Source organism: Saimiri boliviensis, chromosome 14, assembly GCF_048565385.1.
Source record: "Saimiri boliviensis isolate mSaiBol1 chromosome 14, mSaiBol1.pri, whole genome shotgun sequence".
NCBI classification, from domain to species: domain Eukaryota; kingdom Metazoa; phylum Chordata; class Mammalia; order Primates; family Cebidae; genus Saimiri; species Saimiri boliviensis.
Window position 1 is genome coordinate 6,023,632 of NC_133462.1, and position 229,716 is coordinate 6,253,347.

The 229,716-nt window shown below is 44.5% G+C and overlaps 7 protein-coding genes and 3 pseudogenes across 15 annotated transcripts; 1 reads left to right on the forward strand and 9 right to left on the reverse strand.

Annotated features, from left to right (window-relative positions):
* Positions 1 to 2,680: 2,680 nt before the first annotated feature.
* On the reverse strand, positions 2,681 to 27,856 carry ZNF766 (zinc finger protein 766). 2 transcript variants are annotated; one of them, XM_074385563.1, is made up of 4 exons: positions 26,376 to 27,856; positions 14,823 to 14,949; positions 12,574 to 12,702; positions 2,681 to 9,286 (listed from the first exon to the last, which is right to left on the reverse strand). In XM_074385563.1, exons 1-4 carry the CDS (start codon positions 26,658 to 26,660, stop codon positions 8,175 to 8,177), a joined length of 1,653 nt encoding a protein of 550 aa, XP_074241664.1. In that variant the 5' UTR covers positions 26,661 to 27,856; the 3' UTR covers positions 2,681 to 8,174. The 2 variants fall into 2 exon arrangements, with proteins under 2 accessions (XP_074241664.1, XP_039322561.2); XM_039466627.2 differs by lacking the exon at positions 26,376 to 27,856 and adding an exon at positions 23,259 to 26,367 and having other exon boundaries at positions 2,682 to 9,286.
* Positions 27,857 to 31,895: 4,039 nt separating this feature from the next.
* On the reverse strand, positions 31,896 to 70,732 carry PPP2R1A (protein phosphatase 2 scaffold subunit Aalpha). The gene is made up of 15 exons (XM_003944212.3): positions 70,563 to 70,732; positions 56,088 to 56,178; positions 50,783 to 50,883; positions 49,954 to 50,186; positions 48,302 to 48,449; positions 48,023 to 48,178; positions 44,525 to 44,639; positions 44,344 to 44,414; positions 43,732 to 43,866; positions 39,347 to 39,520; positions 38,968 to 39,028; positions 37,772 to 37,926; positions 36,701 to 36,843; positions 32,511 to 32,602; positions 31,896 to 32,355 (listed from the first exon to the last, which is right to left on the reverse strand). Exons 1-15 carry the CDS (start codon positions 70,638 to 70,640, stop codon positions 32,339 to 32,341), a joined length of 1,770 nt encoding a protein of 589 aa, XP_003944261.1. The 5' UTR covers positions 70,641 to 70,732; the 3' UTR covers positions 31,896 to 32,338.
* An 11,955-nt stretch (positions 70,733 to 82,687) lies between these two features.
* On the forward strand, positions 82,688 to 115,610 carry ZNF836 (zinc finger protein 836). Of its 3 annotated transcripts, none has more exons than XM_074385538.1 (6): positions 82,688 to 82,967; positions 85,578 to 85,719; positions 87,076 to 87,200; positions 92,078 to 92,172; positions 97,026 to 97,152; positions 99,717 to 105,489. In XM_074385538.1, exons 2-6 carry the CDS (start codon positions 85,610 to 85,612, stop codon positions 102,383 to 102,385), a joined length of 3,126 nt encoding a protein of 1,041 aa, XP_074241639.1. In that variant the 5' UTR covers positions 82,688 to 82,967; positions 85,578 to 85,609; the 3' UTR covers positions 102,386 to 105,489. The 3 variants fall into 3 exon arrangements, with proteins under 3 accessions (XP_074241639.1, XP_039322551.2, XP_074241640.1); XM_074385539.1 differs by lacking the exon at positions 99,717 to 105,489 and adding an exon at positions 112,873 to 115,610 and having other exon boundaries at positions 82,689 to 82,967; XM_039466617.2 differs by lacking the exon at positions 87,076 to 87,200.
* On the reverse strand, positions 84,437 to 85,475 carry LOC141581129 (coiled-coil-helix-coiled-coil-helix domain-containing protein 2 pseudogene; annotated as a pseudogene).
* On the reverse strand, positions 106,850 to 107,394 carry LOC101036950 (large ribosomal subunit protein eL42-like). Its single transcript, XM_003944221.4, has one exon. The coding sequence runs from the start codon at positions 107,282 to 107,284 to the stop codon at positions 106,964 to 106,966; it is 321 nt and encodes a 106-aa protein (XP_003944270.1). The 5' UTR covers positions 107,285 to 107,394; the 3' UTR covers positions 106,850 to 106,963.
* Positions 115,611 to 124,757: 9,147 nt separating the features above from the next.
* On the reverse strand, positions 124,758 to 161,843 carry LOC104649887 (programmed cell death protein 7 pseudogene; annotated as a pseudogene).
* A 94-nt stretch (positions 161,844 to 161,937) lies between these two features.
* ZNF350 (zinc finger protein 350) lies at positions 161,938 to 179,292 on the reverse strand. Of its 3 annotated transcripts, none has more exons than XM_039466932.2 (5): positions 179,195 to 179,292; positions 172,271 to 172,452; positions 167,805 to 167,931; positions 167,416 to 167,511; positions 161,938 to 163,805 (listed from the first exon to the last, which is right to left on the reverse strand). In XM_039466932.2, the coding sequence occupies exons 2-5, from the start codon at positions 172,283 to 172,285 to the stop codon at positions 162,442 to 162,444; spliced, it is 1,602 nt and encodes a 533-aa protein (XP_039322866.1). In that variant the 5' UTR covers positions 172,286 to 172,452; positions 179,195 to 179,292; the 3' UTR covers positions 161,938 to 162,441. The 3 variants fall into 3 exon arrangements, with proteins under 3 accessions (XP_039322866.1, XP_074242104.1, XP_039322867.1); XM_074386003.1 differs by lacking the exon at positions 179,195 to 179,292 and adding an exon at positions 178,803 to 179,180; XM_039466933.2 differs by lacking the exon at positions 179,195 to 179,292 and adding an exon at positions 173,266 to 173,851.
* Positions 179,293 to 183,858: 4,566 nt separating this feature from the next.
* LOC120362801 (small ribosomal subunit protein eS17 pseudogene) lies at positions 183,859 to 184,343 on the reverse strand (annotated as a pseudogene). Its single transcript, XR_012513752.1, has one exon. The product of XR_012513752.1 is annotated as a small ribosomal subunit protein eS17 pseudogene (transcript).
* An 84-nt stretch (positions 184,344 to 184,427) lies between these two features.
* Positions 184,428 to 205,185, reverse strand: ZNF615 (zinc finger protein 615). Of its 2 annotated transcripts, none has more exons than XM_003944215.4 (5): positions 205,044 to 205,185; positions 202,293 to 202,492; positions 201,011 to 201,137; positions 200,106 to 200,204; positions 184,428 to 190,824 (listed from the first exon to the last, which is right to left on the reverse strand). In XM_003944215.4, the coding sequence occupies exons 2-5, from the start codon at positions 202,305 to 202,307 to the stop codon at positions 188,879 to 188,881; spliced, it is 2,187 nt and encodes a 728-aa protein (XP_003944264.1). In that variant the 5' UTR covers positions 202,308 to 202,492; positions 205,044 to 205,185; the 3' UTR covers positions 184,428 to 188,878. The 2 variants fall into 2 exon arrangements, with proteins under 2 accessions (XP_003944264.1, XP_074242102.1); XM_074386001.1 differs by lacking the exon at positions 205,044 to 205,185 and adding an exon at positions 204,702 to 205,009.
* A 4,168-nt stretch (positions 205,186 to 209,353) lies between these two features.
* Positions 209,354 to 227,429, reverse strand: ZNF614 (zinc finger protein 614). 2 transcript variants are annotated; one of them, XM_074386002.1, is made up of 5 exons: positions 226,578 to 227,429; positions 222,939 to 223,074; positions 214,085 to 214,211; positions 213,739 to 213,834; positions 209,354 to 213,403 (listed from the first exon to the last, which is right to left on the reverse strand). In XM_074386002.1, exons 3-5 carry the CDS (start codon positions 214,116 to 214,118, stop codon positions 211,881 to 211,883), a joined length of 1,653 nt encoding a protein of 550 aa, XP_074242103.1. In that variant the 5' UTR covers positions 214,119 to 214,211; positions 222,939 to 223,074; positions 226,578 to 227,429; the 3' UTR covers positions 209,354 to 211,880. The 2 variants fall into 2 exon arrangements, with proteins under 2 accessions (XP_074242103.1, XP_003944266.1); XM_003944217.3 differs by having other exon boundaries at positions 209,355 to 213,403; positions 222,859 to 223,074; positions 226,578 to 227,428.
* Positions 227,430 to 229,716: the final 2,287 nt, after the last annotated feature.

Sequence of the window (229,716 nt, forward strand, 5' to 3'; positions counted from 1 at the left end):
GTGCAATGGCGCGATCTCGGCTCACCGCAACCTCCGCCTCCTGGGTTCAGGCAATTCTCCTGCCTCAGCCTCCTGAGTAGCTGGGATTACAGGCACGCACCACCATGCCCAGCTAATTTTTTGTATTTTTAGTAGAGACGGGGTTTCACCATGTTGACCAGGTTGGTCTCGATCTCTCGACCTCGTGATCCACCCGCCTCGGCCTCCCAAAGTGCTGGGATTACAGGCTTGAGCCACCGCGCCCGGCTAAAATTAATCTTGAGCCGGCCGTGGAGTCGGGCACCTATAATCCCTTGGGACTCAGCTATCCCGAAGGCTGAGTCACTTGAGCCAAAGAGTTCGAGTTTACACGGAGCTGTGACGGCCACTGCACTCCAGCTTGGGCGACAGAGACCCTGTCTCTGAAATAAATAAATACATAAAAACTAATTTTAGCAGTTTAATTTAAAAGCCCTGGGATTGTCTGTGAAAGCGATGTAAGTTAACATGTGAACTGAAAAGCCCTGCCTGAGTGTAATACGCAACTTCATGCTGACGGCCCACAAAGCAGAATAGAAATCCTCTCCTTTTCTATTCCCGTTCTTTCGGGAGGAACAGAGGTCACCCTGTGCTCAGCTTCAGAGTTTCCTAGGGACAGCCCCAGGGACGTACAGGGCTAAGGCCAGTGAGAAGTGAAGTCACCAGTTTTGCTTTTAAAAAAGCATTAACTGGCCGGACGTGGTGGCTCACACCTGTAATCCCAGCACTTTGGGAGGCAGAGGCGAATGGATTACTTGAGGTCAGGAGTTCGAGACCAGCCTGGCCAACAAGGTGAAACCCCGTCTCTACTAAAAACGCAAAAATTGGCTGCACATGGTGGCGCGTTCCTATAATTCCAGCTACTCGAGGTGGAAGCAGGAGAATGGCTTGAACCGGGAAGCGGAGGTTGCAGTGAGCCGAGATCGTGCCACTGCACTCCAGCCTGGGTGACAGAGAGAGAGTAAAAAAAAAAAAAAAAAAAGATTAAAAAATACATGTAAATTACATAGTTCTTTTTTACATTTATGTTATTCTATTACAGTTTGAGATGAATTAACCTCAAATTCCTTTCAAACAGACTTAGTTGACATTGTAATATGCTTACATCAATAATTTCTAAGTACACTGTAATTTCAAGTTCACTTTATATGCATTCTGAAAGTAATTAGAAAACGTACTTTTAACAATCGTGATCTTTTTTAGGTGTCTTATTTTCCTAATGTTCTCTCATGTAGGAGTAACAAAGCCTAAAGAGAGTCTTCAGAAGACTCCTGGATTGATTTTCACCAAAGAACAATCTTGCAATAATACAAAAGTTATTTGGTGGGTAAGTTATTCTTCTTCATGTGAACCTAAAAGAAAGCAAAACAAAATTATCAAAATTTAAATAGCCTCATGTCTACTGGCAATGATTTTATGGCAATATTTGTGAATTAACATGCACGAATAAGTATGCTTTTCTCTCACATCCCTGTTATTGGAAGGTTGTATTCATCTTTAAGTGTTAATTAATTGAAATATGATCCTGTTGGCCAGGTGAAGTGGCTCACACCTATAATCCCAGCACTTTGGGAGGCTGAGTTGGTGGATCACTTGAGGTCAGGAGTTTGAGACCAGCCTGGCCAACATGGTGAAACCCTGTCTCTACAGAACTCTACTAAATTTACTAAATACAAAATTTAGCTGGGCCTGGTTGTGCACATCTGTAGTCCCAGCTACTTGGGAGACTAAGGCAGGAGAATTACTGGAATCAGGAGGTGGAGGCTGCAGTGAGCCGAGATCAGGCCACTGCACTCCAGCCTGGATGACAGAGTGAGACTCCATCTATCAGTCTTAAAATAAATAAATAAACAAACCCCAAATATGATCCTTTTAGGATGTAAAATTAGCATGAATTTTATGGGACCAACATGGATATAGTTTTTCTCTAATAAATAGAAATGGGTATTTCCTCAGTTAGAAAAAGATTTTTACATATGCTTACCTGTAATATCATAATGCAGATGCAAATCATTGAGGATTCAAAGTATTTTACTAAGCTAGAAACTATTTTCAACTGTTGAGTATAGTTTACAGCGTGTGACACACACACAAAAAAGAATGAACAACTTCCAACACAGATGGCATAATGAAAATATTTACATCTGTTAAAACACAATTTCATACTTTGGGAGAGATGGTATTCAAAATGATTACTATAACAGAGGATGCTCCAACCACAAGGTCTGCACATGCCCAAGAGCCACAGACAAAAGAGGTTTTATGTGGAGCAGGGAGCAAGGCTAGAGAGGTCCAGGTATGGGGCAGTGCATGAGCACCTAGCAGTGGGGACAAAGAATTCAGTAATCCGCCGGGCGCGGTGGCTCAAGCCTGTAATCCCAGCACTTTGGGAGGCCGAGGCGGGTGGATCACGAGGTCTAGAGATCGAGACCATCCTGGTCAACATGGTGAAACCCCGTCTCTACTAAAAATACAAAACATCAGCTGGGCATGGTGGTGCGTGCCTGTAATCCCAGCTACTCAGGAGGCTGAGGCAGGAGAATTGCTTGAACCCAGGAGGCGGAGGTTGCGGTGAGCCGAGATCGCACCATTGCACTACAGCAGCCTGGGTAACAAGAGCGAGACTCTGTCTCAAAAAAAATAAAAAAATAAAAAAAAAATAAAGAATTCAGGAATCCTTGATAAGTCAAAGGATGGGGGAACTTGGCCTGAGGTTACAGGTGCCTGTCACCACGCCCAGCTAGTTTTTTTTGTATTTTTAGTAGAGAAGGGGTTTCACCATGTTGGCCAGGCTGATCTCAAACTCCTGGCCTCAAGTGATCTGCCCACTGCGGTCTCCCAAAGTGCTGGGATTACAGGTGTGAGTCACTGCACCTGGCCTTTTTTTTTTTTTTTTTTTTTTAAATGAGTGAGTCTTGCCCTGTTGCCCAGACTGGAGTGCTGTAGTGCAATCGGGGTTCATTGCAGCCTGGACCAGGCTCAAGAGATCCTCCACCTTAGCCTCCTGAGTAACTGGAATCACAGGCACAAATAATTTTCATTTTTATTTTATTTAATAATTTTATTATTATTTTTTTAAAAGATGGGGTTTCACCATGATGGCCAGGCTAGAGATGAACTCCTGACCTCAGGTGATCCACCCACCTCAGCCTCCGAAAGTGCTAGGATTACAGGTGTGAGTCACTGCGTCTGGCTATTTAATAATTTTTTGAGACAGGGTCTCGCTCTGTCACCTAGACTGGAGTGCAGGGTTTATTGCAGCCTTGACTTCCCTGGGCACAGGTGATCCTCCTAAGCCTCTACAGTAGCTAGGACCACAGGTGTGTGCCAGCATGCTCTGGCAATTAAAAAACAAACAAACAAACAAACAAAACTGTAGAGATGGGGTTTTCCTCTGTTGCTTAGGGTGGTCTTGAACTCCTGGGCTCAATTGAGTCTCCCTCTTCAGCCTCTCAAAATGCTGGGATCACAGGCGTGGGCCATGGCAACTGGCCACCCTTTGTTATTTTCTAGGAATTTGGAAGTGGAGTCAGTTTCAACATTGTCACCACATATTCTAACACGAAGTATTCAAAACATGATAAAACACACGTTATAATTGTCAAATGGAACATGAGAAAGTTTAAACTGATGATAATGTCAGCTTAAACTTGGCCCATACCTCTGTCTTTGAATGGTATTGAGGGGCCCTAAGTATTCATTGTGGTTGTCTGGTGTCTGTTCCTGTCACATACAAGAGACAACACTAACTGGGCAGTGGTGCAGGCCTGTAATCCCAGCTACACAGGACTATGAGGCAGAATTGCTGAGTCCAGGAGTTCGAGACCCGCCTGAAGAACATATGGAGACCTCCTTTCAAAAAGAGAGATATTAGGAATTGTTGCAAAATGTGTTTCTCAATTTCCATTGCTAGAGTCTCTGTACCTGTTAAATGGAACAAAAACTTAGAAGTGTATTTAGGCTCGGCGTGGTGGCTCAAGCCTGTAATCCCACCACTTTGGGAGGCTGAGGCAGGCGAGTCATCTGAGGTCAGGAATTCAAGACCAGTCTGGTCAACATGGCAAAACCCTGCCTCTACTAACAATACAAAAACTAGCAGCGAATGACGGCACACATTTATAACCCCAGCTATTCGGGAGGCTGAGGCAGGAGGATCCCTTGAGCCCGTGAGGTGGGGGCTGCAGTGAGCCAAGATTGTGCAACTGCACTCCAGCATAGATGACAGAGCGAGACTCTGTCTCAAAACAGAACAAAACAAAACAAAAAAACCAACCAACCAAAGAAAAAAACCCACAAGCATAGCATCTGGATGCAACATACGGAAAAAGAAAAAAGTAAAAAAACAGGATGTGTATACATATATAACATACAAAATATAATTTTATTAGAGTAGAAAATGAACCATGGAATATATTACTTAATGCTATAACGGGAAAATGACATTTCCATAGCTTTTGGAAAAATGCTTTCTAGTAATACCATATTTATAATAGATTTTAATAAATCCTATAAATTATATAATACATATTATAAACACTTCCACAGAATAATTTTGTCTACTGTAAAAAGTATCTTAGATGACAATTTTACTAAACAGTATTTCACAGGTGTTTTCAACAATCACATTGTACTATGAGACCTGTATCTGCACCTATAAAAAGAATGTAAGATATCATGAAGAGAATTGGAGTCTTTCCTAACCAAGATGGCTGGAGTTTCCAGAGGAAGCATTCTGTGTTGCACTAGAGTTGACTGCATTTTGTGATGTCTGAACAGTAACACCTTTTACACCTCTGCACTCCCTCTTCCTATTCTGCCCATCTAGTCAACTGATAAAGCCTCAGTGCCCATTCCTTTGGTACCAGCTGGAAGGTCAAACCACAAGCGGGCACCCGTACCCCAGTCCTACCCCTTAACAATCATAATACCCCAAGCCAGTCACCTATGTCTATTTCCTAAAGTCATTTTTGGACCAGCTGGAGAAGTCTACCTGCTCTCCCCAGAAAACCTCATTATGTAGTAACCATTTTCAGACCACGTTAGTGCATGGCGTCATCATTCTCAATATCCGAACCAAACTTCAGGTGGATGTCAAAGCAATTCCAGAGGAGTGATCAAAAGTTCAAATTACCAAAAAGGTTATGAGGGTGAAAATAGGAAGTTTCTAGTTAATCTACCAAATAAAAATTCCCACTGTGTGTTCATCTTTAAGAGAACATTTCTGAACATTAACATTTTCAAATTATGTCACTGAGTACTACAAGGTCAATACTATGATTGTTATTTTCACCCTGCAGTCCACACTTTGTATTTCTGATTCTTGAAAACGAAGGTGCCTGGGGTCTTATTTGGCACACAAGAAAAAGGCACAGGCCGGGCACGGTGGCTCAAGCCTGTAATCCCAGCCCTTAGGGAGGCCGAGGCGGGTGGATCACGAAGTCAAGAGATCGAGACCATCCTGGTCAACGAGGTGATACCCCGTCTCTACTAAAAATACAAAAAATTAGCTGGGCATGGTGGCGCGTGCCTGTGATCCCAGCTACTCAGGAGGCTGAGGTAGGAGAATTGCCTGAACCCAGGAGGCGGAGGTTGCAGTGAGCCGAGATCGCGCCATTGCACTCCAGCCTGGGTCACGAGCGAAACTCCGCCTCAAAAAAAGAAAAAGGCACAAAGAAACATAATACAGCTCATGTTCACCAACAGGTGATGAAAATTTGAGGGAATACGACAAAGCTGCAGTGTTACATGGTTTTCCCTTTACCCACATAAGCATCTTAGGGCAGAACAGAGAGGTAGTTCAAGTGTGGTGGCTCATGTCTGTAATCCCAGCACTCTGGGAGGCCGAGGCAGGCAGATCACTGAGGTTGGGAGTTCGAGACCAGCCTGACCAACATGGAGAAACCCTGTCTCTACTAAAAACCTAAAAAAATTAGCTGGGTATGCTGTAATCCCAACTACTCGGGAGGCCGAGGCAGGAGAATCGCTTGAACCCAGGAAGGGGAGATTGCAGTGAGCAGAGATCGCACCCACTGCACTCCACCCTGGGCAACAAGAGCAAAAGTTCATCTCAAAAAAAAAAAAAGAGTAGAGAGAATAACTGAAGTACTAAATATTATTACCCAAAATCATACTTACCCAAGTGTATATATCCAAAAGTGTATGTCATTTCATTTAACACACAAAATTGTCGTGGATGCTTCAACGTTAGAAATCCTGGCCAGGCGCAGTGGGGGAGGCCACTATGGGAGGCCAAGGCAGGTGGATCACCTGAGGTAAGGAGTTCCAGACCAGACTGGCCAACATGGGAAAACCCCATCTCTACTAAAAATACAAAAAATTAGCTGGACAGGGTGCTGGTGGTGCCTGCTTGTAATCCCAGCTACTCAGGAGGTAGAGACAGGAGAATCACTTGAACCCGGGAGGCAGAGGTTGCAGTGAGCCAAGATCATGCCGCTGCACTCCAGCTTGGGTGACAGAGCAAGACTTCATCTCAAAAAAAGAAAAAAGTCCTAGTGGTGCCTTATTACTGTCTGCTATAAAGTATCCTTCTGGATGGGATAAAACACAGTATCGGTAGAAAGAATGAATCATTCACACTTTGGAAAATTTAAACTTTATTGTTCCAAACCTAAGAACTATGGACACTAAATCAAACAGTTGCAAATTATGCTAGCAGTTAAATGTGAATCCTACTCAAGAACATGTTACATTGGTATTTTGTTGGGCAGGTGGTGGGGGCAGAGTTTCACTCTTGTTGCCCAGGCTGGAGTGCAATGGCATGATCTTGGTTCACTATAACCTCCACCTCTTGGGTTCAAGTGATTCTCCTGCCTCAGCCTCCCAAGTAGCTGGAATTACAGATGACCACCACCAGGCCCAGCTGATTTTTTTGTATTTTTAGTAGACATGGGGTTTTACTATGTTGGCCAGGCTGGTCTTGAACTCTTGACCTCCGGCAATCCACCCACCTCGGCCTCCCAAAGTGCTGGGATTACAAGGTGTGAGCCACTGCGCCCAGCCACATTGGTAGTTTTGATTAAACTCTCTACTCTTGATATAACTGTTCTTTCTTGCATTTCAAAAATTAGAGTACTTATTTTAATCAGTCTTTGTTAACAGCTATTGCTATTCAATGGAGAAGGCGGCCACCCATTTCCCCTGCATCATCTCTACTACATAATCAGCCCCTAATGACCTCTCTTCGAATAAAAATCCCAGTGTCCTAAGGTCATGGTGTGCTCTATTTCATATCTGTTGTAGCGCACAGCACTGTGCCTGTCAGGAAAATAGTATGCTAACTGTAATAAACATGACCACTGCCTTCATGGCTTTGTTATTCTCTATCCACCTCCATGGTCTCTACAGCAGACAATATTTAATCTGAAAAGGCAGTGTCCTTATTCTTTCAGGAAATCGGATAGAACCCTCCTCAGTTAATTAAGTCAGCCCTGTCATCTTACCGATTCTTTCCCAGAGACCACAGTGAAAGGCCTGTAGGAAAGGCACATGAAGAGATTCAAAGTTCAGGATGAAAGTCATAAAAAGCAGCGTTTTTTCTTTTGTGACAGGGTCTCACTCTGTCATCCAGGCTGAAGTACAGTGGTAAGATCATAGCTCATTACTCAAACTCTGAAACTCCTGGGCTTGAACAATCCTCTTGCCTTGGCCTCTGGAGTAGCCGGAACTACAGACACGTGTCAAGGGCCCGCCTTACTTTTTCGTGTTGTAGAGATGGCCCTTGCTGTGCTGCCCATGCTGATCTTGATCTCCTGGACTCAAGTGATCCTACTGTCTTGGCTTTCTATTGTGCTGAGATTACAGGCATGAACCACTGCACCTGGCCTTTCAAACAAAACCCAAATAATTACATTTTTAATAACCTGAACATAAGAGACCATTTCCACGTGTCCTGGCACCCTTTACACACATCGTATCATTAGGTTCAACATATTTTGTCTTGTTAGCCTTGGTGCACACAATCCATTTGTGTGTTTCATCAAAGACGTATGTTCTGATGTCTAGTGATTTAGTATGTCTTGATACAGCCTGTGCTGTATCTATATTTAAATTTCTTTCTTTCTAGTGTGGACTTTCTGATGTTGACTAATGCTAGAACGTATAATAGAGTTTGCCATACTCAGTTTGTAAGGACTCGCTCATAAATGAATTCTCTGATGCTGTGCAAGCCATGAACTGTGTCTAAAGACCTTTCCACACACATGACATTTGTAAGGCTTCTCTCCAGTATGGATTCTGTGATGATTTGCAAGGTGTGAATTCTGAGTGAAGACTTTGCCACACTCATTACATTTGTAAGGTTTCTCTCCAGTATGAATTTTCTGATGTCGTGCAAGGTGTGAAACCTGAGTGAAGACTTTGCCACATTCATTACATTTATAAGGTCTCTCTCCATTGTGATGTCTCTGATGAACTGTGAGGGAAAACTTATGCCTAAAGGCCTTGTCACATTCTTTACATTTGTAAGGTTTCTCTCCAGTATGGATTAACAGATGGGTGGTGAGGCTTGAATGCACACTAAATTCTTTGCCACATTTATTACATTTGTAAAGTTTCTCTCCTGTATGAATTCTCCAATGCTGTGCTAGGTATGAACTACTACTATAAACCTTGCCACATTCGTTACATTTATGAGGTTTCTCTCCAGTATGAATTTTCTGATGTCGTACAAGGTATGTAATTCGACTGAAAACCTTGCCACATTCATTACATTTGTGAGGATTCTCTCCAGTATGGACTTTCTCATGTCGGACAAGGTAGGCAATTCGATTGAAGAGCTTGCCACATTCTTTACACTTGTAAGGCTTCTCTCCCGTATGGATTCTCCAATGTTCTGCAAGGTATGACTTGTTCCTGAAGACTTTACCACATTCATGACACCTGTTAGGTTTATCTGCAGCGTGGATTACTTGAGGATTAGGAAAGCTTGAAGACACTCTCAAGACTTTGCTCTGCTCTTTACATGTGTAAGGTTTGCTCCTAATGTGTGCTTTCTGTTCCGGTGAGAGTAATGGAAAATCAACAAAATCGTTCCTACGTTTATTAAAAACGCACGCTTTGACACCGTAAGAAATGTTTCGAAGTGACGAAACTGAAGAACTGTGGCTGAACTTTTGAACTTGACTACATTCGTAAAATTTCCCTTCACCTTGAAATATCTCCAATTCCGGCAAAGGTAACTGAAAGGTTAATCCAAGTGGATTTGTAACATGGTTGTTTCCTGTTTTGCTACTCACTGCACACCTCCTCCCTAGGAAAGCAAGAAAAGTCTAATTTCAACCCATGGTTCTGGCATGTTTAGACCTTGACAGACGAATCTGCCTCATGGGACTCAGACATTAGAAGAAATATCAGCATACTTCATATATCACACTGGCAGTGCAGAAAACCCAAAAGGTGGGGTGATGCACTGGAGCAGTGGGGTATCTGCAGGAGTCAGAGGGATTATGGGTGAATTTGAGAGAGATTATGAGCAGAGAGACACAACAGAAATTGAAAGCTTCTAAGAAAAAGTAGGATGAGCCGGGCGCGGTGGCTCAAGCCTGTAATCCCAGCACTTTGGGAGGCCGAGGCGGGTGGATCACGAGGTCGAGAGATCGAGACCATCCTGGTCAACATGGTGAAACCTCGTCTCTACTAAAAATACAAAAAAATTAGCTGGGCATGGTGGCGCGTGCCTGTAATCCCAGCTACTCAGGAGGCTGAGGCAGGAGAATTGCCTGAACCCAGGAGGCGGAGGTTGCGGTGAGCCGAGATTGCGCCATTGCACTCCAGCCTGGGTGACAAGAGCGAAACTCTGTGTGAAAAAAAAAAAAAAAAAAAAAAAAAAAAAAAAAAAGTAGGATGAGCCTCTTAGGGGAAAAGAGACACTTAACAGCAGTTGCATGGGCTGGACACAGTGGCTGTAATTCCAGCACTGTGGGAGGCTGAGGAGGGCAGATCACTTGAGGTCAGGAGTTCGAGACCAGCTTGGCCAACACGGTGAAATCCCATCTCGACCTAAAAATACAAAAATCAGCTGGGCATGGTGGTGGGCGCCTATAATCCCAGTTACTCAGGAGGCTGAGGCAGAAGAATCACTTGAACCAGGGAGGCAGAGGTTGCAGTGAGCTGAGACCACACCACTGTATTCCAGCCTGAGTGAGACTGAGACACCATCTCAAAAAAAAAAAAAAAAGGCCGGGCAAGGTGGCTCATGCCTGTAATCCCAACACTTTGAGAGGATGAGGCGGGCAAATCACAAGGTTAAAAGTTCAAGACCAGCCTGACGATCCTGGTGAAACCCATCTCTACTAAAAATACAGAAAAAAAATTAGCTGGGCATGGTGGTTTCACTCCTGTAATCTCAGCTACTCAGGAGGCTGAGGCAGAAGAATCATTTGAACCCAGGAGGCGGAGGCTGCAGTGAGCCAAGATTGTGCCACTGCACTCCAGCCTGGGGGACAGAGTGAGACTCCATCTCGAAAAAAATTTAAAAATATAATAAATAAAGATAAATAAAAGGAAAATTAGAAAATATCTTGATACAAACGAAAATGTACATATAACACAGCAGAACTCAGGAAATGCAATAAAAATGGTGCTAGAAGAGATACTGTAATAATGTATGCATACATGAAAAATAAGCAAATGCCTGGGTGTGGTTGCTCACATCTGTAATCCCAGCAGTTTGGGATGCTGAAGTGGATCTCTTGAAGCCAGGAGTTGCAGACCAGCTTAGGCAACAAAGTCAGACCCCCCATCTCTAAAAAAAATTAATAGGCCAGGCATGGTGGCTCACGCCTGTAATCCTGGCAGCTTGGAGGCCAAGGCGAGCAGATTACAAGGTCAGCTTGGCCAACATGGTGAAACCCCTTCTATACTAAAATACAAAAAAATAGCCAGGCATGGTGGCATGCACCTGTAGTCCCAGCTACTTGGGAGGTCGAGACAGGGGAATCACTTGAACCTGGGAGGTGGAGGTTGCAGTGAGCCGAGATCCTGCCACTACACTCTAGCCTGGTGACAGAGCAAGACTTCGTCTCAAATAAAAATACATAAAAACAAATTAATTAATTAAATTATTGTTTCAATTAGTGAGGCACAGTGTTGTGTGCCTATAGTCCTGCTACATGGGAGGCTAAGGTGAGACTGTCACTGGATCCCAGGATCTATGATCATGCCCCTGCACTCCAGCCTGGGTGACACAGTGAGACCCTATCTCTTAAAAAATAAATAACTATGCCGGGCACGGTGGCTCACACCTGTAATCCTGGCACTTTGGGAGGCCAAGGCGGGCAGATCACAAGCTCAAGAGATGGAGACCATCGTGGCCAACATGGTGAAACTCCATCTCTACTAAAAATACAAAAATTAGCTGGACGTGGTGGTGGGCACCTATAGTCCTAGCTACTTGGGAGGCTGAGGCAGAAGAATTGCTTGAACCCAGGAGGCAGAGGCTGCCGTGAGCTAAGAAGGTGCCACTGCACTCTAGCCTGGAGACAGAGTGAGATGCTGCCTCCGAAAAAATATATAAATAAATACATAGCTAGAATAAAATAGCATATAAACAACCTAACTTTCTACCTCCACAAAGTAAAGAAAAAAATAAACACAAAGATAGCAGAAGGAAAAAAAAGATTAGAAAACAAAGAACACAGCAGAAAAGCACTAGAGAAAGTCATGAAGCTAAGAGTTCACACTTCGAATAAGACTGACAAACCCTTACTTAAAGTAGAAGAAAGAAACACGAAGTGTGTATGTGTGAAGTAACTAAAATTAGAAATGTAAAAGAGGACATTACAAACAAGTCTATACAAATAAACTGGAAGTTAAATGACACTCAAGAACTGTGTAACCAAAAATATGATGACCAAGAAGAAAAGAATTGTAAGCCAGGTGTGGTGGCTCATGCCTATAATCCCAGCACTTTGGGAGACTGAGGCAGGCAGATCACCTGAAGTTAAGAGTTCAAGACCAGCCTGGCCAATACGGTGAAACCTCGTCTCTACTAAAAATACAAAAATCAGCCAGGCGTGCTGGTGGGTGCCTGTAATCCCAGCTACTCAGGAGACTGAGGCAGGAGAATCGCTTGAACCTGGGAGGTGGAGGTGGTAGTCAGCCAAGATCACACCACTGCACTCCAGCCCAGGTGACTCCATTTCCAAAAAAGCAAGACTCCATTTCCAAAAAAAAAAAAAAAAAAGGCCAGGCACGGTGGTTCACGCCTATAATCCCAGCACTTTGGGAGGCCGAGGTGGGCGGATCATGAGGTCGAGAGATCGAGACCATCCTCATCAACATAGCGAAACTCTGTCTCTACTAAAATATTTTTAAAAATTAGCTGGGCGTGGTGGCGTGCGTCTGTAGTCCCAGCTACTTGGGAGGCTGAGGCAGGAGAATTGCTTGATCCTGGGAGATGGAGGTTGCAGTGAGCTGAGATCATGCCACTGCACTCCAGCCTGGCGCCTGGCGACAAAGCGAGACTCTGTCTTAAAAAAAAAAAAAAAAAAAAAAATCAAAAAACACGGCTTCCACTCTGTCCATCTGAGCTCTTACCTGTGTTGGTATCTTTGATACCTTCCCATCTACCCGGATTTTTTGCTACTTTCATTTCACCCTCCACAGTCCACGGATCTGTCCTTTGCTTCATCATGGAGATAATACTCAGGTCAGGAAGACAGATTCCTGTTTATAAAAGAAAGAATCAAGATGTGTTGTGATGTCTCCAAAATCCAAGCTTTATGTTTAGGCAGAAGAGATTATATTAAAAATTAATCCTTTTATGCCAGTTAGAATGGTGATCATTAAAATGTCAGGAACCAAAAGATGCTGGAGAACATGTGGAGAAACAGGAGTGCTTTTACACTGTTGGTGGGAGTGTAAATTAGTTCAATCATTGTCGAAGACAACGTGGTAATTTCTCAAGGATCTAGAACCAGGAAATACCACTTGACCCAGCAATCTGATGACCAGGTATATGCCCAAGAGATTGTAAATCATTCTGCTATAAAGAAAAAAACTGTTAAATCAAGAATTCAAGAATAACATTTCACAAATCCACCCACAGACTATCTCCTTCTGAATGCTTAGGGAACACTGTAATAACTGGACATTGAACTCTCTTCCAAAAACTACAGCATCAAAAGCACAGGGGAGGCCGGGCGCGGTGGCTCAAGCCTGTAATCCCAGCACTTTGGGAGGCCGAGGCGGGTGGATCACGAAGTCAAGAGATCGAGAACATCCTGGTCCACATGGTGAAACTCCGTCTCTACTAAAAATTCAAAAAATTAGCTGGGCGTGGTGGCGTGTGCCTGTAATCCCAGCTACTCAGGAGGCTGAGGCAGGAGAATTGCCTGAACCCAGGAGGCGGAGGTTGTGGTGAGCTGAGATCGCACCATTGCACTCCAGCCTGGGTAACAAGAGCAAAACTCCGTCTCAAAAAAAAAAGCACGGGGTAGAAAACAGGGAACTGGCTGGGTCCAGTGGCTCAAGCCTATAATCTCAACACTTTGGGAGGCAAAGGCAGGCGGATCATGAGGTCAGGAGTTCAAGACCTGCCTGGCCAACATGGTGAAACCCGGACTTTACTAAAAATATAAAATTTATCCATGTGTGGTGGTGTGCACCTGTAATCCCACCTACTTAGAACACTGAGGTAGGAGAATTGCTTGAACCTAGGAGGCAGAGGTTGCAGTGAGCAGAGATCATGCCACTGCACTCCAGACTGGGGACCAGAGCAAGACTCCATCTCAAAAAAATTGAAAAAAAAAAAAAAAAAAAAGGAACAGGGAAACGGATATTTTAAAAGTTTGTCATGGCCGGGCGTGGTGGCTCATGCCTGTAATCCTAGCACTTTGGGAGGCCGAGGTGGGTGGATCATCTGAGGTCAGGAGTTCAAGATCAGCCTGGCCATCATGGTGAAACCCTATCTTAAAAAAAAAGAAAAAAAAAGCCGGGCACGGTGGCTCAAGCCTGTAATCCCAGCACTTTGGGAGGCTCAGGCGGGTGGATCACGAGGTCAAGAGATCGAGACCATCCTGGTCAACCTGGTGAAACCCTGTCTCTACTAAAAATACAAAAAATTAGCTGGGCATGGTGGCGCGTGCCTGTAATCCCAGCTACTCAGGAGGCTGAGGCAGGAGAATTGCCTGAACCCAGGAGGCGGAGGTTGCGGTGAGCCGAGATCACGCCACGGCACTCCAGCCTGGGTAACAAGAGCGAAACAACATCTCAAAAAAAAAAAAAAAAAAAAAGTTTGTCATAATGTTTTATGGCACACTTAAGACCAGGTACCACCCAAAGGTGTATCATGAAGGAGACAGAATATCTGAAGAAAGGGGGCATTTCAAATCCAGAAAGCATACTGGAGCTTTTCATTTCTGAGTCAACATTTCTTTTTTTTTTTTTTTGAGACAGAGTCTTGCTCTGTTACCCAGGCTGGAGTGCAGTGGCGTGATCTCAGCTCACTGCAACCTCTGCCTCTGGGTTCAAGTGATTCTCTTGCCTCAGCCTCCTGAGTAGCTGAGATTAAGGCATGTGTCACCACGCCTGGCTGATTTTTTTATTTTTAGTAGAGATAGGGTTTTACCATGTTAGTCAGGCTGTTCTTGAACTTCTGACCTCAAGCAATCCACCCACTTCAGCCTCTCAGAGTGCTAGGATTACAGGCGTGAGCCACCATGCCTGGCCAAGTCATCAGGGTTTCAATTTCAGTCACGCAATGCAGGGGCTCCCAAGAAGGACACAAGGGAAAATGCAGAGATACCAAGGGCAGGTCCCAACTTCTGAAGGGACATTATCCTCACCCAGGGAGACCAGGTTCCTGTAGTTCTCCAGCATCACGTCCCTGTATAAAGTCCTCTGAGCAGGGTCCAGGCATCTCCACTCCTCCTGAGAGAATTCTATGGCCACATCCTTGAATGTCAAGGGTCCCTAAAATAAAAGATGCATTTCACCAACAGGGTATACAGAGAGTACTTATGTTCACATAAAATGAGAAGAGAATTGGCTGGGCGCGGTGGCTCATGCCTGTAATCCCAGCACATTGGGAAGCTGAGGCGGGTGGATCACAAGTCAGGGGTTTGAGACCAGCCTGGACAAGATGTTGAAACCCCATCTCTACTAAAAATACAAAAATGAGCTGGGTGCGGTGGCACGCGCCTGTAACCCTAGCTACGCAGGAGGCTGAGGCAAGAGAATCGCTTTAACCTGGGAGGCGTAGCTTGCAGTGAGCTAAGATCGTGCTATTTCTCCAGCCTGGGTGACAGAGACTCTGTCTAGAAAAAAAAAAAAAAATGAGAAGAGAATTGTAAAGATTGACTCAACTGACATGCTGAAGTGAAAATTCTCATAAATCCACATTAAGGTATTTTTGAGCTAGTTATGTGTCTGTGTGTTTTATTATACTTTTCCATAAAAAGTTATGATATTCTCTAAACCAGTGCACATTTTTCATTCAATATCTACCTGAGCTAGAATACAAGTCTCTCTGAAGACACCAACTACTTGAATTCTAGCTCAGGTAGATACCGGGTATCACTTGGTGTGTCAAACATAAATACCTAACACTTCTATAGAGATAACTGTGGGTTTATTTTGTGTCTGGACATTAGAATCAAACCTAAAGAATCAAACAGTTAAGTAACACATCAGCATCAAAAGTAAACTGACAGATTACCTAACAAGTTCAAAGACAAAAACCTGGATCTGCATAAACAATCATTATATATGCATAACACACATATCCTAATGCATTACTATTCGTTTTTTTTTTTTTTTTTTTTTTGAGATGGAGTTTCACTCTTGTTACCCAGGCTGGAGTGCAATGGTGCTATCTCGGCTCACCACAACCTCCACCTCCTGGGTTCAGGCAATTCTCCTGCCTCAGCCTCCAGAGTAGCTGGGACTACTGGCGTGCGCCACCATGCCCAGCTAGTTTTTGTATTTTTAGTAGAGACGGGGTTTCACCATGTTGACCAGGATGGTCTCGATCTCTTGACCTCGTGATCCACCTGCTTCGGCCTCCCAAAGTTTTTTTTTTTTTTTTTAACATCTCCTTTAAATTGTTTTAATACTATTCTTTTTTTTATTTTGAGACAGAGTCTCACTCTGTTGCCAAGGCTGGAGTACAATGGTGCGATCTCGGGTTATTGCAACCTCCACCTCACAGGTTTAAGCAATTATCCTGCCTCAGCCACCTGAGTTGCTGGGATTGCAGGCGCACACCACCACAGTCAGCTAATTTTTGTATTTTTGGTAGAGATGGGGTTTCACCACATTGGTCAGGTTGGTCTTGAACTCCTGACCTCGTGTTCTGCCCACCTCAGCCTCCCAAAGTGCTGGGATTACAGATGTGAGCCACTGCGCCCAATCAATACATTACTATTCTTACTGCCACCGACTCATTAACATGATAGTGTACAACAATTTTAAAGTCATGGAAAATATTTCAGATGTAATTTCAACTGTTCAAAAATACATAACACATAACATGTACACACTTACATATACTTAGAAGCTTATAAAATAATACACATTCACGCTTCTACACATCTACTGAATAAGGAGTCGTCTCTCAATGACCTATTTTTTAGACGGTATCTGTCATCCTTTTTAAAAACCATTCTTAGAGACTGAGTCTTGCTGTATTGTCCAGTTTGGAGTGCAGTGGGTAATCATAGCCACCACGCCCAGCCAGTTTCCTGCTCTCTTGCTTCTTCTTCAGCCACGCATTCCCGTATCTGTTCCAATGACTCCTTATTAACCGATTCATTCCTCAAGAACCACCTCTTAAGAGATTCTCAGTGTCCGGCTGGGCGCGGTGGCTCAAGCCTGTAATCCCAGCACTTTGGGAGGCCGAGGCGGGTGGATCACGAGGTCGAGAGATCGAGACCATCCTGGTCAACATGGTGAAACCTCGTCTCCACTAAAAATACAAAAAATTAGCTGGGCATGGTGGTGCGTGCCTGTAATCCCAGCTACTCAGGAGGCTGAGGCAGGAGAATTGCCTGAACCCAGGAGGCGGAGGCTGCGGTGAGCCGAGATCGCGCCATTGCACTCCAGCCTGGGTAACAAGAGCAAAATTCCGTCTCAAAAAAAAAAAAAAGAAAAAGAAAAAGAGATTCTCAGCGTCATCCTCCTCCATATCCAGATTAAACCTGTGGTAATGCACTAGGTTTCTTTCTGCCAGCATCACTGTAAACACAAGGAATGCACTGGACTATGATGTCATGACTGCTCCAAGGTAGCTAGGCAACCAGAATTTTTCAGCTCCAGTGTAATCTTATGGAACCACCATCATAGGCATGGTCTGTTGCTGACTGAAATGTCTTTAAGTGGTGCATGACTGTATTATGCATTTTTTTTTTTTTTTTTTGAGATGGAGTCTTGCCCTGTTGCCCAGGTTGGAGTGCAACGGTGAGATCTCAGCTCACTGCAACCTCTGCCTCCCGGGTTCAAATGATTCTCCTCCCTTAGCCTCCCGAGTGGCTGGGATTACAGGTACTCACCACCACGCTCAGCTAATTTTTGCATTTTTAGTATCAATTGTGTTTCACCATGTTGGCTAGGCTGGTCTTGAACTCCTGACCTTTTGATCCACCCACCTCAGCCTCCCAAAGTTCTGGGATTACAGGCGTGAGCCACCTAGCCCTGCCTGTATTATGCAAAAAAAAAAAAAAAAAGGAATTTGAAGACCATCTGACGTGAGTAGCCTCTGCGGGGGTTCTTGGAAGCAAATCAAAGAACCAAGCAAAACCAAATTATGTGATATGGAGGGATGACTGTAGAGGATGGATACACTGGACAAAGAGATGATTCAAGTCCTGGGCAAAACAAATGGGACAGTGAGAGATTGTATCATCCGAGTCAGAAGCGTAAGAAATTTGAAACTTGTGAATTCTTCATTTCTGGAACTTTCCAGGTAACATTCTTGGACTGTGGTTAACCAACAGTAACTGGAACCTAAAAAGTACACTGGCAGATAAGGAGTAATTACCATAGAATCAACTTCAAATATTAAGGCTGGGCCCAACCTGAGTATGTGATTGGGAATCTTGGGTAAGAGGATGGGGGTGCTGGGCACGGTGGCTCAAGTCTGTAATCCCAGCACTTTGGGAGGCCGAGGCGGGTGGATCACGAGGTCAAGAGATGGAGACCATCCTGGTCAACATGGTGAAACCCCGTCTCTACTAAAAATACAAAAAATTAGCTGGGCATGGTGGCGCGTGCCTGTAATCCCAGCTGCTCAGGAGGCTGAGGCAGGAGAATTGCCTGAACCCAGGAGGCGGAGGTTGCAGTGAGCCGAGATCACGCCATTGCACTCCAGCCTGGGTAACAAGAGGAAAACTCCGTTAAAAAAAAAAAGAGGATGGGGGCACAAAGATGCGTATCTGCACTCCAGTGTGAAGCCAGGGGTGAGCTCCACTCACACAGGGCAAGCCCAGCACACCCCCACCTCTGGCTCTGCTCTCCCCTTGGGGCCTTGTCACCAGGATCCAGGCTGTGGACAGCAAAAGAGCACAAAGAATCATCTAGAGCAGCCAACGTGGACCACAGTGGGGGTGAGGGTGTAGTGGAGTGTTACATGTGGGGTGGAGAGGAACACAGAAGCCTCCATGAAGCAGGTGACATCAGAACAAAGACCTGAGGAAGAAAAGGTATTTGTGCGTGCAGCTGATGGGCCAGAGAGGTCTAGGCAGAGGGACAGCCCATGTGGAAACCCTGAGGCAGGAGCAACGTTGGCCCCAGGCAAGAGTCCTGTGTGGCTGCAGCAGAGGGAAAGAGGAAGATGAGGTCAGAACAGTCCTGGGGGAGCAGATCACACAGGGATGGGGTGACCAACATTTTTCTCCCATAACTTAAAGGAATTTCAGAAACAACAATTTTCCTCACCTGTTTTAAGTAAATATGTAATTATTTATGTTATAAATTAATGTACTTTCAGGCTGGGTGCGGTGGCTCACACCTGTAATCCCAGCACTCTGAGAGGCCCAGGTGGGAGGATCACAAGGTCAAGAGATCAAGACTATCATGGCCAACATGGTGAAACCCTGTCTCTAGTAAAAATACAAAAAATTAGCTGGGCGTGGTGACGTGCACCTGTAGTCCCAGCTACTCAGGAGGCTGAGGCGGGAGAATAGCTTAAACCTGGGAAATAGAGGTTGCTGTGAGCCGAGATTGCACCACTGCATTCCAGCCTGGCGTTAAAGAGAGACTCTGTCTCAAAAAAGAAAAAAAAAAAAATTAATGTATTTGTAATATAACATTTCACATATTTTGATTACATGACAATTAGTTCAGCTAAGCCTCAGAAAGTACAGGGTCACCCTCATCTAAGATGTGCAGGACTGCAGGGGCACGCATTTGGGGGAGTTCAGAAAGTGGCACATATGACGGGGGAGATGCCTGATAGACGTCCCAGCAGAGAAGTGAGAGGACGATAGAACACAGGTTTCTAGACCTCAGGGCAGAAGTCTGCAGGGGACATGGAGCCATGTAGGTAGGGCTCAAAGCTATGAGATAAGATGACAAGGAAGGGTCATGTGTGTGGACCGAGATGAGAAGGGTTTTGAGATCTAAGCCTATTCAATATAGGAAAACTCAGTCTGTACCAAAATATCAAAAAATTACTCGGGTGTGGTGGTGTGCACTTATAGTCCCAGCTGCTTGGGAGGCTGAGGCAGGAGTTCAAGGAGTTCAAGGCTGCAGGGAGCTATGACTGCATCACTGCACTCCAATCTGGGTCACAGAGTGAGACCGTGTCTCAAAACAAAAACAAAAAAGACCTAAATCACGGGACACTCCCACATTCAGAGAAGACAGTTTCAAGAGACACCAGCAGAGGAAACTGGTAAGACAAAAACCTGAAAAGAAGTAATTAGAAAAATTTAGAGATGTCTTCAAAGCTAAGAAAAAAGGACAGGGAATGATCATGTTGCTAACAGGAAAATATAGGGATACAAAATTCAAAACTGGATTTCCAAACAGAGGTCACTGGTGACTCTGGAAAAAAAGGACCAAAGGAATGGTGGAGGTGAAAACTTAATTGGAAGGGGTAAATCAAGAACTGGAGGCAAGACTGAAGACAGAATATGAACAAGATTTTAGTACACTGTGTTCTCAAATGGAGCATAAAAGAGGGGTACTTATTACAAGGAGAAATGTAATTAATAGAATTTTCTTTTTTTTTTTTGAGGCGGAGTTTCGCTCTTGTTACCCGGGCTGGAGTGCAATGGCGCGATCTCGGCTCACCGCAACCTCCGCCTCCTGGGTTCGGGCGATTCTCCTGCCTCAGCCTCCCGAGTAGCTGGGATTACAGGCACGTGCCACCATGCCCGGCTAGTTTTTTTTGTATTTTTAGTAGAGACGGGGTTTCACCATGTTGACCAGGATGGTCTCGATCTCTTGACCTCGTGATCCGCCTGCCTCGGCCTCCCAAAGTGCTGGGATTACAGGCTTGAGCCACCGCGCCCGGCCAGAATTTTTTTGTTGTTGTTTTAATCATGGAGGAGTGACAAGAAAATAAAGACTTCATTGTGTATCTGTTTTTTCTTTCTTTTTTTTTTTTTTGAGAGAGAGTCTTGCTCTTGTCATCCAGGCAGGAGTGTAGTGGTGTGATCTCAGCTCACTGCAACCTCCACGTCCTAGGTTCAAGCGATTCTCCTGCTTCAGCCTCCCGAGTAGCTGGATTACAGGTATGTGTCACCACACCAGGCTAATTATTGTATTTTTAGTAGCGACAGCGTTTCACCGTGTTGGCCAGGCCTCTGTGTCACCACACCAGGCTCTCCTTGTTATGACTTACCACTCCTGACCATAAGTGATCTGCCCACCTTGGCCTCCCAGAGTGCTGGGATTATAGGCGTGAGCCACCGCGCCTGGTCAATGTGTCTGTGTGTCTTCTAATGGACAATATCTCCTTCTGAGTACACTGATCAAAGTAATCCCTTGAGGTAAATATTGGTGATGCCACAGAGGAAGGATGCCACACTGTCCTGAGACTGTGAGTAGGGCTGGCACATGGTATACAATCACAGGGTCATCAACAGCCAGGGGGAGGAACAGATCATTCCCAGTTACTACTGAGTAGAGATTACAGACCCTGGGACAAGTAGGTGGGCCGACTGGAGATCTCTTCCCCTTACTGTTTGAGACGGAAATGTTCATGTTTTTTTTTTTTTTTTCCCATACCGACCAGTTCTCTGGCACACTCCCAATTTTGATACTCTCTACCTGGAGATAGAATCAGATCTCCTAAGTTAAGGACTCAGTCCCACAAGAGCGTCCCTCACTTCAGATGTGGAATAAAATTCATGGTTTCTAAAACGCACTCCTGTTTTGATTTGCTAGGAAGGTTCTTCCATCTGTATCCTATCCTTTTTTTTTTTTTTTTTTCTTTTTTTTTGAGACGGAGTTTCGCTCTTGTTACCCAGGCTGGAGTGCAATGGTGCGATCTCGGCTCACCACAACCTCCGCCTCCTGGGCTCAGGCAATTCTCCTGCCTCAGCCTCCTGAGTAGCTGGGATTATAGGCCCGCACCACCATGCCCAGCTAACTTTTTTTATTTTTAGTAGAGACGGGGTTTCACCTTGTTGACCAGGATGGTCTCGATCACTCGACCTCGTGATCCACCCGACTCGGCCTCCCAAAGTGCTGGGATTACAGGCTTGAGCCACCGCGCCCGGCTATATCCTATCCTTTGTAATAACCTTTATAACTGATAATAAATCTAAGTAAAATTTTCTGAGTTCTGTGAACCATTCTAGCAAATTAATAAAATGTGAGGAGGCTGGGCAAGGTGGCTCAAGCCTGTAATCCCAGCACTTTGGGAAGCCTAGGTGGGCAGATCGCCTAAGGTCTCAGGAGTTCAAGATCAGCCTGGCCAACATGGTGAAACCCCGCCTCTACTAAAAATACAAAATTTGCCAGGCATGGTGGCAAGGGCCTGTAATCCCAGCTATGTGAGAGGCTGAGACAGGAGAATTGCTTGAACCCAGGTTGCCGTGACCCGAGATTTTGAGCCCCTCTCCTCTCCTGCAGTTTATCCCCTTCTTCCCTCTATTCCTTCTTTTCCACCTGATTTGTTCCATTTTGCAATGTTTTTCCTCTTGTTGCTCTTTCTCTACAATCTTTTGATTGTCTGCAATCTACATATATTTCTGCCTCTTCTCGCATCTCTGCCCCTCCTGTTAAATTCCCTCTTCTCTGTTATGTCCCCCTAGTCCCCACTGTTTGGCAACCCGATCCCTGAGGTGGTTCTCCCTCTGCTCTCCTGCCCCCGGCTACCCCCTGTTGCTGTCCCAGCATCACTCTGCTCTGTCTGCCCTGGCTCCAAATCCCTCCTCCTCTCCCCAGCTCTGTCTGAGGAGCCTCCTGCTTTGCTGCCCCTCTCCCTATCTTGCTGTCCTTCATCTTTCTGGAAATAGAACTTCACTCTACATTTCTCCTATTGCGTTTCTCTCCCTGCTACTCCCTGGGGTGTTTATTTCACTTTGCAAATCTCTCACCCTCCCTCGACGTTGCCGTCTTGCTACGGATCTCCCTCATTATTTTTTCTCTAAATTTTTCTATTTTCTCTAACCCACTCTCAACCTCTTTTTCACTGCACAGTCACAGCAAGAGGACTGGAATAAAATGCCCACTTCCTCAATTCCAGTGGGAGGCATCTGGGACAGAAGAACACTGGGTGCCCTAAGGCAAGTTCCGGGCACCTCCGGCAACACAGGATCAGGACAGGCCGTGGCTGCAAAGAGGCCTGGGGACAGAAGGGCCCAGCGCAAGGAGGACTAGGGTGGGAGGCAGATCAGGGATGGGGTCTGCAGAATCTCCAGGCCAGGCAAGGACCCGGCCCTTCCTGAATTACTGCTGCAGCGCTGCGCCCCGGGAGCCGACACTGGCGAGGACCGGGACCCGGAGGGTGTGGATCCGCCTCGCAAGTGGAGACTTGACGTGACGCGGGGCTAGCGGAGCGGTTACTGACGGGTTTTAAACAGAAAAACGGCGCGAGAGCAGCTGCCTAAACGGCCCTATGGCAGGCAAAACGACCCGGGACAGAATCAGCCCCAGCGCGATTTTAGCACATAAGGAAGCGACCCCCGGTATTCCGATGGGAGGTGTGAATTTACTCAGGGTGGTGGGAGCGGTAGGAGGATTTCAAGATCTGTAACGCCCCTCACATCCCGGGTACAGAAAGGTGAGGACACCGCAAAGCAAACACTTAATCTAAACAAAGGGAAACTCACACGCCGCAGTTGCGCCATCTCTCCACGAGATCCACTTCCGGGTCTGCAGGAAACTGCGCGCGCAGCGGAGAGGCCAGGCCTGGGCGGGGCCTGGACGCGGATGGGCGGGGCCCGTGCGTCCCTCCTCCTATCTCTGGGCGTGTCTCGGTTTTCTGGATACTAGCAGTGGGTAGGCGAAGAGCCACTCCACCGTTAGTGACCTGGGATCTCACTAGGAGGGTCGTCATCGGAGGTTTGGATTCAGGAAAGTTCCCACAATTAAAATTAAGGAATGCAATTAAAATTTAGAAATTTTATTGAAAAGCCCTGAAATTGTCTGTGAAAGGAATACAAACTAAAATACAATATGCAAACTCTTGTCTGAGCTGAATGTGTAATTTCATGCTGACGCCCCACAGAATAGAATAGAAATCCTTTTTCTTTCTTTCTTTCTTTATTTTTTTTGAGGTAGAGTCTCGCTCTGTGGCCCAGGCTGGAGTGCAGAGGCGCCATCTCAGCTCACTGAAACCTCTGTCTCCCGGGTTCCAGCGATTCTCCTGCCTCAGCCTCCCCAGTAGCTGGGACTCCTGTTGCGTGCCACCACATCGGGCTAATTTTTTCTATTAAATTAGAGATGGGGTTTCACCGTGTTAGCCAGGATACTCTGCATCTCCTGACCTCGCAATCCGCCCGCCTTCTCCTCCCAAAGTGCTGGGATTACAGGCATGAACCATCGCGCCCAGACTAAGTGAATTTCATCTTAGATAATTTTTCCTGTAGGATTATATGGTAATCAGTGTATCTGCAGTTCATTTTAGTACTATTTCATAGGTAATATCAGCCTGTGCAATAAAACTATAGACATAAATTTACCACAATCCCAATCTTCATATATCCTCATGATATATGAAGATAAAACCTTTTTTTTTTTTTTTGACGGAGTTTCGCTCTTGTTACCCAGGCTGGAATGCAATGGCACGATCTCGACTCACCGCAACCTCCGCCTCCTGGGTTCAGGCAATTCTCCTGCCTCAGCTTCCTGAGTAGCTGGGATTACAGGCACGCGCCACCATGCCCAGCTAATTTTTTGTATTTTTAATAGAGACGGGGTTTCACCATGTTGACCAGGATGGTCTCGATCTCTCGACCTCGTGATCCACCCGCCTCGGCCTCCCAAAGTGCTGGGATTACAGGCTTGAGCCACCACGCCCAGCTTGAAGATAAACCATTTTGAAATGACAAGAGACACTAATAATATAAGTATAGCTGTTGAATACTTGAAAGAAAGAAATAGCTAGCCTTGGTACTGTAGCACCACGGCGCCTGGCCTCTCATTTAACTTTTTTTTTTTTTGAGACAGTTTTGCTCTTGTTACCCAGGCTGGAGTGCAATGGCGCGATCTCGGCTCACCGCAACCTCCAGCTCCTGGGTTCAAGCAATTCCCCTGCCTCAGCCTCCCGAGTAGCTGGGACTACAGCTGTGCGCCACCATGCCCAGCTAATTTTTGTATTTTCAGTAGAGACGGGGTTTCACCATGTTGACCAGGATGGCCTCGATCTCTTGACCTTGTGATCCACCCGCCACAGCCTCCCAAAATGCTGGGATTATAAGCCTGAGCCATCCCGCCCAGCCTCATTTAACTTTTAACGGTTTTCTAACTCACTCTCCCTCACCTTTTTCCTTTTTTTTGAGACAGAGCCTTTCTCTGTCGTGAAGCGCCAGGCTGGAGTGCAGTGGCGCGATCTCAGCTCACTGCAATCTCCACCTCCCAGGTTCAAGCAATTCTCCTGCCTCAGCCTCCCGAATAACTGGGACTCAAGGCACACGCCACCACACCCAGCTAATTTTTGTATTTTTAGTAGAGACAGGGTTTCATCATGTTGACCAGGATGGTCTTGATCTCTCGACCTCGCGATCCTCCTGCCTGGGCCTCCCAAAGTGCTGGGATTACAGGAGTGAGCCACTGGGCCCAGCCTCCCTCAAGACTTTTCTTGAGGCAGGTTTGTGATCACGAGGCTTCACAGGATTAATTTTCTCTTTGGATCTCTAAAATTCTTATCTTATGTATTGGTTTTCTTGGCTCGAGTCTCTTATTTCCCTATATGGTAAACAATTTTGTCATCTGCCACATAAGGTGACATTATTTCTATCATTCAAAGCTTGTGATTTGCATAAACATTCACAAAAGGACAGTCCTGACCAAAACCTGCATGTCCTTGCCAATAAGACATGTGCACATATAGGTAACACACGGAACACTCTTTTCCACCAATACTCACCACTGATTTCCTAACTATTCATCTTTGGCAAATTTTTCATAAGCAAATCATTCTGATTCATCAGATGCAGGAGGTAAAACCAGATACAATAAATTTTCTTCAAGCAAAGTTTGACTAAGACTACTGTCAATGAGATAGCATGCACCACAATTAGACAATTCTGCTAAATATACCTCCCTCTGCACATACAGGTACCAGCCTAAGAAACCCAATGTTCATTAGAGTCTATCTTAGAAAGATGTGGCTTTTCCTTAATGTTTTCAGACTTTCTGATTCTGATGGATGCATAAACAACTAACCATTATGAAAAAAACATAAAATTTACATCTTTCTTATAAGATTAGGAATTTTTTTTTTTTTTTTTTTTTTTTTGAGATAGAGTCTCACTCTGTCACCCACCCTGGAGTGCAGTGGCATGATCTCGGCTCACTGCAACCTCCACCTTCTGGGTTCAAGCAATTCTCTGCCTCAGCCTCCTGAGTAGCTGGGATTACAGGTGTCTACCACCATGCCCAACTACTTTTTGCATTTTGAGTATAGGTGGGGTTTCACCATGTTAGCCAGGCTGGTCTGGAACTCCTGACCTCGTGGTCTGCTTGCCTTGGCCTCCCAAAGTGCTGGGATTACAGCCGTGAGCCACCACGCCCAGCAGATTAGGGGATTTTGTATTCTTTTTCCAGACAAAGCAAGGCCTGGATACAGTGGAGTCACGGCTTATGAGCAGGAAGGAGCTGACAGTTGGAAAACACAGAGAAATTAGGTCAGAGATGTTCACCAACCACCAACTGAGATTATGAAAAAGAGCAACAAAAATTTTAAAGATGGAGGAAAGGGTATAAAAGGAGACAAAGGTGCTCACCAGAACAAGGACGCTTTTGGTGGCTCTGGACTTAGGGCAGCCTCTGGAGGAAACATGAGTCCTGTGAATATGTTGGAGCCGCTGCTTGTGCCTATACAGGATGAAAATCATAGAGCCGCTGGCCCAGATTATGAGCACAGAAAATATAACTTCAGAGAACACGATAAATGCTGTATAGACAGAGCCAGTGATTTTTCTCATTGTGTACAACAGAGAAGTATCCAAAATCTCTGTTCTTGTGATGTTTTTGCTTCCCCATTTACCTGACACATACAACCCATGCATAAGAAAAGGGAAATGAAGAAGTCAACATACTTTGGGGCTTTTACTTTGACATCCTTTCACCTGGAGTTCATTGGGCTGATCATGACGGTATGAAAGACACTCAAAAGGCAGGTGGTGCCAATGGACATTCCCCTACCCACTTTCTGAATATACAAAAGAAGTTTGCATCCAAAATCATTGAGGAAATGTTTCAACCCTAAGGCTACTATTGTCTGGGGGTTGTCCTTTAGAGAGAAGGACCAAGGAGTTGGCTATAATCAGGTGCTGGAGAATCAAATCTGCAGACATCAACCTGCATACAGTGTGGTAAAGGAAAAGACAGTAATAAGAGAAATTGCTCAGGATTCTAACTGTAGTCTGTGATAACAACATCACTCCTGTCGCCACATTCCTGGAGGCTATTTTCTCATTTAGCACATTTTCCTCCAAATTATAGCAACAATCATTCCTCTGAGCAGAAAGCTTCATTGTAGAGTTTTGACACCAAGAATGATTTTGGTGATGTGTTCTTGTGAGATTGCTAGAAATTTTAACAGGCAGGAGGAGTTGTAAGAAATTACCAGTATATTTCATGGGAAGTCAGCACTAAGACAAGGGAATGTTAGCCTAGGGGCAGTAGTGACAAGTGAGAGCAAATGCAAAGAAAGCAAAGTCCAACATTTTCACTCTAACCTGAAATTTATCCTGCTCATATTGAAAGAAAGAGAAACCTCAATCATTATGCACATCATGTAACAAATCAATTCTGAATGAGCTGCTCATCTCGAGATTAGAGACAAGTAATAAAAGTTTTAGGGGGAAAATGAAATTTCTGTCATCTCTGAATAAGGAAATACTTACAAAACAGAAAGCACATTAACCATATGAATGAAATAATAAATTAGATTATATAAAAATTAAGAACTGAGCCAGATGTGGTGGCTCAAGCTTGTAATCCTAGCACTTTGGGAGGCAGTGGCGGGTGGATCATGAGGTCAAGAGATTGCGACCATCCTGGTCAACATGGTGAAACCCCGTCTCTACTAAAAAAAAAATACAAAAAATTAGCTGGGCATGGCGGTCCGTGCCTGTAATCCCAGCTACTCAGGAGGCCGAGGCAGGAGAATTGCCTGAACCCAGGAGGCGGAGGTTGCAGTGAGCCGAGATCGCGCCATTGCACTCCAGCCTGCGTAACAAGAGTGAAACTCCGTCTGAAGTAAAAAAAAAAAAAAAAAAAAATAGTAATCAGTAGCTACTTCAGAATTGCTTCAACTCAGGAGGCAGAGGCTGCAGTCAGCCGAGATCGCACCATCGCACTCCAGCCTGGGTGACAGAGCAAGACTTCATCTCAAAAAATAAACAAAAAAATAAAGCTATAAAATACATGAAAAAACAGAACATATGAAACAAAATAATATGAAAACGAGAAGTAACAGTAAAGGAACACAGACCTGAATTAACAGAGAGCCAGAATATTCATGAATAATAAATATTTACCATTTGACTAGACAAAAAGTGAGATTGGAGTTCTAGCCCCTCATTCTGATTTTGCAGCATCAGGGAAGGTCCATTCTCCCTACTGCTCTAGAATATGCACAGGGTAGAGAAACAATAGGGTGGGGGCTGAGGCTAAGCCCAAGCTAAGGGGTGAGTGGGGAGCAGATACCTGCTCCTCAGCTTATGTCAGGAAAGGCAAGTGCTCTTGGGGGCAGAGGGCAGTGATTCTCCATGAAGACTTGGGGTCTCAGTTTCCCTTCACTCTTCCAAAGTCTTGGAAGGACACAACTAGCCAACCCAAATTTCCAGTTCCACTTTGTGACATGTGAAGCTGCTAGTCTTTTACCCTTCCTGGAGGCTGACTGGGAAAAATCCAGCCCTATGGAGCCTGCAATCCCCCATCATCTCGCAGCTCTGTATGGTAAGACATCAAGGGAGCAGGGTAAGGAATACTGAATCAGGGCCTGGCACTGAATCTTCCCTGGATTTTCTCTTTTTGACAAGTTGCTAAATGAGGATGATTGATTGATTGAAGATAGTCTCACTCTGCCGCCCAGCCTGGAATAGAGTGGCACAATCTCAGCTAACTGCATCCTCTGCCTTCCTGGTTCAAGCAATCTTCTTTCCTCAGCCTCCCAAGTAGCTGAGATTACAGGCGCCCTCCACCACACACAGCTAATTTTTTCATATTTTTAGTAGAGATGGGATTTCACCGTATTGGTCAGGCTAGTCTCGAACTCCTGAGCTCAGGTGATCCACCCACCTTGGCCTCCCAAAATGGTGGGATTATAGGCGTGAGTCACTGTGCCCAGCCTTTTTTTTTTTTTTGAGACGGAGTTTCGCTCTTGTTACCCAGGCTGGAGTGCAATGGCACAATCTTGGCTCACCGCAACCTTCGCCTCCTGGGTTCAGGCAATTCTCCTGCCTCAGCCTCCTGAGTAGCTGGGATTACAGGCACGCACCACCATGCCCAGTTAATTTTTTGTATTTTTAGTAGAGACGGGGTTTCACCATGTTGACCAGGATGGTCTCAAATCTCTTGACCTTGTGATCCACCCGCCTTGGCCTCCGAAAGTGCTGGGATTACAGGCGTGAGCCACCGCGCCTAGCCTTTTATTTATTTATTTTTAAAATTTTTATTTTTTTGCAGAGATGAGGTCTAAGTTGCCCAGGCTGGTCTGGAACTCCTGGGCTCAGAGCTGATGTCACCAACTTGAGTAAATGAACCAGGTGCCATCCTTCCCTCCAGGCCTGATGACCATATGCAGGATCATGTCTATGCCCTGCAGTTTGCTCCTCAGGGCTGAGGCACCACCTTGTGATCCTCATCTGCCTGGGGAAGCCATGGTAATTCTCCAGCGACAACCACAGCTCAAGCACCACAGGCCGATTCTGCACCTTGAGTGGAAGGCACGGTGATTTCAGAGCTCTACTCTTGCCCCTGTGTGTTAGCAAGAGGCACCAAAAGATTCAGCAACCTCACCTGCATTTAGACACCTGGGTCAAAGCAGTGGAAATAAAACAGCCAAAGAAGTGCAGCCGTCACAAAAGGAGACAAAATTTGTGTGCGGGCTCCCGGGAACAGTGCTGTGGAAGGAACCGTTAGAGACAACCAGCGTAACTGCTGGGATTTAGGCCGAAAGAGGAAAAGCTAGGCCAGTGTAGTATGTCCCGGCTGCCCGCAGTCTTTCCACCCTGAGCCAGCTCCAGCATCAAAGGCTTCCAGGGGTAAACTTCAGCTCCTACACAGAGGGCCAGGTGTACGGGGCAAACAAGCCTGCAACCTGGGAGATGAGGAACTGCTCCTAACAATGGACTGAATAACAACACATTCAACACCTGATTGGATTCTCCCCACTTGAAGCTCACAGAAGCTGAGTGACCTCAGTCCCCTTCTCCTGAGAGCACTCCCTCAGTAAGACACTTGAACGAGTTTCCACTCAGGCTCTGCTTCTAGGGCACATAATCCAAGACACCAGGCAACTCCAGGTTAACTCAGGATTCTCTGCTGGGGTTCAGTACCTCAAGCTATCCTTCACTCTTGTCTGTCATACTCACTCCTGTGGTCTCTAAGTCACCTCATTACCCAGCCCATCCTGGGTATCCGGCACACCTCCACCTCCTGTAACGATCCCCGTCCCATCACTCACCCAATCCTGCAGCCTCAAGGCATCCCTGAGACTTGTCTATACACGCACACACAATGAGACGGAGCGCATCCTCAGCCCTAGACCCAGGCAGCATTAAACCTCACTCTCCAAGAGAGAAAAACTAGGTGAAGTGTTTAAGGCAGGACTTGTCAAACTTCAGTGTGCAGATGAACCTGGACATCCTGTGAAAATGAAGGCTCTGACAGCAGGTCTAGGCAGGGGCAAAGGGTCTGTACTTCTAACAAGCTGCTGGAAACCGAAGGCTGTTGGTCCACTGCACTCTTGCTGCAGCGCACCAGCAGTTATCCTGGGGAAGGCCAAGGTTTAATGTCAGACTCGGGTGTTTGGCTACACATGTGTTCTCATTTCTAGAGTAGTGGTTCTTAACTGGGAGACAGTTTATCACCCAGGGCAGCATAAATGGAAATGTCTAAGGATGCTTTTTGGTGTCCTTCAGCCTCATCCCCCAGGGAACAATAAGGTCTAACCAGAGTAGGGACGTGCTAATAGGAGGGCTGAGTTGGTAAAATCACCTTGTGACTCAAAGGCACATTTCTCTCCCACCATCTGTGCCAAGATGTGCTCAAACGTCATGTCCTCTGTGAAACCCTTCCACGCAGACACCACCAGTCCTACTCCAGGGTGCTCTGGGCCCTCCTCTGCATCTTAGAATTCAGGTCACCTTCAAGTGACGAAATCCCAAATAGGCACTTGACCAGTTTAACTCTCCCAGGTGACAATATTGGCATTGCTCTTCACAGCCTCAAGCAGCATCTTATCCTGACTTACTTGACCTTCACTCCTAAGATCATTTTCTGGCCCAACGTGGCACCTCCTTCTCCAGCCATCTGGTCCATGTTCCAGACTACAAGAAGGAGGGAAGGAGCTTTCCCCTTAAGAACACTTCCTAGAAGCTGCACATACCAGTTCTGTTCAGCATATTTTTGGCTTCAATTTCATCACAGTATCATAATTTCAGAAGGCACTAGGAAAATACCTTGAATCCATGTAGTCATGTGCTCAGCTAAAAATCAGAGCTTCTCTATTAAAAAGGGGAGAATAGATACTGAGAGACAACTCTTCTATCTTGCCATAGTTTGCTCTCCGGTACAGTCCTGATTACTGTGAGACCTGCTGGGGACAGGTCCAAGCTCAAGTCTTCTTCAAGAACACAGGAAATGGCCCACAGGGATTTCTTGCGCACTGTACGGCTAACTCTGACTACTTCTCATGTTGTGTACTGTCACACACCTTCTGGGATGCTAGTTCACTTAGTCCTCGCCACCCACCCTGCCATCTAGGTACTACTGTCACACATCTATTGACCGAAGGAGCCACAGTTTGGACCCAGGCAGCCTGGTTCCAAGGCACCTGCTCTTAACCCCCCAAATACTCGGCCAATATCTGTGAAACTGAACTGCACTACAGGACACCAGGCATAGCACCTCATGGACCCTCTACCCCACAGGCCAGTGGCACTCCTTGGGGAAGGGGGGTCCCCAGAGAATCCTTTTGGGACACAGGGGTATAATGCGTCCTGTAACAACATCTTCCCCAGAGAGAAGCTTAGATGGTGCCCCCTCCTCCATGCTGATGACTAAGGCCAGAGGACCGACTATTTCTAGACCTTTATTTCTCTGTGAAAAGGGGGAAAATAAAAGGAATAAAATAAAAATGGCACAGTTGACACAAAAACAAACCACTGAGGGGGAGGACGGGAGGTGGAGAAGTAGATGGGGGAGGGGTTCCCATTACAGCAGCAGGATTCAGTGACCCGGGATGCTCACATCTCTCCCCAGGGTGGGCGGAGCAGCCCCTTCCTCCCAGGGTCGCTGTCCTGTCGAACCCCGTGCTCCCTCAGCCCGCGGGGAGGTGGACAGTGAGACATCTTCCTAGGCTGGGGAGAGGAGAAACCGTGCTAGAGGAAGGGGCCTGGGGTCAGACCATGCACAGGGAGTGACAGCCAAAGCCCCCCAGTGTCTCCCCAAAGAGGGATCTGTGGGGGTGTTGGAGGGTAGACACCAGAGGCCAGTGTTTGCTCCTCTTCCAGCATCAGGCGAGTGACAGAACTGGGAAAACAGGAAGAGGCAAGAATCAGAACCATAGCCCTCTCTCTGGTCACAATGCCATAGTACCTCTCCTCCCAGAAGCTGCTGCCCACAGGCCTAGCACCTGTCCCTGAAGTCCACCCTCTTGCTAGGGCTCTGCCCTTCTTAGATCTTACCAGTCAGAGCCTCCTGGGCAAAGTATTTGACGTCCACGTCCTGGTCCTGGGTCAGCTTCTCTAGGATGGGCTTGACTTCACTCTGCAGGGTGCTGGAAAGCGAAAGGAGACAGGGAGAAAGAGGGTGAGCCAGGCTGGATCGGGGCAACAGGTGGGCAGGCGGCTCTTGAACAACAGGGTGTATACAGACATGGACACCCCGAATCCAAGGTGGTAGGAGTCTTAAGAATCCAGGACACACACAGGAATTAGAAGTCTCTGATCACTGCACAGGAGGGTAACCACAGTTAACAATAATATGCTGTGTATTTCAAAATAGCTATAAGAGAAGATTTTGAATATTGTCATCACAAAGCGGTAAACGTTTAAAGTGACATGCTAATTATCCTAATTTGATCACTGCACATTTGCACACATTACTGGAACACTACTATACTCCCATAAATATGTGTAATTATGTGTCAGTTAAAAGTAAGATCAGGCCGGGTGCAGTGCCTCACATCTGTAATCCCAGCACTTTGGGAGGCCGAGGCGGGTGGATCATCTGAGGTCTGGAGTTCAAGACCAGCCTGGCCAACATAGTGAAACCCCGTTTACTAAAAATACAAAATTAGCCAGGTGTGGTGGCACATGCCTGTGACCCCAGCTACACGGGAGGCTGAGGTGGAATTGCTGGAGCCACGGAGGTTGCGGTGAGCCAAGATCATGCCATTGCACACCAGCCTGGGCAACAAGAGCAAAACTCTGCTTCAAAAAAAAAAAAAAAAGTAAAATCAAGGCCGGTGTAGTGGCTCACGCCTGTAATCCTACCACTTTGGAGGCCAAGGTAGGCAGAATGCTTGAGGCCAGGAGTTCAAGACCAGCCTGGACAACATGGCAAAACCCCCGTCTCTACTGACAGTACAAAAATTAGTCAGGCATGGTGTGGCACATCTGTAATCCCAGCTACTTGAGAGGCTGAGGCACAAGAATTGCCTGAACCCAAGAGGCAGAGGTTGCAGTGAGCCAAGACTACACAACTGCACTCTAGCCTGGGCGACAGAGGGAGACTGTCTCAAATGAAAACCAAACAAACTGCAAGAAACCAACCAACTAACCAACCAGCCCATTACTATGACGCTCAGAAGTATGAAAAACAAGAACAGACTTCTCTGGGACCCCGAAGAGGGACATCAGAGCAGGCTGGGAAAGTAGAAGTGAATCAAAGAACCCCCACGTCTCTGAGGCCAAACAAATGGATATCCTTCATTGATTTCACACATATTCACTGAGACTTAGCATGTGTTAGGAGTGAATACAGAGCTAAATCACTCTTGATTTCTGTGGCACCCAGGCCAGGAGGAAGAGAGAAATCAAACTGGTATGTAAGAGGGGAGTGGCAAGTGGCCCCAAAGGGGAAGTTCCTGGTCCTCCTGGAACCCAGAGGAGGCATCCACTCTCATCTAGGGGGTCCAGGGAAATCCGCCTGCACTGAGAGTCAACTAAAATGGAGGAGGACTTTGTAAAGAAACTAAAGGTGAGGCTGTGTCCTGGAACAGATAGAGAGAAATCAAAAGTGCAGGCTTTGTGGGTCCCCCACTTTCAGTTGACAGACAGCTTCCTGTTCTCCCCAAAGAACCACTATCCTTCCTTCCATCATCTAGATTCCTTCATTCTGCCTGTTTCTGAACTTGACATAAAATGGTGTGTTCTTGGGTTTGGCTTCTCACTCAACATGGTATTTGTGAGAGTCATCTGTATTGCTGCTTAGAGCAGGCATTTGCTTCTCCACTGCTGAATAATTTTCCATTTTATGAGTAAACTAAAATTTATCTACTCTACTGCTGACAGACATGGAGGTTGTTTCCATTTTTATGGCTGCTGTGAATAAAGCTACCATGAACATTCTTCTGACAGAAATAAGCACTCATTTCTCCTGGATAGACACCCAGGAGCCGAAGAGCTGTTTCACAGTGTGTTTGTATAACTAGCTTCACCAAATCCCACTCAAGTTCCACTCCAGTTTTCTGAGTGATCAAACCCTAAATGTGCAGCCCCAGGTGCAATCGATGAGAGTTCCAGCTATTCTGTGTCTTCACCAACATTTGCACTGCTGAGTCTTTTTCCATTGCTGGCTGTTCTGGGAGGTGTGTAATGACATGTCACTGAGCTTTAATTTGCATTTTCCTGAAGGCTAATGATGTTGAACACCTTGTCATATGCTTACTGGCTATGTGGACATCCTTTTTCAAGTGCCTATACTAGTTTTTTTGCCCATCTCTTTCTTGGGATTTCCTTGTCCCACCTGATTTGTAGACAAGTATACTGGATGAGTCCTTTCTCAGAAACATATATTGCAGACATCTTTCTCCAGTCAGGGGCTTGCATTTTACTCTCAAAATCTTGTCTTTTGAGAAATAGTTCTACATTTTACAGAAGGCCAACTTATCCATCACTTCCTCTGGTTTGCTATTTAACAAATCTGTGTCTATGCTAAGTCATGAAGATATTTTCCTACATTTTCTTCTAGGTACTTTATTTTAAAAATCTTTCGCCGGGCGCGGTGGCTCAAGCCTGTCATCCCAGCACTTTGGGAGGCCGAGGCGGGTGGATCACAAGGTCGAGAGATCGAGACCATCCTGGTCAACATGGTGAAACCCCGTCTCTACTAAAAATACAAAAAATTAGCTGGGCATGGTGGCACGTGCCTGTAATCCCAGCTACTCAGGAGGCTGAGGCAGGAGAATTGCCTGAACCCAGGAGGCGGAGGTTGCAGTGAGCCGAGATCGCGCCATTGCACTCCAGCCTGGGTAACAAGAGCGAAACTCCGTCTCAAAAAAAAAAAAAAAAAAAAAATCTTTCTAGTTATGGTCTGTCATTTCTAATTAATTTGTTTATGCACTGAGATGAGACTTTATTCTAATTGATCCAGCTATGTTTTTAAAAAACATACATTTCTTCACTGAACTACAGAGGTGCCTGCTGTTATACACACATGGAACTGTTTCTGTGTCTTTGATTCCATTCTTTTTTTTTTTTTTTTTTTTTTTTTTTGAGGCGGAGTTTTCGCTCTTGTTACCCAGGCTGGAGTGCGATGGCGCGATCTCGGCTCACCGCAACCTCCGCCTCCTGGGTTCAGGCAATTCTCCTGCCTCAGCCTCCCGAGTAGCTGGGATTACAGGCACGTGCCACCATGCCCAGCAAATTTTTTTGTATTTTTAGTAGAGACGGGGTTTCACCATGTTGACCAGGATGGTCTCGATCTCTCGACCTCGTGATCCACCCGCCTCAGCCTCCCAAAGTGCTGGGATTACAGGCTTGAGCCACTGTGCCCGGCTTCTTTGATTCCATTCTATTGGACTATTTAAATATTCTTGTGTTCACATCTATTTTAATTACTGTGGTGTCGTTAAGTCTTGGTGTCTGGTAGTATAAATCATCCAACTTTGTTCATTAGAATTGTCAATCCTGCACTGAAGAACCTGTCGAGATTTAACGGGCTTATACGGAATCTAAAGACAAGTTCAGGGAACTATCTCATCCATGAATATTATGTAGGTTAGCTTTAATTTTTTTGAGACAGAGTCTCACTCTGTCGTCCAGGCTGGAGTGCAGTGGTGTGATCTCGGCTCACTGCAACCGCTGCCTCCTGGATTCAAGTGATTCTCTTGCTTTCAGGCTCCTAAACAGCAGGGATTACAGGTGTGTGTCACCACATTGGCTAATATTTTGTTATTTTTAATGGAGACGGGGTTTTGCCATGTTGGCCAGGCTCATCGTGAACTCCTGACCTCAAGTGATCTGTCTGCCTTGGCCAGGTCTGCTTTAATTTCTCACAGCAATATTCCACAGTTTCCACTAGAGGTGTTAAATACACATCTTTCACTAAATTTATTCCTGGCTATTTGATATTTTTGGTGCAATTATGAATTATATACATACTTACATATAAAATATTAGGTGATTTCATTTTCTAATAACTTGTTACTAGTATACAGGACTGCTATCCCATCACCCCCTCTTTCTACTTCATTCTGTGATGTTCATTCTACAGTTGAGAAAACAGACCTTGAAAAGGGATGGGAGCCAAGGTCTCAGCAACCAAGGAGTGGTGCCAGGCCTCTGATCCTGGGCTCTACCTTCCAAGGTCCAAGATAAAGGTGCCCAAAAACTAGCCCCTGCCAGTGTGTGTGGGAGCAACCAGACCTCACCTGTTGTCCAGGATGGGCCCTATCTTCTGCAGAGACTTGGCCACGTTGAAACGAACATTGGCAACCGGGTCCCCAGCCATACGCAGGACCGTGGGCAGCATATGCTTCGTGGTAATGTCCTGCCCACAGACCTCAGACAGCACCTGGGGGCCAGTGAGTGGCAGGGGTGAGTATGCAAAGGTCCTGGGTAACTCTCATTGCCCACTTCCTCTGACCAGGCCACTTTGGTGATCATGAAGCCCTACAGAGGCTGAGCAATACAGGAACTCAGCCCAGTGTCAGAGGAGTGGATCTCCCAACTCCACTAACACCATCCTAACACATCTTCATTCTGCAATGTCCCAGTTTCTCTGTCCTCAGGCTTCCCTTAATTATTCTGGAGATGAACCTTAATTACGAAGCCCTAGGATACCTCCTTAGAACAGACCTCCAGAGTGTGGTGTGGGAAGAAATGATCAGAACACTTAGCTGTATCCTTTAATTTCTAGCACTGTGTATAAGTAAAGTAGTACATGAGATAATTGTAACTGTAGGAAAAGCAAACAGGAGCACTTCCTATCTGTAGTACAACGGTTCTCAGCCCTGTGCATGCATAACCCGATTAATCTTCACATTCCTCAGGCTGTGAATACCACTATGAATCCTTTACAAAGCATCAAGTGGTTAGGTAACTATCCAAGGTCCACAGCTAATATATGGCAGTGCCAGAATTTAAAACCAGGTCTGATCTAGAATCTGTACACTCACCCACCACACCAGATAGAGACACATTTCTCAGGGAAGGAGACGGGTGCTCATAAAGCTTAAGACCACTGCTCCAACAGGTCAACTCTCCCAGGCCCTGCATTCCTCACCATCCACGCCCCCAATCCCAGAGGCCCTATATCCCTAACCCTCGGAGCCCCATCCCCTGGCCTGCAGTTCCCCCAAAGACTCATCTCTGAATAGAAGACCCCCTCCACGTCTCCATTCCGAAGCCAGGTGTCTCCCGTGGGGAGCCCTCTACTATCTTTCCTCTCCCAGGCACTCCATTTCCCTAGGGATGGACCAGCAGGCAGGTGGGGGGCTCACATTGATGCAGAAGAGCGTAGTCATGCGGTGTAGGTAATTGGGGTCTCCGGACATGGCCAAGACCTTGGGGATGATCGTGGCATGGGCCCACTCCTTCCCAAACTTTTCCACTAGCTTCTTCAGGTTGCTGGTGGCTGCCTCACGGATAGCATATACTGCAGAAGGGTGAGGGTGAGAGAGACAGGGATTTGGAGGTGAAGAACTGGCAGGATGTAGGTCACACTCACCACGGCTTACAAAGTAGCCCCTAGGTACCAGGCCACATGTGAGCCAAAGAGAGAAAAAAGGGCTTACTATGTGCTATATCTAGTAACTGTTTTTTTATATAGTAACATTTCAACCACTCCAAGAGGTAGGTTCCACTACTAGCCTCATTTTACAGATGTGCAAACTGAGGCTCCACCAAGTAATTTGCCTAAATTATGTGGTACTTAACTACTTCAAACAGGGCCCCAGAGATAAATTATTACCTTTTATTTTTTACCTCTTTTTTTTTTTTTTTTTTTTTTTTTTGAGACGGAGTTTCGCTCTTGTTACCCAGGCTGGAGTGCAATGGCGCGATCTCGGCTCACCGCAACCTCCACCTCCTGGGTTCAGGCAATTCTCCTGCCTCAGCCTCCTGAGTAGCTGGGATTACAGGCACGCGCCACCATGCCCAGCTAATTTTTTGTATTTTTAGTAGAGACGGGGTTTCGCCATGTTGATCAGGATGGTCTCGATCTCTTGACCTCGTGATCCACCCGCCTCGGCCTCCCAAAGTGCTGGGATGACAGGCTTGAGCCACCGTGCCCGGCCTTTTACCTCTTTTAGTAAAAACAATGAGCACTTTTCACAATGGCCCCGAGGGATCAGAATAAGAAGTTTCAAAGAATAAGCGTGAGGCTTATTCAAAGACGGCAAGTGACTTGCTTTACATGTGACGGTCACAAGGGCAGGATTCAAAACCACCGTCTGGCTGCTCAGTGGTCCTCTGGCTCTCCACTATACCAGGCAACCCTGGGTGATATTTTTGTCCTCCTCCCACTCAACACTTCTCTAGGACCCTAACAAGCAACGAGCTGGTCCATATGAGCATCCAGTGACACAGGGAGTGATTCTAGCCTCCTCCACTGCCCGCTGCAACCCCAGCCCCAACCAATCTATCCATCCTTTCTAGAGCTCCCATCTCCTCTTGCTGCTCCTATGGAGGTACTTACCATGATCCACAAGCCATGCCATGCACAAGGAGTTAAGTTTCTCATCAAAGAACTCCACTCCCTACAAGAGAAACCAAGGTAAGGGTTCCAGGGAGAGGAGACAGGTAGAGCTGCCAGCCACACCCCAGGGAACCTAAATTTACCCCAGAAAGACTGGACAGCTCTCAACTTCATCTGAGGTGCTCCTTTCCCTCCTCTCTCTTATTGAATCTAATTTACCTTTTAAGGCCCTATTTCCTGGGTCCCTTCCTTTGACTCCCCAGGCAGTTTTCACAGCCTCCACTAAGCCTGTAAAGCCCCCCGTTTCCCCATCACATCCCTGGATAAACTGCACTTCCCCTGAGGCAGCACTGCCTGGCTCCCAGGCCTCCTTACTCACCAGCTGTCCAGCCAGCAGGGGCATGTACTCAATGATGGCCAGCCGAACCCGCCACTTGGCATCCTCAGCCAGCTCCACAATGGCAGGGAGCAGAGACTGGGACAGCTGTCGGATGCCAATCACCTCGTTGACACAGTCCAGGTTGGAGATGATGTTCAGCCGTACCTCAGGGCACTGAGAAGAGGAAAGAAGGCTTCTGAGAGAATGCCATGCACACAGCAACCCAGGACAGGATGGAAAGCGCTCAGCTGCATCAACTTGGTGTAATGGACCTACACCTGCCCAAGCCCAGCTCCCAGTCCTGGGGACAAAATAAAGGCACACAAAAAGCAGCAGCATGGATCACTAAGGTAAGCAGATTTTTAAACCTTACAATAGTATCACAAGAAATGTTTATCCATTTTGAAAGGACTTACTACAGCACCCTGAAAAAAATAGGCAGACATGATTCTTCTAATCCTAACTCTGCTGCTTGTTAACAAGGATTCCTTTCTGGATATCAATCCACAACACGGGAGAGGGAAAGGAAGAAAACGATTTCCTTATTAAAACTATGCTAGTCTAAAAAAATGAGTGAGCACTGAAATCAATCAATAAACCAAGTAACAAGGCTGGCAGGCCTGGCCTGTTCAAACCCTGCACATTCCGAAGATAGGACTGGCCCTTGCCCAGCTCCTGTCCTGGGTGTGTGAGCCTCAAAGTGCTGAATGCACGAGAAGAGAAGGTTCAGAGAATACACCTTACCCATTTAAAAAGAATTCTTTTTGGTGCACCAAGAAAAAAGTAGCCTTTTTCATTTAGACAAGTTTATATATTCTGGTGAGAGTCAAAATGTGAAACACAAAGTTTATAAATCAAAATGGAAGTCCCAAACATAAGTCAGATTAATTCCTCACACTAAGAAAACCACGCTGGTTCTTTTCTTCTCTGTAAGAAGCTGCCCTGAGACAGGCTAGCTGCCAGCATGTGATTACCACGTAGTGCTTGCTGAAGGTGAAACTGGAGCAAAAAATGCTTCAATTCTAGGGTACTTGTAGCATGTATGGGCTTGCCTTCACACTGGGCTGAGCCTGGATCCTTCCCTGATGCCAGAGGCAAAATGCTCTTGAAAACTCTGGAGAGGTGTGAAATGACATAGCAGACAACTTGAGGGGCTCTCACCTGTCAACTTACGCTATTAAAGCATCAAAATAAATACAAATTGTATTTATAATATCTATAAAAAGATTATAAAAGAAAACATGTACATGTGAAGCATAACTCAGATATATTACTCAAGTCATAAAATTTGTCATGAACATTAATGATGATTTAAACTTATAGCAACTGATGTAAATAACTGATTAAAAATACTACGCTGGGCCGGGCGCGGTGGCTCAAGCCTGTAATCCCAGCACTTTGGGAGGCCGAGGCGGGTGGATCACAAGGTCGAGAGATCGAGACCATCCTGGTCAACATGGTGAAACCCCGTCTCTACTAAAAATACAAAAAATTAGCTGGGCATGGTGGCGCGTGCCTGTAATCCCAGCTACTCAGGATGCTGAGGCAGGAGAATTGCCTGAACTGAACCAAGGAGGCGGAGGTTGCGGTGAGCCGAGATCGCGCCATTACACTCCAGCCTGGGTAAAAAGAGCGAAACTCGGTCTCAAAAACTACGCTGTAGGCTGGGTGTGGTGGCTCATGTCTGTAATCCCAGCATTTTTGGCCAGGGACATGGCGGAGGTGGGCAGATCACCTGAGGTCAAGAGTTCAAGACCAGCCTGACCAACATGAAGAAATTCTGTCTCTAATAAAAATACAAAATTAGCCAGGCATGGTGGCGCATATCTGTAATCCCAGCTACTGAGGAGGCTGAGGAAGGAGAATCAATTGCACCCGAGAGACGGGGGTTGTGGCAAGCCAAGATCATGCCATTGCACTCCAGTCTGGGCAATAAGAACAAACTCCGTCTCAAAAAAAAAAAAAACCCAAACAACCCACACTGTTAATCACCCATTAATAGCGAACAACCCAGAACAAAAAAAATATATTTAGAAAAGCACATTCGGCCGGGCGCGGTGGCTCAAGCCTGTAATCCCAGCACTTTGGGAGGCGGAGGCGGGTGGATCACGAGGTCGAGAGATTGAGACCATCCTGGTCAACATGGTGAAACCCCGTCTCTACTAAAAATACAAAAAATCAGCTGGGCATGGTGGCGCGTGCCTGTAATCCCAGCTACTCAGGAGGCTGAGGCAGGAGAATTGCCTGAACCCAGGAGGCGGAGGTTGCGGTGAGCCGAGATCGCGCCATTGCACTCCAGCCTGGGTAACAAGAGCGAAACTCCGTCTCAAAAAAAAAAAAAAAAAAAAAAAGAACAGCACATTCTTTTCATTTTTCTTCTTTTTTTTTTTTTTTAAGATGGGGTTTCACCATGTTGGTCAAGCTGGTCTTGAACTCCCGACCTCAGGTGATCCGCTCCAGGCTTGTCTTGAACTCCTGACCTCAGGTGATCTGCCTGCTTTGGCCTCCAAAGTGTGTGAATTACAGGCGTGAGCCCCCAGTCTCCAGCCGCACATTCTTTTCAATGTATCAAAAATTGACTGTAATTCTGGGGCTAAGAGATTATTCCACTGTAATGGAATAACATAACTTTTTGGGGCATGGGGGACTGAAATGTGATGCAATACTTTCTGTTACAGTATTTCCTCCAACTTCCTAGCACACTGCGAGTGCGCCTGTGTACAGAAAACAAAGAAGGGGATGGGCAAGAGACACGGATTGAGGCCTTTGGGAACAAAGACGTCATATACCAGCAAACGATTGCACCATCTGCCAGTTTTTCACTACCAAGGCAAAAACCACCATGTGGTCCCTCTGCCTCCTGGACAATCCTGAATCCTTCCCTATAACTGCAGCCTTATCTCTGCATAGCCCTCAGTCTAGCTTCAGTCTTCCAGACTCCCACAGCAGCCTCTGGTTTGGTCTTCCTACATTTCTGCTGGCCACTCCACTTTAATTTTTCCTTCATATAAGCTTCAGGGTGCCTTCTAACACTAACTGTATGCTGGCTCCTGCACTTGCCCACAGTCAAGTCCAAATTCCTTCCCCAGCGGTCACCCCAATGATCTCTCCAGTCGTTACCCAGCACCTCCCCTCATCCTCTGTAATCCAGGTAACCTGAACTGCTAGATGTGATCATGTGACCCCGCCTGGCCAATGGGTGTATGGGGTACAAGCACACAGGAGGAATCTTGTCCTTCAGAGAACTGGGCCTGCTGTTGTCTTTGCCTGACCCCTCCATGCTGGCTAAGATGCTAAAAACTGGGGCAGTTGCCTGAGACTCAGAGACAGTTGAGGTCAGCAGGGCTAACCCACCAGTGTAGGCCCACCTACCTAGACTGTTATGAGAGAGAAAAAAAAAACCCTCCATCTAATTTAAGCCAGAATGTATTCTGGGGTCTCCATTACAGCACCTTAGCCTAAACGCTAAAAAACATGAACTCGTCTATAACAGCACCTGTAACACCTTAAGAGCATCATAGGATTGCCTGATGTCTCCACTGCCAGTTTCTGAAGGCTTTTGAGAATCAAAAACTGTCTCATTTTAGGCTGGGCATGGCAGTTCACACTTGTAATCCCAGGCCTTTGGAAGCCAAGGAAGGAGAATTGCTTGAAAACAAGAAAGCAAGACCAACCTGGGCAAGACAGCAAGACCCCTGTCTCTACAGAAAAATTTTAAAAGATTATCTAAGCATGGTGGCTCTTGCCTGTAGGTAGTCCGAGCTACTTGGGAGGCTAAGATGGGAGGATCACTTGAGCCTGGAAAGTGAAGGCTGCAGTGGACCACGACCACAGTGTGGACAACAGAGGAAGACCCTATCTCAAAACATAATTTTTTTTTCTTTTTAAGAGATAAGAGTCTTGCTCTGACATCCAGGCTGGAGTGCAGTGGTACAAAACTGGCTCACTGCAACCTCTGCCTCCTGAGTTCAAGTGATTCTCCTGCCTCAGCCTCCCAAGTAGCTGAGATTACAGGCACCCATCACCACACCTAGCTAATTTTTGCATTTTTAGTAGAGACAGGATTTCAACATGTTGGCCAGGCTGGTCTTGAACTCCTGACCTCAGGTGATCTACCACCTTGGCCTCCCATAGTGCTGGGATTACAGGCATAAGTGACCATGCCCGGCCATAAATAAAATTTTTTAAAAAAATTTCGATTTTTTCATATCCTTAATGCCCAGTAAAGGACTCATGCAGAGTGCCTGGACGAATGTATGCATGAACACACAGCTATGCCCACAAACATGCAACTCAGCAAAGATCTGGATGTCTGTCCAGCCCCAGGGCAAGGCTCTTCACCTGTCCCCTCCACAAACCCAGAGCTGAGATCCTGGCACCCTTACCTCATCCTTCAGCTGAGCCAGGAAGAGGGGCAAGAGGTGCTCGATGGTGTTGTCTTTGCCCAGGATGGGAGAGAGGCCCATGATGACAGAGGCCAGGGCTGACTTGACATGTTGGTTGGCGTCGGACACCAGCTCCTGGGAGAGAGAAGGGGTAGGCACAGGGTCAGGGCAACCCCTGCAGCAACAAGTGGCCAAGCGACAACCTAAGAGACAATAACCTACTCCTTGATGCCAACTCCTAAGAGACAATAACCTGCTTCTGCCCCTCTCATTCACGGAGCAGGGGATGGCTTAGGGTACAGGGAAATCACTGTTCCTTATGTGTATTACCTGCTTAAGAGTTCAGTGACCCCTACTCTCAGCAGCCCCCACTCCAACACCAAACCCCTGTGAATGAGAGGACTCAGTGACCTCTGAGGTTCTAGAAAGTACTCCCAACTCTAAGGCTGGCCCCACGCTGCAGTCAGGACCCCTAACTGCTTAAAATCCAAGAGCTGCCTGGTCCCAGAGGGCTGGGAACCTGATCTGCAGCTGACTATCCCCAAAGCCTTGTCTCCAGCCCCTTTTTTGGGAGGCTTGATCCCCATGGTTCCTCCCATTAAACTCTGTTACCTTGATGCAGGGCAAGATCTGGGACATGATCACATTCTCCCGACAGTCAGCTGAGAGGTTTTCACAGAACTCTGTGGGCAGGGAGAGGGAGGCAAAGGGAAGTGAGACCCGACGTTCTAGCTCCACCTCCAGCCCCCTGGACACCCACCCGACTTGCTGTGCTCCGGCCGCCATCACCAACCTTTGACCTTGTGGGAGGCTGCGGCCCTCACCTCGGCCTCACAGTCCTTCATCAGGTTCTGGAAGGCAGGGACCAGGTCTGTCTTGGTGATCTCAGGCCCCACTGCTTTCTGGAGCTGCAGACAGGAAGGAGGAGGTGGAGAGTGAGAAAGCCTGGCAGGTACTCGGGGCTAAGGAAGGCAAAATCAAACTGAGGGCACCAGAATTAGGGGCCAGAGTGTGGGCCTTGGAAGCACTGCTAACATCTAATCCGAGCGCCAAGTCCAGCCTCAGGGCAAGGCTCTTCACCTCGCTCAGCCTTTTTCTTCAGAAGAAAAATGAGGCCAGGCGCAGTGGCTCAAGCCTGTAATCCCAGCACTTTGGGAGGCCGAGGCGGGTGGATCACAAGGTCAAGAGATCGAGACCATCTTGGTCAACATGGTGAAACCCCGTCTCTACTAAAAATACAAAAAAAATAGCTGGGCACGGTGGTGCGTGCCTGTAATCCCAGCTATTCAGGAGGCTGAGGCAGGAGAATTGCCTGAACCCAGGAGGCGGAGGTTGCGGTGAGCCGAGATCGCGCCATTGCACTCCAGCCTGGGTAACAAGAGCGAAACTCCGTCTCAAAAAAAAAAAAAAAAAAAAAAAAGAAAAATGAGGACTGCAAGGGCACCTACATCATAGTATCAGCATTAAAAATAACGGATTTCGGCCGGGCGCGGTGGCTCAAGCCTGTAATCCCAGCACTTTGGGAGGCCGAGGCGGGTGGATCACGAAGTCAAGAGATCAAGACCATCCTGGTCAACATGGTGAAACCCCGTCTCTCCTAAAAATACAAAAATTAGCTGGGCGTGGTGGCGCGTGCCTGTAATCCCAGCTACTCAGGAGGCTGAGGCAGGAGAATTGCCTGACCCCAGGAGGCGGAGGTTGCGGTGAGCCAAGATGGCGCCATTGCACTCCAGCCTGGGTAACAAGAGCGAAACTCCGTCTCAAAAAAATAAATAAGTAAATAAAAATACCAGATTTCCATATTGTTCAGGCTACTGGGGTTGGGTTTTCTGTTACCTAATCCAAAAACATTCTAAGGATATAGTGACCGTAACTTTTTGATTTATATATGGCTGTATTTCTTAAAGATCTGTTACCAGAAACAGGTATTACTTTTTTAATGAAAATAAAACAATAGGCCAAGTGTGGTGGCTCACCCCTATAATCCCAGCACTTTGGGAAGCAGAGGTGGGCAGATTACTTGGGTCCAGGAGATCAAGACCAGCCCAGGCACACAGTGAAACCCTGACTCTATTTTTGAAAAATACAAAAATTAGCCGGGCGTGGGGGTGGGCACCTGTAGTCCTAGCTATTCAGGAGGCTGAGGTGGGAGGATCACCTGAGCCCAGCAGGTCAAGGCTGCAGTGAGCTGTGATTGTTGCACTGCACTCCAGCCTGGGTGACAGTGTGAGACTCTGTCTCAAAATAAAAATAAAACAATAAAGATTGATGAGGAAGAAGGCATCCCCATCTTCTTTATAGGGCTGGGCATGGTGGCTTACACCTGTAATCCCAGCACTTTGGGAGGCCGAGGTGGGAGGATCACTTGAGACCAGGAATTTGAGATCATCAGCCTGACCAACATGGTGAAACCCCATCTCTACTAAAAATACAAAAATTAGCTGGTGTGGTGACACACACCTGTAATTCCAGCTACTCAGGAGGCTGAGGCTCAAGAATCACTTGGGTCTGGGAGGTGGAGTCTGCAGTAAACTGAGATTGTGTCACTATACACCAGCCTGGGTGAAAGATTGAGACTCTATCTTTAAAAAAAAAAAAAAAAAAAATGGAGGCACGCTTGGCCCTGCCTTTTCCTGGCACCAGACATGGCAAGGTACATGGCTGTTGCTGCAAAGCTGCTTTCTGAAGACCTGGTAGGAAGCAGGACAGTTCATTACTAAAAAGGGAATGAACAAGTAAAAACCTTGAAGGGCCTCATGTTACCTGGGACAAATATTACCTTTTATTCATCTTGCAAAATATTTACTGAATGTCTACTGTGTGCCAAGAACTGGTTTAACCGCCTAAAATTTCTGTCCTCATGGAATTTGTATTCTAACACAAATTATAATACAAATTAGGATAGATATCTGGCCTTCAATACAAAATCCTAAGGATGGGAAGAACCTTCCCATCCTGGTATGCTATTCTGAGGCTCTGAGTCCTTCTGGCAAATGCCAGTGGGAACCAGCATAATAACAGGCAAAGGGTACCCCAGGGTAGAGTGGCACTCAAGGCCTCTCTGATCCCACTCTGCCCTCTCTCCTGCATTCTCTCAGGCTGGGCCATCAAGATCAGGCCTCAATTCTTGACCTCCAGTGCCCAGCAAATAGCTGGTGCTTAGCAAACCCATTTGTGGGATGTGGCAATCTGGATCACTGTAAAAGGAGCACTGTCCTGGGAGTCACAGACCTAGAGCCTAGAGTCTCGTCCCCCTTTCTGCCTGGCTGGTAGTGTCACTCTGACCAGTTAATTAAACTTTCCGGGGTCGGGAATGGTGGCTCACACCTGTAATCCCAGCACTTTGGGAGATCGAGGTGGGCAGATCACTTGAGGTCAGGAGTTTAAACCAGCCTGGCTAACATGGTGAAACCCCATCTCTACTAAAAACACAAAATCAGCCAGGCGTGGTGGCTCATCCCTGTAATCCCAGCACTTTCGGAGGCCGAGGTGGGCAGATCACGAGGTCAAGAGATTGAGACCATCCTGGCCATGATGAAACCCTGTCTCTACTAAAAAATACAAAAATTAGCCGGGTGTGGTGGCATGCGCCTGTAGTCCCAGCTGCTCGGGAGGCTGAGGCGGAAGAATCGCTTGAACCCAGGAGGCAGAGGTTGCAGTGAGTGGAGATTGCACCACTGCACTCCAGCCCGGTGACAGAGCAAGACTCCATCTCAAAAAAACAAAAACAAAAACAAAAACAAAAAATTTAGCCGGGTGTCATGGTGGGCACCTGTAATCCCAGTCCCTCAGGAGACTGAGACAGGAGAGTTGCTTGAACCTGGGAAGGGAGAAGTTGCAGTGAGCCAAGATTGCACCACCACACTCCGGCCTGAAAAACGGCACTTTAACCTGGGCGACAGAATGAGACATGTCTCAAAAAAAAAAAAACCAAAAAAAAAACCACCCAATTTTTTGGGCTTTGTCTCTCCCTTTGTGAAAGGAGAGTTTGATTATGTCAAGAACACCACACACGTGCGACCCCTCTCTGCTCCTGTGGCACTTTCCTCCACAAAGTCTTAACTTAGCCTCAATCCTTCTTAAGGCAGTACTCCCAGTTGCCACACCAATCAACCTGGATTGGCACGTGAAATGAGATGCAATTAGATGATCATAGAGATCTTATTGCTCAAACGCCCAATGATTCTGTCGGTCCAATGGAAAACCTCAGCTCCTATATGCTTCCCTTCTGAGGGTATCAGTGTCTTCACTGACAATGTCAGTGGGACAATGTCAAAAGTCAATCACATACCTCTGTGAACTTGTCGGCCACCATGTAGCGGACGCGCCAGGACTTGTCCTCGGCGGCCTGGCGCAGAGTGGGCATCACCAGGGCCTCCAGATCTTCCTGGGGCAGGAGTTGGGCGATGTTCACGCACGCCTCCACTGCCAGCAGCCGCACCGAGTCCTGGGGACAGGAGAGGAGCAGGGGGAGGGCAGCAGAGGCCTTGCTGAGCTCTGGGATTCTCTTTCAGGGGCAGGGTCCATCAGAAGGATGGGAGAGCAAAGACAGCCATGGAGCAAAACCCACCTGCTCGTCAGAGGCCAGGTTGGAGAACATGGGGATGATCTCACTCTTGACGTTGTCCAGCTCCAGCACCTTGGCAAACTCCCCCAGCTTGGAGGCTGCGGCCCGCCGCACCATGGGGGTGTCATCTGAGCACAGGTTCCGGAAGTACCTGGGATTTGGGGATGGGGATCCTGAGGCAGCAGACAGCATGCCAGAGGAGAGCAAGCACAGACTCTGCAGGGGTGTGGGTCCAGGCTTTAGCTGAATAACCTTGGGCAAGTGATGACCCCCTCTCTGTCTTCCCAGCCCCATGAAATGAAGCTGACAGTAATGCTACCTACCCCACAGGTCCTCATGAGGTTTAAATGCGATAACAAGTGTGAGATGCTTTGCAAACTGCACGTAATAAGTTTAGTCAATGGTAAGTGTTGACGATTACATAATCACGACCATAAAAATTGCTTAACCAGCCGGGCGCGGTGGCTCAAGCCTGTCATCCCAGCACTTTGGGAGGCCGAGGTGGGTGGATCACGAGGTCAAGAGATCGAGACCATCCTGGTCAACATGGTGAAACCCCGTCTTTACTAAAAATACAAAAAAAAAAAATTAGCTGGGTATGGTGGCGCGTGCCTGTAGTCCCAGCTACTCAGGAGGCTGAGGCAGGAGAATTGCCTGAATCCAGGAGGCGGAGGTTGCGGTGAGCCGAGATCGTGCCATTGCACTCCAGCCTGGGTAACAAGAGCGAAACTCGGTCTCAAAAAAAAAAAAAAAAAAAAATTGCTTAACCAACAGGCTAGGAACGGTGGCTCATACCTGTAATCTAAACACTTTGGGAGACTGAGGCAGGAGGATTGCTTGAGCCCAGGAGTTGAAGAGCAGCCTGAGCAACACAGTGAGACCCCATCTCTACCAAAAATAAAAAATGAGCCCAGCGTGATAGTGCACACCTGTGGTCCCAGCTACATGAGAGGCTCAGGCAGGAGGAATGCTGGAGCCCAGGAGGCTGAAGCTGTAGTGAGCTATGACTACAACACTGCACTTTAGCCTGGATGACCGGGAGAGATCCTTATCTCAAAAAGCAAAACAAAAAAATTGCTTAACTAAGAGGCTGCTGTAGAGCCACAGAAAAGCTTTATTTCTCAGCAGCAACTGCTACGGTCAGAAATGGTGGGAGCCAGTGTAAGTATCTAAGCATGTGTACAGCTGTAAACCACAGTTCTGCAACGAGTCATGGCTCAGGCCTGGACATGATGGTCAACTGTTTGGAAAGTAGAGGAGCAGGAGGCTGAAAACTGAGGTGGTTTATCTGCCAAAGGCAATGGACCTGGACAGGCTGGAGACACCATCAGATGTGATTTGCTGAGTTTATTTCAGATTTTGCACTAAGCACTTTATATGTGATAATTCTTTTAAATCCTCACATTAAACAGTGTGAAGGAGGAACTGTCATCTCATTTCCCAAGTGAGCGAGGGGCAGAGGTGGTAAACTGACACCCGGCTGTGTCCAGAGACCAACTCTTGAGGACGTGGCCTATAGGGTAATAAGCAGGAGTGGGAGAGGAGAGGGTTCGGGGCATTTGAGCCCCAGGAAGACCAAAAGGAGCCTGAGGCTTTAGAGAAGGGGACCAAGCTGAGGGGGGAGGCTGGAGCTTCCAAGGGGGCCAGAGACTCACTGTCGAAGTTCCGCCTTGACAGCACTGGACACTCGGGGGTAGCAGACAGAGAAGAGGCCACAGGCCGAGGTTCGGGAAGTAAACCAGTCGCCGCCCGCCAGCCGCTTCACCAGCGGCACGAAGTGCGCCTCCAGGTCAGAGGGCGAGTGCTCATGTGAGATGGCCCGTAAGGACTCCACGGCCTTGTCCCGCACCACTGTCTCCTCCACTGTGGCCAGCGACTCCAGGGGCGGCTGTGGTGAGAACACGAAGTCACTGGACAGCTCCCTCTCCACCATCCCCGGCCCTGGAGCCCCATCCTGCACACCCTCGTGGGCTCATGTCCTCAAAGAAACCTTCCCCATGTCCCATCCTGGCCTTCATTAAAATAGCATTTAAAAATGGTTGCAGTGAAGGATTCAAAGAAAAAAGGTAATATTATGCCAGCCAGTAGACGGTCTCTGTCAGTGTGCCTTCCACAAGGGTTCTTATCTAGGGGTCCTTGAAGGAGCTTCACTGGGGCCCGTGAATCTTACACATTTCACTTTCTGAGGAGAAAATTCTTAGCCTCTTAAAGTGCAATTTTCATCACTGATCATATGTAGAATGCAGGTGAAGCCTGGCACTGGGCACCTACCTGAACACTAAACAGTAAGGATGACAACTGCACCCTGAGTTTATGACATTAAAAGCCGCTACTGACTTGTTGGATTAAAGCGGACGTCCATGGTCCATCTGTTCGGACGTGATCTCCATGCTCTCCAACACGCTCCCCTCCCTGCCCTAGGCTGGCAGGACCATGGGCCTGACCCTAACAGGTGGCCCAGAGGACTTTCTGCCTTTCACTCACCAGCAGGCAGTGCACGTATTCTGGGCCTCCCACCAGGGTAGTGAAGGTTCCCAGCTGTTCTGCCAGGGCGAGGAGGACCTCATCTTCATCATAGATGGTATCTGTGGGGCCAAGCAAGACAGACTCAGTGACTGTCCCATCCCAACTCTGACCCCAGCCCAGGTTCAGAACGCACAGACTCCACTCCGCTTCCTCAGGCTGTCAGCACTCCTGTTCCCCTCTGCCCACTTGCTCCCCACTCTCCACCTGGGCTGACACAGAGATCAAGGCACAGACTTGGTTGGGATGACAGAGCCCTAAGTCCTGCCTCAGCCCGCTACTAGGTGTGGAACAGTGACTGAGTGATTCCACCTGAGTCCCAGCTTCCGCATCTGTAAAACGGTGTTCATCATCCCTCCCTCTTAGTGAGGCTACAGTGAGGAGCAAATAAGACCAGGTGTATAAAGCGCAGAGCATCGTAAATGAGAGCTGTGTTTTGGTCCGGCTTCTCCCCTCAGCACTGTTCTCTCTGCTGGAAATTTCTTTTTATCCTTGGAGATTCAGTTTAGCTACCCCTTCTTGGAAGATTTCTAGGATGTGCACTAGAACACCTTCTCTGGGCTCACTCTCTCTCTCCTTCCATGCCACCATTCCCAGATCCTTAACATAGGCTACAATCAGCGAGCCCAGGACTTGTTGCTCTCTGTGCCCCAGTTCCTGCCAGAGCTGAGCACAGACAGACAGCAGTTTAGGTTTGCTGAAAGAATGAATGATATGTGAAGGGAAAATCTGTTCTGTCCCTAATGCCTAAAACCAAAGGCCTCTCTCTCTCTCCCTTTTTTTTTTTTTTTTTTTGAGACGGAGTTTCACTCTTGTTACCCCGGCTGGAGTGCAATGGCGCGATCTCGGCTCACTGCAACCTCCGCCTCCTGGGTTCAAGCAATTCTCCTGCCTCGGCCTCCTGAGTAGCTGGGATTACAGGCACGCGCCACCATGCCCAGCTAATTTTTGTATTTTTAGTAGAGACGGGGTTTCACCATGTTGACCAGGATGGTCTTGATCTCTTGACCTCGTGATCCACCTATCTCAGCCTCCCAAAGTGCTGGGATTACAGGCGTGAGCCACCACGCCCGGCCTAAGCCTCTCTCTTAAACTCCATCCTCGCATCTCTGAAGCAGTGGGAACTGCTCTTCTCTGTATAGCAGAAGATGCTAATATCCCTGGCATCTATTAGCACTTAAACCTCCTGTGTTTAAGTTGGGTATACGGCAATCCAGCAACCAACTACATTTCCCAGGTGCCCCTGCAGTTGGCAAGACCACGTGACCTTGCTCTGACCAATGGGATGTGAGTGCAAGTGGTGTGTTCAACTTCTGGGTCACCTCCTTACCACAACCTTCTCATTTAAGTAGTCATCATCATCCCTATTTTATGGTGGGTTCAAGTCTTGCTCTACTGTGGGCTGCTTATACAGCAATTCACTTCCCCTCTCTGAGCTTTTCTCATCCCCCAAATCACAACAGGGTTGGTTTTTACTTCATAGGGTTGTTCTGAGACTAACAGGAAATGAATGCTTTCAGTGAAGAGCTCGGCACAGGGCCCAGAGTAGGGTTAGCATCTCTGCCTCTTCCTTCAATCAATAAATTCTCACCAATATGACTCTGGCTACACTGTTCTTAGGCTCGTTCCCAGTCTCAGTTCCCCTGGGTCCCTCTAAACGCAGTTAAAACTACCCTCCCTGTTTTCTTTGTCTCCTGGAGACCTTATGCACATCCAGAGACTCAATTCTTATTCTCCAGTCTAGATCTCAGACCCAAGCAATGCTGCTGAAGGCCAAACACCTGGGAACTGCCAGCACCTTGTCTTTCCACCAGTCCACACAGAACTGTCCTCCTTGGAAGGGCTGGGAGCTCCTTTGAGCCAGGCCTATCAACACTCCCAACCTAAGGTCACTCTGACCATCTCTAGCTGTCACCTGGGAGACTGCAATAGCTTCCTATCCAGTTTTCCTGCTTCCACCTTTGCCCCTATACCATCTGATCTCCCAGAACCCAGAATGACTCTTTCAGGCATAAAAGAAATCCTGACACTCTCCCACTTCAATATGCCAATGGTTTCTAAGAAAACTGATCTCACATGTGGTCACTGTTCTTCTCCAATCTCACGTCCTAGCCTCACTCTCCCTTAACAACCTTGGTCAGCCCATGACTACCTCACTGTTGTTCTTCCAACACACTGAGCACACATCTGCCTGTCCCCACAGCCTGAAATGCTCTTCCCACAGAGTTCCACATGGATGGTGCCTCCATTCCACTCAGGACTCCTGCCAAAGGTCATACCTCTAGAAGATCTGCTCTGACCCTGGTTTAATATCCTTCACCAACTCTCTCCCATCTCATTTCTCTCTCTGGCCTCATCACGCACTATCTGTTACATCTCGCTGGTCTTCCCTGTCTGGAATGAAAGCTCTGTGAGGACAGACACTGTGTACGGTGTGTTCTGCATAGCCAGACTAACAATCAGCCCACAGTGGACAAATAACCAACCCTGCCAGCACCTTTATCTCGGACTTCGACCATCTGCAAGCCGAGCAAAGAGGCCTCGGGAGAAAGTGAATGAGCTGACACCATGATCTCAGACTTCCAGCCTCCGGAACTGTGAGAAAAATTTCTATTGTTGAAGCTAGCCAGTCTGTGGTATTTTGGCCCTAACAAACTAGTATCATATAAGCTTCTGGAAAAACCTACAGGCTTCAGAGAGCGTCCAGATAGTGAAAGAAGGGGAGGTTCTTGGAGGGCGGTGTGCTCTGGGAGGGGAAGCTCCACGGCCTTTCCCCCATACCTCACTCTATGCATCTCTTCATCTGTATCCTTTCCAACACCCTTTCCAATAAACCGGTAAATGTGTTTCCCCGAGTTCTGTCAGCTGCTTCAGCAAACTAATCAAACCCAAAGAGGGGGTCATAGGAACCCCAACTTGAAGCTGGTCGGTCAGAAGTTCCAAAGGATCTGTGACTGGTGGGTGGGGTTGGGGACAGTCTTCAGGACTGGACCATCAATCTCTGGATAGTGTCAGAACGGAATTATAAGAAAACCAGCTAGTGTCCACTGCTTAGTTTGTGAGGAAAAACCCCACACAAATGGTCACAAAAGTCATGTTCTGTGTTATGACTGCTGTGGTGTGAAAGTAGCAGAGGAAAGACAGTTTTCCCTACACACCCTAGTGTTCGGTGCTGCTCTTATTAGACTCCTTTATGGATAAGGGAAATGAAGCTAAAAGAGGTGGGGTGACCTACTCAGGTTTTCCTAGGAAGTCGGTGGCACAGCTACTTGTTTCAAATCCAGGCTCCTCCAACATTTTTCCTCTACAACTTCTTCACCACTATTATGCTGCCATGCCTCAGCATTCTAAAGCTTTCAAGTCTCCCCAGCAGTCCACCAGTAGAAGCCAACTGTTTTGGGGTCACTTGTTCTGTGTCGTAAGAGCTACACCTACGCTTCATGTGGCGTTCAGTCAGACACACCTGCACTCCTGTCACTAGCTGTGTCACTGCACCTCTTTTGGCTCCAATATCCCATGTGCCCAGTGGGGGTAGGGGTGACAAGCTCAAGTTCCTTCCTCCCCAGGATCATCACTAGGTCCAAGTAAGATGATCCCACACACAAGAGTTTAATTAGTGACAAAGCATTCTAAACCTGCAGCTGTGATTTCAGCTGTTAATAAGCATAAAGCATGAAGTAGTCATGGGAATAATGGTAACAGAGGACTTACTATTAACTAGTACTACAGTCTGTGTCAGACATTGGACTAAATGCTTGACCTACATCCTCGCAGACAGCTGTGCTTAGCAACAGCCTGGCAGCTGACACTCTGGCAGTGCATACTGCACAGTGTCATAAGCACTTTACAGTATCTTAGTCTTCATGTTATGTTACATGATTACGTCCATTTCACCTGTGAAGGCAGGTAGATGTAAAATATCTTGCCCAAAGTCACACACCTAGAAAGTGGTAGAGCTCAGATCTGCAATCAATCATTAACCAATGCTGTCAAGTTTAAGGTCAGAATGACTAAATAAATATCCCTTCTCAGTTACCTCCTAACTTTATGACCTTGGGCAAATGAATCACTTCACCTCTCTACACCTTGGTTTCATCATTTATAAAATCAGGACAGTAGTGTTACCTGCTTACGGCACTGCTGTGAGATTAACTCGGTGAAATGCTAGTGATGCATGTTTAATGACTACAGGCAGCACTTCATAGAAACCCAGTCCTCACAAGATATGGTGTAAAACACCACCTGGCACATGAAAAGCATATCATACGTATTAACAATTATTATTATTATTATTTTTTCTTTTTTTTGAGACGGAGTTTCGCTCTTGTTACCCAGGCTGGAGTGCAATGGCGCGATCTCGGCTCACTGCAACCTCCGCCTCCCGGGTTCAGGCAATTCTCCTGCCTCAGCCTCCTGAGTAGCTGGGATTACAGGCATGCGCCACCACGCCCAGCTATTTTTTTTGTATTCTTAGTAGAGACGGGGTTTCACCATGTTGACCAGGATGGTCTCGATCTCTTGACCTCGTGATCCACCCGCCTCGGCCTCCCAAAGTGCTGGGATTACAGGCTTGAGCCACCGTGCCCGGCCAACAATTATTATTAACGTTGGATGCTCAGATCAACACTATGGCACATGGATGATTATCCCAAACTATAGATGAAAAATGTGAGAAACAGATAAACTAACTTGTCTAAAGTCACCAGCTTCCAACTTGGAGCTGCAACTCAAACCTGGTTCTATCTGCCTCTAGACCCCTTTCCCCAATGTCTGCCTCCATCATTCCAGACCATTCTTTTTTTTTTGAGACGGAGTTTCGCTCTTGTTACCCGGGCTGGAGCACAATGGCGCGGTCTTGGCTCACCGCAACCTCCGCCTCCTGGGTTCAGGCAATTCTCCTGCCTCAGCCTCCTGAGTAGCTGGGATTACAGGCACATGCCACCATGCCCAGCTAATTTTTTATATTTTTAGTAGAGACGGGGTTTCACCAGGTTGACCAGGATGGTCTCGATCTCTTGACCTCGTGATCCACCCGCCTCGGCCTCCCAAAGTGCTGGGATTACAGGCTTGAGCCACCGCGCCCGGCTTCCAGACCATTCTTTTAGAACAAGACTCCACTTCTCTGAATCCCTTTTCCCACTCCATAGTGTCTGGCACAGGGCAGACATTCACAAACAATTTGTTACATCCACAAGTCTTCTCATATCTAGCAAAAACCACCCCCCAAGAGTCCCCACGTCTGGGCCCCAGGAGTCCTCTTTGTTACCTGTAAGGAAAGGCAGAAGCTCACTTCGTGTTCTTTCGACACCAAGGGCCAAGGCGATGGTGGACAGCTTCTTGATGCTGTTGAGGCGAAGCTAATGAAAGAACAAGAAGAGGAAGGGAGAATATTAGAAATCCAGACACATGAGTTCTGACAGCTCTGAACCCAGTCAGGCCCTGTGCTTGGTTGTATGTGAAGATGCTCAATAATAATTTGCCAAACACCCACCAAGAGACCCTGTGACCTTGTGTGAATTAAGTAACAACAATAGTAATGGCAGCAGCCACAAATGCAAAATCATCCTTTGGGTCTTACGGAGGCGATACCTACTCAGTTGCACTTTCCAAGACCACTCTGCTTAAAAGTGTACTCCCTCTCCTCTCTTTCTCTCTGCTTCATCACCTTCTCCTGTACTTAGGACCATGTAACATGCCAATGCGCTGGCCTTTAACAGCAGCAGCCACATTTATAATATGCTTACACTGTGCCAGGTTTTCAGCTAAACACATCCAGACACCTGTACCTCTGTCACTGGCTGGAGTCACACAGCCCCTCTGAGGTCGGAGCTATGCATAAGTCTCATCTTATAGACGGGGAAACAGACTTGGAAAACAAAAGTCCCCTCTCAGGGTCAGAGAGCTAAGATGGCATGAGGCAGGATTTAAAGCCAGGACTGCTGGCTAAGTGATTATAAAACAACAAACAACACTCCAGCCTGGGCCACAGAATGAGACTCTATCTCCAAAAAAAAGAGAACAAACAATATTACAATCAAATGACTATAAAAACAAGAGTAGCACCGGGCGCGGTGGCTCAAGCCTGTAATCCCAGCACTTTGGGAGGCCAAGGCGGGTGGATCACGAGGTCAAGAGATCGAGACCATCCTGGTCAACATGGTGAAACCCCGTCTCTACTGGAAATACAAAACATTAGCTGGGCATGGTGGCACATGCCTGTAATCACAGCTACTCAGAAGGCTGAGGCAGGAGAACTGCCTGAACCCAGGAGGCGGAGGTTGCGGTGAGCCGAGATCGCGCCATTGCACTCCAGCCTGGGTAACAAGAGTGAAACTCTGTCTCAAAAAAACAAAACAAGGCCGGGCTCGGTGGCTCAAGCCTGTAATCCCAGCACTTTGGGAGGCCGAGGCGGGTAAATCACGAGGTCAAGAGATCGAGACCATCCTGGTCAACACGGTGAAACCCCGTCTCTACTAAAAAAAAATACAAAAAATTAGCTGGGCATGGTGGCGTGTGCCTGTAATCCCAGCTACTCAGGAGGCTGAGGCAGGAGAATTCCCTGAACCCAGGAGGCGGAGGTTGCAGTGAGCCGAGATCACGCCATTGCACTCCAGCCTGGGTAACAAGAGTGAAACTCCGTCTCAAAAAAAAAAAAAAAAAACAAGAGTAGCATTAGCAGTAGTAATAATACCACCAGTATAGGAGGCTGAATAGCAACCTCAAAAAGTTATGTCCCAGTGATGTGCATGTTAAAATAAAGTCTTTGCAGATGTAGTTAAGTGTGCCCATTTAAAAGCATCCTGAATAGAGGGTTAGCCTTAAATCCAAGGATAGTGCCTTGTAAAAGACAGAAAGACAGACACACACAGCGTAAGGCAGGCATGTGAAGATGGGAGAGAGACCAAGTGATGCATCCAGAAGCCGAGGAACACGAGGAATTGCTGGTACCACCAGAAGTCCTAACTTCCAGAGAGGCAGGGAATAGGTCTCCCTTAGCGCCTTCAAAGGAACCAACCCTGCCAAGACCTTGATTTCAAACTTCTGGCCTCCAGAACTGCAAGAGAATACATTTGCTGTGTTAAGCCACCCAGTTCATGATGATTTGCTGTGTCAGTCCTAGAGAACTAACATGTCTGGCTAACACACATAACAGATCTCACACCAAGCATTTACATGCTGGGACCTCATTTGATCCTCTAGATCCTAGAAGAAAAGCATGGCTAATATCCTGTTTTCACTACTTTGGAAAGTGAGGCTCAGAGAGGTAAAGACACCTGCCCAAGCAAGCACCGAGAGAGTATGGGATCCAAGCCCAGCAACTCTGACTGCAGGACACTGTGGAACTCTCACCTCATCTCTTCATCTCCACCATGAGGCCTCTCCTATTATTAACAGCTCCCAGGGCTGTCGCAACAATGCAGTGAGCTCAGGAGTGTAGGAGTGAGAGGAAATGCTTTCTCGAGTGGGTGAGTGGCTGATGGTCACACAGGGGACCTTTCTTCCTGGATGGAGGGGCAAAACAGGTAGGGCCTGGGCGAGGTGAGGAGCAGGAAGTCCCTTAGCCTGTTCTGTTTTGAGCCCCCACGTAACTAAGATGAGGTCTACGAGTGACTAAGATCCTGCGTGAGTTGGGTTCTCCAGTCCAGGAGTTTAAGAATATCTTTGGGGCCGGGCGCGGTGGCTCAAGCCTGTAATCCCAGCACTTTGGGAGGCCGAAGCGGGTGGATCACAAGGTCAAGAGATCGAGACCATCCTGGTCAACATTGTGAAACCCCATCTCTATGAAAAATACAAAAAAAAAAAAATTAGCTGGGCATGGTGGCGCGGGCCTGTAATCCCAGCTACTCAGGAGGCTGAGACAGGAGAATTGCCTGAACCCAGGAGGCAGAGGTTGCGGTGAGCCGAGATCGCGCCATTGCACTCCAGCCTGGGTAACAAGAGTGAAACTCCGTCTCAAAAAAAAAAAAAAAAAGAATATCTTTGGGATCACAGATGACGAGCATCTAAGGAAGTGCTGTGATGGTCTCTCCTCAGAAAAACGCACACAATAAATCTTTCATACAGATGGTCCCAAAACTCACCATCCTAGCATTAAATGGACCTAAGGATAAAGTACTACAAAACTTGCAACTGATTTGCAGCTAAAAAATACAATGTATATAGAGACAGACCTACAGAAAGATAAAAAACTAATATGGCAAACACTAACAATTGCTGACCCGGGGTGTACGTATAGAGGTGCTCACCGCACTAGGATAGAGGTCAGCGAACTTACTCTGTACATTGCCAGACAGGAATTATTTTCAGCTTTGCAAACCTAACTACTGAACTCTGCCTGTGTGGCACTGAGAGCAACCACAGAACCAGAACTAGAGAGGAAAACAGGAAAGGCCGGGCGTGGTGGCGCAAGCCTGTCATCCCAGCACTTTGGGAGGCCGAGGTGGGTGGATCACGAGGTCAAGAGATCGAGACCATCCTGGTCAACATGGTGAAACCCTGTCACCACTAAAAATACAAAAAATTAGCTGGGCATGGTGGCGCGTGCCTGTAATCCCAGCTACTCAGGAGGCTGAGGCAGGAGAATTGCCAGAACCCAAGAGGCGGTGGTTGCGGTGAGCCGAGATCGCGCCATTGCACTACAGCCTGGGTAACAAGAGCGAAACTCTGTCTCAAAAAAAAAAAAAAAAAAAAAAAAAAAGACAGGAAAACAGGCATAGCTGTGTTCCAATCACTTTATTTGCAAAAGCAGACAGTGGGCTGAGTTTGGCCCATGCACTGTGGCCTGCTGACCCTTGTATTAGTCTTCCAACGGTATGCACGTCTGAAAGCTTTCATAATAAAATGCTGTGGCGAGTATTGACCTAAGTTGTCTATTTCTTTCCTCTTTGTTTTCTCCAAGTTGATCTGTGTTCTCTCCGCTGAGCTATGGGGAAATATACACGAGCTAAGGCTACAATGGGTGAGCAGCAGCTCTGAGGACAATGAGATGCTGCAGGGAATAATCACAATTCATAATCATCATGCAAGAACAACAGCAACGAACATTTATGGTCTGCTCTGCTTGGCAGCATTCCAAGTGATTGACACGGATAATTAACACACTGAATCCTTCTAACTGCTCTGAGGAATGTATTGTTGTTAGCATCCCCATATCACTGGCAAGGACGCTGATGCACAGAGGCGAGGCTGTCACTTACTGGAAAGCAACAAAGCCAGGCAGCCTGACTCAATTTCAACATCATGCTGTCATTTAGACAAAAATGTTTCTATCACGAAGCTTCCATTAAAATCAGAGGACAGGGTTCAGAGGGCTTCTGGATAGCAGAACATGCAGCGACTGTTGGAGGGTGGCATGCCCAGGGATGGCATGAAAGCTCCTGCTCCTCCCCCAACGGCTCACCCCATCGATCGCTACATCTGTATCCTTTGCAGTGTCTTTTATAATAAACCAGTAAACGTAAGTGTTTCCTGGAGTTCTGTGAGCTGTTCCAGCAAATCAATCGAACCCAAAGACGGAGTTGTCAGTACCCCACTTGAAGCTGGGGATGCCCAAGACGTGGGCCTATGACAATCAGGCTGCTCTTTCATGGCAGAGAGCCCTTTCCTTCCACTGCTGTTCTTCTGGACTCTACTTCTGGTTTCAATAAAAACATTTCTTCAGGCAAACAGCATCATCAATGCTCGAGAAAGGTGGCCTAGGGTGATACTACAGGGCTGCACTGTCCAGGTTCAAGGCTAAGCTGCTTACATAGTAGCTGTGGAATCTTTGGCAATCCTTGTACCTTTCTGAGCCTCAATGCTCTCATCTGTGAAGTGGAGGTGATAATAGCTACCCTCAGAGAGTTGTCTTGAGTACAAAATGACATACTACAGGGACACCCTAGCAGGGGAAGATTAATAATGGCAGGCGTGGCAACCACACCCCACTGACAGCATCCTGATTTTGTTCAGGTTATTAAGAAGGGCATTGTGGCAGCTGGTTCACTGATGTCTTTTTTCCCTTCTTTCACCATGACAAAACAGTAACAGCAAATATTTCCATCGTCTTTACTACGCCCCAGACTTTAGTGTTTTAACTGACTGGACTCTCACCATCCCATGAGGGAAATACAGAATCCCCCACTGTATGGCAGAGAACACAAAGGCACAGGGAACTTAACTGCATACAGCTTACTCGTGGCAAAGCCAGGATTTGAACCCCAGCCACCAGGTTCTTAATCAGCACCATGGATTCATATTTGCTGTTTTTTCTTTTTTGTTGTTCTTGTTGTTGTTTTGAGATAGGGTCCCGCTTTGTTACCCAACTGGAGTGCAATGGTGGGATCATAGCTCACTGTAGCCTTGACCTCCTGGGCTCAAGCGATCCTCTCACTTCATTCACCCAAGTAGATGGGACCACAGGCATGTGACACCAAGCCCAGTTAGTTTAACATTTTTTTTTTTTTTTAAAAGAAAGAGTTTTGCTCTTGTTGCCCAGGCTGGAGTGCGTGATCTTGGCTCACCGCAACCTCCACCTCCCAGGTTCAACTGAGTCTCCTGCCTCAGCCTCCCAAACAGCTGGAATTACAGGCATGCACCACCACACGCGGCCTTTTTAACTTTGTAGGGATGAGGCCTCACTATGTTTTCCAGGCTGGCCTCAAACTCCTGAGCTCAAGTGATCCTCCCACCTTTCCCTCCCAAGATGCTACGATTACAGGCATGAGCCGCTGCACTCGGCTTTGGTTTTGTTTGGTTTTTGTAGAGGCGTGGGGTCGTACCATGAATCCCCATACTAGGTTTAATAATGAACACAAACTTTGAAACAGGTGAACATAAACAACACTAGATATATGTGTAATAGCAGAAATGACATGTGAAGACACTCCTGATTTCCTTTGGTGACAGTCGCAGTTTTTTTTTGTTCTTGTTTTTTTGAAATGGAGTCTCGCTCTGTAGCCCAAGCTGGAGTGCAGCGGCACAATCTTGGCTCACTGCAACCTCCGCCTCCCAGGTCCCAGTTCAAGCAATTTTCCTGTCTCAGCTTCCCGAGTAGCTGGGATTACAAGCACACACCATCATACCCAGCTAATTTTTGTATTTTTAGTAGACATGGGGTTTCACCATGTTGGCCAGGCTGGTCTCGAACTCCTGACTTCGTGATCCATCCGACTTGGCCTCCCAAAGTGCTGGGATTACGGGCGTGAGCCACCGCGCCCGACCGACAGTCACAGGTTTTGCTAATACTACCTATGATATACTATTGTGATACTATAATTCATAGCAGATGGGAAGTTAAAGGCCTGTTAGAGGTTAACGAAAATAGATGTTATCTTTCCCATCCAAGTTCATGGACCGGCCTGGGAATTGCAGATGAGCCTCAAGTTTAGAGCTCCTGCACTGGGCTACACTGCTGCTCATAACCCTTGGTTCTCAGCTGTACACATAACCCCTGGAAAAGACACTTCTGAATTGCCTCTGCGTCTGAATATGACTCTAAGACTAACACCTGGTCGATAAAATCCAAGCGGAAATAGTTTGTGCAACTTAGAGGGATGAGGGTCCCTCCTTCCTTTCTGGAATAAGGAAGGCTATAATGGTTGGGGCTTCCGCAGCCAACTTGGGGACCTGAGGTAACCTGGGAGACAGGGAGGGTAGAATGGAGGACACAAGCAGCTTACAATGGTAAGAGCCTAGGACCCCGATATCATGAAGTGCCACGGCAGCCTGGACTGCGGCCAGTCATTTTGGTCATCGGTCAGAAATAAACTTCAAGCCCATTTAAGCCCCTGTTATTTAGAGTTTTCCTACTACTTATGGCCAAACTTAACCTCAATGAACTCAGTACATGACCTAGTTCTGGGCAGAGAAATGCAGGCAAGTCTGCTGAGGAGATTCCGGGACAGATTTTCCTCCTTAATGAAAGAGAGGAGGAAGGGAAGAGCCTCTCTGTCCTAAGCTGGTCCCTGCTTTTAGTGCAGTTCTACTAGGAAAGCAGATGCTGCAGGAATCTTTTAACCAAAATAGGCAAGTCAAAAGACAGCACTGCTATGTTATCTCTGAGTTGCTGAACTTGCTATATGAGAAATAAAAAGAACCCTTACTTGGTTAAAAAAAACTCTTGGTTGGGGGTCTCTGTAACATTTCTGATAAAAAAGCTATTAATGTCATCATGAAGAAACCGCTGCTCATGTCATATCCCTAGGAGAAGTCCCTGTGCACGGACTTTCTCCCCACGGACTGCTTCCCCTCCAAGCACCTGCCACAGTTGTGACTTTGTGAGATATAGATTTGGTCTTCATCCCCATTTCCTTGCATACAACTCCTCAAATCCTTGGAATCTCTAAGGTGCTTTTTGTATGGTAATGTTGACTGACATCTTCAGAATGGGGTCCATGGTCACTGGAAAGACACTTATGGAAAAGACAAAGGCATGATTAGAGAGTTGGGATTTTCAGCCCCACCCAACAACCTCCAGGGAGGGGAGAAGGGCTGAAGGCCAAGGTGATCACCAATGGGCAAAAGGACAGAGACTGGGAGCTTCAACATAGCTGAACACACAGAGGTTCCTGGAGGGTGGTGCACCCAAGAAGGGCATGGAAGCTCCAAATTCCTTTCCCCATAGCTCACCCTGTGCATCTCTTCATTTGTATTCTTTAGACTATCCTTTAAAATAAACTGATAAACTTGGGTGTTTCCCTGAGTTCTGAGAGCTGCTTTAGCATATTAATCAAACCCAAAGGCAGGGTGGTCGTGGGAACTAGAACTTGAAGCAGGTAGATCAGAAGTTCTGAAGGCCCAGACTGGCAACTAGTGCCTGAAGGTGACGGTCAATGGGCAGTTTTGAGGACTTAACCCTCAACCTGTGAGATCCGACACTGTTTCCAGGTAGTGTCTGAACTGAACTGAAAGGACATCCAGTTGGTGTACACTACAGAACTGATTGTCTGCTTGGTGGTGGTGAAGAATCCATCCCCGCAACACATTTAGTCACAGAAGTCTTCTGTGTTATTGATGGTTGTGTTACGTAAGAGAATAGGAATTGGGATTTTCCAAACAGTCCACCCATGTGGTTCCACAACAGCACTTACCACTACCCTGGATGGGACTCTCTGTGTCCCAGCAGGCCTCAGAGCAGAGCCTGGTCTACATAAAATCCCCCTTCCCGCTATATGCACCTGTGGAAAGGGGACCCCCCTCTGCATTCAACCCACAGAGCCTTCCATAATATGAATGTATACAGTATAATCCAACATGTAGTATGTCCTCCCTTCACAATCAGAATCAAAGCTAAGGCCTCACTCTGGCCTACAAGGCCCAACACAATCTGATCCTAGTCTACCGACCCATTCTCACTGAGCCTGGCTTGTCACAATGGCTTCCTTGCTAGTAACCAAACAAACAGCCACGTGTATTCCTAGCCCACGCCTTAGCACTTGCTGACTTGCTCCCCCGTGATTCTCCAGATGCTCCATTTCCTCAGGTCTGCAAAATACCCCGCATGTGATTATCATAAGTAAGCACACATACCCCTATTGCCACTGTGCTCTAATTCTTCTGTACATCTTAACTCTTAGGACTCCCCAACATATACAGGCCTAGCATCCCTAATGCAAAAATCTGACACCTGGGGCCGGCTACAGCGGCTCACGTCTGTAATTCCAGCACTCTGGGAGGCCACGGTAGGCAGACTGCTTGAGTCCAGGAGTTCAGGACCAGCCTGGACAACACAGTGAAAGCCCATCTCTACCAAAAATACAAAATATTAGCTGGGCATAGTGGTGTGCACCTGTGATCCCAGCTACTCCAGGAGGCTGAGGTGGGAGAATCACCTGAGCCCGGGAGGTCGAGACTGTAGTGAGCTGAGATCATGCTACTGCACTCTGGCCTGGGCAACCAAAAAAGCAAAACAAAAACCAAAAGTTGACACCCAAATCCTCCAAAATCCGTAAACTTCTTGAGCTCCAACATGATGCCACAGTAGAAAATTCCACACCTGGCCTCATGTGACAGGCTGCAGTCAAAACACAGGTGCACAACACAGTTTATTCGGCATTCCTAAGAGCAAAGACTCTCCTAGCCCACTTCAGGGACTATGTTTAACAGGTGACACAGGTATTCTGGTGATGCTACAGTGCTACACTATTTCTTCACCGTACAAATGGTGTGTCATATTTCTTCCTGTTTTGTACTTATATGTAAATAAACATGAGAAAATGATTGTTTATCAGCAGCATATAAATCAGGAATGATGGTGACGCCAAATATCAGACTGGCCACATGGGTGTCTGTGATAGTGACACCTTTGGTTTCTGATGGCTCAATGTATACAAACTTTGTTTCATGTACAAAATTATTTAGAATAGTTTATAAAATTACCTTCGGGCTATGTGTATAAAGTACACAGGAAACGTAAATGAATGTCAGCAAAAAGGCCAGTGCGGCTCAGGCAGAGAGAACAGCACAGTGGTCGAGTGAGGCCCGTGGGCCAGGGTGAGGGCTTTGAAGATGGGGGTTGGGAAGGAACTGGAAGGCTTTGAGTATGAATGATGGGTTCTGATGTGATGTAACTGATGAAGGATCCTTCCTCTGGCTGTTGTAGGGGTTGGGAAGGAACACTGGTCCTGCTGAGGAGTCATTACAGAGCACCCAGGACCAGTGTTAGCACAGAGGGGAAATGTGGTTAGAGTCAGGACATGTTGAGGGGCTGTTGGGATTTGCTGGTGGGTGATGTAGCGGGAAGAACTGAGGATAACCGAGGTTTGAACCCCCGCTCTGCCATTTTGCTCCCTGTGTGCCCCGGAGCAGTACTTTCCCCTCTTTGGGCCCAGATTCCTCATTTGCAAAATGGGGATAATGATGAAGAAATCAGCATGTGCCTGGTTGTGAAGACGCAGTGAAAAGGGCCTGTTAAGTGGCTGCCTCAGAGTAGGCGGTTTAGTAAGTGATGACCTCATTCAGTGGTTATGAGAGATAAGCATCCTCCCACTCCTGGACTTTTGCCAACTATTCCCTTTGCCTGACATGCTCTTCCACGACCTGTTCATTTCATTCAAATCCTTGTTCAACATCACTTCCTCAGAGAAGCTTTCTCTAATCTCCCTATGCAACACAGCAGCCCCAGCCCCAGGTGTTTGCCCTGTTCCCCATACCTGTCCTGTTTTTCGTTCTTTTTTTTTTTTCGGGGGAAGACAGGGTCTTGCTATCGCCCAGGCTCTCACCACAGACTCGATCTCCCTGGTTCAAGGGATCCTCCCACCTGTCTCTTGAGTAGCTGGGACCACAGGCCTGTGTCATCACACCAGCTAGTTTTTTTGTTTTGTTTTTGAGACAGTTTCACTCTTGTAGCCAAGGCTTAAGAGCAGTGGTGCAACCTCGGCTTACTGTGACCTCCATCTCCCAAGCAGCTGGGACTACAGGTGCGCGCCACCATGCCCGACTAATTATTTTCATTTTTATTTTTTATTAGAGATGGGGTTTCACCATGTTAGCCAGGATAGTCTCGATCCTTTGACTTTGTGATCCACCTGCCTCGACCACCCAAAGTGCTGGGATTACAGGTGTAGGCCACCATATCTAGCAATTTTTTTTTCTTTTGGTAGATACAGGGGCTCACGGTGTTACCCAAGCTGGTTTTAAATCCCTGGGCTCAAGAGATCTTTTCACCGTGGCCTTCCAAAGTGCTAGAACTGGTCAAGCAAGGTGGCTCACGCCTGTAATCCCAGCACTTTGGGAGCCCAAGGTGGGAGTTCAAGAGCAGCCTGGCCAACATGGTGAAACCCACTCTCTACTAAAAATACAAAAATTAGCCAGATGTGGTGGCAGGCACCTGTAATCCCAGCCACTCAGGAGGCTGAGGCAGGACAATCACTTGAACCCAGAAGGCAGAGGTTGCAGTGAGCAGAGATGGCACCACTGCACTCCAACCTGGGTGACAAAGTGAGACCCTGTCTCAAAAAACAAAACAAAACAAAAAACCTAAAATGTTAGAAATAGGCTGAAGCCACTAGGCCAGCAACTTTACTGCTTAGCAATTACTGCCACTGACATAGATCTACTATCCGTTTCCCATACTAGAAGGTAAATCCCACAAGGGCAGCAGCTTTGCTGTTTTGCTTCCTACTGTATGTATGTTTAGTATCTAAAACAGTCTGGCACATAGGAGGCGCTGATAAATATCTGCTAAACAAATTAATCAAGACGACAGGATGTCATATCCCATGTTCTTTCTAGTGTCCTGAACTGTCTGACACAATTAAAATATCCAGCATATGAAGACAATCAGCAACTGTGTGTCTGTCCCACCCCAGACTCTATTCCACCCTCAGGTCCGACTTCCTCTGGTATTCTTTCCTGGCTCCTCCACTTCTCAGCGGCACAGCTTTGGCCAAGTTATTTACAGTGCTTTAGTTTCCTCATCTGGAAAATGTGCACAAGGACAGGACCTGCTTCAAAGAGTAACTGATAATCCAGTAAGACCGTCAGTGTTATTCACGCCTCTGTACTGTACGCAGCATAGAGCAAGCACCCAGTCATTTGTTATGCAGATGGTTTAAGTCAGAGGTTGGCAATTTTTTCCCTGCAAAGGGCTAGAGAGCAAATATTTAAAGCTTTGAGGGCCAGACCATCTCTGTTACAACTATGCAACTCTGCTGTAGCACAAAAGTAGCAAAAGGAGCTTCTGGACAGATGGAACACCTGCTGGTTCCTGGAGGGTGGAATGCACAGGGGAGGGCATGGAAGCTCCACACATCTCACCCCATACCTCACCCTACATGTGTCTTCATCTGTATGCTTTGTAATATCCTTTAGAATAAACCGGTAAGCTGCCTAGCTCTGATCCTAGCACACAGACAACCCCCTACAAATGTTTGCTGGTTAGTGAATGGATGGATGTATGAATGGAAAGAAGGAAGGACAGTTGAAGGAAGTGATCCTGGAGTTAAAAAAACAAAAAACTGGGCTAGGCACGGTGACTCACGCCTGTAATCCCCACAATTTGGGAGGCCGAGGCAGGCGGATCATGAGGTCAGGAGTTCAAGACTAGCCGGACCAACATGGTAAAACCCTGCATTGAAAAAAAAAAAAAAAAAAAAAGCCAGGTGCAGTAGCTCATGCCTGTAATCCCAGCACTTCAGGAGGCTGAGGTAGGCAGATCATCTGAGGTCAGGAGTTTGAGACCAGCCTGGCCAATGTGGAGAAACCCCATCTCTTCTAAAAACACGAAAAAAAATTAGCCAGGTGTAGTGGTGCATGGCCAGTTACTCAGGAGGCTGAGACGGGAGAACGACTTGAACCCAGGAGGCGGAGGTTGCAGTGTGCCAAGACTGCATCAGTGCACTCCAACCTAGGCAACAGTGGGAGACTCTGCCACAAAAAAAAAAAAAAAATGTATGGCCGTTACACATCTGCTCCCTCTTCCTGGGAGGCTCCTCCACACCTTCCTTCAGTCTCTTCTCAAACTCTGCATCCTAAGAGGGGCCTTGCCTGATTGGCCTACTTAAAAATGCATCTGCCCTACCCAACTTTGTAATCGCTGTGCCCTCTGCCTTCAGGTGTGTTCTAAAACAAGGCCTCAGCAAGGCCTCCCCAGACCACACTTTAAAACTGCATCTCCTGCCGGACGCGGTGGCTCAAGCCTGTAATCCCAGCACTTTGGGAGGCTGAGGCGGGTGGATTATGAGGTCAGGAGTTTAAGACCAGCCTAACCGATATAGTGAAAGCCCATCTCTACTAAAAATATAAAAATTAGCCAGGTGTGGTGACATGCTCCCGTAGTCCCAGCTACTTTGGAGGCTGAGGCAGGAGAATCGCTTGAACCTGGGAGACAGAGGTTGCAGTGAGCCAAGATCATGCCACTGCACTACAGCCTGGGCGACAGAGTGAGACTCTATCTCAAAAAAAAAAAAAAAAAGGCCGGGCGCGGTGGCTCAAGCCTGTAATCCCAGCACTTTGGGAGGCCGAGGCGGCGGGTGGATCACGAGGTCAAGAGATCGAGACCATCCTGGTCAACATGGTGAAACCCCGTCTCTACTAAAAATACAAAAAAATTAGCTGGGCATGGTGGCACGTGCCTGTAATCCCAGCTGCTCAGGAGGCTGAGGCAGGAGAATTGCCCGAACCCAGGAGGCGGAGGTTGCTGTGAGCCGAGATCACGCCATTGCACTCCAGCCTGGTTAACAAGAGCGAAACTCCGTCTCGAAAAAAAAAAAAAAAATTCAATACAACAGTCCTATGAACTAGATAATTATTCCCAATCAAGAGAAGAGCAAATAGAGGCCTAGAGAGATTAACTAACTTGTCCATGAGAAGTGGAAGGGCCAGGAGAACAACAGCCTGTCTGCCACCAGAAAGTGATATACCAGAAACCTAGGAGGTGGGACCGACGTTTTGTAGGTTACCCAGTGCACTTGTTCAATTTTATAAATGGGAAAACTGAAGCCTAAAGGGAGGATGGGACCTCTTTAATCACCACTCCCAGTAAGTGCAGCTCATATTTATCGGGCCCTTACAACAGGCCTGACAGCATTCTACTTGGTGTCATTCATTCAGTCCCTCAGCAAGTCCCTCCAGCAAGACGAGGACTACAACTAGCCCACATTTTATGGAACATAGAGGCCCAGAGCAGTGGAATAATTTGCACAAGGTCACACAGCGGGTGGGAGGTGAACTTGAAGTCCTAACTGTTTTCAATCCCACACCACCTTGGGCCACCTCATCCCATAACCAGAATGTTCATTCCGGCCGGGCGTAGTGGCTCACGCCTGTAATCCCAACACTTTGGGAGGCCGAGGCAGGTGGATCACTTGAGGTCAAGAGTTTGAGACCAAGCCTGGCCAGCAAGGCAAAACCCCATCTCTACTAAAAATACAAAAATTAGTTGGGCGTGGTGGATCGCGGTGGTAATCTCAGCTACTTAGGGGGCTGAGGCGCGAGGACCACGTGAACCCGGGAGGCGAGGCTGCACTGAACCGAGATCGCGCCTCTGTACCCCAGCCTGGGCGACACAGCGCGAGCTCGGTCTCAAAAAAAAAAAAAAAAAAAAAAAAAAAAAAAAAAAAAAAATTAGAAAAGAAATGTTCAGCTGCCTAGCAAAGCCTTCGCCCCCTATCCTGGTCAATGGGAGGATCCGGGGGTGGGGAGGCAGCTTTCTACAATGTAATTCGCCCCTAAATTTGGCTAGTCCCCACTTTTAGGCGGATGTTTCTGCGTCCCCCTCCTCTTAGTACACCTAAACCAAAATAAGAGGCGGAGGAAGAGCAAGAATGGCGATGGCAGGCTTTCGCCTCTCGGTCCCCACTTGGCCCAGGAGTAGAAACCCAGAAAAGAAAAAAAAAAAAAAAACCTCTCCAGATCCCGATCCACCAGGCGGCCCTCCCCCACGCGGAGCAAGTCACGCGCGCCCCACATCCCCAAGGGGCCATTCGGAGGCCGCCGCCAATCACGGAGTCCTCCTCTCTCCTCTCCCCAACCCAGCCCGCCGATCCTCGCCCAGGTCGCGGCCTCCCAGGACCCTGGGCCACCGCGCGCACTCGGCAGGCCCGGGACCCTCGAGGCTGGCGCTGGCCCCCGCCCTCCGCTGGGTGGACATCCAATCGGGGCCACCGTCTCAGTGAGTCCGGGCACCCGGGGAGGTAAGAAACGCACACTGATTGGCCGCCGCTTCCTTCCGCCACTCCCAGCGAACGTTGTCTTCGCGAGTGCAGCCCGTGCCCCAAGGTCCCCCTCCCCATCTTCCCTAAGTCCCCTGTAGCCTCCGGACCTGAACATCCTCGTTGCGGAGTTCGTCTATGAGCACTGCAATGGGGTACAGCGAGTCGTCCCCGTCGGCCGCCGCCATCTTGGCTCCGTCCCGTTCCTGTCAGGCTGCGGCCAGCGCTGTGCTGAAACCGGGGGCAGGGCTGGGAGGAGGAGGAGGAAACGCGCGCGTGGGGGCGCCCAGGCCAGTTTACAGGGGCTGCTCCATGGTCATTGGCCACGCTACGCAGGGCTAAGCCCGCGTTTCTTTGGTCCAGACTAGCGAAGTCCCGCCCATTTCCCATTTGCCATTGGTCAATTGAACGAGATTTGACTAGTTTAAGCCTAGGAGAGGGAGAAGAAAGAGGAACTTAGCGGTGTCCTAGCGACCAACATTGTACCCGCCCTCATCTCCGCTAACAACAACCGAGACGAGCAGTTGTTTGTAGCCAATGAAAGGCGACATGGGGAGGAGTCTAACCCTGCCTTTCGTAAATCCCGGGGAAGGCTTCTGCGCGTGCGTCGACTGTAATACATGACGTCATGTGGGGAGCGGTAGGGTGTGCAGGTTTTGGGTTACCAAGCCGCGGTTCCACTGGCTGGCGGACTGGACCCCCGCGCCTTTGCGCGGGAGGAGGAGGGAGTGAGACTTTGTATTTATTTTATACCAAGGCTAAGAGAAGGGAGTGACTTGCCCTGTTCCCTCTCTCTCTTTTTTTTTTTTGCTTTTTTTTTGAGACGGAGTTTCGCTCTTGTTACCCAGGCTGGAGTGTAATGGCGCGATCTCGGCTCACCGCAACCTCCGCCTCCTGGGTACAGGCAATTCTCCTGCCTCAGCCTCCTGAGTAGCTGGGATTACAGGCATGCGCCACCATGCCCAGCTAATTTTTTGTATTTTTAGTAGAGATGAGATTGCACCATGTTGACCAGGATGGTCTCGATCTCTTGACCTCGTGATCCACCCGCCTCGGCCTCCCAAAGTGCTGGGATTACAGGCTTGAGCCACCGCGCCCGGCTTTTTTTTTTTTGCTTTTTTAAAGACATTGCCTCGCTGTGTTGCCCAGGCTGGAGTGCAGTGGCGCGATCTTGGCGCATTGCCGCCTGGACCTCCCCAGGCTGAAACGACCCTCAGGCCTCAGCCTGCAGAAAATTTTTGTAGAACCGCGTCTGTGTTGAGCTCAGTTACCTTGGTGTTTGAATGAAACCCAAACCCCTCGGCTGGTATCCAATACCCAGATTACAGGCGCGAGACATCAAGCCAGGCCTAATCTCTGTTTTTAACCTCCCTAAACACATCGCCTCCCCACAACCCACCCACTGAAGTCTTAGGACCACTGTAACTGAGGGAGTTGGATGGATGGGAAGGTCTAGGATGCTCTTTCCTCTTTTATTCTGCTACTTGAAGGGCTGGACTGAGCTAGCGCTCTGACAGGTCTGAATACCCCCTGCATCTATTTCTTTCTTACTTTTTTTTTTTTTTTTTTGAGATGGAGTCTCACTCTGTTGCCCAGGCTGCAGTGCAGTTGCCTGATCTCAGCACAGTGCAACCTCCACCTCCCTGGCTCAAGTGATTCTCCTGCCTCAGCTTCAGGAGTAGCTGGGATTACAGGCACCCGCTACCATGCCTGGCTAATTTTTGTATTTTTAGTAGAGACGGGGGTTTCTCCACTTTGGGCCAGCCTGGCCTCAGACTCCTGACCTCAGGCTGATCTGCCTGCCTTGGCTTTCCAAAGTGTGAGCCACCACACCTGGCCTTTTTCTTTCTTTCTTTCTTTTTTTTTTTTTTTTGAGACGGAGTTTGATTCTTGTCACCCAGGCCGAAGTGCAGTGATGCAATCAGCTCACTGCAACCTCTGCCTCCCAAGTTGAAGCAATTCTCCTGCCTCAGCCACCTGAGTAGCTGGGATTTACAGGCTTCAGCCACCAGCACGGCTAATTTTGTATATTTAGTAGAGATGGGGTTTCACCATGTTGCCCATGTTTGGTCTCCAACTCCTGACCTCAGGTGGTCAGCCTACCTGGACCTCCCAAAGTGCTGGGATTATGGGTGTGAGCCACTGTGCCTGTATACGCCCAGCCCAGCATCTATTTCAAATACCCTTACCCACTCCAGTTAGGAAACTGTTGCTCATAAAAGTCAGGATGGGGTTGAATATTTCAGTCCCTGCCCTACGTATTCCCAGGATTCCCCCTAGCCCCAAGGCTTCTGAGCTTAGGGACCTTCTTAGCTAAGAGTGCCTGTCTTGATGTCAGGCTGCTTGGGATATTGGGCTGGGGGACTTTGAAGTGCCTAGGGCCCAGGAATTTTCAAAGGCTTATGAGATGTTACAAATAACAGAAACAGGCCAGGCGCAGTGGCTCAAGCCTGTAATCCCAGCACTTTGGGAGGCTGAGGCGGGTGGATCATGAGGTCAAGAGATCGAGATCATCCTGGCTGGTCAACATGGTGAAACCCCGTTTCTACTAAAAATACAAAAAATTAGCTGGGCATGGTGGTGTGTGCCTGTAATCACAGCTACTCAGGAGGCTGAGGCAGGAGAATTGCCTGAACCCAGGAGGCGGAGGTTGCGGTAAGCCGAGATTGCGCCATTGCACTCCAGCCTGGGCAACAAGAGAGAAACTCCGTCTCAAAAAAAAAAAAAAAAAAAAAAAAAAATCAGAAACAAAAACAAATTATGGATTCAAAAACTGCAAACTTTAAAAAGTACTTAACAAATACCCATACTAATCAATACCTATACAGATCAATGCTAATGATAATAGCCACAGTAAAGTGTATTCAAAAAATTAATTCATTTAACTCTGACAATAACTCTGAGATATGTAAAGTACCAATATCATTCTAATTTAATAGATGAGGAAACAGGCATAGAGAACTTGGAAAATTTGTCCAGTGTCTCATAGATGGTATAGTGGTGCTGGGATTTGTTTGTTTGAGACGGGGTCTTGCTTTGTTGCCTAGGCTAGGAGTGCAGGAATGCGTAAGTGCTCAGTGCAGTCTTGATTTCCCAGGCTCAGGTGGTCCTCTTACCTCCACTCCCTGGGTTCCAGTGGTCCTCTCACCTCAGCCCCACTGTAGCTGGGACTACAGGCATGTGTGACCATGCCCGGCTAATTTTTAATTTTTGTAGAGACCCCTGGGGTCTCACTGTATAGCCCAGGCTGGTCTCAAACTCCTGGGCTCAAACAATCCACCTGCCTCGCCTCCCAAAGTGCTGGAATTAAAACGCGAGCCACCCCACCCGTCCCATGCTGGAATTTGAACCAGGGCAGTCTGACTCTAAAGGCTTGCTTGACTAAAACTCAGCTTTAATATAATGCTATAGGCCAGGTGCAGTGGTAGCTCATGCTTTTTGTAATCCCAACACTTTGGGAGTTCAAGGAGGAAGGATTACTTGAAGCCAGGAGGTCAAGACCAGTCTGGGTAACATAGCAAGATCCCTGTCGCTGGAAAAAAGAAAATTTTAAAATAAGTTTAGCCAGGCATGGTGGTACATCCCTGTCGTACTCAGGAGGCAGAGGCAAGAGGATCACTTGAGCCCAGGAGATCAAGGCTGCAGTGAGCCATGATCATACCACTGCACTCCAGCCTGGGCAACAGGCAAGACCGTGTCTAAAAAAAAAAAAAAAAAAAAAATATATATATATATATATATATATATATATATATATATAAAATTTAATGTGGGATTTAGGATTATTTTACTATGCCTAAGTTCATAGTGGGGTGTGGTGTATAAAAGCAAGAGATTCTGGGACTAGGAAACATTCCTGATGTTGGGTCTTGGGCTTTCCTAATCCTCAGTTTCCTTTTTTTTTTTAATTTTAAAAAAGTACAGACAGGGGTTTCACTTACATTGCCTAGGCTGGTGTCAAACTCCTGGGCTCAAGTGATCCACCTTGGGCTTCCCAAAGTGCGGGGGTTACAGGTATGAGCCACTGTGCCCAGCCCTGATCCTCAGCTTCTACATATGTAAAATAGGAAAGTCCACTATTTGATGGATTATTGCGTGAAATACCAGACATACCAACTATGGATTATTAAACCATTATTCATAAAAACCACTTAGATCTGTATGTATGGAATAAGAGGAATGGAGATGTTGAATGGAAAGTGGAAGTTGCAGAGTGTCTTAGTTCAGGCTGCCGAAACAAAATACCATAAACTGGGTAGCTTATAAACAACAGAAACGTAGAAGTCTGAGCTCAAGGCACCGGCAATTTAGTGTCCGGTGAGGGTCCACTTTCTGGTTCATGGATGGTGCCTTCTAGCTGTGACCTTCCCACATGGTGGAAAGGATAAGCAAGTTCTCTCAGAACTCTTATTTTTTATTTTCTTCTTTTTTTTTTTTTTTTTTTTTTTTGAGATGGAGTTTCGCTCTTGTTGCCCAGGCTGGAGTGCAATGGCGCGACCTCGGCTCACCGCAACCTCCGCCTCCCAAGTTCAAGTGATTTTTTTTGCCTCAGCCTCCCAAGTAGCTGGAATTACAGGCATGCACCACCAAGCCCAGCTAATTTTTTGTATTTTTAGTAGAGACAGGGTTTTCCCATATTGGTCAGGCTGGTCTCAAACTCCCGACCTCTGGTGATCCGCCCGCCTCAGCCTCCCAAAGTGTTGGGATTACAGGCATAAGCCACTGCACCCGGCCCTATGGTCTTTTTAAAATTTGTAACATCCAGCTACTGCACAATACTCATATTTTTTTTAACAATTTTTTTTTGGAGAAAAAAAACGATGTCACCCAGGCTAGAGGGCAGTGGCACGTTCACAGCCTCAAATTCCCAGGCTCAAGCAAACCTCCCAACCCAGCCTCCTCAGTAGCTGGGACTACAGGCATTTGCCACTATGCCTAGCTAATTTTTTTTTTTTTTTTTTTTTTTTTGTGACAGAGTTTTGCTTTTGTTGCACAGGCTGGGGTGCAATGGAATGATCTTGGCACACTGCAACCTCTGCTTCTTGGGTTCAAGCGATTTCCTGCCTCAGCCTCCTGAGAAGCTAGGATTACAGCCACTCACCACCACACCCATCTAATTTTTGTATTTTTAGTAAAGACAGATTTTCACTAAGTTGGCCAAGCTGGTCTCGAACTCCTGATCTCAGGTGATCCACCAGCCTCAGCCTCCCAAAGTGCTAGGATTACAGGCCTGAGCCACCTAGCCCGGCCAAGAATGTTTGTATAGCAGACAGTTTTGGAAGATAGCAATAGTGAGTCCCCATGGCCAAAGGCAGATTTGTTGCCTAACCAGTGTAAAAAATATATATAATAATAATGCTATGTCTGAAGTGAAGGTTGGGGAGGTTTTCCAGTAGCCCTCTTAAAAGATTGCTTTATAAGCTCAGGATTCCTCACTGTGATACACACTGACTGCATCACTCACTCACTGTGTGCAAAGCATCTGTCCAGACCCTTTCTCATTGGTCCTGTTGGACTTGGAAGTGCAAGGGGATTGACGTGAATATCAAGTTTCTGCTGCTTTGCCAGTAATAAAGTCTGTTGGACCTGACACCAGAGTTTCATGTCTTCTTCAAGCAACCTTGAAAGTTCGTTCGTTCGTTCTTTCTTTTTCTTTTTCTTTCTTTTCTTTTCTTTTCTCTCTCTCTCTCTCTTTTGTTCTTTTTCTTTTTTTTTCTGAGACACAGTCTCTCTGTTGCCCAGGATGGAGTCTAGTGGTGTGATCTTGACTCACTGTAAACTCCATTTCCTGGGTTCAAGGGATTCTTGTGCCTCAGCTGCCTCAGTAGTTGGGATTACAGGCATGTGCCACCATGTCCAGCTAATTTTTGTATTTTTAGTAAAGACAGGGTTTCGCCATGTTGTGATCTCAAACTCCTGGCTTCAAGTGATCCACCCGATTCAACCACCCATCTAGTGTTGGGATTACAAGCATGAGCCACTGTACCTGGCTTCATCCTTGAAATTTTAACAGAGTAAATTGCTAGCTTACAAGTAGGTAAAATCTTGAAACTTCCATAATTCTTGACAGCAACATGGTGCTATTGAAAACCGCAAAATAGGCCTCGGCAACATAGGGAAACCTTGTCTTTACAAAAATGAAAAATAGGCTGAGTGCGGTGGCTCATGCCTGTAATCCTAGCACTTTGGAAGGTTGAGACGGGTGGATCACTTGAGGTCAGGAGTTCAAGACCAACTTGGCCAACTTGGTCAAACCCGATCTCTACGAAAAAATATAAAAATTAGTCCAGCATGGTGGTGGGCACCTGTAATACCAGCTACTTAGCAAGCTGAGGCAGAGGAATCACTTGAACCTAGGAGGTGGAGGTTACAGTGAGCTAAGATCATAAGTCACTGCACTCCAGCCTGGGCAATAGAGTGAGACTCTGTCTCAAAATAAATAAATAAATAAGTGGGGCACAGTGGCATCTGCCTGTCATCCCAGCTACTCTACTTGGGATGCTGAGGTGGGAGGATTGGTTGGGTCCGGGAGATTGAGGCTACAGTGAGACACGGATGTGTCACTGCACTCCAGCCTGTGTAACAGAGCAAGACTCTGCCTCAAAAAAAAGAAAACAACAAAATAATATGCAAGGGCAATAGTGTTGGCAAGAATGTGGAGAAAAGGGAATGCTTGTACACCGTTGGTGAAAATGTAAATTGGTAGAAAACATTATGGAGGTTCCTCAAAAAATTAAAAATAGAACTACCAAATGAGTCAGCAATCCCCCTTCGTGGTATATACCGAAGGGAATGAAATTAATATCTTGGAGAGAGATCTGCACTCCTATGTTTAGTGCCACAATAACCAAGATGTGGAAAAAACCTAAATGTTCACTGATTAATGGATACACACACACACACACACACACACACACTCTCTCTCTCTCTCTCTCTCTCTCTCTCTCTCTCTTCAGCCTTTAAATAAATGGAAATCTTAGGCTGGGCACAGTGGCTCACGCCTGTAATCCCAGCACTTTGGGAGGCTGAGGTCGGTGGATCACTTGAGGTCAGGAGTTCAACAGTAGCCTGGCCAATGTAGTGAAACCTTGTCTTTAATAAAAACGGAAAAAATTTAGCCGGGCGCGGTGGCTCAAGCCTGTAATCCCAGCACTTTGGGAGGCCGAGGCGGGTGGATCACGAGGTCGAGAGATCGAGACCAACCCCGTCAACAGGGTGAAACCCCGTCTCTACTAAAATTACAAAAAATTAGCCGGGCATGGTGGCACGTGCCTGTAATCCCAGCTACTTGGGAGACTGAGGCAGGAGAATTGCCTGAACCCAGGAGGTGGAGGTTGTGGTGAGCCGAGATCGCACCATTGCACTCCAGCCTGGGTAACAAGAGCAAAACTCCGTCTCAAAAAAAAAAAAAAAAAAAAAAAGGAAAAAATTGACTGGGCACGGTGGCTCATGCCAGTAATCCCAGCACTTTGGGAGGCTGAGGCAGGCAGATCACCTGAGGTCAGGAGTTCAAGACCAGCCTGACCAATATGGTGAAACCCCATCTCTACTAAAAATACAAAAATTAGCCAGGCATGGTGGCAGATGTCTCTTGAACCCGGGAGGCAGAGGTTGCAGTGACCTGAGATTGTGCCATTGCACTCCAGCCTGGGCAACAGAGCAAGACTCTGTCTCAAAAAAAAAAAAAAAAAAAAGTAGATCCTGAGAGTATAAATCCCTGGAATTAGCAAACATTTATGGGAAATTTTTGGACGCTGGACTTTCTGGATGATAGATTAATGAAGTTAAAGTCTAGCTCTCTAAGAGTGATGCTAGACCTATATGAAATCTGAGTTACATGTGGAATAGATAAAGTTGTACTAAGGGATTTCTAAAATTTTTAATTATTTATTTATTTGAGACAAGAGTGTCACTCTGTTGCACAAGCTGAAGTGCAGAGGAGCAATCTCAGTTCACTGCAACCTCTGCCTGCCAAGTTTAAGCGATTCCCCTTCCTCAGCCTCCTGAGTAGCTGGGACTACGGGTGGGAGCCACCACACCCAGCTAATTTTTGTATTTTTAGTAGAGATGAAGTTTCACCATATTGGCTGGTCTCAAACTCCCAACCTCAAGTGATCTGCACACCTTTAGCCTCCGAAAGTGCTGGGATTACAGGTGTGAGCCACCGCGCCTGGCCCAAAGGATACGTTTTATATGATGAGGGGATGGAAGTGGAATAGTTGGAGGCTGAGGGAAGAGTGGAAGGACCGTGTCCAAGTGGCTGACACCTGTAATCCCTGCACTTTAGGAGACAGAGGCAGAAGGATCCCTTGAACCCAGGTGTTTGAGACCAGGCTAAGCAACCTAGTGGAACCCCATCTCTACAAAAATAAAAAATAAATAAAAATTAACCCAGTGTGGTGGAGCGTGCCTCTGGTCTTAACTACTGGGAGTCTGAAGTGGGAAGATCACCTGAGCCCGGGATGTCAAGACTGTGGGAATCACACCACTGCACTGCAGCCTGGGTGACAGAAAAGGATTCCATCTAAAGAAAAAGAAAAAAAGAAGCTAGAAGATATGTGTGTGTGTATATATATACATACATACATATATATATATATTTTTTTTTGAGATGGAATTTCACTCTTGTTGTCTAGGCTGGAGTGGAATGGCATAATCTCGACTCACTGCAACATCTGCCTCCTGGGTTCAAGCGATTCTCCTGCCTCAGCTTCCCAAGTAGGTGAGATTACAGGTATGTGCCACCATACTGGGCTAATTTTGTATTTTTAGTAGAGATGGGTTTTCTCCATTTTGATCAGGCTAGTCTTGAACTCCCAACCTCAGGTGATCTGCCTGCCTAGGCTTCCCAAAGTGCTGGGATTACACAGGGTGAGCCACAGCACCTGACAGTATTTTCTAAAGTTTAAAAAAACTACAGTGGGCTGGGTATGGTGGTTCACACCTATAAATCCCAGCCCTTTGGGAGGCTGAGGTGGGCAGGTAGCTTGAGTCCTGCAGTTTGAAACCAGCGTGGGCAACATAGTAAGACCCCGTCTCTATAAAAAAATTAAAAATTAGCTGGGCGTGGTGGTGTGTACCTGTAGTCCCAGCTACTCGGCAGGCTGTGGTGGGAGGATCACTTGAGCCTGGAGGTGTTCAGGCTGCAGTGAGCCCTGATCACGCCACAGCATTCTAGCCTGGGCAACAGAGTAAAACCCTGTCTCAAAAGAAAAAGAAAAAACAACAGTGAAGGGATTGGGTTGGTTTCAGATGTTTGCTGGGGCTGGCTAGACTGGATGGTGGGAGGAGGGGCAGGGCTCTCCTTCGCCTTGTCATCTCTTCCCCGCCCTAAAGAACCTTTGTGGTGTTCTGTCACTCTGTGATGTAGACCCGGAACTCTGGTCTGAGATGCCCTCTGTGTCCAGTATCTCCAGGCAGCAGTGCCAACAGCAGTGCACTTCAAATAATAGAGCCGTTTCTTTGTTTTAGGGCACTCTGTGGCTCTGGCTGAACTCAAACTGGACTCCACGTGGCATGGAATCCACTTGCTACCTCTTTTGTGGGCTGGAGCTCCTCTTCTTGTTTTTCTACCATCTAGTGAGGAATCCATTTTTTTTTTTTTGAGACAGAGGTTCGCTCTTGTTACCCAGGCTGGAGTGCAATGGCGCCATCTCGGCTCACCGCAACCTCCGCCTCCTGGGCTCAGGCAATTCTCTTGCCTCAGCCTCCTGAGGAGCTGGGATTACAGGCATGCGCCACCATGCCCAGCTAATTTTTTGTAGTTTTAGTAGAGACAGGGTTTCACTATGTTGACCAGGATGGTCTCGATCTCTTGACCTCGTGATCCACTCGCCTCAGCCTCCCAAAGTGCTGGGATTACAGGCTTGAGCCACTGCGCCCGGCGTGAGGAATCCATTTTTATCAATATTTGAGTAAATTAGAGACCAAAGTCAAATAAGAGATCACTAGATCCCATTAACAACATAAACTGACATTTGGCCATTTGTCTTCTTTGTTACATCAATAATATCAGTGCAAAGAGACACCTGAGATCAGTCTCCTTAGAGAATATCATCCTTCTAGAGATGCAGATTTGGCTGGGGTCAGAGTGATATACAGAGTTTTTGTTTTGTTTTGTTTTTGATACAGAGTCTTGCTCTGTCACCCAGGCTGGAGTGCAGTGGTACCATCTCGGCTCACTGCAACCTCTGCCTCCCAGGTTCAAGTGATTCTCTTGCCTCAGCCTCCTGAGTAGATGGGACCACAAGTGGGCGCCACCACGCCCAACTAATTTTTGTATTTTTGGTAGAGACGGGGTTTCACCATGTTGGTCAGGCTGGTCTCAAACTCCTGACTTCGTAATCTGCCCACCTCAGCCTCCTACAGTGCTGGGATTACAGGCGTGAGCCACCCGGCCTCCAACCTCTTTTACCAGCAAGGTCTTTATGACCGCTATGTCATGTGGACCTCGTGTCTCATCCTGTGACTAAAAATGAGAGGTCCTCCTTAACCTCCTGGGAATGCAGCTAGGTGAGTAGGTCAGGTCTCACTCAGTCTTATTTTACCCAGCCCTTATTCAAGGAGGAGTTGCTCTGGTTCACATACCTCTTATTCAACTGTCTTGGTAATTTTTTTCTTTTTTTTTTGAGACAGTTTTGCTCTGTAGTTCAGACTGCAGTGGCACCATCTTGGGTCACTTCAATCTCTGTCTCCCGGGTTCAAGTAATTCTCTTGCCTCTGCCTCCCAAGTAGCTGGGATTGCAGGTGCACACCACCATGCCTGGCTTATTTTGTATTTTCAGTAGACATAGGGTTTCACCATGTTGGCCAGGGTGGTCTCAAACTCCTGCGCTCAAGTGATCCACCCGCCTCGATCTCGCAAAGTGCTGGGATTACGGGCCTGAGCCACTGCTTCTAGCCAAATTTCCCCTTAACAGGACATCAGCCAGATTGCCTCAGAGCCCACTGTAAAAAGCTTAGTTTAACTTAATAACCTCTAAATACCCTATGTCAAAACACAGTCATATTCTGAGGTGCTGGATGTTAGAACTTAAAGACAATGAGTTTTTTTAGGGACATTATTCAGCTCATAACATTCTGTACTCTGGACTCCCAAAATCAATGTCCTTCTGATTTGCAAGATCCCTTCACCCCCATCCTAACATCTCAAAAGTCTTATTATTATTATTTTTTGAAACAGGGTCTCTGTTGCCCAGGGAGCAGTGTAGTGGTGCAATGACGATTCATTGCAGCCTTGATCCCCTGGGCTCAAGAGATCCTCCCCAGCCTCCCAAGTAGATGTAACTGTAGGTATTAGTCTCCATGCCTGGTTAATTTTTCTATTTTTCATAGAGACAGGGGTTTCCCTTTGTTGCCCCAGGTTGGTCTTGAACTCTTGAGCTCAAGCAATCTTCCCACCTTGGCCTCCCAAAGTGCTGGGATTACAAGCCAGAGCCACTGCCCCTGGTCTATTTCAAAAGTCTTAAACCATTTCAGTATCAAACTCTAAGGCCCAAATATCACCGAGAGATTATCTGAATCACATATGGGTGAGATTCAAGTGTGATTCATCCTGACGCATAATTTCTGTCCAGCTGTGAAACTGTGAAGCCAAAGAAAAGCCAAAGAAGTTATTTGCTTCCAAAACACAATGGTGGGACAGGTATAAGATAGACCCTCAGCCCTGGGAACCACCCTGCTACTCTGTTACTGTGATTTTGACGTTTGTAGATTACACATGTAAGTAAGCTCATGCAGCATTTGTCTTTCTGTGTCTGGCACATTTCCGTTGGCATAATGTCGTCCAGGTTCCTGGATCCAGCCACGGCCCCACATCAACTCTTCAGAGATTCTATTTCCCTGACTACTGAGTTGATTCAGCCTCACTGACAAGACCGGATAGAGTCCACCAGGCTCGCAAAAAAATCGGCTTTGACTTAAATCAGTTCAACTTGACAAGAAGAAAACATCTTAGTTTGCAGTATAAGTGGACCACAACTTTAAGCTTTAACTTTAAATTCTGAAATATTAACTTAAAATAGGTAGGAACGCTGGCTGCTTGACAGGACAATAGTCGCAAATATTCCCAAATCAGGAGAACAAAGACTGGGTGGAAGGCAGAGTGACCAACAGGCCACGCCCACCAAACAGGCTCCGCCCACCCTGTCCAGTCCGCTGAGCACAGCGGCTCCGCCCACCACCGCATCGGCCCCGCCCACCACCGCATCGGCCTCGCCCCATCCTTTCGGAGTCCCCAAGTCAGTCCGTCTTTCCTCCCCGTCGCACCCCGCCCAAGCCCCGACCCAGGCCTCTCAGTCTTTTTTCTCAGCGCGTGCAGCTTCCTGCACACCCGGAAGCAGATCGCGCAGGGAAACGATCACAGCGCCGCGCGTCAGTTTCCGTCCACCTGGACTAAACGTTTGCTTCGCCCAGTCTACCTGACTTGGTGCACTTGGCAGTCTTCCTTTGTCCATACCCGTTTCCCCGGGATCGCTACGGACCTTGAAATACCAGCAACAGCCCCTTCGCCCCAAGTAAGTCTGATACTTGCCTCCGTTTCGGTTTAAAATCTCTCGGGCTGTTCCTTGCTCCCTGCCTTTCTGCATGAGGACCATGTAGACAGCCGCACTCAGGTCGTGTTCCTGCTTAAAACCCTTACTGACCTCTGCTTGGACCCCGCCCCAAGTCGAGTCCTCACTCGAGAGGTGGATTCCCGCCCTTCGCGACCCCTGAGCTTCTCCCTTGCCGGCCCCTGGAGGGCAGCGCCCGCCGCCCGGCTCCTGAAGGAGCCCCTTCTCTTCTCGGGTCCTGGGATTCCGCACACTCTCCCTGTAATCCCCCTTCACGCCGGGTCCTTCTGCTCCCCAGGCTTCCCCTTCACAGCCACTGCTTTCCCTGACCCCGCGTTGGGGGAAGACCTGAGTCTGTCTTGTGACACCCAGTGTTCTTCCTTCCCAAATTTTACTCCACTGGAAGATGCTTTCCTGGGAGGTAGGCGTCTTATTCCTCCCCTTTCCTCCTGAAATGTGTGGGTGAGAGGGATCGGGAGAGGAAAAGATGGGGAGCGACGGAGAAAAAGGAAGAATTGAGGAGAAAAGAATGAGGGAGACCCATAAATACACCGCAGAATGGATGATAATTTTGGGATTTGCAGAGACAGCAAGACTGAAAGAGAATGGATGGAGAAAGCGGCAGGGGGAGAAAGCAAATAGGGAAATTAGAGGGGCGGCAAAGGAGGAGGCACTGCAGACAGACACGGGGCAGAAGGTGAAATGGTTGGAGCCGTGGCTGACAGAGCCACGTGGTGCTGCGACTGACAGAGAGGGCAGTGGGTGACAAGCAGAGTAGAGAGAGAACCACAGCAGGGAGGAAGCGTAGGAAGTGGGGGGTGCTAGAGAGTGGGGACAAAGGAGATGTAACAGGGAAGAGGGAATTTAACGGGGAGAGCAGAGAGGGGGCGCATATTGGGGGAAAGAGGCAGAAATACCTGGAGACTGGGACAATCGGAGGAAAGATTAGGGAGAAAGAGCTACAAGAGGTGAAGTAAGTTGCAAAGCATTGGGCAGAACAGACATAAAAGAGGAAATAAAGGAAGGGGAGAAAAACAGAAAAGGGGGGAAAGGTGCAGAATGAGAGAGGGAAACATGGTCGTGAAGAAAGTGGGCGAGGACTCCATCCAGATGAGCGGTGAGTTGACTGGATATGGATGGTGGTTGTGATACTCTTTTTTTTTTTTTTTGAGACGGAGTTTCGCTCTTGTTACGCAGGCTGGAGTGCAATGGCGCCATCTCGGCTCACCGCAACCTCCGCCTTCTGGGTTCAGGCAATTCTCCTGCCTCAGCCTCCTGAGTAGCTGGGATTACAGGCACGCGCCACCATGCCCAGCTAATTTTTTTGTATTTTTAGTAGAGACGGGGTTTCACCATATTGACCAGGATGGTCTCGATCTCCTGACCTCGTGATCCACCCGCCTCAGCCTCCCAAAGTGCTGGGATTACAGGCTTGAGCCACCGCGCACGGCGGTGATACTCTTAATTTGTGGCTTTATACTCTAAACTTTGTTTCTTTAAATTGTACTCATGAGGATGAAAATTACCGCTCTTTTCTGTAAGTCTTGTGCATTTTGTATTTATTTGTATCAAAAGATATTTGGAATCCCTATTTAGCCAGAGGGCATCTAAATTCAGTCATTTGTGGTAACTTCTTCCGAGGGATGGGATAGACTCGGATAGAGTAGGCGAGAAATGCAGCAACAAATGACTGTCACTCTCACCACAAGGTATGTCTGTTGTTCTTTCTTTTCTTTTTCTTGGAAGAAAATCACTTTATTCTAATTAACTCACAACGAATAAAATCATAGCAGCTAGTTTAAGGAGGCCACACAAACATTTACCCAGCCCCAAATTCTACAGAGTAGGAACACCTTCCATTTAAATTCTGAAGCAAGGAAGCTAGGGATGACCCGAGAGGCTTAACTGGTGGTTACACTTTATACCTTCAGTGATATCCAATATTTTTGTACTAAATTAACTTGGTTATGAGAGCTTGTTTTTCATTTCCCTAGTTTGAACTCCTTAATTAGGCCAATCTGTTTGCAAGTCAGCACTGTTTAAACACCTCACTGAAACCGTCGCAGAGCTTGATGTCACCCTGGTTCTGGGCACACTCCAAAAACTGATCTCACAGAAGCAAGGCTGCTGCTGCTGTGCCGGCTGGGTTCCCTGAGCCTCCTGCTAAGTGATGTCAGGCCTCGCAGGTTCAGCATTACTTCCTCCACTGAAGCCCCCAGTAATGGCGTGGCCCAGTGCGTGTTCCGCAGCAGGGCCCACAGCCACCCTGGCTGAGGTGGTTGCCATCTGGGCCAGCAGACCTCACTGCCCGGGCGCAGCAGCAGGATAGCCAACTGCAGATGGGCGAGGGCGGAGAGGGGGCGCTGCTGGTGGCTGAGCCGCTGGTGCTGGCCTGGGTGCAGTTCTCATCTGAGGGGCCCAGCCGGCCAGCGGGGCCATGTGGGAGGTGCGGCTTCAGCTTCCACGCGGCATCCTAGGTACCCAGCAGCTCCGCCTTTGGACATGCGACAACCAGCGAAGAGCTCAGCGGTTTCTGAGAACTACATTTTTTTTTTTTTTTCTTTTTCGAGACAGGGTCTTGCTGTGTCAGACTAGAGTACAGTATCATGATCTCCACTCACTGCAGCCTCAACCTCCTGGACTCAAGTAGTCCTTCTGCCTCAGCCTTTGAAGGTGCTGAGATTACAGACGTGAGCCACCACGCCAGGCCTACAAGGTACAGTATGTCTTTGAAGGAGCATTGAGAGTCTTTAGTTTTTTTGTATAATGGATTTGCTTTTTTCTTCGTAGTTCCTTTACATTTAATTTATTGTTATTTTGGAAATTTGAGATAAATATTAGTTTATTCAATTTCTGCCTTTCAATAAATAATTACTAACTTCTGAAATAAGGTTTGGTGGCATCATCTAATCAGCTGACATCATTTGTTTCTAAATATTGTTTTAAACTCTCATCCTACAATTCAGTAATTTTCTTTTTTTTTTGAGATGGAGTTTTGGTCTTTTTGCGCAGGCTGGAGTGCAGTGGGGTGATCTCGGCTCACTGCAACCTCCGCCTCCTGGGTTCAAGTGATTTTCCTGCCTCAGCCTCCCAAGTAGCTGGGATTACAGGCATGCGCCACCATGCATGGATAATTTTGTATCTTTAGTAGGTTTCTCCATGTTGGTCAAGCTGGTCTCAAACTCCTGACCTCAGGTGATTCCCCTGCCTTGGCCTCCCAAAGTGCTGGGATTACAGGCATGAGCCACCACACCCGGCAATTCCTTAAATTTTTCAGAAACTTTCCAAATTGTTTAAGTGTGCAATACAGTATAGTCACCATGGTGTATGTTAGATTCCCCAGAACTTCTTCATTTTATAACTGAAAGTTTGTACCCTTTGACCAACATTTTTCCATTCTCCCCACCACCAGCCCCTGGCAACAACTGCTCTACCCTGTTCCTATGAATTGGACTCTTTAAGATGCTGCTTATGAGATCATAGAGTAATTGTCTTTAGTGTCTGTCCTATTTCTCTTAGCATAATGTCTGCAACCTCCACCTCCCAGATTCAGAAATTCTCCTGCCTCAGCCTCCCCAGTAGCTGGGATTATAAGGGTGCACCACTACGCCCGGCTAATTTTTTGTATTTTTAGAGACAGAGTTTCACCATGTTGACCAGGCTGGCCTTGAACTCCTGACTTCAGAGGATCTGCCTGCCTTGGCCTTCCAGAGTTCTGGGATTACAGGCATGAACTACTGCGCCTGGCCTCATACTATTATGATTGCTTTAGCTTCATAGTATAGCTGAAAATCAGAGAATATGATTCCTCCAGCTTGTTCTTTCTCAAGAGTGCTTTTGCTTTGGCTTTTTGGATTTTTTTCGGTATGTCAATGTTTCAGGATTTTTTCCCCCCTATATCTATGAAAAATGGCATTAAAGTGTGATAGGGATTGCACTGAATTTGTAGGCCACTTTTGGTAATAGCGACATCAAAAATAATTGACACTATTCTTTCAATCCATGAACATGAGATAGCTTTTCATTTATTTATGTGTTCTTCAATTTTTTCTTTTTTTTTTTTTTGAGACAGCCTCACCCTGTCACCTAGACTGGAGTGCTGGCATGCAGTGGTAATATCATACTCCAGTGCAGGGTTGGACTCCTGGGCTCAAGCAATCTTCCTGCCTCAGCCTTCTGGGTACCTTAATATTATGGGTATGCTAATTTCAATTATTATTATGATTATTATTTGGTAGAAACTGAGTCTCACAGGCTGATCTCAAACACCTGGCCTCAAGCGACCCTCTCACCTCAGCCTTCCGAAGCACTGAGATTACAGGCATGAACCACTGTGCCTGGCCTCTTCAGTTTCTTTCATCACTATCTTACAGCTTTCAGTGTATAGATCTTTTACTTAATTGGTTATATCTATTCCTAAGTATTTTATTCCTTTTGATGCTACTGCAAGTGGGACTGTTTTGTTAATTTCTTTTTTTCTGATAGTTTTGTCTTTAGTTTATAGAAAATTTGGGGCCCCTCTTGCTCTGTGCATCCTCACTGAACTCAATCCAGCCAATGCCCTGCTGCCTCTAAACTAGACTCCATGTCGTCACCACTTGCCAGGGCCAACTTTGATATCTTCAATATTGAAGGCGCAGGTTCCTTCAGTTTGCAGTTTGTATACGTTCCTGCTGTGGTGCACATGCCCAGAGTCCCAGTACCCTTTAGTCCAGTTTGTTCATGCATGCATGGAGGAGAGGTAGAAAAATGAGGAAAAGTGGAAGGAAAGTAGGAGGGCTCCAGGAAGCAAGGGTGGGCCTCTAGATGAACCAGGGAATGGCATGTGTACCTGTCCCCGGTGTGTCTGGCAGGAGCAATTGGAAGTGGGATTATAAGTGGATGTGAGGGTGCATGGGGTGCACGGATCATTTTGGAATGCTACGGTTTCTTAGCTCAGGTTCGATGGGACGCAGACACTAAGACAGATTTGCATGCAGGGATTCCATTGGGAAACCCCTGAGGAGGACTGAAGTTAGTGGATTTAGGAAACGTTATTCTGCAGTGTAAAGTTGACGCTTGAAAAATGTGGGCGTTCAGGGTGCCAACACACAGTCAAAAACGAAGGTATAACTTTAGGATTAGACTCCCCAAAGCTTAACCACTAATAGCCTACTGTTAACCTGAAGCCATACTGATAACAGTATATTAAAACATTTTGCATGTTATGTGTATCATATGCTGTAATCTTAAAGTATGCTAGAGCAAAGAAAATATCAAGAAAATCATGGCCAAGCATGGTGACTCACACCTGTAATCCCAGGACTTGGAGAGGTCAAGGTGGACGGATCCATTGGAGGCCAGAACTCTGAGACCAGCTTGGTCAACATAATGAGACCTTGCCTCTACAAAAAAAAAAAAAAAAAACACCCCAAAACAAAAAACAATTAGGCATGGTACTGCATGTCTGTAGTGCTAGCAACCTGGGAGGCTGAGGCTAGAGGACTGCTTTGTATGAGCCAAGGATATTGGGGCTGCAGTGAGATGTGATTGTGCTGCACACCAGGCTGGCTGAGAGAGTGAGATCTTATGTCTCAAAAAAAAAAAAAAAAAAAAAAAAGAGGGAAAGAAAATCATGAGGAACATAAAATACCTGTGCTGTGCATGAAATGGAAGTGGATCATCAGATGTCTTCATTGTGATCATCTTCACATTGAGTAGACTGAGCAGGAAGAGGAAGAGAGGCTGGGCTTGCTGTCTCGGGGTGGAAGATGTGGAAGAGATGGAGAACAGGGAAGGAGACGGAGGAGTTGGGGGCATACTCAGTGAAACTTTAAGGAAATACATCATAATTCGTGTCTGACATTTTTGCTATTTCATTTCCCTAAAAATGTTTCTATGTGGCACCAGTCCTTCCACTGTTTGCCTTAATTTCAGTGCCCAGATTATAGAAGGGCACTGAAGTTATTATCCCGAATAATTGAAACTCTTCTCCCAGATTGTCTAATTTCAGTTTGTCTCCTGGCATGTCCGTGTCTTCTTTCTCTTCTGGTACTGCTTCAAAAGCAGTCATTTCTGTTAGGTAGTCTTCTAGTAATTCCTCCAGTGTGGTGTCTTTTAGCTCTTGAATTTCTCCAAGATCCACATCTTGAATCCTCCACCCCCGCCTTTTTGTGTGTGCCATAGCCACAAACTCTTTCATGATTTCTTTGATTGGCTCTGTCTAAATCATGTGAAGTCTTGGACAACATCTGGACCCACTTTTCTCCAAAAAAAATACATGTTTTGGGCTGGGTGCGATGGCTCACGCCTGTATTTCCAGCACTCTGGAAGGCTGAGGCAGGTGGATCACAAGGTCAAGAATTCGAGACCAGCTTGGACAACATGGTGAAACCCTGGTCTGTACTAAAAACACAAAAGTTAGCTGGGCGTGGTGGCGTGTGCCTATAATTCCAGCTACATGGGAGGCTGAGGCAGGAGAACGGCTTGAACCCAGGAGGTGGAGGTTATAGTGAGCCGAGATCCTGCCACTGCACTCCAGCCTGGGTGATAGAGCAAGACTCGATCTTGTGGAGGGAGCGTATATATTGTTTTGAGCTTGATGGTTTTCAGAGCTTTTTTTGTTGATAGCAATGATGAGGTCTTCAACGGTGTGGTCCTTGCAGAGTTGTATCATGTTCTCTGTATTGGGGCTCTAAACTTTCATAGCGCTGACAATCCTTTCCATAGTGTAGTGAGCTGTAAAGGTCCTTACGGCCCACCGATTAGAAGCTTTGTATTTGGAGGTAAGCAAACCCTTGGAACACCTGCTGAGTTGAGCTCATGGGTGGCCAGGGGCATTGTCCAACATGAAGGAACTTTAAAAGGCAGTCTGGGCCGGGTGCGGTGGCTCAAGCCTGTAATCCCAGCACTTTGGGAGGCCGAGGCGGGTGGATCATGAGGTCAAGAGATCGAGACCATCCTGGTCAACATGGTGAAACCCCGTCTCTACTAAAAATACAAAAAATTAGCTGGGCGTGGTGGCGTGTGCCTGTAATCCCAGCTACTCAGGAGGCTGAGGCAGGAGAATTGCCTGACCCCAGGAGGCGGAGGTTGCGGTGAGCCGAGATCGCGCCATTGCACTCCAGCCTGGGCAAGAAGAGCGAAACTCCGTTTCAAAAAAAAAAAAGGCAGTCTGTTACTTGCAGAGTACTTCCTGATTTAAGGGACAAAGCACTGGTGGAAACAATCCAGAACAAGAATTCTCATGGCTCAGGCCATCTTGTAGAGCCAAAAGACTGGCAACTGATATTTGTCTTTTCTCTTCAAGGCCCCGGGGTTAGCAGCTTCATAGATAAGGGCAGCCCTGATCATAATCCCAAGTGTATTTGCATAAAACAGTAGAATTTGCCTATCACCTCCTGCATTAAGTCCTGGTGTTCATTTCTCTTTCTTATTAATAATTTTTTTATTTTTATTTTTTGAGACAGAGTCTGGCTGTGCCGCCCAGACTAGAGTACAGTGGCGTTATCTCAGCTCACTGCAACCTCCACCTCCCAGGTTCAAGCCATTCTCCTGCCTCAGCATCTTTAGTAGCTGGAATTACAGGCACGTGCCACCATGCCCGGCTAATTTTTTTTGTATTTTTAGTAGAGATGGGGTTTCACTGTGTTAGCCAGAATGGTCTTGATCTCCTGACTTCGTGATCCGCTTGCCTCAGCCTCCCAAAGTGCTAGGATTACAGGCGTGAGCCACCGCGCCTGGCCCAATTAATAAATATTCTTGGTGGCTTGGTCTAGTAGTATGGGAGGCTAGTCCAGAACAATGGCCCTCCCATAAAAAAGAACCAGGTCAGCCCAGCGTGGTGGTAGGCACCTGTAATCCCAGGTCGTTGGGAGGCTGAGGCAGGAGGATCTCTTGAATCTGGGAGGCGGAGGTTGCAGTGAGCTGAGATCATGCCCTGTACTCCAGCCTGCTAGTCTTGCCCACTTTGAGAGTTATGCAACCCTGGCTCCACATTAGAGTGCCAAGGCATTTTGCAAACATATGGTTTATGTCCCCTTACCAGAGATTCACCTTCCAGTAGGGTGGGGCCCAGGCCCCATAATGTTTAAGGTACTCAACTTGATTATAGTTTTTCTGTTTTTTTTTTTTTTTTTGACATGGAGTCTCACTCTTGCCAGGCTGGAGTACAGTGGTGCAATTTCAGCTCACTGCAGCCTCCGCCTCCTCGGTTCAAGTGATTCTCCTGCCTCAACTTCCTGAGTAGCTGGGACTACAGGCATGTGCCACCATGCCCAGCTAATTTTTGTATTTTTCATAGAGATGGGGTTTCACCATGTTGGCCAGGATGGTCTCAATCTCTTGACCTCATGATCCACCCGCCTCAGCCTCCCAAAGTGCTGGGATTACAGGCATGAGCCACTGCATCTGGCCTGATTTTAATTTCTATCCAGCATTGAGAATCAAGGCAGTGTCCTCCATTTCTGAAGGCTGTCATCAGCCTGTGATCCACAGACAGCTGAGGGGCTATGCTCTGCATGGGGCTTGATCAGGACCGGGTCTGTGCCCTGAACCGAAGTCTAGGCCAACCCAGCCCGCAACTGCTGCAGCCTGTACGTGGCCTTCTCCAGGAGCGTAGAAAGTTCTGAAGAAAAGAGTGAAAAACTCGCTTGGTCTTTTTTTTTTTTTTTTTTTTTGAGATGGAGTCTTGCATGGTCTGGAGTGCAGTGGTGCAATCTCGACTCACTACAAGCCCCGCCTCCCAGGTGCAAGCGATTCTCGTTGCTTCAGCCTCCCAAGTAGCTGGGACTACAGGTGCCCACCACCATGCTTGGCTAATTATTTTAGTAGAGACAAGGTTTCACTATGCTGACCAGGCTGATCTTGGACTCCTGACATCATGACCCACCCATGTCGGCCTCCCAAAGTGCTGGGATTACAGGCCTGAGGCACCACTCCTAGCCACTTGGTCTTTGTGTAGGAATTTATTATCCTTATCCCCCCATGCAGTGGGCTGTCTCTCCACATGCTGAGGTCTCCCCTGTGTGTGTGGTTGTAGTACAGAAAGGAATGCGTTGTTTCCAAGCATTAAACGACAGATTTTTTACTTTCAGATTTGACTTGTAAAGAGTTAATTATATTGACTGAGAGGGAAGCCCAGAAGAGGAAGAAGAGGAAAGCAAAGGAGTCAGGGATGGCTCTGACACAGGTAAAATGACATTCTTAGTGGATCATTCTGTCTCCTGTTTGAAATGCGAGGCATTGGAGTTGCGAATCTTCTCCGAGTCTGAAGCGTCGTGCCTGATGTGTTTGCTGTCGTTCACTCATGCCTTCCCGCAGTTTCTCTCATCTCACTTAGATTCTTTTTATTTATTTTTTTTATTTTATTTTTATTTTTTTTTTGTATTTTTTTTTTAGTAGAGACAGGGTTTCACCATGTTGACCAGGATGGTCTCGATCTCTAGACCTCGTGATCCACCCGCCTCGGCCTCCCAAAGTGCTGGGATTACAGGCTTGAGCCACTGTGCCCGGCCCCATCTCACTTAGATTCTATCTCACTGTGACCCAGTGACATTAACTTGGAAAGAGACTGCACTGGCCATAGTCCTGGGATGGACTTACACCCAGGGATAGACGGAGACAGGGTGTGGGGCCCCATGGTGTCAGAGCTGTAGGCAGCAGGGATTGTTTAGAGGCAACATCTGGATGCAGTCAGCTGACCAGAAGTAGAGAAGCTGCATGTGGAAGTCACATGTTAATGTGCACAACCTCCGCCTCCTGGGTTCAAGTGATTCTCATGCCTCAGCCTCCTGAGTAGTTGTGATTACCGGCGTGCACCACCACACTCGACTAATCTTTGTATTTTTAGTAGCGATGGAGTTTCACCATGTTGGCCAGGCTGGTCTCAAACTCCTGGCCTCAAGTGATCTACTTACCTTGGCCTCAAAATGGTGTTGGGATTACAGGCGTGAGCTGCTGTGCCTGGTGTGTTTTGTCTTTTTTTTGCTTTTTTTTTTGAAGTAGGGTGTCACTCTGTCGCCCAGGCTGGAGTGCAGTGGCGCGATCTCAGCTCACTGCAGAATCTGTCTCCCAGTTTAAGCAATTCTCATGCCTCAGCCTCGCAAGTCCCTGGAACTACAGGCATGAGCCACTATACCTAGCTACTTTTTGTAGTTTTAGTAGAGTCAGGGTTTCACTATGCTGGCTAGGCTTGTCTTGAACTTCTGACCACAGGTGATCAACCCACCCCAGCCTCCGAAAGTGCTGGGATTAAAGCATGAGCCAGTGTGCCTGACCTTCATTGGTTTTTATACAAGACATATCATCATGGCCAGGAGCAGTGGCTCACACCTACAATCCCAGCACTTTGGGAGACCAGGGTGTGTGTATCACTTGAGGCCAGGAGTCTGAGACCAGCCTTGCCAATGTGATGAAACTGTACCTCTACTAAAAATACAAAAAAATTTAGCTGTGTGTAGTGGTACATGCCTGTAGTCCTAGGTACTCAGAAGCTGAGGTGTGAGAATCGCTTGAACCTGGGAGGCAGAGGTTGCAGTGAGTTGAGATTGTACCACTGCACTGCAGCCTGGGTCACAAAGGGAGACTTTGTCTCAAAAAAAAAAAAAAAAAAAAAAAAGACACATCATTTCATAAATAAGCTTATTATTTTTTTACAGTTGAAATTATTTTGCTTTATTTTATCTTTATTTTATTTCATTCATCTACATAAGATACAGACTTGTCAACAGAGTTGAAATTATACCTTAAACGTTTGGCCTTAAACTTTTTCTTGGGTTTTTGTTGTTGTTGTTGTTGTTGTTAACTGTTTTTATATGTCTTTTTCTGTACACAGATTTAATTTTTCAAATTTATTTAAAATTTTTTTCTATATTATGTAAATGGGTTAAATAGTTATAGAGATAGTAATATATTATGTGTGTGCTTAGAGAATGATCTTTTATGCAGTTCTGTGTCATTCTTGAACTTGATTCAAGTTTTCTCAGGCAACCCTTTGCCATTGTACTTTCCATGCTATGCTATGGTTTGAAGATCATATTCTCTCCAATATTCATACAGAAAATTTCCAATGCAGTAGGATTAAGAAGTATGGCCACTGGGAGGTGATTAAGTCACTGGGGCTCTGCCCTAGTTAATGGAATTAGGAACCTTCCTGATTATAAGAGCATTCCAAGTTCAATGGAGTGCACTCTTAGTTTTTTGCCTTCCATGATGTGAGGACACAGCATTCATCCCCACTCCTGGAAGACTTAGCAACAAGACCCTGTCTTGAAACAAGAAAATGAGGCCCTTAGCAGACAACCAACTTACTGGCACCTTTATCTTGGACATCCTAGTTTGTATAACTGTGACAAAGAAATTTGTTGTTTATAATTACTTAACGTATTTTGTTACAGCAGCACAAACTAATAGAAACTGGTATCAGAAGTAGGGGGTTGTTATAATAATTAAGTAAAAATGTAATAGACGTAGCTTTGGAAATCGGTAATGGGTACATATTGGCACACTTTTGAACTGAATTCTGGAAAAAGCCTACTTTGCCATTAGCAGAGCATTAAAGGCAATTCTGGTGAGGGCTCAGAAGCAGAGAGCTTTAGAGAATACCTGTTTTGTAGACAATCTAAGTGATTGTAATCAGAATGTTTTTAGAAATATGGACAATACAGGCAAGTCTGAAGAGGTGTGATGAAAATGGGGAATGTCTTACTGGAAACTAGGAAAGCCCACCTTGGTAACAAAGTAGCAGAGAATTTGTCTGGATTATGTCCATGTCTTAGTACTTTGTGGAAGGAAGAATTTAAGAATGATGAACCAAGATATTTGGCAGAAAAACCCTCAAAGCAAGTTGTTCAGGTTGCTGCATGGCTTTTTAACTGTTTATAGTAAAATGGGAGAAGAGAGAAATTAGTTAAAAACAATTTGTAATCAAAGCCCAATGTAAAGATTTGGAAAATTCTCAGCCTGGCCATATAAAGAATTAAAAGTGTATTTAGGAGAGGGAGAGCTGCAGGCACTGTGAGAACTTCTATGTGGGGTGATCCCAACAAAACCACTAGGGCAGGGATCCCCAGGATGTTGAGACCCAACCCCTACTCCGGGATGTCCAGAAGGTGAGACGTGGAGTCAAAGAAGATTATTGTCAAGCCTTAGTATTTAATGTGTGTCCCCTGTTGGGTTTCAGACTTACATGGGATCAGCTACCCCTTGTTTCCTGTTTCTCCCTTTTGAAATTAAAGTATCTAACCTGTGTCTGCCCCACCATTGTATTTTGGAAGCATGTAACTTGTTTGATTTCATAGGTTCACAGCTGGAGAGCAGTTTGCCTCCGGATGAAATGCACATCTGAGTCTCACCCATATCTTATTTAGATTATAGTTAGATACAACTCTAGACTAAAGGCTTTTTTTTTTTTTTGAGACGGAGTTTCGCTCTTGTTACCCAGGCTGTAGTGCAATGGCGCGATCTCGGCTCACCGCAACCTCTGCCTCCCGGGTTCAGGCAATTCTCCTGCCTCAGCCTCCTGAGTAGCTGGGATTACAGGCACGTGCCACCATGCCCAGCTAATTTTTTGTATTTTTAGTAGAGACGGGCACCATGTTGACCAGGATGGTCTCGATCTCTTGACCTCGTGATCCACCCGCCTCGGCCTCCCAAAGTGCTGGGATTACAGGCTTGAGCCACCGCGCCCGGCAACTAAAGGCTTTGAATTGGTTGTAGAAATAGTTATGGCTTTGGGAGCCATAGGGATGGAATGTATTTTGTTTGTGAGAAGTACATCAATTTTGGGGCCAGGGTGGAATGCTATGGTCTGAGTTATTTTTTTTCTTCTTCACAATTCATGTTGAAACTTAATCCCCAATGCCCAATCTGTAAATATTATGAGGTATGGCCTCATAATATGGAGGAGATTGGGTCACAAGGAGTCTGCCCTTATCAGTGGGTTCGGTATTCTTATCAATGAGGTATCAAAAGGCTTGTCCTACAGAGTTCACTGCTTTTTGCCCCTTCTGTCCCTTCTGCCATGTGGGGACACAGCGTTTGTCCCGTATGCAGCAACAAGACCATCTTTAAGCAGGGTCATCTATCAGCAGATATCAGTCCTGCTGGCACCTTGATCTTAGATTTCCCAGACAGCAGAATCAGGAGAAATACATTGCTATTGTTCATAAATTACTCAGTCTGTCTTATTTGGTTATAGCAGCACAGAGGGACTAGGACATACTGTAACCATAATTTAACTGTTTCTTTTCTTTTCTTTTCTTTTTTAAGATGGGGTTTCACCATGATGGCCTGGCTGGTCTTGAACTCCTGACCTCAGGTGATCCACCCACCTGAGCCTCCCAAAGTGCTAGGATTACAGGCATGAGCCACCATGCCCGGCTGTTTGTTTCTTTTGATTCAAGACTTATTCTCAGACATTTGGATTCAGATGCTGGCTCTGCCATTTTCAGGTTGTTGACCTAAGTGACTTTTCAGTGTCTGTGCCAGAGTTGTCTTCTAGTTACACGGAAGCAAATCTCTCTCGTAGGCTATTATGTTGTTATTTGAATTAGAACATGTAAAGCATTTGGAGAAATGCCCAGCACATGGGGAGTGTTCCAAAACTTCAGTCATGCTGTTGCTCTGGTCATCACAGTTTTTAGTTTCTGACCTTTCTTTAAAGCCACTGCAGACATTGTCATCTCAAAGGTAACACTCGTATACTAGCTTCTGGACACTCAGTTGATATATTGAACATAATATCTAACATTTATATAGATAGCGACATGTTCCTTTCTTTGTATATTTCTTATATTGTCCAAAATTTCTTGTATTGTCACAAAAATGAGAAGCATACACTGATTTAGAGGATATAATAATCTCCTATTGAATTTTAAAACAAACTAAAATCAGGGACCCACAACTTTCTCACAGATGCCTTGCATGGATACATCAAAACACGTACTTCAATCAAATTGATGTGACAGTTCTCTCTTCTTCTCATTTTATGTAAAAATAAGAGCTCTCCCATTGCTGCTTGTTGAAATGTGTTTTACATTTCAGGGACCTTTGACATTCAGAGATGTGACCATAGAGTTCTCTCAGGAGGAGTGGAAATGCCTGGACCCTGCACAGAAAGCTTTGTACAAGGATGTGATGTTGGAGAACTACAGGAACCTGGTCTTCCTGGGTGAGGATAAGTTATCTCTGGGAGTTCGGATCTGCCCTTGTGCTTTTTTGTCTTTTCTCTGTTCTATTTCTTGGGATCCCCTCCGTTATCTGACTGAGACCAGAGCCTTGTTGATTAAAAAATAAAAAGCTTCATAATGCGCATCTGGCCTTTCACTGTCCCCTTTCTATAGATATTCTGCTACTTTTTTTTTTTTTTTTGAGACAGAGTCTCTGTTGCCCAGGATGGAGTACAGTGGTGCCATCTCAGCTCACTGCAACCTCTGCCTCCCGGGTTCACGTTATTCTCGTGCCTCAGCCTCGAACAGCTGGAATTAACAGGTGCACGCCACCATGCCTAACTAATTTTTGTATTTTTAGTGGAGATGGGGTTTCACCATGTTGGCCAAGCTGGTCTCAAATTAGGGACCCCAGATGATCTGCCCGCCTCAGCCTCCCAAAATGCTGGGATTACAGGCATGAGCCACCGTGCCTGGCCTATGTTAAGATTTTTTAAAACAAGTTAGTGCTGTTTGCTAGCTTAGAATACTGTGCATTTTATTGTAAAGACTCACAAATATCTTTGTTCCATAAGGTATATCAGCATTGCTTCATGTTTCTAGTGAGATGGCAGCATATGGGTTTTACCTTAGTGTGGCTAGGTATAGCAGATACCATAGATAGGGTGGTTTAAACAACAGAAATTCACTTTTCACAGAGCTGGGTGATGAGCAGTCCAGATGTCAACACCAGGTTTTTCGTGTAGGCCCTTTTCCTGGTGTACCATGGCTAATTCTTTCTGTGTCCTCACATGGCAGAAGGATTGCCATGCAAAAAGCAAAAGCTTTTTCACATCTCCTCTAATTCCATTCCTTAAATTCTACCCACCATGCTGACCTAATTGTCTCCCAAAGTTCACATCTCTAAGTAGTATTACACTCAGGATTAGGTCCCTAACATATGAACTTTGGCAGACATAAGTCAATATAGCTGACCTGCAATGCTTGTTAGTGTTGCAGATGTCTGTTTTTCATGGAAATAGATAGTTTTGTTTTGTTTTTTCCAAGATGGAGTCTTGCTCTGTCGCCCAGGCTGGAGTGCCATAGCCCGATCTTGACTCATTGCAACCTCTGCCTCTGGGTTCAAGCAATTCTCCTGGCTCAGCCTCCTGAGTAGCTGGGATTACAGGTGCACACCAGCATGCCCAGCTAATTTTTGTATTTTTAGTAGAGATGGGGTTTCACCATGTTGACCAGGCTGGTCTTGAACTCCTGACCTCATTATCCACCCACCTTGGACTCCCAAAATATTAGGATTACAGGCATGAGCCACCATGCCTGGCCAGAAATAGATAGTTTAACACGTTTAATATGTATGTGATAATATTCAGAAAAATAACTTATTTTTATAACTTCAACATTTTTTCTCATTTTCCCAGTACAATTTTTGATTTATAATTCTAGCTTGCCATTTACATAGATCATTAATTAGTTGAACTTGTTGGTATTTAGCTGTAGTTTGGCATTTATTTGTGCACAATAAACTATGAATATATATACATATAACTTTTCTATTATGAGAGAGCCATATGTTTGCTGCTAGGTGGTGTATGATTTAGGGTCATGTTGGAAAAATACTTGCTTCAGTGCTAATATATGTTTGCACAACATTAGTCTTTTGGTCATTGAATGTTTGAAACTAGGCTTCCTTAAAATTCATTTGAATTACATGTGATTACTCTTTCTTTACTAAATAATTCTACTCCTTTTTTATTTGTAAAAATAGAATATCACTGTGGTAAAGTTTGGTAATTGTCTAGTATAAATGTTACTTTTAGCACAGTATATTTTCTTTTTTTTTTTTTTTTTGAGACGGAGTTTTGCTCTTGTTACCCAGGCTGGAGTGCAATGGTGCGATCTCGGCTCACCACAACCTCCGCCTCCTGGGTTCAGGCAATTCTCCTGCCTTAGCCTCCTGAGTAGCTGGGATTACAGGCACGTGCCACCATGCCCAGCTAATGTTTTGTATTTTTAGTAGAGACGGGGTTTCACCATGTTGACCAGGATGGTCTCGATCTCTCGACCTCGTGATCCACCCGCCTCGGCCTCCCAAAGTGCTGGGATTACAGGCTTGAGCCACCGCGCCCGGCCTAGCACAGTATATTTTCAATATAAAATATTTACAAAAAGTAGTTATTTAAAAACAAAACAAAACAAAACAAATGATACTAGTTATTTTTAAAATCCATGTTTGGCTGGGCCTGGTGGCTAACATGTGTAATCCCAGAATTCTGGGAGGCCAAGGCAGGGGATCACAAGGTCAGGAGTTCAAGACCAGCCTGGCCAATATGGTGAAACCCCATCTCTACCAAAAATATAAAAAAATTAGCCATGCATGGTGGCATGTGCCTGTAGTCCCAACCACTCAGGAGGCTGATGCAGAAGAATCACTTGAACCCAGATTGCAGAGGTTGCAGTGAGCTGAGATCACGCTACTGCACTCCAGCCTGGGCAACAGAGCAAGACTTTGTCTCAAAAATCAATCAAACAAACAACAACAAATACCCATGTTCATTATATTTTGTAGGTATCATTCCTAAATGTACGACCAAGGAATTACCACCAATAGGGAACAGTAATACAGGAGAAAAATTCCGAACAATGACGCTGGAAAGACATGAATGCTATGACATTGAAGATATTTACCTAAGGGAAATCCAGAAAAATCTACTGGACCTTGAATTTCAGTGGAAACATGGTGAAATAAATTTTAAAGAAGTGCCAATGACCTATAAAAACAATCTTACTGGTAAAAGAGGTCAACATAGTCCAGAGAATGTAGAAAACAAATGTATTGAAAATCAGCTTACATTAAGCTTTCAGTCACATCTGACTGAACTGCAGAAATTTCAAACTGAAGGGAAAATTTATCAATGTAACCAAACTGAGACAACAGTTAATAATGTTTCCTTAATGTCACCACTTCAAATAATTCTTCCTAGTGTCCAAACCAGCATTTCTAGGAAATATGGGAATGAGTTTTTGCAACTGTCATTACCCATCCAACTTGAGAAAACACACATTAGGGAAAAGCCTTATATATGTAATGAGTGTGGCAAAACCTTTAGAGTATCTTCAAGTCTTATTAACCATCAGATGATACATACTACAGAGAAACCTTACAAATGCAATGAATGTGGCAAAGCCTTTCATCAGGGCTCACTACTAACTATACATCAGATAGTCCATACAAGGCGGAAACCATATCAATGTGATGTATGTGGCAAGATCTTCAGACAAAACTCAGATCTTGTAAATCACTGGAGAAGTCACACTGGAGAGAAACCATACAAATGTAATCAATGTGGCAAGTCCTTCAGCCAAAGTTACAACCTTACAATACATCAAAGAATTCACACTGGAGAGAAACCTTACAAATGTAATGAATGTGGGAAAACCTTCAAACAAGGCTCATGCCTAACTACACATCAGATAATCCATACAGGACAGAAACCATATCAGTGTGATATATGTGGCAAGGTCTTCAGGCAAAATTCAAATCTCGTAAATCACCAGAGAATCCACACTGGAGAGAAACCATACAAATGCAATGTATGTGGAAAGTCTTTTAGTCAAAGTTCCAACCTGGCAACTCATCAGACAGTTCATACTGGAAACAAACCCTATAAATGTAATGAGTGTGGCAAAACCTTTAAACGGAGCTCAAGCCTCACTACACATCAGATAATCCATACAGGAGAGAAACCATATACATGTGATATATGTGACAAGGTCTTCAGTCAACGTTCACAACTTGCAAGGCACCAGAGAAGTCATACTGGAGAGAAACCTTACAAATGCAATGAATGTGGGAAGGTCTTCAGTCAGCATTCACATCTTGCGGGGCATCGGAGAATTCATACTGGAGAGAAGCCTTACAAATGTGATAAATGTGGTAAAGCCTTTAAACAGGGCTCATTACTCACTAGACATAAGATAATTCATACCAAAGAGAAACGTTACCAATGCAATGAATGTGGAAAGGTCTTTAGTGAAAATTCATGCCTTGTAAGGCATTTAAGAATTCACACTGGGGAGCAACCTTACAAATGTAATGTGTGCGGCAAGGTCTTCAATTACAGTGGAAACCTTTCAATTCATAAGAGAATACATACAGGAGAGAAACCTTTCCAATGTAATGAATGTGGCACAGTCTTCAGGAATTACTCATGCCTAGCACGTCATCTAAGAATTCACACTGGGCAGAAACCTTACAAATGTAATGTGTGTGGCAAGGTCTTCAATGACAGTGGAAACCTTTCAAATCATAAGAGAATTCATACCGGAGAGAAGCCCTTTCAATGCAATGAATGTGGCAAGGTCTTCAGTTATTATTCATGCCTAGCACGTCATCGGAAAATTCATACTGGAGAGAAACCTTACAAATGTAACGATTGTGGCAAAGCGTATACTCAGCGTTCAAGCCTCACTAAACATCTGATAATTCATACTGGAGAGATATCTTACAATTGTAATGAGTTTGGTGGGGCATTTATCCAAAGTTCAAAACTTGCAAGATATCACAGAAATCCTACTGGGGAGAAACCACACAAATGTAGCCACTGTGGTAGAACTTTTAGTCATATAACAGGCCTGACATACCATCAGAGAAGACATACCGGAGAGATGCCATACAAATGTGCTGAATGTGGCCAGGTCTTTAATTCCACTTCGAACCTTGCAAGACATCGGAGAATTCATACGGGGGAGAAACCTTACAAATGTAGTGAATGTGGCAAAGTCTTTCGTCATCAGTCAACACTAGTGCGTCATCGGAGTATTCATACCGGAGAGAAACCTTACACATGTACAGAGTGTGGCAAAGCCTTTAGAGTGCGCTCAATTCTGGTTAACCATCAGAAAATGCATACTGGAGAGAAACCTTATAAATGTAATGAATGTGGTAAAGCTTTTATTGAAAGGTCCAAGCTGGTGTACCATCAAAGAAATCACACTGGAGAGAAGCCATACAAATGTATTGAATGTGGCAAGGCCTTTGGGCGGTTTTCTTGCCTCAGCAAACACCAAATAATTCATTCTGGAGAAAAACCTTATAAATGTAATGAATGCGGCAAATCTTTTATTAGTCGCTCAGGCCTTACTAAGCATCAGACAAAACATATTGGAGAGAACCTTACAACTAAACTGAACGTGGCAAGGCCTTTAGATGCTCTCCTAACTTCTGGGTTCAAATAATTCATACTTCCTGATATAGCTTATATAATTTTCACTTCTTTCTGAAATCCTGTGGAATTTCAATACCCCGAATTGGAGGTGGGACCTGGTGGGAGATGACTGGATAACGGGTGGATTTCTCAAGAATGGTTTAGCATCACTTGGTGCTCTTCTCAGGACAGTGAGTTCTGGTGAGATATTGTTGTTTAAAAGTGTATGGCAGGCCAGGCACAGTGGATCATCCCTGTAATCTCAGCATTTAGCAGGGGTCGAAGTGCACAGATCACTTGTGGCCAGGTGTTCAAGACCAGGCTGGTGAACATGGTGAAACCTTGTCTCTACTAAAACACAAAAATTAGCTGGGCATGGTGATGCATGCCTGTAATCTTAGCTACTCAAGAGGCTGAGGCATGAGAATCACTTGAACCCAGGAGACAGAGGTTGCAGTGAGCCAAGATGGTGCCACTGCACTCCAGCCGGGGTGACAGCAAGACACTGTCTCAAAAAAAAAAGTGTAGGAACCTTCCTCTTGTTTGCTTCTCTTCTTGCCATGTGACATGTCCACTCCCCCTTAGCCGTACACCATGATTTTAACATTCTTTTTTTTTTTTTGAGGCGGAGTTTCGCTCTTGTTACCCAGGCTGGAGTGCAATGGCGCGATCTCAGCTCACCGCAACCTCCGCCTCCTGGGTTCAGGCAATTCTCCTGCCTCAGCCTCCTGAGTAGCTGGGATTACAGGCACGCGCCACCATGCCCAACTAATGTTTTGCATTTTTAGTAGAGACGGGGTTTCACCACGTTGACCAGGAAGGTCTCGATCTCTTGACCTTGTGATCCACCCAGCTCGGCCTCCCAAAGTGCTGGGATTACAGGCTTGAGCCACCGCACCCGGCAATTTTAACATTCTTGAGGCTTCCCCAGAAGGTGAGCAGATGCCAGCACCATGTTTCCTATAAAGCCTGTAGAACTGTGAGTCCTTTAAACTTCTTTATAAGTTACCCAGCCTCAGGTATTTCTTTATAGCAATTCAAATATAGCCTAATATGTTTACATATGCAGTAAATGTAGCTAAGTTTTAAGCTGGTGTTCACTACTCACTTGGCATAAGAATATACGTGTTGGAGAGAAATTACAGAAGTGTAATATGTATGGCAGGAATTCCATTCAAAGATCAAAACTTGTGGATCTAATTCAAAGTGCAGAGATGCTTTACAAATGAAGAGTGTGGTAAAACCTTTACCAGAGTTCAATCGCTATTGGACATGAGGCAGTTTATACTGAAAGGAAATCTACATGGACATGCCAGAGACTTTCTCCAGTCATTAGAACTTACTAGACGTCAGAATATACAACTTAGAGACGAGCCACACAAATGTAATGTGTGTGGTAAGGCTTTTATCCGAACATCGAAATGGAAACCTGAGAATTCATACAGAAGAGCTACCTTACAAATGTAACAAATGCAGTAAGACTTTTAACAAGTCATATGTTTGTTTTTGGAGTGTGACAGAATTTATAGAGGAGAAAAATCCTATAAATGTGCTGAACGTGCCCACCTCGGCCTCCCAAAGTGCTGGGATTACAGGTGTGAGCCACCACACCTGGCCAAAATTGTTTGCATTTTTAGTAAAGGCGGGATTTCACAATGTTGGCCAGGCTGGTCTTGAACTCCTGACCTCCGGTGATCTGCCCACCTTGAACTCCCAAAGTGCTGGGATTACAGGCATGAGCCACCCCACCTGGCCAGCATCTGTCATTTCTCTGTAACTTTTTTGCCACACAAATCTGAGAATGCCACCGTGACATATGCATCCTTCAGGTTCTTCAATGGAAGAAATCTAAGTCCATAAATTGGGTTAAATGGTTTCTAGTTGAGTATACAATGATAAAAAATTATTTTTAAAATGTAGTTTTGGCTGGGCTCTGTGGCTCATGCCTGTATTCCTAGCACTTTGGGAGGTTGAGGTAGACAGATTGCCTGAGCCCAGAAGTTTGAGAACAACCTAGACAACATGATGAAACCTAATCTCTACTAAAAATACAAAAACTGAAGTGAGAGGATCACTTGAGCCTGGGGAGGTGGAGGCTACAGTGAGCTGTGATAGCGCCAGCACACTGCAGCCTGGGCAATAGAGCGAGACCCCATCTCAAACAAAAAGTATGCTCCAGTTGAGAAATCATGGAATACAATGTTTATTATGATAACTTCAAATATGCTTTGTTACAGCCTTTGAAAAATGCATCTTTTATTAAATTATTTAATATTTGTTGACTGATATATATTTTATGGTACAGTTGTAAAAATATAGACAATTTGTCATAACAGTATTTCAGAAGCATTTTCAACAATTATGTTGTGTAAAGTGTCCTATGTATGCATGAAGAAAGGACATGTATAAAGTTTTTAACATGAAGAAGAATTGAGTCTCAACCTGGGTGTCATGAGTTTCAAGAGTAAACATTTCAGTGTTGAATTAAAGAGTCTGAATTCATTTTTCCTTTTCTCTTGAGACAGTGTCTGGTTCCATCACCCAAGCAGTAGTACAGTAACACCATGTTGGCTCACTGAAACCTCCACCTCCCAGGCTCAAGCGATTTCACACCTCAGGCCTTCCAACTAGCTTGCACCACAAGTGTACACCATTACCCATGGCCAATTTTTGTGTTTTTTTTGTAGAGATGGGTTTTGTCATGTTGCCAAGGTTGCTCTGGAACTCCTGGGTTCAAGCAATCTGCCCACCTCAGCGTCTTTCAAAGTGCTGGGATTACAGGCGTAAGTCCCTGTACCCTGCCTTATTCCTTTCCTTGCTTAGTAAACTTGCTTTCACTTTACAACGTGAACTCGCCCATAATTCTTTCTTGTACAAGATCCAAGAACCCTCCCTTTTGGTTGTAGCTACGTAACATACCCACTGCCTAGACAGAACCAGTTCATCAAGATAAAAGAGTTGTTTTTTTTTGAGACGGAGTTTCACTCTTGTTACCCAGGCTGGAGTGCAATGGCGCGATCTCGGCTCACTGCAACCTCCGCCTCCTGGGTTCAGGCAATTCTCCTGCCTCAGCCTCCTGAGTAGCTGGGATTACAGGCACGCGCCACCACGCCCAGCTAATTTTTTGTATTTTTAGTAGAGACGGGGTTTCACCATGTTGACCAGGATGGTCTCGATCTCTTGACCTCGTGATCCACCCGCCTCGGCCTCCCAAAGTGCTGGGATTAGAGTCTTGAGCCACCACGCCCGGCCCAAGATAAAAGAGTTTAATTCACGTGGAGCTGGCTGTACAGGAACCTGAAATTTTATTATTATGCAAATTAGTCTCCCCCAAAACCCTGGGATCAGGGTTTTTGAGGATAATTTGATGGGTAAGGGTCAGTTGGGAATGCTGATTGGTTGGGTAGAAAATGAAATCACAGAGAGTTGAAGCTGTCCTTTTGCAATGAGTCAGTTCCTGGGCAGGGTCATGTAGGGTCCAGCCTTATAGGTCCTTGTGAGCCCTCTCTACTGGAGTGGAGATGAAAAATTGTAGAAATAAAAGACACAAGAAACAGAGATAGAGCAAAGAAAGTTTGGGTCCAGGGGTCCACCGCTAACCAAAACGCGGAGTCCTGCAGTAGCCCCAAGTGTCCGCGGTCTCTTTTATTGAGTACAAAAGCTGGGGGCAGGGTAGGTAGGGCATGTCTTTGGTGATCCAAGGCTAGGGGCAGGGTAAAAGACGGTGTGGTAGTGATAGGGTCAAGTACATCACGTGTCATGTAAGTAGGGGCTCAGGAATTTTCCATAGCCGAGATGAGGTAAGGGGCATAATGCATCAGCCTATTTTCCATACTTGTCACAAAGACGTTAGGATTTACATTACTTTTTTTTTTTTTTTGAGACGGAGTTTTGCTCGTTACCCAGGCTGGAGTGCAATGGCGCCATCTCGGCTCACCGCAACCTCCGCCTCCTGGGCTCAGGCAATTCTCTTGCCTCAGCCTCCTGAGTAGCTGGGATTACAGGCACGCACCACCATGCCCAGCTAATTTTTTTTGTATTTTTAGTAGAGATGGGGTTTCACCATGTTGACCAGGATTGTCTTGATCTCTTGACCTCGTGATCCACCCACCTCGGCCTCCCAAAGTGTTGGGATTACAGGCATGAGCCACTGCAACCGGCCCGATTTACATTACTTTTACTGATTAATTCTTTTTTTTTTTTTGAGACGGAGTTTCGCTCTTGTTACCCAGGCTGGAGTGCAATGGCACGATCTCGGCTCACCACAACCTCCGCCTCCTGGGCTCAGGCAATTCTCCCGCCTCAGCCTCCTGAGTAGCTGGGATTACAGGCACGCGCCACCATGCCCAGCTAATTTTTTTGTGTTTTTAGTAGAGACGGGGTTTCACCGTGTTGACCAGGATGGTCTCGATCTCTCGACCTCGTGATCCACCCGCCTCGGCCTCCCAAAGTGCTGGGATTACAGGCTTGAGCCACCGCGCCCGGCCCTGATTAATTCTTTTTTTTTTTTTTCTTCTTGTAAGAATACCACTGTATTTATTTTCTAACAGGTAATTTTTCTACGGCTTCAACATTTTCTTTACAATATAAAAAGAAAAAATCCCAAAGTTTAGAACTGGATCACTTGGCCCTTTCTCTTCTTATCTCCTCCCAGTTCAAAATGCTTGCATCTCTTAATGGCCAGCATCCTCTTGGATCTGCAGTTAGGCTCAACACATTCCAGCCGGAGCGCAATCTTCTCTGTGGTCTTAGCCTTCTTCCGGAAAATTGGCTTTGTCTGCCCACCATGGCCTCTCTGCTTCCGATCATAGCGCCTCTTTCCCTGGGCATACAAGGAATCCTTGCCCTTCTTATACTGTGTCACTTTGTGAGGCTGATGCTTGCCACACTTCTTACAGAAGGTTCTTCGGGTTTTAGGTACGTTGACCATCTTTGCAGAAGGGCTGGTCTGTCTATATGATGAAAACCAGAAACGGCGTCCGAGACACTCGCCTCGCGCAGCTCTCGCCTCACAACAGCGATTAATTCTTAAAAGATAAAAGGAACCAGGTGCAGAAGCGGATCATGAGACTGACATGGAATGTGACCACTGAAGCACAGCATCACCTCGAGACAATGAAGCCCCCGGATGTCTGCAGGCCTGACGACTGCCAGGCCTACCGCAAGAGCTTGGAGAAGCAGAGTTTTCTCTTAACTCCTCCGAGGAAGGAGACGTCTCAGCTATTTTGGACATCTCCTTCCCTAGCTGGCTAAATAGCGGGTGCTTTCCCAGTGCTAGTGGGGCCCGCTCAGCCAAGATGCCCTCCAGTAACCCTTATGCGGGCTTGACAGAGGGTCTAAAGCATGTTGCCTTAGGGTCATTCATTTCATAGTGTTGCCCCCGGGTCACACTTTCGACCTGAGAGGCATTAGTGAAAGAATTAAGACCACCTATGAATAACTAAGATCACCTATGTATGAATAACTAATAACTACAGCATCTTATTTCTAGTTACTTTCTTCTTCATTATTTATATGGAAATAGGCTGAGGCTTTGGCCTCCTGCCTCTGCACTTATGGGGCTCCCCCTCTACAAGGTCACAAGACCAGATGAGCCAGTTTATGGATCTAGGTTGGTGTCAGGTGATCCATCAAGTGTAGGGTCTGCAAAATATCTCAAGCACGGATCTTCTGTTTTATAACGGTAATGTTATCCCCAGGAACAATTTGCAAACAGTGATAATCTTGTAGCCTCCAGCTACCTGATTCCTAAACCATAATCTCTCATTTTGTGCTTAATTTGTTAGTCTTACAAAGACAATCTAGTCCCTAAGCAGGAAGGGGGTTTGTTTTGGGAAAGGGTTATTAATATCTTTGTTTCAAACTATAAACTAAGTTCCTCCCAAAGTTAGTTCAGCTTATGCCCAGGAATGAACAAGGCAGCTTGGAGTTTAAAAGCAAGACGGAGTTGATTAGGTCAGATCTCTCTCACTGTAATAACATTCTAAGTTCTAATTGTGCAATGGCAGTCTCAGATTCTGGATCAGGATTCCTTTCTGGTAATGTGAGGACAGTTATGAGTGCATCCAGACATCCAAAAAGTTACCTCTGAGCGTCAGGGATTTCCTATCCCTATGGGTTCTTCCCTTGCATGTCAACCCAAGGATTCACTGGGGACCCTAGAATTACAGAGGCCAGTCTAGAAATATAAAGACAGGAGAGAGAAGAAGAGGTGAAGTAGTTTTGAAGAAGAGAAAGAGGGTCCATGCTACCTCAGTTTTTTTTCCAACAAAGCTTTCATGCTGAGAAATAGGATCCTGGTTTGTGGGAGGGATTTTATAGGAGGGTGAGGAAAATGCCCTTTTAGGGTAGAGTCTGTAGAGCCCTAATTGGGGAAAAGGAGTCAGCCTGAAAGGAACAGGGGAAAGCAAAGAGATCAAGCAAATAAGCTATAAATCATTCTTCATGGTCCAGGACAGATAAACAAAATGGAGGAAGCAGATAAGCTGTAGATCATCTCTCTCTCTCTCTTTTTGAGGCACAGTCTTGCTCTGTCGCCAGTCTGGGGTGCAGTAATGCAATCTCAGTGCACTGCAACGTCCGCCTCCCAGGTTCAAGCAATTCTCCTGCCTCACCCTCCTGAGTAGCTGGGACTACAGGCGTGCGCCGCCTCGCCCAGATAATTCTTGTATTTTTAGTAGAGACTGGTTTCACCATGCTGGCCAGGATGGTCTCCATCTCTTGACCTCGTGATCCGCCCACCTAGCCTCCCAAAGTGTTGGGGTTTATAGTCATGAGCCGACGGGCCTGGGGATCTCTTTTTCTTTATGGCATAGGGCATATAGCCTTTCTGTGGAAATAACGTAAATAACTCACAAACTTTCTCCTTTCATTTATCATCAAACACCTCAGCTAACAGAAGAACGCAAGTTATCTCCCGGTTACCTTGGCCTCCCAAAGTGTGAGGATTAGAGGCATGAGCCACTGCACCCAGCCAAATCTCCTTTTCTCATGAGGAAGTCAGTCAGTGGGTTCAGAGCTTATTTTAACCTGATCATCTCTTTAAATGCCCTATATTTAAATACAGTCACATTCTGAGGCAGTGGGTGTTGGCACTGCAGGATATGGTTTTTTTTTGGAAACATGATTCTGCTCATTACACTCTGTGCTCTGGACTCCCAACATTTATATCCTTCTTACATGCCAACTCCCTTCACTCCATCCCACATGATTAACTCAGTAGATGCAGAGAAGGCCTTTGACGAAATTCAACAGCCCTTTATGGTGAAAACTCTTAATAAACTAAGTATCAATGGAACATATCTCAAAACAATAAAAGCTATTTATGACAAACCCACAGCCAATATCATACTGAATGGGCAAAAACTGTAAGGATTCCCTTTGAAAAGTGGCAACAGACATGGGTGCCCTCTCTCATCATTCCTTTCAACGAGGTATTGGAAGTTCAAGCAAGAGCAATCAGGCAAGAAAAAGAAGTAACGGGTATTCGATTAGGAAAAAGGGAAGTCAGATTGTCTCTATTTGAAGATTTCATGATTGTATTTTTAGAAGACCCCATTATCTCAGCCCAAAATCTCCTTAAGCTGATAAGCAACTTCAGTAAAGTCTCAGGATACGAAATCAATGTGCAAAAATTACAGGCATTCCTACACACCAATAACAGACAATCAGAGAGCCAAATCATAAGCCAACTCCAATTCACAATTGCAACAAAGAGAATAAAATACCTGGAAATACCACTAACAAAGTATATAAAGGACCTCTTCAAGGAGAACTACAAACCGCTGCTCAAGGAAATAAGAGAGGACACAAACAGAAGGAAAAGCATTCCATGCTCATGCTTAGGAAGAATCAATATTGTGAAAATGGCCATAGTGCCCAAAATAATTTTTAGATTCAATGCTATCTCCATTAAACTTCCATTAACCCTCTTCACAGAACTGGAAAAAACCACCTTAAACTTCATATGGAACCAAAAAAGAGGCCGCATAGCCAAGACAATCCTAAGCAAAAAGGAGCAAAGCTGGAGGCATCACACTACCTGACTTCAAACTATATTACATGGTGACTGTAATCAAAACAGCATGCTACTGGTACCAAAACAGAGACCAATGGAATAGACCAGATGCCCCAGACAGAATACCACACAACTACAACCATCTGATCTTTGACAAACCAGACAAAAAGAAGCAATCAGGAAAGGATTCCCTGTTTAATACATGGCATTGGGGAACTGGCCAGCCATGTGCAGAAAGCTGAAACTGGACTCCTTCCTTACACCTTACACAAAAATTAACTGCAGATGGATTAAAGATTTAAACGTAAGACCTAACAGCATAAAAACCCTGAAAGAAAACCTAGGCAGTACGATTCAGGACAAAAGTATGGGCAAGCAGTTCATGACTGAAACACCAAAAACAATGAGAGCAAAAGCCAAAATAGACAAATGGCATCTAATTAAACAAAAGAGTTTCTGCACAGCAAAAGAAACAATCATTAGAGTGAATCAGCAATCAACAGAATGGGAAAAATTTTTTGCAAGCTACCCATCTGACAAAGGGCTAATATCCAGAAGCTACAAAGAACTAAAACAAATATACAAAAGAAAAACAAACAACCCCATCAGAAAGTGGGTAAAAGATATATGTACAGATACTTTTCAAAAGAAGACATTTATGAGGCAAAAAAATATGAAAAAATGCCCATCATCACTGGTCATTAGAGAAATGCAAATCAAACCACATTGAGATACCGTCTTACACCAGTTAGAATGGCGATCATTAAAAAATCTGGAGACAAAAGATGCTGGACAGCATGTGGAGAAACAGGAACGCTTTTACATTGTTGGTTCAAGTGTAAATTAGGTCAACCATTGTGGAAGACAATGTCGCTATTCATCAAGGATCCAGAACTAGAAACACCATCTGACCCAGCAAGCCCATTACTGGATATTTACCCAAAGGATTATAAATCAATGTATTATAAAGACATTAAGTTAACTGTGGCACTGTTTACAATAGCAAAGACTTGTAACCAACCCAAATGCCCATCAAAGATAGACTGGATAAAGAAAATGTGGCACATACATACCATGGAATACTATGCAGCCATAAAAAAGGATGAGTTCATGTCGTTTGCAGGGACATGGATGAATCTGGAAACCGTGATTTTCAGCAAACTGACACAAGACCGGAAAACCGAACACCGCATGTTCTCACTCATAAGTGGGTGTTGAACAATGAGAACACATGGACACAGGGAAGGGAACATCACACACTGCAGTCTGTTGAGGGGTGGATGGGTGGCTGGGAAGGGATAGCAGGAGGTGGGGAGATTGAGGAGAGATAACATTAGGAGAAATACCTAATGTAGGTGACGGGGAATGGAGGCAGCAAACCAGCATGGCATGTGTATACCTATGTAACAATCCTGCAACATCAGCACGTGTACCCCAGAACTTAAAGTAAAATAAAATAAAATAAAATATAAATACAAAAGTTAGTGATCTCAACATATTTTCTACTTATCATATGTTATCTGTAGAACATATGTTCTTGTTTATTACCAAGGGAGAATTGCTAAGAATTTCATACAATAAAGTTTCTATATTTACATATAATGCAAATTTGTATATGCAATACGGAAATTTGTAGCACAGAATTCTAAATATATAGTATACTGTATTTTACTTACCTGCTGGTTTTTTTTTTGTTTTTTTTTTTTTTGAGACGGAGTTTTGCTTTTGTTACCCAGGCTGGGGTGCAATGGCACGATCTCGGCTCACCGCAACCTCCGCCTCCTGGGTTCAGGCAATTCTCCTGCCTCAGCCTCCTGAGTAGCTGGGATAACAGGCATGCGCCACCATGCCCAGCCAATTTTTTGTATTTTTAGTAGAGACGGGGTTTCACCATGTTGACCAGGATGGTCTCGATCTCTTGACCTCATGATTCACCCGCCTCGGCCTCCCAAAGTGCTGGGATTACAGGCTTGAGCCACCACGCCCGGCTACCTGCTGGTTTTATCATGGGTTATTAGAGTGTTTTATTTACTAATTTATATAATTATTAATTAGTTGAACTTGTAAATATTTACTATTACATTATGTCTTGCTGTGGTTTGGCATTTGTTTGTACACAGTAAACATGAATTAAATATACATAATTTTTATTCTTTTCTGTTCTGAGAGAGCCATATGTTTACTGCCAGTTGGTGTGTAATTTGGTGTCATTGGTCACAAAATACTTGTTTTAGTGCAAATGTATGTATGCACAAGATGAGTCTTTGGTTGTAGGGTGTTTCAAACTAGGCTTTCCTAAAATAACTTGAATTACATGTTGTCACCCTTTCTTTACTACAGAATTCTATTTGTTTTGTATTTTTAAAAAGAGAAGATCATGGTAGAGAACTTTCACACCTGTCTAGTATAAACATTATGTTTAGTGTAGTATGGTTCCAATATAAAATATTTATTTATCAATAATAGTTATTGAAAAAACCCATGTTCGTTATATTTTGCAGGTATCTCTCCTAAATGTATGATCAAGGAATTACCACCAACAGAGAAGAGTAATAAAAGAGAAAGATTCCAAACAGCGACACTGGAAAGACATCAAAGCTAACAATCCTCAAAATTAATACTTCAGGGAAATACAGGAAAATCTACAGTACATGGCCTTGAATTTCAATGAAACGATGGTGAAACAAATTCATAAAGAAGTGCCAGTGACCCATGAAAACAATGTTGCTGGTAAAAGAGCTCAACATAGTCAAGGGGATGTAGAAAACAAGCATACTGAAAACCAGCTCACAGCAAGCTTTCAGTCACGCCTGGCTGAACTGCAGAAAGTTCAAACTGAGGGGAGAATTTATGAATGAGATCAAATGGAGAAGACAAATAATAATGGTTGTTTAGTTTCTCCACGCATTAGGGGAAAATCTTACGTGTTTAATGAATGTGGCAAAACCTTTGGAGAGTCTTCCAGTCTTACTGCTCATCAGATGAGGCATACTGCAGAGAAACCTTACAAATGCAATGAGTGTGGCAAAACCTTTAAACGGAGCTCAAACCTCACTGTACATCAGGTAATCCGTGGAGGGGGGAAACCACATAAATGTGATGTAAGTGGCAAGGCATTCAGACACAGATCAACTCTTGGATGCCACCAGAGAATCCACAGTGAAGAGAAACCATAAAAAGGCATTGAATGTGGCAAGGTCTTCAGTAAATGTACAAGTCTTGCAGTGCATCGGGGAAGTCATACTGAAAAGAAACCTTGCAAGTGCAATGAATGTGGCAAGGTGTTCAGTAAACGTTCAAGTCTGACAATGCATCAGAGAAGTCATACTGGACAGAAACCTTATAAATGCAATAAATGTGGCAAGGTCTACAGTAAGCATTCACATCTTTCAGTGCATTAGAAAATTCATACCAGAGGAAAAACCTTACAAATGCAATGAATGTGGCAAAGCTTTCAGCACACCTTCACATCTTGCAGTGCATCAGAGAATTCATACTAGAGAGAAACCTTACAAACGCAATGAGTGTGGCAAGGACTTCAGGCTGCATTCCCTTCTTTCAGTGCATCGGTGAGTTCATACTGGGCAGAAACCTCACAAATGTAAAGAATGTAGCAAGGTCTTCAGTCAGCATTTAGGTCTTAAAGTACATCGGCAAATTCATACTGGCGACAGACCTAACAAATGCAAAGAATGTGGCAAGGTCTTCAGTCAATGTTCACGTCTTACAGTCCATCTGAAAATTCATAGTGGATAGGAGCCCTACAAATGCAATGAATGTGGCAAGGTCTACAGTCAATACTCACATCTTCTAGGGCAGGCGTCCCCAAACTACGGCCCACGGGCCGCATGCGGCCCCCTGAGGCCATTTATCCGACCCACCCCCACACTTCAGGAAGGGGCACCTCTTTCACTGGTGGCCAGTGAGAGGAACACAATATGTGGCGGCCCTCCAACGGTCTGAGGGACAGTGAACTGGCCCCCTGTGTAAAAAGTTTGGGGACACCTGCCCTACACGGTAGTAAATTGCATTTTTCCTATGTATGCATTTGTCAAATATGACAACAACAACATCACAAATAAAAGAGATTTTGGATACTGTTCTACTCTAGGTCATGATGAAACCACAGCCTCACTATATGCAGCACTATTTGTATTCCCTGAAGTTTTATTTTCTGTGCTCATAATCTTGTCCAGTGGCTCCATGATTTTCATTCTGTACAAGTACAAGGAGCGGGTCCGACACATTCACAGGAATAATGTTTCCTTCAGATCATCCCACGAGTCCAGAGCCACCCAGAGCATCCTTGCCCTGGTGGGCACCTTTGTGTCTTGTCCACCCTCTCCTCTATCTTTCATGCTTATATTGCTCTATTTCATAATCGAAGTTGGCTGGTGAACACAGCTGCTGTCATTTCTGTGGGTTTTCCAGCTGTCAGCCCCTTTGTGCTGATGAGCGGTGACTCCACTGCAGCTAGATTGTGCTTCCTCTGGGTGAGAAACACAAAATCTCCTAATCTTATTAGACATATGAAAACTATGTTTTAGCACATAGATCAGTTGTTTTTTTCATCACCCTTGATATGTCAATACAGACATATGGAAAAGCCAAATATCTAAAATAAACCTTAAAGGGTACTGGGATTTTCAGCTTGTTATTCATGGGACACATATGGGCACAGCAAAAATGAATGAAGCAAGTTGCCAACATTCTGATGCATAGCCTCCTGCTGATGATAGTAGTCCTAATGAAATGTTTCTAAAGACAAATTAAACAGATTTGGTTCCAGCTTGTTTGTCAGGTTAATGAAACCTTGATCAAGTGCTGTACTTATGGCATAACATGCCAGGAGTGATCACAGTGAAGAAATGGGTGGTGGGTCTTGTTGGAAGCCAAATCTCCAAGGGTTTCTCATCTACAAACATGTCTAATGGATGGAGGGATGAACAGCATTTTGGTCCTGACCTGTGTTTTTTTGAAATATTTGTTTAAAAAATATCCTTGGAAAACAGTGATAGTCTCACCCTCTGGAACACTGGACCGACTGGTTTCCTGTACACCAAAATAAAGATGTTTCCCTCCTGAACAAATGGCGGGACAGGTTTGGTAGCAGCTCACTTGAATTATTAAATTTTTCTACACTCCAGGTTCCTCAGCCTTGAGATAAATCCACTGCACATGCAGCTTTCACTAGGTCCTCTCTGCATCTTTCCCACTGGAACTGGGCTGGGGAGGGAGCAAGTGAAACTAAAGCAAACAGGATGCTCATACGTCCTGCTGCGTTGAGGACAATGAAGTTCTCTGCATTCTTAAAAAAGACTGTATGTATTTTTAAAGTATTTTTTGGTTCACATGCAAATTGAGTCAAAGATACAGTGATTTCTCCTCCTCTTCTACCTTGACAAATGCACAGCCACCATTTTATCAAAGTCTCACACCAGAGTGGTATATTTGTTATAATTGATGAAAGTATATTGACACATCATTTTCACCCAATCCCAGAGTTTAATTTTAAGGCTCACCCTTGGTGGTATATAGTCTATGAGTTTTGTTTTGTTTTTTTTTTTTGAGATGGAATTTCACTCTTGTTACCCAGGCTGGAGTGCAATGGCGTGATCTCAGCTCACCGCAACCTCTGCCTCCTGGGTTCAGGCAATTCTCCTGCCTCAGCCTCCCGAGTAGCTGGGATTACAGGCATATGCCACCATGCCCAGCTAATTTTTTGTATTTCTAGTAGAGACGGGGTTTCACCATGTTGACCAGGATGGTCTCGATCTCTTGACCTTGTGATCCACCCGCCTCGGCCTCCCTAGGTGCTGGGATTACACGCATGAGCCACTGCGCCCGGCAGTCTATGAGTTTTGATAAATGTACATGGACATATATTCATCATTATTCTGTCATATATAGTGGTTTCCCTGCCCTAAGAATCTTCTCTGTCCCACCTATTCATCCTTCCCTCCCCTCAAAAGCTGGAAATCACTGATCTGTTTTCTGTCTCCGTAGTTTTGCCCTTTTCAGAATGTTACATAATTGGAATCACACAGACTGCAAGCTTTTTAGATTGGCTTTCACTTAACAATTTTTTTTTTTTTTTTTTAATGAGAGGGAGTTTCGCTCTTGTTACCCAGGCTGGAGTGCAATGGCGCGATCTCAGCTCACCGCAACCTCCGCCTCCTGGGTTCAGGCAATTCTCCTGCCTCAGCCTCCTGAGTAGCTGGGATTACAGGCACGCGCTACCACGCCCAGCTAATTTTTTGTATTTTTGGTAGAGACGGGGTTTCACCATGTTGACCAGGATGGTCTCGATCTCTTGACCTCATGATCCACCCGCCTCGGCCTCCCAAAGTGCTGGGATTACAGGCTTGAGCCACCGCGCCCGGCAACAATTTTTTTTTAAGACACGATCTTGCTCTGTCGCCCAGGCTGGAGCATAGTGGCATAATCTCAGCTCACTGCAGCCTCCACCTCCTGGGTTCAAACGATTCTCTTGCCTCAGTTTCCCAAGTAGCCTCCCAGGATTACAGGCATGAACCACAGCACCAGCTAATTTTTTCTATTTTTAGTAGAGATGGGGTTTTGTCATGTTGGCCAGGCTGCTCTCAAACTTCAGTCCTCAAGTCATCCGCCTACCTCAGCCTCCCAAAGTGCTGAGATACAGGCATGAACCACCACACCCGCCTACCTCAAGACAATAATATTGTCTTGATAAAACATGGTTTAAAGGCCGGGCACGGTGGCTCAAGCCTGTAATCCCAGCACTTTCGGAGGCCGAGGCGGGTGGATCACGAGGTCGAGAGATCGAGACCATCCTGGTCAACATGGTGAAACCCCGTCTCTACTAAAAATACAAAAAATTAGCTGGGCATGGTGGCGTGTGCCTGTAATCCCAGCTACTCAGGAGGCTGAGGCAGGAGAATTGCCTGAACCCAGGAGGCGGAGGTTGCGGTGAGCCGAGATCACGCCATTGCACTCCAGCCTGGGTAGCAAGAGCGAAACTCCGTCTCGGAAAAAAAAAAAAAAAAAAAAAAGAAAACATGGTTTATTTATCCATTCACCTACTGAAAAATATTTTGGTTACTTTCAAGTTTTGGAAATTATGGGCAAACTTACTATAAACAGTCATGTGCAGGTTTTTATATGGACATACATTTGCACCTCATTTGAGTAATATTCCAAGGACTGGAATTAGCAGGTCATTTGGTAAGTATGTTTGGTTTGGAAGATACTGCCAAACTGTCCTCCGAAGTGTCTGTACTATTTTGTATTTTTCTTTTTTTTTTTTTTGAGACAGTTTTGCTCTTGTTGTCCAGGCTGGAGTGCAATGGTGCGATCTCGGCTCACCACAGCCTCCACCTCCCTGGTTGAAGTGAGTCTCCTGCTTCAGCCTCCCAAGTAGCTGGGATTAGAGACATGACGTGCCATCACGCTCAGCTAATTTTTTTTTTTTTTTTTTTGAGACGGAGTTTCGCTCTTGCTGCCCAGGCTGGAGTGCAATGGCGCAATCTCGGCTCACCGCAACCTCCGCCTCCTGGGTTCAGGCAATTCTCCTGTCTCAGCCTCCTGAGTAGCTGGGATTACAGGCACGCGCCACCATGCCCAGCTAATTTTTTGTATTTTTAGTAGAGACCGGGTTTCACCTTGTTGACCAAGATGGTCTCGATCTCTTGACCTTGTGATCCACCCGCCTCGGCCTCCCAAAGTGCTGGGATTACAGGCTTGAGCCACCGCGCCCGGCCCAATTTTTTATTTTTAATAGAGATAGGATTTTTTCATGTCAGTCAGGCTGGTCTTGAACTTTCAACTTCAGGTGATCCACCCACCTCAGCCTCTCAAAGTGCTGGGATTACAGGTGCGAGCCACCGTGCCCAGCCCTATTTTGTATTTTTTGAAACAGTGAAACAGTGTCTTGCTCCACACCATTGTCAGCATTTGGTGTTGTATGTATTTATTTGTTTAATTTTAACTTTTGTGGGTACATAGTAGGTGTATATGTAGGGTACATTGGCTGTTTTGATACAGGCATGCAATGCATAGTAATCGCATTATGTAAAATGGAATACCCATTCCCTCAAACATTTCTCTTTGGTGTTGCAAACAATGCAATTAAACTCTTGGTTATTTTTAAATAAACAATTAAATTATTACTGACTATAGTCACCCTATTGCACTATCAAATACTAGGTCTTATTCATTCTTTCTAACATTTTTTGGGACCTGCTAAGCAACCCTATCACCTCACCATCCCCTTTTCACTACATTTCCCAGCCTCTGGTAACCATCCCTTCACCCTCTATGTCCATGAATTTAATTATTTTCATTTTTAGATTCCACAAATAAGTGAGAACATGCAATGTTTGTCTTTCTGTTCCTGGCTTATTTCACTTAGCATAATGATCTCCAGTTCCATCTATGTTGTTGCAAATGACAGGATCTCATTCTTTCTTATGGCTGAACAGTACTCCATTGTGTGTAAGTGCCACATTGTTTTTCTTTTTTTAGTCATTCTTGTGGCCTTTTTTAATTTGTATGTTTCTTGACAATCCTCTCCATCTATAGGTGCACGCTGATGTCTTTGGCAACCCCACAGAAGCACACAATGAAGGTCACTCTTAATGTCAACATTCTTCAGTGAGGCTTTTTGCTCAGAGAAATAATTGTTGCCATAATTTAAAGGAAAATACGCTGAATGACACAATAGACTCCAGGGATGTGGCAATTGGAATACTCTTCTTATCACAGACTACACAGTTGGAATCCTGCGCAATTTCTCTCTTCTTTACTATTATCTATTACTTTGCCACACAGGATGCAGGTTGAGGTCCACAGATGTGATTCTCAAGCACCTGATTACAGGAAACTCCTTGATCATTCTCTCTAAAGGAGTTTCCCAGACAATGTCAGTTTTGAGGTTGAAACATCTCTTCATTGATTTTGGATGCAGTCTCCTTTTCTATCTCCACAGAGTGGGCAGAGGAGTGTCCTTTGGCACCACCTGCCTCTTGAGTGTCTTCCAGGTGATTACGATCAGCCCCATGAACTCCAGGTTTGCAGAACTCAAAACAGAAACCCCAAAATGCATTGACTATGCCACTCCCTTCTGTTGGATCCTGTACATGGTATTAAGTTTCATTTTCCCCATGTATGCATTTGTCAAATCGAGCAACACAAACATCACAAAGAAAAGAGAATTTGGATACTGTTCTCCTCTAAATAATGACAAAAATCACAGACTTGCTATATACAACATTCTTTATATCCCCTTAAGTTTTATTTTGTGTGCTCAAAATCTTGTCTGGTAGCTCCATTATCTTCATTCTCTACAGGCACAAGCAGCGGGTCCGACACATTCATGGGACTAACATTTCCTCCAGATCCTTCCCTGAGTCCAGAGCCACCACGAGCATCCTTGTTTTGGTGACCACCCTGGTGTCTTTTCACACCCTCTCCTCCATCATTCATGCTTGTATTGTTCTATTTCATAATTCCAGTTGGTGACTGGTGAACACTGCTGCCCTCATTTCTGTGTGCTTTCCAACTGTCAGCCCCTTTGTGCTCATAAGCCAAGACTCCTCTGTATCCAGACTCAGCTTTCCCTGCGCAAGGAAGACAAAATCTCCTAATCTTATTTGAAGTATGTAAGCTAATTTTTATTCATGTGTTCTCCAAATGTTTAATGTAGCAACACAGGAAAAAAGTAAAAATTAAGTACATAAAAATGTGTTGGCCGGGCGCGGTGGCTCAAGCCTGTAATCCCAGCACTTTGGGAGGCTGAGGCGGGTGGATCACGAGGTCAAGAGATCGAGACCATCCTGGTCAATATGGTGAAACCCTGTCTCTACTAAAGATACAAAAAAATTAGCTGGGCATGGTGGCACGTGCCTGTAATCCCAGCTACTCAGGAGGCTGAGGCAGGAGAATTGCTTCAACCCAGGAGGCGGAGGTTGCGGTGAGCCGAGATCGCGCCATTGCACTCCAGCCTGGTTAACAAGAGCGAAACTCCGTCTCAAAAAAAAAAAAAAATGTGTTAAATATATAAAAGATAATAATAGTTTGAGTAGAAAAAACACCAATTTCTTTTCTATTCAAGACTGTCCATAGCAGTATTATTCATAATTATTAAAAAATGAGAACATTCTAAATTTCCAACTACTCATGAATGGATAAGCAGTATGTGCCATATCAAAAAAAAATGGAATATTAATTACCATAAAAAGAATTTAAAAATGACACATAACATTGACGAACCTTGAAAACACTGTTTAAAAAACCCAGTCATGTAAGACCATATATGATATTTTTCCCTTTATATAAAAAGTCCAGGCCGGGAGCGGTGGCTCAAGCCTGTAATCCCAGCACTTTGGGAGGCCGAGGCGGGTGGATCACGAGGTCAAGAGATCGAGACCATCCTGGTCAACATGGTGAAACCCCATCTCTACTAAAAATACAAAAAATTAGGTGGGCATGGTGGCGTGTGCCTGTAATCCCAGCTACTCAGGAGGCCGAGGCAGGAGAATTGCCTGAACCCAGGAGGCGGAGGTTGAGGTGAGCCGAGATCGCGCCATTGCACTCCAGCCTGGGTAACAAGAGCGAAACTCTGTCTCAAAAAAAAAAAAAAAAAAAAAAAAAAAAGTCCAGAATAGGCAATTTTATAAAAACAGAATAGTGGTGCCCTGTGGCGGAGGAGGCCAGGGATGAAGTGGGTTGGGGAGAAATGGACAGTAACTGGTAATGAGTATAAAGTTTCTTTTTATTTATATTTTATTTTATTTTCAACTTTTAGTTTCATGAGTACATGTGCAGATTTGCTACCTGGGTAAATTGCATGTCACCACAGTTTGGTATGCAAATGATTTCATAACCCAGGTATTAGGCATAGTATCTAATAGGTAGTTTTCTGACCCCGACTCCCCTTCCACATTTCACCCTGAAGTAGGCCTGTGTGTTTTGTTCCACTCTTTGTGCCCCTGTGTTCTCAACGTTTAGCTCCTGCATAAGTAAGAAAAGATACTATTTGGTTTTATGTTACTGCATTAATTCCTTAGAAAAATCGTCTCCAGCTACATGCATGTTACTGAAAAGGACGTGATTTCATTTCTTTTTAAGGGTGCATAGTATTCCACAATGTATATGTACCACATTTCCTTTATCTAGTCCAATGTTGATGAACACCCAAGTTGATTTCATGTCTTTGCTATTGTGAAAAGTGATGTGATGAACATTCATGTGCATGTGTCTTTTTCATAGAACAATTTACATTTCTTTGGGTATATACATAGTAATGGGATTGCTGGTTTAAATGGCAGCTGAAATTTATACTTTAAGAGTAATTTTGTGTTATATGAATTATAAACCAGTAAAACAAACAAAACTATCTACTAACTTTACCTTAAACCGAAAAAAATTCTGATCTTCTGACCCTACCATACAATGCCTTGTAGATGCAAGATCTTGTATTCATTGCAGTAAAAGAGGCAAAAGATAGTGAAGATTTTGGCAATGTTAATGAAAAGAGAAGAACTGGAGATGATGTTAACGTGAAATTAACATTGACTTCCTTAAATCTCAGTGTTAGACATTTGAAGTATTATACAAAGGCCTACTTCATTTACCTTCCTAGATTTCATTTCACTATCTTGCATTGTCTTGAGATAGGAGAACAGGGAGCGAGGGTAACCAAAGGTTAAGGCAGAAGCACAAGAAGAGCAAGATGACGCAGCATACAGGCCACATCTGCTCCCACTGTAACTAAGGACAGAATTTTCCACAGCAGCCTCTGATTGACCGTGGGCCAAGCCTCCACTTCAGCCTCTGATTGGTCACAGGCCAGTCCTTCATAGGGTGTATGCTATGAAGGATTGGAGGCCTCTAACGGACATCTAGGGGTATTTCCAAGTTGTTTTGGCTTTATAAAAATGCTAATTGGGTAGGCTCTTTAGCCAATTGCTGGAGCCCGCTCCCACTCTGTGGGTTGTACTTTTGGGGTTCTTCAATAAATCCGGGACTTTGTTGTTCTGTTCTTTTGTTGCTTTGTTCTTTTGTTGCTTCGTTTGTGCATTTTGTTCAATTCTTTGTTCAATACACCAAACACCTGAGCAACTCACAGTAAATACCTTCTATTCAGTAACAGTCTGAGTTCCTCCTTTCAACAAACGCTGCAGATGGATATTAATTAACCATATGTAGAGAACACTTCTGTTGTATCTGTTATTGTGCTGCATGCAATTTCGTATCACATAAATATTGCAACAATCTTAATTTACATACTTCTCAAATCCTCTAGTAAAACCTTAGGATAGACCATTACCTAAAGACCTTGCCACACTCAATACATTGCATAGTTTCTCTACGGGATAAATCATCTCATCATTCCAAACACGTGAGTATTTGATAAAACCCTTATCATTTATCTTCAGTATGAATTCTCCAGTAATGCCAATGGTCTGGAAATTTGATAACAGCCTTATCATGTTTATTAATTGCAAAATGAGAGTTAATTGCAAAATGAGAGTTTTACGACCTTGCCACACCACACACACACACACACACACACAGAGTATTTATGTGGTTTCTCTGTGTTATGGATTCTCTAGCATCTCATGAAACATGAGAGATACTGAAAGGCCTTTTAACTCTGTGAGTCAGATCTCTGCTCAGAATGAAGTCTCTGATAACTAGGATGAACTAAGGATTGGCAAAATGCCTTTCATATTCATGACATTTGCATGATTTTTGTCTAATATGTTTTTTGCTACTGTGTGAGCAATGAAAGACAGACAAAAATATCCCATATGTATTACAAATGTTGCATTTTACACTAAGAATCTTTTAAAGGGTGAAATCAAGGATCAAGTTTTGATACACTTCTCAACTTGATGACGGTCATAAATTTTCTTCTCATTTTCAGGTCTCCGCAGTTCTGGCAAAGGTGACTGGAGACTTAACTCTAACTTATAATTTTATTTTTATTTTTTGAGACAAGGTCTAGCTCTGTCACCCAGGCTCAAGTACAGTGGCACAATCGTCTGCAGCCTCTACCTTCTGGGCTCAAGCAATCCTCCCACTTCACCCTTCTATATAGCTGGAACTACAGGTGCTCAGCACCATGCCAGGCTAATTTTCACTGTTTTGTAGAGAAGGGGTTTCGACATGTTGCCCAGGCTGATCTTGAACTACTCAAGCAGTCTTCCTCCCAAAGTGCTGGAATTACAGGCTTAACCACTGTGCCCAGCCCAAATCACATTTTCAAGTCATTTTATATATTGGTTTTCTGCATAGGCTATGCTAGTTTTTATTTTTTAAAATGTCTTATAAATGACTTCCCATGTTTAAAATACATTCTTTTGGCTGAGGACCTACAGGGAACTTTATTCTCTTGCCTCTCTCTTTACTGGGACTCTGCCCCTCGGGAAGACCAGGTTGGCTCCTGGCATGGGAATCCTCCATCTTCTTGGGCACCTGTGGCATGGCCAGAAGGCCAAAAAGAACAGGCTGGCAGTGTGGACTTCAGCCTGACCCTGGGGGTCCAGCTGGGATCGTCTTAGCCAAGGGTGTGGGCAGAAGCTGCTTCTGTTAGGCTTTCAGCCCTGCCTATCTGGGAGAACACATGCAGAATGGCAGTCCCTCAGCAGGCTGGGAGCTGACTCTTCCAAAAGTCTAGATCCTGAACAGCACCCTCCTTCTTCCTCAGGAAGTTTTTTGCCCTCTGGAGGTGGGGGCAGGAACCAGAAGAACAGTTTCTCTCCTTCACCATATCTGCAATCTGAAAGTCACCCAGCCTCAAATTCTTTAAGCCATCACCATGTCCCAGCATTGTCCACACAGTGGCAACCAAATGAAATGGTTTTGGTCAGCAGAGGGGGAAGAATGCAAAACCAGAACCGAAGTAAAATAACCCTCCCACAAGATACAATGGAAAAGCCCCATCCACTATCTATCCCTTTTCCTTGTGAGGCTGACCAACACTGGGCCACAAACCACCTCTAACATGAGACCAAAACCAAAGGCCTGACATATAACCCTCAAATCAACAGACCTCTCCTGAAACATGAAAAGGAACTGCCCACCTAGAGACACCCAAAATAGTCTATGCAGAAAAGAAGAAACTGATGGCTTCATCCACCCTCTCTGTAAACTCTGGCACTGACTTGTGTTTCCAGAAGGCCTCCCAAGGAGGGAAGGCTCTCTTTTCAAGACCAGGATAGTGTCAGCTTTTAAAAGTAGTCCTTGCTGGAACCTGGGAACTGCTTTATCTTCAACTGAGAGTGACAGTGGCCTGGCCCAGGGATAGGCTTCAGCTCCAGAGGCACCTCCAAGACCCAGAGCATAATACTGAGGGCTCTCTTTTCAGCTTCATATCGTTCAGGGCGCTGTTTCATGAGTTTTTTCAGTCGCTGAAGATGATGCTCAAGAGTCTCATCTGCTGACGGGGGGAGGACTGACCCCTTTCCTCGCTGCAGCCTCTTTCCTCAGTTTCCTCAACTTCCCCAAAGCCCGAAGTATCAGCTTGTTTTTCCCTCACGTCAGTCAGTAGGCCATCAGCAGCTACTTTGAGTTCCTGCTCCTGCTTCTTCCAGTCCTCCTCCAGCGGTCCACCTCCTGCTCGCGTTCCACTGCCCCCGCGGCCTCTGCTTCCCGCCTGGCCTCGCGTTCCCGAGCCCCACCCAGCGTCCTCCGCGCCCCACCCAGCGTCCTCCGCGCCCCACCCACACGGCAGCCTGAGTCCCTCGCACAGGGCCTGGGTCAGGCCGCGCGGCAGCCACACCAGGGGCAGAGCCCCGCGCACGCACGCTAGCACTTCGCCAAGGCTGGGCCCGGCGGGCATGCGCTGCGGAACCGGCCAGCCAGTCCCAAACACCGCCTCTAGCCACTGCCGGTCGCGCAGGCGCTGGGAGGCCGCATCTGCGAACACGTCTGGCGGCAGCGGCGGCGGCTGAAGCCAGCGCAGGATCCAAGGCGGTACCGGACCGGAAGTCGGCAGCAGACCGGAAGTCGGCGGCCGCGGCGGTGGCGGCACTGGATAGAAGACGGCAGTGCCGCCGCCGCCACCACCACGGGAGGCTTCTGCGGAGACTCGGAGCTGCAGAGCCAGCGGAGGCTAAAGGCAGGGAGCGGAGGCCACGGAAAAGGACCGCGCTGCTGAGGGAGAGGAGGCGGGAAAGCCCGGGAGGGCGACGGCGGGCTGACAGCCGCCAGTAGCGGGAGGCGGTGCTTGGCCCTGGCCGAAGAAGGGTGGCAGCGCCATGTTCACAACGCAGATGATTTGAGGAGGAAGTCACAGGAATCTGAGTGGTTCCTCAGAAGAATCTCCAAGGAATTTTTTTTACATGAACATTCCATAAAAGACCATTTAGAACAAATGCTGTCCCTGCGTCTGTCCATAAGACATAACCATCCATGAGATACCCATGGAGATTGTCTCCGACAATACTCACCACTCACTTTTCCTGTAATCACTTCCGACGGGTTATCCCTTAAGTGCAACACTCAGTCAAGCACCGTCTGACAAAGAATGTGAAGCCAAATCTGTTTTATTTGTCTCAAGAAACATTTGTTTAAGACTACTATCTGCAGAATCCTATGCATGAGGATGAGGGTAACCTGCTTCATTCCCCTCTGCTATGTCCACGTAAGTCCCACAGTTAAACAGCTGAAGACCTCAATACCCATTAGGGGTTACCTTAAAAGGGCATGTGGCTTTTCTCTAAGTTTCTATATTTACAACTCAAAAATGAGAAATGCAAAAAAACTGATCATTGTGCAAAAACGTGGTTTATCTAATGATATGAAGGGATTTCGTTTTCCTAACCCAGAGGAAGCAGAGTCTAAATATGCTGGAATCATGCCTCATGAGAAGAAAGGGGCTAACGGTTGGAAAACATGAAGAAATTAGGACAGCAGTATTAACCAACCACCAACTGGGATTGTGAAATAGAACAATATAAATATGTAAGATGGAGGAGAGGGTGTGAAAAGACACAAAGGTGGTCACCAGGACAAGGATGCTCTGGGTGGCTCTGGACTCGGCGGAGGATCTGGAGGAAACTTTTGTCGCATGAATATGTCGGACCCGCTGCTTGTGCCTGTATAGAATGAAAATCATGAAGCTACTGGACAAGACTATGAGCACAGAAAGTAAAAATTCAGGGAATACAGATAACGCTGCATACAGTGAGTATACAGTATTGTCACGACCTATACTAAAACAGAATCCAAAATCTCTTTTCCTTGTGGTGTTTTTGTGCCGGTATGTGACAACCGCATAGGCAGGGAAAATGAAATTTAACACCAGATACAGGATCCAGCAGCAGGGAATGGAGTAACCAATGTGCTTTGGGGCTTTTGCTTTAAAATGCTTCCACCTGGAGCTTATGGGACTAATCATGATGGTCTGGAAGACACACAAGAGGCAGGTAATGCCAATGGATACTCCCCTGCCCACCCTTTCAACATAAAAAATAAATTTGCATCCAAAATCATTAAAGAAATATTTCAACCCAAAAGCTGTCATTGCCTGTGGAAGTCCTTTAGAGAGAAAGATCAAGGAGTTTGCTAAAGTCAGGTGCTTGAGAATCACATCTGTGGACTTCAGTTTGCATCCCGTGTGGGAAAGAAAGAAATAATGGCAAAGAAGAGAGAAATTGCCCAGGATTCCAACTGTAGTCTGTGATAAGAAAATGATTCCTATTGCCAAATCCTTGGAAGAAGCTCTTGTGTCAGTCAGGACATTTTGCTTTAAATTATGGCAACAGTCATTCCTATGAGTAAAATACCTCAATGAGGATTTAACAACAAGAATAACTGTCATTGTGTACTGCGGGATTACCAAAGACATCAAGATGCACATCCAGGTAGAAAGGATTGCCGGGATATCTCATGGAAGTCAGCTCTAAGAAGAAGGTAGTGTTAACCTGGAGGAAGCAATGACAAGTGACAGCAAATAGAAGGAAACAATCCAACATTTTCAGAATAAACTGATATCTCTCAGGAATAAGGATAAAAAAGAGTCAGCCTTAATCACTACTCAAATCATACAAAAGATCAATTTTGAATGAATTGCTGATACCAATTTAATGGTAATTAATAAAATATTCAGAGTAACTAAAATATTTCTGTGTTCTTAGAATTTTTAAAATGTAGAAACAGCACAAAACACATTTCACCATATGGGTGAAATGACAAATTAGACCGTAATCAATTAAGAGCTGGCACTCATTAAAAGGCACAAACACATACCACAGATACACACAGGGGGTGGGGAAGGGAGAGGTGTAGGTAGCTTAAAGAACAATAACAGAATACCATAGAATAAAATATGAGCAAAACATTCCAATAGAAACTAAACAAAAACCAGGCAATAGTCACTAAACAATAAATATGGAGAAAAAGTTCAATGCCCTTAGTAAAATTCAAATAGCATCATTACCTGGAATCACTGTATACCAAATGGAAATCTATATTTAAAATATCAGGAGGCCAGGCATGGTAATCCCAGCACTTTGTGAGGCTAAGGCAGGTGAATCACCTGAGGTCAGGTATTTGAGAACATCCTGGCCAATATGGTAAAACCGAGTCTCTACTAAAAATACAAAGAATTAGCTGGGCATGATGATGGGCACCTGTAATCCCAGCTACTTGGAAAGCTGAGGCAGAAGAATCGCTAGATTCTGGGAGGCAGAGGTTGCAGTGAGCTAGGGTTGTGCACCATTGCACTCCAGCCTGGACAACAAGAGCGAAACTCCGTCTCAATAATAATAATAAAAAATGTCAGAAAATACCAAGTTTTGGCAAGAATTAGGATAATCCAAGAATCTGCTAAACTGTGGATGGGTGTTAAAACTGACACAAACATTTTGAAAAACTGGTAGAATCTACTTAAGCTGAACAGTATAAACCTATCTCCCAACAATTTCACTTGTATGAATATACTCCAAAGAAATTTCTATATATATCACCAAAGAGAAATTCCAGAACTTATATCCCAGCAGTAGTCATAATGGCCTTGAACTGAAGCCCACTCACATGCTCATCAATGGCAGAATGACTCAATTAATTGTTTGACATGCTCACAATGCAATGTTATACAGCAATGAGACTGAATGCCAACAATACATTCACAAAAATCACATGGAATGAAAACGAGGCAAATATAAAAGGAAGTACAAAACAGGCAAAGTGATTTAATCTCTTAAATTTAAAAATAGACATAAACCTCTGTCCCAACAATTCTACTCCTACAAATACACTCAACAGAACTATGCTCCTGGGGGCCCTGATTTAGAGAGGACACAAGGAATTTCTGAAGGGCAGCCATATTCTATTTTTGAATCTAGATGTTGCATACAGAAGCGTATTTTGTTGATGATATTCAATTGAACTATACACATATAATATGTATGCTCTTAATTTTTTAAAAAGGGAAAAACAGTTGGAAGAAGTAGGTGAGGAAAAGGTTGTTCCTGTGAATATGTGCTACCTGCTGTTTGTGTCTTTATACAGTAAAACTTACTTAGCCACAGGTGCAGATCATGACCCCAACATGAAACAAAAAGAATAAGAAAAATGCTGCATGTCCTGAGTTGTAGTTTTGCCATGAAGTTCAGTATAACATCCTAAATCTTTTTTTAAATTTCTGATGTTTATTTTTCACTTTGACAACCATCTATATGAGAAAAAAATGATCTTTGTCAGCATTACAGAGTCCAGCAAAGGAAAATAGAAAATACAATATATTTGGGAACTTTTAAGTTCTACATATCTGGGGTTCATAGAGATTATCAAGATTTCTGGAGACACTCAAGAGGAAGATAATTCCTGTGAACACATCCTGCCACCTCTATGAGGGTAGCAAATAAATTTACATCGAAAAATGCTTCAGCCTAAAAGCTGCCATTATCTTGGAGACACATTAAAAGAAAATGACCAAAATGTGGCTATAATCACGTGCTTGAGAATTAAATATATGAATCTCAGCCTGCATTCAGGGCAGTTAAAGAATTTTTAAAAGATAATGGTAAGAGAGAAAATGCCCAGGATTCTAATTACACTTTGAGATATGTGGACTATTCCTATTGCCAGATATCTGGAAGTCATTTTGACAGTTCCCATTGCCTGATATCATCAGAGCTAGAGGATCCTGCATGGAGATATGTGGTGTGGGTAGCACCATTCATATCAACAAAATACCATCTTTTCACTGAGAAATACTGGCTTACACTTCTATTTTGCTAAGAGTCCCTTTTTGGGACTTGAATGTGTATAGTTCAAATAGTACTTGCATTATATGAATCACTGCTATAATGCTATACTTATGTTACTTTCTTTGATCTTCCAAACTATGTGAGCTGAATACTGGCAATATATTCATTGTCAAGACATGAAATCATAGAAACAGAGAGGCTAAGTGATCTGTCTACATTCTCATGCTGAGTACAGGCAGAGTGGAGACATGAACCTGGCTTCACTGGGCACAAAGACAGTGCCCTAAGCACTGTGCCACACTACCAACCTACGTCAGCTGTGTTTTCAAATAACCTTGACCTATAATTTGTTTTTATGACTTGATAATTCATTTTACATTGTTGGAATTTTATAGCATAATTTTGGTTGTAACAAGTTTCCACTATGGTATTAAGTTTTATTATCTAGGCCAGCAGCAAAGAGGAATGAAGTTCAGAGATCCTAATAAAATGCAGTGTACTAATACAACTAATGCTACATGAAACTGCTTGGTGTCCAAATAGAATTTAATGAATGCAAGACTGACTCAATATTAGTTTGGCAGTAAAAAGATTCATTTGCTGTTATTGCAAGAAAAAAATATAGTGGCACCTATCAAATAAATTATTGAGCAATATTATTTTGTTACTAAACTATGAAACATGAAACATTAATATGTGAAAAAATAGTGTAGAAATTATTACTTATTTCAAGCTAAATGCTTGTCTATTTTAAAATATTAAAAACTATTAGGAATGAGGTGAGATTTGTGAAAGATATAAAAATACAACAGACTTCTGTAAATGGAGTCTGGAGAATATAAAATATTGTGCAAGTATGAATTGAAGTAACAGAAAAATATGTTACGAGCTTAGGATTGATGTTAAAGTATTATTAAACCAGAGGAATAACACAATATATATTTGGTTTTGACATCCACTGTCTAATGTCTATAGTTATAATGTTAGCTTCTCCTTAAAGGTTGTATTCCTAACTCCAAGAAGAAATGCAATCTCACCATAATTATCAAACCACAGATGTTTCCAAAGAAATACAATTACTACCTTAAGTAGATCACTAGATTTACATTAAAGTATTTTTTAATTCCAGAAGGAATTTTAGATCATGGTTTCTGCACAGAATTAGCTAATTCCTAGAGTGCTATCCTAATCTTCATTATAAGCATGAAGGCACTATAAACACACCTATAATAATACTACTAAAAATTTATTCTTCATGTAAGGTAATGTGAACAGCATATTGATTTTATTACTAAATCCCTAAGCACATTTAAAATAGGATATCAGATATCATTGTTGCTTGAATTATTCACTAATAATCATCTTTAGTGAGGGCTTTAAAAATATCTATTAAGAGCCATCAGAGATTGGCATATGATCTGGGACCTTTCTCTTTTTATAACCTCAGCTCATAGCCAATAAATTATTCCTCCTGCTTGTCTAGTCTTGCCACTGGATCTGTTTCTACCTCAGAAGAACGTATTTACCAGGCATGGTCACCTATTCATAATTCCTTTCCTTACAGACTGCGTCTGAAATGAAACAGAAAATACTCACTGGACCTCTTCCCTGTGCCAGAGTGTGGGCTCAGTGTGAAGGTCATGACAGCCAAGACATGCAAGAGGCAACCAGACTCTGAGATAAAGCATTGTGATTCTGTGACCTCAGCTCCTCCCAGGACTGCAATTATCACTTTGCCTGTAGTGGCAATGACAGTGCACGCTTGGGGAGCTGAGAACATTTCTGAAAACCTTTTTCCCACCTGCTAATTACCAGAACCAATTACAAGTTTCTTGTAAGTATCTTGTAAGAGACTGTTGAAGTGTTTGGGAGAAGCTCTAACTTTTGTATGATCCCTAAAGGCACACATGGTCTCATCTGGAAGAAGCTTGAAATATTAACCTCCGAACCATGAGGGACTTGCAGAGAGGTTTTTGTGTCACTGGATTCCAGTCTTATCTGAGTTCCTCTACCCCAAAGTCAACTTAATTCCTAATTTATTATTTAAACTTAGTTCTTAAATTTCAGATTTCTACACTGCAACATTTTTAAAGATTCAGCAGATAAACAGAATCAGACAAGGTTCCTGAGAAGAATTTCTTTTTTTATTATTATTATACTTTAAGCTCTGGGGTACATGTGCAGGTTTGTTACATAGGTATACACATGCCATGGTGGTTGTAGAGATATAGAAATACCGCCGGGTGCGGTGGCTCACGCCTGTAATCCCAGCACTTTGGGAGGCTGAGGCGGGTGGATCACGAGGTCAAGAGATGGAGACCATCCTGGTCAACATAGTGAAACCCCGTCTCTACTAAAAATACAAAAAGTTAGCTGGGCATGGTGGCGCGTGCCTGTAATCCCAGCTACTCAGGAGGCTAAGGCAGGAGAATTGCTTGAACCCAGGAGGTGGAGGTTGTGGTGAGCCGAGATCGCGCCGTTTGCACTCCAGCCTGGGTAAGAAGAGCGAAACTCCGTCTCAAAAAAAAAGAAAAAAAAAAAAAAAAGAAAAGAAATATAGAAATATCATTTGACCTAGCAATCCCATTCCCATTACTGGGTATATACCCAAAGGATATAATGTTTATACATCATTCTATTATAAAGACACACACACATGTATGTTTACTGCGGCACTGTTCACAATGGCAAAGACGTGGAACCAACCCAATTGCCTATCAATGATAGACTGGATAAAGAAAATGTGGCACATATCCACCATGAAATACTATGTAGCCATAAAAAAGGATGAGTTCACATCCTTTGCAGGGACATGGATAAAGTTGGAAACCATAATTCTCAGCAAACTAACATAGAACAGAAAACCAAACATCACATGTTCTCACTCATAAGTGGGTGGTGAACAATCAGAAGGATTTCTGATGAGGTAAAAGTCAAAGCAAAATATGTCAGTAATTCACATTAGAAGTCACTGGACTCACCTGTATATTAAATTCCAATTACTGTAGAAACTATGCTACAGAAATAGTTTAGGAAAATGTACTTTACCAATATTGACCTCCAGCAGTGATAGGAAGTTTAAAGAGAAAATTATCCCCAGAATAAAGAGAGATGTTCATAATACTCTCTCACAAAAACAAATGCTAGAACCAAATGGTTTAACTGACAGAGTCTATCATATCTTAACTATCACATAAGCCAATCCTACTTCAATTCAACAGCATTGAATGGTTACCAGAAATTTCTACACTTATTTTTGCTAAAAATAATGAGGATATCTCATTGGTTACGTAATTAATAAAGAAATATAAATTTAATGGTCAAAATAAGTTATCTGGATTTTGCAACAGACAAATTCACAATTTAATTTGTGTCCACCATTTGCTCCTTTTGTGTGTTTTAGGCCAACTGAAAAATAAGAGGGAACACAGTTTATGTAGGACAACCACTTTTTTTCTGACACCATCTGCCAGTTTGAAAGTTCCCCAAGCCACCTTCAGTTTCAGTAATTCTCTATAAGAAAACACAGAACTCACCTGGAGCTGTTGTGTTCACTGTTGATAAAATACTTAAACAAAGTTAGGTAAAACTCACATTAATCAATTGCACACCAATACCCTTTGATTTCCAAATGTAACCATCTTCTGTACTTTTGTGTTTATCCACCTTTTGTGTAGTTTCACTACATCTGATATTGCATCTCTAATTGCACACAAATTAAATATATAGTCACACCATACATATAGTCTTGTCTTGGTTCAATGGACTTACATAAATGTGATACTAGACTTGCTGGCCAATTAAATTTATTTCTTCATTCATTTATCCATGAAGAAGACATTTTCATTCCCTGAAATTCTAGAAATCATTATCTTTTCTGAAACACTACCTGTTCATACATTTAAAGAGTTGAATGTACCCCATCATACACATCATGGAATGTGGATCATTGATAATGTTGATACGTGCACTTGTGGAGAATTCCACATGTGGATTTACCCATTTTAGAAGTGCATTTCCCCTTTGTAATTAGTAAGTACTCACTGCAGTAATACTTTGAGGTGTCCTAAAGAATTTTACTTTTGATCATATTGTTTTAGAATCTACTTACGATTTTTTCGTGTGACTCAATCATCAGATGATGATGGTAGGACAGATGTACTAAAGTTCCGTTATGTATAAGGGTTTTGGTTGACAATTCACTGTAAAAAAGGAGATTTCTCTTTTACCCCGTCACATTTTTATTATCCCATAGGTTTCAAAGATTCCTTTTCACTTGCAACGAAATATTGCAATATTGCAGGGAAAGCAATATTTCTATAATTTTGTTGTTGTTCAAGTTATTCCAAACATGTTCATTGGAAAGTTTCCTAGCTGGGCTATAACTGACCAGTTTTTCAATTTCTTTTATATTATTGAGTTAAAATAAACATAATGTAAATTCACCATTTTAGACAGTACAATTAAGTATACTTAGTACATTCACAATATTGCATAACTATCCTAACTATCCCAACTATCTAGTTCTAGAATATTTTTGTCATCCCACAAAGTAACTTAGTACCCATTAAGCAGTCACTTCTAATTTCCTCCCTCCCCACAACCTGGAAATGATTGTGATTTTTTACTTTTTGAATCAACTATATATTCAAAATTAACCCCATATTCTCTCTTACCTAGGGTGGAGTAAGCCATTTCTCCAAAAAGTCCTGGTTCCATTTATAAGGATTTGTGTTTAGCAATCAAAATATTATGCTGGGATTTTTTTTCTTTTTTTTTTTTCTTTTTTTTCTTTTTTGAGACAGAGTTTCACTCTTGTTACCCAGGCTGGAGTGCAATGGCACGATCTTGGCTCACTGCAACCTCCGCCTCCTGGGTTCAGGCAATTCTCCTGCCTCAGCCTCCTGAGTAGCTGGGATTACAGGCGTGTGCCACCACGCCCAGCTAATTTTTTCTGTTTTTAGTAGAGACGGGGTTTCACCATGTTGACCAGGATGGTCTCGATCTCTTGACCTCGTGATCCACCCACCTCGGCCTCCCAAAGTGCTGGGATTACAGGCTTGAGCCACCGCGCCTGGCCAGGGATTTTTTTTTCTTTTAAACTTTTATTTTAGGTTCAGGGGTACATGCACAGGTTTGTTATACAGTTAAAATCATGTCACTGGGGGTTGTTGTACAGATTATTTAAAGACCCAGGTACTAAGTCTAGTACCCAATAGTCATTTTTTCTAATCCTCTTCATCCTTCCACCCTCCACCCTCAAGCCCTGTGTCTGTAATTTCTTTGAGTCCATGTGTTCTCATTATTTAACTTCAACTTATAAGTGAGAACATGTGATATTTGGTTATTTTCTTCTGTGTTAGTTTGGTTAGTATAATGGCCTCCAGCTCCATCCATGTCTTTTCAAAGGACATAATCCCATTCTTTTTATGGCTGCATGATATTCCATGGTGTATATATACCACAACATATAGAATCTCTGGGGCACAGATAAGGCAGTGTTGGGACAAATTATAACACTAAACACTTACATCACTAAGTTAGAAAGATCTTAAATTAACAACCTAACATCACAACTAAAAGAATTAAAGAAGCAAGAGCAAACAACCTGAAAGTTAGCAGAAGACAATAAATAAATAAATAAATAAAAAACCCACAGGTGAACTGAATAATATTGACACACAAAAAACTATTCAAAAGATCAGTGAAACCAAGAGTTGCTTTTTTGAAAAAAATTAAAAAGATACATAGACCTCTATCTAGATTAGTAAAGAAAAAAAGAGAGAAACCCAAATAAACAGAATTAGAAGTGACAAAGGGGATGTTGCCATGGACCAAACAGAAATACAAATGGCCATTAGAGTCTACTGTGAACACCTCTATGCACACAACTAGAACATCGAGAAGAAACAGATAAATTCCTAGACATAACCTTCCCAAGACTGAACCAAAAAGAAATTCATTCCCCAAGCAGACCAATAATTTCTCTTTAAGGAAATAAAGATAATATCTCCCTTTTGGGCAAATGGTGAAATTGGTTTGCCAGCAGAGTTCTTTAAAAGATTAAATTTCAATAATGAGCTGCAAAATTGCATCAGTAATAAATAGCCTACCAACCAAAAAAAGCCCAGGACCAGACATTCACAGCTGAATTCTATCAGATGTACAAAGAAGAGCTGGAAACTTCCTATTCAGAAAAAACTGACAAGAAGGGACTCCTCCTTAACTCATTTTATGAGACCAGCATCATCCTGATACAAAAACTTGACAGTTACACAACAAAGAGAGAAAAATCCAAGCCAATATCCTTGATAAACATTGGTTTAAAATCCTCAACAAAATACTTGCAAACCAAATCCAGCAGTACATCAAGAAGCTAATGCAGGCCGGGCATGGTGGCTCATGCCTATAATTCCAAGATTTTAGGAGACTCAGGAGGGAGGATCACTTAAGGTCAGGAGTCTGAGACCAGCCTGGCCAACATGATTAAACCCAGTCTCTACTAAAAACAAAAAAATTAGCTGGGTGTGGTGGGACACACCTGTAATGCCAGCTTCTATGGAGGCTGAGGCATAAGACTCATTTGCACGCACAGGCAGAGACTGCCGTGAATCAAGATCACACCACTGCACTCCAGCCTGGGTGATGGAGTGAGACACTGGCTAAAACAAAAAGAGGAAAAAGCTAATCCACCACAATAAAGCAGGCTTAATCCCTGCGATGCTAGGTTGGTTCAGCATACGCAAATCAATAAATGTGATTCATCACATGAGCAGAACTAAAGACAAAAACCACATGATTATCTCAATAGATGTAGAAAAGGCTTTTGATAAAATTCAACACTCTTCATGTTACAACCTCTTAGTAAACTAGGTACTGAAGGAAGATACCTCAAAATAGTAAGAGTCATCTATGATTAACCCACAGCCAACATCACACATGCTGAGTGGGCAAAAGCTGGAAGCATCCCCTTTAAAAATCAGCACAAGATAAGGATGCCCTATCTCACCATTCCTATTCAACATAGTATTAGAGGTTCTGGCCACAGCAGTTGGGTAAAAGAAAGAAATAAAGCATGTCTAAATTGAAAGAGAGAAAGTCAAACTATTTTTGTTTGCAGACAACACAATTGTGTATCTAGAAAACCTCATAGTCTCCGCCCAAAAGCTCCTGGAGCTGATAAAACAACTTTAGTACATTTTCATGGTACAAAACCAATGTATAAACATTACTAGCATTCCTATACTCTAATTATAGCCAAACTGACCACCAAATCAGAAAGGCAATCCCATTCACAATTGCCACAGATAGAATAAAACACCTAGAAATACAGCTAACCAAGGAAGTGAAACATCTCTACAATGAGAATTATAAAACATTGCTCAAAGGAATTAGAGATGACTCAAACAAATACAAAAGCATTCCACTCTGATGGACAGGAAAAATCAATATTGTAAAAATGGCCAAACTGCCTGAAGCAATTTACAGATTCAATGCTATTTCTATCAAACTACCAATGATATTCTTCACAGAACTAGACAAAACTATTTTAAAGGTCATAAGAAACAAAACGAAAAAGCCCTAATTGCCAAGGTAATTCTAACCAAAATGATCAAGGCCTCACATTACCTGAATTCAAACTACACTACAGGGCTACAGTCCCCATTGAAGCAACCTTCCAAAGTAACACATCTTGGTATTACAGACACAGGACAATTGGAAGCTCGGCACTTGCTACTTTTCCTGGACTCCGCTCTAGAAACTTCTCCCCTTAGCTGTTTTTAATCTGTATTCTTTCCAGGCAATAAACTGTAATACAGGCTGGGCGCGCTGGGCGTGGTGGCTCACGCCTGTAATCCCAGCACTTTGGGAGGCCGAGTTGGGCGGATCACGAGGTGAAGATATCGAGACCATCCTGGCCAACATGGTGAAACCCCATCTCTACTAAAAATACAAAAATTAGCTGGGCGTGGTGGCGCGTGCCTGTGGTCCCAGCTAATCGCGACGATGAGGCGGAAGAACCGCTTGACCTCAGGAGGTGGAGGTTGCAGTGAGCCAAGATTGCACCACTGCACTCCGGCCCGTCGACAGAGTGAGACCCCGTCTCAAAAAAATAAATAAATAAAATAAAAATCAACTGTGATATAGAGCACAAATGCTCTCAGATAATTTTATGTGTTCTCCTATAAAATTAGTGAAAGTGAGAGTGGATTTGGGGACCTCCAAACTTGCAGACAGTATCAGAAGTACCAGGGATCTTGTGAAAATTGTGTTCCCTCTAACTTTTCAGGTGGCTTAAAAACCCTCACATGGGGAATGAATGGTGGACTTAAAGTGTGGGTTTGTCTGTTGCAAAATCCAAGGTATTGATTTTTACCATTAAATTTTACATTTCTTCGTTAATTACATATGAGTTGGTGGCCCTTATTTTTCTTGGGTGAAATATTTGAAATTATTCTAGTAACCATTCAGTGCTGTTGAATTGAGAAGGTAGTACTGGCTTATGTGACAGTTAAAAAAAAAATAGAATCTGAGGCCACGGGCGGTGGCTCACACCTGTAATCTTAGCACTTTGGGAGGCTGAGCTGGTGGATCATGAGGTCAGGAGTTTCAGGACAGGCTGGCCAACATAGTGAAACCCCATCTCTACTAAAAAATTAGCCAGGTGTGGTGGCAGGCACCTGTAATCCCAGCTACTCAGGAGGCTGAGGCAGGAGAATCGCCTGAACCCAGAAAGTGGAGGTTGCAGTGAGCTGAGATTGTGCCACTGCACTTCAACCTGGGTGACAGTGTGAGACTTTTGTCTCAACAACAACAACAAAAAAGGAATCTGCTAGTTAAACCTTGTGATGATGGTCCTTTCATTTGTAAAAGAAGTTATAAACATCTCTTTCTTCTAGGGGTAGTGTTGTGTTTAGACTTCTTATCACTTCTGGGGCCAATATTGGTAAAGTGTATTTTCGTAGAATATTTCCGTATCATCATCCAATTAATTTTCATGTAATTGTACAAATGAGTCCAAAGATTCCTAATGTGAATTATTAACACCATAGTCTTAATTGTACCTCACTAGACATCCTTCTCAGGAACTTTGATTCTGTTGATCTTAGAATACTTTAGAATGGTACAGCTTAGGGGTCTGAAAATTAAGAATTATTTTAAACACAAAAAGCATTGGCAACAAACACCAAAAGCATTGGCAACAAAAGCCAAAATAGACAAATGGGATCTGATTAAACTCTAGAGTTTCTGTACAGCAATGGTAAAAATCATTAGAGTGAACCGGCAACCAACAGAATGGGCAAAAATTTTTGCAATCTATGCATTTGACAAAGGGTTAATATCCAGACTCTGCAAAGAACTACAACAGATTTACAAGAAAAAAACAAACATAGCCATTCCAAAGTGGGCAAAGGATATGAACAGACCCTTTTCAAAAGAAGATATATATGAGGCCAACAAACATGAAAAAATGCTCATCATTACTGGTCATTAGAGTATCAAAACCACATTGAGATACTATCTCATGCCAGTTAGAATGGCGATCATTAAAATATCTGGAGACAACAGATGCTGGAGAGGATGTGGAGAAATAGCAACACTTTTACACTGTTGGTGGGAGTGTAAATTAGTTCAACCATTGTGGAAGACAGTGTGGCGATTCCTCAAGGACTTAGAAACAGAAATTCAGTTTGACCCAGCAATCCCATTACTGGGTATATATCCAAAGGATTACATATCATATTATAAAGACACTTGCATATGTACATTCACTGCGGCACTGTTTACAATAGCAAAGACCTGGAACCAACCCAAATGCCCATCGATGACAGAAAGGACAGGGAAAATGTGGCACATATACACCATGGAATACTATGCAGCCATAAAAAAGGATGAGTTCCTGTCCTTTGTAGGGACAGGGATGAACCTGAAAACCATCATTCTCAGCAAACTGATGCAAGAATAGAAAATCAAACATCGCATGTTCTCACTCATAGGCAAGTGTTGAACAATCAGAACACATGGACACAGGGAGGGGAGCATCACACACACACTGGGGTCTGTTGTGGGGGACAAGGAGAGGGACAGTGTGGGGTAGGGAGTTGGGGAGGGATAACATGGGGAGAAATGCCAGATATACGTGATGGGATGGAGGCAGCAAACCACACTGCCATTTATGTACCTATGCAACAATCCTGCATGTTCTTCATATACACCCTGGAACCTAAAGTGCAATAAAATATCAAAAAGGAAGAAAGAAAGAAACTCGAAAAAGGAAAAAAAAAAATTATTTTGATTTTCGGGGAGAAGAACTAGGGAGGCCCAGAATTCACTGGGACACACAGGCCTCTCTGAAAGTCCATCATGGATCAGAGGTCAATATTCTTTGCTCCTGCCGGGCACAGTGGCTCAAGCCTTTAATTCCAGCACTTTGGGAGGCCGAGGCGGGTGGATCACGAGGTCAAGAGATCGAGACCCAGGCCGGGCGCGGTGGCTCAAGCCTGTAATCCCAGCACTTTGGGAGGCCGAGGCGGGTGGATCACGAGGTCAAGAGATCGAGACCATCCTGGTCAACATCGTGAAACCCCGTCTCTACTAAAAATACAAAAAATTAGCTGGGCATGGTGACATGTGCCTGTAATCCCAGCTACTCAGGAGGCTGAGGCAGGAGAATTGCCTGAACCCAGGAGGCGGAGGTTGCGGTGAGCCGAGTTCACGCCATTGCACTCCAGCCTGGGTAACAAGAGCGAAACTCCGTCTCAAAAAAAAAAAAAAAAATTCTCTGCTCCTTCTATATGACTCTGTGTGTGTGCCTTTAGGGATCATGAAAAAGTAACAGCCTCTCCCAAACACTTCAGTGGTCTCTAGAAAGATACTCACAAGAAACTTTTAATTGATATTGGTAATTAGCAACTGGGAAAAGGGATTTCAGAGATGTTCTCAGCTCCCCAAGCCTGCACTGTCATGGTCACTCTAGGTGAAATGATAATTGCAGTTCTGAGGGGAGGTGAGGTCACAGAATCACTAACCTTTATCTGACGCTCTGGCTGCCTCTCTCCCTCATGTACTGGCTGTCATGACTGAGCTCATCACCCTGGAGTCCAGTGAGTATTTTCCATCTTAGTCTGAGAGGCAAAGCCTGTAAGGAAAAGAAGGCTTTTTGTGTCTGGAAAGGGATTCTTCTGGGGTAGAAACACATTCAGTGGCACAGCTAGTCAAGGAGAGAAATAATTCCTCATCTATGCACTGAGTTAGTTTAAAAGAAAAAAAAAAAGGTACAACACTTTTGCCAGTCCCGGTTGGCTACTTTTAATAAAACCCTCACTGAGGATGATTCTTGGTCAATAATTCAAGTGAACATAAAATCTGACATCTGATTTCTAACATGCTGAAGGATTGTAGTAATAAAATAGCTCTGCCGTTCGCATTCTCACAACAAATCAAACACTAAATTTCCAGTACTGTTATTGTAGGTATGTTTATAAACTCATATGCTTATAATGAATATTAAAATAGAACTAGAAGAATTACTGAATCCTGTGCAGAAATCATAATCTGAATATGTTCTGGTATTAAAATGTTTTTTTTTTTTTTGAGACAGAGTCTTGCTCTGTCACCAGGCTGGAGTGCAGTGACTCAATCTTGGCTCACTGCAACCTCCGCCTCCTGTGTTCAAGCGATTCTTCCACCTCAGCCTCCTGAGTAGCTGGGACCAGAGGCGTGCGCCACCATGCCCGGCTGATTTTGGTATTTTTAGTAGAGACAGGGTTTCACCATGTTGGCCAGGATGGTCTTGATCTCTTGACCTTGTGATCCGCCCACCTCGGCCTCCCAAAGTGCTGGGATTACAGGCTTGAGCCAGCATGCCCAGCCAAAAATGTATATTTTTGTGTAAATCTAGGTTTGTGATCCAGTTAATAGAGATAGTACTTGTGTCTTTCTTGAAAAACCTGTGGTCTGATGATTATGGTGACACTGTATTTTCTCTTGAAGTAGAAACACATTTAACAGAAAATAACGTTCTTATTATTACGGCTTTTGGACAACAGTTCTCAGGGTCAAATATATCTTTGTTATTTCCTGAGGTTTCGTAATATTCTAACATCAATACCAAGATCATAATGCATGTTTCTGTTGCTTGAATTTATATATTGTACAAGATTTCATATTCCCCAGATTCTACTTACATTAATTTCTTGTATGTTAATGTCTTCCAAAATCTCACATCATTACTAATACTTGTATATAACCTAGGTATTAGTGATACATAAGCATTTAGCCTGAAATTAGTAATAACATTCAAACCTGGGAAGCCTCTTAATAAAATAAAAAATTGGCACATTTTTCTCAGAATATTGGATTTTGATGAAAATGTAGCCCACATTGCATGTCCCCATACATGGTCCTCTGGCTCTGACAATATCAGTCAGTGGGAAGTGGCAGAAGGACCTCCAGATATTTGGCAATAGGAAAGATCCACATGTCTCAGACTGGAGGTAGAATCCTGGGCATCTTCTTGCTTCTTTATCTTTTCCCTCACTGCACTGAAAGCAGGTTGAGGCCCATAAATTTGACTCTCATGCACCTACAGTCACTTCCTGGTCATTCTCTTTAAAAGTGTTCCCATGACCATGGAAGCTTTCAGGCTGAAGCATTTCCTTAATGTTTCGCATAAATGTTTCTATCCTGACAGAGATGGCAGGTTATGTCCACTATCCTCACTTGCCTTGAGTGTCTCTAGCCATCTCAATAAGTCCCAAGAACCCCAGGAGGGTGGAATCTAGAATGAAAACCCTCATGTACACTAAGTTTTTCCGTTTCGTCTACTGGATTCTGCAGTGCTGGTACATATCATTTGTCTCATATCTATAAGGTTGTCAAAAGCAGAAAGAAAACATCACAAAGAAAAAAAAATTAGGATACTGTTCTGCTGAACTTCATGACATAATCATAACTCATGCTATGCACTGTTGTTCTTTTCACCTGGTATTTTTTGTTTGGACTCATGATTTGGGCTTGTGACTGCATAAACTTTTGCTTGTTCTAACACAAGCAAAAGGTCAAACACATTCACAGGAATATCCTTTTCCCCAGGTACTTTTTCCAACTTTTATGTGCATTTTGTTAAATTAAAGAAACATACACAAGTTATAAGTGCACAGCTCAGTGGAATTTCATAAGCAAAACACACCGCTATAAACAATACTTAGATCATCAAAAAAAAAAACAAAAAAAAAACCAGACTACTGCCAGCCCTCTACATGCCCTTTGTGTGTTCTGACCCTCAAGAACACAGCTCTGTTGGGTATGTTTGAGGAGAGGTTTACACCTATTCTAATATTTGAGACATTAGATGAGGTTTGCCTGTTTTGTACGTTATATAAATGAAAGCATACAGCAAGAACGATTTTATATTTGCCCTTTTTTTGTTCCATATGATTTTTGTGAATATATTCTTGGCATTTGTTAGCATTGATGTATAGGATTCCATTGTGTGAATATCAAACAATTAATGAAGTCATTCTAATGTTAATGGACATATGGGTGGTTTTCAGTTTGGGGCTATGGTGACTACTGCTGCTATATAAATTATGAAATTTGTCTTTTGGTGATACAGATAGAAATTTTGTTGGGATAGATTCATAAGAGTGGAATTGATGGTATATAGGCTCATATATGTCCAGCTTAATTAAACAGCACCAGTTTTCCAGAATATGCTAGTTTTAACACCCATCAGCAGTGTATGTGATTCCTGGTTTATCTGCATCCTTGAGAAAACTTACTATTTACTGCCACTTTTATTTTAGATTTCTGGTTGGTATACAATACCAGGTAGTGATGTTATTTGAATTGTCATGATTACTAAGGACATTAAACATTAATCCTATACTTTTGATTCATTGAATAATATCTTTTTCAAGTTTCTGTTGGGATATTTTACGTGATCTTTAAATGTCCTTTGCTCTACAGCTATCCCTCTCTCTATCCCTGTGTGTGTGTGTCTGTGTGTCTGCATGTTTGTGTGTTTTGATAACAGCCAGCTCTTAAATATGATCTTTCATTTCACCTATATAATTAGTATGTTTTGTGCTGTTTAAGGTACAGTATCTTATTATCAGGCCGCAGGAATATTCTTGTTATACTAAAAAAAATTGCATTACTTCTTTCTAAAATTTAGGTCAGTGATGCTTTAGAACTGATTTGTTGTATGGTTTGGGTAGTAATTGAGGTTGTCTCTTTTTACTCATATGACTAGCAAAATCAGCTTATTGTGAAAATGCTGAATTACTTTTTGTTTCCATTTGTTGTCGCTTCTCAATGTCTCACCCAGGTTAACACCACCTCCTCCTTAGTGCTGACTCCCATGAGATATCCTAACAATTCCCTCCATCTCTATTTGTGCCTCTTAATACCTTTTGCAATCCCACAGGTGCACACAATGAAAGCTACTCTTGATGTCAAAAACAAAACAAAACAAAACAAAAACTTTAAGGATGCTATTTGCTCATAGGAATGATTGTTATGATAATTTAAAGCAAAATTTGCTGAATGACAGAATATCCTCCAGGCATGTGGCAATTGGAATAATCTTTTTAGCCCAGTCTTCAGTTGGAATCCTGGGAAATTTCTCTCTTCTTTACCATTATCTCTTCCTTTCCCACACTGGATGCAGAGTGAGGTTGACGGATGTGATTCTCAAGCACCTCACTATGGCAAACTCTCTGTTCATTCTCTCTAAAGGACTTCCCCAGGCAATGACAGCTTTTGGACTGAAACATTTCTTCAGTGATTTTGGATGCAAATTTATTCTGTATGTTCAGAGAGTGGGCAGGGGAGTGTCCATCGGAACGACCTGCCTTCTGAGTGTCTTCCAGGCCATCATTATCAGCCCCATTAACTCGAGGTGGAAATATTTTAAAGTAAAAATCACAAAGCACATTAGCCATTCCATTCCCTTCTGCTGGATCCTGCACCTGGTGATCAATTTCATTTTTCCGGTGTATACAGTTGTCACATATAGCAACAAAAACATCACAAAGAAAAGAGATTTTGAATACTGTTCTAGTCAAGGTCAAAACACAGTTACAGATTCCCTGTATGTAGCATTATCTGTATTCCCTGAAGTTTTATTTTCTGTGCTCACAGTCTTGTCCAGTGGCTCCATTATTTGCATCCTGTCCAGGCACAAGAAGCGGGTCCAGCACATTCATAGGACTCATGTTTCCTCCAGAGCCTCCCCTGAGTCCAGAGCCACCCAGAGCATCCTTGTCCTGGTGACCACCTTTGTGTGTTTTCACACCCTCTCCTCCATTATTTATGCTTGTATTGCTCTAGTTGATAATCCCAGTTGGTGGTTGGTGAATTCTGCTGCCCTCATTTCTGTATGTTTTCCAACTGTCAGTCCCTTTGTGATCATGAGCCGTGATTCCACTACATCCACACTTTGCTTTGTGTGGTAAGGAATACAATATCCCTAGTTCCAGCTCCTTGGGAGTGTGAGGCAGGAGGATTCCTTAGTCCAGGAGTTCAGGGCTGTATGGCAAATAATCATGCCAGTGAATAACCACTGTACTTCAGCCTCTGCAATATACCAAGACCTTGTCTCTTAAAAAAAGAAGAAAAAGAAATACAAAATCCCTTAATGTTATCGTAAGTTTTTCTGTTTAGTCACTTATTACCATCAAAATGTCAGTACAGAAACTTATGGAGGAGCCATGTCTTTCTAAGGTAGACCCCAATGGGTATTGGGGTGTCTTCACCTGATTGAAGAAACTGAGACATACATGGGCATAGCAGAGGTGAATAAATCAGGTTGTCCTCATCTGGATGCATAGTATACTACTGATAAAATGTGAAATAAATGTTGTTGAAGTAAATTAAATGGATTTGGTTCCAGCCCTTCAAAATCCATTTAATCAGCCGGGCGCGGTGGCTCACGCTTGTAATCCCAGCACTTTAGGCCGAGGCGGGTGGATTGCGAGGTCAAGAGATCAAGACCATCCTGGTCAACATGGTGAAAGCCCGTCTCTACTAAAAATACAAAAATTAGCTGGGCATGGTGGCGCATGCCTGTAGTCCCAGCTACTAGGGAGGCTGAGGCAGGAGAATTGCTTGAACCCAGGAGGCGGAGGTTGCGGTGAGCCGAGATCGCGCCATTGCACTCCAGCCTGGGTAACAAGAGTGAAACTCCATCTCAAAAAAAAAAAAAAAAAAAGCCGGGTGCGGTGGCTCAAGCCTGTAATCCCAGCACTTTGGGAGGCCGAGGCGGGTGGATCACAAGGTCAAGAGATCGAGACCATCCTGGTCAACATGGTGAAACCCTGTCTCTACTAAAAATACAAAAAATTAGCTGGGCATGGTGGTGCGTGCCTGTAATCCCAGCTACTCAGGAGGCTGAGGCAGGAGAATTGCCTGAACCCAGGAGGCGGAGGTTGCGGTGAGCCGAGATCGCGCCATTGCACTACAGCCTGGGCAACAAGAGCGAAACTCCGTCTCAAAAAAAAAAATAAAAATTCATTTAATCAGAGTGCTATATTCATGGGAAATATTGTCAAAAGCATATACAGTGAGGAACTGTGTGATGAATACTCTCGTAAGGTAATTCTCCATAGGTTTCCAACATATGTGCAAGTCTTATGGACAAAAGCACGGGCAGCCTCAGAAGACAGGAGTAGTGTCACCCTCTGGAACTGCAAATAGACTTGCTTCCTGTACTCAGAAGTACAGATGATGTCTCCCTCTGGAGCAAGAGGTATGGAAGTTTGGCTTACAGTTCCTTATAAGATTGGGTTTTCCTATGCTCAGAGTTACTCATGAATGATACAAAGTCACTGCATGTGTAGCATGGGCCTCTCTTCACCACTGGGCCTGAGGAGAAGGGAAACATTCACAATCCACATGTTCACACTGCCTGCTGTGCCATGAGTAATACTGCCCTTTGTTCTTCATTTAGGAATGTTGTATCTTCTGCCACCATCTATAACAAAGTTGTCTGCTAATCTCAGACTTTCACAGTTTCTGAAAGTAGCCTGGGCATGTGTGGCTATGTATATGAGCCTAAAAGAAAAAAAAAAAAAAAAAAAAGTAGCTGGTAGTTGGGACTTAAAGCAGGGAGATTTCTAGCTATCCTAAGTTGTATTTATTATTCTCTAAATCACAATATATTTAGGTGCTCACATTAGGATGTATACTTATGAGAGTTAAAAGATCTGTATTCAAATGGAGAAGCATGTAAGTTGTTGGGGCAGGCAGGGACATGGAGAGATCAGAACAAGAGCAGTCGGTTGAGCACTGCATAGGTGGGAGAAGAAGACACACCAGGCCTTAAGGTAGGGCATCCTGCAGGGGCTTTGGGAAAAAAACTATTATTATGAGAAGATACTAACTTTTTGTGCTACAACGCTTTGGTATCCCCTGTCTGTCACTCATACAATATGTTTGAAAAGGGCCACTAGGATTAGTGAGGTTTTTCTGTGAAAGTGGATTCTCTGAAAAAATTTGCGGGGACTTGAGTTTTATGTCTGTGCTTAAATAAGGCAAAGTCTAATTTTATGGAAAAGGCTGAGGTGAGAACACAGGAGATCCTGATAAGGTAAACTCGTTGGAATTAGCACAAATTCCTGGGAAAATGGCAGAATTTCAAGGGTAGGGAAGTGGTGTAGTATAAGTCAAGATCTTCAATAGATAACACTTACCCCAGGAGATACCGGAGTTACATGTGAAATATAATTATTCCAAATAGAATCTTTAACATGATGAGAGAATGAGGAAATAAAAATAGGGCCCAGAGAAGAAGAGAGAAATTGAGTTGATACTGCAGGGTGTGAATCCACAAGATTGGACAGTGCTGGGCAAAATACAATTTTTGTACTGAGTTGATCTAGTTTTTAGGCCCTGCATAGAGGTCAATTAGTTCCCCTTCTAAAGCAGCCAATTAAGTCCAATTCCCCAGCTACAAGTGAATCTTGTGGCATTTTAACTCGCCCTAATCCCCTCTCCAACTCCTCAGATCCTAGGTAGCCTTGAAAAGCAACCTTGCAACTACAGTTAACAGTGAAAATCTACATCCTAGCAGCCACTGGAGGGGTAGGAATTGCTCTGGCACAGATCGAAGTTGCCATTCCCAGAGAACTTTTATTACTTAACCCACCTAGCAGCTTGCTGAATAGCTCTATTCTCATCGTTTTTCTCTATTTGACCTCACTCAGGGGTTGATCTGTGTGAACACTCCCACCTAAGGCATTTGTCAAAAACAATCAGTGGCAATTGTTTAACACTGGAATGTTTGAGGGAGTGATAGTGTAGGGCTCTGTGATAGATCAGGGGAAAGGAAGCACAGTATAAGATTATGGTTCAGAGAGCCTGAAGCAGGCATCCCCAAACTTTTTACACAGGGGGCCAGTTCACTGTCCCTCAGACCGTTGGGGGCCACCACATACTGTGCTCCTCTCACTGACCACCAATGAAAGAGGTGCCCCTTCCTGAAGTGCGGTGGCGGGGCGGAGGGGCGGGGGGGGGGGGGGTGGATACATGGCCTCAGGGGGCTGGTTGTAGTTTGGGGACGCCTGGCCTGAAGGGTGCAGTATAGAGAGTGCAGGGGAAAGAAGAAGGCAGACAGATAAAAGACAAAAGGGTGTTAAATGTTGCTTAGGAGTTAAAAGTGTAATCCCAGGTTTAAGATTACTAAGAGTAAGGGTGTGGCAGTATTCAAGTCTGGGTGAATAAAACAATGCAAAGTGTTTTAGGAAGAAAGGGGATTATATGCAGTTAATGGCCAAAAGTGGGTAAAGGGCCAGTTCTAGGGATGGAATGAAAGTTAGATATGAGGGAAAGGGAATACAGATGAGGTAGGCAGACCTTGGATAATAATGATAATGGGCCAAGGCAGACAGAGTATTGGTGAAGGAGACAGAGGATAAGGGAGATGATAAGCATGGGTAGGGTGATGGTTAATTTCATGCGTCAACTTGACTGAGTAAACATATACCCAAACAGCCAATAAAGCATTATTTCTGAGCATGTCTGTGAGGGTGTTTCTAAAAGAGACACATTTGAATCAGTAGACTGAGTAAGGAAGATCCATCCACATACAATGTTGATGGACACCATCAAGTGGGTTGAGGGCCCAGATAGAAAAAGAAAAGGCAGAGGAAAGACAAATTTGTCTTTCCTGGATCTGGGACACCCACGTTCTCCTGCCTTTAGACATCAGAACTCCAGGTTCAGACTTCAGACTCTGCGACTTGCACAAATGTTCCCCTCCACCCCTGCCCCGCCATCCCAGGTTGTCAGGTCTTCAGACTTGAGCTCAACTATGCCACTGGCTTCCTTGTTTTTTTAGGTTGGAAATGGCATATCTGGGGATGACTCGGCCTCCACAATCATATGAATCAATTCCTGTGACACAATTGGACATTTTAAAGACATTTTCTCCCTTGATTCTTCCATAAAAGAAACTATCACAAGGGGCAACCTATGGTAATCATTTTGTAGACATATTGACAATTTTTTAAATACTTTTTTAATTGTTCACTGGTCTCATAATATACATACAGCTCCAACTCAGAGTTACTTCCATGGTTATGTTATACAGCAAAAGGGACCTTGTAGTTGTAATTAAGCTCACTAATCAGCTGACTTTAGAATCAGGAGATTATCCTGCATTATTTGAGCATTTCATAACAGGAGGAACCCGAAAGATGCAGAAGGAGAAGAAGTCAGAGATTTGAAACATGAATTTGACCTACTATTGCTGGCTTTAAAGATGGGAGAGGGAGGCCGGGCGCAGTGGCTCAAGCCTGTAATCCCAGCACTTTGGGAGGCCGAGGCGGGTGGATCACGAGGTCGAGAGATCGAGACCATCCTGGTCAACATGGTGAAACCCCGTCTCTACTAAAAGTGCAAAAAATTAGCTGGGCATGGTGGCACGTGCCTGTAATCCCAGCTACTCAGGAGGCTGAGGCAGGAGAATTGCCTGAGCCCAGGAGGCGGAGGTTGCGGTGAGCCGAGATCGCGCCATTGCACTCCAGCCTGGGTAACAAGGGCGAAACTCCGTCTCAAAAAAAAAAAAAAAAAAAGATGGGAGAGGGAACCCAAGGAAACCACGTAAAGGAAATGAATCTGCCAACACTTAAATGATTCTAGAGGTGAGTTCCTGGCCAGAATCTCAACAGAGGCCAGGCCAGTTGAGATAGCACAAACACAGGACTTAACCAAGCCCACCAGACTTCTGATCTAAGAACCATGAGAAAACAAATGGGTGTGTGTTGATCTTCTAAATTTGTGGTTTGATCTTCTAAATCTGTGGTAATTTGTTACATTATTAATGCAAAACTATTACACATATGAACAAATTTAATAGTACGATGTTAAAACATAAAGTAAAAGTTTTTTTTTTTTTTTGAGATGGAGTTTTGCTCTTATTACCCAGGCTGGAGAGTGCAATGGCGCAATCTCGGCTCACCGCAACCTCCGCCTCCTGGGTTCAGGCAATTCTCCTGCCTCAGCCTCCCGAGTAGCTGGGATTACAGGCACGCGCCACCATGCTCAGCTAATTTTTCTATTTTTAGTAGAGACGGGGTTTCACCATGTCGACCAGGATGGTCTCGATCTCGTGACCTCGTGAGCCACCGCGCCCGGCCCGACACATTCTTACTATAGGTGAATGATGGCTAAATTGTACTTGTGAGTGGCCAGAAAATGTAATATCCCACCAACTGTGCTGTGGGTGTTGCTTTATTCAGTTCCCAATAATCCACTGTCATCTGCCAAGTCCCACCAGGCTTTCTCACTGGCCAAACCGAAGAATTGCAGGGGCTATAGGTGCCATGCATGCACTATCTGCACCTCCTCTACTTCTTTTTTTTTTTTTTTTTTTTAATTTTTATTTATTTATTTTTTTTGAGACAGAGTTTCGCTCTTGTTACCTAGGCTGGAGTGCAATGGCACAATCTCGGCTCACCGCAACCTCCGCCTCCTGGGTTCAGGCAATTCTCCTGCCTCAGCCTCCCGAGTAGCTGGGATTACAGGCACGCGCCACCATGCCCAGCTAATTTTTTGTATTTTTAGTAGAGACGGGGTTTCACCATGTTGACCAGGATGGTCTCGATCTCTCGACCTTGTGATCCACCCGCCTCGGCCTCCCAAAGTGCTGGGATTACAGGCTTGAGCCACCGCGCCCGGCCCCATTCTAACTTCTTAATAGTCTCAGTTATCTCCGTACGCCCCCCACCTGGCAAATGGTATTGATGAGTGGAAGTAACTGTTGGGGTTGTGGCAGAACTAGGTTGGTGACGTGTACGTCCATGCAGTACCAGCTTTACTACATGAACTCGAAGTCTGAATTTTCCAGCCATGGTATGTAAGTCCAGACAATGTAAAATGTCCACTCCGGCCGGGCGCGGTGGCTCAAGCCTGTAATCCCAGCACTTTGGGAGGCCGAGGCGGGTGGATCACAAGGTCGAGAGATCGAGACCAACCTGGTCAACATGGTGAAACCCCGTCTCTACTAAAAATACAAAAAAAAAATTAGCTGGGCATGGTGGCGCGTGCCTATAATCCCAGCTACTCAGGAGGCTGAGGCAGGAGAATTGCCTGAACCCAGGAGGCGGAGGTTGCGGTGAGCCGAGATCGTGCCATTGCACTCCAGCCTGGGTAACAAGAGCGAAACTCCGTCTCAAAAAAAAAAAAAAAAAAAAAAAAAAAATGTCCACTCCCAGAATATATGCAGGTTTGAGAGAGACACAGCGTATAGGCAAGGAACCAAATGGCCAATGCCAAGATGCAAAGACACCAGGTTTCACTTGCACTGACTGGCATCCATAACCATCAATAAATGCAGCTTTGGCCGGGCGCGGTGGCTCAATCTTGTAATCCCAGCACTTTGGGAGGCCGAGGTGGGTGGATCACAAGGTCAAGAGATCGAGACCATCCTGGTCAACATGGTGAAACCTTGTCTCTACTAAAAATACAAAACATTAGCTGGGCATGGTGGTGCGTGCCTGTAATCCCAGCTACTCAGGAAGCTGAGGCAGGAGAATTGCCTGAACCCAGGAGACGGAGGTTGCGGTGAGCCGAGATGGCGCCATTGCACTCCAGCCTGGGTAACAAGAGTGAAACTCTATCTCAAAATAAAAAATTTTTAAAAATAAAAAATAAATGTAGCTTTGCCTGGAAATTCATCTGGACTCCCATAAACAAGACTGCAGTCTGCACGAGTATCTACCAGCCCTAGGACCTGCTGTTTATTAATGGTGGACCAGTGGATTGCTAGCTCCACATACGGCTTCCGGTCATCCAGTTCCCCCTCAAGGTGGGCACCTTGGCCAGTTCCCTAATCAAACAAGAAAGGCTCCATGTCTCCACCTGTTTGTAAATAGTCCTTGAGCTGTAGTGTCCAGGTAGGATTAGGTTCAACAGCATTGTCTTGCTCTTACTTGGGCATTTTCTGGAATTGCTGCTCCAGGGACAACTGCCCCTACAGATCCTGGCAACTAACATGTTGAGTGAACAACACCCAAGAGCATTTTCTCCCCTCTTTTTGGGATAATAAGCACTGTATGTGGCCCCAGCAAGCCTGGCAGGGGAGGCTGCCCACTGGTACTGTAAGAATTTAAGAAAGAGGAGAGAAACACCAAGGGTGGCCCAAGAGTCAACAGGGTTATTTCAAACCTGGGAGGGACTTTTTCCTCCACAGAGCCAACAGCATTCCATTGGGTTGCCAGTCAATTTCCTCTAGAGCAACCCCAGCTGTAATTAAAGCAATCCACATTTGCACACAGGTCATCGGCTGGGGCCCCTTTTCATCTTGTGGGGTGGTTATCTGCAGAGGGGGCACCTTCTCCTTTTTTATGGCATGGATTCCCCAGTACTGCCGATGGCCTTCTGCCTCCCTGAGGGCTGCGGTAGCAGTAGTCACTTCATGTATGTGGCACCCCACATTGTGGGGAGAATAGCAGCTAGAGAGCCAAAAGTGTTTGGGGGCTGAGCCCAGCACAAGATCCCTCATGTGGGAGATAAAGCATTTATCTGGCCTCTGGGTATTCAGATGAAACACAGCCTGCCACACACCCATCTCCTGGAGTATCTGCACCAAATCAGTATATGACTGCCATTTACTCATGGTTTCTGGTATCTCTGTAGCATCATTCCAAACAGTTCATATGGGTGCCATTAGGCACTTGATTAATGTGTGGTCACCTTGCCCTTGTGCCAACTGTTGGTACAGCTGCAGTTGTTGATGAAGGGAGAGGTGAGTTTGGTAGAAGCCAGCTTCTCCATCTCAGAGGCGGAGCAAGAAATGCTTTCAGCTCCCCTGGATGCTGTCAGCAGGGTTTATCTAATTCCTGCAACTCAGTGAGAGTATAGGCATTATAAGAGGTGTGTTCCGGCCGGGTGCGATGGCTTAAGCCTGTAATCCCAGCACTTTGGGAGGCCGAGGCGGGTGGATCACGAGGTCAAGAGATCGAGACCATCCTGGTCAACACGGTGAAACCCCGTCTGTACTAAAAATACAAAAAAATTAGCTGGTCATGGTGGCGCGTGCCTGTAATCCCAGCTACTCAGGAGGTTGAGGCAGGAGAATTGCCTGAACCCAGGAGGCGGAGGTTGCGGTGAGCCGAGATTGCACCATTGCACTCCAGCCTGGGTAACAAGAGCGAAACTCCGTCTCAAAAAAAAAGACATGTGTTCCACCACTATGGAAGGTCCTTGGGCTCTCCCCTGGGGTCCCATCAGCTGCTCATGTCCTACCTTCTGACGGATCACAGGGTGAGCCCACAGTGGGGGAGCCTCCTTCTCCTCAGCATCAGACCAAATGGGAGTGTCCAGCCAGGAGGCCAGGCTGAGGTAGCACCGAAAGCTGTTGCTAACTCCTGTTCCAGGCTGTTTATCTGGGTCTGTTAATGCCCTGTTTGCGCCTGGAGGTCCTTCACCGCCACGTTTTGCTCCAAGCTTGTGTATTTGGGCCCTCAGGTGCTCAGCTTGTGCCTGAAGGTCCCTTACCTGTGCTGTGTCCTGCAGGGACTGAGCTTGCACTTTACATAGTGCAGTCAGAAACGCCCATCTGACACTGCTAGCGAAGGTGCATTCCTTCTTGGGGCTGTGAGCTTCCAGATGCTTCAGTCCCTTACCCACACTCATGGGAGACCCGTCCACTGCCTCCCACATTTCCACTGAGGCCCATCCAAGCAGCACCACTGCCACCAGGTACCACAGCGCATGGTGAGGCCACATAGCCAAGCCAGGAGCCTCAAGGGCTGAAGGCCGACTCACCTCATCCTGCTGACTTCACCAATTGTCAGGTTCACAACTACACCAAATGTCACATTCGGGGTCAGGTCTATTCTAAGGTCTGAAGCGAGTCAGTGAATAAGCACAAAGAACACTAGGGGAGCCGGAGGCAGGTGAAAAATGAATTTATTCAGCAGAAGCTCTCATCAATAGCTTTCTCACACTGCCCTGTCTCAGCTGCTTAGTCCAGCAACTCCCACACACTGCTATATGGCCAGATCTCCCTTGCCTTTAAGGGGCAACAGCTTAAGTGTTTATCTCGCTGGGCATGAGAGCCTCTGTATAGCGTCAGCAGGGTGATTCTATCTTTTACAGGCAATAGTGGCGTAGGGCCAAGGGATGGCCTTCCCATGTTATGGCTACATGGCTATGATAACAAGTGGAGTTATACATCCGCGCTCTAAACTCACTGAATCACTCTGGCCCAGATATCTGCCTCAGCCTATTCCTTGACCAAAGTACAGCCATGTTCCTTACAGGTAGGGTTAGAAGATCAGAATATTTCACAGTTTAAGGTAAAGTTATTAGAGAGTTTTCAGTTTTTTTACTGGCTTATAATTCATACAACATAAAATTCATTCTTAAAGTAAAAAATTCAGCTACCATTTAACCCAGCAATCTCATTACTGGGTATATACCCAAAGGAATATAAATTGGTCTACGAAAAAGACACATGCACATGTATGTTCACCACATCGCTTTTCACAACAGCAAAGACATGAAATCAACTTGGGTGTCCATCAACAGAGGACTGGATAAAGGAAATGTTGTACATATACACTGTGGAATACTATGCAGCCTTAAAAAGAATGAAATCCTTTGCAGCAACATGGATGCAGTCAGAGGTCACTTTCTTTTTTTTTTTTTTGAGATGGAGTTTCACTCTTGTTACCCAGGTTGGAGTGCAATGGCGCGATTTCGGCTCACCACAACCTCCGCCTCCTGGGTTCAGGTAATTCTCCTGCCTCAGCCTCCTGAGTAGCTGGGATTACAGGCACGCGCCACCATGCCCAGCTAATTTTTTGTATTTTTAGTAGAGACGGGGTTTCACCATGTTGACCAGGATGGTCTCGATCTCCTGACCTCGTGATTGACCCGCCTCAGCCTCCCAAAATGCTGGGATTACAGGCATGAGCCACCAAGCCTGGACCAGAGGTCACTTTCTTAATGAGTTAATACAGGAACAGAAAACCAAATACCACGTTCTCCCTTATAAATGAAAGCAAAACACTGAGTACACAGGGACACAAAGAGTGGACCAGACCACACAGGGGCCTACTTCAGGGAGAAGGGTGGGAGAGAGGTGAGGGTCAGAAAACTGCCTATTGAGTTCTATGCTTACAATCTGGGTGATAAAATCATTTGTACACCATACTGCAGTGACATGCAATTTACTGATGTAGCAAATATGCACATGTATCCCTGAAACTAAAAGTTGAGAAAGGTGGAAAAACAAAAAGAAAGAAATCTTGGCCGGGCGCGGTGGCTCAAGCCTGTAATCCCAGCACTTTGGGAGGCTGAAGCGGGTGGATCACGAGGTCAAGAGATCGAGACCATCCTGGTCAACGTGGTGAAACCTCGTCTCTACTAAAAATACAAAAAGTAGCTGGGCATGGTGGTGCGTGCCTGTAATCCCAGCTACTCAGGAGGCTGAGGCAGGAGAATTGCCTGAACCCAGGAGGTGGAGGTTGCGGTGAGCTGAGATCGCGCCATTGCACTCCAGCCTGGGTAACAAGAGCGAAACTCCGTCTCAAAAAAAAAAAAAAAAAAAAGAAAAGAAAAAGAAACCTTATACTCATTACCAGTCACTGTCCCATTTCTCCCCAACCCGCTCCATTCCTGGCCTCCTCAGCCACAGGCCACCACTAATCCGCTTTGTTTTGCTTTTTTTTTTTTAAGACGGAGTTTCGCTCTCGTTACCCAGTCTGGAGTGCAATGGCGCGATCTCGGCTCACCGCAACCTCCGCCTCCTGGGTTCAGGCAATTCTCCTGCCTCAGCCTCCTGAGTAGCTGGGATTACAGGCATGTGCCACCATGTCCAGCTAATTTTTTGTATTTTTAGTAGAGACGGGGTTTCACCATGTTGACCAGGATGGTCTCGATCTCTTGACCTCGTGATCCACCTGCCTCGGCCTCCCAAAGTGCTGGGATTACAGGCTTGAGCCACCGCGCCTGGCCTAATCCACTTTGTTTTTATAGAATTACCCATTCTGGACTTTTCACATAGAGTAGGCGTCCCCAAACTACGGCCCCACGGGCCACATGCGGCCCCCTGAGGCCATTTATCCGGTCCTCCGCTGCACTTCAGGAAGGGGCACCTCTTTCATTGGTGGTCAGTGAGAGGAGCACAGTATGTGGCAGCCCTCCAACGGTCTGAGGGACAGTGAACTGGCCCCCTGTGTAAAAAGTTTGGGGACGCCTGACATAGAGGAAAACACTTGACATATGGAAAAGGAGCATGTCCTAACACTAATCCCAAAGCAGCATATCAGAAATGGGGGGTTAAAAAGCCACTTTAAGGCCATCAACTGGTGGAGTTACCTTCTGTCGAGTTCTAACAAGGGAAAAGGAGTCAGGCTGGTGGAAGCAGGAGAAAGTAAAAAGAAAAGGCAGGTAAGCGCCGGGCGCGGTGGCTCAAGCCTGTAATCCCAGCACTTTGGGAGGCCAAGGCGGGTGGATCACGAGTTCAAAAGATCGAGACCATCCTGGTCAACATGGTGAAACCCCGTCTCTACTAAAAATACAAAAAACTAGCTGGGCATGGTGGCGCGTGCCTGTAATCCCAGCTACTCAGGAGGCTGAGGCAGGAGAATTGCCTGAACCCAGGAGGCGGAGGTTGCGGTGAGCCGAGATCACGCCATTGCACTCCAGCCTGGGTAACAAGAGCGAAACTCCGTCTCAAAAAAAAAAAAAAAAAAGAAAAGGCAGGTAAGCTACAAGTCTGCCTTTCTTCATGGTGTATCCCTCCTGCACAACTCACAGAGCTCACCACAAACACCTCAGCTGATAGGAAAATGCAAATTAGCTTACTGCAACCTTGGCATTATCAGTACAGCATGTAGCACTCTGCAGCCCAAGAACTATCCTATAAAATTCCCAGCAAGCCTTTTGTCTCCTGGCAGTCAGCTCCACTCTTGCTGATATACCTGCTGCTTTCTTGCAACACATTTTCCTTCTTTAATAACTCTGCCTTTCTTTATCTACAAAGGTCTTGGTAAACTCTTTTTACTGCCTGTGCGATAGCCAGATAGTCACTACCCATTATACCATGAGCTTTTACTTCCAATGTTTCTGATCACAAATCTAAGGCAATTCCCAATGGCTTTTCTAAATTCTTATACCCCTGGAACTCTACACCAACTGTACTTAGACCTCTAGATACATTTATTATCCCTCTATCTCCAACCCTTGGATCATTTTAATCTGGGAACCAGGAATATCAGATATGCATCCTTCCAGCATTAGCCCAAGAGAAAATGGTATAAAACTTGAAAGCAGGACTATTCATGGGAAGGAGGACATGAATGCAACATTTTGGCCACATCCAAATTTCAAAACTTTCTGTTTATGAACCTTCATAGACTTCCACCTAGAAATGGGTAGAATTTCCTGCTGATTTCCTGTTATTATGCACATTCATGTCAATTGTCCGCAAAATCACTTCTGTTGCCCTAGTAGGATCGACGGCTTTTCCCAAATACAGGGTTAAATAAGCCATAAAAGCAATTTCCACAAACTCTGAAAGTCAATATGGAAGGAACTTACTCACTAACCAGGATTACCAAATCGGAGCTCAACAGTAATGGAAATTCACCAAATTAAAATAGAAACAAAACTACATATCTAGAAAAAAACACTTAACAAACCTTCAATGAAAAAGCCAATATAAATAAAAACTTTGAATTATTTAATATTAAATAGCAAAGGAAGCAGTATATATGAAAACTTATGCTATCCTGGAGTATAAGAAAGTAATTTAACTTTTTTTTTTTTTTTTTTTTTGAGACGGAGTTTCGCTCTTGTTACCCAGGCTGGAGTGCAATGGCACGATCTCGGCTCACCACAACCTCCACATCCTGGGTTCAGGCAATTCTCCTGCCTCAGACTCCTGAGTACCTGGGATTACAGGCACGCGCCACCATGCCCAGCGAATTTTTTGTATTTTTAGTAGAGACGGGGTTTCACCATGTTGACCAGGATGGTCTCGATCTCTTGACCTCGTGATCCACCCGCCTCAGCCTCCCAAAGTGCTGGGATTACAAGCTTGAGCCACCGCGCCCAGCAGTAATTTAACTTTTAAATATTTATTACAGATAAGTATGGAGAATCTGGATAATCAGAAAACCATGTTACTGAAAAGTACAAGCATATATATCAATCAAGTCTGTTCAAATTAATGCATATATTTAATGTGATAACTCATCTTTCCACTGGTTCCTAACCACCTGATGTGACACTATTACAACAATGAAGAAAATATATAATCAACTTATATAGAAATGTTTTAAATTACAAATTTAGTAATAAAATCAAAGTATATTTATACAGATTATACCAAATGTGAAGATAGTATAAAAAGGCTTTTAAAAACAAACACGGGGCCGGGCACGGTGGATCACACCTGCAATCCCAGCACTTTGAGAGGCCGAGGCGGGTGGTTCACTTGAGGTCAGGAGTTGGACCTGGTGGTTCACTTGAGGTCAGGAGCCTGACCAACATGGTGAAATCCCGCCTCTACTAAAAAGTACAAAAATTAGCTAGGCATGGTGGTGCACGCCTCTAATCCCAGCCACTCAGGAGGCTGGGGCAGGAGCACTGCTTGAACCCGGGAAGCAGAGGTTGCAGTCTGCCAGTATCACGACACGGCACTACAGTATGAGTGACAGAGAGAGATTCCGGGGGGCGGGGGTGGTGGTGGTGGAAAAAGAACGGAAGGGTTTTTCCTAAGAATAAGAGTTTAGAGTGATGGAAATGTTTTTATTTGTGTCTAAATGAACCTGACTGAAAGGAAAAATACAAGAAAACTGCAGAAACATGGAGACAAGAAAAACAAAAGGCACATGGTTTATAGCAACACATCACTAGAGTATAGCTTTATATTCCAAGGCTTAAAAAGAAAAAAAAAAAAAAGATATATCTGACCACTGTTAGCAAAAGAGTGACAGGCATGGTTACATGAGAAAAGAGAGTTTTGTTGTTTGAGACAGGGTCTCTCACTGTCCCTCAGGCTGGAATGCAGTGGCAGGAGCTCCTCACTGTAGCCTCCTCAAGCGATCCTCCTACCTCAGTCTCCCGAGTCGCTAGGATACCCACAGAGCTCCACCAACTGTTCTTTGACCTCTGGATACATATATTACCCCTTTATCTCCCACCCTTCAATCATTTTACTCTGAGAACCAGGAATATCAGATCTGCATGTCACTACGCCTGCTAATTTTTTAAATGTTCTATAGAAACCGGGGTCCACTGACGCCTCTTCTCATGTCTCAGTCTCACATGAAGTCTCAAACCTGGACGAAAAACCGCCGTCACTGGCACCCTTGCCACCCAGCTTTCAATCACGGAGCGTCAAAGGTAAGATCTCTCCCGCAGACACCAAACCCCGGCAGTCGGACCCGCGACCTTTCATCCCTTCAGAGCCTTGAACCACTGACCACTAAAGGGCCCATCGCGAAATCACCAGGATTGTCCGGCGGCCGAATCACAAGAAACCCCCAGGACAGGGTCTTCCACCCAGGCTCCTCACCTGGGGTTAAGTTCGCCAAATCCTAAGCTTCTCAGGACTCTGCTGGCATCTGCCAGGGGCTGAACCCCCTTCCTAAGCCACGTGCCACCCCACGGGTCCTGCGTGGCTGCCGCCCGGAAGTCGCTACAGACGCCGTCTGCCCGCGCGCGGACCAGATAGTTATAGGCTCTGTGTCGTAACGTGGCCACGCCCACGGGGCGGACCTTACGGCTGCTGTCGCGCAGCGCGGTGAGAGGAAATTGTAAACCCTTTACGGCACCACGTTGCCTGAATCCCCGTCATCAGTAAGGATCGCTGTGCTGAGTAAATTTTCAGGGGCCAGAGCCTATTCGAGGCCAATATGGAGCGGCTTACGTTTTCAGCCTTTTGGGGAAAATGGGAAGTTGGCGATGCCCGGGGGCCGTTAGAGCACCGTGGGTGCGGCCATCTTAAGGAAGGCCGCTGTCCGTGTGGCTCAGAAGACCCCAGCTTGCCTCTGGTTGGAGGCGCCTTTGGATGACACAGGTTTGTAGGACTGAGACGTTGCTGGGGAGGCAGAGGTCACCACGTGGACATAAACACTGAACAGTTGGAGCCCTGGGGATATTTGGAAATGAGGCGGGGATGGGAATGAGAATGAGTGAAGCTGGTCTGGATGAGGTTGGTCACAGAACTGCTAAAAGAGCGGAGCCAAAGGTGAGGACCCGGCTCTGTGAACCAGATGCCGTCCAGTGTCCTGGAAACGTTAACTACCTCCAGCGAGGAGGGGAAAGAGGTGAGCCTCAAATATACGCACGTTTCCCTAAAAAATAAAGGGCATTTGTGAGCGATTTAATAATGAGATGCTACTTTGTTTGGCGTCGTCCCCAATTTTAAAAATCAACAGCACACGTAAAAGAAACGTTAGCTATTTAGACAAGCAAGGAAGGTGGATAGTAAAGGAAATAATTTTTGCATCCTTTTTTGGAGGACAACTTGGAATTATCTGTACAATTTAAATTTTTTACTCATTTTTGATCCGGCAATCCCAATTTTAAAATTTCAATTAAAATTTTTTGGCCGGGCGCGGTGGCTCAAGCCTGTAATCCCAGCACTTTGGGAGGCCGAGGCGGGTGGATCACGAGGTCAAGAGATCCAGACCATCCTGGTCAACATGGTGAAACCCCGTCTCTACTAAAAATACAAAAAATTAGCTGGGCATGGTGGCGCGTGCCTGTAATGCCAGCTACTCAGGAGGCTGAGGCAGGAGAATTGCCTGAACCCAGAAGGCAGAGGTTGCGGTGAGCCGAGATCGCGCCATTGCACTCCAGCCTGGGTAACAAGAGCGAAACTCCATCTCAAAAAAAAAAAAACTTTTAATAGCCGGGCGCAGTGGCTCACGCCTGTAATCCCAGCACTTTGGGAGACCGAGGCGGGTGGATCACGAGGTGAAGAGATCGAGACCATCCTGGTCAACATGGCGAAACCCCATCTCTACTAAAAATACAAAAAATTAGCTGGGCATGGTGGCGCGTGCCTGTAATCCCAGCTACTCAGGAGGCTGAGGCAGAATTGCCTGAACCCAGGAGGCGGAGGTTGCGGTGAGCCGAGATGGCGCCATTGCACTCCAGCCTGGGTAACAAGAGCGAAACTCCATCTCAAAAAAAAAGAAATATATTTGTTTAAGCCACTCTAATCACACAAAAATTGTGACAATTCCATTCTTTACAGCTCTCATTCCCTTCAATGACAAAATAACTTTAACCTACTAGTTCATACATTCACTCTCCAAATCAATATATAATTAGTTTTGTTTTTCTATGTGTTGGGAAATACTAGATCATGCAAACCAGCCTCTCCAGCATAACTTTCTGGGACGCTGGAAATGATGACAAAGAGTCCCCATTACGTCCAAGTTCTGCTCACTGTGCTGCCCAGTTTGGTAGCCGCTACTCACATCCAGCTCTTGAGCAGTGAGGGAATTGAATTTTTAAAGTTTGTGTTCAGTTTCTTTAATTCTAACATTTAAGTACCCACAAGACTGAGCAGGGAATCTGTAATTTCTTGGAGAGATAAGATGTGGGCATTAAAAAAAAAAAAACAAAAACCCTCATTTTTGTACTAAGGTGCTTAAGTACCATTAACAGCAGTCCTTATGCTACTCCTTGGACAATAAATTATCATGTCCCCTAGACAGTTACTCCATGTCCATTTCACAGAATGTAGATATTTGCATCCCCTGACTAGATTAGCTGAATGTAATGATACAACTTAAAGATAACCCCACAAACTCTCCAGGAGACCACAAACTTTTTCTTCCTTGTTTACCACTATGACCTCAGCTCCTGGAACAGGACAGGGTACAAAGGAAATACTTTTTAAATATTTGTTTAATGAAACAAATTGATTATTGTTTCAGAGATTCCTCTGCATAATATAAAGTTCTGAAAGTTTACGGTCCTGGTTTTCAATTAATCCTTCACACTGATCTAAGGAAACTAAATTGACACATACATGTCCCACATCCCACCAATCCAGTAGTAGCCCTTTCCCATCAACTGCCCCTTTCGGGGCTTTTCAGTCACTGCAACACTCCAGATACCAGTGATCTCATCTGTCTGAAAAATTCGCAGTACTTAATTTCCTCCACTTAAAAGTACCTGGGCTTCTTTCATTTAATTGACACAGAGCAATGGCTGTGCATGTGCATAGGGTAACATTAGATTTTGCCTTTGTTATCACAGCATATTTTAAATAGGATGAGTTTATCAGGCTTTTGCAGCCTTACACACTTTCTCTCAGTGTATACTTTTAAGCCACATAATGAACTACAAATTTTTGCTCAACCCTTTTCCACATAGATCTGTGCTTTCTTCCTATGAGTTTTCTGTAACATAAAATAAGACATAATTGATCACGGAAGGCACGACTACATTCACGGCATTCACAAGGTGTCTGTCCTGTGCAAATCCTCTGATATCTCCTGAGGCTGCACATCTGACCACTGGCTGTCCCACAAGGACTACGTTCCTGTTTGCTAGGAGGCCACTGATGTTTAATGATGTCTGAGGGGCCATGGAAGGCAGTTGTGTAGTCACCATGCCAGCAGAGTTTTTCTCCTGCATGACATCACTGGTGTGTAATAAGCTGTGCCTGTCTGCAGGAGGATTTTCCACCTTGGCTGCCTCTTGTTTCTCCCTTGTGTGTATTCTCTTATGCTTAACCAGGCACGACATATAGGCAAAAGCTTTCCCACACTCATTACAGCCGTAAGGTCTCTCTCCTGTATGAGTCCTTTGATGGACAATGAGCTTTTGCTTTGTGCTAAAGGCTTTCCCACATTCACTGCACTCAAAGGGTTTCTCTCCTGTATGAATTCTTTGATGTTTAATGAGACCTGATTTCTGAGAACAGGATTTTCCACATTCACTGCACACAAACGGCGTCTTTCCTGTGTGAAATCTCTGATGTGCTATGAGGCAAGTCTTCTGAATGAAGCCTTTTCCACATTCATTGCATATATAAGGTTTCTCACCTGTATGAATTCGCTGGTGTACAATGAGATTTCCTTTCTGGATGAAGCCTTTCCCACATTCATTGCATATATAGGGTTTCTCTCCTGTATGTGTTTTCTGATGTATGTTGAGCCGTGACTTCTTGAGAAAGGCTTTGCCACATTCAGGGCATTCATACGGTTTTTCTCCTGTATGAGTTCTTTGATGTTCAGTGAGCATGAACTTTCTGGAGAAGGCTTTCTCACATAGACTACATCTGTGGGGTTTCTCTCCTGTATGCATTACCTGGTGATCAGTTAGCCAAGACTTCTTGATGAAGGCTTTCCCACATTCACTGCATATATGATGCTTCTCTAATTTTCGAGTTTTCTGATGCTTCGGATTGATGAATTGGGACTTAGTGCTGATGGATTTTTGACTTGCAGGAAATTTAATTGCAGTATGAAATCGTTCATGGTTGGCATGAAGAAAGGAGTCCCCATTTCCTGTAAACTCAGCAGAGTCCTTTATTTCATAGCGTTTGTTCTGGTTAACTAAAGTTAAATTCGATTTCGAACTTTTTCTATGTAAGTCAAATATATCATGACTTTGCCCTAGCAGAAACTGACTTTTGCTCCAATGAAGAATATTTTCAAATGCATCATTTTCATGACATTGTTTCCTTCTGTTTAATAGGCGTTCATGCTGTAAGTGCTCCAGCACATGATCATCAAATTTCCAGATTTCTAGAAAGAAAAGAACAAAGCTTTCCATCATTTTATTTGGAGTAAAAGTTTGTTTGTTTATTTTAGATGGAGTTTTGCTCTACTGCCCAGCTTGGAGTGCACTGCTGTGATCTCGGCTCACTGCAACCTCTACCTCCCAGGTTCAAGCAATTCTCCCCTCAGCCTCCCAAGTACCTGGGATTACAGGTGCCTACCACCATGCCCAGCTAATTTTGTACATTTAGTAGAGATGGGGTTTTACCATGTTAGCCAGGCTGATCTCGAATTCCTAAACTCAGGTAATCTGCCTGCCTCAGTCTCCCAAAGTGCTGGGATTACAGGCGTGAGCTACTGTGCCTGGCCCCAAAGTATTGTTTTTTTTTTTTGTTTTTTTTTTTTGAGAGGGAGTTTCGCTCTTGTTACCCAGGCTGGAGTGCAATGGCGCGATCTCGGCTCATCACAACCTCCGCCTCCTGGGTTCAGGCAATTCTCCTGCCTCAGCCTCCTGAGTAGCTAGGACTACAGGCACGCGCCACCATGCCCAGCTAATTTTTGTATTTTTAGTAGAGACGGGGTTTCACCATGTTGACCAGGATGGTCTCGATCTCTTGACCTCGTGATCCACCCACCTCGGCCTCCCAAAGTGCTGGGATTACAGGCGTGAGCCACCGCGCCCGGCCCAAAGTATTGTTTTTAATGCCTTGATGTGAAGTGTCTCTTTAGTACTAACCGTATGATCTCAGTGTAAATAAAACTTCATGTTCAATGTTCCTTGAACATTGGCAAAAAAGAATAATATAAACAAACTAAAAGGTAAAAAGCAGTTAGCATAAAAACAAGGTTAGATAACTAACAATTAAGACAGATTTGGCTGCTTTCTAAATATGCCTTGCAAAACAAAGACCTTAAAATACAAGCAATTTACTGTGACCAGCAGACCAGAGGTTGGAGGGGGCCGCTTCATCCAAAGGACAGATTTATTAATTCCACACACTCTTACTGAATGAACACCATGGGCCAGGCAAGGTGCTAGTGTTGGGGATAGGCATGAGAATCGCTTGAACCTAGGAGGCAGAGGTTGCAGTGAGCCAAGATCACACCATTGCACTCCAGCCTTGGCAACAGAGCGGGACTCTGTCCCCCCAAAAAATAAATTAGGCTGGGTGTGGTGGCTCATGCCTATAATCCCAGCACTTTGGGAGGCCAAGGCAGGCGGATCACAAGGTCAGGAGTTTGAGACTAGCCTGACCAACATGTTGAAACCCCAGCTCTACTAAAAAGAAGAAAAAAAAAGAAAAAAATTAGCCTGGCGTGGTGGCGCATGCCTGTAATCCCAGCTACTTGGGAAGCTGAGGCAGTAGAATCTCTTGAACCTGGGAGGCGAGGTTGCAGTGAGCCGAGAGCACACCACTGCACTCCGGTTTGGTGACAGAGCGAGACTTCGTCTCAAAGAAAATAAAATTAATAAAAATAAATAATAATAAATACTCTTTAAATGATTGAGTTAGGGAATAAATCGTATGTGTGGAACACACCAGGGAGGGTTTAAGAAAGAAGACAGAAATCTCTTTGTGAGCAAGATGATATTATATCACAGAGATCACTGAAATGAGAAATTTGACAGGTAACATGGTTTACTGAAACTTAATGTCATCAGAATACAATGGGGGAGAAAAGCAAATTTTTTTTTTTTTTTTTTTTTTTTTGAGACGGAGTTTCGCTCTTGTTACCCAGGCTGGAGTGCAATGGCGCGATCTCGGCTCACCGCAACCTCCGCCTCCTGGGTTCAGGGAATTCTCCTGCCTCAGCCTCCTGAGTAGCTGGGATTACAGGCACGCACCACCATGCCCAGCTAATGTTTTTTTTTTTTTTTTTTTTTTTTTTTTTGAGACGGAGTTTCACTCTTGTTACCCAGGCTGGAGTGCAATGGCACGATCTCGGCTCACCGCAACCTCCGCCTCCTGGGTTCAGGCAATTCTCCTGCCTCAGCCTCCTGAGTAGCTGGGATTACAGGCACACGCCACCATGCCCAGCTAATTTTTTGTATTTTTAGTAGAGACGGGGTTTCACCATGTTGACCAGGATGGTCTCGATCTCTTGACCTCGTGATCCACCCGCCTCAGCCTCCCAAAGTGCTGGGATTACAGGCTTGAGCCACCGCGCCCGGCTAAAGCAAATTATTAAATACAGAATGGAATCAAATGGAAGTAGGCAGGAGTTATGACCTGGTTTAAGCTGGACCTGAGAATGCAGGATGTTAAAAATATATATATCTTTTTTACTTAGAGATCCATCATGACTAGCAGAAACCTTTAAAGAAGAAAGCTCTTCAGGCAGGTGATGCCTGGATGATCAAGATTTAGGATGCACAGGAACAGACGAGAATCAAAACTTAACAGGGGTTTTCTTGAAGGAAAAATGATTCTAGTTCCTTGCAGTTACTAGGAGCTCAGGGCAGAGTTACCATCGAGTAAATTACATAGAACTGAAATCTGTGTGAGCATTTACCCCCACCTCTATACGCCAAAAAAGAAAAAAAGAAAAATAACTAAAATCTGTGTTAGAGAGGAATAGGGAGATGTCAATTTCGGACTCTCCTCCAGGGAATGGAAGGACCTTAACTTACTAGAATTAAGGAAACTCTGAAGAGTGAAGGGCACAGATGAGGGCCTTTGGAGAACCTAAGAATAAGGAAAAAGAGAAGCTAAGGAAGCCAGGGCACAGCGAAAGCCCAGCTGCCCTTGGGGAAGCTGCACCCAACACAGGACAGGTGTTAGGAGGGGAGGTCAGCATTAGCCAAGGGGCAGAAAGGGGCCAGAGTCACAAAACAGTGAGGACTTCAAAGTTTCCTCTTTGGACAGAGGCCTGGAAGGTGGAATTTCATAATAAGAGAGGGGGAAGCATATGAAGAAGCGAAATATTTGAAACCTGAGGAAGAAGAAAATTAAGCAGGCAAACAAAAAATAGGTAGATAAAATAATCAGATTTCTGAAGAGATAAAGGGATTTTTTTTTCTTTTTTTTTCTTTTTAAAATTTTTATTGGCCAGGCACGGTGGCTCAAGCCTGTAATCCCAGCACTTTGGGAGGCTGAGGCAGGTGGATCACGAGGTCAAGAGATCGAGACCATCCTGGTCAACATGGTGAAACCCCATCTTTACTAAAAATACAAAAACATTAGCTGGGTATGATGGCGCATGCCTGTAATCCCAGCTACTCAGGAGGTTGAGGCAGGAGAATTGCCTGAACCCAGGAGGCGGAGACTGCGGTGAGCTGCGATCGCACCATTGCACTCCAACCTGGGTAACGAGTGAAACTCCGTCACCAAAAAAAAAAAAAAAAAAAATTTATTAAATAAAAAAGATGGAGTTTCACCACGATGGCCAGGCTGGTCTTGAACTCCTGACCTCAGGTGATCCACCCACCTCGGCCTCCCAAAGTGCTAGGATTACAGGCGTGAGCCACTGCGCCCGGCCCGGGATTTTTTTTTAAACTGTAAATTCCTACAAAGAAAAACAGGTCTCACACTGGGAGACAGATGTGTGGAAGAGCTGTTTACATATCCTCAGACCCCCTCCGCAGCTGTGTTGCCTTCTCTGTGACTCCCACAGCCTCTTCCTTGCGAGTTCTCACCTGAACAGGCTCCACTGTGGATTCCGTCTTTTATTGTCCACGGTGGTTGTCCTTGTTCCAACCTGAAGAGTGCATCTGGTTTACTGGCTTGATACCCTGTTCAGGGAAATGATAGAAGACTTAGATAAATCCAACTGGGCTGGCAATGTCAAGAAGGGAGAATGTTACATTTTAAGAACCAAACCTTCATGTGAAACTGTAGTTTCATATCTGTAACATCAAGGTTTTCTCTCACAAGAGGGTAGATTACACTGTATTGTGTGGGAGCAAAGGAAGGATCTGAGAATCTACCACTTCAGAGTACTCCAAGTATTCCAAAGAGGTAAGCATCTGAGAAAGGAAGGCCATTGACTAGGCACCCTTTGAGTGACAGAGGCAGCTGTCCTCACCCACTGCAACTAGGTTGCTGTAGTTCTCCAACATCACATCCCGGTACAGGTCCTTCTGAGCAGGGCCTAGGAGCTGCCACTCCTCCCAAGTGAAGTCCACAGCCACATCCTCCAGTGTTAGGGATTCCTGTAATAACAGTCCTGTTTAATGAAGTGATGCATTTTTGATGATATGGAAAAAATGCTAAAGTTTTTTTGCTCATTTCCACTCTACAGGCTATGTTTATATACCAAAGAGTTAAAAAAAAAAAAAATACATTGTGGAAGAAGTAAAGTCTTGTCCGGGCACGGTGGCTCAAGCCTGTAATCCCAGCACTTTGGGAGGCCGAGGCGGGTGGATCACGAGGTCAAGAGATCGAGACCATCCTGGTCAACATGGTGAAACCCCGTCTCTACTAAAACCACAAAAAAAATTAGCTGGGCATGGTGGCGCGTGCCTGTAATCCCAACTACTCAGGAGGCTGAGGCGGGAGAATTGCCTGAACCCAGGAGGAAGAGGTTGCGGTGAGCCGAGATCGCGCCATTGCACTCCAGCCTGGGTAACAAGAGCGAAACTCCGTCTCAAAAAAAAAAAAAAAAAAAAAATGCTATGACAACAGTTGTTATACTGTATTGTTTAGGGAATCATGACAATAAAAAAGTCTTTATGTGTTCAGTGCAGATGCTTTTTAAAAAATATATTTTCAATCCTCAGTTGGTTGAATCCATGGATGTGGAAGTCATGGATATGGAGAGCTAACTACATGTCACAAACCCAGGCCTCTTATATTTCTGATGAACTAATTATAAATTAAAGGTTCCCAGGATCCTCTCCTTGAGTCTGATAATTTTTGAAGAAGGAGAAAATCGAGTATGGAGAAACAATATCCAAAGATCTAACACTGAGAATTTTTCAGAATTGATTAAAAACTCAAGAAACCCAACAAGTTTTCAAGCAAGAACTTTACACATAGACACATCAGATTGAAACAAATTACACCAGATACAAAGGGGAGACTAGAAAAGCATCCAGACACCAAGACAGGTGACCTACAAAGGATACAACATGGGCCGGGTGCGGTGGCTCAAGCCTGTAATCCCAGCACTTTGGGAGGCTGAGGCGGGTGGATCATGAGGTCAAGAGATCGAGACCATCCTGGTCAACATGGTGAAACCCCGTCTCTACTAAAGATAAAAAAAATTAGCTGGGCATGGTGGCGCGTGCCTATAATCCCAGCTACTCAGGAGGCTGAGGCAGGAGAATTGCCTGAACCCAGGAGGCGGAGGTTGCGGTGAGCCGAGATCGCGCCATTGCACTCCAGCCTGGGCAACAAGAGTGAAACTCCGTCTCAAAAAAAAAAAGAGACAACATTTTCTGACAGCTGACTGCTGTAAAGCCAATAAACACTGGAACAAAAAGCATAGGGTCGTCAGCCCTTGGACAACACAACACAGCCCAACCCTGAAGACCATCTGCGATTGAAAAGCATGGCTAGCAAAGGACGCACAGTCCTGTAATAGTGATAATTAAGACTGCTTATCAATGAGTTATCAGTCTTCTGGGTCAGAATGCGTTTAAAGGATACTGCTGGGTGTGAAACTCAGTCAGTAAAGACACAGGGAATGGCAGAAGGTATACACTATCCTCATTTTATTGTAGAGGCCAGTGAACAGACTGGGTAGACGTATAATACAAGTACTTAATCCTGGTTGGGTTACTCATTTTAAATTATTTATATGGGAATCTATCTGTCTGGAAAGAAGTAAAATGAAAGTCCCACCTCAATCCACACTCAAAAATGATTTAACTATATGACTGATCTGTAGCAGGTAGATTGGACTCAATGAACTCCACCCTCCCAGTACTCACACCTTTATGTAGCTCCCCCTCGTTGAGCATGGACTGGCCTAGTGACTCACTTCTATCCAGAAGAATATGGCAAAGGTGTTGGAATCTCACTTCCTTAATTAAGCTACATGAGATGTGTTTAAAAAAATTATTCAATGAGAATTGTGAAAAGCACAGTAAGGAAGACTTTATTCAGGGCCATTATCATGGGTATAAAGACAAATGGAATGGGATTTTGCCATGTTAGAGGGTGATTGGACTCCAAATACAGCTTAAGCAAGTGGAATTTATAGCTAAAGTGCAGAGGGTCAGTAACACAAAATTACTAAGAGGGCTGGGCACAGTGGCTTATGCCTGTAGTCCCAGCACTTTGAGAGGCTGAGGCGGGCAGATCACCTGAGGTCAGGAATTCAAGAACAGCCTGGCCAACATGGCGAAACCCCAAGTCTACTAAAAATACAAAAATTAGCCAGGTGTAGTGGCACATGCCTGTAGTCCCAGCTACTCAAGAGGCTGAGGCAGGAGAATCACTTGAATCTGGGAAGCAGAGGTTGCAGTGAGCCAAGATGGTGCCACTGCACTCCAGCCTGGGTGACAAAGTGATACTCTGTCTCAAAAAAAAAAAATTACTAAAAGGAAGCACTGGGGTAAAGGAGAGTTTGGCTGAACCATGCCAACACAATTCTTGCTAAAGACAGGACAGGGTAATCACACATCACCTGCGGGATGGTGAAAAATAAGGAACCGAGTCAGATTTTCAGGGGTATCAAATCTTGAGGGTGGGGGTTCCTGCTAAACTGACTTAGCAGGGTTCTTTGCTAAAATTAGACTTCACAAGGAAGTGCACAGATGGGCCTAGGAACGTGACTAAAGTTTGTTTAAGCAAAGAAGCTTAGTTAGAGGCCGGGCGCGGTGGCTCAAGCCTGTAATCCCAGCACTTTGGGAGGCCGAGGTGGGTGGATCACGAGGTCGAGAGATCGAGACCAACCTGGTCAACATGGTGAAACCCCGTCTCTACTAAAAATACAAAAAATTAGCTGGGCATGGTGGCGCGTGCCTGTAATCCCAGCTACTCAGGAGGCTGAGGCAGGAGAATTGCCTGAACCCAGGAGGCGGAGGTTGCGGTGAGCCGAGATCGCGCCATTGCACTCCAGCCTGGGTAACGAGCGAAACTCCGTCTCAAAAAAAAAAAAAAAAAAAAAAAGAAGCTTAGTTAGATGTTACTTCTGTCTTACTGGTTTTGATGAAGCAAGTTGCCATGTAAAAGAAAACGAACTTGGCAACGAACTGAGGGCTGTCTCTGGCCACCAGTGAGGACGAGACGCCCTGAGTCCAGTAACCCTCATAGAAACGAATTCTGTCAACAACCTGTAAGTGAGCTTGGAAGCCGATCCTCTCCTGTGTTCAAGTGATCCTCTCACCTCACACTCTAGAGTAGTTGGAACTATGGGTGCACACCACCACGCTAGGCCAATTTTTAAATTTTTGGGGGGAGATGGGGTCTTGGTATATGGCCCAGGCTGGTCTCGAACTCCTGACCACAAATGATCCTCCTCCCTTGGCTTCCCATAGTGCTGTGATTACAGACCTAAGCCACTGTGTGTGGCCTGAATATTTGATTAAAACTTTGTTACAAAATTATCATTGTCTGATCTCAGACTCCAGCTCCAGCCAACACCTTGACTGCAGCCTTGTGAGAGGCCATGAAGCAGAGCACCAAGCTATGCTTTGCCCAGATTCCTAACCACAGAGACTTGGACACAGTGTGCGTTGTTACAGGCTGCTAAAATCTGGGGACAATATGTAAGGAAGATAGAAAACTAGTACGAGACCTAAACACTAAACAACAAAATTATGGAAAATACATGTGATACAAATCAAAAGCCAGAAATGAAGACAATGATAATTTTGTAATAAAGTTTTAATCAAATATTCAGGCCACACACAGTGGCTTAGGTCTGTAATCACAGCACTATGGGAAGCCAAGGGAGGAGGATCATTTGTGGTCAGGAGTTCGAGACCAGCCTGGGCCATATGCCAAGACCCCATCTCCCCCAAAAAATTTAAAAATTGGCCTAGCATGGTGGTGTGCACCTATAGTTCCAACTACTCTAGAGTGTGAGGTGAGAGGATCACTTGAACACAGGCGGTCAGGGCTGCCCTATGCTGTGATCGCGCCACTGCACTTCAGCCTGGGGGACAGGCAAGATCCTGTCTCCAAAAAATACATATGTTAAAACTTCTACATGGAAAGAAACAAGTGACAGTCTGGAAAAAATATCTGCAACATATAAAAGAAAGTATCAATATATAGTGGATATAAACGCCTATAAATAGGACAAAACAGATTTTTCAATAAGGCAGGGAAAAGCACAGGTATTTTATAGAACAAGCAATTTAACTGACCAAGAAAGATTTAAATCTCACCAGTCATTGGAAAAATGCAAAATAAAGCAGAACAATGCAGTTCTTATACTACTATCTTGTATGATACTGAGTTTAAAAACTAAGCTTATTTCTCTCCAGATTCTGTTTTTTGAAATTTATACTTTTTGTATTAGTGAAATTGAGTTTTATAGGCCTCTACAAATCTATTATGGGACAAAGGAAAGAATAAAACAAACCAAAAGTTAGTTACCTGGGCCTGGATCATTTTCTTCTGTTCCTGGAAAATGACATTCAACTGGGATAGTCTGTCTTTGTATCTTCTGGACTTCTCTTCAGAAGTCTCAGTCTTCAATCATGCCCCTAGAAATACTGATACCCAAATCTGTGTCCTCCCTCTTCAGGTGACTTTTTTTGCTCCTGAGGAGTCAGAACCTGTGGGTTGATGAGCAAATTCAGTGTAAGTGGTACATTTTCTCTGGGCCCAGATACTCTCAATGCTCCTAGGCATTCATCTTAAAACAATGCCCCCAATATAGTTAACTATCCCTTTATTTGGAGCCCCAGAAGATTTTATTCCTCTGGCTAATAACATCTAGGATTCTCAATGTGGTGGAGCTATGCCTTTCTTCTGTGACAGTTTCCATGGAAGGACTGTGAAGGCATGTAGGACATGAGAGCCACCACAGCACCATGCCTCAGGAGCCAGTGAACCCTCAGGCAGATTAGTTTTAGAAAAGAGATAATCAGCTAGGAGAGGAGCTGGTCTTTGTTTTCCTTGAAATCATGGTGCTCACACACGTCTTCAAAAGTCTTTGTACACCGTGTGAGGACATGTACTTAAGTTTGAAAGTCAATGTACTGGGCACGTCACAAGCATTGTCATAAAAACAGTGGTGACAATATTTTAAGAGGTTTTAAATACATAGAAAGCTAAAATACACAATAATTTACTAGATAAATCAGAAGGTGATAAATGAAGTTGGCATGCTCTAAGGTTTCTGTAAAATGAAAAAGTGCTAATTAACATAAGAATATGACAAAGGTTGCACACTACATGTAATTTCTAGTGTTATAATTAAAACTAGTAAGTCTGGGTGCAGTGGCTCATGCCCGTAATCCAACACTTCAGGAGGCCGACGTGGGGGGATCACTTGCTGTCAGGAGTCTGAGAGACCATCCTGGCCAATGTGGTGAAACCCCATCTCTACAAAAAACACAAAATTAGCAGGGCATGGTCGCACGCACCTGTGATTCCAGCTACTCGGGAGGCTGAGGCAGGAGAATCACTTGAACCTGGGAGGAAGGTATTACAGTGAGCCAAGACTGTGCCACTGCACTCCAGCCTGGGCAAAAAGAGCAAAACTCTGTCTAAACAAACAAACAAACAAACTAGTAATTGTTTTAAAGAACATAATTTCCATGCCAACATAGTGGGGAAATGTAATAATAAGAAACTCATCCAAAAGAAGAGAATCAAATACATAAAGCAAATGCAATGCATTTAGATAGCTATTATAAAATAAAAAGTACTAAGAAAATTAAGCCGGGCGCGGTGGCTCAAGCCTGTAATCCCAGCACTTTGGGAGGCCGAGGCGGGTGGATCACGAGGTCGAGAGATCGAGACCATCCTGGTCAACATGGTGAAACCCCGTCTCTACTAAAAATACAAAAAAATTAGCTGGGCGTGGTGGCGCGTGCCTGTAATCCCAGCTACTCAGGAGGCTGAGGCAGGAGAATTGCCTGAACCCAGGAGGCGGAGGTTGCGGTGAGCCGAGATCGCACCATTGCACTCCAGCCTGGGTAACAAGAGCGAAACTCCGTCTCAAAAAAAAAAAAAAGAAAAAGAAAAAGAAAAAGAAAATTATATGACATTAAGTATTTCATGCTGAGTAAAAACAGAGCATGTATTCCAGTTAATTACTTAAATATAAATGCCTCAAAATTGTCAGAATGGATTAAAAATTAAAATCCAGCAACATGCAGTTATTATAGTTGATATGTCCAAAACAAAATGATACCGGAAGTTTGAGAGTAAAACGTTGGAGGCAATATGCCACAGAGAGAGTAAGCAAAGATAATCTGTTGTAACTGTATTCTCAGACAAAATTGACCAGAAATGCTAAAGAATTATCAGAGAGCAAGAGAAACAATGCTTACTGAAAAGAGGCACAATTTACCTCTTTATTCATAGAAATACTCTGTATCTATATCTCTAACAGTCTTGAAATATATTCAGCAAAAAATAGACCCAAAAACAAGAAACAGAAAATTCAGACTAAAAGAAGACTTTAACACACCTCTCTTAGTAACTGACAGAACAAACAGACCATCAACAAACAAAATAAAATTTATAAGTGAGAAAGAAATGAAACCTTTTATCTGAGGAACATGACTCCCTTTAAATTATAGGTCTAGAGAGGCATTAAAATGTGACAGCAGTCTTTCTGATAGGGGTTCCCCTGAAAAAACATTAAAAATTTAAAAAAAAATTTAAGTGCTGGGCGCGGTGGCTCAAGCCTGTAATCCCAGCACTTTGGGAGGCCGAGGCGGGTGGATCACGAGGTCGAGAGATCGAGACCATCCTGGTCAACATGGTGAAACCCCGTCTCTACTAAAAATATAAAAAACTAGCTGGGCATGGTGGCGCGCGCCTGTAATCCCAGCTACTCAGGAGGCTGAGGCAGGAGAATTGCCTGAACCCAGGAGGCGGAGGTTGCAGTGAGCCGAGATCGCGCCACTGCACTCCAGCCTGGGTAACAAGAGCGAAACTCCATCTCAAAAAAAAAAAAAAACCTACTTGTAACAAAGTCCTAACACAGCACTTCCCAAGGCGACGCGAAAGTATTTTCTCAGGCTGCTGTCCTCATTTTGTCTCAAGTAAACTCTAAAATTGTATTTTGTGCCTCAGTTTCCTCCTTTAGGTTGACATAAACAATATCATTTAGAAGAACTCGAATATATGTTTAAAATTAGAAATACCGAGATAAATTTTGACAGTTTTAAATGAATGCAAAGAGGTACTATAAAGATGAGTTGGAAAACAAAGCATTTTTAAAGTGTCAAGTCTCCCAATCTACAGATTCAACGAAATCAGAATCAAAATCCCAAACTTACAATGAAAATATTAAATAGCTATCAACTATTTTTAAAAGTTTGAAAAAAAAAGACTTGCCCTATCAGTTATCACGACTTAGACAGGTACTTTAATCAGGACAGCACAATTAGTACAATGATGGACAAATAGAACAAAAAAACAATAAATGCTTATAAACAGAATTGAGCACATACAGAGTCTGAATGACAGTAATAGCACTGCAGGGAGTTAGATAAAGGCTGTCTTTTCAATAAATGAAACTAAGGGCACCATGGCTCACACCTGTAATCCCAGAACTTTGGGAGGCTGAGGCTGGTAAATCACTTGAGGACAGGAGTTTTAAGACCAGCCTGGTCATCATGGCAAAGCCCCGTCTCTACTAAAAATACAAAAATTAGCCAGGCATGGTGGCTCATACTAGTAATCCCAGCTACTCGGGAGGCTGAGGCACAAGAATCGCTTGATCTCAAAACAAAACAAAAGAACAGAATAGCTTGATCCTGAAAGACGAGTATTGCAGTTGAGCCAAGATCGTGCCACTGCATGGGGATGGGAACAGAAGGTTAAAAGCCTCCTCACAACATACACAAAAAACATTTTAGGATCAACTGTCAATTTCAACGATAGAAGCATATCAATAAAGTTTTAAAGAAGATTAATATAAAAGAATCTGTCAATGTTATTAGGATACAGACAGATATTTTAAACAGGCCACATAAAGCACACTATAAAGCAAACCATATTCTGCTAGGGGAACTGTAAGTGGTACAACCACTTTAGAAAACAGTTTGACATCTATTTATACTGAAATTATACACACCCTATGAAGCAGTGATTTTACTCTGAAGTGCACATCTAGGTATATATCACTGTCTCTCCCAAATGAGGGGACATGTGAACCAGAAGACATTTACACAAATTTTCATGGACGCATTATTCATGATAATACAAGCTTTAGGCAATACAAATGTAATTAATAATAGAAAAAAACTGCTACCTTTGGCCCAGCCTGCAAGAATGCTTTTCACATTTTTAAAAGGCTATAAAACAAAAGGCAAAGTAGCATATGCAAGAGACCATATGTAGCCTGCAAGCCCTAAAATATTATCTGTAAATTTGCCTGATCCTTGTCATTGAGCAAAGAAAATATACTCAGATGCAACAGGAAATACCTTTGCCAATAATGAGCAAAAGAAGGCTGACACACAAAAAAGAATGATGTACAATTCCACTGATACACAGTTTAAAATAGGCAAACCTATATTAACTACAATGATAAATAATGATTAATTATATGGTAAAACTATAAAGAAAAGCCTAAATTACTTTTCGGTGTAAGGATGGAAAAAGGTTCACAGAACACCGCTGGTCTACTGACAATTAATCTATTTCTTGACCTGGGCAATGATTGCTTATACATATATTGCCTCCATGATAATTAAATTGTACATTTAAAATACATAAATCCCAAAACCTAAAATGCAATTAAAAAAAAAAAAAAAAAGAAAACTGAGCCGGGCGCGGTGGCTCAAGCCTGTAATCCCAGCACTTTGGGAGGCCGAGGCGGGTGGATCACGAGGTCAAGAGATCGAGACCATCCTGGTCAACATGGTGAAACCCCGTCTCTACTAAAAATACAAAAAACTAGCTGGACATGGTGGCGCGTGCCTGTAATCCCAGCTACTTAGGAGGCTGAGGCAGGAGAATTGCCTGAGCCCAGGAGGCGGAGGTTGCGGTGAGCCGAGATCGCGCCATTGCACTCCAGCCTGGGTAACAAGAGCGAAACTCCGTCTCAAAAAAAAAAAAAAAAAAAAAAAAAAAAAAAGAAAACTGAGCTGAAGCCACTGGCTCCAGACACCTGTTTGACCCCACTCATCACTCCGTCAAGTTTTAGAGATGTATAATGCTTGATAAAGTGAACTGTGCTCTTTTACATTTATGGGAGCTATGTGGCAGAATTAACTTATTTTCACACTATTTGGAATATTACAGCTTATAGTTTTCTTTGTAAAAATTTTCAAATATATTTAAGCCTTTTTAATAATGGAAATCTTCTATCTACAACTTTTTTCTTTTTTTAACATATAAGTAAGAGTAGGACCAAGCAGAATAAAATAAATATAAGGTCAGGTTTAAAAATAAATAAATAAGGCCGGGCGCGGTGGCTCAAGCCTGTAATCCCAGCGCTTTGGGAGGCCGAGGCGGGTGGATCACGAGGTCGAAAGATCGAGACCATCCTGGTCAACATGGTGAAACCCCCGTCTCTACTAAAAATACAAAAAAACTAGCTGGGCGTGGTGGTGCGTGCCTGTAATCCCAGCTACTTAGGAGGCTGAGGCAGGAGAATTGCCTGAGCCCAGGAGGCGGAGGTTGCGGTGAGCCGAGATCGCGCCATTGCACTCCAGCCTGGGTAACAAGAGCGAAACTCCGTCTCAAAAAAAATAAATAAATAAAAAATAAAAATAAATAAATAAATAAATAAAATAAAATATATAAATCTGGAAAAATTAACAAAGAAAAGGAAGAGATCAACAATGCCAAAAACTTTACCTCCAGGAAAGGTGTTAACTCCAGACAATACAACGGGTGAATTTTACAGGTAGGCAACAATACAAGAATGTCCACTAACACCCTGTTTTCCTACTTTGTATTGGAAAGTTGAGTCAATGCATTAAGATAAGAACGAATTATAAGCATTACAAAGTAAAACAGAAAACTAACGTCATTTTCAGGCAATATCATCACCAACATGGAAAAGAGATTCAGGAAATTACATTTAAAAAAAAAAAAATGCTCCCTCAGAAACTCCCAGGCAGATTTTTGCATATATAGTTGGCTAGAATTGCACCATATGCCTGAGCGCATTTCCATGTCGAAGCTACCACTAGTAACGGCAATTGGAACCACTAAGATTGGTTAAGACCAATCAGACCTTACTAAGAAACTGGGATTTGGGTCACCTTGCCAAAGGGATGGATACTTAACAACATGGAGATTCTGTTAAGAAAATGTGAATGTATGTTTAGGCGGGCAAGCAACACTGTCACTATATATTAAGACATGAAGACCAGGTGCAGTGGCTCACACCTGTAATCTCAGCACTTTGGAAGTCCGAAGCAGGCGGATCACCTGAGGTCAGGAGTTCGAGACCAGCCTGCCAACGTGGTGAAACCCCGTCTCTAGTAAAAATACAAAAATTAGCCGGGCATGGTGGCTCGCGCCTGTAATCCCAGCTACTCGGGAGGCTGAGGCAGCAGAATCGCTTGAACCCGGGAGGCAGAGGTTGCAGTGAGCCGAGATCTCGCCATTGCACACCAGCCTGGGAAGACAAAAGCAAAACTCAGTCCCCCAAAATAAAAATAAATAAAGAAGTAAAAGAAGTGAGTGCAGAGGTTTTGATTTTGCCGGCCATGAGGTCTCTGTCACCACTCCACGCTACCTTTGCAACCACAGACAATATATAATCGGAGGGGACGACTAAACTTGACCGCCCCCATCTGTAAATAGCCACTCCAAGGATCAGAAGAGTTCGTCTATGGTGTCGAAGTAATGCTGGGGGCTGTGTCGCCTTTTGCCACAGTAACCGAGGTTCGAACCCCAGCCCAGCACCCAGGGCGCCAAGGCCTCGAAAGCTTTAGCCCTAACAAGCCTTTGTGCCACAGACACTGCCCCCATGCCCCTTACTCACCCGAACCACGGACCACACACTCTCCGGTGATGCACATCCTCCCCGACTCCAACATCACTGAATCGCAAATTAAATCCTAAACCCGAAGCAGACGCCGCTTGGATCCTAAGAGCCGCCTCCATCCTTTACGAGCAGAGTGATCTATACCTTGTCACTTAGGACACGGTCGTTGATCACTACAGACCCTTTAGTCGTTGTACTCACGCCAAAGGCACACGGACCAGACAGAGGGATCACAGACTCCGCCACCAGGCACCTCCCACATGCCTGCACCCCGGCGCTCTCCGGTCTTCCTGCCAAAAACTATGTGATCCAGGCTACACCAGGTCCTCAGACCCCCCGAACCTTCCACTGGGACAAGAAAACTTTCACGGACAAAACCATACACTGACCTCTATTTTCTCCAGATCCATCCAGATCCACAAGGAGGCCCTCAACGTTACACTTCCGTAAACTGCTTCTACCTCTTGACGCCTCGCACAGGTTTGTGGTCCACCTACGGCGGCCGATGAAAACCTAAAATGTTTAAAAGAGCAAGAACAACCGGATTTACGGCAGTTGCTAGTCTGTAATATGGCCGCGTCCAATGCTGTAGCTCCACGGGGGCAGCCATGTTTGAAGACCGGACGTACAGAAGTCAGTGGCAGGTTTTTGAGCCAGCAGCCAGGGAAGATGAGAAGTCACTGAAATCTCCTCATTTCCTGGCACTTCAAGTCTTGCAAAAAGGAGCAGATTTTCAGAGACTCAAGCTTAATCAGGCAAATATGGGGCGAGCTAAATTACTTTTCTTTTTTTTGAGACGGAGTTTCACCCGTTACCCAGGCTGGAGTGCAATGGCGCGATCTCGGCTCACCGCAACCTCCGCCTCCTGGGTTCAAGCACTTCTCCTGCTTCAGCCTCCTGGGTAACTGGGATTACAGGCACGCGCCACCATGCCCAGCTAATTTTTTGTATTTTTAATAGAGACGGGGTTTCACCATGTTGACCAGGATGGTCTCGATCTCTTGACCTCGTGATCCACCCGCCTCGGCCTCCCAAAGTGCTGGGATTACAGGCTTGAGCCACCACGCCCGGCCTGAGCTAAATTACTTTTAGTGCTTTGCTATCCACTTTGTTAATTTTTTTTAAAGGTTTTAAAAAGGACAAATAAGAGTGCAGCCAGGTACAGATATCACAGAGAATGAATTGAAAATGAAAACGGTAACAGATCAGGTAGAAAGAGAAAAGCCAACACATCAGGTAGGCGGACACCCACGGAAAGCGTCTGGCGGAAAATAACTTGCAGGAAGCGGTTTCTAAGAACACAAAAATAGCAAGTATTCAGGGGTGAAGAAAGAAAAAATACTTATAATTATTGTATTTTATTTTTGAGACAGAGTTTCATTCTGTCGACCAGGCTGGAGTGCAGAACTCGGGAGGCTGAGGCAGGAGAATCTCTTGAATGCGGGAGGCGGAGATTGCAGTGAGCCGAGATCACGCACTGCATTCCAGCCTGGCGACAGAGCGATACTCAGTCTCAAAAAAAAAAGAAAAAAAAAAAAAAAAAGGAGGAAAGACGCCACTTCGTCACCATGAACTACTTGATTTTTATGGGTACAGTGACAAAAGTGGATGTAGGAAGACAAAGTGTGTGTGTGTGTGTGTGTGTGTGTGTGTGTGTGTGTGTGTTTTAACAGATACCTTCAGAACTTGAAAGACTGATAGGAAGTGTTCCCAGCATCCACAGTCAGTCTCAAAGCAACTACTAACCTTCAGAACGCCTCAAAACCTCCAGCCTCCTTACATTCTCAAACACAGACAAGCTCCGTCTTTCCCCCCAAAATTTTGCCTTCAAATCAATCTAAAACTTACGACAGAGGCACTCCTTTGACACTCCTCCCCGTAAACCATTCATTCATGCCACTCCTCTTCCTAGCTGGCTTCTCTACATCTGAGCCCCGCATTAAATTGCAAACCTGAGCAAAACACAGCCTTCACTGAGACATACTTTTCATTCAGTTTTCAATTACTGAGACCCATGAAGAGTAACATATAGACCCCGAGCTCTATCCGTGGGACCCTCAGTTATTAAACTCTTAAAACTAAGCCTTAACCTTCAACATCCAAGGATCCCTTTCTCACACCCGTATTCCTCGGTGACTAAACTGAAATGAAACTCCTGAACACGAACATTCACATGCATTTCCACTTCATGGTCCCCACAAGTTCCCCATCCAGATTCACACCCAGCGTCAGGCTCTCAAGACTACAGTAGCAGTTAACAAAGGCTGAATATATATCAGAATCCACTTCCGATTCTGGAATTCTGGTGCTGCAACCCCATCGTTCGCCACCTCTTAAGAACTTGGAGAGACTGGGAGGCTGGCTTCCGGCGAGGGACATGGGACGTTTCCCTCAGTCCAAGTTCTGGGTTTGAACACTCTTATGAGCTATGTTACCTCATAGAGCATATTACGTCATTTCTGATGGGAGTGACCATATCGGTTGCTATGCTCAGCCAGGTGGGAAGAAATACAAATGTTTTTGGGTAACTTCAGCGCCCTCCACTCCTCCTTACAAGAGACTGTCACCAACACTACCCTAACTGGGGACGTTTTCAGAGGCCAGAAACTATCTAAGGAGCAAAATGGAAAGATGGCTGCATTCTTGAGCCATTTGGCAGGAGCATCATGGGAATCGCCACCTCATGGAAAGTCCAAGGGTCATGAAACAGAAAATACTGAAGACAACTGGCTGGATGAGGTATGTAGACGCCAAGATGTTACTGAGGCAGCCACAGTCACAATGTGGACAAAAGCACTGAAGGTTTCAGGCCTGTTCAGGTTTGACTGGATGTACTGTGAATTTTAGTAGTGAAAGGAATAAGGAGTCGAAGATGTAAAATATTCAGGTTTCAACGGCAACAAAAATAACATATTTGCAAATAAACAGTAAAGAGTCATAAATACTCAGAAAACAAAGCAGTCAATAAAACTAACTCTGAGTAGGTCCTAGTGAAGAACAGTGGACAATAGCTTCAAAGCCAGTATGATAAATATATTTAAAAATGTAAAGAAAAATATTACGAGGGCCGGGCGCGGTGGCTCAAGCCTGTAATCCCAGCACTTTGGGAGGCCGAGGCGGGTGGATCACGAGGTCGAGAGATCGAGACCATCCTGGTCAACATGGTGAAACCCCGTCTCTACGAAAAGTGCAAAAAATTAGCTGGGCATGGTGGCACGTGCCTATAATCCCAGCTACTCAGGAGGCTGAGGCAGGAGAATTGCCTGAACCCAGGAGGCGGAGGTTGCGGTGAGCCGAGATCGCGCCATTGCACTCCAGCCTGGGTAACAAGAGCGAAACTCCGTCTCAAAATTAAAAAAAAAAAAGAAAATATGGCAATAACCTAATAGAAAATCTCAATAAACACATTTAAAATATAGTTTTAAAAATCCCACATAAATATTGGTGCTGAAAAATACGGTAACAATGAAAAGTTCACAATAGGATAACAAGCAGATTGCAATGTCAGAAAAAACGTTGAGTAAATTTAAAGAGCAAAAGAAATTATCCACCCGAAAGAAAAGAAGGAAAAAATTTGAAAAAAAAAAAAAAAATGAAGATTTAAATACCTGTAAGACATCAGATGTACTATTTTTTTGTTTGTTTGTTTGTTTGTTTGTTTTTTTGAGAGGGAGTTTCGCTCTTGTTATCCAGGCTGGAGTGCAATGGCACAATCTTGGCTCACCGCAACCTCCGCCTCCTGGGTTCAGGCAATTCTCCTGCCTCAGCCTCCTGAGTAGCTGGGATTACAGGCACGCACCACCATGTCCAGCTAATTTTTTGTATTTTTAATAGAGACGGGGTTTCACCATGTTGACCAGGGTGGTCTCGATCTCTTGACCTCGTGATCCACTGGCCTCGGTCTCCCAAAGTGCTGGGATTACAGGCTTGAGCCACCGCGCCTGAAAGATGTACTATTTTTTAAATAGAGGTGGAGTCTCCCTATTTTGCCGAGGCTGGTCTCAAACTCCTGATAAAAAGCAATCCTCCTGCCGGGCGCGGTGGCTCAAGCCTGTAATCCCAGCACTTTGGGAGGCCGAGGCCGGTGGATCACGAGGTCAAGAGATCGAGACCATTCTGGTCAACATGGTGGAACCCCGTCTCTACTAAAAATACAAAAAATTAGCTGGGCATGGTGGCGCGTGCCTGTAATCCCAGCTACTCAGGAGGCTGAGGCAGGAGAATTGCTTGAATCCAGGAGGCGGAGGTTGCGGTGAGCCAAGATCGCGCCATTGCACTCCAGCCTGGGTAACAAGAGCGAAACTCCGTCTCCAAAAAAAAAAAAAAAAAAAAAAAAAAAAAGATGGGTGGATTGCCTGAGCTCAGGAGTTTGAAACCAACCTGGGCAACATGGTGAAACCCCATCTCTACTAAAAATACAAAAAATTGGCCAGGTGTGGCAACGTGATCCTGTAGTCCCAACTACTCAGGAGGCTGAGGCAGGAGAATTGCTTGAACCTGGGAGGTGGAGGTTGCAGTGAGCCAAGATCCAGCCACTGCACTCCAGCCTGGGTGACAGAGCAAGACTCCGTCTCAAAAAAAAAAAAAGAAAAAAAAAAAGGATAAAATAACTGCAAAAATAGGATGCATTTTAGTAAATATTTACCAAGACATAATGTATATGCTATAACCTCAAAAACACTGATTTTTTTTTTTTAAAGCAGGGAAGGCTAATGAAGTGGAGAGACATAGTTGGTTAGAAGATTCAACATAGTAAACATGACAAATAAACCAACTTTGATTTATACATTTAATGCAATTTCAGTAAAACTCCCAGAGGAGTTTCTGTGGATATAGACAAGCTCATACTAAAATCTACATGGAAAAGCAAAGGAAATAGATCAGACAAAACTATTTAGAAAAAGAAAAATAAAGCTGGCAGACTCTGACTACTTATTGTATGACTAATATTGCAATATGACAATAATCGCTATATGGTACTTGTGGGCCAAGATGGCCTGGGGCAGACATGTTATTTCTTTTTTTTTTTTTTTTTTTTTTTTTGTTGTTGTTGTTGTTGTTGTCCCAGGTTTATTGAAAATAATACAGCATTGATTCAAACAGGGCCCCGAGGCGTTTTGAAATTCATCCCAACTGTAGGCTGAGTGACCTGCAGGTTGGATAGACTGCCAAAATCCAAAAGCTTCAGCATTTCCTTAGTGTCAGGATCTACTTCAATGATCTCCTGATCCAGGGCTGAGACCTCAGGAACATAATTGTCTCTCCTTTCTCTCTCCTCCTCCTGCAGCTTGATGGAGATACCTCTTACTGGGCCTCTCTGAATCCGCTTCATCAGATGCGTGACATAGCCTGCTATCTTGTTGCGGAGCTTCTTGCTAGGGATAATGGCGATCTCCTCGCACACGCGCTTGTTCGTGTGGAAGTCGTTGCCCAGGCGCGTGTAGTACTTTTCTATGATGATCCGGGCCGCCTTCTTCACGGTTTTGGTGCGAACGCGGCCCATGTCGGCGGGTCCTCAGTCCAGACATGTTATTTCTAGTTAAATGATTACAAGCTTGCTTTGCTTTTTATACACTGAGATTCGTGCCGTGGATCAAATACTGAATTTAGAAAACTCCAAACTATGGTGCAGTAAAAGAAAAACTGTTTAAGGTCTGTAAAAGCAGAGATTAAGTGGTAACAGGCCTACAGTGACGACCATCTGAGAGCGCTTTAAAACCGCGGAACGCTGCGGTGCGGTCACAAGGCAGGAAAGACTCCTTTGGTCCCACAGTCTCTTCCCAACATAGGGTCTGCATGAGGGTCTCCTAAAGAGGGCTTGTGCAAGAACTCTGGGAAGGAATGCCACCTCTGCTCACAAGACTTGGGAGGGTCTTTGCAGATGGGAGCGGCCTTGCGGGGCAGAGATAACTTCAACCAAGGTTCTCAGAATATGGAGTAACTCTGATTGCTCTATGTCCGCAATGCTCGCAATGCTCAGCAGATCAAAGCCCCTTGATGCATTGTGTGCGGTCAGACTTAGTGGTACCTTATCCACTGTGCTTCTACGCAGTTGTACCTTGATGACAACTGGTGATAAAGTTCAGTGTCCTAGCTTAGCATTTCTTAGAAGAACCACGTGTGCGATTGAATGCTGCAGACAAACAGCTCCCCTCCCCGAAACTCCCCCCAACTTACCCCACAATAACTCAGAGCCAACGTAGTCCCCATGCTTGCATTGGTCTCCTGGACTCATATTTTGAAACTTGACTCTTGTCTTTGTCTTTCTTTCTTTTCTGACTCCCACGTCACTGCCGGGACTAAGGACACCCACGTACAGGGTTGGGGCTGTCACCCAACAGTATTATTAGAGAAGTGATAAGATACACACATCAACAGAATAGAGTCAAGAAATGGACACAAGAACAGACAAATGATTTTTACAAATGTTCAAAATTAATTTAATGGAAAGCAGACAGTGTTTTCAATACTGTTGAATCAAGTAGGCAAGCACAGGCTGAACTTTAACCCTTATCCTATATACACAGATGAATTTAAATGGATCATATTGCTAAATATTGAAAGCAAAACTACATTATTTTGTAAAAAGACAGAAAAAATCATCAATTACAGTAAGGAAGGAATACTTAGATGTAACGCCAAAATCACAATCCATAAAAGAAAAAAAAACTTGCAAATTGGACTTCATCATAATTAAATTATTTTTCTCTGAGAAAAACCAAAAGAGCCACATCTAGAGAAAAATATTTGCAAGTGACATAAAACCATTACCAGCTGTATAAAACCTTTATCCAGCTTTAATAAACAACTCTCTAAGCAGGGCACAGTGGCATGTGCCTGCAGTCCCAGCTACTCTAGAGGCTGGGACAGGAAAACTTGTTCGAGGGTTTTCGAAGGCCAGAGTTCAAGACTGTAGTGTGCTATATTGGTGCCTGTGAATAGCCACTGCACTCCAGCCTGAACCATACAATGAGACCTCATCTTTCTAAATAAATAAATAAATAAATAAAGCCTTTAAGGAACTGCAAACCAAGGCAACATACAATTGGTATGTGTGTATCCATGCCAAAGCACACATAATAGAATAGGTAAAATAAAACATACTGACAGCAGCAAGTGGAAGAAAGGAGAGCCACTGAACCTCTCATATATTGCTGGTAAGTAATGAAACACCACTCTGGAAATACTTGGTTAGTATCTTACAAAGGTAAACATACACTTACCTTATGACCCATGAATCACAGTCTTCAGTTATTCTAGAGAAATGAAAAATTGTGCTCACACAAAGCCTTTGTACACAAATGTTCATAGGATTTTCATTTGTAACAGAAAGGCTGGACATGATGGCTCATGTCTATAACCCTAGCACTTTGGGAGGCAGAGGCAGGTGGATCATCTGAGGTCAGGAGTTCAAGACCAGCCTGGCCAACATGGTGAAACCCCATCTTTACTAGAAATACAAAAAAAGGGCCGGGCACGGTGGCTCAAGCCTGTAATCCCAGCACTTTGGGAGGCCGAGGCGGGTGGATCACGAGGTCAAGAGATCGAGACCAGCCTGGTCAACATGGTGAAACCCCATCTCTACTAAAAATACAAAAAATTAGCTGGGCATGGTGGCGTGTGCCTGTAATCCCAGCTACTCAGGAGGCTGAGGCAGGAGAATTGCCTGAATCCAGGAGGCGGAGGTTGCGGTGAGCCGAGATCGTGCCATTGCACTCCAGCCTGGGTTAACAAGAGCGAAACTCCATCTCAAAAAAAAAAAAAAAAAAAGAAATACAAAAAAAGAAAAAAAAAAAAAGAAAGAAAAGAAAAAGGAAAAAAAAAACAGCCAGGTAGGTAGGCACCTGTAAGCCGAGCTACTCAGGAGGCTGAGGCAGGAGAATCGCTTGAACCCAGGAGGCAGATGTTGCAGTGCGCTGAGATCGCACCATTGTACTCCAAAGAGAGTGAAACTCCATCTCAGAAAAAAAAAGTAAGAAAAAGTAGAAATAACCCTAATGTCCTTCAGTGGGTGAATAAACAAATTGTGGTATATTCATATCATAGATTATTAGTCACCCATAAAAATAAAACAATATATGATACATAGAATAAATTGGATGGATCTGAGGTTATTTGCTTTAGGTCAAAAAGCCAATACCAAAAGGGTACATGCTGTATGATTCCGTTTTTATAATAGTCTACTAATGACAAAACTAAAGATGAAAAGATTTCTGATTGCCAAGGGTTAGGGTTGAAAAGAGGTTGTGACTATAAAAAGGTAGCATGAAGGAGTTTGCACTGATGCGACATTCTGAATCTCAATTGTGGAGGTGGTGACATGAATCAATATATAAGATTTCTTGGCCGGGCGTGGTGGCTCAAGCTTGTAATCCCAGCACTTTGGGAGGCCGAGGAGGGTGGATCACGAGGTCGAGAGATCGAGACCATCCTGGTCAACATGGTGAAACCCTGTCTCTACTAAAAATACAAAAAATTAGCTGGGCGTGGTGGCGCATGCCTGTAATCCCAGCTACTCAGGAGGCTGAGGCAGGAGAATTGCCTGAACCCAGGAGGCGGAGGTTGCGGTGAGCCGAGATGGCGCCATTGCACTCCAGCCTGGGTAACAAGAGCGAAACTCCGTCTCAAAAAAAAAAAAAAAAAAAAAAAAAGATTTCTTAAAACTACAGATAAAAACCAAACAAAAATGCACGCATGTTGAAACTGGTGAGATCCAAGTAAATTCTGTAGTTAACAGTATTGTAACAATTTCACTTTCCTGTATTTGATAGTGAACTATGCGTATGTAAGGTGTTATCTTTGGAAGAAGCTGGGTTAAGGGCATTCAAGAACTCTGGAATATTTTGGTAAGATTCTGTGAATCTAAACTTATTTCAAAATAAAAACTTACAAAAACATCTTAGTTATATTAATTTCAAAACTTAAACACATTCAAGTACGTTCAATTACACTTATGAATTGAATATACTGTATCCAGTTTCATTCGGAAGTACTTCAATTATTCTGAAATAAGACTTAGAACCAAAGGAATGCAGAAGTTAATCATATAATACAATGAGGCAAGCCTAAGATACTCTTGTATTGTATACAATATTAATTTTTAATTCGTGATTCAAGAAAGTCACAATTTAAAATGTATAAAATCAGTGACAAGGCAACTAGAAACATGGCTCAAGGTATCCTGTTCCCAAATGCACATGAGGTATATTATCTGCTAAGGTAAGAATTGTGACAGAAAGCTCTCATCCATCATTTTGCGGAAGCTTCTTTCCTTCATTAAGTTCTCTGGTATTTTCCTAAAAGTCTTTTACATCGAATGTTTTCATAAGTTTTTTTCTGCATTATTTCCTGGCACATGAGGCAAAACTTTTTTTTTTTTTTTTGAGACGGAGTTTCACTCTTCTTACCCAGGCTGGAGTGCAATGGCGCGATCTCGGCTCACCGCAACCTCCGCCTCCTGGGTTCGGGCAATTCTCCTGCCTCAGCCTCCTGAGTAGCTGGGATTACAGGCACGCGCCGCCATGCCCAGCTAATTTTTTTGTATTTTTAGTAGAGACGGGGTTTCACCATGTTGACCAGGATGGTCTCGATCTCTTGACCTTGTGATCCACCCGCCTCGGCCTCCCAAAGTGCTGGGATTACAGGCTTGAGCCACCGCGCCCAGCCCGAGGCAAAACATTTTATTGAAAACCCTGCCATGTTCACTGCCAGAGGAAAATATCTCTCCAGTGTGAACTCTCTCAATCTACTGAGGTTTTATTTCTGGGCAAAGGCTTTCCCATAATTATTACATTTCCACAATTAGTAGTTTATTCATGATCTATGATGATCATTTCTGAGAGGGTCTATCTTCCCACGAAAGGCTTTCATAGTCTGCCACATTCACAGGATTTTTCTCAGTATACGATCTTTAGACATAATGTCCTAAAATATTTTCTCAAATGTTTTGTATGTTTCTTCTGACACAAAACGTGAGGTAATTGATCACTAAACAACCAAATATTCTGCATTCATGAAATCACTCTGCAGATATCTTCAGGGCCTACATCTTGCAGGAGGCTTTCCAAAAATGACTACCTGTGAATTCTCTTATGTTTAACAAGGATAGACAAGTGGGCAAAAGCTTTCCCACAATCACTACATCCATAGGGCCTCTCTCCTGTATGTTTTCTTGAATGAACATTGAGCCCTGACTTTGTAGTGAAGGCCTTCCCGCAGTCACTGCATTTGTATGGTTTCTCTCCCGTGTGAATTCTCTGATGTGTAATGAGATCATTTTTGCGCAAAGAGAATTTTCCACATTCAGTACACGCAAAGGAGGTCTTTCCTGTGTGAAATCGCTGGTGTTGTATGAGGCATGTCTTCTTCCTGAAGGTTTTATCACATTCACTGCATTTGTACGGCTTTTCTCCAGTATGAGTTTGCTGATGGATACCAAGAGTACTCTTCATGGTGAAGCCCTTTCCACATTCATTGCATATATAAGGTTTCTCCCCAGTATGAGTTCGCTGATGTGCAATGAGCATGCTTTTCCCAGTTAAGCCTTTGCCACATTCACCGCATACATAGGGTTTCTCTCCTGTATGAGTGCGCCGATGTACATTGAGATGACTCTTCTCCGTGAAGCCTTTTCCACACTCACCGCATACATAAGGTTTCTCTCCTGTATGAGTTCGTTGATGTCCCATTAGCCGGATCTTTGCTGGAAAGCCTTTTCCACACTCACCACATACATAGGGTTTCTCTCCCGTGTGAGTTCGCTGATGCACAATAAGGCGGCTCTTCACAGTGAAGCCTTTTCCACAATCGTTGCATATATATGGCTTCTCTGCAGTATGAGTTCGCTGATGTACAAGGAGGTCACTCTTCATGGTAAAACCTTTTCGACATTCGGTGCAAACATAGGGTTTCTCTCCAGTATGTGTTCGCTGATGTCTGATGAGTGGGCTCTTCAAGGTGAAGCCCTTTCCACACTCATTGCATTTATAAGGTTTCTCTCCAGTATGAGTTCGTTGATGTACAATGAGACAGTGCCTCATTGAAAAGCCTTTTCTACATTCACTGCATGTATATAATTTCTCTTCTGTATGAGTTTGCTGATGTGTGATAAGACTATTCTTCAAAGTGAATCCTTTCCCACAGTTATTGCATATAAAGGGTTTCTCACCAGTGTGAGTTCGATGATGTGCGATAAGACGCCTCTTCTCAATGAAGCCTTTTCCACATTCACTACATATATAGGGTTTTTCTCCTGTATGAGTTTTCTGATGCGTAGTAAGACTGAACTTTGTAGAAAAGGCCTTCCCACATACACTGCATCCATGGGGTTTCTCTCCTGTATGGGTTCGCTGATGATAAATGAGCCGACACTTTTTGATGAAGGCTTTCCCACATTCACTACATGTATAAGGTTTCTCTCCCATATGAGTTTTCTGATGTATATTGAGCTGTGATTTCTTGAGGAAGGTTTTGTGACATTTAGTGCATTCATAATGTTTCAATCCTGTATGAGTTATCTGATGGTTCATTAGCCTGGATTTTCTGGAGAAAGCTTTCCCACACATACTACATCCATGAGGTTTTTCTCCAGTGTGAACTCTCTGATGATCAATACACTGAGACAACTTGAGGAAGGTTTTCCCGCATTCACTGCATACATGGGCTTTCTTTGTGTTGTGAGTTCTCTGTTCCTTAATCACCTGGGTCTTATTAATAGGTTTTGCAATTGCAGGAAACTTCATTTCAGTATAAAATTGTTTATGGTTAGCATGAAAAAGGGATTTCCCATCTCCATTAAACTCAGCAGAGTTCTTTAGGCCAGGGCTCTTTTTCTGGTTATCAAAACTTAAATTTGATTTTAAAGGTTTTTCATGTAAGCCAAAGGTTTGATGATCTTGCTTCAGCAGGATATGACCTTTGTTCTGATTAGCAATATTTCCAAACATATTCTGTTGCACACTCTTTTGAATACTTTGATTTTGCAAGCGATGCTGCAGAGGATCATCAATTTTCCTGATTTCTAGGAAAGAAGAGAACAGTCCATCACTCCATCATCTTGCTTTGAAATAAATTATTTAAACTACTTTCTTTTTTTTTTTTTTTTTTTTTTTAAAAAAAAAAGATGGGGTTTCACCATGTTGGCCAGGATGGTCTTGATCTCTTGACGTCGTGATCCACCCGCCTCGGCCTCCCAAAGTGCTGGGATTACAGACTTGAGCCACCACGCCCGGCCTTAAACTACTTTTGAAAACTGCCTTGGTGTGAGGTGACTCTTTAGTGACAACCTATTTTAGCATAAAGGAAATCCCATATATAAATATCCCTCATCTCTTACACATTGGGAGAGATGTATAAGATTCCTTTTATCTGTCACACATCAAGGAAATTCCATGTATAAATATCCTTAATTTCTTTTTTTTTTTTTTTTTTGAGACGGAGTTTCGCTCTTGTTACCCAGGCTGGAGTGCAATGGCGCGATCTCGGCTGACCACAACCTCCCCCTCCTGGGTTCAGGCAATTCTCCTGCTTCAGCCTCCTGAGTAGCTGGGATTACAGGCACGAGCCACCATGCCCAGCTAATTTTTTGTATTTTTAGTAGAGACGGGGTTTCACCATGTTGACCAGGATGGTCTCGATCTCTCGACCTCGTGATCCACCTGCCTCGGCCTCCCAAAGTGCTGGGATTACAGGCTTGAGCCACCGTGCCCGGCCAAATATCCTTAATTTCTTACAAATAACACACAATAATATAAACACACCTAAGTGTAAAAGCAACTGTACAAACAAGGCCACATAATTCACAATGTATATAGATTTGGCTGCTTTCTAAACAGGTCTTTGCACAATATACAGATAGTCAAACATAAACAGGTCACTTTTAGCAGGGAACCCCAAAATTTGGCAGGACACCAGACCATAGAAATTACTGAAATATCAGACCACACAGGTTGATCCCAAATAACAAAGGCTGTATTAAGTTATTCTACAAATACTTGCTGAATAACATCTATGTGTAAGTCATTACACTCATGTTTGGGATATACTAACATGTTCCTTTTCTTTCTTTTTTTTTTGAGACAGGATCTCACTCTGTCACCAAGGCTGGAGTGCAGTGGCACAATTTCAGCTTACTGCAACTGCAACCTCTGCCTCCCAGGCTCAAGTGATCCTTCCACCTCAACCTCTTGAGTAACTGAGACACACAGGCATGTGCCACCACACCCAGCTGATTTTTTGTATTTTTGGAAGAGATGGGTTTTTGCCATGTTATCCAGGCTGGTCTTGAACTAATGAGCTTGAGAAGATACACCTGCCTGAGCCTCCCAAAGTGCTGGGATTACAGGCATCAGCCACTATGCTCAGCCGATTTTCACAAAGGTTTAATTTTAGTTAGGAAAAAATGAATTAACGAGGAAGCAAAAAAATGAAAAAGGTAACTGCATTTTGTGAAATGTGGTTAATGGAACAATGGAGATATAAGAGGTAGAGAAAATCAAGACATAAAGAAATGACAAGGTTCACTAATAGGTTCAATGGGAGGAGTGAAAAAGGGTTAATGGAAGTGAGAACTCAAAAATCATTCCAAAATTTATATGGCTTCAGGCCAGACAGAGTAGCTCACACCTGTAGTCCCAGGACTTTGGGAGGATGAGGCGGGCAGATCACATGAGGCCAGGAGTTCAAGACCAGGCTGGCCAACATAGCAAAACCCCATCTCTACTAAAAATACAAAAATTAGGCATGGTGGCATGTGCCTGTAGTCCCAGCTACTTGGGAGGCTGAGGCACAGGAATCATTTGAACCCAGGAGATGGAGGTTGCAGTGTGCTGAGATCACACCACTGCACTCCAGCCTGGGCAACACAGCGAGCCAGATTCATACTATCTAGAATGAAGAGAAAAATTTAGCATGTATTGTGAAACATATATAATTCAAGATGATTGCTACGTATCCAAGTACAAACATGAAGAAATTGTTGAGTATATAAATCTTGAAAAAGAGCTTATCTGGAAATAGCAATGTAGATGCCATCCAACATTTACAAATTATTCAAAGAAAGAGTACTGGATGACATTTTAGTTGGAAATATGTAGAAAAAAAGAGGGAAGGCACAGGGCCAAGGATTTCGTTACTCCAACATGTAAAGTTTAGCAATTTGTTAAGTCCACCGAAATGAATCACACGCTGACTAATATGATCAGGTGTACAAGTGGAGACCCAGGTGTACAAAACAAACATCCAAGCATGTTGAGTGAGAATGTGACGGTCTCTTGAAAATGGTTAAGATATTAGATTTGGGCCGGATGCAGTGGCTCAGCCTGTAATCCCAGCACTTTAGGAGGCTGAGGCAGGTGGATCACGAGGTCAAGAGATCGAGACCATCCTGGTCAACATGGTGAAACCCCGTCTCTACTAAAAAAAAAATACAAAAAATTAGTTGGGCATGGTGGCGCGTGCCTATAATCCCAGCTACTCAGGAGGCTGAGGCAGGAGAATTGCCTGAACCCAGGAGGCGGAGGTTGCGGTGAGCCGAGATCGCGCCATTGCACTCCAGCCTGGGTAACAAGAGCGAAACTCCATCTCAAAAAAAAAAAAAGATATTAGATTTTAGTGTTCTCATCACAAAAAAGGGAAGTATGTGAGGTAGTATATCTGTTACTTGGTTCAATTTAGCTCTTCTACAAAGCACACATATTTCAAAACATTATGTTTTACATGATAAATATATGTAATTTTTATTTAGGAATTAAAAAGTAATCATGGCCTGGCATGGTGGCTCATGCCTGTCATCCCAGCACTTTGGGAGGTTGAGGCAAAGAGGATCACTTGAGCCCAGAAATTTGAGACCACCCTGTGCAACACAGTAAGACCTTTCTCTATAAAAAATACAGAAATTAGCTGGGTGTGGTGGCATGTAGTCCCAGCTATGCTAAGGTGGAAGAATTACTTGAGCTCAGAAGATTGAAGCTACAGTGAGCCATGATTGTGCCACTGCACTCCAGCCTGGGTAACAGAGTGGGAAAAAAAAATCATACATTAAAAAAAAGAAGAATGAGCCGGGCGCGGTGGCTCAAGCCTGTAATCCCAGCACTTTGGGAGGCCAAGGCGGGTGGATCACGAGGTCAAGAGATCGAGACCATCCTGGTCAACATGGTGAAACCCCGTCTCTACTAAAAATACAAAAAAATTAGCTGGGCATGGTGGCGCGTGCCTGTAATCCCAGCTACTCAGGAGGCTGAGGCAGGAGAATTGCCTGAACCGAGGAGGCAGAGGTTGTGGTGAGCTGAGATTGCGCCATTGCACTCCAGCCTGGGTAACAAGAGCGAAAACTCCGTCTCAAAAAAAAAAAAAAAAGAAGAATGTGAGACCCTCAGCATTTGATTTAAACTGTGACATACTGAGTGATTATCACATTCCCCAAACTTGCTATTCTTCTTCATTCTACATACCAGCATTAAACTAATTTTCCCAAAGCACCATCTTAAGTTTAGACGAAAGATTCTATACTTAAGACTCCAACTAATGACCTAACTAGATTCCATGTTCCTAAGGAAAGAGGAAACAATGATTTGCAGCAAAGTGTTAACTGAGCAGGGCTGAGCTATTGCAACCCTACACATTCCAAAGAAAAAACTCTTGTCTTGACTGTCTTCTAAAAGATAACCTCTGAGTCCCTGGAATATTCTGCTTGCTTAGGGTATCTTTTAATGCTTGAGGGCTTAGCTCATATCAGATAGTTTATGCTAGCAAGGTGATTTATGGTGGACACCTGGTTTTGCATGTCTCAGGCTTTGGGACACATTATATTCTTTTGACTGTGTGGGGCTAGAGACACTGGGCTTGGATGAGCTTCTCTAGTCGGCAACAACTTCACATGTGTTGTCAAACACTGTTGCTGGGAAAATTCAGCACTTTGTGCAACTCCACTAGAACCGGAGAACTGAAAGCTTGCACCTAGTTTCTCCTGGATTATTCTTTCTGTACTTTTTCTCTTTGATGATTTTAATTTGTATTATTTCACTGTCAAAAACTGTAATCATGAGTGTAGCAGTTCCCTCTCCTCGCCATTAATGTCCACCTTCTACATAGTAGGCAAAGTAACCTATCAAAAAAATGAGTTATAGCACGTCACTCCTCTACACAAAACTCCCTAATGTGTTCTGAACTCATCTGGAATAAAATCTAGGTTATGAATGCCCTTGACGGGCAGTATGTGACCTCTGTACCAAAACCTCCAACTATGACCCCACCGTTCATATTTCCAGACAGTTTTGCTCACTCTACTCTATCCACTTAAGCTTCCTAGAAGTTCCTCAAACACACTCCAGGGTCATGTTTTTCAGCTTCTCATTGTCTCACACCTGGAACACTCTTCATCCAGGAAGCCTCCACACATTCATTATCTATCCACTCAAAGGCACCTTAACCAAGAGCTGTTCCCAGGCTACAAACACAGTGCCAGCTCCCGACACTGACTGTCCCACTAGCTGCTTTAACTTTCCTTATAGCAAGTTTTACTCCAAGATGTGTTATTTATAGATCCACTTATTATTGATTATATGGTTAATTCTAAGAGAACAAAAGCAATGTGAATAATAAGGACATGGTGGCCGGGCGCAGTGGCTCAAGCCTGTAATCCCAGCACTTTGGGAGGCTGAGGCGGGTGGATCACGAGGTCAGGAGATCGAGACCATCCTGGTCAACATGGTGACACCCCATCTCTACTAAAAATACAAAAAATTAGCTGGGCATGGTGGCGCGTGCCTGTAATCCCAGTTACTCAGGAGGCTGAGGCAGGAGAATTGCCTGAACCCAGAAGGCGGAGGTTGTGGTGACCCGAGATCGCGCCATTGCACTCCAGCCTGGGTAACAAGAGCAAAACTCCGCCTCAAAAGAAAAAAATAAGGACATGGTATGTTTTTTCTTTCTTATTTGTACTGCTGATACTGATAGCTTTGGAATACAGTGGGCTATCAAAACGCAAGTTGTGTGTGAGTGATTTTTTTTTTTTTTTGAGATGGAGTCTCGCTGTGTTGCCCAGCCTGGAGTGCAGTGGCATGATCTTGGCTCATTGAAACCTCTGCCTCCAGGGTTCAAGTGATTCTCCCACCTCAGCCTCCCGAGTAGCTGGGATTACAGGCACGTGCCACCACATCCAGCTAATTTTTGTATTTTTAGCGGAAACAGGGTTCACCATGTTGGCGAGCTGGTCTCAAACTCCTGAACTCAAGTGATCCACCGGCCTTGGCCTCCCAAAGTGCTGGGATTACATCTGTGAGCCATCTCGCCCAGCCAAAAAGATAAGTTCTAAAGGAGAGAATCACATGTTTGTATCACACTGAAGAATGTTTAGGAGGAGAACAGAAACTTTTTTCTTTTTGAGACGGCGTTTCGCTCTTGTTACCCAGGCTGGAGTGCAATGGCGCCATCTCGGCTCACCGCCACCTCCGCCTCCTGGGTTCAGGCAATTCTCCTGCCTCAGCCTCCTGAGTAGCTAGGATTACAGGCACGTGCCACCATGCCCAGCTAATGTTTTGTATTTTTAGTAGAGACGGGGTTTCACCATGTTGACAGGATGGTCTCGATCTCTTGACCTCATGATCCACCCGCCTCGGCCTCCCAAAGTGCTGGGATTACAGGTTTGAGCCACTGCACCCGGCCGAACAGAAACTTTTTATAATCAAGATAATATCACATCACAATGATCACTCAAGGAGAACCAGTAATCACATACGACAAGGAACATGATTAACTGGGACTAGGTGTCATCAAAATATGATAGAAAAGTAAGTAATCTTATTTCTATATTCTAGCAATGAATAATCTGAAAATTTAATCAAGAAAACAATTCTATTAACAGCAGAAACAAAAAGAAAACTATACTTAGGAATATACTTAAGAAGACATAAAAAATAAACAAAACAAAAAACCAAAAAAAGGAAAAATAAGAAACAAAAACTAAAAAAAAAAAAAAAAGAGTATACTTAGCAAGTGCCAATTTACATTCTGAAAGCAATATAGCATTGTCAGAAGTCAAAGACCTAACAAGATGTAAAACTGTCCAATGCTCATGAATCAGAATACTTAATATGATAAAAATGGGAATACTCCCCCAAATTGTTACACAGACTCAGTGCAATACCTACCAAAATCCTAGCCACCATTTTCGTAGAAATTTACAACTGATTCTAAACTTCAAATGGAAATTCAAAGGACTCAGAATAGTCAAAACAATCTTCAAAGCAAAGAACTAAGTTGGAGGACTCAAACTTCCCAATTTTAAAACTTACTGCAAAACTATAATTATCGAGACTATTTGAGAATATACATTAAATGTTCCAAAATTGACTGTAGCATGGTTACACACCTAGGTGAATAGATTAAAAACCACTGACCTGTACACCTTAAATGGGTGAAATCATTAGGCCGGGTGCGGTGGCTCAAGCCTGTAATCCCAGCACTGGGAGGCCGAGGTGGGTGGATCACGAGGTCAAGAGATCGAGACCATCCTGGTCAACATGGTGAAACCCCGTTTTTACTAAAAATATAAAAAAATTAGCTGGGCATGGTGGCATGTGCCTGTAATCTCAGCTACTCAGGAGGCTGAGGCAGGAGAATTGCCTGAACCCAGGAGGCGGAGGTTGTGGTGAGCCGAGATGGCGCCATTGCACTCCAGCCTGGGTAACAAAAGTGAAACTCCGTCTCGGGGAAAAAAAAAAAAAAAAAAAAAAAAAGGGTGAAATCACGTGACATGTGCATTGTATCTCAATATCACTGTTTAAAAATATGATGAAAAAAACAAAAGGAAAAAAAAAAAAGAAAAAAACAAAAGCTATACAGAAATGAATGCAGTAAAAACATCTAAGATGAATTAAAGAAAGTTCAGAATTAGCAAAACCATGAAGAAAATAATTTGCAGCAGACATAAACGTCTGATGGTTTGGGGTAGAAATAACATAGGACATTAAAAGGTCTTATCTAATTAATGAAAAATTTATCTTGCCGGGCGCGGTGGCTCAAGCCTGTAATCCCAGCACTTCGGGAGGCCGAGGCGGGTGGATCACGAGGTCAGGATATCAAGACCATCCGGGTCAACATGGTGAAACTCCGTCTCTACTAAAAATACAAAAAATTAGCTGGGCATGGTGGCGCGTGCCTGTAATCCCAGCTACTCAGGAGGCTGAGGCAGGAGAATTGCCTGAACCCAGGAGGCGGAGGTTGAGGTGAGCTGAGATCGTGCCATTGCACTCCAGCCTGGGTAACAAGAGTGGAAACTCCGTCACAAAAAAAAAAAAAAAATCAAAGTAGAGAACTTGAAGAGAGTTCAGCAGGTAGAAAACATTTTAAGGTAATGCTAGGATCGGCAGAAGTTATGACGTGCAGTAATGAAGGAGACACTGAATTTAAACGGGAAAGCCTGTAGCATGATTCACAGTAGTAAAGACATGGAATCAACCTAGATGCCCATGAATGGTGGACTGGATGACTGAGGTACATAGACACCATGGAATACTATGAAGCCATAAAAAAGAATAAAAGCATGTCATTTGCAGCAACATTGATGCCACTACAGGCCATTGTCCTAAGTGAAGTAACTCAGAAACAGAAAACCAAATACTGTGTAATCTCGCTCACCAGCAAGAGCTAAACATTAGGTACACACAGACATAAAGACAAGAACAATAGACACCGGGGACTCCAACAGGGAGAAGGGAGGAAGGCAAGGGTTGAAAAACCACCTCTTGGCCGGGCGCGGTGGCTCAAGCCTGTAATCCCAGAACTTTGGGAGGCCGAGGCGGGTGGATCACGAGGTTGAGAGATCGAGACCATCCTGGTCAACATGGTGAAACCCCGTCTCTACTAAAAATACAAAAAAATTAGCTGGGCATGGTGGCACGTGCCTGTAATCCCAGCTACTCAGGAGGCTGAGGCAGGAGAATTGCCTGAACCCGGGAGGCGGAGGTTGCGGTGAGCCGAGATCGCGCCATTGCACTCCAGCCTCGGTAACGAGAGCGAAACTCCGTCTCAAAAAAAAAAAAAAAAAAAGAAAAACCACCTATTGGGTACTATGTTCACTATTTGGGTGTCAGAATTGAGCTTCTGTTGAATCCTTGGCATCAGGCAATATATCCACGAAACAAACTTGCATATGCACTTCCTGAATCTAAAATAAAAATATAAAAGATAAAATAAAATCTAAAAAATAAAATTAAATAAGGATAGCCAAAAGCATTATTCTTGGAGAGAAGATTATTCTTGTTCCTCATACACCAAATGGGAAGTTACAGGTTAGTTGTCATGAAGACAAGTAAAATACATGGAAATAAAGTATACACTAGATAATATGAAAGCAGAAGTCAATTTGGCAGTTTCTTCCAGAGAATGCAAAGAATTTACTCATGGGAATGAAGGAAATCTTTAAGAGTTATGAGAACAGAAAAGAAAATGGCAGAAGCTGGACATGGTGGCTCACATTGTAATCCCAGCACTTTGGGAGGCCAAGGCAGGGAGATCCCTTGAGCTGAGAAGTTTGAGACCAGCCTACACAACATGACAAAACCCCGTCTCTACAAGAAATACAAAAATCAGCTGAGCGTGGTGGTGTGTGCCTGTAGTCCCAGACACTTAGGAAGCTGAGGTGGGAGGATTGCTTAAGACCAGGAGGTCGAGGCTGCAGTGAGCCATGATTGCGCCACTGCACTCCAGCCTGGGTGACAGATGAGACCTTGTTTCAAAAAAAAGAAAAAAAAAAAGTATGGAGAAACTCAATATTCAGTATAGGAGGAATAAGAGAACTGAAGAAGTACATAAATGCCCGTCAGAGACCAGGTTATCATGGGCGCAGCATCCAGAGTGGGAAAAATGAAGGAAAATAAGGATTCCCAGGGTGGGAATAATGAAGGAAAAATATTGTTTTCCTTCTAGGGCAGGAAGACACAGTATCACAAAACAAGTAATGAGTTCAAAGGTATCTCTTTCTGCAGACGCCTAGAAAGTGGAATTTCATACACAAGCAGACACGCTGTGACAGTGGATGAGAAAAGGCAGATGTGAAAATCCTAATATAATTATGTAGACAAAAATAAGATGTGTATAAAATAAACAAAGATGAAATCTCAAGGAAAAGAAAGGGGGGCATATTTTCTATACTATAGAAAAAAAAAAAAAAGAGCTCTTCCCTGGGAAGGAGTCACGGAGGGGTCGTTGCTGTGCCTTCAGATGCCCTCACTGCTTTGACATCTGCTTTGTGTGAGCAGAGCACGATGTCTGACTGCCCACCTGGCTGATTCTCTCACTCACCAGAACAGACATGAGTGTAGATTTCATCTTCTGTTCTGCAGCAAGATTCTTCTCCTCGTTCGAACTTCAAGAGTGCATCCGGTTTGCTGGCTTGATACCCTGTGCATGAGAAATAACAGAAGACTTAGACATATAAAACTAGGCTGGCAATGTTGAAAGGAGAGAATGTGACATTTTAAGAGCTACACAGGTGTCAGATCGGTAACATCAAGGCTTTTCTCTCACAAGAAGATAGATTTTTTTTTTTTTTTTTGAGACGGAGTTTCGCTCTTGTTACCCAGGCTGGAGTGCAATGGCGCAATCTCTGCTCATCGCAGCCTCCGCCTCCTGGGTTCAGGCAATTCTCCTGCCTCAGCTTCCTGAGTAGCTGGGATTACAGGCACGTGCCACCATGCCCAGCTAATTTTTTTATATTTTTAGTAGAGACGGGGTTTCACCATGTTGACCAGGATGGTCTCGATCTCTTTTTTTTTTTTTTTTTTTTTGAGACGGAGTTTCACTCTTGTTACCCAGGCTGGAGTGCAATGGTGCAATTTTGGCTCATCGCAGCCTCCGCCTCCTGGGTTCAGGCAATTTTCTTGCCCAGCCTCCTGAGTAGCTGGGATTACAGGCACGCGCCACCATGCCCAGCTAATTTCTGTATTTTTAATAGAGACAGGGTTTCACCATGTTGACCAGGATGGTCTCGATCTCTTGACCTCGTGATCCACCCGCCTCGGCCTCCCAAAGTGCTGGGATTACAGGCTTGAGCCACCGCGCCCGGCCTACAAGAAGATAGATTATACTGTCTTGCATGAGACAAGAGAATGATGTGAGAATCTACCACGTCAGAGTACTACAGGTAAGAAGCCGAGAAAGGACGGTCACTGACTGGGCACCCTCCGAATGACACAAGCTGTCCTCACCCACTGCCACCAGGTTGCTGTAGTTTTCCAACATTACGTCCCGATACAGGTCCTTCTGAGTAGGGCCCAGGAGTCGCCACTCCTCCCAAGTGAAGTCCACAGTCACATCCTCCAGTGTTAGAGATTCCTGTAATAACACACTCCTGTTTAATGAAGTGATACTCTTTTTGCGATAGGAAAAGAATGTCAAGGAAGTCATTCTGCTCATTTTTACCATATAGGAGGCTGGCGGGTTTTTTTCTCAGTACATTGCAACAGAATAAGAATCCTAGTAAAATATTCTGTAATTACGCAGTCATCCATTTTCAACCAAGTTGAAAAGTCAAAGAAATTTCTGTAATATACAGTCATCCAATCCTCTTGCTAATGGAAGAACACCTAAAATATATAGCCTATATTTCCCAGTATCAAACTAGCTATAAGTATATGCTAGTTACAAGCAGATGAATAATACAGATTCTTAAATTCACTATGAGCTTTCAGGCCAATTATCGAACTCTGTAATGAAGAGATGGCAGATGTGATATCCCAGGGCAATGCATCCTAGATAACTACTATGGCTAATAGAGTTAACCATATTATTATTTTATCCATAATGAAATGAAAGAAATGATATAAAATATATATGAAGAACAAGAGGTTATTAGATGATTAAGCAAATTTGTTTTTTTGTTTGCTTGTTTTGCTTTTTTTGAAATGGAGTCTTGTTCTGTTGCCCCGACTGGAGTGCAGTGGCACAAGCTCAGCTCACTGCAACCTCTGCTTTCCGGGTTCAAGCAATTCTCCTGCCTCAGCCTCCTTAGTAGCTAGGATCACAGGCACACACGGTTAGCAGAGATCTTGCCACTGCACTTCAGCCTGGGCAAGAAGAGTGAAACTCCATCTCAAAAAAATAAAAAAGAACACCACCTAACACATCACCTCTGTGAAGAACTATCAAAGACGTGTCTAAGCCTCAGAATTATGTGCCATGAAACATTAATATCCCTCAAGAAACTCGTCTGCTTTCTCACAGTTGATGTAACTTATCATGATTCTCTTGTATGGCTAGAGGCAAGTTTACAGCAAATGTAACCTATAGAGCCCTGCACAGACACAAATTCCAACATGAATCATGTAGTATGAATCCTATGAATAATATATCCCTGATCCTTCTTTGTCCAGATTTCTCTAAGTCCTGATACTCCCAATTTACACTTTTCTGATTAATTATACTGATTCTTACAGGACTTTGAAAATACATTGGAGAATAAAGGAAAGAATAAAACAAACCAAAAGTCACCTGGGCCTGCATCATTGTCTCCTAAATCTGGGAAATTACTGGTAACTTGGACGCTCTGTATTTGGCTCTTCTGAATCAGTTCTCAATTTCTGGTCAAAAACTTCAATCTCCAGTCAAGGATACTCCAAGAAATGATGACCCCGGTCTTGGAAACTCTGCCTCCTTCCTTCACTTGATTTCTTGTTCTCAGCACCTGTGGGCTAAACAGCAAATTACTCTGAGTGATTCATTCTCTTTAGGCCCAGATGTTGTCACTGTTCCTATATGCTTACTTTAAATCAAGGCTCCAAAATATCTCTCTGTTCCTTTATTTAGTGCTCCAGAAATTTTATATCTGGGCTAGGAAAATACAACATTCTGAATATATGGAAGGTACAGCTCCCTTATATATAAAGTTGACATGGTATGACTACTGTTAGTAAGTGAAAGAAGATGTGGGAAAAAGAATCATGACAACATGATGCCCCAGCAGCAGGGGAATCCTCAGGCAGAACAATTTTAGAAAAGAGGTCACATGGATAGTAAAGATGCACACATTTTGTCTTTAAAACCATGCACACCCATCTACCTTTTCAAAAGTCTTTTTTTTTTTTTTTTTTGAGACAGAGTTTCACTCTTGTTACCCAGGCTGGAGTGCAATGGCGCGATCTCGGCTCACTGCAACCTCCGCCTCCTGGGTTCAGGCAATTCTCCTGCCTCAACCTCCTGAGTGGCTGGGATTACAGGCACGCGCCACCATGCCCAGCTAATTTTTTGTATTTTTAGTAGAGATGGGGTTTCACCATGTTGACCAGGATAGTCTCGATCTTTTGACCTCGTGATCCACCCGCCTGGGCCTCCCAAAGTGCTGGGATTACAGGCGTGAGCCACTGCGCCCGGCAGGTTCAAAATTTTTCACAAAAATATGTTAGGCAGAGAGAAAAATACTGTAATACTAAGATGACCAAATATAAAGTAAATATCTAAAATTAATTGATCTTTTGTTATAGATTATAAGGAAAGGAGAGTCAGAAAGCAATACACTGCAATAAAAGTAATAGTCTAAAGTAAAGATAAAAGGCAGGAAAAACAAAATTCATAGATAAATGGATAATCATGAAACGTTCCTAAAAATGATACCTCTACATTTAAAAACACTTCTTTTTTTTTTGAGACGGAGTTTCAGTCTTGTTACCCAGGCTGGAGTGCAATGGCGCAATCTCGGCTCACCGCAACCTCCGCCTCCCGGGTTCAAGCAATTCTCCTGCCTCGGCCTCCTGAGTAGCTGGGATTGCAGGCACGTACCACCATGCCCAGCTAATTTTTAGTATTTTTAGTAGAGACGGGGTTTCACCATGTTTACCAGGATGGTCTTGATCTCTCGACCTCTTGATCCACCCGCCTCGGCCTCCCAAATTGCTGGGATTACAGGCTTGAGCCACCACGCCTGGTCTAAAACACTTCACTTCTAACAACATATGTATAAACTTAATGTGAATGCACTCATAGTACCACCGGTTCAAACAGTAAAAACAACTTGTAAATGTTTATTACATAATATAAAGTAAAAGAGAAAACAGTAGTACCATTTACATAATTTATCTGAATTATGAATATTGAGCACATAATATACATATCTAAAATGGAAATATTCTAAAAATTCGACAAAGGTTATCTTTCAGTAACCAAGCTTACCAAGGCAAAGCTGTTATCTTACTAGTATCAAGAAGAACCTGGCCGGGCGCAGTGGCTCAAGCCTGTAATCCCAGCACTTTGGGAGGCCGAGGCGGGTGGATCACGAGGTCGAGAGATCGAGACCAACCTGGTCAACATGGTGAAACCCCGTCTCTACTAAAAATACAAAAAATTAGCTGGGCATGGTGGCACGTGCCTATAATCCCAGCTACTCAGGAGGCTGAGGCAGGAGAATTGCCTGAACCCAGGAGGTGGAGGTTGCGGTGAGCCGAGATCGCGCCATTGCACTCCAGCCTGGGTAACAAGAGCGAAACTCCGTCTCAAAAAAAAAAAAAAAAAAAAAAAAAAAAAAAAAGAACCTGAAAAGAAATGTCCAAGAGGAATATACTGGAAACTTGCAAAGAGTAGAAGCCGCATCTTAAATATAAAAGATACTACTTTTATGTGTGCTAGATGATTGATCTCGCCTAAAATTTCCATTTTTGAGGATTTAAGACCAAGGAGTGATGGAGGGTGCCAAAGGGGATTTAAAAACCATTCGTGGAGAAGGGTCTTGGGCAGAAGGGGAATCCTAATGATCCTCAAGTCTGTTCCAGTAGCCAGGGCTGGGGCTCAACGCACCACCACCTGCCATGCTTCCCAGGCCTCCAGAGCTGCAGCCCACACCCGAATCTGTAGCAGTAACACCACCGCCACCCGGATTCATTCCAAAACCTGCACCAGAAACCTCCCTACCTTAATCCCCACGACAGTTCCTCCGTCATTTAGTACCAAACAAAAACCGAACCATAAACCTAACAGCTGACGAAACAAACCCTCCAGTTCGCAATCACTGAGCCCCGCCAAAGGACAACAGCAAAGACACCAGAATGTGGCTTGGGCACGCAGCAGCGGATCTCTAGAGATTTTTAACCACAAACCACACGAGGACCCTGTGACTGGTCCCAGAGGCACCCCGCGTAACCAAACGCTGGCGCCACCAGACCGGAGTCCATCACCACTGTCCACGAACACGCCCAGCCACAGACCGAATTTCCTCCCCCGTAACCACAGTGACCGCCCAGTGACCGAACTTACTTCCCAGAAGTTGGTCAGCGGCGGCCTCACCTCTCGGCCTCCTCACTGCCTTACGGCAACTACCGAGGGCGGAAGCGTTCGCGGTGTTCCCTCAGAAGCAAGATGGCCGCGCCCTCGGCACCGCGGCCCCATGGGAGCCTCCATCTTGGAGTATCTGACGTACACGAGGCCGAGGGGCCGTTTCGGCGCAGGTCACCGGAAATGGCTGGGAAGATGAAAGGGCACCGGAAACCGTCCCATTTCTTGGTGCCTCAATCCTTCATAAATACGGGTCCAGAGACAGAAGCTCCAGTTTACACAAGACAAAAATGGCGTGGGATTAAACTCCTTTGGGCGAGCTGGGTAGCACGGCTAAGCCGGCCGCGACGTCTACACTCTGTACAAAGGTTGGGAAACAGCCCCTTGTGAGGGAAAGGAGAACTGGCCGAGAGGGGACACCGCGGCCCCTTGGCCGGATTTCTAGCAGAAAGTGGCTTGAAGCGCCTTTTGAACGCGGAAGAGGGCTGCTAGCTCCGCGGACGGAACGGGGGTGGCAGTCGGAGACCAGGTCAGGAAAGCGGTTGGAACGTGCCAGAATGACACCGAGCCCAAAGGCGTGGGGATGAGCCAGTCACAGCCACAAAGTACAGTTCCCAAGGCGAAGGGCCGAGCCTGGGACGGAGGCGGGACTTGTCTCTTGGACCCGGGTGGAGCCAAAGATGGGGGCAGGACTCAGGAGAAGCGGCCAGAAATTAAGGGAACAGGACCACTTCAGGGAGAAATAAGATTGGAAGAAAGGGGCGAAGGAAAGGAGATCCATCCTTCCTTCCTTCCCTCCTTCCCTCCTTCCCTCCTTCCCTCCTTCCCTCCTTCCCTCCTTCCCTCCCTCCTTCCCTCCTTCCCACCTTCCCACCCTCCTTCCCTCCTTCCCTCCCTCCTTCCTTCCTTCCTTCCCTCCCTCCGTCCTTCCTTACTTTTTTCCTTTCTTCCCTCCCTCCTTCCCTCCCTTCTGTCCTTCCTTCTCTCCTTCTCTCCCTCGCTCCCTCCCTCCCTCCCTCCTTCCTTGCTTCTTTCCCTCCCTCCCTCCCTCCTTTCTCCCCCCTTCCCCCCCTTCTCCCCCCTGCCCCCCTCCTTTCTCCCCTCCTGCCCCCCTTCTCTTGTTTTCTTTCCTTTTCTTTGGCAAGAGCCAGTCTGTTGCCCAGTCTGGAGTGCCTGGGGCGATCACAGCCCACTGTAACCCGGAACTCCTGGGCTCCTGAGTAGCTGGGACTACAGGTGGACTCCGCCACACCTGCCTAATTTTTACATTTTCTGTAGAGTCCGGGGCTTCACCGTGTTGCCCAACTGGTCTTTAACTGGCCTTAAGCAGTCCTCCCACTTCTTCCTCCCAAAGTGCTGGGATGACAGGTGTGAGCCACTTCACCTTTCACCCGGCTCATACAGAGATCTGAAAGGAAGAAAAAAGCCGAGCGCAGTGGCTCGCATCTGTCATCCTAGCACTTTGGGAGGCCAATGCGGGAGGATTGCCTGAGCTCAGGCGTTGGAGACCAGCCTGGCCAACATGGCGAAAACCCATCTTTACTAAAAATAGCAAAAACAATTAGCTGGGCATGGTGGCGCAGGCCGGTAGTCCCAGCTACTCAGAAGGCTGAGGCACAAGAATCGCTTGAACCTAAGAGGCGCAGGTTGCAGTGAGCCGAGTTCGGGCCATTGCCCTCTAGCCTGGGCGACAGAGGGAGACTCTTGTCTCAAAAGTAAATAAATAAAAATGAGGAAACGATGACCAACTTAAAAGCTCACTACAATTTTTTATAAATAGATGAAGGAAATAAACAGGACACTTATTTTTTAATGTAAATGATCCTAGTTTTTAAAATACCAGTTTTACTAAAATTCAAACAAACGCAAAGTAAACGTGAAATGTAAATGTTTTAACCCTTAAGATTCATAAAGATTGAATGATAAATCATATTTAGATTATAAGGCCATGGAACAAAGGCATTCTGTTATGCTAAGCCTCTTTAAGTCTCCTTTTTCTGCATAGTGGGTAAGAATGTTGTCCATGACATACAGCCTTAAATAAATTGAGATATTATCATACTTGTCATAATTCAAAGTTCTTAAGCATTACATTATTTCTAGGTATAGGATTGTGTCTCTATATAAGTTAGTAAATGTTTTTGTAGTACAGCCTGTTTTTACCCATATTAAAGTTTTCCTTCTTTTTGAGCCATGAATTTTAAGAATTAATTCAATAGAACTTTGTGAGAACAAATATGTGCAGGGATATTTATGGTATCAATTTAACAATTAGGAGATAATTTTGTGGTTATTGCACAAATTTTTTCTTGTATCTCTATATTCACATCTTCAGGTAGTACGCTCCATTGTGACTCTGACCAGTGTGTCCAATAGGACAGTACCAAGTGTAACACAGAAGTCAGAAATAAGCTTGCTCATAGAGGCTTGCTTTGTCTCGTAGAGATCTAACACATTGTAATAAAGCACCTGCCCCTACTAGCCTCTTGTTGACCCTGTAAATAAAGGCCTCATCCATTCCAGCAGAAGTCCAAATAAGTGAAAAAAAACTATTTAGACCATGCAACCCCAGCCAAAATCCAACCACTAGGGCCTCCAGCCCAGCAATCCCAATTGTTACTAAATTCTGTGGACAGGCATAAACCCATGGGTGTGTGGGGGTCACCTAATCTGCCATCCAGGTGCTTATCCCTGCTCCTAGCCAAGCAGGATTTGCCAGCCTGGGGGGTTTCCAAGTAGAGAGGGGCCCTCACTCTTGGATCACCGTAAGAGGTGAGACACCTTGGTCTGCAGGACATTGGAGAAGTCGGGTGTGCCTTCCTCTGTAGGGCCACCTGGCCATGATACAGCCTGTCTGCAAACCATGATCTCTGCCTGAGGGAGCCCCATGAGCAGAGGATGCCAAAGGCCTTGGGAACCCACCCTTTGCACTAGATTTAATGACTGCCCTGCTGGATTTTGAAACTTCATGGAGCCCGTAGCCCCTTTCTTGTGGTTTTCACCCTTTTGGAATGAGAACATTTACCCAATGTCGATACCCCCATTGTATCTTGGAAACAAATAACTTGATTTTACAGGCTCACATGTAGAAGAGGCTTGCCTTGTCTCAGATTAGACTTTGGACTTTTGAGTTAATGCTGGAATGAGTTAAGACTTTGCGGGACTGTTAGGAAGGCATGATGGTATTTTGCAATGTGACGACATAAGCTTTGTGGGGAAGGAGGACCAGGGCTGAATGATATAGCTTGGATATTTGTCCCTGCCCAAATCTCATGTTGAAATGTAATCGTCAATGTCAAAGGTGTGGCTTGGGAGGTGTTTGGGTCATGGGGGCAGATCCTTCATGGGGATTTGATGCTGCCCTTGCAATAGTGAGTACTAGCAAGATCTAGTTATTTGAGTGTGTGGCACCTACCACCCTCCACTCTGTCTTGCTCCTGCTCCCTCTTCACCTTCCACCATGATTGTAAGCTTCCTGTGGCTTCCCCAGGACCAGATGTCAGTGCTATGCTTCCTGTACAGCCTGCAGAACCATGAGCCAATTAAAACTCTTTTCTTTTCTTTCTTTTTTTTAGACGGAGTTTCACTTGTTACCCAGGCTGGAGTGCAATGGTGCGATCTCAGCTCACCGCAACCTCTGCCTCCTGGGTTCAGGCAATTCTCCTGCCTCAGCCTCCTGAGTAGCTGGGATTACAGGCACGCGCCACCATGCCCAGCTAATTTTTTGTATTTTTAGTAGAGACAGGGTTTCACCATGTTGACCAGGATGGTCTCGATCTCTTGACCTCGTGATCCACCCACCTCGGCCTCCCAAAGTGCTGGGATTACAGGCGTGAGCCACCGCACCCAGCCCTAAACCTCTTTTCTTATAAATTACCCAGCCTCAAGTATTTATTTATAGAAAAGCAAGAAAGGCAAAAAAACATGTTGTCTCTACTTTAAAAAAAAAAAAAAAAGCCAGGCATGATGGTACACACATATAGTCCCACTTACTTGGGAGGCTGAGGCAGGAAGAACAATTGAACCTATGAGTTTGAGGCTGGAGTGAACTATAATTGCACCACAGCACAAGACCCTCTCTCTCTCTCTTTTTTTTTTTCTAGACAGTCTTACTTTGTCGCCCAGGCCTGGAATGCAGTAGCAGGATCTCAGCTCACTGCAACCTCCACCTCCTGGGTTCAAATGATTCCTACTTCAGCCTCCCAAGTAGTTGGGATTACAGGTGCCCACCACCACACCCAGCTAATTTTCTGGTGTATTTTTAGTAGAGACAGGGTTTCACCATGTTGGCCAGGCTGGTCTTGGACTCCTGACCTCAAGTGATCTGCCTGCCTTGGCCTGTCAAGAGACCCTATCTCTTAAAAAAGAAAAGAAAGAGGTTAAGATTGTAAATCCTAAAAAACAAACAAAAAACAAACAAACACCAAAAGCAAAATTCTGTGTATAAATTTCACAGCATCTTTATTTATAACACTTCAAATCAGGAAAACAGTGCAAATATCTCTCATAGGTGAATGGATAGGCAAACTAGTACATCATATATGTATACCACTCCCTAATACAAACAACTTTCATCTGGTTAGATAAATGATGGTAAAAAAATAATAAGAAAACAACTATTCATCAACTCATATAAACCTTAGGAGTAATCTGCTGAGTGACAAAAATGCCAAAAGCTTACATACTCTCTATCAATAAAAATTTATATAATGTTTATATAAAATTTATAAAAACCATTTATAAAAACAATTTTATCACATTCATGAAATTATTAAATTATACTGATGGAAAGGAAAAGAGTGGGTGGCAGAGTTAGGTTTGGATGGAGTTTAAGCATAAAAAGATAGTATGAGGGAGTTTGTATTCATGAAACAGTTTTATATGGTTGCGGTGGTTACACGAATCTATACATGTAATACAACTTAGAGTCAAAAGCAAAAAGAAAAAAACATAAAAACTAGTGAAATCCCAGATAAGATTATTTACTTCATGGTATCCTGCCAATGTTATTTTTCTGGTTTTGATAATTATGGTCATGTAGGATGTTTTTACCAGAAGTTGGTTGAAAGATACTGGCAAAGCCTCTAGACTTATTTTTGCAATTTCTTTTGAGTTCAATTTTATTTAAGTTGAAGGTGTTTTTATAAACTGATCTTAGTTAAGCACATCCAAATATGTTGTTAATATATTTAACATATTCAGTTTCTTTTTAAACTACTTCAGTTTGCTAAATGTACAATTAAGCTTAGAGCCAAAGAAAGGAAAGAGCTAATCATAATATGTGGTGGTCATAGATCATTCCAGTCTGGTTCTGGGGTATTTTCTGACACCAATAAATTCTCCAATTCTCCCACACCAACTGGGTGTTCCACAATTCAATTCTGACACTAACTACTCCAAGTTAGCACAGACTCTACAAGTTAAGGGGCTCAGTCCAACAAGACTGCCCCCACATCAGAGGCCACTCACAAGGACAACCTGCACTTCTGAATGACTGGTGATAAATTCAGAGTTCCCACTACCCCTGCTCAGGTTTGATAATTTGCTACAGGACTCACAGAACTCAACAAAACAGTGTACTTTGTTTTATTGGTTATAAAGGATGCAAATGAACACTCAGATGAAGAGGTACACAGAGTAAAGCCTGAAAGGGTCCTCCTAATCTCAGGAGCCTCTGTCCCTATGAAGTTGGGGTGTACACCCTCCTGGGATATTTGGAGTTCTCTTAATCTCACTGTCTAATCTCCAGCCCCACTCCCCTTCCAGGAGGCAGGAGAAATGGGACACAAAATTTCCATCCTCTAGTTACTTGATCTTCCTAGGGAACAGCCACATCCTAAGGCTGTCTAGGTGACCGACTGTAAGTTACCTCAGTAGCAGTCAGGTGTAATTAAAAGGGCAGTGCTCTGAATAACAACAACAAAAAGAACCATCCTATTACTCATGAAATTCTAAGGGTTTTAGGAGCTCTGTGCCAGTAACTAAGGACAAAGACCAAATGTATACCACAATTTTACATAACAGTAAAAATAAAGAGTGATGAGAACAGAGTATATTATGGAAATCATTGGCAAGGCAACTGAAAATGCACACCAGGTTTATTAGCTGATGTATAAGGTTATTAAGAAAAAGCACTCAAACATTCATCATTTTCACCACATTTCATGCCTTCATGAGCTCTTGACATTTTGCTAAGTGTTCCACATTTAATTGATAGCGTGTTCGTAACCATTTTACTTTCTATGTGATTTCCTGACGAATGATGAAGCAGAATGCGTCACTGAAATCCTGCCATTAATACTGTTACCTTAAATTTATTTTCCAGTGTAAACATTGACACTCACTGAGGTCATATTTCTGAGTAAAGGCTTTGTCATGGTCATCAATGTTTCTATCAACAATAAGCTCACTTATGTTGAAATCTATGATGAAACCTGATAATAAAGTCTATCTTTGCACAGAAGACTTTTCCTAGTCTCTGCATTCACAGAATTTATCTGTGTACACTTTTCAGATATATGAGCAAAATTATTGCTCAAGACATTTTCACATTAATATATTATAGTTTATTCAACATGTTTTCATTAACAGAAAATATGAGGTAAAAGACCACTAAAGGCACTACCTTATTTACTGTATTCATCAGGTTTATCTCTAGGGCAAATTATTTTACCTCCTGAGGACACACATCTGATAACAGGCAGCACCAGGTTTATGTTCCGATTTGCTAGAGACACACTGATGTTTAAAAAACTCTGAGGTGCCACAAAAGGCATTTCCATAGTCACTGCACTAGTAGGGTGTTCATTACGCATGAGTTCACTTGTAAGGAAGAAGCTGTGACTCCGCATTACAGGAATTTTCAACTTGCCTGATTCTGTTATCCCTTTCTCTTACGTGCATCTTCTTATGTTTGACGAGGTTTGATAAGTGGGAGAAGGCTTTCTCACAATCACTGCAACCATAGGGCCTCTCTCCTGTGTGCGTTCTTTGATGTACATTGAGTACTGACTTTGTGCTGAAGGCTTTTCCACATTCATTGCACTCATAAGGTTTCTCTCCTGTGTGAATTCTCTGATGGGTAATGAGACCGTATTTGTGTGAATAGGATTTTCCACACTCAGTACATACAAAGGGAGTCTTTCCTGTATGACATCTCTCATGTTGTATGAGGCATATTTTCTGGCTGAAGGCTTTACCACATTCATTGCATTCATAGGGTTTTTCTCCTGTGTGAGTTCGCTGATGTATAATAAGAGTACGCTTTGTGGTGAAGCCTTTACCACATTGATTGCATATGTAAGATTTCTCTCCTGTATGAGTTCGCTGATGTATAATGAGAGTGCGTTTGACAGTGAAGCCTTTTCCACATTCGCTGCATATGTAAGATTTTTCTCCTGTATGGGAGCGCTGATGTACAATGAGATTGCTCTTCACGGTAAAGCCTTTTCCACATTCACTGCATATATAGGGTTTCTCTCCAGTATGAGTTCGCTGATGTACAACAAGATAGCGCTTCATGGTGAAGGCTTTTCCACATTCGCTGCATATATAGGGTTTCTCCCCTGTATGAGTTCGCTGATGTACAATGAGATTGCTCTTCACAGTGAAATCTTTTCCGCATTCATTGCACACATAAGGTTTCTCCCCACTATGAGTTCGCTGATGAGCAATTAGATAGCGCTTCATTGTAAAGCCCTTTCCACACTCACTGCACATATAGGGTTTCTCTTCTGTATGGGTTTGTTGATGTGCAATGAGACTAGTCTTCACAGTAGAGCCTTTTCTACATTCACTGGGTATACAAATTTTGTCTCTTTTATTCGTTTTCAGATGCTTACTAAACAGGACACTTCTGGACACCTCCTCACACCGACCACTTCCAGGATTCTCTTCTATATGAATGTTCTCATGGTAAATGAGCTGAGACTTCCCAAGGAAGGTTTGCTCATTTTCAATGCATGCATCGGGTTTCTCAATTTTCTGAGTCTTCTGATGCTTCAATACTTGGAATTTTGTATGGATGCATTTTGCATTTTCAGAAAATCTAGTTTTAGTATGCATACGTTCATGCTTACCATGTAGAAGGATTTTCTCACTTCCAATAAACTCAACAGGGTTATTTAGTCCATGTCTTCTCTTCTGGTTGATTAAACTTAAACTTGATTTCAAATTTTTTCTGTACAAGTCAAATGTATCATGATTTTGCACTAGAGGAAAATTTGTCTTGCTGAGATGTACAGTATTTCTAAATGCATTTTGTCCATTGCATTGCTGCATGCTCTTCAGAAATCTTTGGTTTGGAGAGTGCTCTTGCAGATGACTGTCAACTTTCCTGATTCCTAAGAAAGAACAGAATAATAAATTCTTCCTTAAGAATTGTATGAAATAAAAATGCTTATGAGATGATTTGCTGGGGGCTGGCTCTTTATTGTCAACTCTATGATCCCAGTATAAAAGGAAATTATGAAGATGTAAGATGAAATCAGTAAGAAACAGATCAAGAAAAGATTAAAAAAAGTCTTTAAAACTATAACATTTAAAAAGTTATCAGATGGGGAGATGAATATATAAAGTAGCTGCTTAGGTATCCTCAGATGTTTTACATCTGTGACACCTTTCCTTAATGACTAAAATAAGACTCCGATCGCCATTGTCCTTCCTGGTTTTCACTTACCTGGACAATTTTTATTCTGGATTTTAGCATCTGTTATCCATGGTTCTTGTCCATGTGCCACCTTGGATAGTGCATCTGGTTTGCTAGTTTGATACCCTGTTCATGAGGAAAGAAACACAAACATACTGAATCGGAGTCCAGTATGTCAAGATGGGAAAATAATATATTCAATTTCAAAGTAAGCATTCTCTCTTAGAAGAGATTATACCACTTTGGGTCAGAGAGGGGACTTGAAAATGTAACTCTTCCAAACACCATAGTGACTATAAAGCTTTGATTAGGTGAGCCTAGGACAGTGTCCGGGCATTGTAGGCACCTCTAGGTGACACAGGGGAACTATTCTTACCCAGTGCTACCAGGTGGTTATAGTTCTCCACCATCACATCCCGGTACAGGTCCTTCTGAGCAGTGTCCAGGAGCTGCCACTCCTCCCAGCTGAATTCCACAGCCACATCCTCCAGGGTCAGTGATTCCTGTAATTACAAAGTCCTATTTAATATGATATAAACTCCTATTTTTAATATGAAAGTATGAGATAATTTTTTTTTAATTTTCACAATACAGCCTGCATCTATATTCCTTTCTCAAATATACGTTGGAAGGGGCAAAATCCTCTATCTATATATTTTAGCACCTATTTCTAAATATTAAACAAAGGCAAATGACATCAAGACAAATAAAACATCCCTACATTACCAATGACTTCACAGCAAATAATGAGGATCTGACATGAATAGACTCCACATCTTGAATTAATAAAATACTACTTTTAAATAAATGTAAGAGAAAAAAAAAGAAACTATATATGTATAAAGCACAAAAGCCGGGTGCGGTGGCTCAAGCCTGTAATCCCAGCACTTTGGGAGGCCGAGGCGGGTGGATCACAAGGTCGAGAGATCGAGACCATCCTGGTCAACATAGTGAAACCCCGTCTCTACTAAAAATACAAAAAATTAGCTGGGCATGGTTGTGCGTGCCTGTAATCCCAGCTACTCAGGAGGCTGAGGCAGGAGAATTGCCTGAACCCAGGAGGCGGAGGTTGCAGTGAGCTGAGATTGCGCCATTGCACTCCAGCCTGGGTAACAAGAGCAAAACTCCGGCTCAAAAAAGAAAAAAAGCACAAAAGACCCTTCAAGTTGATTAGATTTTTATTTTTATATTTTTAATTTTTAAATAGACAGAGTCTTGCTCTGTAGCCCCAAATGGAGTGCAGTATCATGATAACAGCTCACTGAAACCTTGAACTCCTAGGTTCAAGTGACATTCCCACCTCAGCCTCTCAGGTAACTAGGACTACAGGTGGATGCTACTACCAATTTTTGTAGAGACAGGGATGTGTTATGTTGACCAGGCTGGTCTTGAAGTCCTGGCCTCAAGTGATCCTCCTGCTTCGGCCTTCCAAAGTGCTGGGATTACAGGTGTGCGCCACTGCCCCCAGCAAAAAAAAAAAAAAACAAAAAAAACCCTCTAACAGAAAAACAGACATACGTAGGTGTATTAATGGATAGATTAACAGCATATTAGATACTTACGGTTTCTAAAAGGGAAAATACTGTAATAGAGAAGCAATATCTATTAATAAATATCTAAAAGCTAAAGTATTTCAGGACTGACTAAATACCTGAAATCTCAAATTCAGAAATCTCAACAAGTTTAGAGCAGGAACTCACAACTGGTGTGACATGTCAGACCGAAACTATCATACATCAAATGCAAAGGGAAAACTATAAAATCATCAAGAGACAAAAGACAGATTACCTAAAAAGAAATAACAAAATGCACTGATGGCTGACATTTCAATAATAGAATCCAGAAAAGATGGAATACTATCTTCGAAGTCTTGATTCTTGCAACAAAAAAGGCCAATTTTGGAAGGCCATTTGGGATTAAAACACATGGCTAGCAGATGACTTGCTGTCTTACAACCATGATATCAGGGACCTTTTTGTCAAGTAAACTTCCATTCTCCTGCTTCACAGTAACTTTTCAGACAACTGCAGTGTGTGAAGCAGAGGTAACTAAGATGCAAGGAAATATTGGTAAGATCATCTATCTTATACTACTGTGTGGGATGCTGCATAGTCAAGAAAGTAGACTCATGAAAGGGTGCAAGTGCTCAAGCCTGGTCAGCTTATCTCATTCTAAAATCTTTTTTTTTTTTTTTGAGACAGAGTTTCGCTCTTGTTACCCAGGTTGGAGTGCAATGGCGTGATCTCGGCTCACCTGCAACCTCCGCCTCCTGGGTTCAGGCAATTCTCCTGCCTCAGCCTCCTGAGTAGCTGGGATTACAGGCACGCGCCACCATGCCCAGCTAATTTTTTTTATTTTTAGTAGAGACGGGGTTTCACCATGTTGACCAGGATGGTCTCGATCTCTTGACCTTGTGATCCACCCACCTCGGCCCCTCAAAGTACTGGGATTACAGGTGTGAGCCACTGCACCCGGCCTCATTCTAAAATCTTTATGTGAGATGTCTATCAACTGGGTAAATGTAAAGTTAAATTTCTACCTCACTCTGTGGTCCAAAAGAATTTATTACTGGATGGAAATCTTGCAGGCCAACTCTAAGGTAGCCTCATAATCTTATTCTTTAGCTGCAGTGACTTCTGACATCAGCTACCTGGGTTAGGCCAAACTTAGCAGGTTAAAAATACAGTCCTCCACAAGATTGCCCTCACTTCAGACACAAGCTGCAAGCTTGAAGCTACACAGACCACCCTCAACTGCAACTAGCTGGCTACAAATGTATGGAGCTACCATGACTCCCTCAGGTTTAATAATTTGATAGAACAACTCAGACAACCCAAGAAAGTGCTGTATTTACAATCAGCACTTTACTACTGCCAAATGACACAAATCAGAATCAGCTAAAGGAAAATATGCACAGGGTGAGGTCTGGGAAAGTTCCAAACACCAAGCTGCTGACTGTCCCCTCCTCATGGAGTCCTGGGTGGCATAACATCTTCCTGACTACATCATGTAACAATATTTAAGAGTACTTGCCAACCAGCGACATGCACCCACATTTTGATGTCCAGAGTTTTTATTGAGACTTCATTATGTGGGCATGGTTTACTGAAAGCACTGCCCATGTAGCTGAGTTAAGTCTCCAGTTCCCTCCCCTTTCTGACTCAAAACCTAACTCTCTAATCACATAGTGCTCTTTTTGGCATGGGCAGCCCCTATCCAGTGTCATGTCATTGCCATAAATTATCTAGGGATCCACCGTGAGTCACCACTATATACATAGATATAAGCTATCAAATATGAGTGGCTCACCATGACTGATACAGACACTCGTACAACTTGGGTAATTACAAGGGTTTAGAGGTTAGCTCCCAAGAATGAAAGACAGAGGCTGGCCAAATTCTTTATTACACTCCAGGTATTCCTGCCCCTGTGCAGTACCATCCTCCTAAATATCAAGTGGTCTAATAGCTTGTTTCTAATTAAAAGAATACAGGAAAAGTGATGAGATGCCACTTTAAGATTACAGTCTATATGACTTCCATTTTGCTAGCAGAATCTGTCATTTTCTGGCTTTGATTAAACACTTTGGCATACAGGGGAGGTGCACGTGGCAAAAAACTAAAGATGGCCTTAGAAAGACAGGTAGAAACTGAGGAACTCGGTTGGGCGCGGTGGCTCAAGCCTGTAATCCCAGCACTGTGGGAGGCCGAGGCGGGTGGATCACGAGGTCAAGAGATCGAGACCAACCTGGTCAACATGGTAAAACCCCGTCTCTAATAAAAATACAAAAAATGCCGGGCGCGGTGGCTCAAGCCTGTAATCCCAGCACTTTGGGAGGCCGAGGCGGGTGGATCACGAGGTCAAGAGATCGAGACCATCCTGGTCAACATGGTGAAACCCCGTCTCTACTAAAAATACAAAAAATTAGCTGGGCATGGTGGCGCGTGCCTGTAATCCCAGCTACTCAGGAGGCTGAGGCAGGAGAATTGCCTGAACCCAGGGGGCGGAGGTTGCGGTGAGCCGAGATCACGCCATTGCACTCCAGCCTGGGTAACAAGAGTGAAACTCCGTCTCAAAAAAAAAAAAAAAAAAAAAATACAAAAAATTAGCTGGGCATGGTGGCGTGTGCCTATAATCCCAGCTACTCAGGAGGCTGAGGCAGGAGTATTGCCTGAACCCAGGAGGCGGAGGTTGCGGTGAGCCGAGATCACGCCATTGCACTCCAGCCTGGGTAACAAGAGCGAAACTCCATCTCAAAAAAACAAACAAACAAACAAACAAACAAAAACAGAAACTGAGGAACTCAACTGAACTGCCTCATTTCTTATTCTGGAAATGAATTCCACCCAACATCCACATAAGTGAGCTTAGATGTACACCTTTTCCCATTTTAGCCTTCAGATCAGATGCCAACCTGGCTAACACCTTGACTACAACCCCATAAGAGATTCTGAATCAAAACAGCCAGCTAAGTCATGCCCTTATGCCTGAGCCACAGAAAGTTTGAGTTTTTTTTTCAAGTGTTGTTTCAAGTCATTACATTTTGGAGTAATTTTTTAGGTACAATGAACATTGTACCTAAGAAACTAGACAACGAACACAAGATATATACTTAAGAGGAACTTATGACGCTAGGAGTGGGGCTGATAATCCCAGGACTTCTGGAAGATACTTTGAGCCCAGGAGTTGGAGACCAATCTTCAACATAGTGATACCCTGTCTCTACTCTCTACAAATAATAAAAAATTAGCTGGAGTGTGGTGGTAGATGCCTGTGGTCCCAGCTATTCAGGAGGATAAGGCAGGCAGACAATACTTGAGCCCAGGAGGCTGAAGCTGCAGTGAGCCATGACTGTGCTACTACTGTACTCCATCCTGGGGACGAGAGCATGTCCCTGTCTCAAAGAAAAAAAAAGGAATAAAAGAAAACATGTTCATAAGTAAAAAGCTTTAAAACAATGACTTCTGCATGGAAAAAATATTATGAACAAGCTAAAAAAGAAATAAGACTCTAGAAAAATATTTGCAACATATAAAAGAATCAATATCTGGTCAAGATAAACAATCATAAATCAGTAAGACCACAAAAAAATCAAATAAGCAAAAACTAAAGACAGTTTATCACATTACAAATAATCCAAAGAAGCAGCAAAGAGATGAGAAGGATCTGAATTTCACTGGTGAATGGGAAAATGCAAAATAAAATAGGGCAAAATAATAGTGGATCACCTAGATCATGGAAAATATGCAATTTGATAACACAGTAAGTGTTGGCAAGATTTGCAGCACTGAATGTTCTGTTTGTGCAGTTTTCCAACTAACAACCAATTCTCCAATTCTCTAAATATCAACTAGATGTCCAACAATTCAATTCAATTCTGACACTACCTGTGTCAGAGTCCACAGATTTAAGTGTTCAATCCCACAAGACTGCCTCCTCTTAAGATGGCAGTCATAAGTCCTGGGCTATCAGTGTTTCTGACTAACTGGCTATAAATTAGGGGCTCCCATAAGCCCCTCCTTAGGTTTGATGATTTACTAGAACAGCTCATAGAAGTCAGGAAACACTTTACTTATGGTTCCTAGATAATAATAAAGGATATAACTCAGGAACAGACAGAAGAAATGCATAGGGCAAGGGATGGAGGATGGCATGCCAAGCTTCCATTCCCCTGTGGGTGCAGCATCCTCCCAGCATCCTGGTATGTTCACCAACCTGGACCTTGTTCAAAAGAGTTTTTTTTTTTTTTTTTTTTTTGAGACGGAGTCTCGCTCTGTCACCAGGCTGGAGTGCAGTGGCACAGTCTCGGCTCACTGCAACCTCCACCTCTTGGGTTCAAGCAATTCTCCTGCCCTCAACCTCCCAAGGAGATGGGACTCCAGGCGTGTGCCACGATGCCTGGCTAATTTTTGTATTTTTAGTAGAGATGGGGTTTCACCATGTTGGCCAGGCTGGTCTCCATCTCTTGACCTCGTGATCCACCCGCCTCGGCCTCCCAAAGTGCTGGGATTACAGGCGTGAGCCACCACACCTGGCCTGTTCAAGAATTTTCATAGAACTTACTCTCTAGTCCATTCCTCCTTTCAGTTCCAATCCTCTAATTGCTTGGTCTTTCTGGGGCCTAGTCTCAGTCTCATCCTGACAGTATCTAGAAGTCCCACTATGAAATTCAGGCTTCTCATGAATAACAGAAAACACATCTATTCCTCAGGAAGAAATTCAAAGGGCTTTAGGCATACTGTGTCATGAACTGAGAACAATGACCAAATATATTTATTATACCACATTTACACATCCCTTTTTATATACCATACTGTGACAAAATAAATATACATTTGGTCTCTACCCCCGAAATCTTTGGGATTGCTGAAGTGACAGTGTCTTTTGTATGCTATTGAGATGACTAGTGGCTGGGGCTCTACCACGGCCTCAGGAAGGGAGCTGGTTGCCAGGGGAAACGACCTTGTGATCAGACAGTTGGAACTTACAGTCCTACTTCCCCAGTCAACCTCTGACCTCTGAGGAAGGGAGAGGTGATAGAAATTGAGCTGACCACCAATAGTTAATGAATTAATGAATTATACCTATGTAATGAATCTGTCACCATAACAATAAAAGGATGAGTTTGAGAGCTTTTAGGCTGCTGAACATATGGCAGTCCTGGGAGGGTAGAATACCCAGAGAGGGCATCGAAGCTCTGTGGCCTTTCCCCATTACCTGGCCCTATACATCTTTTCCAACTGTCCATTGCTGAATTGTACCCTTTCACAATACACCAGTAATCTAGTAAGTAAACTGTCTTCCTGCATTTTTTGAGCCTTCTAGCAGATGAACAAATCTGAGTAGGGGGTTGTGGGGACATCCAATTAGTAGCCAAGTCCAATAGAAGTTGTAAGTAACCTGGGGACCCAGCACTTTTCAGGGGGCAGTCTTGTGGGACTGAGCCCTCAACCTGTGGGGTCTGTCCTAAGTCCAGGCAATTAATGTGAGAATTGAGTAAATTTTAGAATACCTAATTGGTATTGAGAACAGAATTGATGTATGGGGAAAACCCCACATATCTGGTGTCAGAAACATTATCTGAGAATAGAGAGTAAAACTGTTGTTCCAGGCCAGGCGCGGTGGCTCAAGCCTGTAATCCCAGCACTTTGGGAGGCCGAGGCGGGTGGATCACGAGGTCCAGAGATCGAGACCATCCTGGTCAACATAGTGAAACCCTGTCTCTACTAAAAATACAAAAAACTAGCTGGGCATAGTGGCGCGTGCCTGTAATCCCAGCTACTCAGGAGGCTGAGGCAGGAGAATTGCCTGAGCCCAGGAGGCAGAGGTTGCGGTGAGCCGAGATCGGGCCATTGCACTCCAGCCTGGGTAACGAGAGTGAAACTCCGTCTCAAAAAACAAAACAAAATAAAACAAAAAAACTTGGCCGGGCGCGGTGGCTCAAGCCTTTAATCCCAGCACTTTGGGAGGCCGAGGCGGGTGGATCACGAGGTCGAGAGATCGAGACCATCCTGGTCAACATGGTGAAACCCCGTCTCTACTAAAAATACAAAAATTAGCTGGGCATGGTGGCGCGTGCCTGTAATCCCAGCTACTCAGGAGGCTGAGGCAGGAGAATTGCCTGAACCCAGGAGGCGGAGGTTGCGGTGAGCCGAGATCGCGCCATTGCACTCCAGCCTGGGTAACAAGAGCGAAACTCCGTCTCAAAAAAAAAAAAAAAACAAAACAAAAAAAAAAACAAAAAAAAAAAAAAAAAAAAACTGTTGTTCCTGTACATAGATACTCTTCTAAATTACGTTATACAGATTAACTCATTTTATGCCCTTACTATGTAGGTGCCATATCATCCTTTTTACAGATGAGAAAACTGAGGTGCATAATGGCTAAATGAAGTATGTGAGGTCACACATCTGGCAACTGACTCCACAGTCAACATTTCTGGCCTTATGCTACACTGACCATAAAGTGTAATGTCCATTTTGACAGCAACTCAAAGTATGCACTAAATGACTACACCCTAAATTGATTTATTTGTAACCATCCTCAAGTAATACTGATATAATTTCACAAAAAAGCCATTAACATGACCATGTAACCTTGTTCAGTCATGTAGTTTATAACAATATGCCTAAATATTCACGAACAGGTGAACTGCTAAACTATCACACAGACATCATTATTTGGAGTTCATTGCATTAGGTTAAAAGAAAAAAAAAAAAAAAACCTTGGCTGGCAGGCACTACCATGCAAAGAATGCCAATATATTGAAAATGGTCTGGAGGATGTATTTTTGTTTTTTTTTTTTTTTGAGACAGAGTTTCGCTCTTGTTACCCAGGCTGGAGTGCAACGGCGCGATCTCGGCTCACCGCAACCTCCGCCTCCTGGGCTCGGGCAATTCTCCTGCCTCAGCCTCCTGAGTAGCTGGGATTACAGGCACGCGCCACCACGCCCAGCTAATTTTTTGTATTTTTAGTAGAGACGGGGTTTCACCATGTTGACCAGGATGGTCTCGATCTCTCGACCTTGTGATCCACCCGCCTCGGCCTCCCAAAGTGCTGGGATTACAGGCTTGAGCCACCGCGCCCGGCTGGAGGATGTATTTTAAAATGACAACCATAGTTCATTCTCGAGAGGTGATTCATGTATCACTGTAATGGTCAAAGAGTTGAACTATAAATAAAGCTTGCATTCTTTCATACTGAGTCTACTTTTTTTTTTTTCCTTTTTTTTGAGACAGGGTCTCACTTTGTCACCCAAATTCAAGTGCAGTGGTGCAAACATGGCTCACTGTAGCTTCATCCTCCCAAGCTCTAGCAATTCTCCCACCTCAGCCTCCCGAGTAGCTGGGACTATGGGTGTTCACCACCACACCCAGCTAATTTGTGTATTTTTTATAGAGACAGGGTTTCACCATATTGCCCAGGCTGGTCTTGAACTCCTGAGCTCAAGCGATCCAGAAGCTACTTCATAAGGCAGAATGAACCCCCGCCTCTACTCCCAAAAGCAGTCTAAGTTAATTTCTCCCTGGTACATAATTATCCCAGTATATACTTCCTTAAGTTCAACTGACTCTTTCAGGCCACCATAAATCTATCAAAAAAAAAAAAAAAAAAAAGGGGGGCGGGGAAATATAACAAACCAAAAATCACCTGGGTCTTGATCATTTTCTTCTGTGCTCAGAAAATAGTAGATAACATGGACTATACGTCTTTGTCTCTTCTGCATTTACCGTGAAGTTTTCCTAGTCAGAAATATTGGTGTCCACTTAAAGTTGTCCCTAGAAATGATATCCAAGGCCAGCAACCTCCTTCTTTCTTCATTGCATCACTTGAGCTGTCTTGCGTCTGGGAGCCAGGACCTAAGGGCTGATAAGCAAAATGGCTTTAAGTGTACATTCACCCTGGGTCCAGATGTCACTGCTGCTCTGTACTTAACTTAAATAAAAGACCCTAATATTTACAGTTCCTTTATTTGGTGCCTTAGGGGTTTATACACCTAGAGCAATAACACAGGGTTCTAAGTGTATGAAAGCTATGACTTTCTTTTGTGAGGCAGAAGTGGCGTGACTATTATAGAGAAGGTGGGAAAGCAGAACCAACACAGCACAATGCCTCGGAAGCAGAGGAATTCTCAGGCAGATCAATGTTAGGAAAGAGAACACATGGAAGACTCCAAGGATGTTTTTAAAATACATGTGTGCTCATGTACTGCTTCAAAAGTCTCTGTATGCTCTATGGGTATACATATCTCAGTGTCAAGACCAGCGTACTAAACAAATCATAAGAACTATCTCATTTCACATTATGCGCTAAAGAATTAACTTTACCCAAGAGAGGTTTGTCCTTTGCCCACAGTTCCAATGAGGCAAACTCTAAGCCTTCAGAATACGCTGCTTGATAAAATTGTCTTTGGTTATCAGGGCAATCTGAGCCTTGACAAATTGTCTACCCTAATAATGTGACTTACTGTGGGAGACCTTGGACCACACGGTATTAGTTTGATATCTGAAGGGGCTGGAGAGTGAAGTCAGCCACAAGGGAAGTCAATTGTGTGTATGTTAACTGATACCCAATAAAAACTCTGAATACCAAGGCCTAGATGAGTGGCAACAATGGTTGCAATGGCTGGCAATAATATAAGCGTGTAGATATAAGGACATGACATATGAAGCAAAACAGAATTAGAGAGGATTAGACAATTCCACAATAATAATTGAAAACTTTATTACCTTACAATAATAAGGAAAACAAACAGAAACTCAGCATGGATACTGAAAACTTGAACAAGCTAATCAATCAACTAGACTTAACTGATATTTAACACTACACTCAACAGCAGTAAAATAAACATTTTTTTCAAGAGTATGTGTTATATTCTAAAGGAAAGACCATATGCTGGGATATAAAACAAGTGTCAATAAATTCTAAATATATTTTCCAACCACAATTTAATTAGAAATCAACTTCAGAATGAAATTTAGAAAATGTCCAAATATTTGGAAATAAAATAGCACAGTTCTGAATAACCATGGTTAAAAAGAAAATCATGAGCCAGGTACAGTGGCTCACACCTGTAATCCCAGCACTTTGGGAGGCTGAGATGGGTGGATCATTTGAGGCCAGGAATTCCAAACCAGCCTGGCCAACATGATGAAACCCCTTGTCTACAAAAAGTATAAAAAATCAGCCAGGCATGGTAACGCATGACTGTAATCTCAGCTATTCAAGATGCCAAAGTGGAAGAATCACTTGAACTCAGGAGGTGGGAGCAGAGCCTGCACCACTGCACTCCAACAAGGACCAGAGCAAGACCCTGTCTCAAAAACGAAACAAAACAAAACAAAAACAAAAAGAAATAAAGTGAGAGAAGAAAAAGAAAAGCACACAGGAAATCGGACAATATTTTGAACTGATGGGAAGCAAAAACACAACATCAACATTAATTAGCTGTCTCTACAGTTCTTTAAAAAAAACAAAAACAAAAACAAAAAAACAAAACTTTAAATCAGAAAAAAAAAACCTGTATCAGAAAAGAAAAGAAAAAAAACCCCTCGAATCATTACTCAATGTACAAACTGAAAAACTAGAAAACGAGGAGCAATTAAAACACAAAGCAATTTGACCAAAAAAATAAAGAGGAAAGTGGAAATCAGTGGGAAAAAAACAAACACTTTTTTTTTTTTTTAAAAAGCAAGAATACAAAAAGGGACTGAAAAAAATCAATAAAATTAATACCCAGTAACTAGGTTGATCAAGAACAAAAGATACAAGTTACCTTGTGTCTAAAGAAAGGCATAGCTTTCATACATTTAGAACCTTGTTTTATTGCCCCAGGATGTAAAAGCCTCCGAGGCACCAAATAAAGGAAGAAGTATCAGGGTCCTTTATTGTTAGAAATATTAGGGTCCTTTAAGATAAGTGCACAGCAGCAGTGACAGTCAGGAATGTAAGATGTGACATTATTACTGCTGACTCTACAAAATGTACATTGTTACTGCTGACTCTACAAAAATGAAACAGCTCATGAAGTGACTTCATGAACAATTTTATGTCACCGATCTGTCTCCATAAGAGAAGATAAGGACTGCCAGGACGGACTTGAACTTGATGGAGGTTAAGTGGATTCGAGCAGGAGAAATGCAGCCTTCAGGGCTGTCCCCGCATTCGAGGTTTCAACCAATTAACAAGGGGCCCTGGACCTGCTCACATATTGACAGTCCCTACCAGGGTTCTCCGTGTCTCAGCCCCATATTAAATCTCATACAAAACCCCAAACACGTCTAGGAAACCGAAGGGACACATCCCCAACCCGGACATGTCTCAGGCTAAGCCCCACATTAAATCGCGACCCTGAACGAGGCTCCGGAGTTCATGGCTACAAACGCAATCACTGAGCCCCATAAACCGAGTGGCTCACCAGGACCGCAAATCCAGACAGAGTCGGACTTGTCGCTGATGTCCTCAGACTCGAGACCCTGAACTAGGCCCCCGCGTGCACGGGTACAAACTTCTCCAGTTCCCAATCACTGAACCCCACAAGCCGAGTGACTCACAGGGAACCCCCAAACCCAGACGTGTGGGGAACATTCCCGTGTGAGACCCCGAAAAGGCGTGAGTCTCACTACACGGTGAGTTTGATCCCAAACACAGTTTCCTACTGGAGGCAGTCGCGCTGTCGGAAAAAAAGAAACTGAAAGATGGATGATCAGTTTCTAGTATCAACCACGATATCGTTTGGGCCTAAACTATGCAGTGCTGCTAGACCGAGTGACTCCCTACCAGCAACCAGTTCCAGCAACCAGTTTCTGCTTTTTTTTTTTTTTTTTTTTTTTGAGACGGAGTTTCGCTCTCGTTACCCAGGCTGGAGTGCAATGGCGCGATCTCGGCTCACCGCAACCTCCGCCTCCTGGGTTCAGGCAATTCTCCTGCCTCAGCCTCCTGAGTAGCTGGGACTACAGGCAAGTTCCACCATGTCCAGATAATTTTTTGCATTTTTAGTAGAGACGGGGTTTCACCATGTTGACCAGGATGGTCTCGATCTCTTGACCTCGTGATCCACCCGCCTCGGCCTCCCAAAGTGCTGGGATGACAGGCGTGAGCCACCGCGCCCGGCCCCGGGACCCTGTTCCAGGTCGAGAGACCCCCGGCAGACGTGCCGTCCCGGACCGGTCCCCGGACACAGACAGAGCCGGACTCATGGCTGATTTCCTCAGACTCTCCTCATCCCTACAGCCAAAGGCCGGTCATTAACGCCCGGCTTCCGGCTTCCTCGGCGACCGCGTTCAAACACGGCCCCGGCCACGATGCTCCACGCACCACCGGGTACACAGACACACAGGCCGCGAGTCCCTGCCCAGAACCCGACTCACCCGAGCCCGAACCTCTCCCGCCACCGCTGGCAGCCGACGAAAAGCCGCATCCAAGTCCGAAACCTTTTCCTATTCAGACGCGCTCCCGAGGCGGCCTACGGGACGCTTGGCGGGGTCGACGTCGGAGTGAGGCGAGGACCACGGAGCCTGCCCGAGATCTCGCGTTCAGACTGCGGGTGCCGCGCTATGAGGTCACACGGCTGCGCCCGTCGCCGCGTTTCTGACAGGAGCGGCCTAATTGGCTGTGGAAATCACTCTCGGCCACCTCAGTGCCTTTCTCTCTGCGTTGCAAGGGACATTCAGCGGCGCTGGGCTAACCACGCAAGCTTTAAGAGTCGGGTGCCCAGCCAAGGCCAAGGCGGCGCAGTGGCATTCTATTCAGTCGGCTGGGGGGGTGGGGAAAAGATGGCGGCGCCCTTTGTGCCCGTCATAGCTGAGACCGGAGCCTTAGCTGGAGCACCATGGGCGCGGCCATCTTAGAGGAAGGCAGCGGCCGTACGACCGAGAAGATGCTCAGAACCACGACAATTGGGAAAAATAATAAACAAGGTGTGAAGAAGCCACGGTACTGGGCAGCAAGCGGTCACAGACTTGCCGAAACCAGTGGTCACTGAAAGTGTTAGATTTGGGGACAGGGCGGGGTTTGTGGACTAGGTAAGGCTTTTGTAGGTTAATTAGACTCTGACTAAATGGACGAAGCCGAGAAGAGGAGAGTGATGCTCCGTTAAATACTAATACCCACATGGGGCTTGCTACAAAACTGCTGCCATTGGGGAAGGGGATGAGGTGAAGGTGCCAGTGTATTAATATTATCTACATGTTTCCTTCCACAAGTAAAGGAAGATGCCAATGGAACACTTAAGAATATGAAATTGCTGGGCGCGGTGGCTCATGCCTGTAATCCTAGCACTTTGGGAGGCCGAGGTGGGTGGATCACCTTAGGTCAGGAGTTCAAGACCAGCCTGGCCATCATGGTGAAACCCCATCTTAAAAAAAAAAAAAAAAAAAAAAGAATATGAAATTATTAGAATGCGATCACCCTACTTTACATAGTTTCTAGATTTTTTTTAAAATGTTAGTTTTATTTTTGCAGATGTTGGTGTTGTTACTGTAGAAGATTTAAGTAAATATTCTCTTTTTGGAAGGCAACCTTCGTTTTCTTTGACACAGCAATTCTAAAAGTTAATTTGGTAAAAAGGTGTCTTAATATTGACCACAACTTTTGTAATTTACAAAAAATAGAGGAATTACAATGAGAGATGAATACTTTGGTAAATTATGGAACATCCGCTTTCAACTGTAACAGTACATATCAATGTAAAAGAATATACTACAATTGTTTTATAAATAAGAAAAGGTAACTATATTCTTCAGAGGACAAAAAAATGATCTGCAGGATAGTATATATATTATAGTCTTGTTATTAGAAGAAATTATAAACAACATCTTTTGGAAATTGTGATCAGTTAAACAAGACATTTAGTTTGAATTAATAGTTTGTGCTCATAGGTACAGAATGCCATGTTTTTGCACCTGCTTTTTTTTTTTTTTGAGATGGAGTCTCGCTTGGTCACCAGGCTGGAGTGCAGTGGCGAAATCTCGGCTCACTGCAACCTCCGCTTCCCAGGTTCAAGCGATTCTCCTTCCTCAGCCTCCCAAGTAGCTGGAACTACAGGCATGTGCCACCACGCCCAGCTAATTTTTGTATTTTTACTAGAGATGGGTTTTCACCATGTTGACCAGGATGGTGTTGATCACCTGACGTCGTGATCCGCTGGCCTCTGCTTCTCAAAGTGTTGGGATTACAGGCGTGAGCCACTGCGCATGGCCTGCACTTCTTAATTTTACTATCTTTATATCATAATCATGAATATCTATATTATAAAAGATGTTGATCTTAGAAAAAAATTAGGTATGATGATGTATAAGTTCATGGTATAAATAAATGCAAAATAGGCTGTTTACTTTCAGAAAATAAATATACTAATGCATTTGAAAAATTCTGGAGAACATACTAACAATATTTGACTCTTCCATACAATTATGGTGACTTAAAATTTCTTCATTTTATTTGTTTGTAATTTCTAAAGAATAAGAATTTCATGTTTGTATAATTTCTCGAGGGTTATAACATATTCCATCCAGGCTTAAATTTCAGCCTCATTTATCTAGAATGTTAATCTCTGTAGGAATGTCAGTATCTGGTAGGTAAGTTTAGCACCTGGTCCACAGGACTGTGAGCAGCCCATGATGGGACCCTCACTGATCATTTTCAGGAGTGGGCTAATAGTCTTTGCCATGGCAAGCTATGCCAACTCACAGGACAAGGAAGGTGATTCAAGGGGCTTGCAAACTTCTTTTATAAGCTTCTCAGAGAATGCTGAGGTAGGAACCCCAAAGAAAACACTTAGAAAGTTCTGTGTGGGCCAGGTGCAGTGGCTGACGCCTGTAATCTTAACACTTTGGGAGGCCAAGGCGGGTGGATTGCCTGAGCTCAGGAGTTTGAGGCTGGCCTGGGCAACATGATGAAACCCTATTTCTACTAAAATACAAAAATATTAGTCAGGCATTCGTGGCACGTTTCTGTAATCCCAGCTACTGGGGAGGCTGAGGTAGGAGAATTGCTTGAACCCGGGAGGCAGAGGTTGCAGTGAGCCAAGATCATGTCATTGCACTCCAGCCTGGGCAACAGAGCAAGACTGTCTCCATTTAAAAAAAAAAGTTTTGTAGTGTTCTGGACTTACAAATATGGTGGCTGTTTCCCCATAGTACACTTGGGCCTCGGTTCAAATTACATCTGCAGCCGGGCATGGTGGCCCACACCTGTAATCCCAGCACTTTGAGAGGCCAAGGCAGGCAGATTACCTGAGGCCAGGAGTTTGAGACCAGCCTGGCTAACATGGCAAAACCCCATCTCTACTAAAAATATAAAAATTAGCCAGGTGTGGTGGTGGGTGCCTGTAATCCCAGCTACTCAGGAGGCTGAGACAGGGAGAATCACTTGAACTGGGGAGGCAGAGGTTGCAGTGAGCCAAGATCCAGCCATTGCACTCCAGCCTGGGCAACAGAGTAAAAAAAAAAAAAAAAAAAAAAAAAAAAAAAATTACATCTGCACAGAAAAGCCTTCCCTGAAAACTCT

Bases quoted from the DNA above. Each gene is read 5' to 3' on its own strand.
- ZNF766 (XM_074385563.1), bottom strand. From the start codon at position 26,660: ATGCATGGGTTGTATGTGTCAGGTAAATGGGGAAGCAAAAACATCACA. The intron at 14,950-26,375 runs GTGAGCACCTTT...CTTTTATTTTAG, and splicing joins CCAAAAGCGTCCTTGTTCTG to GGACCCTTGACATTCAAGGA. The intron at 12,703-14,822 runs GTGAGGATAATG...TTTTATAAACAG, and splicing joins CAGGAACCTGGTCTCCCTGG to GAATCTGTCTTCCTGACCTG.
- ZNF614 (XM_003944217.3), bottom strand. The intron at 213,835-214,084 runs GTAAGAATAGTT...CCTCATGAACAG, and splicing joins TAACCACCTGGTAGCACTGG to GGTATCAAACTAGCAAACCA. The intron at 213,404-213,738 runs GTAAGTGAAAAC...GTTCTTTCTTAG, and splicing joins CCAGAATAAAAATTGTCCAG to GAATCAGGAAAGTTGACAGT.
- LOC101036950 (XM_003944221.4), bottom strand. From the start codon at position 107,284: ATGGTCAACGTACCTAAAACCCGAAGAACCTTCTGTAAGAAGTGTGGC.
- PPP2R1A (XM_003944212.3), bottom strand. From the start codon at position 70,640: ATGGCGGCGGCCGACGGGGACGACTCGCTGTACCCCATTGCAGTGCTC. The intron at 56,179-70,562 runs GTCCGGAGGCTA...TTCTTTCATTAG, and splicing joins TCCGCAACGAGGATGTTCAG to CTTCGCCTCAACAGCATCAA. The intron at 39,521-43,731 runs GTAAGGGTGCCA...TCCTCTTCTCAG, and splicing joins TGGCTCAGCTGAAGGATGAG to TGCCCTGAGGTACGGCTGAA.
- ZNF350 (XM_039466932.2), bottom strand. The intron at 167,512-167,804 runs GTGAGGACAGCT...TTCCCTGAACAG, and splicing joins CAGCAACCTAGTTGCAGTGG to GGTATCAAGCCAGTAAACCA. The intron at 163,806-167,415 runs GTGAGAACTCGC...TTTTCTTTCTAG, and splicing joins CCACAGTGGAGCCTGTTCAG to AAATCTGGAAATTTGATGAT.
- ZNF836 (XM_074385538.1), top strand. From the start codon at position 85,610: ATGATCTCCACTCACTGCAGCCTCAACCTCCTGGACTCAAGTAGTCCT. The intron at 87,201-92,077 runs GTATGCTAATTT...TTTTACTTTCAG, and splicing joins TGGGTACCTTAATATTATGG to ATTTGACTTGTAAAGAGTTA. The intron at 97,153-99,716 runs GTGAGGATAAGT...TATATTTTGTAG, and splicing joins CAGGAACCTGGTCTTCCTGG to GTATCATTCCTAAATGTACG.
- ZNF615 (XM_003944215.4), bottom strand. The intron at 200,205-201,010 runs GTGAGGACAGCT...TCTCATGCACAG, and splicing joins CAGCAACCTGGTGGCAGTGG to GGTATCAAGCCAGCAAACCG. The intron at 190,825-200,105 runs GTGAGTGAGAGA...CTTCTTTCCTAG, and splicing joins CTACACTCATGTCTGTTCTG to AAATCAGGAAAATTGATGAT.